Source organism: Elephas maximus, chromosome X (genome assembly GCF_024166365.1).
Source record: "Elephas maximus indicus isolate mEleMax1 chromosome X, mEleMax1 primary haplotype, whole genome shotgun sequence".
Lineage (NCBI taxonomy): Eukaryota > Metazoa > Chordata > Mammalia > Proboscidea > Elephantidae > Elephas > Elephas maximus.
In genome coordinates, this window is record NC_064846.1 from 57,550,409 (window position 1) to 57,838,766 (window position 288,358).

Below are 288,358 nucleotides of genomic sequence, written 5' to 3' on the forward strand. Positions count from 1 at the left end.
TATAAGACAACTATTATAAGATCTTGAGAAATAGTATAAACTGAGAAGAACACATTCTTTTGTGGTTACAAGGAGGGGAGGGAGGGAGGGTGGGAGAGGGTTATTTACTGATTAGTTAGTAGAGAAGAACTACCTTAGGTGAAGGAAAGGACAATACTCAATACAGGGAAGGTCAGCTCAACTGGACTGGACCAAAAGCAAAGAAGTTTCTGGAATAAACTGAATGCTTCAAAGGTCAGTGGAGCAAGGGCAGGGGTTTGGGGACTATGGCTTAAGGGGACTTCTAAGTCAATTGGCAAAATAAATTCTATTATGAAAACATTCTGCATCCCACTTTAAAGTGTGGCGTCTGGGGTCTTAAATGCTAACAAGCGGCCATCTAAGATGCATCAATTGGTCTCAACCCACCTGGATCAAAGGAGAATGAAGAACACCAAGGTCACATGATAAATATGAGCCCAAGAGACAGAAAGGGCCGCATGAACTAGAGACTTACATCATCCTGAGACCAGAAGAACTAGATGGTGCCCAGCCACAACCGATGACTGCCCTGACAGGGAGCACAACAGAGAACCCCTGAGGGAGCAGGAGAACAGTGGGATGCAGACCCCAAATTCTCATAAAAAGACCAGACTTAATGGTCTGAGTGAGACTAGAAGAATCCTGGCAGTCATGGTCCCCAAACCTCTGTTGGCCCAGGACAGGAACCATTCCCGAAGACTACTCATCAGACATGGAAGGGACTGGACAATGGGTTGGAGAGAGATGCTGATGAAGAGTGAGCTACTTGTATCAGGTGGACACTTGAGACTGTGTTGGTATCTCCTGTCTAGAGGGGAGATGGGAGGGTAGAGAGGATTAGAAACTGGCATAACGGTCACGAAAGGAGAGACTGGAAGGAGGGAGCGGTCTGACTCATTAGGGGGAGAGTAAATGGGAGTATGTAGTAAGGTGTATATAAGCTTATATGTGACAGACTGACTTGATTTGTAAACTTTCACTTAAAGCACAATAAAAATTATTAAAAAAAAGGAAAAAACATGAAGGACAAAACATTTAGAATTATCAAGGATGAATACCTTATTACTAGCCCTTATACTTGTCCATGTATTTCCCTTTATTAGGGGTCTTTTTTTTATGTATAGCTTTGAATTACTTTCTAGTAATCTACAACTTACATCTACAGACCTCCCATTAGTATTTCTTTGTAGGGCCAGTCTGGTAGATATGAACTCTCTCAGCTTCTATTTGTCTGAGAATGTTTTAATTTCACCCTCGTTCTTGAAGGATACTTTCGCTGGGTACAGTATTCTTGGCTGACAGTTTTTTTTCTTTCTTTCAGCACTTTAAATATATGATTCCATTGCCTTCTGGCCTCCAGTGTTTCTGAGGAAAAATCGGCATTTAATCTCATTGGAGATCCTATATGTGACTATTTGCTTCTCTCCCACTGCTTTCAGGATTCTCTCTTGATCTTTAATTTTTGAGAGCCTAACTATAGTATGTCCTGGTGTAGATCTCTTTGGGTTATCCTGCTTGGGATTCTTTGGGCTTCTTGGCTTTGTAGATTCATGCCTTTCATTAGATTGGGGAAATTTTCTGTCATTATTTCTTCAAATATTCTTTCTGTCCCTTTCTGTCATCTCTTCTGGAATTCCCATGATGCATATATTAGGTTTCTTGTTCCATAATTCCTGCAACTGTGCTCAGCCTTCTTGAGCCTCTGTTCTTGTTGCTCTTCAGCATCTGTAATTTTAACTGTTTTATCCTCTGATTCACTGATTTTTTTCTTCTGCCTTATTAAATCTGTTGGTAAGTCCTTCTATTGTATTTGTCATTTCAGTTATTGTCCTTTTCAGTTGCAATACCTTTTTTTAGATCCTCATTTTGTTCTTGCTTTGTCTTCCTTATTTCTTTTAGGTCTTCGTGTTTTCCATTCTTTCTTTAATTATGTTTAATGTTGTTGTATTATAATCTTCCTTTTTTTTCATTGTTTGGTCATTCCTAGATGCACCTTCTCTCCCTTTGTCATGTTCATTTGAATGGGCCACTGTTTCTCTGTTCTTTGTGTGTCTTGTGACTTTTTGTTGGAGCACTGGAATTTTTGAGGGTGTTAACTTTCTCAGTTTTATCCAGTATTTGGTGGTTTGCCTGCACTACTTTCTGCAAGGAACTCATAGGTGAGCAGAGTCTTTGGACTTTGCTTACCATTTCCTCTCCCTCTCTGTGACAGTTCCTTCTCCCTCCCTGGTTTAATTGTGATTCAAAGTTCCAGATCTCATTTTTCAACTCTCAGTCTTCCAAACACACCAGAGAACACACTGTGATCAGCCTGTCCACCAGTGGGCACTGCCACTCAGGCGAGATATCATGTACTAAACAATCTGTACACCAGGGGAACAGTCCTCTCTCTCTCTCTCTCTGGTTATTATTCCCTTCCCTTTTCTGTTTCTACAATTGTGTTTTTAGTCAGAAAACCCGCACTCAGTGAGGCCCCTTTGGAGCTGGGTGTTACCCTTTGGTTTTGCTCAAGGGTTCCTTCCCTGCTCTGTAGGGCCTGCTTATATCTGAGCTGGCATTCAGGGGAAGCACAGGTAGACTTTCCTCCATTTCAGGAGAAAGAGGGGCTGGCACTCCCTAAAAGGACCTCCGAGAGATATGTTTTGTTGGTTTCAGAGCCCCAGTGGCCCTGCGGTTGTTGGGGAAGCAGTCTCCTGACTCCATTGTAGTGAACCTTCTGTAGGAGTTCGTATCAGCTCAGCAGAGACTGTGGGAGAAGTGATTTTCCTACCATATGTGACTCATTAACTTGTTGATTCATGCCTGTCTACAGTTCACTGCTGCTTTCCTCTGTTCTGTGATTCAGAGTCCCTTAAACATGAGCACCATTTTCTTGTTATATTTGTGAGGGAGGGTTGGAACAATGGTTGGTTTACGCCACCATCTTCCCAGAATTCCATCAGTTTGCTAGTATTTTATTGAGGATTTTTACATTTATATTCATAAGGGATATTGGTCTGCAGCTCCCCCTCCCCCCGCCCTGCCCCACTTGCTGGCTTCTTAGTCTGGCTTTGGTATCAAGATAATACCATCCTCATAGAATGAGTTAGAAAGTGTTTCCTCCTCTTGTAGTTTGTGGAAGAGTTTAAGAAGGATTGGTGTTGATTCTTCTTTAACTGTTTGGTCCAGGACTTCTAATTGTTGGGAGGTATTTTTTTTTATTTGATTACTGATTCAATGTTCTCATTTTTTGGGGGGGTCTGTTGTGATTTTCTCTTTCTTCTTGAGTCAATTTAGGTAGTTTATGTGCTTCTAGGAATTTGCCCATTTAATCGACTCAACAGCAATGAGTTTGTTTTTTTAAAATCTAATTAGTTGGTGTACAGTTGTTCATGGTATTCTCTTATGGCCGTTTTTATTCCTATAGGATCAATAACATTGTCCCTGCTTTCATTTCTGATCTTGATTATTTTTCATCTTCTCTCTCTTTTTTCTTTGTCAGTCTATAGGTTTGTCGATTTTATTGATCATGTCAGAAAAGGTCTCTTCATTGATTTTCTCTATTGTTTTTCTATTCTTTATTTCTGCTACGATCTTTTTGTTTTTTTGTTTTAGGTTATTTGGGCTTAGTTTTCTCTTCTTTTTCTATAATCCTTGAGTTGTAAAATTAGGTTATCGATTTGATATCTTTCTTCTTTTTAATGTACACATTTACTGCTATAAAATACCCTTTGAGCTTGGCTTTCACTTTATCCCATAAGTTTTTATACGTTGAACTTCTTTTTTCATTCATCTCTAAGTATTTTTAATTTCCCTTGTGATGTCTTCTTTGACTTATTGGTTGTTTAATACTGTGTTGTTTAACTTACACATATTTGTGAAAGTTCCAACAGTTTTCCTTCTGTTATTGATTTTAAGTTTTGTTCATTGTGGCTGGAAAAGATACTTTGTATGATTTCAACTTTTATAAATTATTGGGACTTGTTTTGTGTCGTAACATAAGGTCTATCCTCAAGATTTATCCATGTGCATTGGAGAAATATGTGTATTTTGCTGTTGTTGAGTGGTGTGTCTCTATAATAAGTTTTTAGGTTTAGGTGGTTTATAGTGTTGTTCAACCAAGACCCAAACCTGTTTCCACTGAGTCAATTCTGACTTACAGTGATACTGTAGGACAGAGTAGAATTACCACATAGGGTTTCCAAGGAGTGGCTGGTGCATTCGAACTGCAGACCTTTTGGTTAGCAGCCAAGGTTTAGTTGGTTTGTAGCATTGTTCAAAATATATATAAATCCTCTATTTCCTTAGTGAACTTCTTTCTAGATGTTCTGTCCATTACTGAAAATGGTATTTTGAAGTTTCCAAATATTATTATAGATAGGATATTATCCATATAGATAGGATATTATTATAGATAGGATATTATCCATACATCTATAAGGAAAACTGGTTAATACAACTATTAACCAACCACTAAGTCCAAAGACGAAGAAATTAAAGATTTTTACCAGCTTTTGCAGCCTGAAATTGATCAAACATGCAATCAGGATGCATTGATAATTACTGGTTATTGGAATATGAAAGTTGGAAACAAAGAAGAAGGACTGGTGGTTGAAAAATATGGTCTTGGTGACAGCAACAATGCCAGAGATCGAACGATAGAATTTTGCAAGACCAACAACTTCTTCATTGCAAATACCTTTTTCACCAACATAAACAGTGACTATTTTTTTTTTATACACATAGGCCTCGCCAGATGGAATACACAGAAATCAAATCAACTACATCTGTGGAAAGAGACGATGGAATAGCTCAATATCATTAGTCAGAACAAGGCCAGGGGCTGACTTCAGAACAGACCATCAATTGCTTATATGCAAGTTCGAAGTGAAACTGAAGAAAATTAGGACAAGTCCATGACAGCCGAAGTACGACCTTGAGAATATCCCACCTGAATTTAGAGGCCATCTCAAGAATAGATTGGAATTGTTGAACACTAGTGACTGAAGACCAGACAAGTTGTGGAATGACTTCAAGGACATCATACATGAAGAAAACAAGAGGTCATTAAAAAGACAGAAAAGAAAGAAAAGACTAAAATGGGTGTCAGAAGAGACTCTGAAACCTGCTCTTCAATGTCAAGTAGCGGCTCAAGGAGACAAAGTAAAGTGTTATAATGACATGTGCAAAGACATAGTGATAGAAAACTAAAAGGGAAGAACACACTTGGCATTTCTCAAGCTGAAAGAACTGAAGAAAAAATTCAAGCCTCGAGTTGCAATAGTGAAGGATTCTATGGGAAAAATATTAAACGACGCAGGAAGCATTGAAAGAGGATGGAAGGAATACACAGAGTCATTATATCAAAAAGAATTGGTCAACATGCAACCATTTTAGGAAGTAGCATATTATCAGGAAGTGGTGGTACTGAAAGAAGAAGTCCAGGCTGTACTGAAGGCGTTGGTATAAAACAAGGCTGTAGGAATTGACGGAATACCAACGGAGATGTTTCAACAAATGGATGCAGTGCTGGAAGTGCTCACTCACCTATGCCAAGAAATTCGGAAGACAGCTACCTGGCCAACTGACTGGAAGAGATCCAGATTTATGCCTATTCCAAAGAAAGGTGACCCAACCGAATGCAGAAATTACCGAACAATATCATTAGTACTACACACAAGTGAAATTTTGCTGAAGATCATTCAAAAGCAGCTGCAGCAGTGTATTGACAGGGAACTGCCAGAAATTCAAGCTGGATTCAGAAGAGGATGTGGAACCAGGGATATCATTGCTGATGTCAGATGGATCCTGGCTGAAAGCAGAGAATACCAGAAAGATATTTACTTGTGTTTTATTGACTATGCGAAGGCATTTGACTGTGTGGATATAACAAATTATGGATAACATTGTGAAGAATGGGAATTCCAGAACACTTAATTGTGCTCGTGAGGAACCTGTACATAGATCAAGAGGCAGTCATTCGAACAGATAAAGGGGATACTGCATGGTTTAAAGTAAGGAAAGGTGTGTGTCAGTGTTGTATCCTTTAAGCATACCTGTTCAATCTGTATCCTGAGCAAATAATTTGAGAAGCTGGACTATATGAAGACAAAAGGGGCATCAGGATTGGAAGAAGACTCATTAACAACCTGCGTTATGTAGATGAAAGAATTTTCTTGCTGAAAGTGAAGAGGACTTGAAGCACTTACTGATGAATATCAAAGACTATAGCCTTCAGTATGGATTACGCCTCAACATAAAGAAAACAAAAATCCTCATAACTGGGCCAATAAGCAACATCATGATAAACAGAGAAAAGATTGAAGTTGTCAATGATTTCATTTTACTTGGATCCACAATCAACGCCTACGGAAGCGGCAGCCCGGAAAGCAAAAGACGCATTGCATTGGGCAAATCTGCTGCAAAAGATCTCTTTAAGTGTTGAAAAGCAAAGATGTCACCTAGAAGACTAAGGTGTGCCTGACCCAAGCCATAGTGTTTTCAATCGCCTCACATGCATGGGAACACTGGATGATTAATAAGAAGACCTAAGAAGAAATGAGGCCTCCGAATTGTGGTGTTGGTGAAGAATATTGAATATACCATGGACTGCCAAAATAACAAACAAATCTGTCTTTGAAGAAGTACAGCAAGAATGCTCCTCAGAAGAAAGGATTGTGAGACTATGTTTCACATACTTTGGACATGTTATCAGGAAGGATCAGTCCCTGGAGAAGGACATGATGTTTGGTAAAGTAGAGGGTCAATGAAAAAGAGGAAGACCCTCAACGAGATGGATTGACACAGTGGCTGCAACAATTGGTTCAAGCATAACAATGATCACGAGGATGGTGCAGGACTGGGCAATATTTCATTCTCTTGTACGTAGGGTCTCTATTTGTTGGAGCCGACTCAATGACACCTGGCAACAACAACATGCTTATTGTTCAGTGACATTAGAATGGTCGTAATGGTAGCCAGGAACCATCTAGTTCTTCTGGTCTCAGGATAGATGAGGCTGTGATTCATGAGGGCTATTACTCATGTGGAGTAGTTTCTTCTTTAAGTCTTTGGTTTTTTTCTTTCTCTTTTGCTCGAAATGAGTGGATACGAAAAATTGTATCTTAGGTTGTCACTCGGAAGCTTTTAAGACCCCAGATGCTACTTACCAAACTAGGATGCAGAACATAAACTTTATGGCCTATGTTGTGCCAATTGACCAAGTTGTCCCAAGGAGACTTTAGTCCTAAGCCTTCAAACCCAGTAAACTAATCCTGTGAGGTGTTTGGTTATGTCTGGGAAGTATACACGACTGTGCCCCGTATGTGCTTTACTATATATATATGAATATATGTACAGCACACACAAACATGTATGTGCATATGCCTACAGATACACTTATACATGCACACTTATACACACACATACCTTTGTGTATACATATGTGCATACATATTTGCCTATGTAAGCACTCATGTATTTTTTTTATTAACTTTTATTGAGCTTCAAGTGAACGTTTACAAATCAAGTCAGTCTGTCACATATAAGTTTACATACATCTTACTCCGTACTCCCACTTGCTCTCCCCCTAATGAGTCAGCCCTTCCAGTCTCTCCTTTCGTGACAATTTTGCCAGCTTCCCACTCTCTCTATCCTCCCATCCCCCCTCCAGACAGGAGATGCCAACACAATCTCAAGTGTCCACCTGATATAATTAGCTCACTCTTCATCAGCATCTCTCTCCCACCCACTGTCCACTCCCTTTCATGTCTGATGAGTTGTCTTCGGGGATGGTTCCTGTCCTGTGCCAACAGAAGGTCTGGGGACCATGGCCGCCGGGATTCCTCTAGTCTCAGTCAGACCATTAAGTATGGTCTTTTTATGAGAATTTGGGGTCTGCATCCCACACTCATGTATTTTTTGGTTGTTACTGATGTTGTTGCAAATTGTGTATGTTATAACAATAATTACCGATAATATCCCTTGTTCTTGTGTACTTCTTAGTGTCATCATTAATCTTTTTCAAGTTGTGCGGAATTCACTCACATTTGTTACTGCCTTTTCCATCACCAAAAACAACAAGTGTATACAAGTGTCTGAAGAGCGATGCCCCCTCCCTTCCCCTTCCATCCCTGGTAAGTACAAAAGAACTTTGATTTCTGTTTGTATAACTATTTTTGTCTTTTCATTAAAGTGAGATCATAAAATATTTGTCCTTTTTTGATTGAGTTATTTCACTCAGCGTAATGTCTTCCAGATTCATCCGGTTTATATTTCGGAAACTCATTATTCTTTATAGCTGCATAGTATTTCATTTTATGTATATACCACATTTTGTTATCCATTGATCTGTTGATAGGCACTTAGGTTTTTTCCATCTTTTTGTTATTGTGAATAATGCTGAAATGAACACAGGTGTTTCATATGTCTATTTGTGTCAATGCTATTAGATCTCTAGTGTATATACCTAGTAGTGGGATTGATGGATCATAAGATATTCCTGTTTCTAGCTTTTTAAGGAAGTGTCATACCATTTTCCATAGTGGTTGTACCATTTTACAGTCCCACCAGCAGTGGATAAGGGTTCCTCACCAGCATTTATTGTTTTCTGTTTTTGTTTTTTTTAATCAGTGCCATTTTTGCAGGGGTGGGATGGTATCTCATTGTAGTTTTGATTTGCATCTCTCTAATGGCGAATGATCACAAGAATATTTTCATGTGTTTGTTGGCCGCTTGAATGTTTTCTTTGGTGAAGTCTCTGTTCATGTCCTTTGCCCATTTTTTAAAAAATTGGTTTGTCTTTTTGTTGTTGAGTTTTTGAAGTTTTACACATATTTTAGAGAGTCGACCGTTATCAGCTATGTCATCCCCAAAGACTTTTTCCCAGTCTATAGGTTCTCTTTTTACTCTTTTGATAGTTTTTTGACAGGCATAAATATTTAATTTTAAGGAGGTTCCAGTTATCTAATTTGTCTTCTGTTGCTTGTTCATTTGTAGTTGTGTTTGGTAATCTATTTCTGAAAAAAATTAGGTCCCATGGTTTTGTCCCTGTATTATCTTCCAGGAACTTTATAGTTTTATCTTTAACATTTAGGTCTTTGATCCATTTTGAGTTTGTTTTTGTGTATGGTGTGAGGTATGGATCTTGTTCCATTTTTCTGCAAATGAATATCCAGTTCTGCCAGCACCACTTGTTAAAGAGGCTGTTTCTTCCCCATTGAACGAACCTTGATCCCTTGTAGAAAATCAGCTGCCAATTAATGGATGGATTTTCCTCTGGGTTCTCAGTTCCATTCCATTGGCTATGTGTCTCTCATTGAACCAGTACCAGGCTGTTTTGATTACTGTGGCTGTGTAGTATGTTTTGGGATCAGGAAGTGTGAGGCCTCCTACTTTGTTCTTCTTCAATATTCCTTTGGCTAGTGTATTTGATTTCTAACATTTTCTTTTGAGAGCCTCCATCTCTCTGCTTACATCACCATCTGTTCTTGCATGTTGTCCATTTTTTCCATTGGAGTCTTTAGAATATTACCCGTAGTTATTTTAAATTCCTGATCTGATAATTCTAAAATCTCTACCATATCTGAGTCTGGTTTTGATGATTTCCCCATCTCTTCAGACTGTGTTTTTGGCCTTTTAGCTTGCTTTGCAATTCTTTGGTTGAAAGCTTGACATGATAAACCAAACCAAACCCACTGCCGTCGAGTCAATTCTGACTCATAGCGACCCTACAGGACAGAGTAGAACTGTCCCACAGGGTTTCCAAGGAGTGCCTGGTGAATTCGAACTGCTGACCTTTTGGTTAGCAGCTGTAGCACTTAACCACTACGCCACCAGGGTTTCCGCTTGACATGATATACCAGGTAAAAGGAACTGAGGTAAATAGACCTTTGGCATGAGGATTTATGGTTTTCTGGCTAGGAGTTAGGCTGTGTTTACTGTTTGCTTTAGCTGTGTCAGAGGCTAAAATTTCCTCTGGTGTGTTTGTTTTTGTCTTTGGGTTCCCCTATATAGGATTTGATCCTTGCACTTATTTTCAGCTATAGCCCCCTGTCATTATATGGGAGTCCTGTTGATGTGATCCACCACCCATCTGTCAGTTTGTCGTACTGTATTAGCTTGTGTTTTGCTATGGGACTAGAAGGTATGCCACTGATATTTCAAATACCAGCAGGATCACCCATGGTGAACAGGTTTCAGTGGCACTTCCAGACTAAGACAGACTAGGAAGAAAGCCCTGGCAATCTACTTCCTAAAAATAGTCAACAGAAACCCTATGGGTCAAAACAAAATAGTGTCTAATATAGTGCTGGAAGATGAGCCCCCTAGGTTGGAATACAGCAGTAGACTCAAACATGCTTGTGAAGATGAGGGAGGCAAAGGACTGAGGAGCATTTTTTTCTGTTGTACATTGGGTTGCCATGAGTCAGAGCCAACTTGATGGCAACTAACAACAGCAACATTGATGTGATGGTAAGATGTGAGTGGAGGGGAGATGTTCTGTGATTAGGTTTCTGTCATTTTCTGAGCCTGTATATCTGGGCTGTGACTTTCACAAGTGCATCTCAGCTTTTTTTTTTTTCTACCCCTTAGGTGAGACAGGAAGGCTGGACAGGGCTGAAGTTGAGTATTTCCCTTCTCCAACATGAAAAGCTAGAGGGCCCTGGAGTTGGAATTTCCCTTCTCCCATGTCAGTTTTTTTTTTTTCTACATGTCAGTTAGGCTCTGGTAAAACCCACGTTGTTAGTGTCTGGTAAAATAGTTTCCCTTGAGGGTAAAACCCAGTGCCATTGAGTCGATTCCAACTCATGGTGACCCTATACAGTAGGCCATTGTTAAAGAGAACAGAGGAGTGCTCTGGGTGTATTTCAACATGGTTCTTTTATCCTATCTTTACAGTGAGAACTTGGTGGGGCTCCTGGAAGTAAACTCACATAAATATGGGGCTCTCCTAAGGTTTGTCTTCAGGTTCCAGCAATTGGTCAGTTATCTTTTAAGTATTCCTACTCAATGCTGGGTCCAGCAGTAGTTTCTGCTTCTGGTAAGCTGTGATTTCTGTATCTGCCTGTAATTTCCAGTTTTGGGGGTGGCGTTTCGCCCCGTGACCTCAATTCTATGATGTATCTATGAAGAGTTATTGATTTCTAGTTTTTCAGCATTTTTCTTTTTGTGAGTTCGGGAGTGACAACTTCCAAGCTCTTTACCTATTGGACCAGAAACCAGAAGAGACCTAGTCCACCTACATTTATTTTTGTATTGAAAATCACAAGTTTTCACTGATACTTCCAATTTCAGTCCAAGATCATAAGGTTCATTCTAGTTTTTTCCCTTCCCATCTTGGTAACTTCTTTCTCTGACATTGAGTAACCTGGCTTCAATTATCCTTAATAATTTGATTAGGCCTCATATATGTAACTAATCTGCTACCTCCTCCACCATCCCGTCCCCTTTGGGTATACCTTCCTAACCTACTTTGGCTTCAACACCTGGTGCCAGACCAATCTTCTGCATGGATGCCCTCCTTATCCTGCTTAGTCTCTGACGTTCCACACAAGGCTGCATTTTGTGGGGATACTCTTTCTACCCCACTCAGTTTCTGATGTTACACACTACTCTTCCCCACCCTACCCCCACTGTGTGGATGTCCTCTTCACTCCATGTAGGTTCTGACATCCCCTGCCAGGCCACCTCTCCGCAAGGATGCCCTCCTCACCCTGCCTTGCTCAGGCTGTGATCTCCACCCCACCCCACCCCACCCCCAAGGCCAGGCTGCCCCTCTTTCCACATCAATGCTTTTCTTACACTACTTGGGCTCTGACACCCCACATCAGGCACCCTCTTCCTAGAGACATCCTCCTCACCCAAACTCCCCACTCTAGGCTGCTTCCTCATCTGCATATAAGTGTTCCTCATCCTGCTTGGGTTCTCACACCCTACACTAGGAAGTTCCTCCCCTTCATGGATACCCTTCTTACTCTTCCTGGGCTGTAACACCCCATGCCAGGCTTTACCCCTGCATGGATGTCTTCCTTACCCTGCTGGGGTTCTGACTCTGCGTGTTCGTTTGTCACTTAGATTCTGATACCACATGCCAAGCTACTCCCTGAATGTATGCCTTACTTGACCTGTTCAGCCTCTGGCACCCTGCTTTAGGCTGTCACCTTACTTCATGAATACACTCTTCCTCTTGTTCAGTATCTGACACCTTGTATAAGGCAGCCCATCTTTGTGGACACCCTTTTTTCTTCACTTGGACTCTGACAATACATGCCTGGCCTCACCTCTGCGTGAATGCCTTCCTCACTCTGCTTAGCTCTGACTTTTCATGCTGGGTCGTGCCCCAATATAGACATCTTCCTAACCCCATTTATGTGCTGACATCCATCATCAGGCCACCTCTCTGCATGGATGACCTCCTCACTCTGCTTGGTCTCTGCCCACAGCAGACAGCCCTCCTCACTCCATGTCGATGCTTTCCTCAGCCTCCTCGGACTCTGATAACTCATCCTGGCCACTTCTCCTTGGGGATGCCCTTCTCACCCTTCTCTGGCTGTAACTCCCCATGCTGGACAGTCCTCTAATGTGGACACTCTCGTAACCCCCTATGTGGGTGCCAATACCCTATGCCAGACCACCCCTCTGCATGGATCCCTTCCTTTCCCTGTTTGAGCTTTGGTACTCCATGCCAGTAAGTCCCCCTGTATGATGCTCCCCATACTTATATGTGTGCCCTCTACACTTTACTTGGATTCCATACTCCAGATGCTTCCCTTGCTCTGCCCCCACCTAGTAGTGACTTTCAGACTGAATTGTTCTAGAGTGGGAGGGAAGGGTAAGGGCACCAATGCATTTTTTTCAATGCTTTGGTAAATGGAGTATCCTTTGTATCCTCCCAGGAGGCACGGTTAGGGGGTAGCTGAGCAGTTTGCACATAGATCCATTCCATTAAATCTATTATGGCTAATTTTATGTGTCGACTTAGCTAAGCTATGGTGCTAAGTTGTTTGAGCAAACACTAGTCTAGATGTGGCTATGAAGTATTTATATGTGATTAGCATTTAAATCAGTTGGCCTTAAAAACAGATTACCTTCCTGAATAAACTGAATGCTTCGAAGGCCAGCGTAGCAGGGGCAGGGGCCTGGGGACCATGGTTTCAGGGGACATCTAAGTCAATTGGCATAATAAAATCTATCAAGAAAACATTCTGCATCCCACTTTGAAGAGTGGCATCTGGGATCTTAAACGCTAGCAAGCAGCCATCTAAGATGCATCAATTGGTCTCAACCCACCTGGATCAAAGGAGAATGAAGAACACCAAGGACACAAGGCAATTACAAGCCCAAGAGACAGAAAGGGCCACAGGAACCAGAGACTACATCATCCTGAGACCAGAAGAACTAGATAGTGCCCGACTACAACCGATGACTGCCCTGAGAGGGAACACAACAGAGAACCCCTGAGGGAGCAGGAGAGCAGTGGGATGTAGACCCCGCATTCTCATAAGACCAGACTTAATGGTCTGGCTGAGACTAGAAGGACCCCGGTGGCCATGGCCCCCAGACCTTCTGTTGCCCCAGGACAGGAACCATTCCTGAAGCCAGCTCTTCAGACATGGATTAGACTGGACAATGGGTTGGAGAGGGATGCTGGTGAGGAGTAAGCTTCTTGGATCAGGTGGACACTTGAGACTATGTTGGCATCTCCTGCCTGGAGGGGAGATGAGAGGGTGGAGGGGATTAGAAGCTGGTGAAATGGACACGAAAAGAGAGACTGGAGGGAGAGAGCAGGCTGCCTCATTAGGGGGAGAGTAATTGGGAGTGTGTAGCAAGGTGTATATGGGTTTTTTTTTTTGTGAGAGACTGACTTGATTTGTAAACTTTCACTTAAAGCACAATAAAAATTATATATATATATAAAAAAAAAGCAGATTACCCCTCATAATGGGGATGGGCCTCACAAATCAGTTGAAAGCCTTAGGAGCAAAACCAGAGATTCCCCAAAGAAGGATTCTGTCTCCAGACTCTAAATAGATATCCTGCCAGAATTCCTCTCCCCCTCCCCCTGCCCCCCCCCCACTGCCTGACTTATGGATTTTGGACACAAGACTGCCAGAATTTCCAGTCTGTCACCTGACATATAGATTTTGGATTTGCCAGTTCCCATAATCATGTGAGCCAATTATTCAGAATAAATACTCCTTCTCTTTCTCTCTAGATAGATACCTCTATCTACCTATCTGTCTGTCTATCTGTCTGTCTCTATCTATCGATCATCTAATCTATCATCTACCTATCTATCTATCTTTCTAATCTCTCTATCTATCTATTAGACTGGTTCTGTTTCTCTAGAGAATGCTAAGACAATATTCATTTCCCTGAATCTATGTGTTCCTTTTTCTACAGGATATCAGAGAAGTTCAGGCATTTTGATTTCAATAATGGGGGCTGTCATTGAGTCCAGGCTTTGATTAGCCAATTTAACAGACCATTACATCACACCCAAATGCCTGAGACAACACTTTTAATTTCTAATTCTGGATGAGTACAGCGTGTCAATGAATTAAAACCTACTAAGTCTTATATTTTTTCCCTTTTAGTCTACACCCGTAGACTTATTTAATTTTTTTTCACTTCGGTTCTGCTAGTCAAATATATTCCTTTAGGAAATCTTGTTGCAACTTTTCAGCTCATGCAGAGGTCAGACAGTTATACATTTACTCAGTTTCAAGTAGAAGGGTATCTGGACAGGGTGGACTCTCAATAAATGTTTGCCCAGAATGGGTGCCAGGACTCAGTGAATTTGCTGAAGCTTTCTAGTAATTAGGAATTCACTTCCACACATGCTTCCTGTGCTATCGTCAGTACATACTGGTGAGATCCTGTGATTCTTTTGGTAGCTAAGCTCTCTCTCCTGGGCCAGGCCTCAGACCTCTCTAATTCATGCTGTGCTGGGGTATAACTCTCCTTGGAGCAGATGAGACTTAGAGTAGATAAGAATTCTCATCCTGAGGAGAATCAACACCAATTTGTCTAGCAAAACTTGCCCCATGCACTCATTGAAAGGATTGCATGCAGAGGAGGACTGGTTTCTTGCGGGGGCGGGGGCTATCTAGTTTCTCTGCAATTGAGGACTATGCACACTTTATATTAATCAATTACATAGTAACAGCTATGCACATTTTATATTAATCAATTACTTTTCTTACTCCTCTTTTCTTGCTTAAAGTACTGGAGAGGGGGGCTAATGTTACAATTTAGATTTCAGATAGGAATGTAATTGAATCAATATCACCTTGTGACGACATGGTGGCTCACAGAATTTTGTCTCCTCTGTGTTGGAGATGAAAGTTCTTCCTTTGGACAAAGGACAAAAATGGCATCTGAGTGACAAAAGGGGAAAATGGGGCTGGTTATTATTTTTTGCCTCCTATCCCCATCCATTTTCCACTCTTTCTAACCCTGCTCTGTGTTCTAGGAGGTTTACTTCTGTGGACTGCATATTCTCGGCCTCCTTGCCTGCTGACTTCTAGTCAGGTTTGGTCAAGATGTAGAAATGTTAGGAGATCAGAAGGTGGGTAGAAGAAGGGGCTAGGGTATTTCTTCCCTTCTTCCTCCCCGCTCTGGTATTATACCCCTGGCAGTAGCTACATCCCTATACAATTTTAGTACCCACTAGGAAACTCCTCCTCCATGGTTCCAGCTCTCATAACTCTATTTATTCCCTTGACCCCTTGGCTCTAGGAGTAATAACAGTTTCCCACTCTTGCCTCACTATCCCTTGTTTCTTTGTAACCCTGGCCACTCCCTGTAAACAGTCCTTTTATAAACTTTCTTCATCTTGACCAGCTGGGGTGAATTATATTCCTGCTGAGGTCCTGATGACAAAGCCTGTTCATATCTTCATCCTTTGTCTTATCTCCATGCCTTATCTTCATTTTAAGAACAATAATGTTGGAAGTGGAAAACTCCCCACTTAGGTATTTTTCTGTGTATATTCTGGGGTGTTCTCCAGCATTTGGAGATAGAGCAGTAGGGAAATAGAAATGACTCATCTAGGAAGGTTACGTTTTAAAAAGAAGAAGTTTTAAAAATCTACACAAGATATATAGGTAGTCCTCGAGTTGATGTATTCAAGTTACGGCAAACCGTACCTATGACCATCTGTTTTTTTTTAATATCTTATTGTTGGTAAAATGTACGATATACAATGTTGCAGCATATAATTTGCTGATGTTATCATTCTCAGATGTTCGCTTGCAGATGTTCAAAGATTGGATTTATAAAAAAAAGAAAAAATCTTTTTTTTTATACTAATAATCAAGGGCAATAGTATTGAAAACTAAAAAAAAAAAAGGTATTTGACTTACATCAGAACCGACTTACAATGGAGTTGCTGGAACAGAACCCCGTCATTAAGTCAGGGACTACCTATACGTGGTCATCATAGAAAATGTAGGAAACCACAAAGAGGAAAATAAAAATCACCAGTAATCCCATTCCACAGAATAACCACTGTTAACATTTCAGTGAAAACTCTTTTTTACTATGCATGCCTAATTTCTACACTTCTTTAAAACATCAGCATATCCTGAGGGAGTGCCACTTGAGTTGTTGGGCTTTGGAATTTTCACAACTCCCCTACATCTGTGGTCCTGTGGACAAAGAAGAAGCCATTGAGAAAAAAGGGAAGCACATGGAGGAGGAAGCAAAGCTGGGGTGATTTCATAGTTCAGCCCCTTTCTGGACTGTCGTATTTGATGTACTGAATGGACCCCACCCACACTAAGTCCTGCTGCACTGGGTTGGGCTTGTGTGCTCTCTGGGAGGGGCTGCCTTCTCTAGTTCTCACACTCAGAGGAATCTAAGAAAAAAAAAAAAGCGAGAAGCACAGGTAAATAAGCCAGAGTTGCACAGCTGGCTGCCCTGCACAAAGCTCCTTTGGAATACATGGAAACCTCTAGAGCCTAAGGCAGCCCAGAGAGACAAGTTAAGAACTAATTAATTCAGTAGCCCTGAAAAGGTTAATCCCAAATTGACTGCAGAACATAAATGTATTCCCACCGGGCAGAATCTAATCTTATTGTAGGTAATAACTTCGGTCTTCGGAACTGGAGCTTATTTTCTAGATGCCAAGGTCATTTTGTTTTCCCTCAGAATCCGAAGAGCCCAAAATCCCTGCTATTTGATTCCTGTGTCTCCTCAAAAGAAATGCCACTATTACGTATGGATAGAACATCCTGTCCCTCTCTCCTGTCTTTTCTTTTCCACTGCCCAGTGTTATGCTGACCCCAAATAATCAACCCTTTTGTCATCAAGTTTATAAATCTGGTTTGAACAACGGCCACCAGAGAGAGGGAATCTGCACAGGCAGAGATGTACACAGTGTAGCGGCTACTCCAAGTTCATTGATTTGGTGGCAATGCACAGTCTTTCTTCTTGGGAGGCCTTCTTCCTACCTGACTCTTTGTCCCCCTACTTCAGAGGAACACAAGTATTCACTTTCTACCAGTTGCCTCCTCTAGACAGCTAGCAGTAACAACAGAAGGATGAAATTTGTATACCATCCTTCTTGCTTACCCTTTCTCTCTTGTTCTATTATTCTTCATACCCCTGGTTTCAATCTAAAAAGATCCTGTTTGTGAGTCTGATTTTTTTTTTGAAAAGCCAAAGAAAGAGATATCATGTGAAAAATTTGTCATAGGCCAAAGATGAGACTTAGAGCACAGAGGGACCCAATTTTCTTATTAAAAAAAAATAAGAATTTCTTTCACTTTAATTCTGGTAGTCAAATATATTCCTTTAGGAAATCTTGTTGTAACTTTTCGGCTGATGCAGAGGTCAAACAGTTATACATTTACTGAGCTTCAAGTAGAAAGGTATCTGGACAGGGTGGACTCTCAATAAATTTGTCCAAAATGGGTGCCAGGACTCAGTGAATTTGCTGAAGCTTCCTAGTAATTGCCTGCATATCTAATTGCAGTTTACTGTTGTCAAACTTCATTCTCCCATACCTTTAGCTACAAATGAGGGAAAACATAAATACTATCAAGTAGGAGAGCCAGAAGAACCACAGAGAAAATTGTAGGAGGAGGAAGCAGTGATTAAGCCCAGGTGAAGGGATTTGCCAGTAGCTCCTCCTCCCAAGTCTGAAAGGAGAGATTTTGAGCTGTGTTATCAAAACGGAATGGTGATAGCAAAGTAGGCGGAGATGTAACCTCAAGATCCTCGAAGATGAAGCTTGTGATATTAAAGGATAAGCAGAGTGAGGGAAAGGCTACTTGTGCCAGCTGTGGTGTGAAATAGACCATATGATCCAGCATCAGCACAAACTGGATCACTGGGCCAACTGTTGATGACCAGTAGTTGAGGCATTATAATGCAGGTACAATCCTATTAAAATGACCACCATTCCAATGAAACATTATGTATGGTGTTAGGGCAGTCTTCGATAGTCACTTCCTATAAGGGAAGGATTAGTTTAGTAGGGATTTAACAGGTTACATAAAAAGAACTGTGATTGTCTCCGGAGTATTGAGATTATGTCCCTGTCTTAGTTACCTAGTGCTGCTATAACAGAAATATCACAAGTGGATGGCTTTAACAAAGAGAAGTTTATATTTCTCACAGTAAAGTTGGCTAAAAGTCTAAATTCAGGGTGTCAGCTCCAGGGGAAGGCTTTCTGTCTCTGTCGGCTCTGGAGGAAGATTCCTCGTCCTAAATCTTCCCCTGGTCAAGGAGGTTTTCAGGAGCAGGGGCCCCGGGCCCAAAGGACGAGCTCTGCTCCTGGCGCTGCTTTCTTGGTGGTATGAGGTCCCCAACTCTCTGCTTGCTTCCCTTTCCTTTTATCTCTTGAGAGATAAAAGGTGGTGCAGGCCACACCCCAGGGAAACATCCTTTACCTTGGATCAGGGAGGTGACCTGAGTGAGGGTGGTGTTACAATCCTACCCTAATCCTCTTAACATAAAATTACAATCACAAAATGGAGGACAATCACACAATACTGGGAATCGTGGCCTAACCAAGTTGATACACACATTTTTGGGGGGATGTAATTCAATCCATCACATTCCACCCTTTGACCCCCCCAAAAAATGACATCCTTGCAACATGCAAAACATATTCATCCCATCATATCATAGCAAGTCTCAACTCCAAGTCCAAAATCGAAAAATTCCTCTTCATCTGTGAAATCTAGAATACAAGTTATCTGCTTCCAAAGGTACAATGGCAGAACAGGCACAAGCTAGACATTTCCATTACAAATGGGAGAAACCAGGGAGGAAAGAAGGGATAATAGGCACCAAGCAAGCCATCAGAACACATTACATTAGCCCTCAAGGCTTTGAAAATAATCCTCGTTCTCTGAGACAATTTACACAATAACCCTGCACTCCAGCCTCTAGGTATTGGCCACACTCTCCCAGATGCTGAATGGAGGTCCCCCAGCCCTGGGCTTCAGATTTGCCTTCCAGACCCACTGGGACAGCAACTCTGCTCCCTCAGCTTTAGGTGCACCATTCTCCTCATTCATCTGAGTGGCAGCTCCACCCTTAGAAACACGAGGCCATGGCTCCACCCTTTGAAACCCCTGAGGTCATGGCCATACCTTTTGAGACTGAGGCAGCTCAGCTTGTGTTCCTTGTCTTTTCAGCTTCTGTTTCCTGGTTTCTTGGCCTCTCGGCTCCTTGGACCTCACACCTGCATCTGCTCTGCTGGGGCATGTGTTCCAAAGCTCTGTAGCTCCACTGATAAGTGCCCAGAGGCACCCTACTCTGCCAAGAAGCCTCCTGCACATAGGCACTCAGCTGTCTCACTCCGTGGGTTGGCTGCAGCACTGTCACTCATTGGCCTCCTGGTTCTGCTGCTGCTGCTTCTCTGTCGCTGCAGGTTCCCTGCTGAGCTGGTCCTCTGCCGCTGTCGCAACTCTAACCATTCACAGTTTCAAAGCTGCTTCCACATTTTAGGTATCTGTTAGAGCAGCACTCCGCTCTCTTGGTACCAAATTCTGTCTTAGTTATCTAGTGCTGCTATGGCGGAGGCGGGGTGGTGGGTGGGGAGGGCTATAACAGAAATACCACAGGTGGATGGCTTTAACAAAGAAATGTATTCTCTCACAGTCTAGTAGGTTACAAGTCCAAATTCAGGTATTGGCTCCAGGGGAAGGCTTTCTCTCTCTGTCGGCTCTGGAGGAAGGTCCTAGTCCTCAATCTTCCCCTGGTTGAGGAGCTTCTCAGGAGCAGGGGCCTCGTGTCCAAAGGATGCGCTCTGCTTCTGGTGCTGCTTTCTTGGTGGTATGAGGTCCCCAATTCTCTGCTTGCTTCTCTTTCCTTTTATCTCTTAAGATAAAAGGTGGTGCAGGCCACACCCCAGGGAAACTCCCTTTACGTTGGATCAGGGAGGTGACCTGAGTAAGGGTGGTGTTACAACCTCACCCTAATCCTCTTAACATAAAATTACAATCACAAAATGGAGGATAACCACACAATACTGGGCATCATGGCCTAACCAAGTTGACACTTATTTTTTGGGGGACACAATTCAATCCATGACAGTCCCACTCCAAAGAGAGAGCCCCAAGAGGATAGACAGGGTGGTAGCACCTTTGAAAAGATGGAAAGGTAGGCTTAATACTAGACATCTTTGGCTAAAGAGTAGCTGGGCTCGAGAAGGGACCCTGAAGTTGCACACTAGAAAGGCCTATATGTGGAATATGTCACATCTATTATAGCCTATTGTTATAATCAAACCTTATCATTTTACAGGTAAGAAACCAAGGAATAGTGAGGTAAATGCCACAGTCATTTGTTTAAGTACACATGAAGAATTCAATGAATGCACATCTCTTGATTCTAATCCCAGGCATGATTGCATTGGACAATAGCATCCCCAAATGGAAATATACCAAAGGAAGATGTGACCTACTCAAGAATCAAACAAAGGGCTAATTGGACTGAGAATGGATGCCAAACTACTTTTTTTTAGTTTCACAGAAGCAAACAAAATGGTGAAAGTATTAGAAGATATTTCTGCCTTGAGAAGTTGACTTTGATATACTTTGAGAACTGAATTATCCTAGCGTTGTTTAATAGAAAGACACTGGATTCAAGTCCTTATTTATTAGCATTAATATGTTACCTAACTTCTCTGAGCCACAGTTTCCTCATCTGTAAAATGGTGACAGGAACAATGTCTAATTTATAGTGTTATTGTGGGGATTAAAACAAATAATACATGTAAAGCACTTTATACAGTGTCTGGCATATAGAAATAGGTCAACAAATGACTGTTTCCATTTTCTTTTCCACTTATATAGGAGTTTGTCTAGTGTGCTTAGCTTGAGTCAAAAATAATGGCTGTAAAGAATTCTCTGAATTTAGTTAAAGTGCTTTGGGCCACTTGTAGAATGACCCATTTCTCTGTAAGTGAGCGTTTTCCCAAATATGGGTTTTAGCATACGTTCAAATATGTTTTTGCTCATCCAGTAAGACCAAATGAAACCCTAGCCCACAAAACCTTATCTTTATGATTCTTTTTTTCCTCCTCACCGTTATCTTAGACCCCAGAAGACAAGGCTGAATTGCACAGACAGCTCTGTAATTCAGCTTGAGAGAAATAAGGCTTGAAATTACATCATTGCTAAGAGGCTTTGGATGCCCTAGGGCAAGGTTTCTCAACCTCAGCACTACTGACATATTGGGCTGCATAATTCTTTGTTATGGTGGGCTGTCTTATGCATTGTAGGATGTTTAGCAGCATCCATGATCTCTGCCCAGTAGATGCCAATAGTGCTCTTCCCCCAGTTGTGACAACCAGAAATGTTTCCGAGCATTGCCACGTGTCCGCTGGGGAAGGGGCAAAATCATCTCCAGTTGAGAACCACACCCTAAGAGGAACAAATCAGCTAACTGCTCTGTAGGGGTAGACTAAATTGAATCTTTAGGAATGACTGGAAATTAAACGGGCAAAGGAGAATAAGGGAAAAAAAGAGTTAAGGCATAGGTTCTGAAAGAGAAGCTATTTCATATGCCAGGCCTTACAGATATAGAGATTAATAGGGTGTGTCACCACCTGCTCTTGAGGAGTTCACATTTTATTGGGAGAGGCAACCATTTAGGCAGACAATGAGAATATTATGTAGTGAGTGCAATGTCAGAAATATATAAAGGGTGTCATGGGATAATGGGAGCACAGAGGAGGGGCACTCACTCTAATGGGGTGCAGGGAAGGCTTTCCAGAAGGGGTCACACCTGAGCTGAAGGATGAGTAAGGATAAGCCTGGAGAAGACAAAGGGAGGATGGAAGAAGCATGAGAGAACTTGGGGAGAACAGTGGAGAGCCGTTGAGTCTCTCCATGATCTGATTTGTATTTAGCAAAGATCACTTTGGCGGCAGTATGGAAAACAGATTGGAAGTAGGGTCAGCAGTCAGGAGGCTGTTGCTGTAGTCCAGGTGAGAGATAATTATGACCTGAGTTAGGGTAGTGACAGTGGGAAGGAATTCAAGATCTATTTAGGTGATGAGAACAACAGAATCTGGGGACTAATTGGGTAGGGGAAAGATTTCTGGTGTGTGCTACTGGGTAGATAGCCATGCTATTCACCGGGATTGAAAGCATTGGAGACAGAAAAGGTTTGGAAGAAAGATTAAGTTTGGAAAAGTTGAATTTGAGGTGGTTATGATCATTCACCATTACTCGTCTGTCAGTTTGTTGTACTGTGGTGGTTTGCATGTTGCTGTGATGCTGGAACCTTCCAAATGCCAGCAGGGTCACCCATGGTGGACAGGTATCAGTGGAACTTACAGATTAAGACTAGGAAGAAAGGCCTAGTGATCTACTTCTGAAAATTAGCCAATAAAAACGTTATAGATCACAACAGAACATTGTCCAACTCACTTGCTTTGGACATGTCATCAGGAGGGATCAATCGCTAGAGGAAAACATCATGTTTGGTGAAGTGGAGGACCACAAGGGAGATCCACGGTGAGATGGATTGGCACAGTAGACATAATGATGGACTTGAACATGCTGGCGATTGTGAGGATGATGCAGGACCAGGCAATGTTTTGTTCTGTTGTACATAAAGTCATCATGAGTCACAGTCAACTCGATGACAGCTGTCTACCTATGATTATTGAGGTGGGAATATCTGGCAGGGATTAAATATATGAGTCTGAAGATCAGGGGATAATCTACAGTAGAGATACAGGATTGAGAGTCATCAAAGGAAGTTGAAGTCATAGGAATGGATAAGATCATCCAAAAGTAGAATGTGTATATTGGAAAGAGATAAGGGCCATGACTTGCTTCCTTTCTTTATTTATGTCACCTCCTCCAAAAGGCTTTCCTTAACTAACATATGTAAAATATCACCTCCTTTCTCTATTTCTTTACCCTGCTTTTTTGGGTAACACATCACTCCGATATTATGTTATATATGTAACCCACTAACTTTTTGGTGATTTTCATATTTATAATTGTTTAATTTACAGGCATTAAAAAGTTCAACACCTGAAAATCAAAACTTCCATTGCACATCCAATTTAAAGCTTCTCTTCCCTCTCAACCACCAGTGTAGCTTGACCGGAGATCCCACAAATCCACAGTGAAGAAAAGTGACTTGGTTTGTAATTTCGCTCTCCTTGTCTCACCTTTCTCCCTACTTGCTCTGCTGCTTCTGCTGCTTCATGGTTGAGGAGAGAAGTTGATAGGGAGTGGAAGTCTTAATTGACTGTTGCTGGTATAATCTGGTTATCAATATCCTTTGTGAGGTAGATGCCCAAATACTGCCTTTATTTGCGGTGTGCTTTCGTGGTTTCTTCAGGGATCCCCTCAGTCCCCACTCTCCTAGTGGGGGCCTCTGCCTTACATCATTTCCTGATGTGAACAAAGCACACTTTGACTATCTTCCCCCTTGGCTCTTGCCCACACAACTTTCTTCTCATGGGATCCTCGTTCTTACACTGGAATTGCCAGCTACACTGAGGAAACCATTTGTCCCGTGGAAAACACGGTCCTTTGGAAGTCTAAAGCTCTTTCTTTGCCCTGTTGTTGTGGGCAACTTTGACCACACTTCTGCCTTCAGATTTCTTCAGGTTGAAAAGTCAAGCACAAGTTTCTATCTTCTCCAAATGCCATGAGACACTTGCTAGGTTCTCCCATGAACTCTTCCTGCTTCAGTAACAACCCAGGGCAGGCCTAAAAATTTCTGTAGCTCAGCAAGCCTCCAGCCTGGGAGTAAGATGCCAGTCTCCACTCTTGTAAGTATCCCCTCCCTAGTCTCTATGAATTGTTTAATTGGGACCTTTTTGCTTGGCTTGAGCAGGGGAACCATTAGTGTTCTCTACCTCCATGAATTCCCTTCAAAAAAAAAATCCTCTCCCTTCCTCTAATTAATTGCTTGAACTCTCTTGTATTGATTGGAGTCGAATGGTGGATACTGATAATTGAAAGATGAGTTTGACTACCTCTTAAAAAGTCCTGTGAGAATGTGTCCAGTACTCTTTAGAATGTATAGGCAACTTTAATCTAGCGCCTTCAGTCCTGAGGCCTCGGTCAAAACTTTGGGTAACAACACAGCAGGCCATTTAACATTCTTTTATACACACACACACACACAGAGGTTTACATGTATATCTGTGTTTGTGTGTGTATATATATAAATATAAAAGTATATATGATGGCAGTGGGTGGGTATATACACGTACATATATATGTATTATAAATATATATGTACATACAAATGTATATATGTGTGTGTGTGTGTGTATTTATGTATTGCTGAGCATCTATATTAGAGTAGTAAAGAACATGGACTAAAAGCATACTAAAAAAAAAAAAAAGCATACTACCCAGCTTCAAATCCTGACTTAACCATTTGACCAGTCTGTGTCTCCGTTTATTTATCTACAAAATAGAGATGATAATAGTATCTACATCATAGGATTTTTGAGTACTAAATGTGTGTGTGTGTATCTTAGAATAGTATGTAGAATAGTAGTAAGTGCTACTTGTGTTTGCTTTTAGTGCTATTGTTTGTTTCCTCTGAGGATGTAAACTCTATTAGTGCAAGGCCACTTTTTATTTACTGCTCCATTTCCAGTCCTTAAAAACAATGCATATAACAGGCACTAGTAAATATTAGTGCCTGCAGAGTTCTTCGGAATAAATTGTTGTGACATTTAGGCTTTAAATGTTAAAGCGTGGATAGTGAAAGTGAGGTCTGAGAACATTAAAAAAGACAGTTAAAGAGATAGGGGAATCAGGAGGCTGTAATGTTCCAGAAGCCACAGGAGAGGAGACTATTTAAAAGGAATGAGTGGGAAACAGTGTCAAATAAGGCTAGAGGGTCAAACTAAAATAAAGCTAAAAAGCAGGCATTGCTTTTTGTAATAAGGAGCCTCTATCTTTTGCTTTTGTATCCCGCTAAGTAATGGTTTTCTTTCTCCCAAAGATGATTTTATTCAAATTAATGACCACTCAATAAATGTTTGAGTAGGTCTTGAAAATTTTTAGCCCTGAATTACCAACCTCTTACTGGGTTTTAAAGAACAAACCAGTCCTACACTCACTTAGTCTTGACCATAATCACAAAGGACACATCCTCAGTACAATTTTCCCCTGACCTGGACTTCCCTCTTGAATCAAGCAACAAAACCTGCTTGTTGACATCTGCATACAACTCCATGCCACTTCTCCTCCTATGAAGGTCCTTCTCCCTACCCACCTTCCCCTTTTTCAAAAATATAAGCACACTATATAAAGAACTCTTACAACTCAATAATAAAAACAAATAACCCAATTAAAAATGTACAGAGAAAGAATGTAATTAATGGCACTGAATTATACATGTAGAAACTGTTGAATTGGTGTCTGTTTTGCTGTGTATATTCTCAACAACAAATAAGTAAATAAAATTTTTAAAAATGTACAGAGGATTTGAATATAATTTTTTCCAAAGAAGATACGCTAATGGCTAAAGAGCATATGAAAAGATGTTTAACATCATCAGTTATTAGGGAAATGAAAAGTAAAACCACAATGAGATACCACTTCACATACCCTGGAATGTCTATAATCAAAACGACGATGATAACAAGTGTTGGTCAGGATGTAGACAAATGGGAACTCTCATACATTGCTGATGGAAATGTAAAATGGTGTAGCCACTTCAGAAAGCAATCTGTTTGGTCCTCGAAAGGTTAAACATAGAATTACCATATGATTCAGCAATTCTATTCCTAGGTATATACCCAAGAGATCTGAAAACACATGTTCAAAAAGAAAGAAAGAAAGAAAAAAAACCCTCATAGCAGCATTATTCATTGCTTTTGTTGTTTTTAGGTGCCATTGAGTTGGTTCTGACTCATAGTGACCCCATGCACAACAGAACGAAACACTGCCCAGTCCTGCGACATAATCACAATTGTTGCTATATTTGAGCCCATTGTTGCAGCCACTTTATCAATCCATCTTGTTGAGGGTCTTCTTCTTTTTCTCTGACTAATTTACCAAACATGATGTCCTTATCCAGGGACTGGTCCTTCCTGATAACATGTCCAAAGTATGCGAGACAAAGTCTCGCCATCCTCGCTTCTAAGGAACATTCTGGCTGTATTTCTTTGTTCTTCTGGCAATCGCTGGTATTTAATATTCTTCGCCAATACCATAATTCAAATGCATCAATTCTTCTTCAGTCCTCCTTATTCATTGTCCAGCTTTCGCATGCATATTAGGTGATTGAAAATACCATGGCTTGGATCAGGTGCACCTCGAGTGACATCCTTGCTTTTTAATATTTTAAAGAGGTCTTTTGCAGCAGATTTGCCCGATGCAATACATCGTTTGATTTCTTGACTGCTGCTTCCATGGGTGCTGATTGTGGATCCAAGTAAAATGAAATCATTGACAACATCAGTCTTTTCTCCGTTTATCATGATGTTGCTTATTGGTCCAGTTGTGAGGACTTTTGTTTATGTTGAGGTGTAATCCCTACTGAAGGCTGTGGTCTTTGATCTTCATCAGTAAGTGCTTCAAGTCCTCTTCACTTTCAGCAGGCAAGGTTGTGTCATCTGTGTATCACAGGTTGTTAATGAGTCTTCCTCCAATCCTGATGCTGTGTTCTTTTTCACATAGTCCAGCTTCTTGGATATTTGTTCAGCATACAGATTGAATAAGTATGGTGAAAGAATACAACCCTGATGCACACCTTTCCTGATTTTAAACCACACAGTATCACCTTGTTCTGTTTGAACAACTGCCTCTTGGTCTATGTACAGGTTCCTCATGAGTACAATTAAGTGTTCTGGAATTCCCATTCTTTGCAATGTTATCCATAATTTGTTATGATCCACACAGACAAATGCCTTCATACAGTCATTAAAACATCTTTATGGTATTCTCTGCTTTCAGTCAAGATCCATCTGACATCAGCAATGATATCCCTCATTCCACATCCTCTTCTGAATGTGGCTTGAATTTCTGGCAGTTCCTTGACAATGTGCCGCTGCAAGCATGTTTTTAATTATCTTCAGCAAAATTTTACTTGTGTGTGATATTAATGATATTGTTTGATAATTTCTACATTTGGTCGTATCACCTTTCTTTGGAATGGGCACAAATATGGATCTCTTCCAGTCAGTTGGCCAAGTAGCTGTCTTTCAAATTTCTTGGCATAGATGAGTGAGCGCTTCCAGCACTGGATCCATGTCTCAAAACATCTTAATTGGTATTCCATCAATTCCTGGAGCCTTGTTTTTCACTGATGTCTTCAGTGCAGCTTGGACTTCTTCCTTTAGTGCCATCTTTTCTTGATCACAAGCTACCTCCTGAAATGGTTGTACATCAACCCATTCTTTTTGGTATGGTGATTCTATGTATTCCTTCCATCTTCTTTTGATGCTTCCTGCATTGATCAACATTTTGCCCAGAGAATCCTTCAATATTGCAACTCAAGGCTTGAATTTTTTCTTTAGTTCTTTCAGCTTGAGAAATGCTGAGCGTGTTCTTCCCTTTTGGTTTTCTAACTCCAGTACTCTGCACATCTCATTATAACACTTTTCTTTGCGTTCTGGGGCCAAGCTTTGAAATCTTCTGTTCAGCTGTTTTACTTCATCATTTCTTCCTTTCGCTTCAGCTATTCGACATTTAAGAGCAGCTTTCAGAGTCTCTTCTGACATCCATTTTGGTCTTTTCTTTCTTTCCTGTTTTTTTAATGGCCTCTTGCTTTCTTCATGTACGATGTCTTCAATGTCATTCCATAACTTGCCTGGTCTTTGGTCATTAGTGTTCAACATACCAAATCTATTCTTGAGATGGTCTTAAAATTCAGGCAGGATATTCTCAAGGTAGTACTTTGGCTCTCTTGGTCTTGTTTTAATTTTCTTCAGCTTCAACTTGAACTTGCATATGAGCAATTGATGGTCCGTTTTGCAGTCAGCCCCTGGCCTTGTTCTGACTAATGGTATTGAGCTTCTCCATTGACTCTTTCCACAGATGTAGTTGATTTGATTCTTGTATATCACATCCAACCAGGTCCACATGTATAGTCACTGTTTATGTTGTTGGAAAAAAGTATTTCCAATGAATAGGTCATCGGTCTTGCAAAATTCTATCATGCAGTCTCCAGCATTGTTTCTATCACAAAAGCCATATTTTCCACTACTGGTTCTTGTTCTTTGTTTCCAGCTTTTGCATTCCAATCATCAGTAATTATCAATGCATCTTGATTGCATGTTTGGTCAATTTCAGACTGCAGAAGCTGGTAAAAATCTTTAATTTCTTCATCTTTGACATTAGTCATTGGTGGGTAAATTTGAATAAGAGTAGTATTAACTGGTTTTCCTTGTAAGCGTATGGACATTATCCTATCACTGACAACATTGTACTTCAGCATAGATCTTGAAATGTTCTTTTTGACAATGAATGCAACACCATTCCTCTTCGAATTGTCATTCCTTGCATAGTACAACATATGATGATTGTCTAATTCAAAATGACCAGTATCAGTCCATTTCAGGTCACTAATGCCTAGGATATCTATCTTTAAGCATTCCATTTCATTTTTGACAGCTTCCAACTTTCCTAGATTCATTCTTCGTGTGTTGCACGTTCCTATTGTTAATGAGTGTTTGCAGCTGTTTCTTCTCATTTGGAGTCATGCCACATCAGCAAATGAAGGTCCTGAAAGTGTGACTCCATCATTAAGGTAGACTCTAATATGATGAGGCAGCTCTTCCCTGGTCCTATTTTGAGTGCCTTCCAACCTGAGGGGCTATCTTCCAGCACTATATGAGACAATGTTCTGCTGCTATTCATAAAGTTTTCACTGGCCTATTTTTTTAGAAGTAAATCGCCAGGCCCTTCTTCCTAGTCTGTCTTAGTCTGGAAGCTCCACTGAAACCTGTCCTGTTAGAAATACCGGTGGCATAGCTTCCAGCATCACAGCAACATGCAAGCTAACACAGTACAACAAAATGATAGGTAAGTGATGGGCATTATTCATGATAGCCAAAATGTTGACACAACCAAAATATCCATGAACTGATGAATGTATACACAAAATATGGCATATCCATAAACGAGTATTATTTAGTCACAAAAATGAAAAAAAAAGTAACATCACGAAAAATGGCAGAGTAGGGAACTTCAAAGAAACCCTGGTGGTGTAGTGGTTAAGCCCTTGGCTGGTAACCAAAAGGTCGGGGGTTTGAATCCACCAGTAGCTCTGTGGGAGAAAGGTTTTGCAGTCTGCTTCCATAAAGATTACAGTCTTGGAAACCCTATGGGGAAGTTCTCCTCTGTCCTATAGCGTAGCTATGAGTCGGAATCGACTTGATGGCAACAGGTTTTTTTTTTTTTTCTCCTCGAATGGCTGTCATTAGCTACTGGATAAAATACAAATTGTTTCAGATGACTCACAGGCCTCTGAAGATGTAGCCCCTGACGATCTTTCTAGCCTCAGCAATCATCACTTTTTTTGTTAAATTTTATTCTCTGGCTACACCTTATACATCCTTTGCATATACCAGTGTTTCTAGCCTTTTTCCTCTTGCTTATGCTATTATTCTGCTTAGAATGCCTTTCCTCCTTTTTGTCCTAGCTAATTTCTAATCATCCTTCCAGATTTAGAGAAGCATCCTCTTGCAGAGACCCTTCACTGACCCACCAGACTGCCATAAGTGGTCATCCTAGGTGCGCCCACACAGTCTGTGCATCTCTCTAGCTTTGCACTTCCCACAAGGTTCTGTAATTTTATGTTTGTGGTTTTCCTCCACCCCCATAAACTGTGAGCTCCTTGAGGACAAGGATCACCAAAAGCCCAGTGCCTAGTACCATATACTTTGTACTAGTAGATGCTCAATACCTATCTTTGAATGAGTGACCTTTTTTCAGTGTTTGTTCATCTTCTATCACATCTTCTTCTTATTAAAAAAAAAAAGAAAAACAAGCCCATTGCCATCAAGTTTGTTCTGACTCATAGCAACCCTATAGGACAGAGTAGAACTACCCCATAGGGTTTCTAAGGAGTGGCTGGTGTATTCGAACTTCTGACCTTTTGGTTAGCAGCCAAGCTCTTAACCACTGTGCCACCAGGGGTCCTCTTCCTCCTACAGCGACTCTACCCAATAGATGCCAGGAGCAACACCCCCAGCACTCCCAGTTGTGACAACCAAAAACATTTCCAGACATTTGGTATTGCCAAATGTCCTGGATTAAGAACCACTGGTCAAGATATACTAAGCATTCATTATATGCAAAGCATTTTAGTAGGTGCTCTTCCTATAGCACCTACTAAAATGCTTTGCATATAACAGGACTGGGCAGTGTTTTGTTCTGTTGTGCATAGGGTCACTGTGGGTCAAAACCAACTTGACAGCACCTAACAAGTATATCTTGACCAATGATTCTTAATCCAGGATACTTGGAAATATCTGGAGACATTTTTGTTTGTCACAACTGGGAGTGCTGGGAGTGTTGCTACTGTCATCCAGTGGGTAAAGGCCAAGGATTGTGCTAAACATCCCATGATGCACAGGACACAGCCCCCACAATAATGATTTGGTTTAAAATGTCAATAGTGCAGAGGTTGAGAAATTGTGATTTTGACTGACTGAGAGACTGAATCTACTTTTTACATCCTGTACTCACTGTAGATCACTAGTGCACTAAATTTGCTTTGTGAGGAAACCTGCTTTTATTTTTGTTTTGTTTTTACAAAAGCAAACTTACCTAACATGAGGTAAAGAGGGAGGGCCCCTGTATCTGGGATTTAAGACTTTGTCAATTAAAAAAGTATCTGATCAACAGAAAAACAGTTACATAAATTGCAATATGTTTATGCCCTGGAATGGTCTACAGCAGTGAAAATGAATAAATTAGAACTACATATATCAACATGGATAAATCTCATAAGCATAACGCTGAGTGAAAAAAGCAAATATCAGAAGCTACATACTATTTATATAAAGTGTTTAAAAACTACATTTTTTTTTTTACTTAGTGATAGACAAATATGTAGTAAATGTATAAAGACATGCATGGAAATGATGAAGGCCAGATCTGGGATGGTGAAAGCCTCAGATGGAGGATGCAAGAGGCTTAAATTGTATTGATATTGCCTTGTTTCTTAAGCTGGGTAGTGAGCGTGTCCTTGTTATAGTATTCTTTATAGATCCATGTATTTTTTGAAATAGTTAACACTTTTTTTTTTTTAAAAAAGTAATTGTTCAATAATGAGGCATCTTGTCAGCTAGGGCTGTGGAAAATCTCCGTCTTATTAGTTTGCACTAGCTAGAACTCCTTCAACGTGGCAAAATCGAACAACTCATTGAAACCAATCATTCACTATGGAACAGGAGTTTACATACTATACATAAGATGATAATCCATAAATTCCTGCTTACATTTTTGTACAAGGTAGTACCTGAGTTTGGTCACATTGGATCCCTCACAATATTTAGTATAAGAATTTGAGCATAGAATCCTTGTGACAGAGGAGGAGGATCAAACTGGGCAACAGTATGCAGAGCACAGAATGCATGTAAACCAGCCATTTCCTAACTTTGTTTTGGTTCATTGTTTCTGTTTGTCTCTCTCTGTGTATTTGTAACTGAGTCAGTGAGATTGTCTTAGAGAAGAGGCCAACCTTGGAGAGTGGGACACTGCATATGTAGAAAGAAGTAAAAGCTTAAAATAATATCTGGAAATTTTGCAATTTGCTGAGGAATAAGGAGGTTGGACTACGTGTTTTCTGAAGTCCCTTCTGGTTGAGGGTGTTACCAGCTTCCCTCAAGCACCCCAGGTGAAGTAGGAACAGAGAAATGCTTGGTCTGAGTTCCCACAGCCCAGGGCAAGACAAGAGCCTGGAACTTCCTCCCCTCCTTCCCGGTTTGGGACATGGAACACATTAAAAGCCCAGGGCTGAGCAAATGGGCCCCAAGGGCTGAATTGGCAAAACTAGACAGACAAAAAAAAAAAAAAAGGATTTGCTTTTTGAAATGGCTCTTCTACACTTCAGGCTGGGGGCAGGGAATTGAAGGGCTAAAGTAGGGAAGAGAACTCCAGGTAGAGCCTGGGAGTGGAATTCTACTCTTTAGTCTTTTAAAAATTAAAAATTTTCTTTTCTTTCTCTTTATAATATTAAAAAAATTATTTTTTCATATTATCAAAGCCATACAAGCTCATTATAAAAAACTTGAAAAATATATAGAAGCAGGAGGAAAACTAAAAATTCATTCAATTCCACCACCTAGAGACAGCCACTGTTAATATTTTGGCATATTTCCTACTAGTCTTTTTTTCTATGCATATCATCTTCCTCATTTTTGTTAATTGTTGTGATCATCTTATATATTAAATTTTGTATCTTACTTTCAATTAATATTATAGTATATGCATTTCCCTGTCATTGTGCACTATGTATAAAATGAGTTGTTTTTTTTTTTTGCTATATAGTATTGCGCTGTATGAAAATACTGTAATTAACTTAACTATTAAACCATTGGAGCCCTGGTGGCGTAGTGGTTAAGAGCTTTGGATGCTACCCAAAAGGTCGGCAGTTCAAATCCACCAGCTGCTCCTTGGAAACCCTATGGGGCAGTTCTACTCTGTCCTATAGGGTCGCTATGAGTTGGAATCAACTCCACAGCAATGGGTAGGTAGGTATTAAACCCTTAGGTTTTTTCCTAGTATTTTATTATTCTAAGGAATGCTGGGATTAACATCATTGTACAAAAATCTTGTGTACGTCTCTGTTTCCTTGGGACACATTCATTCATTCATTAAACAAATATTTATTGAGGGCCTACTATGAGCCAGGTAGTATACTAGCTGTCAGGTTTCGGCCTTGAGTGGCATGTTTTCATTAAGTGAGATAGCAAACGTCGGAGAAAGAGCAAATATAATAGAGAAGATGGTGGATTCAGTTTTGGATGTATTGACTTTGAGGTGCCTGCAAGACATCCAAGTGGAGGTGTCAAGAAAGCAGAGGTCAGTGAAGAGGTCTATGTAGAACAATATGATTACAGCTGTGGCCGTGTATATATTAATTAAAGCTAAGTGAGTGAAAAGATCATTTAGGGAGAGAGTATATGTAGCCTGAGAACCTCCAACTTTTAGAGGTCAGATAGCAGAAGTGGAACCTACAAAGGAGACTGAGGAGGGGACAAAGGGGTAGGACGTAAGGCAAAGGCGTATGGGGTCATAGATGCTACAGGAAGAGTTTCAAGGAGGAGGGAATGGTTAACAGTGTTAAATGCCATGGAGAGGTCAGCAAGACAAGGCCTGAAAGTACCCTATTGGTTGGATATCTTTTGCTGCACAGTTTCAGCAGAGTGTTGGGGAAGGAAGCCAGATTGCTGAGGGTTGAGAAATGAATGAGAAGGGAATGGAAATAGCAAATGTACCTGTAAAGTACATTTTCAATAAATTTGCGTATGAAAAGGAGCTGGAGAGTAGGAAGGATATTTTATTTTTTAAGATGGCAGAGACTTGAACACTGTGTAATTGCTGATGACAGATGAGAGAGACTTGAGCATTTAAGTGACTTAAGAGAGGGAAGGATGGAGGAGAGGAGATAGGGAGGGAGAGGAGGAGAATGAGAGAGAGAGAGTGAAATCTACAATTACTGGGTAGATAGGAACATTTTAAAGTCTACTGATATATATTGCTCCCGTGCTTTATTTTCTAAGTTTTTTTTTACTAACCTACACTCCAACCAGCAAGTATGAGAGACCTTGTTTGGTGGCCACTTTGTCATCATTAAGTGTTAAAATAGCAATAATATAAACCTTTGCCAAAGAATCTCATTTTTGTTCTTATTTGATTACTAGTGAGTTTAATATTTTAACCAGTTGTGTCCGTGTGTGTGAGTGTGAATTTCGTCTATGTTCTTTGCCCAACACGTTTGTATTTTAACCACTGTTACTTACCATAAAAGGCCGAAAGTCAAAGGATCAGAATGGTGTCACATTTTATCCTCCCGAATTATATAGTCCAGAGTCTTCGTATTCTTGGAAGTACGCGACAATTTGACAACTTTGGCTCAGCTGAGCGGAAGAGGTAGATGATTTTACCATCTAAGAAAGTGATCACAGATGTCTAATCTTAGACCCCTGTCCTCAGTCTCAAGGTCTTTTTTCCTAGCCTGGGAGGACACACTCTACAAGTGTCTTAAGACTCTGGCTCCCCAAGCTCCCCTTTAGGGGAGCGGTCCCCTACTTAGGAGCCCGGAGCGCTGTGCGGCCCCTTTAAGAGTGCAGCTCCTCCCCGCTCCAGGGAAAGTTGCAGCTTTTTCCGCCTCCCTGGAGGGTGAGAAGGGCCGGCCGCAAGAGCGGGGTGGCAATCTTCCAGGAGCTGGAGACCCTCCCCTGAATCCAGCACTGGGACGTCTCGCCTTCTCGCGGCACCTGTTGCAGGTGACAGGTAGGTCCGCAGCCAGCGGCCCTGAGCCCTCGGTCCGGTGCTCCTTCTGGGCCCCCAGCCCCTATTCGCTGCCAAAGCGTCCCCCCACCCCCATCTCAGGGACCTGCGTCCTTCCCTATCCCCCTTTGCTTCTCCCTGTCTATACTTGCCCCTAGCAGACCGCCTGTCTCCTCTCCCCTGTCCGCCCCTCCGGACCGCTCCCCCCACACGTTGAGTCCGATCTGCTTGGGGCGATCCCCTCCCACGAGTTTTTTTTTTTTCTCCCAGGCCTGTTCTGGTCCCCTTCCCCTGGCCCACCCGTCGCTAACGCGTGCTGTTGCCCTCTGGGCTCTGCCTCCTGGGGGTCTCCGCTCCCACCGAGTGTCCCAGCTTTTCCCGCCCGCCGGAGCCGGTGCCCCTCCCGCAAGCAAGCCTTAGGGGCGGGGGTAGGGCTGAGCTCCTAGCGGGAGCGGCGCCCTCGGAGGCGTCGAGTCACCCTTCCGTCGGTTCCTCCCGCAGCGCTCGGCCGTCTCTGCCCTACCCTGACTCCGGACCGCGGACCTCGCGGCGTCGGCTGCCCTCGCCTCGGCTTGTCCTCCGCAGGTAAAGGCTGGAGGCCAGTTGGCCCCGAGTCCTGCCTTAGTGGGCTCCCTCTGCGCTTGGGGCTGGGGACCCGGGCTGTGTGCTCTGGAGCCCAAGTGCTTTATCTTGCCAATCTTCAAGCAGGTTTCAGGAGTTTGCTCCTGGAGAAACGTTCCAGAGCCCTCAGAGTGGGACACAGAACGTTTCTGTCTCCTGTGATGGTTTGTAATGGGGCAGAAAAGGTGTTCCTCCAGTCCTTCACTTTGAATGAGATGGTTGGGAGTTTTTTGGTGGTGAAATCATTTGGTTTGAACGCTGGTGGCTTAAAAAGGCACCTGCTTTTCATTAACCAACCTTTTCTTTTTCTCCCTGCTTCTTCTGGACCAGAGGACCTAGCATTCCAGAATACTGCTTTTGGCAGGGTTGACCCTAGACCTTGTACATTTGTGGCAGAACTTAGTCTTCAGTATATCCTGGATCTCCTATATTTAACTGGCTTCTTTTCTGCTCTTGCACCCCTCACAAATCCATTAACATTAAGGCATTAATGATCTAATTTGTTTACCCCGATGATCTGTGGCTAGAGCAATGTTTAATGCAGAGGTGAGGCCCAGATGCAGTGTATGTAGATCTATAAGTACATGTATTTAGCACCAGCTGGAAATCTTAGTATATAAAAAAAAAAAAACACCAACTTGGCTTGTGAGGCTTTTCTTGGGCAGAGGATGAACATTTCTGGTAATACCATTTCAGGTGCCTCACTCCAGAACAGATGAGTGAAATGGAGGTTAGATGCCTCTTCTGGAGTAATTGGTCTGTGAGTGTATGTAGCATTCTGGTGAATGTTCTCTGAGTTTTTTCTCCTTAAAGGCTGTTACTAATAATGGTTGTTAGAATTCATTGAGCCAGGCACTGTGATAAGTTCTTTACATAACTATCTCATATAATCCTCAAGATAACTCTATGTGGTAGGCACTATAATTATAACCATATTATGATGAAAAGAAGACTCTGAGAGCTTGAGTACCTTGCCCCAAATCACCCAGCTGATGAGGGGCTGAGCTGGGCCATCTGACCACAGAGTTTGTGTTCCTATCCTCTGTCATACCACCTCTACCATCTTAGATGTTAGGAATGCTAATAGCTCGTGGGTGAAGACTGTGACTAAAAATTTTCCTTCCACACTGAAGCATAAATTTTGGTCCTTAACTTACCTTAGATACACTGTGGTGATTCTGGACCACTTATTTCACTGATTTATTTACCCACCTTGCTCCAAATGTGGGACCACTTGTCATGTTGCCACCATAAGCACACACCCCTGAGTGTACCCAGATGAATGAAACCTCCCAGGCTCTCAGCTCAGTAGTGATTGTCCTGAAGATAGGAGAAGGTAACCCTGGATTCTAGGGATGTGCTCCTGGATCAACATTTTCCTTTCCTGCTGGCGAGGGGAGAAACAAGGGTGCGGTAGGTGATAAGAACTTCCCAACAGCCAGGCCAGAGAGCCTGAGGGAGACTGTGTGCTTGTTTTATCCTGGGATGAATAGGTTACCTTAGGCAGGGAGCCCTGGTCCTGGTGCAGTGGTTAAGAGCTGTGGCTGATAACCAAAAGGTTGGTAGTTTGAATCCATCAGCTGCTCCTTGGAAACCCTATGGGCCAGTTCTACTCTGTCCTATAGGATCCGTCTATGAGTCAGAATCGACTTGATGGGTATGGTTAAAAAAAAAAAGCAGGGATAATATGATCCCATCTCTGGGTCTTTGCTCACATTGTTCCTTTTTTTTTTCTTCTTCCTGAAAAGCTAGCACGCCACCCCTTACTTACACCCAGTCATTAATTTGTATTCATCTCTCAAGATTTAGCTTCTCTGGAGGTTAGGGTTAGGCTTATCTAAAGTCACCTCCTTTGATACAATTTCACTGAACACCCAGGCAGAATTACTAGTTATGTCCTTCATGGTTCATGGTATATATGGTGTATCACCCACTTTTTCCGGCTTTCAGGTTCTTTGGTTGTATACTTTTACTGCTAAAAGTATTTGCTGCCCTCCAGTGGGGACTTGCATAATGGAGAAAGATGAAAGAAATGTTAGTTGAAGCAAAATAGCTGGGGTATGAGGCTTCTGAGTTAGGTAGTGCAATCAGGAAGTATGATTGGGTAAAAATTTTATCCCTTTTGGCTTTTGTACCCCTAGATAAGCCTTGTAAAAATTTTTATGGTTTCCTGTGTGATAGGGAGCCCTGATGGGTTTTGGTTTTTTTTTTTTTTGCTTGTGTGTGTGTCATATTTGGAAAACCGGAAACCCTGGTGTCATAGTGGTTAGGTGCTACAACTGCTAACCAAAGGGTTGGTAGTTCAAATCCACCAAAAATGTAAACACACTCCACGACTCAACATGGAGCCCTGGTGGCACAGTGGTTAAGAGCTCAGGCTGCTAACCAAAAGGTCAGCAGTTCGAATCCACCAGCCACTCCATGGAAACCATATGGGGCAGTTCTCCTCTGTCCTGTATGGTCACTATGAGTCAGAACCAAGTAGCCAGCAACAGGTTTGGTTTTTTGTTTTATGACTCAGCATGCTTCCATTAATGAAAACACATGGTATCAAAAAAACAGAAAGTAATTGGACCTTGAAAGGGTTTTTCTGTGTCCTAAAGCACTTTGTTTACACCTCAGTGGAGTCCTTAACACCTCTCCTAGTTGTTTTTTCACCTGAAAGGTTGTTACTTCTTTAAGGGCAAGGTCTGGATCTCAGAGCTCAATTTGTCCTAAGCACAAGGGATTAACAAATGTTTGTGCTAGGAACTGGGGACACAGTGCCCTAAAGGACCTGAGATCTGGTAAACTACAAAAGACACCTTCCTGAGGCACTTAAAATCCTGCAGCTAAGCGTTTGTACTTAAATGTCACCTTCTCAGTGAGACCTTTGCTGTTTTTAAAATTGCAACCCCTTCCGTGAACATTCGAGATCTCCCTTCCCTACCTTATTACTCTAATGTAGCATACTGTGTGTATTTTATTCATTTTTCTTATTGTCTGTCTCCTCCCACTATCACATAAACTTCATGTGGGCAGGGATTTCTGTCTGTTTTATTCACTGGTAGATCCCAGCACCCAGAAGACAGCCTGACACATCATAAAAAAAAAATTTTCTTTAGGTACTTACTAATATTTGTTAAATGAATTAATGAATGACATTACTGTTATATGAATTGGCACTCTTTTGTACTCTCCTGGACCTGAAACTAAGCTTACCCAGTTTATCGCCCTACAGCTGTGAGGGTACCCCACACCCAGTTCTCACATAGCTTTCCTTCTGTTGAGTTTTACTTTGAGATTGCATTCCTGATGACCACTTTGACCTAGTTGGCAGCGCTTCCTCTCTCCTATTTTAAAGCATAGGTCTCTGGTGGAAACTTCGAAAAGTGAAAATGCTGTGCTTCTCGACTCAACGGCACTGGGTCTTGTTGGTAGGAAGGGGTCTGTGCTGAAGCGGGCAGTGTGGATTATCAGATGTCTTGAGGCCTTTCACAGGCATTTGGTTTCTCAGTAGGATGCTGGAGAAAAGTTACTGTGTGGTCTGGGAAGTGAATAGCTGAAAAGACTCTAAAAACCAAAAAACCAAGACCGTTGCCTTTGAGTCGATTTTAACTCACAGTGACCCCAAGTGTTATAGAATAACATTGCTCCGTAGGGTTTTCTTGTCTGTCATCTTTACAGAAGCAGATTGCCAGGCCTTTCTTCCATGGCACTGCTGGGTGGGTTTGAGCTACCAATCTTTTGGTTAGCAGACATCACAAACTACTTGTGCCACCCAGGGACCTTATAAGATGCCACAGATTAGGTTTCTTGCCTCCCAATAAAGTCACTCTTACACCTTTAGGCATGAAGTGGTTATTGGGTTATGAACTTTACAGAAAAGCCATAGCTGAATGAATGCTACTTGTTTAGTTTGACAGTTTTTGTACTAGGATAATTACGCCGTGTGAGGAAACTACTAAGTAACATAAAAGAAAAAAAAATTACTCTTTTCTGTTTAAATGTTTTTAAATATTCAGAAAGAAAAAAGGCCCCAAACCAAACCAAACCAAACCAGCTGCTGTGGAGTTGATTCTGACTCATGGTGACCTCATGTGTGTCAGAGTAGAACTGCACTCTATAGGCTGTGTGTGTGTGTGTGTGTGCGCGCGTGTGCGTGCACGCGCGCACCTGCACTTTAGGTGAAAGTTTACAGAGCAAATTAGTTTCTCACTCAAAAAATTTATACACAAATTCTTTCGTGACATTGGTTGACATCTCCACAGTGTGTCAGCACTCTCCCCCTTTCTACCCCGGGTTCCCTGTTTCCATTTGTCCAGTTTTCGTGTCCCTTCCTGCCATCTCATCTTTGCTTTTGGGCAGGTGTTGTCCGTTTGGTTTCATAGACTTGATTGATCTAAGGAGCACGTTCCTCACCTGTGTTATTGTTTGTTTTCTAGGCCTCTCTAATCTTTGACAGAAAGGTGAACTCTGGGAGTGGCTTCAGTTCTGAGTTAGAAGGGTGTCTGGGGTCCCTAGTCTCAGGGGTTCCTAGTCTCAGGGGTTCCTCCAGTCTCTCTCAGACCAGTAAATCGGGTCTTTTTTGTGAATTCTGTTGTACATTTTTCTCCCGCTTTGTCCGGACCCTTTATTGTGATCACAGTCAGAGCAGTTGATGGTGGTAGGCAGGTTCCATAGGGTTTTCAAGGCTGTGACCTTTTGGAAGCAGACCACCAGGCCTTTCTTCTGAGGCACCTCTGGGTGGGTTCAAACCACCAATCTTGAATGGTTAGTAGCTGAGCACTTAACCATTCATGCCACCCAGGGACTACCCCCCACCAAAAAAAAAAAAAAGAAAAAAACCAGGCCAGAATCCCTCAAAAGACAGGCTTGGAAGGAGTTGGACCCTTCCTAAGGTGGTAAATATATGATTCTCCACCATTTGATAAACATTAATGTTTTTGAAATTTGAATTTGTTAAAAAACAAACAACAACAACAAAATTGTGCTTGGTTTCCTCTTCTGATAAATTTATCTCCCAAATTTGTTTAAAAAACAAACAACAACAACAAAATTCTGCTTAGTTTCGTCTTCTGATAAATTTTTCTCCTCTAAACATTGGAGTGACCCAGGGGTCTCAGTCTGTAGATTCTTCTCCATCCAAAATCTTCCCAGAGGATCTCATCCAGCTCCATGGCTTTAAATGATGTCTATCTATACACTGATCACTCCAAAATTTATGTCTCTAACCTAGGCCTTTTCTCTAAGTCCTAGACATATATCCAATAGCCTAGTCAGCATCTCTACTTGGATGCCAAATAGAGATCTCAAACATAATATAACTGAAACAGAACTCCTGATTCCCCCCCTGTCACTAGTCCCTCCCTTCATCCTCTCCCATCTCAGTGAAACGGCACTATCATCCATTCAGTTGCTCAGTCCAAGGACTGAGGGTCACCCTTGGTTTCTCTTATTCTCCCAACCCCACATCCAGTTCATCAGGAAGTGCTGTCAACATTATCTTCAAAATATATCATTTATTCTGCCACATGTCTCCATTTCCTCTGCATATCACCCACTCCAAGCAACCACAAGGCTGCAATGAACATTCTTGCACAGTGCTCAAGGATACACACACACACAAAAACACACACACACACACGTTTCTGTGGTATAGCTCCCTAGAAGGAGAAGTTCTCAGTGAAGGGATATGTACTTTTAAAAATTTGAGTAGGCACCGCCAGAGTGACACCCAAAAGAGTTTACACTCTCACCACTGAGAGTGCTTTCCCTCATATCCTTGCTGATGATGGACAGTCTTTTCAATTTTTGCCAACCTGATCGGTGAAAAATTGTATTTAACTGATTTACCCTTCATTTCTCTGACCATTAGTGAGGCTGAGCATCTTTTCATGTGTATTAGCTGTTTGTATTGTTCCTGAGACTTGCTCCTTCATATCCTTTGCACATTTTTCTTTTGGGTTATGTATTTAATTTGTTTGTAAGAACACTATATTTATTAGAGATGTTTACCTATTGCCTTTTCTATAGTACAAGTTTTTTTCTCTCTCTCTCCAGTCTGTCATGTGTCATAACTTTGTTCATGATGTGTACCCCTCTCATAATCAGATAAAACACACTATAAAACATTTAAAAAACATGATCATTAGATTTGGCAATTAGGAGGTCAGTGACAACATCAGTGCAGCAGGAGGAGACAAGGCAGATTGTAGAGGGGTGGAGAGTGATGAGGACCATTAGGGAATATGGTATACACTTTGAAAGAGGCTTGGCTATGGTGAGGAGAGAGTGTTTCTTATAGACAGTAGGGCGCAGGGGGCCAGAAAAGGTTGCTGTTGTTGTAAAATATAGGAGAGAGAAGAGCCCATTTATGTCTAGATGGTGGAGAGCTTGATGACGCAAAGTCCCCAGGGAAGCAGGAGGGGTGAAAAGTCTGGCCTTAGAGAAAGGGAGGTAGCTCTTCCACTGAGCTGGGAGAGAAAGAGGGCAGGATCTGTGAAGTTGCTGAGAACAAAGGAGCTGTGGAGGGGCAGGATTTTGGGGAAGTCCCACCTGACAATAGTAGTGAAGGATTGGAATGGTATTTGAGATGGATGAAAAAGGAGCTCTTTAAACGTATAGCATTTAGATAACCCCCTTATAATGAGCCACAAAAGGCCTGGATAACTTGATTTGTCTTGACTCCAGCTTACAGAACCCTGTATCCATTCTCTCCAGCAGCACTCATCAGCTCAGTTGTAGAAACAGAATGTGGACCATCTAGTTTAGGGGATTTTTCTAGGTGGCTGTGACAGGAATATATGGGGGGGGCAGGAGATTGGAGGGTGCTGGCAGAAGAATAATTGAAATGATGGACCACTGTTGCTCTCGTATCTGTGACTAAACCTATCTTGAACTTGAGTAATTCTTGAGATGGAAAATTTCCATGGCATTTACACTGCTTCTTGTTTTTAGCTCTACTACTTCAGGGATCATAATAGCTTTAGTATCAGTGTCTTTAAACTCTTGCTTGCAACTTATCAGAAAGTACCGGTTGATTTACTGAGGGCCTAAACTGTCCCAGCCTCTGGACTAGATGCTTGAGATACAACAGAGAATAAGACAAAGGTCTTTTTTTTCCTGGAGTTTACTTCAGCAGGAGAGGCATATGTTAAACAATGAACCACATAATGATTTCATTGCATTTGTGATAAGTTTTATGAAGTTCAGCTTTTTAGTAATCAAATGTCACATTGCTTTCTAACAGATTTTACCAATTTACATTGGTCAATAATGCATGAAAGTACCTCTCCTATGTTCCCTTTTTTTTAAAAATTGAATACTGTCTCTTTTAAATTTTGCTGAGTTGATAAGCAAACATTAAAAAAAAATTATTACCAGTAAGGGTGAACCTTTTTTTTTTTCTTCCCATCTCTGTACTTGGTCTTTGTCTATTGGATACTTATCTCTCCTTGTTTTTAGTAGATCTTTCTTCCCACGTTTAAAACCTTTAACCATCCTTCTCTCCCTTCTCCCTCCGCTCTGGGAACACGCTGGTCATTTCTTTTTGATCTTCTTTGAGCTCCTTTCTTTACCTACTGTGATGCTTATGGTTGTGTGTCGACTTGGCTGAGCCACGATTCTCTGTGGTTTGGCAGTAATGTAATGATGTAGCCTGACAGTTATGCAATGATGTAATTTGTCAGTTATGTAATGATGTAGTCATCCTTCATGATAGGATCTGATGCAGTCAGCCAATCAGTTGTAAGGGGAGTTTCCTCAGGAGTGTGGCCTGCATCCGATATATATATATATATATATATATATATATATATATATATATATATATGGGTGTTCTGGCCAAGCTTGCTTGCTTACTCTGGATCCTGCATCTGGCTCATCATCATCTGACCTCTGGTTTCATGAGACTTGAGCTAGCTGCCTGCCATATTGCCTGCCAGTCTTGGGATTCATCAGCCTCCACAGCCCATGAGCCAGCAGCTTACCGTCTGACCCGCTGATCTTGGATTCGTCAACCCCTGAGGCTGCATGAGTCAGGAGAAGCCTCCAGCCTGACGGCTGACCTACGGACTTAGGACTTGCCAGCCTCTACAACTGCATGAGCAATTTCCTTGAGATAAATCTCTCTCTCCCCCTCTTCATATATATATATGTTGATCTGCCCAGGGCTCTGACTACGTTTTTATTGCTTGACCCAATAATAGTTAAAATTTAAGTCTTCTGTTCTCCTCTCCTCATCCCATTCCCCAGAGGTAACAATGTTACATTTGTATCTCTTTTCAGACATTTTCCATGCTTTTGTAGAAATATTTCCTTCCTTCCTTCCTTCCTTCCTCCCTCCCTCCCTTCCTTCCATCCATCCATCTAATCTCCGTATACTTACACATACAAAAATACAGATTGAATGATAATATATATGTTTTTCATTGTGATTTTTTTAACTTAATATGCTGTGGCAAGCTTTCACTGTCTATATATAGATCTACTCCTTTGAACAGTTGTATAGTGTTAAATTATGTGTACGTATCATAATTTATTTAATCAGTTTCCTTTTGATGGTTTTTTAAATTATTTTCTAATATTTTGCTGTTTCAAACGTTGACCTTATATCTATTTGTGCATCTACTTGAATATCATTAGAATAAGTTTTTAGAAATGGAACAGCTCCATTGCAAAATGAAGGTTAGAGATGCTAAAGATTCAGAGACGTCTAGGGAGATAAAGACTGAGAACTGTCCACTGGATTTAGGAGGTTCTTGGTGACCTTAGTGGTGCCCTGGTACCGCAGAGGTTAAGCATTTGGCTGCTAACTGAAAGGTTAGCAGTTTGAATCCACCACCTGCTCCTTGGAAACCCTATGGGGCAATTTTACTCTGTTCTGTAGGGTCGCTATGAGTCAGAATTGACTTGGCAGCAATGGGCTTGGTTTGGTTTTGGTGACCTTATAAGAGCAATTTCAGGGGAGTGGGGGATGAGAAGCTAGTGGATTGAGAAGTGATTGGAGAGATGAGGAAATGGAGGTAGTTTATATGGACAATTCCTTAGAGAAGTTTGGCTCTGAAGAGCAGAGAGAGGGCAGTAGCAGAGGGAGGGCATGAGATCCAGGGATGTCTTGTTTTTTTTTTTTTAATTCAGGAGGCACTTAAACCTCTTTAAAGGCTGTTGGGAAGGAGGGGATAATTGATAGAGCAAAGTCCTTACAAGACAAAGTCCTTATGCCAGATGGTAGAGGACCCAGAACCAGGTAGAGGGATTATCCTTAAACAAGAGGAAGGGCATTACAGTAGAGAAGAACAAAAAGTGAATAGGTACAGATGAAAATAGCTTTACAGATTTCGTGGCAAGTTGTCTGATGATATTTATATTTCTCCGTGATGTGGGAGGTAAGGCCTCATCCTCCTAGAGCAAGGGTTCAGGTGGAGGAGAGTTTGGGTTGGAGATTTGAAGTGCTTGAGAAAGGTTTGAAATGGTTATTGTAGAGAATAGGAGAGCAAGCTAGGACCAGGGAAACACAGTTGGAGTATCATGTAGTGTCGAGGTGAGCTTGGCGACCAAGAATTCATACTGATAGTGATGTAACAGATGGTGATTCTTTTCCTTCTGGTAGATCTCAGGAATCTCAATGCAAGCATAAAGAGTTGGACTCTCTCGTATTATTTTTTTTCAGGCATTTCCAGTGTAAGTATGGGTTATTGAGGATATTGATAACAGTGTAGTTGAAACAATACATTCCAATCTGTCTAGGAAAGGAAGTGAAAACAGGAAGGAGCTGACAGGGAGAAAGGAGAAGGGTCTATGGGAGACTTCCCCTCCCCCATGAGGTCTGAAAACAGATGTGGGGCAAGGGAGGTCATTGAGTGAACAGATTAGAAGGATAGGGGATTATAGTCAGAGTGGAGTATTTGTAATAATGACATCAAAGATAGAGAAGTTCTGGGTGATAAGCTCTTGGGTGTGGCTGAATATGATATATGTTATTCTTGATGCCAGCACGTTCATTTGGCAAATATTTATTGTATGTCTATTATGTGCTAGGCAGTGTTCTAGGCACTGAAAACTGAAAAACCCACTGCCATCAAGTTGATTCTGACTCATAGTGGCCCTATAGGACAGAGTAGAACTGCCCCATAGAGTTTCCAAGGACTGCCTGGTGGATTCGAACTGCCAACCTTTTGGTTAGCAGCCATAGCTCTTAACCACTACACCACCAGAGTTTCTACTGAAGTTACAGAAACAAGCAAACAAACAAAAATCCCTTCTCTCACAGAGCTTACAGTCTCGTGGGGGAGATTATTCAATTTTTAAATAAAAGAACATCCTCACTAATGTGCTGATTCTTGCATATGTAGTTCTACTTAGAACTGATAATAATACCAAAACCAAATATTTGCTTGTACTGGGCTAGGAAAGTCCATCTGGACATTTTGAGTGACTTGCTTTATTTTAAGTTAGATTAACTGAATTATAAAAATTCTTACCTCCTCCACCCTCAGCATGTTTTATACTAACATTTTTTTTTATATGTTAGTATTGGAGCCCTGATGGCATAGTGGTTAAGAGGTTGGCTGCTAATGACTTGATGGCAGTGGGATGGGGTTTTGGTTTTATTTTTAATACTGACATATCCACTAACCAAACACACTGCCGTCAAGTCAATTCAGACTCCTAGCGACCCTATAGGACAGAGTAGAACTGCCCCGTAGGGTTTCCAAGGCTATAAATCTTTATGGAAGCAGACTGTCACATCTTTCTCCCATGGAGTGGCTGGTGGGTTCAAACTGCAGACCTTTCGGTTAGCAGCTGAGCGCTTTAACTGCTGCACCACAGGGGTCATTAAAGATAAAACAAATGTCCTAAAACCTAACCTAAGCAAATATAAAAAAACAAGTCTAATTTGAAAATTTTAGCAGTTTTATTTATTTATTTTTTAATACAAGGACAAATGCTTCTGTCTGTAGACCACATGTTGATGATAACGTACTAATCTTGCTCTAGGGATTTGATGTAATGTGTAAAGTAATTATGGTTAAGCAGGTTAGGAGAGAGAGAGAGCTTGAAGTAAGTTAGTATTTTACTTTTATAATATATATTACTCCTCAATTTATACCTGCTCTTCTGTGTACTTATGCTCCTGCATACATTTATTAATACTTTATTTGAAAGGAATTAGCATTTACTGTATGTCTTATACGCCTTAATTAAATAATGCCTTGAAATTATCTGCCCCATATACAGTTTGATTTAAGTTCAACTACAGGCTATTTGATTGTGTTTAAGGTTTCTGTGGCCACAGCTAGATCACAGCATTGCTAAAATTAAAAAAGAGACCAAATGCATAAAATTTGCAGTTCTGTGTGAACGTGGACAGGATTAGTCACGAACCATCATGATTTCTCATTTAAAGGGACTGTGTGGGTGATTTTTAAGTGACGTGGCCTGCAAGAAAGAATCAGATGCCAGCTAGAGTTCAGTTTAGAAATCCCCACCATCTGTGACCCCGGCAGGAGAAGAGGGTCTTCCCTACAGGGCTGCTGGTTTATGAAAGCTTGTTGACTAAGGACAGATAATAGTGTTATTATACAGGGTAACGAGGCTTATTGAAAAATTACAATGTGTTGGCTCTCGCCACATTAAAAACATGTTTTATGCATATAAATAACCTGGATTTTAAAACGTTCTGTTCTTTTAGTTAGAGGTTTTAGATCTTTTTAAACTTTTGGGCTGTTAAGGAAAGGAGCTTTGCCAGAGAAGAGGATGATAGTTTTCTCCCCATACACCTTATGGGGCTCATATGAACCTGCCTAGCTCATGTGAGCTCATGTGAGAGGAACTTTCAAGTGTAGGTCTTGGAAGCTGAAAAACTAAATATGATTTGGTTTAATATATGCATTTTCTCCGTTGCCAAGTGGGGTGTTTGGACACATGGTCTTGTTTTTATGATCCTTTATACTTACTTCTTTGTACTATATATATGGATTAGTGATAGGTTTAAGGCACCTGGAGTTACTGAGGAAAAGGCAAAAAAGTGTGAGAGATCATGAAAGTAAGGTCACATTTCCACATACCCAAAACAACCACTTTGCAGGAAAAAAATCTATATATTGAAGTATTTAGAAACTAGTAGAAGGATTCAGTGAAGTGGCAGGGTACAAGACTGATGCACAAAAATCCGTTGGATTCCTCTGCACCAACAAAGAGAACGTTGAAGAAGAACTCGCCAAATCAATACCATTTACAGTAGCCCCCAAGAAGATAAAACACTTAGGAATAAATCTAATCAGAGATGTAAAAGACCTATACAAAATAAACTACAAGAAATCAAAACTGCAAGAAACCAAAAGAGACCTATATATGTGGAAAAACATAACCTGATCATGGATGGGAAGACTCAACATTGTGAAATGTCAATTCTACCCAAAGCAATTTACAGATACAATGCAATCTTGAACCAAATTCCAAAGGCATTTTTTAATGAAATCGAGAAACAAATCACTAACTTTATGTGGAAACGGAAGAGGCCCTGGATAAGTAAAGCCTTATTGAAGAAGAAGAACAAAGTGAGAGGCCTCACACTACCTGATTTTAGAACCTGTTTTATAACCACGGTTGTCAAAACATCCTGGTACTGGTACAGCAACAGACAAATAGACCACTGGAGTAGAATTAAGAACCCAGAAGTAAATCCACCCATCTGTAGGCAGCTGATCTTCAACAAAAGGTCAAAGTCCATTCAGTGGGGAAGAAAGAACCTTTTTAACAAATGGTGTTGGCAAAACTGGATATCCATATGCAGAAAAATGAAACAGGATCCATACCTCTTCCCATGTACAAAAACTAACTCAAAATTGATCAAAGACCTAAATGGTAAAGCTAAAACTATACAGTTCTTGGAAGATAACATAGGGTCAAAATTAGGGGACCTAACTTTCAGCATAAATAGTCTATCAAAATTAAACATGCGTGAATGGCAGAAGATAAATTAAATAACTGAGACCTCCTAAAAATTAAATACTTATGCTCATCAAAAGACTTTACCAAGAGAGTAAAAAAACCTACAGACTAGGAAAAATCTTTGGCAATGACATATCTAGTAAGGGTCTAATCTCTAAAATATATGGAAAACTCCACAACAAAAAGACAAGCAATCCAATCAAAAAATGAAGAAGGACGTGAACATATACTTCACCAATGAGAACATTCAGGTGGCCAACAAATACATGAAAAGATGGTCGCGATCATTAGCCATTTTGTTGTTAGGTACCTTCAAGTCAGTTCCGACTCATAGCAACGCTATATATATATATATACACACATATATATATATATATATAAGAATGAAACACTGCCCGGTCCTGCACCATCCTCACAAATGTTGCTATGCTTGAGCCCATTGTTGCAGCCACTGTGTCATGTATCTTTGTTGAGGGTCCTCCTCTTTTTCACTGACCCTATACTTTACCAAGCATGATGTCCTTCTCCAGGGACCGATCCCTCCTGACATGTCCAAAGTATGTAAGGCGTACTCTTGCCGTCCTTGCTTCTAAGGAGCATTCTGGTTGTACTTCTTCCAAGACAGATTTGTTCCTTCTTTTGGCAGTCCATGGTATATTCAATGTTCTTTGCCAACACCACAATTCAAAGGTGTCAAATCTTCTGTCTTCCTTATTCATTGCCCAGCTTTCACATGCATATGAGGTGATTGAAAGCACCATGGCTTGGGTCAGGTGGACCTTAGTCTTCAAGGTGACATCTTTGCTCTTCAGCACTTTAAAGAGGTCCTTTGCAGCAGATTTACCCAATACAGTGCGTCTTTTGATTTCCTGACTGCTGCTTCCTGGGTGTTGATTGTGGATCCAAGTAAAATGAAATCCTTGACAACATCAATCTTTTCACTGTTTATAATGATGTTGCTTTTATTGGTTCAGTTGTGAGGATTTTTGTTTTCTTTATGTTGAGGTGTAATCCATACTGAAGGCTAGGTAGATGTATGCATATATGTGTATAGAAAGGCACATGTGAGTAAATGGGTGTGCGTGTGTAGATGTATCTGCAGGCATATGTGTATACATGTTTATGTGTGCTGCATACATATTCACATACATAATAAACCAAATGGGGGCACAGTTATGGATGCTTCCTAGACATAACAAACACCTCGTGGGGTTGGTTTACTGCGTTTGAAAGCTTGTGACCATAGTCTCATGGGGCAGTTTGATTAATTGGCATAACATAGTTCATAATGATAATATTCTACATCCTAGTTTGAGTAGTGTCTAGTGTCTCAAAATCTTACAAGTAACCATGTAAGATACAACTATTGGTCTGTACTCATCTGAAACAAAAGAGAATGAAGGAAACCAAAGACTCAAAGAAAAAACTACTCCACAGGAGTAATAGCCCACGTGAACCACGCCTCCTTTAGCCTGAGACCTGAAGAACTAGATGGTGCCCAGGTACCACTACTGACCAGGGACACAATAGAAGGCCCCAGATAGAAAGAGAGAAAAATGTAGAACAAAGCTCAAATTACTTAAAAAAGGCTAGACTTAGTAGACCGATGGAGTCCTGGTGGCACAGTGATTAAGAGCTACAGCTGCTAAGCAAAAGGTCAGCAGTTTGAATCCACCAGCCTCTCCTTGGAACCCCTATGTGGCAGTTCTCCTCTGTCCTATAGGGTTACTATGAGTCAGAATCGACTCAACAGCAATGAGGTTTTTGGTTTACTAGACTTGTAGAGACTAGAGGGATCCCTGAGACTATCACCTTAAGATACTATTTCAACTTGGAACTGAAGCCACTCCTGGTGGTCACCTTTCTGCCAAATAATTGGCTTATAAAATAAACAATATCACCCATGAATACTGTGCTCTCTTAAACAATCAACTGTATGAGACCAGACAGTCAACATCTACCCTAAAACAAAGATGAGAAGTTAGGGAGGGGCAGGGAAGCTAGATTAACAGAAACAGAACAGAATGGAAATAATGAGAATGTTGACACATTGTGAGAAATGTAACCAATGTAATGAACAAGGTGTATAAAAAAAATGTTAAATGGGAACCTAATTTGCTATGTAAACTTTCACCTAAAACACAAAGACATATTAAAAAAGGAAAAAAAAAAGATATTTAGCTTTCTTTTGGGACATACTTTAGAGAAGTATATATTATTTTAGGAGAGAATCTCTTCAAATCATTTATGAGCTGAATTTGTTGGTATTGAAATGTAACCATATAGATTCAATCCAGAAGAAATTTTATCCTCATAAAACTCTAAGAGCTATCAAAAGAGATTATATTTTACGTAGTTATCCCCAGCTCCTATATGCTACTATCCTCCTTTAGAAGGACTGTCCTGGATGAGGAGAATGGGTCCTTACCCATGTATATAGTTACTCTAAGCCTGTTACCCATTATTACCTGAGGAGGTCAGAGGCCTCTCAAACATTGACCTGTTATTAGTTGAGACTTTTTTTTGCGGTGAAAATATACACACAAAAACACTTGCAAACGCAGCAATTTCTACATTTACAATGCAGTGACATTGATTACAGTCTTCACGTTATATAGTCATTTTGCTATCCTATTCCAAAGTATTCCACCACTATTAACATAAACTCAGTGCCCCTCATGCTAAAACTCCCCGTTTTTTTTTTTCTAGTGCAACCACCAATAATCTTTGATTTCTATACATTTGCTTATTTCATGTAAGATCATACAGTATTTGCCCTTTTGCAACTGACGTATTTTGCTGAGCATAATTTTTTTTAATGTTTTCAAGGTTCATCCATGTTGTGACATGCATCAGAACATCATTTCTCTTTACAGTTGCATAATATTCCATCATGTGTATATTCCACATTTTGTTTATCCATTCATCTGTTGATGGACATTTCAGTTGTTTCTACCTTTTGGCTATTATGAAAAGTGCTGCAGTGAACACTGGTATACAGGTTTCTGTTTGCATTCCAGCCTTCACTTTTTCTGGGTATATACCTAGGATTGAGATTTCTGGGTCATGTGGTAGTTCTATGTTTAAAATTTTGAAGAACCGCCGAACTGTTTTGCACAGAGGCTGGACCATTTTACATTCCCATCAGCCATGAATGAGGGTTCCAGTTTCTCCACGACCTCACTAACATCTGTTGCTTTCCGGTTTTGTTGTTGTTGTTGATCATTACCATTCTGATGGGGGTAAGGTGGTATCTCACTGTGGGTTTTTATTTGCATCTTCCAAATGACTTTGAGTATCTTTTCATGTACTTGTTGGCTATTGGAATATTCTCTTTGGTGAAATGTCTGCTCAAGTCCTTTGCCCATGTTTTGATTGGGTTGTCTTTTTGTTGTTAAGTTGTAAAAGTATGTTATATATTTTCAATATTAGACCCTTATCAGATATATGGTTCCTTTGAAAATTTTCTCCTAATCTGTAGGTTGTCCTTTCACTTTTTTGATAAAATCCTTTCACGAACAAAGGTATTTAATTGTTGCGAGGTCCCATTTGTCTATTTTGTCTTTTACTGCTCGTGTTTTTGTTGTCATATGCGATAGTATATAGCTAAACCTTACATCCCACAGCTTCATCCCTATATTTTCTTCTAATAATTTTATGGTTTTAGTTTTCATAGTTAGGTATTTATCCATTTTGAATTGGTTTTTGTGTACGGTGTGAGGCATGGATCCTGATTCATTCTTCTTCATATGGAAACCCAATTTTCCCAGCACCATTTATTGAAAAGACTCTTCCTTCCCCATAGACTGGACTTAGCACACTTGTCGAAAATCAGTTGGCCATAGATGCTTGGATTTATTTTTTGGACTCTCAATTCTATTCCATTGGTCTATGTATCTATTTAGCTGAGAACTCTTAAACATCCCACCTCAAGTTCCTTGAGGGCAAGTGTTATGGCTTGAATTGTGTCCCCCCAAAACATCTGTAAACTTGGCTAAGTCATGATTCCCAGTACTGTGTGATTGTCCACCATTTTGCCATCTGATGTGATTTTTCTATGTGTTGTAAATCCTATCACTGTGATGTTAATGAGATGGCTTAGTGGCAGTTATGTTGATGAGATCTACCAGGTTAGATTGTGTCTTAAGCCAATCTCTTTTGAGATATAAAACAGAGAAGTGAGTAGAGAGATGGGGGGACCTCATACCACCAAGAAAGCAGTGCCAGTAGCAGAGCACATCCATTTATGTAAAATGCTTAGAAAAGTGCCTGGTATATGGTAAGCATTGTAGAAGCGTTAGCTTCTTCATCTTCATTTGTTGGTAGATATTTTAAAAAGGGAAACCCTGGTGGCGTAGTGGTTAAGTGCTACGGCTGCTAACCAGAGGGTCAGCAGTTTGAATCTGCCAGGCGCTCCTTGGAAACTCTATAGGGTTGCTATGAGTCGGAATCGACTCAATGGCACTGGGTTTGGTTTTGGTTTATCTTAAAAAGGAGCTAAAACTGAAAAATTCTCAGTATATACCAAAAAACAAAAACAAACAGAAAATACCAAACCCATCGCCATCGAGTCAGTTGCGACTCGTAGGGACCCTATAGGTAAAAGTAGAACTGCCCTGTAGCGTTTCCAAGGAGCAGCTGGTGGATTTGAACTGCCGACCTTTTGGTTAGCAGCCAAGCTCTTACAAGCCCCACTTTTGTAGAACCTATTTTGATGGGGATTTTAGGGGGCCAAAGACCTTTAGTGCAAAGTAAAAATCAGAATCTGTAAAATTGAGAGCTAGTTGTAAACTTTTCATTGGGGAAAATAAAAAACAACTTTACTACCAGAAAGCTTTTGAGAATGGACTCCAGTTTTAACTTCCAGTGAGGACAGGCCCTATCTGCAGCCTAGATGTGCTCCATGGGTGGGCTTGCAGAGGTATAGGCCCCAGCCGACCACTGGGAAGCCTCAGTTGCCCTTTGGTTTTGGAGCCTTGACTCTGACTCTTCGACTTTGTGCCCACTCTTGTTTTTCTTCTTTTTTTAATCCTATTTTTAATTTATGCTATTATGTTATCTTTTTATGTATCTTTGTAAGCCACTTTAAATCCTGTCTGGAACAATGTATAAATAAATATCTTTTAAACTGATCCTATCTAATTACTGGCATTTACTTAATATTTATGCTTTTCTGCCTACCTCCATGCAGAGAGGTACAGTGACTTTCCATCAGGGCCAGAATACTGATCAGGTTTCTCAAATTTCATAGTAAGATGTCAAAACAGCCATATGGTCATATGTTTTCCAAAGCATATGGTTAATAATAATTAAAAATAAGCAGCTACCAATATTGGATGCTTCTTCTAGGCCAGGCACTATGCTATGCCCTTTACTCGTGTTGTATACTTGAATCCTTACAGCCCTAAGCGGTGGTGGTTGTTAGTTGCCATTGAATCGGCTTTGACTCATTACCACCTTTTGTATAAAAGAACAAAACATTGTCCAGTCCTGTGCCATCTTTATGATCTTTGGTATTACAGCCCTAGGTAGGAGCTCTTATTTTTACAAATGGGGAAACTGAGATTGAGGAGATTAAATAACTTGCCCAAGGTCACACAGCTAAAAAGAGATGATGATGCATTTTGAACGCAGGCAGCCTGACCTCTGATCCAGTGCATTTTTCGGTGTTATGTTGTGCTGTCCTTAATTAGAAATCTCGCACATTGGAACTCTAAGTCCCAGTAGAAGAGGCTGTTCTATGTTACAAAACATTCACAGGTCCTGCAGATTTTACCTCAGTGTTAAGTCTTCAGTGTGTCCTTTTCTCTCCATCTCTGCTCCCACTGTCTTCTACTTTTGACTGTCATTATCCTCCCCCTGGATTTATGGCACAGCCTCCTAACTGTTGGTCTTACTTCAAATCCATGTTCTGCATAGCTGTCAGAATGATCTAGCAAGCCATTGCCTTACATAAAAGCCTTCAATGATTTCCGTCGTCAAAGGCTAATTATCCATATTTCTGAGTGTAGCATATCAAGCCCCCTCACCCCAGGTGCTGCAGTCCCACCTGCCTCTTCCACATCCTCCCTTAACAATTTACCGTCCGGCATCACTGTACCACTTGCACGTTGCATGCTGCTTTATGCCCACACTTTTTTAAGTGCTATCTACTCTGCCTGGAAAGCTCTGGGCCCTGGTTAACCAACTGGTACACATTATTTACAGTTAAGTTCATGTGCTATTGCTGATATCCTCTTTTTAGTCCCCTTTTCCCAAACTGGACTGGGTGCCCCATCTTGGTATTCTCATAATACTCTGCACAGATATTTCTTTGTTTACCATGTTCTTTCATGATGACCTCCTTCACTAGACTATAAGCTCCTTATAGGGAGGAATGATACTTTATTCTTTTATCCTTAGCCAGCTAGCAAAGTGCATAGCACATAGTTGGCCCTCTTAACTAGTGACTATTTTGTAAACAGAGCAAAATACAGAGTTTTAGCCAGGGACAGAAGTAGGATTTTGAAGCTGGAGACCATCCAGACATTCAGAGATAACTACCAAGACAGACAGAGGGAGATCTCACAGAAGAATCATTGGGCCAGAAAAATACATTATTTAATGCAGGAGCTAGAAGGGGTTTGAGGGGGTGGGGGTCTGTATCCAAAAAGAATTTTGAGGATCTCAGAAACCAAACTTTCCTGCTTTGTCTGCTTGAATCTACCTTGAGTTTGACAGAGCAGCCTGGATTCATTGATATCTAAGATAGACACATTTTTTAATTGTTGTAAAAATAAGATAGATATATTTTAATAAACATATTTATAGTTTTCTGGGAGGGACATCACCCTAAAATTGAAAGGCAGAGTTGCTACAATAACCAGCGCAGTATCCCAATTTAAGCATTTTATTGACTGTAAGCAACGCTGCATGCTCACTCGGATGTTACCAGTAAGATGTTATCAATTGGTGCCTGTGTGCAGAGGTGGCTGGATCCAAACAAGGGGATATCGGGGAAGACCTGCAGCCCTGGAAGCTTTCTTTTTCTACATGGAGCCTCTTATTTTTTTCTGTAAGTTCTACAGACTTACCACATACCCTCAATTTGGTTTCATCTTCCTGTCCTCTAAAATCCATTCTCTTTTACCTTTAGACTATCAAATAACTGTTTTGTTTTTTCCAGTGGGTGCTGAATTTTGCTAGCCTTTATTTTTTTTTAGGGCTGCATGTCACCCGTGTTTTGGAAACTCACATGCGATAGGGATAAAGTCTGACAGTGCTTTAGATTGGTCTGTTTCAAATATTGTAATTGCCTTGCTCACAATTAGCAATTAGTTAATAGAGTCCACTTTGGAATGTGCCCAATAACAGCACAAATCCTTATTCATTATGCTGTGCTCCTTGCATCAGGGCAACTGGATTACAGTAATCAGAATGATTTATTCTTTTCTAATCAATATACAGGAGCCCTGGTTGGGTAGTGGTTAAGGACTTGGGTGCTAACCAAAAGGTCAGAGGTTCGAACCCACCAGTTGCTCCATGGGAGAAAAACGTGGCAGTCTGCTTCTGTAAAGATTTACAGTCTTAGAAACCCTATGAGGCAGTTCTACTCTGTCCTGTAGGGTCACTAAGGAGTCAGAATTGACTCGACAGCAATAGGTTTGGTTTTGGTTGGTTAATTGATATACATCATTTCTACTTGTAAACAGAATCACAATAACATTTGTATAAACAGCTTCACTTGCCATTCTTTAAGCAAAGTGTTTCCCAACTTTTTGGTCATTCATTCTTACCACTAAAACAGTTTGATCACCCCTAAAATGCATATATTTATTTATGAGTTATATATCTTTACTATTGTAATATAAAATATAAAACATTCACAAAATGTAAACAAAATATGATGAGAGATTAAATGAGCATCCTTTAAAAGTACTTTTAATATTTACTAATGGCACAATAGCCTTTGCTCTCATTTTGATGAGAGCAGTGACATTAAATATGCTTTATTAAAAAAATCTTGGTTTATGATACAGTTACTTGAAGATCTGATAATAAGTCCTGTTTATTTCTATACGTGATTTCAATGACCATCATAGCTGAAAAAGATACTTCAGAAACTATGTAAATCTAAAAATAAAAGAAATGCATCATTTGATGTACTTTCTAAAGAATGATTTTCATATTATAGTTTCAGGCACCAATTACACAAACTTTTTTGTTGCTGTTTCATGGTCCTTGCTCTGAGGATACCATTTTTAAATATTTTTAACAAATAATTCAAAACTCACTGAAATTCTTCATTTGGAAGAGTTAGAAAGTGCAACATATCTTTTAGGCAACAAAATTGCATAATGGAAACATTTTCAAATCTCCTCTGCAAAGTATTGTTTATTCTCGATTACAAAAATTGATATAAAACAACATTTTACTAAGTTTCAATTCATTTAGCATTGCAGTGGTTAAGAGCTTGACTGTTAACCAAAAGGTCGGGAGTTCAAATCCACCAGCCGCTCCTTGGAAACCCTATGGGGTAGTTCTACTCTGTGCTATAGGGTCACTATGAGTCAGGACCAACTTGATGGCAATGGGTTTGGATTCTGAGCCTTGACAGTGGCGCAATGGTTAAGTGCTTGACTGCCAGCCCAGAGGTCAGCAGTTTGAACCCACTAGTCACTCCCTGGGAGAATGATGTGGCAGCCTGCTTCCATGAAGATTACAGCCTTGGAAACCATACGGGATAGTTCTACTCTGTCCTATAGGGTTGCTATGAATTAGAATCAACTCGATGGCAATGGGTTTGGTTTTTTGAAACCGTGGTGGCGTAGTGGTGAAGACCTATGGCTGTTAACCAAAAGGTCAGCAATTCAAATCCACCAGGTGCTCCTTGGAAACTCTATGGGGCAGTTGTACTCTGTCCTATAGGGTCGCTATGAGTCAGAATTGACTCGATGGCAGTGGGTTTGGGTTTTTTTTTTTTTTTTAGTGCCTTGGGTCCACTACACATCTGTCATGTCCATGTTGCTGGCCCTATGCATAACCACCATCTCTGCCACCATGGCCACTTTGTTCATGAGCCCATTGAGCAATGTCGGGAGTAGCTAGGGAAAGAGGATGACTGGTTTCCACAGAACGCATCATCCTATCCACTTGACTGTTAAAATTCTCCCCTGCTGAGGTCACTCTTTGGTGAGCATTCACATGAGACACAAATATCTTCACTTCTTTGGCCCTTTCAGAGAAATCTATCCACTTACCTTCCCCATACCTCCTTGTCTCCAGTTTTCCAATCATGTTCCTTCCATGTCCCTGACCATCCAGCCAAACCATTGGCAACAGCCCCTGAATCAGCATATAGTCGCACATCTGGCCATTTCTCCTTCCAAGCAAAGGGAACAAACAGGTACACTGCTCAGCGTTCTGCCCATTGAGAGGATTTCTCTTCACCACTCTCCTTCAGGGAGCTCCCAGAAAGGGGCTGTAGTGCTGCTGCTGTCCACTTTCAAGGGATACCTGCATGTAATGCAGACACTTCTATAAACCCAGGCACGGGTTTTCTCTTCTTCAGGCAACTGATCATAAGGAACTCCCCGTGAGGCCATAGATGCAGACTGGGAGAGGGCAGGTAATGTGGCAGGAGTGGAGACTATGGGCATTTGGGCCACTTCCTCATGCAACTATGAGTCGGAATCAACTCAGTGGCAGTGGGTTTGGTTTTTTTTGGTTCATGCAACTTACTTGTGCCTTCAGGTCCTGCTTGGGCCTGATCTCATATATACCACTTCCATTTAATGATGGAGTGCTGCTGTGCATGTGCAACTTTATGAGTCTGTGGGTCACACAACACCCAGTACATGATGGGCATTTTAGGCTGCATGGTGACTTGGTGTCCCATAGTTAAGCATTCAGTTTCTACTAAGGCCCAGTAACAAGCCAAGAGCTGTTTCTCAAAAGGAGAGTAGTTATCTGCAGAGGATGGCAGGGCTTTGCTCCAATATCCTAAGGGTCTGCGCTGTGATTCACCAATAGAAGCCTGCCAAAGGCTCTAAAGAGTATATCTGCCACTGACACTTCTAGCACCATTGGATCAGCTGGATCATATGGCCCAAGTGGCAGAGTGGCTTGCACAGTAAACTGAACCTATTGCAGTGCCTTCTTTTGTTCTGGGCCCCACTCAAAACTAACAGCTTTTTGAGTCACTTGATAAATAGGCCAGAGGAGCACATCCAAATGAGGAATATGTTGCCTCCAGAATCCAAAGAGGCCCACTAGGCATTGTGCCTCCTTTTTAGTTAGGGAAGCAGCCAGATGCAGTAACTTCTCTTTCACTTTAGAAGAAATATTTTGACATGCTGCACACCACTGAACCTCTAGAAGTTTCACTGAGGAAGGTGCCTAAATTTTTGTGGGATTAATTTCCCACCCTCTGGCTCACAAATATTTTACCAATAAGTCCAGAATCATTGACACTTCTTCCTTACTAGATCCAGTCAGCATAATGTCATCAATGTAATGAACCAATGTGATGTCTTGTGGGTGGGAAGGATGATCAGGTTCTCTGCAGACTAAATTATGACATAGGGCTGGAGAGTTGATGTAGCTCTGAGGTAGGCAACTGAAGGTGTATTGCTGGCCTTGCCAGCTGAAGGCAAACTGCTTCTGGTCATCCTTCGAAACAGGTATGGAGAAAAAATCATTAGCCAGATCAATAGCTGCATACCAGGTACCAGGAGATATATTAATTTGCTCAAGCAATGAAACTACACCTGGAACAGCAGCTACAATTGAAGTTATCACCTGGTTAAGTTTTCAATAATCCACTGTAATTCTCCAAGATCCATCTGTTTTTTACAGAGACCAGACAGGCGAGTTGAATAGGGATGTGGTAAGAATCATGACCCCTGCATCCTTCAGGTCCTTGATGGTGGCAGTAATCTCTGCAATCCCTCCAGGAATGTGGTATTGCTTTTCGTTTGCTATTTTCCTAGGTGGGGGCAGCTCTAATGTCTTCCACTTGGTTTTTCCTACCATGATAGCCCTTATTTCATTTGTTGGGGATCCAGTGTGGGGGTTCTGTCAGTTGCTGAGTACACCTATTCCAATTATACATTCTGGAACTGGGGACATCACTACAGGATGGGTTTGGGGACCCTGGACCTACTCTGATATGGACATGAGCCAAGACTCCATTAATAACCTGACCTCCATATGCCCCCACTCTTGTGGGCCACAGTGATGTTTTGGGTCTCCTGGAATTAGTGTCAGTTCAGAGCCAATATCCAGTAATCCCCAAAAAAGTCTGATTATTTCCTTTTCCCCAATGAACAGTCACTCCCATAAAAGGCTGCAGATCCTTTTGGGGAAGGCTGGGAGAAAGATTAACAGTAAAAGTTGTTGGCAGTGTATTGGAGTGCTTCCTCAAGGGAACATGGCCTCCCTTTCATTCAAGTGGTTGTGGGTCTTTAAACTTGCTCAAGTCTGGGAATTGATTGAGGGAACATGACTCTCTTCTGGCGATTCAAGTTAGACTGCTGTTCACCTGACCTAGAATTCATCTGTTTGTAAAGATCAAGTAAATATTTAGTAGATTTCCTATCTGTTTCAATCCTAGAGATATCATGACTAAGTAGTCAGCTCCTTAAGTCCATACAAGTCAGACTCTTCTGATTACTGCTTTGACTCCGCTGGCCATTGCTGTAACCACACCCACCTTGTCTTTGTCAGTTGAGTGCAGCCACTTGGCTCCTCCTACTGTGGGGTCCAATCAACCCCATTGTAGTTAGGTGTCTTAATTCAGTTAGAGCAGTTCCCACTGTCAAATATAATTTACATAAAATAACAATCACAGCAGCCTTCAAGGGTATTGGAACTCCCTTCACAAATTTGTTCCTCACAGTTGTGGTAAAGGTGTATCCTCTGGGTGCTCCATATGTGAGTCTGTAGGTCTAACCTGATAAATCCACTCTAGCGTGCCAATTTCCCTAAGCCTTTGGGTACCTTCATTCTACAGTAAACCAAGGCAGGTCTGGTACTTCAACTTGATTTAGTGTAGGCCACCTCATAATCCATGCCTCAGCAACTCAACCAAATAAACTGTTAGGTTCTTTCCTAATTTCTCAAGCTGAAACATTGAATGAAGAATCTGTGCTTAGTGGACCCATACCAATAAACTCAGATTGATCCATCTTTATGTTCCTTGCAACATTATCCCACACCCTTAATAGTCATTCCCACACATATTCCCCTGGTTTCTGTTTGTACGTATTAGAAAAGTCAAGCAGTTATTTTGAAGTGTAGCATACCTCCTCCTGAGTCACACTTTGTACTTCACCTTTTGGGGCTTGCTGGGACTGAAGTCTAGGTATAGGTCTAGAAGCCAGAATGACTAGTCTGGAGCTGTTTTGAGAACATTCAGCATTGTCTTGTAAAGCATCTACCTTAGGTGATGCCCTAGGCAATGACTCAGGCAAGGGCTCTTTAGAGGCAGCTGGGCTAGGGCTAATCTCATTAGATGGGAGTGGAGGGGCTAATGGCTTTTCTGGGCAGGGTGGTTTAGCAGACAAACATGAAGGAGTCTCTTCAGATGGAAGTGGTTCTGCTGGCAGGACTGATTCAATGGAATTTAGCTGCTCATTGTTTTTTTTTTTTGTCTCCAGCTTCCTGATTATCTGCCCATATGTCTTTATCCCAAGTTTCAGGATCCCATTTCTTCCCAATCAATGCCCTTACTTTAACTTTAGACACCTCTCGAGGTTGGCTGTTGAGCTGGTAGTGTAATTCAGCCACTCTTACAGTAAGACTATGTGTTTGGTTTTCGGCAATATCATCTCTGTTACTACAAGAGATAAGGCTTTCTTTCAAAGCACAAGTAGAAACTTTGAAGTAATTTATGTGGCACTTGAACTTTGACTCTGAAACCCTGAGCCCATCTCTTTCTTTCACCAGTTTGTCTAGTGAAAGTAGGACCAACCAACCAGCTTCCTTATACTTCTCATTGTGACAAAACCGTAGAAAGATATCACACGTGTGTTCACCCAGCGCCTCACCTTTCACCAATACCTGATCTATCAGCGGTGATATTTTGTGTATTTGTATCGCCACCTCACATCATGGTTTAGCAGTGTCCTCTTTACCGCTGGAAGCAGAGCCATCAACATCTTTAAGACTAATGAGACTTGAGAACCAATTTAGAAAACTCATCCTTACAGTTTTGTTTCTCTAGAACCACTCTCGGTACCAAATGTCTTTGTCTGGGTTCTCTAGGGAAGCAAAACTAGTAAGGCACATAAATATGTATATATAGAGAGATTTATATCAAGGAAATGTCTCATGTGGTTTTAGAGTCTGAAACGTCCCAAGTCCTTGGGTCACGATAGAGGTTTCTCCTGATTCACGTAGCCGCATGGACTGGCAAACCCAAGATTGGCAGGTCGGAGGGCAGGACTCTTGCTCACAGGCTATGAAGATCGACGAATACCAGTTCAGCAGGTAAGCAGCTGGCTCAAGCCCCAAGAACTGGAGGTCAGACAAACAGAAGCCAGCTGCAGGACCGAGAGCAGCAAAAATCCTGAACATCTGTTTATATTCACATGCAGGTCACAAGCCCAAGGAAACTCCCTTTCAACTGCTTGATGACTCACAGCAGATCCCATCATGGAAGTGATCACATATAAACACAGAATCATGGCCCAGCCAAGTTGACAATCTTAACCATCACAGTACCTAACAACAATGACAAGTGCGTTGGGTAGCACAAACAGTTTATGCCCGTCTACTAACCTAAAGTTTGGCAGTTCGAACCCACCCAGTGGCACCATGGAAGAAAGGCCTGGCAATGTGCTTCTATAAAGATTCCCCCCCCCCAAAAAAAACCCACACACGAGTCTGTTGCTGTCAAGTTGATTCAAAATCATGGCAAACCCATGTGTTACAGAGTAGAACTGTTCCATAGGGGCTTTCTTGGTTGTAATATTTACTGCACTGTGGAATGAAATATCTGAAAAAGTATTTTTATGAATGATATTTTTTCTGGGTATAGAATTTCAGGTATAATTTTTTCTTTCAGTACTTTCTAGATGTTGTTCCTCTGCCTTCCCACTTCCATTGTTTCCAATGATAAATATGCTTTTATCATTATTTCTGTTCCTCTTTTTTTTTCCTTACATAACATGCCTTGGTGGCACAGTGGTTAAAGCGATTGTCTGCTAACCAAAAGATTAGTGGTTCAAAACCACCAGTGGCTCCATGGGAAAAAGATGTGGTAGTTTGTTTCTGTAGTGATTTACAGCCTTAGAAACCTATGAGGTCGCTATGAGTTTTAACCAACTCAACAGCATTGTGTTTTTTACTGTATATACATAGCATGGAGCCCTGGTGGTGCAGTGGTTAAGAGCTCAGCCGCTAATCAAGAGGTCAGCAGTTTGAATCTACCAATCACTCCTTGGAAACCCTATGGGGCAGTTCTACTCTGTCTTACAGGGTCGCTATGAGTTGGAATCAACTTGACAATGGGTTTGGTTTTTTTGTTTTATACATTTCATGTTTTTTCCTCCTCTGGCTGTTTTTAAGATTTTTTTTTTTAATCTCTGGTTTTAAGGAATCTGATTATGGTATGCCATTTGGTATAAACCAAAAAAAAAAAAAAAAAAAACCAAACCCGTTGCTGTCGAGTCAATTCCAACTCATAGCGACCCTATAGGACAGAGTAGAACTGCCCCATAGGGTTTCCAAGGAGTGCCTGGTTGATTCAAACCACTGACCTTTTGGTTAGCAGCCATAGTTCTTAACCACTATGCTACCAGGGTTTCCCTATTTGGTGTAGTTTTTTAAGATATTTTTTGTGCTTGAGGTTCATCGATCTCTTGGATCTGTAAGTTTATAGTGTTCATTAAATTTAGAGACAATTTGGCTATTATTTCTTCAACTATTTTTAAGTGTTCTCACCCTTCCTTTTGTGACTTCAATTACATGTATACTAGGCAGCTCGTAGTTATCCCACAGCTCATTAATGCTGTGTTCTTTTTTTTTCCAATAATTTTTCTTTCTGTTTTGTTTTAGATAGTTTCTATTGCTATGTATTCAAGTTCACTAATCTTTTATACTGCAGTGTCTAATCTGTTGTTACTCCTACTGAGTGTATTTTTTATCTCAGACGTTGTAGTTTTATCTCTTAAAGTTTTATTTGTGTCTTTTTCATATCTTCTGTATCTCTACTTAACTTTGACATATGGAATGCAGTTAACTGTTTTAATTACCTTGTTTGCTAATTCTGGAGCCCTGTTAGTGCAATGATTAAGCACACATCTGCTAACTGAGAGGTTTACGGTTTGAACCCACCAGCTGCTCTGTGGGAGAAAGATGTAGCAGTCTGCTTCCGTGAAGATTACACCTTAGAAACCCTATGGGGCAGTTCTACTCTGTCCTGTAGAGTCACTTGCTATGAGTAGAAATCAACTGAAAGGCAACGGGGGTTTATCTAATATTTATGTCACTTCTTGGTCAGTTTCATTTTATTTTTTCTCATCATTATGGACTGTATTTCCTTGCTTCTTTGCATGCCTGTTAATTTGTGTGAGTGTGTGTGTGTGTGTATTGCCTTTCCCTTCAACCAAGTTAATATGTCTCTACTATCGAGTTAATGACTTTCCCTCTCTTCCTCTCCCATCCCTGGTAACCATCAAATAATGTTTCTTTCTGTGTGTAAACTTTTTCTTGACTTTTTAATAATAGTGATCTCATACAATATTTGTCCATTTGTGTTTGACTTATCTTACTCACCATAATACCCTCCAGGTTCATCCATGTTGTGAGATGTTTCGTGGGTCCATTGTTATTCTTTAATGTTATATAGTATTCCATTGTGTGTATGTACCATGCTTTGTTTATCCATTCATCTGTTGATGGACACTTAGGTTGTTTCCATTTTTTGTTATTGTGAATAATGCTGCAGTGAACATGGGTGTGCATATACCTATTTGTGTCACAGCTTTTATTTCTCTAGGATACATACCTAGTGGTGGGATTGCTGGATCATATGATATCTCTATTTCTAACTTTTTAAGGAAGCACCATACTGTTTTCCACAGTGGTTGTACCATTTTAGAATCCCACCAGCAGTGTATGAGAGTTCCAATTTCCCCACACCCCTGCCAGCAATTGTTATTTTGTTTTTTTTGATCATTGCCATTATTGCTGAGGTGAGATGATATCTCATTGCTGTTTTGATTTGTATCTCTCTAATGGCTAATTTTTAATGGCTAATGATCATGAGCATCTCTTCATGTATTTGTTGGCCACCTGACTGTCTTCCTTGGTGAAGTGTCTGTTTATGTCCTTTGCCCATTTTTTAATTGAATTATTTGTCTTTTTGTTGTTAAAATGTTGAAGTTTTCTATAAATTTTAGCAGTTAGTCCCTTGTCAGATATGTTGTTCCCAAATTTTTTTTCCCAGCCTGTAGGTTCTCTTTTTACTCTTTTGGAGAAATTTTTTTGATACACATGTGTTTCATTTTTAGGATGCCCCAATCATCTTGTTTATCTTCTGCTGTTTGTTCATTTTTAGTTATGTTTGATAGTCTATTTATGCCATAAATTAGGACCCCTAGGTTTGCCCCTATGTTTTTCCATGGTCTTTATAATTTTAGGTTTCATATTTAGGTCTTTGATCCATCTTGAATTAATTTTTGTATATGGTGTGAGGTATGGATCTTGTTTCATTTTTCTGCAAATGGGTATTCAGTTTCGTCAGCACCATTTGTTAAAGAGACAGTCTCTCTCTTCCCCATTTAATGGATTTTGGCCCTTTGACTAAGACCAGCTTTCCATAGCTGTATGGATTTACTTCTGGGTTCTGAATTCTGTTCATTGGTCTATGTGTCTGTCATTGTACCAGTACCAGGTTGTTTGACTATTGTGGCTGTATAGTAGCTTCTGAGACTGGGAGTGTGAGGCCTCCTACTTTGTTCTTCTTCAGTAGTGCTTTGCTTACCCAGGTCTCTTTCCTTTCCTCATAGAGTTAGTGATTAGTTTTTCCATCTCTTTAAAGAATGTTGATGGAATGTGGATCAGTATTACATTATTTCTTTAGATTGCTTTGGGTAGTGTTGATATTTTCACAATGTTAAGTCTTTCTTTCCATGAGCACGGTATTTTCTTCCATTTATGTAGATCTCTCTTGGTTTCTTGAAGTAGTGTTTTGTAGTTTTCTTTGTATAAGTCTTTTGTATCCCTGGTTAGGTTTATTCCTAAGTATTTTAACTTTTGGGGGACTATTGTAAATGGTATTGTTTTCTTGATTTCCATTTTGGAGTTTTGTTAGTGTAGAGGAATCTGACTGACTTTTGTATGTTAATCTTGAACCCTGCCGCTTTACTGAATCCTTTTATTAGTTCCAGTAGCTTTCTTGTAGAATCTCTGGCATTTTCTCTGTATAGGATCATTTCATCTGTGAATAGGGATACTTTTGTTTCTTCTTTAGCAATTTGGATTTCTTTTATTTTCCTTTATTGCCTGCTCTGGCTAGGACTTCTAGTACAATGTTGAATAAGAGTAATGATAAAGGGCATCCTTGTCTGTTTCCTGTTCTCAAGGGAAATGCTTTCGTTCTCTTTCCATTGATAATGTTTGTTGGTTTTGTATATATGCGCCTAATTATGTTGAGGAATTTCCTTTCTATTCCTATTTTGCTGAGACTTTTTATCAGGAATGGGCGTTGGACTTTATTAGATGTCTTTTCTGAGTCAATTGATATGATCATGTGGTTCTTTTCCTTTGTTTTTTTAATTTACACTGGATGGTTTTCTAATGCTGAGCCATCCTTGCATACTTGATATGAATCCCAGTTTATTGTGGTGTATTATTTTTTTATGGTGTTGGATTTTATTGTCTAGAATTTTGTTGAGAATTTTTGCATGTATATTCATGAGGGATATTGGTCTATAATTTTCTTTTTTAGCAGAGTCTTTGCCTGGCTTCTGGTATCAGTGTTATACTTGCTTCATAGGATGAATTCAGGAGTACTCCATCCTTTTCTATGTTCTGGAATAGTTTGAATAGAATCAATATCAGTTCTTCTCTGAATGTTTGGTAGAATTCTCCAGCGAAACCTTCTAGGCCAGGACTTTTTTTTGGGGGGGGGAATTTTTTTTATGACCTCTTCAATTTCTTCTGTTATGGGTCCATTCAAATTTTCTAACTTAGTTTATATTAATTTAGGTAGGTAGTGTGTTTCTAGAAATTTGTCCATTTTTTCTAGGTTTTCAAATTTTCTTCATAGTATTCTGTTATTATCTTTTTAATTTAAATTGGTTCTGTTGTTATAGCACCCATCTCATTGCTTATTTGTTTTATTTGCATATTCTCCTCTTTTTGTCAATTTGGCCAATGGTTGGCCGATTTTATTAATCCTGTCAAAGAACCAACTTCTAGTCTGGTTGATCCTTTTGATTGTTTTTCTGTTTCATTTATTTCTGCTCTAGTTTTTATTATTTCCTTTCTTCTGGTGACTGTGGGCTTATTTTGCTACTCTTTTTCTATTTGTTGAAGTCACAGGGTTAAGATGTTGGTTTTGGTTCTTTCTTCCTTTTCGATATGTAAATTTATTTCTATAAATTGACCTCTGAGCACTGCTTTTGCTGTGTTCCAAAGGCTTTGATATGTTTTCTTTCCATTCTCATTTAATTCTAGGAATTTATTTTTTTTATTTCTTTTATTACCCAGTGGTTTTAAGCATGGTGTTACTCAGTTTCCATGTATTTGATTTTTTTTCCTTGTTCTTCCTGTTATTGATTTCTAATTTCATAGCATTGTGATCTGAAAAGATGCTTTGTATCTTTTTTTTATGTTTTTGCATTTATTGAGGGTTGCTCTGTGGCCTAACATATGGTTTATTCTGCAGAATGATCCACGTGTGCTTGAAAAGAATGTGTACTGTGCTGTTGTTGAGTAGTGTGTTCTGTATATGTTTATGAGATCAAGTTGGTTGATTGTGTTGTTTAAATCTTCAGTATCTTTGTTTTAGTTTCTTTCTAGTTGTTATGTCCTTCATCAAAAGTGGTGTGTTAAAGTCTCTTATTATTGTGGAGTCATCTATTTCTGTTTTCAATTCTGTTAAAGTTTGTTTTAGGTATTTTGGAGCTCTTTCATTGGGTGCGTGGATATGTATTATGGTTATGTCTTCTTGTTGAACTGACCCCTTTATCATTATGTACTGCCCTTCCTTGTCTCTATGCTGGTTTTTGTCTTAAAGTCTATTTTACCAGAGAATAATATTGCCACTTCTGTGCTTTTTTGGTTGCCCTTTGCTTGATATATATTTTTTCCATCCTTTGATTTTTAGCTTATTTTTGTCTTTGTGTCTAAAGTGTGTCTCTTGTAGGCAGCGTTTTGATGGATCATGTTTTCTTATCTATTCTGTCACTCTCTGTCTCCTGACTGGTGCATTTAGCCCATTTATATTCAGTGTAATTATTGGTAGGTATGAATTTACTGCTGTCATTTCGTTGTGCCTTTTTTGTGTGTGTGGTGCTATTGATTTGTGGAACAAACAAATCAATCCCAACACGTTTTTTGTTGGGATTGATTTGTTTGTTCCATATACTTTTCTGTGCTGGGTTCTCTTTATTTATGAATTTCCTTTTTATTTCCTTTGTTGCTGTTGATTTTGTGTTTACTGAGTCTTTACGTTTTTCTTCTTTTTTACTTTGATGAGTTGGTTTGTTAACTTTCCTTGTGGTTACTTTGAAATTTACCTTTATCTTCCTAAGTTTAAACCAGTCTTTTATTTTTTGATGTTGCCTTGACTTCCTCGCCATGTGAAAGTTCTATAGCTACACCATTATTCCCCTTTTTTGTTTTGATGTTGTCGTCATTTACAGATTGACATCTCTGGTTCCCTGTTTTCAGTCTTTTAGCTTTGATTTATTTTTGAGAATTCTTTATCTGGGTTGGTATCTGGCTGATGCTGTTGTGTGTCCTAATCTAAGGTTGTTGTCTGACATTGTTAGTTCTTTGTAAAAAGGACACCCTTTAATATTTCTTGTAAGATTGTCCTGATTTTACAAATTTCCTTAATTTCTATTTATCTGGAAATGTCTTAATTTCAGCATTATACTTGGGGGACGATTTTGGTAGATATATATTCTTTGTTGGCGATTTCTTTTTCTTTCAGTTTTATATATGTCATCCCATTGCTTTCTTGCCTGTGTGGTTTCTGCCAAGAAATCAGAGCTTAGCCTTATTGGTTTCCCTTTGTAGGTAACATTTCTTTTTTCCCAGACTGCTCTCAGGATCTTCCTTTGTCTTTGGTTTTGGAAAGTTTGATTATAATACATCTTGGTGATTTTCTTTTGGGGTCTATCTTATTTGGGATTCATTGAAGTTCTTGGATGGCAATCTTCTCATCTTTCATATTAGGGAAGTTTTCTGCCAGCAAATTTTCAAAAATTTTATCTGTGCTTTTCTTTTATTACTCTTCCTGTTCTGGAATTCTGATCACACATAAATTATTCCCTTTGATAGTATCCCACATAACTCTTAGGCTTTCTTCATTCTTTTTTCTGATTGCTCCTATAACATATTGGTTTCAAGGGATTTGTCTTCTGTTTTACTGATTCTGTCTTCTATTGCTTCAGTTCTATGCCTTTGTCCTTCCAATGTGTTATCTATTTCTGAAATTTTAGTGTTAATCTTTTGGATTTCTAGGTGCTGTTTTTATATGGCTTCTAATAGTCTATTTTATCATTTTGTTCTTGTATTGTTTTCCTGAATTCTGGAGTTTTGTCTGTGCTTTCCTTGGTATTTTTCTGTGCTTTCCTTGATCTTTTTCTTGATGTCTTGTTGTTGTTGTGTGCCATCAAGTTGATTCTGACTCATAGAGACCCTACAGGACAGAGTAGACCTGCCCCATAGGGTTTCCAAGGAGCGACTGGTGGATTTGAATTGCTGACCTTTTAGTTAGCAGCCTGAGCTCTTAAGAACTTCGCTACTGGGGCTCCCTTGATGTCTTAGAGGTCCATATGCATAAGTCCACAGGAGCCCTGGTGGGACAGTGGTTAAGAGCTTGGCTGTTAACCAAAAGGCCAGCAGTTCGAATCCACCAGCTGTTCCTTGGAAACCCTATAGGGCAGTTCTACTCTTTCCTGTAGGGTTGCTATGAGTTGGAATTGACTTGATGGTGATGGGTTTTGTTATATATAAGTCTTTTAAATTCTTTATCAGGTAGTTTCAGTACCATTTCTTCCTCAGGGGGAGTTTCCTGGTTCTTTATTTTGGTCACTTGGTGGAACCATTTTGTTCTGCTTCTTTAGGTGATTTGATATTGTCATTTTTTCTGAGGCATTAAGGTGTTGTTATATTTATTTATTAACTGTATATTTGTTTGCCATTCCCTGATTTTTTGTTATGTTTTGTTTTAATGTATCTGGGCAGGTAGGATGGGCATGCTACTCTGGTTGTTAGTCTGGCCACACTGGAGCACTCACCACCTGTCTCCAGGTGGGTGGCATAGTGGCTGGGTGTATAAGTCGGGTCTCTGTTCACTCATCTTGTGGGATGGCTGAGGGCGGGTTGGGCAGGTGTTGGCCACTATCTGTCATCAGTCCAGTGGCACTGGAGTGGGCAGTGGCACTTGCTGAGTGGATACAGCAGTAGATGTGGTGGGTGTGGCTGACAAGTGGGGCATGATTGCCACCTCCCACCTGATGGGGGGAATGAGTGGTGGGCAGGTGCATTCATGTTGCACTGCTGTCACTTCTCACATTGTGGTGGGAAGGTATAAGTGGTGGGCCAGTGTGCCTGCAATTGTGCACTCATCACCCCTTGCTGGGGAGGGGCAAATGGTGGGCAGGGGAGGGGGGTATGGTGGGCATGTGCACATGAGGTCGTGCAGCTCCTGCCTCTCACTGGGAGAGGGAGGGGTGAGGGAGCAATGGGCGGGTGCATGTGCGGTCGCAGTGCCGCCTCCTCTCACCAGGCCAGGTGGGGCACAGGTGGTGTGGGGTGGATGCATGTGTGTGCATGCTTGCTGCCCTTCACCATGTGAGGGGGAGAGGGGGGAGTGATAGGTAGGTGTGTGCATGGTTATGCTGCCTCTGTCTCTCGCTCGGCAGGGGAAGGATACAGGGAGCGGTAAGTGGGGTACATATGCTATTGTGCTGCCACTGCCTATCACCAGACCAGGGAAGGGCATAAGGAGATCATCTGGGTTGGCAGGTGAGAAGGATAGGGCAAGTGGCTGGTGCTGCATGGCTGGGTTGGCAAGCGGAGGGGGGCATGTGGCCGGTGCATGTGACCTGCTGCTGCTCAGTGGGGTCATCAGTCTGGGGATAGTGGTGGTCAGGGCGTGGGGGGAGGATGGCAGTCGGGACTGGGGGGTTAGGGGAGTTCGTACCTTGGTCGCTTGTGGTTGGGGCTGCCAGGATAGGGGTTTTGTGCCACTAGTCACCAGGAGGTGGGGGAAGGGGAGGCATGCTCTTCTGCTCATGGGTAAGGGCATCTGGGCTCTTCCCATTGGCTGTAACCAGCAATTGTGACCTTATTTCACTCCGGGTATGTCTACACAGTTACTGTGTGTCCTACTGGGAATTCCATCAAGCTGCCTTCTGTGCTCCTCACCAGTGATTGCTGCTGTCTTTGTCTCAAGATGGACATGCTATGCTGGGCTGGCTGGAAGGCCCCCTCCACTCTGTCTTTTCTCATTCACTGTTTGCAGTCAGTTTCTTCTTCCATTCAGTGTTTGATCTAGTTTTTTATCCTTCCATTTGATGCTCAAGGTTACAGGATTGTCCTCTGTATCTGTTTCACTTGGCTTCCTGGCTCTTCTATTGTAGAGGGACAGTGTGGTATGTCTGACTAAACTGCCATTTTGGCCAGAAGTCTGCCTGTTAATTTTTGATTGGATACCAGATATTTTTAATTTTCCCTTTTTGGGTGTTGGATATTTTTGTATTCCTGTAAATATTCTTGAGCTCTGTTCTGAAATACACTTGAGTTACTTGAAAACAGATTGATCCCTTTCAGGCCTTGCTGTTTATATTTGTTAGGCAAGACCAGAGCAATGTGCAGTCTTGGGCTAATTATTTCGCACTACTGAGGCAAGATCCTGCTGAGAACTCTACCCAGTGTCCTGTGAATCATAAGGTTTTCCAGTGTGGCTGGTGGGAATAGGCACTATTCCTGGCCCTGTATGAGTGACGGGCACTGTTCTTTCTAATCTTTCATATGTTTCTTTCCCCGGCCTTAGGTACTTTCCTCTTACCCATGTGCTGATCACTCCTTTCTTGAATACTCAAGGGGGACTGTCTGAAGTTCCTTGTCTCTGTAGCTCTCTCAGGTTTGCTGTCCTATGATCTTTAGCCACCTGGGTCTTCCTAGACTCTCAGCTCTGTCACTTCAACTCAGGGAGTTTGCTGGGTTCCACCTGAGTTCCTCCTCCCTGCACCACATACTGGAAACTCTCTTAAGACAATAAACCGGGAAAATTATAAGGCTTGCCTTATTTGTTTCCCACCTCTCAGGGATCACTGTCCTTCATTGCCTGATGTTAAGGCAAGCATGAAACCTTGTAAACCATTGTTTCATACATTTTGTATGTTTTTGGTTGGTTCAGGTGGAATGGAAATCCAGTCTTTGACTTGGCCAGAAGCGGACATCCTACTGACATTTTATAATCCAAAATTATCGTGACGAGGGGTGGATTATCCAATTACCAAGGCAAACATGGGTTTAATTGTGCTTACTTACTAATCTGTAGTGAACAATTTCATACAAGTTTCACCACATCCCATGTAAAATTGTTCACTACAGATTAGTAAGTAAACACAAGTAATCCTCATGCTTACCTTGCTTACTGGGTCATCTACCCCGTCAGGGATTGTGAATTTGAAGAGAGGCTTTGATTCTGTAGGAAGGTGCTTTAGGATTGGCAGACAGACAGATGCCAACCATACCTAGAAGTAGAGTCTTTGATGTGGTGAAAAAATGTGAAATTGTTCACTACGGATTAGTAAGTAAGCACAAGTAAGCCTGTGCTTGCCTTGCTTATTGGGTAATCTGCCCCGATCATGGCCAGTTATAATTCGTAGTCCAGTTTCAATTCTAATCTTTGAAAAATGTAGACACCATCACATTTCTTGTTTAACACAACTAAGATAATTCTAAATACCTATGTTCAAAAGTGTCTAGAATCTGACACTTGTCAGTGTAAATTTTCTCACATCACTAATCAATTTCTGGGTAAAACATAGTATCGTTTCCTTAACAGTAGCAGTTTTATTCAGGGTTTCTTCATTAAACTAATATCTTTTGAAAGACTCTGGTCCACCATTTCATGTTCAATGAGGTATAATTTTTGACAAAATTGTCTCTTGTCCTGGGTCCAACAGCAGAATACTTTTATTATATCACTTTGGTGGGACACTACTGATAATCCAATAGAATTTATGTGCGGACTCGTCACATAATTACTACTTGTAAGTTTAGGAGAATAATTTAATTCCAGTTCAAGCTTTTCGCCCTTAAGCATGGGTAAATTTTTCTGAAATTCTTCCTTTATGTCTAAGGTTGTCAGCATAATTGCCCACTTCAAAAAAAAAAAAAGACCTGAGACTTTAAATGGTGTCTAGACACAGTTTAACTCACATCTCATAAGTATTTTTTAAAAGAAAATCATTGTTATTTTCCAAAACCCAGTTAAGTCTTAAAGCACAAGTGTACATATACAAAAGGATAAAATAATAACTAACGCTTATAGAACATTCTCTGTGTTCACATTTCTTTAAGCATTTAACAACTAATTTTGTCCTTATAACAAGCCTAAGAGGGTAGGTGCAGTTATTATCTCCATTTTACAAATGAGGAAATTGACACAGTAAGATGTTTAGTAATTTGCCCACGGTCACATAGCTAGTAAATGGTGAAGTTGGGATTCTTATTTAGGCAGCCTGGCTCCAGAGTCCATGCTGTTAACCATGGTTCCATATTGTCTCTGGAAAACAAAACGCTCTCACTCCATAACCGTTCTTCAGTTTTTATGGGTTTAAATTTAAACATATGCACACAAATGTATTTCTGGATGAAGACATTCAATAACATTTATTGAACTCCTTCAGTGTGTCAGACGCTGTGCTAAGCTCCCAGGTTATGAGGTCTAATACGGTGCCCTCTCAAAGAGATCATGTCTGGTAGAAGTTCGAGCACAAATATTGCCATCTCCACATTTATATGTGGGCTGCATATTTGGGAAAGGGAGGGGTGCCAGTGCGCCCAAGAAATGTAACACAGCAAAATCTGTTTTATTCATTACCCAGTGCAGGGGCTTTATTCGGTGTTTTTCTGATTCACATCAGTTTCCATTTTGGGAACACCAACAATGGTTTTTAATCCAGAAAATATTCTTAAAGGAATTCTGTGTTTTTGATTGTCTTTTTTTTTATATTCTAGACTTTAAAATAGGGCACAGTGAAAGTCTGTAGTTTCCAATTTACACTTGACTTGTTCAGTCTAAGGTAAAATCTTCCGTTACTGAGTTTGTTCATGAACCACAGGTGTATTCCTTAACTTCGAGGTCCTTTTGATTCAGCAGTTCCTTTGTATTGGAAATTTGAGATATGAAAGAGAAAGGAATATAATAGTGAGAAACTATTGTGTGTCTTGCACTGTGCTAGGTGACTTACATGTATTACTGTGTTTAGTCCTCCTGATAACCTTTTAACCTAGGTAGTGGTATCTCTATGTTACAGATGAGGAAACTGAGGCTCAGAGAGGTTTGGTAACTTGCCTGTGGTCATATAACTAATAAATAGCAGAGCTAGAATTTGAATCCAAGTCTCTCGTACACCACTATTTTCCCAATAGTCGATTTGGCCCAGTTTTTCATTTTAAAAACCGGTCTTCAGAATTTAAAATAATTTGAGATAGCTACCCCTCCCCTTCTTGAAAACTAGCTGGTGTTAATGTTCATTTATTGATTATCGCATTATTTCTTAATCTATAATCGCTCAAATAATTTTCCTTTTGCTTTTATAAGAATTTGCATTCAAATTTTGTCCTGAATTTTAATCAATAAATGTAATTTTCTGACTAAACAAGCCATCTTTTAGAAAATCTCTTCTTGTGGACATGCAGTCCCACAAGGATGCTAAATTAAGATGTTTCATCTGAGTCTTGACACCCTAGGACTAACACGGAGCAAATTGTCCATCAGAGCTCAGGTTCTGACACTCATGTTATCTGAGCCGTGGTCTTCTCAGGAGATAATCCTTGCCCTTTTGACTACACATCTGTGACTGAATTTCAATGAAGGGACTTAACAAGTTTTTTTGGGCTTTGGTTTCTCCATTAAACCCTAGTATCCATCAATTGAGAGAATATGAAAGGTCAAGGCTTTTCTAATTTTAAATCTGTCTGGTTTTCTTTATTATAACTGTATTTGTGCCTCCATTATTTTTATGAGTTTTATTTTTCAAAATGTGATGTGCAGTTTACCATAAAAGACATCACTTATTGATTGCATATGAAAGCATTATTTTTATTCCATATTTTCCTTTTGGAATTTCTAGAAAACTGTCTATTCCATGGTATGGTAGTGGCAATGGTGAGATAGGCCTTTCTTCTTTAAGATGTCAATTATAAATTTAATTCCATTATGATCTTTCTTTGACTGTGACTTATTCAGAAGTGCCTTTGAAAATTTCCAAAAGTACTGGTCTTAAAGATTATCTTTTGTTGTTGACTTCTTATTAAATTTCCTTGAAGTCAGTTAACATGGCTTCTATGAGAACATTGTTTTCCAAATTTTGCTGAGACTTGAATTATAGCCTCGAACGTGGTCACTTTTTGGGTAAATATTCCGTATGTGCTTGAAAAGAATGTGATTCTCTCACTGGATATAGAATTCTACATATGACCATTAAATCAAGCTTAGTGTGTTGTTCAGCTTCTCTTTATATGTACTAATTTTTTATCTGCTTGTATCATCAATGATTAAGAGAGGTATGTTAACTTTCCCATTTTGGTGGTAGATTTTTCAACTTTTCTCTCTTGTTGTATTTAATTTCCTTTATATATATTTGGAGGTATTTTATTAGTGCATACAGGTCTAATATCTCTATGTAGTGGTCTTCTCTATCCCTTTTAATGCTTTTATTGTCTTGGAGTTTTAATTTTTAGGTATTAATATAGCTACCTCAACTTTTTTTTTGGTTAACAGTTACTTAGTATATCTTTTTTCAACTTTTCTACTTCTGTATTTCCTTGCTGACTCAATGGTACCTAACAACAACAAAGTTTTAGATGTGTCCCTTGTAAATGGCATATAGCTGGATTTTTAATTTTATCCAGGCTGTCAATTTCTGTATTTTAACTGGTGAGTTTTGCTCACATACGTGATTTGTGTTTATTGATATATTTGAGCTTTTTTATTTTTTTTTTTACTATCTTTTGCTTTCTATTTGTCCCACTTTTTCTATGTTCCCATTTTCTCCTTGCCTTTTAAATTTTTTCTTATTCTGTTTTCTCCTCTGCACTACTGATTCCACAAGATCCCATCTCAGGTGAGCTGGCTGGTAATAGAATTAGTGTTGGAAACAGCGGCAACCGTGGTCAAAGGTGGGGCTGTAGGATATAGATTTTCTGAAAGGAGTCAAATTGGCAAGTGGTGGGGGAGGGGAGGCAGGGAGTTGCTGGAGGTCATAGCTGGTGGACTCTAAAAGAATTTTCTTTTTACAAGTATGAGATAAAGACGTCTGATGGGTCTAGAGGAAAGGAAAGTGGGAGTGTAAGATGAATGAAGGCTTAAAATAGAACCAGAAGGGACTGGATAAGGGAATTGAACAAGGGCAAGTAAAAGGATTTATGGGGAACAAGAAAGGTCCTGCTTAGGTTAGAGACCAGGAGTTATGTAGTACCTGGGTTTAGGAACAGACAAGACAAACTGTAGCATTGATACAGGATTGGTTGGGCTTTTGATAGACGGTTGTGGCAGAGGGATGAAGGTACAAAGATACACAAGGTGCTGGTGAGAGTGGTTCAAATGTTGAGCCATCTGGAGTCAAATCTTGGTAGGGAAGGAAGATAGATCAGCAGGAGGCAAGTGGACCAAGAGAAAGTGAAGGTATCAAGAAACTGTGATCTTGATGAGGTTGAAGAACAGGGTTAGTGGGAGTGAACTGTGGTTAGAAAGTGGAGGTTCTTTGAATTTAAGATTTCAGCGGGGAGCTCTTCTGGTTGGTCAGGTTCCATGAATGAAAAATAAAGGGAAGATGTCCAGTATTAGCAGTTACATTTTCTTATGGTGCTATGGATATTTCCTCAAGGATAATCTTACCCTGGCTTTTGATATTACTTGGTCTTATCATTGTGCCAGTGTCTTTCTCATCACAGAACTCTGCTGCTTCTCCACAAGCACCAGTTTTTTAATCTATCAGGTTTTGTACTAATTTCCAGTGGGCCTAAACTCTCTGATCTTTAGCTTCCAGACAACTGGTGGTAACTGTTTTATCCAGGAGACATGAAATGTTCGGTCAGTGCTTTAGCCACAATCACACATATGGGAATTCATTTCCATGGTGCTCTTGATTGTTCTATTCAACATTTATGGAAACTCTGATGGCATAGTGGTTAAGTGCTATGTCTGCTAACCAAAAGGTCAGCAGTTCGAATCCACCAGGCGCTCCTTGGAAACTCTCTGGGGCAGTTCTACTCTGTCCTATAGGGTTGCTATGAGTCAGAATTGACTCAACGGCAATGGGGTTTTTTTTGTTTGGTTTATTCAACATTTTATAATTGCTTTGGCCATGATACGGCCTGAATGGAGCCAGTAGAGTGCCACCTCTAGAATTGGATTGCCTAGGTTTGAATCCCAACAACTTTACTTACTTGCTTTTAATTTTTGGCCAAGTTAACCACCCTCTCCTGAGTCTCTCCTCATCTATAAACTGGACATAATAATAGTACCTGACTCACTGGGCTGTTGTAAGGATTAAAGTAGTTAGTATATGTATATATCCCTGGCATGTAGTAAATTCTCAACAAATGGAACTACTCGGGTGATGATGACAGTGATGATGGTCAACAGTAGCGGCAGCATTTGCAACACTAAAAAACCGCAGTGCCATCTATGTGTCAAATATTGTGTTAGGTGTTAGGCGAGATACATAGAAAACTATTTTAAAAAGTCCTTGTTCTCAAGGAGCATATATAAAAAACAAAAAAATCTATATAATCTATATGGAAATAAGAACTAAGAAGACTTCCTCAGGACTGTCTAAGAAATGGTCTATAAAAGAGTCTTAGCTTCTCATAGTTCAATATAGATCAAGTTGAGATGTTTAGGTTTTAGGAACCTGTGTGGCTTAGCTATGTTGTTTATGCTCTCTATCATGCTGTATATAATTAGGAAGAAATAATTTAAAGTGAAAAAGGCTTGCATGGTTTCAAGGGACAGCAAAGAAGGTAGGTACCATTATCATTTCTTTTCTCACTTCCTATGTCTTCCCTGGGCTCTTTTACTCCCATGACTGCCGAATCTGTATTTTCAGATACAGTCTTTTTTCTGAGCCGTGTCTCCAACTACTTCCTGGGCCTAATTACTTGGATATCCTGTATGCAGCACAAACTCAATATGGCTGAAATGAAACTTTTTGCCTTACTTCCAAACTTGTTTTTTTCTTTTAGAGCTCCTATCACTGTCAGGGCTATCACTACCCAGTCAGTTGTTTAACCTAGACATGTGAGCCAGGCATCTTTGACTTCACCTTCATCCTCTCCACTCAGTCAGTCGCTCTGTTCTGTCAGTTCTACTTTCCAAACCTATTCTCTTTTCATCCTTCTTGGCTGCCCTGGTTCAGGCCTTTACCATTTTAGCAGATGCAGCAAGTATTTGTATTCCTCCTACTATGTCCAAACACAGTGGCTGGCCCTTGAACATACATTATTTAATTTTCTTGACAACCTTGTGAGGTGGGTCATCTTATACCCATTTTGTAGATGAGAAACCAGAGAGTGACAAATAAAATGACTTGCCCAATTGGTTAGAGGCAGTTAGTAAACCTAGGTTGCCTTCTTTTGCCTGGACTATTGCAATGACTTCCTTGCCTACTGTGAAGTTTTACATTTATTTTTAAATTTCAAAGTAAGACATATGTATTGTGTGTTTTGTTCCATGTATATCAGTATAATAAAAAATTTTTTAAAGGAAGACATTATATATAAAAAATTCAGAACTATGTAAATTAAAAAGTGAGAGTCCCTCCATCCCTTGTTTACTCCCCAGGAAAAACCAAAGTTAATAGTTTGTGTCATTCTAGACCTTTTCCTTTGCATATACAAATGTATTGGTAGATATTATTTTACCAAAGGGATCATTCAAGAATGTCTTAGAATTACGTTTTTTTTAATTTTTCGTGTTAATACATATAATATATATGTATATATAGCATTCCATTATATAGAAGTTTTATTTTGTTTAATGATTCCTCTGTTGAATGTTTTTTGCCTTACAAAGAATGTTGCAGCAAACATTCTTGCGCATATACCCTTGTGTATACATTTGTGTAACTATTTCTATTAGGTGGATTTTTAGAAGTAGCATTGTTTGGTTAAGGAATATGCGTATTTTAAAAATTTGTTAGATACTACCGACAAAACCAAACCCACTGCTGTTGAATCAATTCAAACTACCAAACTGCCTTTCAATTTGTCCTTTGAATCAGTCTTCCATAGTATAGCTAGAGTGATCTTTGTAAAATGAATTTGATCATGTGATTTCCCAATATTAGAAGCAAAGTGACACCAAAGATGTTTGTTGGATTTTTATTGTCTACAGAATAAATTTAAAAATTCTTGATTTTTAAGAGTATTTGAGATTTCTATAATCTTGTCCCAACCTATCTTTCCTACTGTTCTCCCTTATCAACAAATATTCCTCTGTTTTATGAAGCAAAATTTATATATCACCTCTTTGTTAAACTGTCCATGTGTATAGCTCTTTCTCTCTCCTGTGTGCAAGATAGAATTGGTTACTTCCTTCTTTAAGTTCCCCTAGCACTTAATTTATAATCCTTCTGATAGCACTTAGTCCATTATACTGCATTCATGTGTATCTGTCTCTTCTACAACTCTGCGAACTTCTTAAGGACAGGAACTGTATCTTACTCATCTCTGTATCGCCGGCACTTTGCACAATGCCTCTCACAGTGGGTGATCAATAAATGTTCATGAAATGGGTAAATATATTCCTGAAATAGTGTTAGCAATAAGAATGCTGAGATATACAGTAGGTGCTGGAAGTTTTGAAGTGTAGTAGAAAGCTGACTGAATCCTGGGAACATGGAAGCTGGTCAGGAAGGGAGAAATGGGCTTAAACTGGCTTGAGTCCCCATGGAGTTTTCTCCTCCATGACAGAAGCCAGCTGCCTGATTCTTTGGGTTAATAGACTTGGGACTTGATAACATTTTTTCAAGTATCAAAAATTGGATGATTGAGGATCCCCTGGTGAAAGAGGAGTTTGGCTCAGCTATTCTATGCTCTCTCCAGTCTGGGATGGTTATGCCGAAAGACTAACCCTTTCCCAGAGTCGTGAATAAATTTTTCTTCTTGAAAAAATTAAAGCCTTTTCATTTTCAGGGCAGGATTCAGATGGGAGTGAGAGTGGGAGTGGTAAATAGGTATAATATTTCTACTTTGTCTCTTTAGCCTTCCTTAGTGGGGAAGTAGCCTACTGAAAGGCTCTAGGGCTATAGGCCTATTCTGGAGTAAATTATCTGTGCAAAATTAGTTCTTATCTTATTTTAGACAACTCTGGTAGCACTCCTGTCTGGTTGCTTTGAAGAAAGAATACGAAATAAGTCATGTCGGAGATACTCGACTTGTCTTTTCTATCAGACATGGAAAGAGATTCGATCCTCAGTGTTCTACAGCGAGATGAGGAGCTCCAGAAAGCTGATGAGAAAAGGATTAGGTAAGTATCCCAGAAAAAGTATGGGTTCCTAGGCCCTTGACCAATGATAATCTGAGATTTTCCTTATATACTTTTCATCAGATTTTCAGAAAAACATAAGTATGAGGTTTACAACTCCTCATTGGTTCATGCTGGGCTCTGAGTTTGTTGCTTTCACAGAACCAATTAGTCTTACTGTGTCTACCCTACAACTCTCTCCATCTAACCTATGCAGATTGTGAATCCAGTTGCTTTTCTCTTGGGTCTTGGCAGGCGACTGAAGAATGAGTTGCTGGAGATTAAAAGGAAAGGGGCCAAGAGGGGCAGCCAACACTACAGTGATCGGACCTGTGCCCGGTGCCAGGAGAGCCTGGGCCGTTTGACTCCCAAGACCAACACTTGTCGGGGTTGTAATCACCTGGTGTGTCAGGACTGTTGTGTCCAGGAAAGCAATGGTACCTGGAGGTGCAAAGTGTGTGCCAAGGAAATGTGAGTGTCACCTGTGGGTGTGCAAAGAGAGGAAATGAGGCCCCAGCTGTGATGAGAATTTCTTCCCTTGGTCTTTGTTGGTTGAGTAACAAGAGCCATTCTTAATATCTGTCATTTTCTTTTGTTCTTTCCCAGAGAGCTAAAGAAGGCGACTGGAGACTGGTTTTATGACCAGAAAGTGAATCGCTTTGATTACCGCACTGGCAGTGAGATAATCAGGATGTCCCTGCGCAACAAACCTGCAGGTATTGGGCATGTCTGGAGGTGCTTAACCTCAGCGATAGATCCTCTGGTGTGGAATCTTAGTGTGTTCTTACTCTGTGGGCTCAGTCAGTTTTTTTGGGGGGAGCATAAAAAATTGTTTTGCCATCCGTTCTACATGAATGGTATGTTTAAAGGGAAATTATATGGGAATTCTTTCCGTTTTCACCCCTCATCACTACCCGCTGCATGTTTTTGTTTGTCTTAAAGTGAATAAAAGAGAGACAGTGGGACAGTCCCTACTGCATCAGTCGCAGATTGGCGATATCTGGCCAGGAAGAAAGTTTGCTCAGGAGCGACAGAAGGAGTACAGGTAGGAACCAAGTAATTATTTAAAGAAATGCTGCATATCCCTTTAATTTATTATTATTATTATTTTACTTTCTTCTCTTTATAAAATAATAGATGCTCATTATAGGAAAATTTGGAAAAGAGTAAAGTAGGAGGGAAAAAAATCAGTCTTAATCCTACTACCCACGGGCAATCGTTAACATTTCAGCATATTTACTTTGTCCTTCATAAGAACGAGGAGACTTTGTGGTGCAGTGGTTAAAGTAGTCGGATGCTAACCTTAAGGTCAGCAGTTCGAACCCACCAGCGGCTCCGCAGGAGAAAGATGTCTGCTTCTATAGAGGTTTACAACCTTGGAAACCCTATGGGGTCGCTATGAGTCAGAATCAACTAGACAGCAGTGGGTTTGGTTCATAAGAACAATTTGAGGAAAAATAAAAATGATACATACTCATTAAAATATAACCAGTACAGGAAACTACAAAAAGGGAAGTAACAAATCACCCAAATTCCTGGTTTTTGTATTCACATTGTATGAAAATCATCTCAGATATCTTCTACGCATATATACAGTAAAGTGGATGAATGGCTAGATAGACTGAAAAAATGTTTACAGTATTGGATCATACTGTATTTAATTAAAAGCATTCTTTTTAATTTTACTTGAATTTAAAAGAATAAAACATTGAAATAAAATTGAATTACTAATCTTCAGGCAAATGTTTCTTTGCCATTAAAGTTATTCATCATTAATATCCCTCTAGCCTTAAGAAGAAATATTATAAAACACTAAGAAGAAATATTATAAAACACACAAAATGATAAATGTGGGAGAGGTCGTGGAGAGACTGGAACAGTTATGCAGTGCTGGTGGAAATGTAAAATGGTACAACCACTTTGGAAATTGATTCGACGCTTCCTTAACAAGCTATAAATAGAAGTACCATACAATCCAGCAATCTCACTTCTTGGAATATATCCTAGAAGAATAAGAGCCATCACACAGATAGATATATGCACACCCATACTCATTGCATCACTTTTCACAATAGCAAAAAGATGGAAACAACCTAGATGCCCATCAACAGGTGAATGGATAAACAAACTACGGTACATACACACAATGGAATACTATGCATTGATAAAGAACAATGATGTATCTGCAAAACATCTCACAACATGGATGAATCTGGAAGGCATTATGCTGAGTGACATTAGTCAGTCACAAAAGGACAAACATTGTATGAGACCACTGTTATAAGAACTCAAGAAAAGGTTTAAACACAGAAGAAAACATTCTTTGATGGCTACGAGGGTAGGGAGAGAGGGAGAGGGGAATTCACCAACTAGATAGTAGACAAGAATTATCTTAGGTGAAAGGAAGGACATCACACAATACAGGGGAAGTCAGCACAACTGGACTAAAGCAAAAGCTAAGAAGTTTCCTGAACACAACCACACACTTTGAGGGACAGATTAGCTGGGGCAGGGGGTCTGGGACCATGGTTTCGGGGAACATCTAGGTCAATTACCACAACAAAGTTTATTAAGAAAATGTTCTGCATCCCACTTTGGTGAGTGGCATCTGGAGTCTTAAAGCTTGCAAGCGGCCATCTAAGATGCATGAGTTGGTCCCAACCCACTTGGAGCAAAACAGAATGAAGAACACCAAAGATACAAGGAAAATATTAGCCCAAGAGACAAAAGGGCCACATAAACCAGAGACTCCATCAGCCTGAGACCAGAAGAACTAGATGGTGCCTGGCTACCACCAATGACTGCCCTGACAGGGAACACAACAGAGAGTCCCTGACGAAGCGGGAGAAAAATGTGGAGCAGGACACAAATTCACGCAAAAAGACCAGACTTAATGGTCTGACTGAGACTGGAGGAACACTCGTAGCCATGGCCCCCAGACACTCTGTTAACCCAGATTTTAAAGCCCACTCTTCAGACAAAGATGAGACTGGACTATAAAACATAAAATGAAACTTGTGAAGAGTGTGCTTCTTAGTTCAAGCAGATGAGCTAGTCCAAATGGGCAGCTCTTGTCCGGAGGCAGGATGAGAAGGGAAGGAGGAACAGAAGCTGGTTGGATGGACAGAAACCCAGGGTGGAAAGGGGGAGTGTTCTGTCATATTGTAGGGATTGCAGCTAGTGTTACATAACAATATGTGTATAAATTTTTGTATGAAAAATTTACTTGAGCTGTAAACTTTCACCTAAAGCACAGTAAAAAAGAAAAATATCCTGAAAACCATGGCACAATCATTTTTTTTCTAATGGTTTTTTTTTTTTTTGGTAATACCTTTATTGAGATATAATTCACATACATGCAATTCACCGATTTATAGTATATAATTCAGTGTTCTTAGTATATTCAGAGTTGTGCAGTTATCACCACTATCAATTTTAGAACATTTTCATCACCTCTAAAGGAAACCCTATGTCCTTTAGATATCATCCTCCAAACTTCTCGGCCTCCCTGGCCTTAAGAAATCACTAATCTACTCTCTGTTTCTATAGATTTGCCTATTCTGTACATTTCATATACATTGAATCATATAGTATGTAGTCTTTTGTGTCTGGCTTCTTACACTTGGCATAATGTTTTCAAGGTTCATCCACATTGTAGCACAAATCAGTACTCCATTTCTTTTTAGGAAACCCCAGTGGTGTAGTGGTTAAGAGCTACAGCTGCTAACCAAAAGTTTGGCAGTTCGGATCTACCAGGCATTCCTTGGAAACCCAATGGGGCAGTTCTACTCTGTCCTATAGAGTCACTATGATTCAGAATCGACTCGATGACAATGGGTTTTTTTTTATTCTTTTTTATGACTGAATAATATTCCATTGCACAGATACCACATTTTACTTGTCCATTCATCAGTATGGGCATTTAGCTTGTTTCTACTTTTTGGGTATTATAAATAATGCTGCTATGAACATTTGTGGAAACCCTGGTGGCGTAGTAGTTAGGTGCTATGGCTGCTAACCAAGAGGTTGGTGGTTTTAATCCCCAGGTGCTCCTTGGAAACTCTATCGGGCAGCTCTACTCTGTCCTGTAGGGTCGCTATGAGTTGGAATCTACTCAATGGCAGTGGGTTTGGTTTTTTGGTTTTATGAACATTTGTGTACAAGTTTTTGTATGGACATTTGTTTTCAGTTCTCTTGGGCATAAAGCCAGGAGTTGAATTGCTGAGTCAAATGGTTAGTCATTTTTTTTACTCTACCTGTTTCAATATTAAACATTATTGATGGACTCTACTATGAATGATGACAATAGCTTTCTTGTACTTCTGCCTCTTTTCCCCTTTTCTTAAATTTTGTTACTTAAATTATTTTTACTTTGTCAGTGTTCATAGCACTTACATTCTGTTCTGCAGCCCGTAAATCATTTTACCTGCTCATTTTGTCTTAGTTTCATATTTAAGAGAATTGTATGCCTACAGCCAGGCCTTGTACCATGGATTCTCTGGTCCTGAACTCTTCACTTTGATTTATTTTCTGATTGTCTGAGTTTCATCATTGAGAAGTTCTTTCAAGAGGGCTTCTGGGTGCTATATTTATTGTATTCTTTCATGTTAAGAACATCTGCCTAGTGCCTTTATGCTTATTGATATCTTGGTTATATATTATATTCTTGAATCATACTTCATTCCCTCAGAATGTTATAGACAATGATCCATTGTCCTCGTCATCATCTCTCTTTTTTTTTTAATTGTGCCTTAGGTGAAAGTTTACAGAGCAAATTAGTTTCCCATTCAATAGTTTATACACAAAGTGTTCCATGACATTGGTTACAATCCCTGCAACGTGTTAGTACTCTCCCCATTTCCACCGAGTTCCCCATTTTCATTCGTCTGCTTTTCTTGCCCCTTCCTCCCTTCTCATCTTCGCTTTTGGGCACATGTTGTCCTTCTGGTCTCGTATAATTGATTGTTCTAAAGAGCACTTTCCTCACGGGTGTTATTGTTTATTTCATAGGCCTGTGTGTTATTTGACTGAAAGGTGACCTCTGGGAGTGGCTTCAGATCCAAGATAGAAAGGTGACTAAGGGCCATAGTCTCGGGGGTTCCTCCAGTCTCCGTCAGGCCAGTAAGTCTGGTCTTTTTTAGGAGTTTGAGTTTTGTTACACATTTTACTCCTGCTCTGTCTAGGAGCCTCTATTGTGATCCTGGTCAGAGCAGTTGGTAGTGGTAGCTGGGCACCATCTAGCTCTTCTGATCTCAGGCTAGTGGAGGCTGCAGTTCATGTGGGCCATTAGTCCTTTGGACTATTTGCTGCCTTGAGTCTTTGGTTTTCTTTACTCTCCTTTGTGCAGATGGGAAGAGATCAATAGTTGTATGCTCTCAAGCTTTTAAGACCCCAGACGCTACTCACTGAAGTAGGATGTAAAAAAAAAAAAAAAAGATGTAGAACATTGATTTTATAAGCTATTATGCCAACTGACTTAAATGTCCCGAGACTATGATCCCCAGCCCTCGAGCCCAGTAACTCAGTCCCGTAAAGTGTTTGGTTATGTCTAAGAAGTTTCCCTGTGATCCCTGTATGTTCCGTTGTATATATGACTATACATGTAGCACATATGAATATGTATGTAGAAATATCCACAACTTAGTCTATATATGCACATGAATGTACTCCGACCCACCCTTCCATACCTATTCAGCAGGCATATCTGCCTATGTATCCACTTTCCTACCATTTATCATCTGATGTGATTTCCCTATGTGTTGTAAATCCTGTCACGATCATGTTAGTGAGATGGATTAATGGCAGTTATATTGATGAGATCTTCGAGATTAGTGTCTTAAGCCAATCTCTTTTGCGACATAAAAGAAAGAAGTGAGCAGAGAGACATGGGGACCTGATACCACCAAGAAAGCAAAGCGTGTCCTTTGGGCCTGGAGTTCCTGCATGGAGAAGTTCCTAGTCCAGGGGAAGATTGATGACAAGGACCTTCCTTCAGAGCCAACAGAGAGAGGAAGCCTTCCCCAGGAGCTGACGCCCTGAATTTGGACTTCTAGCCTACTAGACTGTGAGAAAATAAATTTCTCTTTGTTAAAGCCATCCACTTATGGCATTTCAGTTATAGCAGCACTAGATAACCAAGACAGTCCTCTTGATGGATTGAGACTTTAATCCTTATATAATGCCCCTTGTCTCATGCTGGATTTTGCCTTAAAGTCTGTTTTATCAGAGTATAATATTGCCACTTATGCTCTTTTTTGGTTACTGTTTGCTTGATATATTTTTTCCATCCTTTGATTTTTAGCTTACTTTTATCTTTGTGTCTAACGTGTGTCCCTCATAGGCAAGATATTGATGAGCTGTTTTTTTTTAATCCATTCTGCCACTCTCTTGCTCTTCACTGGTACATTTAAACCATTTACATTAGTGTGATTATCGATAGGTATGAATTTCATGCTGTCATTTTGTTTTTGTGCCGTTGACAGTTTCTTTGTTCCACTTTTCTGTACTGAGTTTTCTTTGGTTATGGATTTTCTTTTCATTTTCTTCATTGTTGTTATTTTGTGTTTGCTGAGTATTTATGATTTTTTCTTTTTTGAGTGGGTTTATTAGTTTTCTTTGTGGTTACCCCAAAATTTGCCTTTATCTTCCTACATTTAAAACAGTCTTTAATACCTTGATATTTCCTTGACTTCCTCTCTGTATGGAAGTTCTGTACCTACAACAGTTATTCCCCCTTTTTATTTTGATATTGTCATCATTTACAGATTGACATCTCTGGTTCCCTGCTTTGAGTCTTGCAGCTCTATTTTGTTTTTGAAAATTATTTGGGTTGGTATCTGGATGATACTGTCATGTGTCTTAATCTCAGGTCGTTGTCTGATGTTATTAGTTCTCTGTCCAAAGGATTCCTTTTAATATTTCTTGTAAGGTTGGTCTGGTTTTTACAAATTCCCTCAATTTCTGTTTATCTGGGAATGTCCTAGTTTCACCATTGTATTGGAGAGGCAGTTCTGCTGGATATATAATTCCTGATTGGCAATTTTTTTTTTTCCTTTCAGGGCTTTATATGTATCATCCCATTGCTTTCTTGCCAGCATGATTTCTGCCAAGAAATCAGAGTTTGATCTTATTGGTTCACCTTTGTAGGTGAGAGTTCATTTTTCCCAAGCTGCTCCCAGAATTCTTTCTTTGTCTTTGGTTTTGGAAAGTTTGATTATGATATGTGTTGGTGACTTTCTTTTGGGATCTATCTGGTATGGAGTTCATTGAGTTTCTTGGTTAGATGTCTTCTTGTCTTTCATGATATTAGGGAAGTTCTCTGCCAACAAATTTTCAAAAATTCTCTCTGTGCTTTTTTCTTTTTTTGCCTCCTACTGTTCTGGAATTCTGATCACTCATACATTATTCCTCTTGATAGTGTCTCACATAACTCTTAGACTTTCTTCATTTTTCTTCAGTCTTTTATCTGATTGTTCCTCAAACAAATTAATGTCAAGGGATTTGTCTTCTATTTCACTGATTCTGTCTTCCATTGATTCAATTTTATTCTTATGTCCTTCCACCCAGTTATCTGTTTCTGAAATTTTAGTCTTAATCTTTTTGATTTCTAGTTGCTGTTTTTGTATGGTTTCTAATTGTCTGTTTATTTTGACATTTTGTTTTTTTATTGTTTTCCTGAGTTGTTCTAGAGTTTTTTCTGTGTTTTCCTTGATCTCTTGAAGGATCCTATATATATATCATTCGAATTCCTCATCAGATATTTGCATTACTGTTTCTTCCTCAGGAAGGTGTTCTGGCCTTTTATTTTGGTTACTTGGTTGAGGCACCTTGTCCTGCTTCTTTATGTGATTTTATATTGTCTATTGTCTCTGAGGCATTTAAAGTGTTATTATATTTATTGATTGATTGTTTGCGGCATCCTGGTTTTTTGTTTTGTTTTGATATATCCAGGTGGGTGGGTTGGGCATGCAATGCTGCTCGCTACTCTGGCAGCACTGGGGTGCTCACCAATTGGCTCCAGGTTGGTGGGGCAGCAGCAGGGATTTTGGGGCACGGGTTTCTGTTTGCTGGTCATGTGGGGTAGCTGAGGATGGGCTGAGCAGGTGTTGGCCATCGTCTGTCCTCAGTCCAGAGTTGCGGGAGTGGGCAATGGTACTTGCTGAGTACGTGAGGTGAAAGGTGTGGTGGGGGAGCTGGGGAGGGGGAGTGGGAGCACACTCTCCTCCACTTACCTCCGGCAGGTGGAGTTGCCAGAACAGTCCTGTGCCTCTCAGAGGGGTGGGTTGCTGGGAAGAGGGCGGGAATGGAGTCAGGCTGATGGGATCTCTGGGGTGGTCCCATGCTACTTGTGGAGGTGGGGTGGAGGATGGGCAGGGTTGCCAGAATAGTCCTGAGCCACTTACAGAGGTAAGGTGGGGGTGGGGTTGGGTGAGCAGGATTTCTGGACTGGATCCGCACTACTCAGAGGGCCAGGACATCAAGCTGGGTTCAGGGTAGGGTGGATGGGGTTGCTGGAGCATTCCCAGGCTGTTTGAGGGGCCGGGTGGCCGTTGGGGGGCAGGATCAGGCAGGTGGGTTCACTGGAGCAGTCCTATGCTGCTCTGAGGTGTGGGGGAGTGGGCGGGAGGGGCGGTGTCAAGTGGGTGGGGTTGCTGAAGCATTCCTGCACAGCTCAGGTACAGAGAGGGGGGTGTGGCTGGGCAACCAAGAGCATAGCTGCTCATTGGGTGGGCAAGAGGGGCATAGTGGGTGGGGCTGGGTGGAGGAGGGAAAAGTAGGGGGTCAAACTGTGTCTCCAGCAGTTGGGGGCTGCAGGGATGGGGGATTTGTACCTCTAATCACCAGGAGGGTGTGGGGAAGTAGAGTGTGCTCCTGAGATCACCAGGTGAGGGTGCCTGGGCACATCCCATTGTCTTCAGTCAGCCAATGGGTCTTGGCCCCTATTAGATGTGGCCGGGGACGGGGGATGCTGCCCGCGGTCTGGTCAGGTGGGGAAACTCCTGCTAACACTTTGCAGATCAGTCACTTTGTGTGCGCCACCCACCCCAGTGGTTGGGGACTGCCACTGGTGAGCTGCTCTGTCTATGGTTCCTGGTCCCCTCCCCGCTCCATGGATGCTGGGATCCCTGGAACTCTCACCCTCCCTCCTCCGCCCTTCCTCTCTAGGGTCAGTTTATGTCCTGCTCACCCCGCTTCACTACTAGTATGTCAAGACAGTTTCTGGCTCATATTGGGAATTCTGTAAAGTTGCCTTTCTGTGCTCCTCACCCAGGATCGCTGTTGGCTTTGTCTCAAGATGGCTACGCTGTGCCAGGTCAGCTCGCAGGTTCCCTCTGATCCATATCTCTCCTTGTTCACTGCTTTCGATCAGTTTTTTCTTCCAATCAGTGCTCGATCTGAGTCTTTATCCTTTCATTTGATGTTTAGGGTTTCAGGATTGTCATCTGTATCTGTTTCACTTGGTTTTTCGGGTCTTTGCTATAGAGGAACAGCAAGTTGTTTCTGACTAAACTGCCATCTTGGCTCCTCCTCCCCACTCCATTGACTTCTGTCACTGAACGTAACCGCGAAGAAATGTAAGGCTAGCTTGACTCTTGGTTTTCTCCCTTCTTGTAGGTAGCTTACTCTGTGTGCATGTGTATTTGTGTGTGTATGAGGGAGAGACAGAGATTGATTGATTGGATATGCCTGAAAAATACCTGCTCTTTTCCCTTGAAGTTTAGTACCTTAAGAAGGATGTATCTCAATGGTGATCATTCTGTATCATTTTTTCCATGTATGCAGTGTGCCCTTGATGAGTTCTTTCTTCATTGCTGAAATTTTTTCCTATTGTGTCTGTGGATAATAGGTGTTCCATTTGTTGCATTCTCTACCTCAGGGACATTAAAAAGAAAGAAAAAAGTTGCCATAGAGTCAATTCTGAATCATGGTGACCTCATATGTTTCAGAGTAGAACTGTACCCCATAGGATTTTCAGAAGCAGATAGCCAGGCCTTTCTTCCGAGTCACCTCTGGGTGGGTTCTAACCATCAACCTTTCAGTTAGTAGTTGAGTTTTTAACCATTTATGCCACCCAGGGACCCCTTCAGGGATATTGTTGTTGTTGTTAGGTGCTGTCGAGTCAGTTCTGACTCATAGTGACCCCATGTACAGCAGAACAAAACACTGCCCGGTCCTGCACCATCGTCATGATTGTTGCTGTTTGAGCCCATTGTTGCAGCCACTGTCAATCCATCTCATTAAGGGACTTCTTCTTTTTCACTGACTCTCTACTTTACCAAGCACGATGTCCTTTTCCAGGGACTACTCCCTCCTGATATGGTTCCTGTCTATGATTCCTGTCCAAAGTATGTGAGATGTAGTCTCGCCATCCTTGCTTCTAAGGAGCATCCTGGTCGCACTTCTTCCAAGACAGATTTGTTTGTTCTTTTGGCAGTCCACAGGATATTCAATATTCTTCACCAACATCACAATTCAGAGGCGTCAATTCTTCTTTGGTCTTCCTTATTCATTGTCCAGCTTTCAGATGCATATGATGTGATTGAAAATACCATGGCTTGGGTCAGGCGCACCTTAGTCTTCAAGGTGACATCTTTGCTCTTCAACACTTTAAAGACGGACTTTGCAGCAGATTTACCCAATGCGCTGCGTCTTTTCATTTCTTGACTGCTGCTTCCATGGGTGTTGATTGTGGATCCAAGTAAAATTAAACCCTTGACAACTTCAGTCTTTTCTCCATTTATCATGATGTTGCTTATTGGTCCAGTTGTGAGGATATTTGTTTTCTTTATGTTGATGTGTAATCCATACTGAAGGCTGTGGTCTTTGATCTTCATTAGTAAGTGCTTTAAGTCCTCTTCACTTTCAGCCGGAAGGGTTGTGTCATCTGCGTATATTGTTGGTTGTTAATGAGACTTCCTCAAATCCTGATGCCATTTTCTTCATATAATCCAGCTTCTTGGGTTATTTGCTCAACATACAGATTAAATAAGTATGGCGAAAGGTTACAACTGTGCTGCACACCTTTCCTGATTTCAAACCACACAGTATCCCATTGTTCTCTTAGAACAACTGCCTCTTGGTCTGTGTACAGGTTCTGCATGAGTACATGTTATGATCTACACAGTTGAACGCATTTGCATAGTCAATAAAACACAGGTAAACCTCTTTCTGGTATTCTCTGCTTTCCGCCAAGATCCATCTGGCATCAGCAATGATATCCTTCATTCCATGTCCTCTTCTGAATCTGACTTGAATTTCTAGCAGTTCCCTATGTACTGCTGCAACCGTTTTTTAATTATCTTCAGCAAAATTTTACTTGTGTGTGATATTAATGATATTGTTTGGTAAATTTCCACATTAGACTGTCTTTATCCTAGATTTCTGTTCTTTTACTATCAAATCTAATAGGAAAAGAGGAAAACACTTTTGTCCATGCTATTACTTTGATTTTCACCTGTGCTTTTCCTTCCTTCCTTCTTTCTATCCTTTCTTCCTTCCTGTTTATAATTTATTTATGCAAATGAATTGTTTTAGGTGTTAATTTGTTTTCTTTACTCTCAATCTTTTTTCTCTTATTTTGATGTTTTTTCATCTTGTATTTCAGCTCCTGTGCTTTGTTTAATCTATATTCTTATTCGCTTCCTGCGTAGTGTACAGGACTCACAAGAAATCTACTTATCTTTCTAGGGTTATATTCTTCTCCAGATTGGGTTCTTCATCCAGTTTGCAAATTGTTCCTATCTCTCCTTACCATATGGCATATTTATGTATTTGTCATACCATTTCTTTTCATTTTACTCATGTTTAACGTGGGCAACTCTGCCTGTATCTTCTGTTTACTCTGATAAAATCAAAACCAAAGAAACCACTGCCACTGAGTTGATTCCTACTCGTAGCAACCCTATAGGACAGAGTAGAACTGCCCCGTAGGGTTTCCAAGACTGTAAATCTTTATGGAAGCAGATTGCCACATCTTTCTCCTGCAGATGGTGGGTTCGAACCGCCAACCTTTTGGTTAGCAGCTGAGTGCTTTAACCTCTGCATCACCAGGGCTCCCTCTTACTCTAGTGTGTGTGAATTCTTCTTGACAGGCTTCTCATCAAAACTTGAAACCATTTATTTCTTTTCCCCACCCAGCAAGTCTTTAGTTTAAGGACTGAGTATTGCTTTCTATTTACTTCTTTTTTTGTAAACTGAAGGGTAGGGTGGAAGACAACTTGGGTTCCTCAGTTTTGGTCTCCTGAAATTCTCTTAAATATCCTGTTTCATGGCTCACTTGTCCCAGTTCCTGGTGAATCTTCTAGCTCATACAAGTGCCCTGGGAGATGACATGTCCTGGCGGTCTTGTTTGCCTCTGTTGGCGTCCCATAGTGGTACCTGGGACTACAAATTCTCAGGACTTTTGTTTTACTTGACTTACCCCAGGACTCATTTAGTCTGCATATCTCTACACTGAAGAAATTTTGTTGAACTAAATCTTTTGTTTTCATAGCCATGACTTTTTGAACTTTATGTCTTGAGACTTTACTCTTTACCTCATTTGGTTGCTACTGGTGCATTTTTGGCAGTGTGTGTATATGTGTGTCTAACTCCCCCCCAACCCCAGCCAAAGGGAAATGTCTTTATCATGTTTTATATGACTGTTGAAAAACAATATAGACCCACTGAGGCTAGAGAAACCCTGGAGACTATTGCCCTGGGATACTCTTCAAACCTTGAAATGAAACTATCCCCTGAAGTCATTTTTAAGCAAACAAAACAAGAAAACAGTTTAGCTCAAAAAGTAAAAAATGCCAATTAAAGTATTGTTTTTTTTTCGAAATCATCTATGTGAGATCAAAGGGACAACAGTAACTTTACAATATAGATGAGACGTTCAGGGGGCAGTGAGTCTAAATTAAGGAGCCCTGGGGATGCAGTGGTTAAGCACTCAGCTACTAACCAAAAGGTTGGTGGTTCAAACCCACCAGCCACTCTGCAGAAGAAAGATGTGGCAGTCAGCTTCTGTAAAGAAGCTGCCTTGGAAACCCTATGGGGCAGTTCTACTCTGTCCTATAAGGTCACTATGAATCAGAATTGACTTGATGGCAATGGGTTTAATGGGAGTCTAAATTAATGGAATCACGTGAAATAACGAGCAGAAGTAATGAGAATGTTGACACAATATGAAGAATGTAACCAATGTAACTGAACAACATGTGTAGAAATTGTTGAATGGGAGCATCTTTCGATGTGTATACTTTCATCGAAAACGAAAAAAAAGAAAAATCGATATAGAAATACATAAAATAACTTTCCAGTAACCTCACCACCTCTGCCCCAGACAGTTATTGTTAGCAGTCACTAATAGTTTCAGCATGTGGACTACTGGACTATCTAAATGTACAGATATGGATTGAGTTCTTAAATTTTTAATTTATTTAAAAAAAATAGGACCTTAATATATGCATGTTAAGTGAGAAAATTAACTTAAAACTCAATAATACAGACAATCTAATTGAAAATGGACAAAAGATTTGACCAAACATTTCACCAAAGACAGTATAATTCAAACAAAACTAAAAACGCGTGAACGATGGAAGATAAATTAGATAACTGGGACCTCCTAAAACTTAAATATTTATGTTCATCAAAAGACTTTACCAAGAGAATAAAAAGAGAACCTACAGACTGGGAAAAAATCTTTGGCAAAGACATACCTGACAAGGGTCTAATTGCTAAAATATATAGAAAACTTCAACAACTCAACAACAAAAAGGCAGACAATCCAATCAAAAAAAAAAAATGGGCAAGGGACATGAAAAGACACTTCACCAAAGAGAACGTTCAGGTGGCCAATAAATACATGAAAAGATGCTCGTGATTGTTATCCATTAACCAAACAAAAACCAAACCTATTGCCGTTGAGTCGAGTCCAACTCATAGTGACCCTATAGAACAGGGTAGAACTGCCCCATAGGTTTTTCAAGGCTATAACCGTTATGGAAACTGACTGCCACATTTCTCCCATGGAGCAGCCGGTGGGTTTGAACTGCCGACCCTGTGGTAAGCAGCCAAGTGCTTAGCCACTGCACTACCATTAGCCATTAAAACAAAAAACCAAACCCATTGTCGTCAAGCCAATTCTGACTCATAGCGACACTATATCAAAATTACAATGTATAAAATTCTCACCGTTGCTGGTAAGAGTGTAAAATGGTACAGCCATTTTGGAAAACAGTGTGGTAGTTACTCAGAAAACTAAAAATAGAGCTACCATATGACCCAGCAATTCCATTCCTAGGTATATACCCAAAAGACTTTAAAGCAGAGACTCGAAAAGAGACTTGTACACCAATGTTCATTGCGGCACTATTCACAATAGCCAAAAGGTGGAAATAACCTAAATGCCCATCAGAAGATGAGTGGATAAGCAAAATGTGGTACATACATATAATAAAATACTACTTAACCAGTAGGAGAAAAGAAAATTTGATACATGCTACAGTTTGGATAGAACTTGAAGACATTATGCTGAACAAAATAAGCCAGTCACAAAAGGACAAATATTGCATAACCTCACTTATATAAAAAGACAAGAAAAGGCAAATGTATAGAGACCAAAGTGTGTTAGTGTTTACGAGAGGTGGAAGGGAGCGAGAAAAGGGAGGTTAATGGTGACGGGAAAATCACATTGATTAAGGGTAGGGTTGTACATGTAATTGTTATAATCGCTGTCAGTAAGTTGGACACCTGTATAAAGTTGAATTCGCAAAAATTGTGTGATAGATATTTTTACAACGATGACAAAAAAGAGAGAGAGAACAACTGCTGAGGCTGTTTATGTACAAACCAAACACCTCAAAGGATTAGGTTTCTTGATTTGGAGGTTTAAGGTCATGGATTCATGGAAAATCCCAGTTAATTAATTGGCCTGGTAATGTGTTTAGTGCTTCTGTTTTACCTCCTAGTTCACCGTATAGTTTCTGGGGTCTTAAAGGCCCGCAAGAGCCTTCCAAGACAGAGCAATTGGTCTCTCTTCACCTGGAGCAACAGAGGAAGAAAGAGAGTAAGGAATAGAAGGAGCATATTGAATGTGTGGCTGACTGCCTCCATGAACAACTGCATCCTTTGCCATGAGACCAGAAGAACTGGATCATGCCTGGCTGCCATTACTGAACATTTTTATCAAAGATCCTATAGAAGAATCCTGATCAAAAGTGGGAAAATACAGAACAGAATTTCCAATTCTCATGGACTCTAGACTTCCTGGAGCCATGGAGGGTGAACCCCTGGCACTATTGCCCTGAGATCATCTTTAAACCTTAAACCAAAAATATCCCCTGAGCTGGGGACCATGGTCTCAGGGGACATCTAGCTCAACTGGCATAACGCAGTTTATAAGGACAATGTTCTACATCCTACTTTGGTGTGTAGCATCTGGGACCTTAAAAGCTTGTGAGCAACCATCTAAGATATGTCTACTGGTCCCACTCAGTCTGGAGCAAGGGAGAATGAAGAAAACCAAAGACATAAGGGAAAGATTAGTCCACAGGACTAATGGACCACAAGTACCACAGCCTCCACTTGACTAAGACCAGTACAACTAGATGGTGCCTAGCTACCACCACTGACTGCTCTGACAGGGATCACAATAGAGGGTCCTGGACAGAGTTGGAGAAAAATGTAGAACAAAATTCTAACTCACGAAGACAAGACTTACTGGTTGGACGGAGACTGGAGAAACCCTGAGAGTATGGCCCCTGGACACCCTTTTAACGAAAATGAAGTCACTCCTGAGGCTCACCCTTTAGCCAAAGATTAGACAGGCTCGTAAAACAAAATGGGACTAAATGGGCACACCAACCCAGGAGCAAGGACAAGAAGGCAGGAGGGGACAGGAAAGCTGGTAATGAGGACGACAGGGTCGAGAAGGGGAGAATGTTGACATGTCATGGGGATGGCAGCCAATGTCAGAAAATAATATGCATATTAATTGTTTAATGAAAAACAAATTTGCTCAGTAAACCTTCACCTAAAGTGCAATAAAAAAAATTACCCCAAACACCCTTTTAATTCAGTACTGAAGCCACTCCTGTGGTTCACCGTTCAGCCAAAGATTAGACAGGCCCATAAAACAAAACAAGACTAAATGGGCACACCAGCCCAGGAGCAAGGACAAGAAGGCAGGAGTTGACAGGAAAGCTGGTAATGGGGAACCCAAGGTCGAGAAGGGAAGAGTGTTGACATGTTGCAGACTTGGCAACCAATGTCACAAAACAATTTGTGTATTAATTGTTTAACGAGAAACTAATTTGCTTTGTAAACCTTCACCTAAAGTGCAATTAAAAAAATTATCTTGGATACCCTTTTAACTCAGTGCTGAAGTCACTCCTGAGGTTAACCCCTCAGCAAGGGAGTAGACAGGCCTGTAAAACAAACAATAATACACATAGCTCAACCACATATATGACACTAAATGGGCACACCAGCCCAGGGGTAAGGACAAGAAGTCAGGAGGGGACAGGAAAGCTGGACGAATGGAAATGGGGAACCCAATTTCGAGAAGGGGAGAGTGTTGATGTGTCGCGGGATTGGCAACCAGTGTCACAAAACAATATGTGTATTGTTTAATAAGAAACTAATTTGCTCTATAAGCCTTCATCTAAAGCACAATTTAAGAAAAAAAAAATCCCCTGGAGTCACCTTAAAACTGAACAATAGTTTAGCCAGTAAAAAAAGGTCTGTCTTGAGCATCATGCTCTTTTAAGAACTATGTATGTGGAGTCAAATTGACAATAGAAACTCAAAAGATTAGATAGGAACCTTAGGGGGCAATGAGTTTGTTAATGAGGGAGGAACAACTCAGAAAAGTAGGGTAAGAATGGTTGCACAACCCAAAGAATGTAATCAGTGTCTCTAAATTGTACATGTAGAAAATGTTGGAATGGTGTATGTTTTGCTGTGTATATTCTCAGCAACAACAACAAGAAAAACTACAATGAGATACCATCTCACCCCTGCTAAAATGGCACTGATCAAAAAACAGAAAACAACAAATGCTGGCAAGGTTGTGGGGGGATTGGAACTCTTATACACTGCAGGTGGGATTGTAAAATGGTACAACCACTATGGAAAACAGTATGGCACTTCCTCAAAAAGCTAGGAACAGAAATACCTTATGATTCAGCAATCCCACTCCTAGGTATATATCCTAGAGATGCAAGAGCAGTGACATGAATAGATATATGCACACTATGTTCACGGCAGCGTTATTCACAATAGCAAAAAGATGGGAACAAGCTAAGTGCCCATCAATGAATAAGTGGATAAACAAATAGCGGTACATACATACAATGGAATACTATGCAACTATAAAGAATAATGAGGAGTCTGCAAAGCATCTTGTAACATGGATGGATGGATCTGTAGGACAATTTCAATAAATGTTATATACAATTTTGCAACAACAGTAAAAAGAACCAAAAAATATGTGTGTCCTTATGTACGTAGATATAGATGTATGTATGTGTATAGGAAGGCATATGTGAGTACATGCATGTGCACACATAGGTGTATCTATAGGCATATTTATATATGCTTGTGTGTGCTGCATATATATCCATATATATAACAAACCACATAGAGGGCACAGTTACGGAGGTTTCCTAGACATATCCAGATAACTCACAGGATTGATTTACTGGGTTAAAAGGCTTGTGACCATATTTTGACCATAGTCTCAAGGCACAACTTAGTCAATTGGCATCACAGTTTACAAAGATAATGTTCTACATCCTAGTTTCGTGGTTCCCCACACAAAACCACAGCCCCTTCTAACCTGAGACCAGAAGAACTAGATGGTGCCCAGTTACCCTAATGACCATTCTGACCAGGGACACAATAGAAGGCCCCGGAGAGGATGAGAGAAAAATGTAGAACAAAACTCAAATTCCTAAAAAAGGGCAGACCTATTCGACCGATAGATACTAGAGGAACTCCCAAAACTATCACCCTAAAATAACCTTTGAACTTGGAATTAAAGCTACTTCTGCAGGTCATCTTTTAGCCAAATAATAGATTGGCTTATAAAATAAACAATATTACCCATGAGTATTGTGCTCCCTTAAACGGTTAGCTATATGAGACCAAACAGTCAAAATTTACCCAAAAGCAAACATGAGAAGGCAGGGAGGGGGAAGGGAAGCTAGATCAACGGAAGCAGAATGGACAGAATGGAAGTAATGAGAATGCTGACACATTGTAACAACTGTAGCCAATGGCACAGAACAATTTGTATAAAAATTGTTAAAGGGGAACCTGATTCACTCTGTAAACTTTCACCTAAAAGTATTATTTTAAAAAAAGATGATATAGAGATGGCCAATAAGCACATGAAAAGATGCTCAACATCATTAGTCATTAGAAAAATGAAAATTAAAATCACAGTAAGATTGCACTGTATACCCAGTAAAACCAAAAAAAACCAAACCCATTGCTGTTCAGTTGGTTCTGACTCATGTTGACCCCATGTGTTACAGAGTAGAACTGTGCTCCATAGGGTTTCTTTGACCGTAATCTTTACACAAACAGATCACCCGGACCTTCTTCTGTAGTACTGCCGGATGGGCTTGAACAACCAACCATTAGGTTAGTAGTCAAGTGTAAACCGTTTGCTCTATATGAGGACCTTGTAGAGGAGCCCTGGTGGCACAGAGGTTAAGAGCTTGGCTACTAACCAAAAGGTTGGCGGTTCAGCTCTACCCAACTGCTCTGCAGGAGAAAGAACTGGTGATCTGCTCCCATAAAATTAAAAATATAAAAAACCTAGAAAACCCTAAAGGGAAGTTCTCCTCTGTCACATGGAGTCACTATGAGTTGAAATCCACTCTTGACAGCACCCAAGAACAACAGGGACCCACTGTTGTTGTTAGATGTCATTGAGTCAATTTCGACTCAACAGCGACCCCATGTGACACAGTAGAACTTCCCCATAGGGTTTCCTAGGCTGTGATCTTTATGGAAGCAAATCACCAGGTCTTTCTCGTGCAGAGCTGCTGGATGGGTTCAAACTGCCAACCTTTTGGTTAGCAGCCAAGTGTTTAAGCATTGTACCACCAAAGCTCCTTTATACCCACTAGAGTAGCTAAAACTAAAGACTGACCATTCCAATTGTCGGAGAGAATGTGGAGCAACTGGCACTCTCTTACACTGCTAGTGGGAATATAATGTGAGGCAGCCATTTTGAAAAACAGTTTGGCGGTGTCTTAAAATGTTAAATGTGTACCAACCATTCAACTACTAGCCATTCACCCAAGAAAAGCAAAAGCATATGTCCACCCAAAGACTTGTACGTGAATGTCCGTAGCAGCTGTATTTGTAATAGCTAAAAGTGAGAGACAAGCCAAGTGTCCATCAACAGGTGAATGGGTAAACTGTAGTAGATTTATACAATTGCTACTCAGCAATAGAAAAGAATGACCTGATACATGCAACATCATGGATGGATCTCCAAATAATCATGCTGAGTGAAAGAAGCCAGACATACAAGTATATGATTTCATTTATATAAAATTAGAGAAAATGCAAACTAATTTATAGTGACAGAAAGCAGATCAGCACTTGCCTGGGGACAAGGGCAGGGAGGGAGGGAGGGATTGCAAAGGGGCACAAGGAGACTTTGGGAGTAATAGATATGTTCATTATTTTAATTGTGGTGATGGTTTCACATGTGTATGCTTATGTCAAAACTCATCAAATTGCACACTTAAGCTTGTGCAGTTTATTTATGTCAGTTATAACTCAATTAAGCTGTAAAACAAAAAAAAATTGTAGAAAAATATTACATGGACATCTTTCCATGTCAGCACCAAGGATCTACCTCATTCTTTTTGCTATCTGTATGGTGTTTCGTTGTATGGATGTACTGTGATTTTATCCACACAGCCTTGGGTGGGTGACTCATCAGGTGCAGGTGATGAGGCCCCCTTTTCCCTTTTTGTATAAGGACAAGAATGGCTTTTATTTGCTGAACCTGATTAACATGTCTGACATCATCGTTCAGAATGTAATTTCTGAAACCTACTGCTTCTGGCTGTCTATGACCTCTTGTCTCATTGGACCCAGAAGACTCTTATTTATCCTAAACATGGAACCAGATTAAGTGACCATAAATGATCTTTTCCATAAAATTATGGAGCCTTGGAGATAATCTAATTCAACCGTCCTTATTTTTTCAGAAAAGAAAGCAGGATAAGTGATTTACCTGAGATCATGCAGATAGAGCCCATCTCTTAGTCTATTTTTTCCTGCACAGATGTCAAATAATTGCTTTTTTGCCCTACGGTTGTTTGTATCAGCTCTGGATTAGTACGTATTAATCTCTAGGAAAAAAAGGAAAAGCACTATCCGTGGACCATTGTTAAACTACCTCTCTAGAGGAATGGTTCCACTTTTGTTGTTTTTTTCTTTGGAGAAGATGGGGGAAAGAGTGATTCTAAAGTAAAACCGAAATTAAGTTCCTTGCTGATTGTAACTTGTGCTATAAAGCTAATACAACTCCCAAGGAATGACTGCTGTTTCACTTCTTGTATGCCCTAGGATTTCAATCCCTGCTGTCTGTTTTCCTAGAAATATCACAAACACCATGCTGTAACTTGGAGAGTTCATTCTATAATGCTTTAAGACAGATTTTGGTTACTTCATTATTTGTTCATTTATTTGCTCATTTGTTTAACAAGTATCTATGAATGAGTACTATGTGCCAGGCACTGTTTTAGGCACTGGGAATATGCCAGTGAATACAACAAAGCCCCTTGCTCATCGAGCTTAGATTTGGGGGGGGGGGGTGAGAGATACAGACAATAATTAATAAAGTAAATATATAGTATATTAGACGTTGACATGTGCTGTGGAGAAAATTAAGTAGAGTGCCAGGAAAGCATGTGTGTACATACGCTGGAGTTTTTATTTTCATAATTTATTTTATTTTTTGTTGTTGAGAATATACACAACAGAACATCCACCAATTCAACAATTTCTACATGTACACTTCAGTGACATTGATTATATTCTTTGAGTTATGCAACCATTTTTACCCTCCTTTTCTGAGTTGTTCCTCCCCCATTAACGTAAACTCACTGCTCCCTAAATTTCCTATCTAATCTTTTGAATTGCTGTTGTCAATTTGATTCCATATAGATAGATCTTAAAAGAGTACAATGCTCAAGGCATATTGTGTTTACTACCTAAGCTAGACTATCATTTGGTTTTAAGGAGATTTCAGGGGATATTTTTGGTTTAAGTTTTAAAGATTATCTCAGGGCAATCATTTATTTAGGATAGCCAGTCTTATTTTTAAGGTGATACTTGAGCAAACACATGAAGCAAATTAGGGAGCAAATTTTAAGGCCATCTGGGCAAGAGCGTTCTAGGCAGAGGGAACAGCAGGCATAAAGACCTATGGTGAGATTGTGTTTGGTGTGTTTGAGAAAGCTGGAACTGAGTGAGCAAGGAGGAGAGCGGTAGGAGATGAGGACAGAGGTGGGGCGACAACCAGATCATGTAAGACTTTGTTGACACTTGTAAGGACTCTGCCTTTTACTCTGAGTGAGAAGGAAGGCTCTGAGCAGAGGAGTGACGTGATTTGATTTATATATTTTTCTTTTTTTATTGAGTTAAAATTCACATAACATAAATTTGCCATTTTAATTATTTTGAAGGGTACAATTCATTGGCATTTAGTACATTCCACATGTTGTGCAACTATCAACAATATCTAGTTCCAGAACATTTCCATCACCCCAAAAGGAAACCCTGTACCCACTAAGTACTCTCTTTGCCTCCCCTTAGCCCCTGACAACCACAAATCTGCTTTCTGCTTCTATGGATTTGCCTATTCTGGAACTTTCATATGAATGAAATCCTATAATGTGTTTTTTTGTGTGACCAGCTTCTTTCACTGAGCATAATGTTTTCAAGGTTCACCCATGTTTTAGCAAGTACCAGTACTTCCTTCTTCTTTTTGGCTGAATAATATTCTCATGTATGAATATATTATATATATTTTTAGTCATCATCTGCTGAAGGACATTTAGGTATTTCCATCTTTCAAATATTATGAATAATGCTGCTATGATATTTGTGTACAAGTTTTTGTGTAGATGTATGCTTTCAGTTCTCTTGAATATATACCTAGCAGTGGAATTGCTGGGTCATATGGTAATTCTATGTTTGACTTATAAAAGCTCATTTTGGCTGTTGTGGTAGATTATATGAGGGCAAGGGCAAAATCAGAGAGAACAGTTAGGAGGCCATTGCAACAGTCCCGGAGCTAGAAGATGGTGGTTTGGACCAGAGTGATGGTAGTGGAGAGAGTGGAAACTGATCAAATTCCAAGTATGTATTGACAATAAGGCCAAGAGGATTTGCTGACAGACTGTATTTGGATTGTGAGAGAAAGAGAGGAGTAAAGGATGCCTCTTAAGATTTTTCTGACCTGAGAATTAAAAGGATGGATTTTTCCATTTAATGAGATGGAGAAAATTGAAGGAAGAGAAGGTTTGGAGCAAGATTCGGGATTTGGTTTGGGACATGCTGTGTTTGAGATGTCTATCAGACATCCAAGTGGAGATGTCGAGTAGGTCATTGGAAATACAAGTCTGGAGTTGGCGTGAGAAATAAATTTAGGGGTCATTAGTTTACAGAAGATGTTTAAAGCCATGAGACTAGATGAGGTCATTTAGAGATAAGTCTAGATAGAGAAGAGAAGCAGCCCAAGGAATGAGCCTGTATGTAAACCAAAGATTAGTCTGGGGGATGAGGAAGGACAAGCAAAGGAGGTTGCAAAAGAGCAGCGAGTGAGGTTGGAAGAGAAAACCATGAGAGTGTGATATACTGGAAGTCAAGTGAAGTTACTTGAGGTACTTGAGGAAGAATGAATTTTTCTTTCCTGTTCCTGCTGCTCTCACAAATTCATCGAGGCAAGAGGCCTAGGAACAGTGTCCTTCCATTTGAACATGAGTACTGCTGTTTTAGATGCCCAGGGTCATCTTTCCAAAAGGCGATTAAACTGAAAAAGATTTCTGGTCTTCTGAATACTGTCCTCAAAACATACTGCTTATTGGGGTCTTAAAAGCTTGTGAGTGACTAAGATATAACTATTGGTCTCTGCTCATCTGGAGCAAAAGAGATAGAAGGAAACCCAAGACACAGAGATGAAACTAGTCTACAGGAGTAACTGCTACACAAACCACGGCCTCATCTACCCTGAGACCAGAAGAGCTAGATGGTATCCGGCTACCACTACCAACCGTTCTGATCATCAGGGCCACAATAGATGGATCCTGATAGACTGGGAGGAAAATGTGGAGCAGAACCTCAAATTCTTAAAAAATCCAGAATTACTGGACCAATTGAGACTAGAGGACTCCCTGAGACTACTGCCCTGAGATATTCTTTAAACCTTGAACCAAAAACATATCCTAAGGTCACCTTTTAGCTATATAACAGATCGGCTCATAAAACAAAGAATAATCACCCATGAGCACTGTGTTCCTTTGAAAAATCATCTATATGAAACCAAAAGGTCAACAATTATTTTTTTTAACATTCATTCATTATACAAATATTTATTGAACACCTACATTGAGCTAGTTGCCATGCAGATATAGTTTTAATCAATATTTTATCGTACTGTCAGTGTAAGTTTACACAGCAAATTAGGTTCCCATTTGACAAATTCTACACAAGTTGTTCAGTGGCATTAGTTATATTTTCACAATATGTCAAGGTCAACAATTGATTTAAAAAAAAAAAAAGGAAGGTAAGCGGGCACGGAAACTAGATTACTGGTAACAGAACATCCAGAACGGAAATACTGAGCGTGTTCGTGCACTGTGAAGAATGTAACCAATGTCACTGAACAATTTGTGTAGAAATTGTTGAATAGGCACCTAATCTACTGTGTAAACTTCCACCAAAAAAATAAAATATTATCTTAAAAAACATATTGCTTATTTTATGTATATACCTTAAGCTTCATTGAGGGCATTTGTTCAAGAATTCGGTTAACAAATATTTAGGTGTCTTCTTTGTGCTTGTTTCTCTGCTAGGCACTGGGAACATAGCAATGAACAAGATACATAGTCCTTGATTTCACGGAACTTTAGTCTAATGGAGGAAAAAGACATTAAACAAATAATTACATATATGAAGACTACAAAAAAGAAATAGAGGTGCTTTGGGAGCACATAAAAAAAAACCCATTGTTGTCAAATTGATTCCGACTCATAGCAACTCTATAGAACAGAGTAGAACTCTCTCATACGGTTTCTGAAGAAGACCTGGTGGATGTGAACTGCCGATCTTTTGATTAGCAGCTGTATCTCTTAACCACTATGCCACCAGGGCTCCCGGAGCACACAGGAAGGTTAGTAATCCAGACTTGGGATAGGGGTGTAGTCAGAGAAATCTGGAGGAATTAACATACGAGGGGAAACCTGAAGAAGGAGTAGATTTAATTAAAACAGGTGAACAAGAGGTTGTGAGAACATCCAGGCAGAGAAAAAAGGGAAGAGGGCGATCTCGGACATTCAGGGAACCTAAAGAACTTCATCTTTCCAGAGAAGAGGTGACAGGTGAAAGATGAGGCTGGAGAGGTAAAAAAAAAAAAAGCAGGGGTCAAATCATAAGTACTTTCTTGCCATGCTAGGGAGTTTGAATTCAATCCCAACAGCAATGGGGAGTCTGAAAAGTTTTAAAAGCACACTCGGATATTCATTTTAGAAAGATCACTCAGGGTACAATTGTGTATAGGTTGGAAGGAGTCCTGCCTAGAGGCAGGAGAGCCCACTTCCTTTAAATATTCGGCTCTTGATTTTTATTCTAGTGTGCCATTTGAAGTGCCAAAGCTGAAAAGTGGAAAGGGCATGCTGGAGGCTGAGAGTGAGAGCTTGGATAGCTATACAGCTGACTCTGATAGCACCTCCAGGTGAGATTTCCCCATTCCCCATGCCTCCACTCAGCCCAGAGTTCCTATTTTGTTCTTTCGCATCAGGATGCAGGACTCCTATGCCTTCAGTGTTCCTGATTTCTGTCCTCAGGAAGTTGGATGAAATATTTGCTCTGACCTTACCAGAAGTCTTTCAGTAGCGCTTCTCTGATTTGACTCTGAGTACAGCTGCCTGGAGCCTGTTAACTTCCACAGGCTGCTACATCTTAAAGGGTTCTTCCTAGCCCAGCAGCCAACTGAGTGCTGCTGGCCCTTAGTAATGGAGCTGTGAGTGTGTGTGTTTGTGGAAAGTCACTTATCTGATCTTCTGCATCCCTCACGGTAGGGTAAATCAGATGTGCAGTTTACCTTCTGATTTGGTTACTACAACGACCCAAAGCCAGTGGCTCTCCTTCTGTAAAGGTTTGATCCCTTGATGGAAGGGGCGCGGAGAGGTGATGTAGCTATAACTCCTGTATCTACCTTCAGGAGAGACTCTCTGGATAAATCTGGCCTCTTTCCAGAATGGAAGAAAATGTCTACTCCCAAATCTCAAGTAGAAAAGGTAAGCTTTAGGTTACTGGCACGTCTTTCTCCTCCTCCTCCCCTTCCTCCTCTTATTGTCAGGTAGAATTTAAATTGGGAATTCATCTAAACACATTTGAGTTCAAGTCACTTGGGAGCATTTCCTAAGGTTTTGGTTGAAAACATGTGAGAAAATAGGTTTTGTATTACCTCCAAAGCATTTAATCTTTCCTTTAAGTTTGATTCATAGTTACGTGAAAAGCTCAGCCTTATTCTTCTTAAGGGTGCTCTTCCTTTCTCACTCCGCTCACCTATCCAACTACCCTTCTCCCTTTTCTTGCCCTTATGCCTTTCTAAGGAGTTCCTGGGTGGTGTAAATGGTAAAGCGCTAGACTACTAGCCAAGAAGTTGGCAGTTCGAACACACCCAGAGGTACCTCAGAAGACAGGCCTGGCAATCTGCTTCCAAAAGGTCACAAAAACCCTATGGAGCAGTTCTACTCTGCACACATGGGGTCACCATGAGTTGGAATTGACTAGATGGCAACTAACAACAATTCCTTCCTAGGAAACCCAGCCTGGGGGTCAAAATGTCGTATCTGTGGATGAGGGTGAAATGATATTCAAGAAGAACACCAGAAAAATTCTGAGGCCTCCAGGTAGCTGGTTTCCTTTCATGGCATTTTGCGATTGAAGTTCTGAACACCCTTGATGGACTCTTGGTATGGAGAAGAATAGGTCTTTTTTGATTTGGGTTTTTGGTCTTCCACTCAGAGTACACTAAATCTGTGATAGATCTTCGCCCAGAAGATGTGGGGCATGCAAGTGGCTCCTTGGGGGACAGAAGCAAATCTGTCCCAGGCCTCAGTGTGGATATGGTGAGTGCCCTCGTATTCTACTTGGTCACTATATGACATTTTATTTATCTAGAGTTGGCTTTAGTACCTGATACTCTCCATCAAACTGTTTAATTCTTTAAGAAAACATGATTCTTGATTCATCCCAAATTTCTAAAGTAAATCTGGCTCCTGATTTGCTTAAAGAAAAGGGCTGCCTTCTCTGTCTCTTTCATCTTCTAACATATTGTAGGGCATATGGTTGGAGGCTCAAATAAATACTTATTCTGATTAAATTTCATGGAATGGCTGGGTTGGGGTAGTCAAATGTGAAAAAGTTATAGCTCCTACAAAAAACACTGCATATTCTTACCTTATTCTTTTGAGATTTGAGAAAGGTGGTTGGAATATAGTGTGGAATTCTGAAATGGGGAGGCATTTAAAGATAAGGGTATGTATGTTCACGTACACACGACGTCTCAGAACTTTGCAACAATTATGGTTCCCACTAAAGAAAATCTGTTCTCATTTTTCTTAACTCTGAATCTATACTTATTGTTCCAGGAAGAGGAGGAGGAAGAAGAGGAAGAAGACATTGACCACCTGGTGAAGTTGCATCGTCAGAAGCTAGCCAGAAGCAGCATGCGGAGTGGCTCTTCCATGGTAAACTCTGTTAGTTCTTTGGTTATAGATGTGCTGGGGTGCCAGGAAGGAAGGAAGTACCTCCCTAGAGCAGAGTGAGGATCTAGAGAAGCCATCTAGTCACTCGTTCCAGGTCAGTGAGATGCATTTGTTGTTTCTGTCCTTAATTTGGAAACCCTAGTGACATAGTGGGTAAGTGCTATGGTGGGTAACCAAAAGGTCGGCAGTTTCAGTCTACCAGGTGCTCCTTGGAAACCCTATGGGGCAGTTCTACTCTGTCCTGTAGGGTCCCTATGAGTCAGAATTGACTCGACGGGAATGGGTTACTTGGTTAGTTGGTTATACTCAATTTAGACCATAATTGCTGAGTACACACCTAGGTAACTCCCTGAGCTTCAGCCCTGAAAATTCTTAGGTAATTCAGGCTAACGGCATTCTTTATCATAGTTTTGTGAATAGTATCCATACCCTCTCCCCTTAAGAGGTCCTCAGGCCATGACTTGAGCAACATCATATTTCTTCATTATAGTCCACTCCAGATTCTCACATTAAAGGGCAGTGCGTATCATGAGAAGGGCTCTGGCAGGGTTTGCTGGCCTCAGGGCATGACTAAGGACCAATAACACCAATCAGAATCCTGATGTAAAAGGATCATTTAAGAATCAAGGTCTGGTTCTGTCATTAGTTAAAAGATTGATATTTGAGGAGAAACAGTTGGGAGCAAGGGTGGTTAAAGTTTGTTCACACTCACACAGGAAGGGAATGCAGAGGGGAAGATGCCTTTTAACTTCTGGTGTTGGTTTTTTTTTTTTTTTTTTTTTTTAAATTTCCCCAGTTTGGGCCCAATCTCTTCTCTCTGTAGGTCTTGATAGGGAGAAGGCGAATAAAACAAATCCACAGATAATTAAAATACTTGGTTTTAATTAATAACCAACCCCTTCTAGCTAACTTTTTAGCACATATAAAACGTACTGAAAATGGACTTAATTTTACCTTACCCCTACTCCTTGTCCACCTTCTGGATTAGGTGTAATTTGACAATTAAAATGTGTAAAAAGAGGGGAAGAAGAGAAACTAAGAGTCTGGGTGAGCCTTGAACTGATTTATGAACCTGAATGTTGTGAATGTGCTACTTAGCACTAGTAGCTGCCTCTTATACTCTGGTTAAATGGCTGTTGGCAGTACTGCCTTGTTATAGGGGCTTCTGAAAATTTTGTTTAGTGACCATGACTTTATCATGAGATGTGAGGGGGAATATGGCTTCCCCAGATGTTTGTGGGTACTTTATTTTCAGAGTACTATTGGCAGCATGATGAGCATCTATAGTGAAGCTGGAGATTTCGGGAACATCTCTGTGACGGGCAAGATTGCCTTTTCCCTGAGATATGAGAAGCAAACGCAGACTCTGGTCATCCACGTGAAGGAGTGCTACCAGCTGGCCTATGCTGATGAAGCCAAGAAGCACTCTAACCCGTGAGTGTATTTGGAAGCTGACTGATGCTCTGAGATGAGAGTTCAGACCTTGGCATCTGTCTGGGCACTCTTGAACTGAGGTTGTTATTTCCTAGGGGGACAGGGAGGTATGATTGAGAGTAGTTAGTGGAGATGTAGGAATGGGACTAGGATTGGGGAAAAGCAAGAAGCGTATGTCTGAGCGAACATGAAGTGACACTTTAATTTCTGTGTGTTATGTGTATATTGAGAGCAGGGAAGTGAAGAATGGATTTGAGAAAAGACAGTGAATTCATTTTCTCTTGGTTCCAGATATGTGAAGACTTATCTTCTGCCTGACAAGTCCCGCCAAGGAAAAAGAAAGACCAGCATCAAGCGGGATACCATCAACCCATTGTATGATGAGACCCTGAGGGTAAGAATCTAGACCCTGAGAGTAGCAGAACTTGTTCTGCTTTGTTTCTGAAGCTTTAGCTATTCCTCTGCAACATGGCTGGTTGACATCAGTTTCAGTGGGCCATGTCTGTGTCTGAGGATACACTATGGACATCTGTTCGCATCCTGACTTCCCAGAGGAGAAGAGAACATAGGTGACCTGGCTTTCTTGGATTGCTGTTATGCTGGAGACTCACTTGGCTACAGATCTCATTTAAAAAAGTCATTTGGGATAGGGAGACTCCTTGGCAGTTATTTTTGGACGTTCCAGTGTACCCTCACCCACTTAAGGAAAAATTAATTTTCTAGGTCCTTTCCCATGGAATATGGTAGGTTTTTGTGAAATGGGGTAAGTCGAGGCTTTGAGTAAGGAAACTCAAAGTGCTTAGGGACAAATTAATTTGATATTAGTTGGTTAGGATTTGGAATAATCATCTTTTTCTGAAGAATTAAAAAAATTACCACAAACTAATTATCTTGGAAACCCTGGTGGCATAGTGGTTAAGAGGTACAGCTGCTAACCAAAAGGTCAGCAGTTTGAATCCACCAGGTGGTCCTTGGAAACACTATGGGGCAGTTCTACTCTGTCTTATAGGGTCGCTATGAGTCAGAATTGACTTGACAGCAACGGGTTTTTGGTTTTTTAATTATTTTGGACTTCTAATTTTCCTTCACAGTATGAGATCCCAGAATCTCTCCTGGCCCAGAGGACCTTGCAGTTCTCAGTTTGGCATCATGGTCGTTTTGGCAGAAACACTTTCCTTGGAGAGGCAGAGGTCCAGATGGATTCCTGGAAGCTTGATAAGAAACTGGATCATTGCCTCCCTTTACATGGAAAGGTAGTCTGCATTAACAGCACCTTGCACTTTGCATCCGAGGTAGAATTGTCTGCAGTGACCTCTGCTGGTGGATGTTGGTAGCTGCTTTGAATGTAGCTTTCTGCAGAGTTCTAGCGCACCCTGTTGGCCTTTCTGAGCTTGACGATTCAGGTCCACTTGTATGTCAAGTTTGAGTAATCACTTCTGTATGTCAAGCATGAAGCCATGGTTTTGCTTTGAAAAGTCTTTGCTGTGTGTGCTAAGCTTTGCCTCATAACATTCCAGAATGTGGGTGTATTCTAACAACTTGTACCTCTTCTCAAAGATAACCTCTGGGTACATCCTAATCTACACTTCTTTTCTAAGCTAATCTTCTCACTAAAGAAGTGGGAAGTAAAGCAATTCATGGAGCTCCAATTGCTGTTTTCTGTACTCTTGGTCACACAGGCCAGGGGCAATTTTACTTTGGAGATGGCATCTCAGGTGAGAGTGTGGCAGTGTGGCATATTACCTGGGATCTAAGGCACCTAACCTATAAAAATAACTTAGACAGGTCACCTAACTTCTGTGAACCTCAGTTTCTTCATTAAGAGTAACATACCTCTTTTGCAGGATTGCATACAAAGTACTCATCAGTGCCTGGCACGTAACGGACTTATGATAGATTACCATCATTCTGGTTACGATGAAATTGCTAAAATAGAGTTAGGACTATGGCAGCAACTTTTTGATTATCAGAACTGTACAACAGCAAAGTTCTTCTTTTAAAAAAATATTTTTCCACTAGCAGCATTTTCAGTGGTAAAAGTAGTACATGGTGAAGTCCAAAGATATTTTAGATATGTAAGACACTAGTTATGGTGGCTGCCTCTAGGAAGGGGGACTGAGGTAGAAGAGAGATTTGGTTTTCTCTGTATGTCCCTTTGTACTGCTTATTAAAAAATTAAGAATAAAAAGATTACATGCACATGGTTCAAAATAAAACAATCTGGAAGCATAAAAAAAGAAAAATAGGTTCCAGTTCCTAGAAATAACCACTGTTAACAACTACTTGGGCATCCTTCTAGAAATTTTGTACTAAGCAGCACAGATATACATCTGTGTATTTGTTGTTTTTTTTTTTACACAAATGGGCTCATGTGAACCCTCTTGTCTAGATAATCCTGGTTTTTTTTTTTTTTCATTTTCAATGTATTATTTATCATGGACATCCTTCTATCCCATTACTTACAAATCTATTATTTTAATTGCTGCATAGTTTTTCTCTATGTGCCTGTATTATAACATATGTACCATTCCCCCACTGATGGACTCTTAGATTGCTTATGTTTTTATTTTTGCTGTTAAAACTGTGCTGTGATATCGATTTGCCTTCTTTTGTGAATGTAGCTATAGGAGAAATTCCTGGTAGTGGAATTGCTGAGCCAAAGGAAATGTACATTCAGTGTATTCTAGCTACTGTCCTCATAGATATGGATATATACATATAGTGATAACATTAAATCTCTCCCTTTACATTCTGATAAAAACAGGAAAGCAATTATCACCAAACTATAATATGCCATTAGAAACTTAGAATTTCTTAATTATTCGGCAGACAAGTCATTCTCTCAAGAGCCTACAGTAGATAGAAAGATATTAGAAATGTCACTGTAAACCATCATGAACCACTGCCAATAAAAATGTCTTACATAAAAAAGAAAAAAATTGCATTAAAATGGAAGTATTTGCTCTTTGCAAATATTTTGAGCCAGAATGAAAATAATTATGCTACTGAAACAAATATGCCAGTTTCTAGCTAACGCTAACCTCCAGTTTTTAAGAGCACACCACAGAAGTTCACAAGCTCAAACTTAATAAATTGTGTAGACATTTTATAAATAAACAAAAGGCCCGTTCCAGTATCACATACCTATTTTAACTGAAAACATTCTATGGTTATTGTTTCTGATTTTTCTTTTCTTTCTTTCTTTCTTTCTTCTTTTATTTGTAATTCACATGCTCCTGTTCAGTTTTCTCTTCCTAGCATTCACCTCTCTATTCTTTTGTATCTCTCCCATACACTAAGCTACATGCATTCTGGGTAAGTGGTGCATTTCTCCAAACCTATGAGGGTTATGCCAACGTAGCAGTGGACGAGGCTGGGGTTGGTTCCCTTTTAGGTCAGCAGTTCAGATCCACCAGCGCTACTTGGAAACCCTATGGGGCAGTTCTACTCTGTCCTATAGGGTCACTATGAGTCAGAAACAACTTGAAGGCACCCAACGACAACAACAACAGCATTGGGATAAAACCTGTTGCCATCGAGTCGATTCTGACTCATAGCGACCCGTAGCTCAGTGGTGAGGAGCACCAGTGAACACAGGCAGGTGAAAGGGTACTTCTAGTGTGTACCAGCTTTAGATACCAGACGTTAAAGAGCAGAGTCATGCAGAGAGAACCAATCGAGTGAAGTATTTCTGCTACGCAAGGCCAAAGATAGGCCACTTGCTGCTTACCCCAGGCATTTATTCATTCGTTTGTACATTCATTCAATACATATTTATGGAGCGCCTACTATGTGCCAAATACTTTGCTAAGTGTCAGGCATACTAAGATGAACAAAAGTAGGCTCAATCTCTGTCCATGTGGCACTTAAAAAAAAAAGTACTAGAGACAGATATTAGTAAAAAAAAAGTAACGTTTTCAATTGTGGCATATTCAGATTTTTGTAACAGAGTTCCACCTAGCCCCTAAATCTTTGCAAGCCCTCTTTTAAAAATACTTTTTTATCTTTAAAATTCATACAAGTAACACCTGCCATTCTCATTTTTTTAAAAAAAAGACTATAGATCTATATAGAGTTAAAAAGTGAAAGCCGTCTTTCCTTTCCCTATTTCACTCCCCTCCCTAGAGGGAGCAAGTATTGAGTTTGTATGTATCCTTCTGTTTTTTTTTTTTTTTCTTTTTTTTTTGAGGTAGGAAGCTCTATGCAGTATAGCATAACGGTTATAAATATAGACTTTGGAACCAGTTTGCCTGAATTTGAATCCTGGCTTTGCCAGTTACTACCTGTGTGACCTTGGGCAAATTACTTAACCTCTCTGTCCATAACCTGTGAAATGAGGATAATAGTTTCTATCTCATAGGGATTAGCTGGAGGATTAAATAAAATGATATGTTTAAAGCACTTATAACAGTGCCTAGCACATAAGAAGTGCTATGTAAGTGATAATGATCATCATTTACATACATATATATTCACATGTACAAATATGAATATATTTTAATATAATTGGGATCCTTCTTCTGCATCTTGCTTTGATGACTTAACAGAACATCTTGGATATCTTTCCATGTCAGCACGCATAGATTCACTGCATTCTTTTGGATGATTTCATGTCATATGCCCTGCGAGGGTATTGCAATCACTCATTTAATCCTTTCTGTATTGATTGACATTTACTATCTTCCTATATTGATTGGCTTTTACTAACAATGCTGGAAGCAAGATTCTTCATCATGATGTCAGTCCTTTGTGGGTTTGTGTGGCAACCTTGCTGCTGGAAGACCTTAGAGGGTATTTGGAATCTAGTGACTGTGTCCCCAAGGTAGCATAAATAGTGGGTATTGCAGAAGACTCTCTCGGTTCTTCTGCATCTCCTTCCGAAGAAATTACCTTAGAAACCTGTGGCTGCCATGGTCTAGGGACCCTGGATTGTGTTCGGTGTGTTGAAGGATCCTCTTATGCTGTGAGGCTGTTCTTGAGGGTGACTTTAGAATCTCTTCAGGGAGAGGTTCCAAAATATTCCTGAGAAGCCCAGCTTGACCCAGTGGGTTTCCCTGTGTTTCAGATCAGTGCTGAGTCCCTGACTGGCTTGCCATCACACAAAGGCGAGTTGGTGGTTTCATTGAAATACATCCCAGCCTCCAAACTCCCTGTTGGAGGTGACCGGAAAAACAGTGAGTTTTCCTTGGGGCCCTGGATTTAGCTCTTAGTCTTCACAGAATCGGTGTGAAGTTAGTGCTGGCTAGTATCGGAGAGTCCAGACTGAGATGTGCACTGGATCTCCTAGGGAAGATGCCTTTACTAATTAAGCCTTTTTGGCATTTTTCAGCCAGAATGCCATAGGATTGGCATTCCTGTTTTTTTATTGGTATTAAATGGACGTAGTTTTTGTCCAGCTGTAGAAAGCTATTAATAGGGCAGAAGAGAACAGAAACTTTGGGGCTGAGAAAGGATAGTTGGAAGGGATGGTAAAGTATGAGGGATGGGAAGCTGAAGGCTAGAAAGTCAGTCAGCATGCTAGGCACTGTGCCAGTGGCTCTGGATGTATATAGATGAATAAGATGTGATACTTGTTCTCCCTTGAGGAGCTTAGTTTAGCAAGAAATACACACATGTGCTAAAGGAACACAGATATGAGGTGATGAATTCTGTCTAGTAGCATCTGGGAGAGCTTTAAGGAGGAAGTCATGTTGAAACTGGACCTTGATTAAGATTTGACCAGGCAGAAGAGAAGGAGGATGGAAGGGCATCTCTAGGAGAGGGGATAGCATACACTGAGGTTTTAGAAAGGCCTGGTAAATGTGGAGTTGTTTGTGAATGCGAGGAGTGAACCCCTTCAGTGGTGCTGGAGTTATGGTATGTATATTTGAGAATGGGGCTAGAATTGGAGCTGAGACTGGAGTCCAGCTGAAAAGGATCTTGAATATTAATGGTAAGGAGTTTAACTTAATCTGTTGGCAATGGGAAACCCAAGGGGTTCTTAAAAATATACCTTCAGCAAGGTCTAATGTAGGGGATGTGGGGAGTCAATGAGATCTCCAGGGAGGGTATGTAGAATGATTAGAAAAGAGAGGCAAGGATAGAGCCACAAGCAACAGCAACAAGGATGAAGAGAGGAAGGAAAGCCAGTGAGGTAGAGGGTTCTCAGTGAGAAATGCCAGGAGAGAACTTCAGGAAGAGGTCTGGGGTTGCCAAGTGTATTGAAATACTACAGGGAGGTCAGGCCAGATGAAGACTGAGAAGAAATGGCTCACTGGCATTAGATTGCATTTTCAGTGGGTTAGTGGAAGCAGAAACCAGGCTGCACCAGGGACCAGGTTGCACCACTGAGTGAATGAGGCAAAGAAGTAGAGGTGGTGAGTGTGGACTTTTTTTTTTCAGGATGCTTGGTGGTGAAGGAAAGGAGAGACATGGAGAATAGCTTGAAGAGGAGATAAGGTTGAAGGGGGACTTTCTTTTAAACGGAATTTTTTTTTTAAAGAAGAGGTGGTGAGATTAGCATATATTTAGACTGAAGGGACGGGATTGGTGGAGGAAGAGATATTACAATTGAGGGGTGGGAGTTGAAATTGATGAAGCCCAGTCCTGTGAAGTGGGAATGGGATCCAGAACACAAGTGGAGGTTTTCCCTCCTTTTCTTTTTTTTTTAAATAATTCAGCAAATATTGGGCAACTTTATTTCTCTAAACCTCAATTTGCTCATTTATAAAGTGAGGACAATAATTGTATCATCTCATAGGGTTGTTTTAAATGAGGAAAGTATTGTTTTGAGGATTAAATGCTTAGCATAGTATCTGGCACACAGCCAGTGTTCAATAAGCATTTATTGTTATTGTTGTTATTAATTAGGTGCGTATTACTGCCAGGCACTGTACTAGGTGTTGAGAATACAGGTGAGATATGGTTTCAGTTGTCATGGAGCTTGCCGTCTTCAAGAGGAAGCAAAGGAAGTGCTATGTAGATAAAGCTCAAAATGAAACTGGAGGTACAGGGCTCACTTGCTATGGCTGACATCCCTTACAGGTAAAGGTGGGGAAGGGGGAGAGCTCCAAGTGTGGATCAAAGAAGCCAAGAACCTGACGGCTGCCAAATCAGGAGGGACTTCAGACAGCTTTGTCAAGGGGTGAGTCCCTGGACCAGCACCAAACTAACCAGTTTCAGGACAAAAGAGCTAAGAGAGGAACCCAATTTAACTTTTCTCTGTGGGTATTATCCCTGTGTGTCCTACTGTCCCCAAGAGCCACCTTTGTTCCTGAAATTAGGTAATGGCAAAGCCTCCTCCACTACCTTTGCACTGGACTGGGCACAGTTTGGACTGGGCTGTCACACTGATTTCAACAGAGGAGGGTGGTAGAGAGAGAGGTTCTGATTTTTCTGAAAAACTTATGATCTTAGTTAATCCTAGGTAAAAATCTGTGTCCCCTGTCTAGATTTGGGAACTCAAGGCTTTATTCCCTACCAGTTTTTTACACAATGCTGGCTTTCCACAAATGACAGATCACCCTACTGATTTAAGTTCTCTAGCAAATCATGTTTGGCTAAGCCTACAGTTATTAGTTTTGGTTTTATTACAGAGGACCTTGGCCATTAGGAATGGAACCAAATATTTAAAACCCATTTTGGGTGGAGCATAGGCAACAGCTTACTAATAACATGATTTTAATTTTCTCTCCAGGTTAAAGGAATTGAATCAGGTGAATGACCTGGTAGAGGTGGCAGGGACTCTGCTTCAGCAGATGCAAAGGAGGGGTGTGTGTACTAGGATCTGAGTGTTGACTCACCTCCCTGAGCTAGGCCTGTGGTAAGGGAAAGGGGAACTGAGACAGATATTGCCAGCTTTGAGTGGGTTGTTGATTACTCCGCACCCTCTACCAGATACCTCCTTCCCATGAGGAACAAGGCCAGTAAGCGTAAAACTCCTGTGATGAAGAAGACTCTGAATCCCCACTACAACCATACATTTGTCTACAATGGTGTGAGGCTGGAAGATCTGCAACACGTGTGCCTGGAACTGACTGTGTGGGACCGGGAGCCCCTGTCCAGCAATGACTTCCTGGGAGGGGTCAGGCTGGGTGTTGGCACTGGTGAGAGCCTCTCCCGCATCCTGACTTGTCTTAAAGGCCTCTTATATATTTCACTCTCACTACATCCCTTCCTCCACAAAGCCCCTCTATGACTAGAGTTGCCTTCTTTCTTTTCAGTTATCATTCAGCAAATATTTACTGAGTGCCTACTATGTGCCAGGCATAGCGAAGGCTGAACTCATGCACTGTTATGTGTACAGATTTCTGACCTTGATTGCCAGAACTCCATCATCTTCCCCTCCCAAAAAACTACCAACGTATTCATAATTTCCATCTTCCATCCCATTATTATTAAAGAAGGGTCCTTGCTACAAAGGCCAAGCTCTCTCCAAGTGCTCTGGATCTACCCTCACCTTCTCAATGACCTCAATTCTGGAATTATCTCCTATCTCTCCTTTATAATTGTTTTCTTCCTATCTACCAGAGGTGAATACAAATAGGCTCTGGTATTTCCAGTCTTAACAAACAAAAATAAACCTTTTCTTGACCTCATATTCCCCCTCTAATATCTTTAAAAAAAAAAAAGTCACCTTGACTTCCCTGACTTCTCCTTTAATCCTCAATCCACTGTCATTTGGCTTCTGTCCCACCACTCCACTGAGCAACTGCTCATGCCAAAGTCACCAATAAACTCCATATTGCCATGTCCCAAGGACAGTTTTGTTCTGTTATGATTTGTCCTGTATCACTCTCCCACTGGCTTACTATGCTCCAAGCGCAATGACTTTCTGCTCCGCAAAGATATCAAACTCATTCCTGCTTCACTACCTTTGCAATCATTGTTCTCTCTGCTTGGAAGGGCTGGCTCCTTCCCATCGTTCAGGTGTTGACTTTTGACACAGGTTAGGACTTGCCAACTTGACAAGAGAAATGTCTCCATCTCAGGGTGGTCTTTGGATCACTCCATCTAATGTAGGCCCTGATCCAGGGACTTCAAGTCACCCTGTTTATTTACTTCATAGCACTTACCTCACTAACTGAAATATAGTGACTGTTGTTGGTTTATTTGTATATTTTCTGCCTTCTGTATTCAAATGTAAGCTGCATGAGGACAGGGACCTTTTCTGCTTTGTTCACCACTATATCTCCAGAGCCTAGTACAGTACCTGGCACATAGTAAACCCAAACCAAACCCGTTGCCATCGAGTTGGTTCCGACTCATAGAGACCCTATAGGGCAGAGTAGAACTGTCCCGGTAGGGTTTCCAAGGAGCAGCTGGTGGATTCGAACTGTGGACCTTTTGGTTAGCAGCCGAGCTCTTAACCGCTGTGCCACCAGAGCTCCTACATAGTAAGCACTCAGTAAATGTTTGCTGAATGAAGGAATGCATACATGTGTGAGTAGGAATGAGGCCATATACAGCCCTAACTTCTGGTTTGGGGTCTACAGCTAGAGAAAAAGGTGCTCATATTTTTAAAAAATTTTAAGACAAATTGGCAGTAACAGAAGGTCAGTAGCTCTGGTGTGAGGTGCCAGACACTAGAGCTTGGTAACAGCCTCAGAATAAGAGGTCTCTAGCTACTTGTGCATTTTGGGGTCCCATTTCATCAACCTGAAGTCTGTCAGTCCTTCTTCATAGCACACTGCATTTTGTGAGGCTGCTACCCTTGCTTTTAACCTGTCTTTCCTGGTGGGCAGAAGAGTGGGGCTCTTGTTCAGCGTCCTCTGGTGTTTCTCCTCAGGGATCAGTAATGGGGAAGTGGTGGACTGGATGGACTCGACTGGGGAAGAAGTGAGCCTGTGGCAGAAGATGCGACAGTACCCAGGGTCTTGGGCGGAAGGGACTCTACAGCTCCGTTCCTCGATGGCCAAGCAGAAACTGGGCTTATGAGTCCCTGTCCTTCTCTGCAGGTCCAGCCCTGGCAAGGGCAAGGCAGAGAAAGTGAAGAAACCAAGAGCAAAGATTTATAATTTAATGTGTGTGTGTGTTATGTATGTGTGTGTACAAACGTGTATTTCTACAAATCCCATTATGCTGGAGTGATGCAGACTTGTCCCCCTTTTTAAAGCAGGCTCAAGAATAAGGGCCTCTTCAAGATTGTGTGTGCGTGTGTTCGTGCATAATCTAGTATATTTTAGAGGCCATTCTGTCTTACATATTTATGAGGCGTAATTAACTTCTTTAAAAATCTCTTAAAACAACTTTTTATCTTCTCTTGCTATCCTTGTTCCTGCTTCCCCAGGAAGCCCTGGCTGCCTTAGACATTAGCACCAGTCTATGTTTCCAGGTGTGCCTGACCTGAGGCCAAGGCTCTGGGAAGCAGGGTTGGGTTGCTAAAGACAAGAGAATATGGGAGAGAGATGGGTAGGTTCTCTTCTGCCTCTCCAATATATGCTTTTAGCCCACTTTTTTTACAACTCATTTTCTACCTTGATAAATATCTGAAACTTAGCTTTTAAATTCTTTTTTTTTTTTTAAAGCAATTTCCACCTTGTTTGGGTCTGATTTTCTTTCAAATGGTAAGAAAAGCTCAGTTTTAGATACCTTTTCTATATCTTTGGGGGTCCTTATAAGAGAGCCACTTTAGAAAAGCACTTTAAATAGATAATGGCCTTTTGACTGAGTCACGAACATGACCAGCCAGAGCACTGTGACCAAGGGTGAAGTGTCTTACAGCGCATGCTGAATTCTCTGCACTTTTAACTGATACAACAGTCGCTAAACAGCTGCTCATTTCTCTAATGAAAAATGAGACATCTTCACTCTTACGTACCATGTCTTAGTGTTTGTATCTGGGGTGTGTTACCACACAGGATATGGTCCACATACCACTGTGCCAGCCAAAATAGCCAACTATTGTATAAAGTGATTCAGTGTTCCAAGAGAATATGTACAGAGTCTCCCAGCTATTCTGACTTCCTTCTTGAAGTGGTTTCCGTTCCCTTTTTTTTTTCAATTGTTTCCTAAACTTGACCTTGATATAGCATAAGTGTGGTATGTTGAGATTTTTCTAAGAAGGACCTGGTGGTCTGCGGCTCATTTTCTGATATTCACTGTTTAAACTGACCTTTTTCAATTCTTACAGTTGTATCTATTCAAAGTTGTGTATGAATGGAGTCTGTAAGGCCAGTGACTGGACTGAGAGTGAACTATGGTGATGTCTATTGTATGTGTGAACTGAACAGAGGAATTTTTTAAAAGGTGTGTTTGGTGTGGATTGATATTATAATGGAAGGCATAACTTGGGATCCTGGGCTGTAACTTGCTTTTTGTTTTCTACCCCCTAAATTGTATGTGTGCTTCAATAAAGCTTTCTCACTTGTCAAGTGTTTGCATTTGTTAGTTCTATAGACGCTTTTGTCTCTGATGTCCTGACTTATTGTTGTTGCTCTTCACGTGGCTTGCAGGATGAGACCCGGAGGAACAAATGCCCTTCCCTAACTATCCTGTGCTGATTTGAAGAAAGTTTTACCTTTCCCCCACACTTTTGACTGGTACCTTTGCTGAGATCTGATCCCCTGAGAACCCACCTTAAAAGTGGTACCACTTTTCTCTCTCTGAAATATCAAGAACCTCCTGTGCTGAAGAAATGTCCACATGAGAGGCAAGGGAAGATATCCTCTGTTATAAGCCCTTCCTTCTGGATCCCTCCATTTCTCTAGGAGGTGGGGACTTTTTCCTTCACTCCTACTACCATTAATTCGCTTTGAGCGACAAATAACACAGATGCTAAGTAACCCATCTCAGACATCAGGCTCTGGGTTTCTTGGTAGAGCCCAACTGACTATTTGCCTCTGTTACAAAAGGGCATTTATGAATTTTAAATGCCTGTTTTGTAGAAGGCTGTATTCTAGGCAGTTTATATGTTAGCTCTTTAAATTCTCCAAACACCTTATGAAATAGAAAATATATCCTTTTTACAAACAAGGAAACCCAAACCCACTATCAGGCGCCAGAGTTGGAATTCGAATCAAAGTCTGTCTACTGTATCATGCTGCCACCTGTGGGAATGGTATGTGTGTCATGGGCAAAGGTTCAAAGGAAGGGATGACGCATTTCTTCTAGAATACCTTAAAGTTTAGTTTACAAAGTAGGACAGAATGCTTTGGATATTACCTAGCCAGCTTACTGACTATATAGCTTGTGTGTGTGTGTGTGAGTGTGTGTGAGGGTGGGGGGCTGGGGTTGGGCAGAGAGGTACAGAGGGAGAAAGACAGATATGTATGGAGTTGGGGTCAGTCTAACCCCTTTGGGTCGGGCCGTGAGCCTGATTCTACTGCTGTCCACTTCCCCCTACGTTATGAGTCGGTTTTAATCATAATCTAAAATGGACTACAAAGGAGATTACAGTAAAACTTTACCTAAAGAAAGCAAGATGGACATTGTCTTGACTACTCAAAAAAGAAAAGAAAAACAAAATAAAAGCTCCTTGATTTTTTTAACCTAGAGGAGGATTTACACGGCCAGAGTCAGCCAAGCCTGGGTGGGAACTCTGTTCGGGAGGTAGTGGGCCTTCTCTGTGATATCGTTTGGGCGTTTGACCTGCTAGCATGCCCTGGCTTACCACTTGAAGTGTTATTAATAAAGACAAGGAAGGGCATTCATCTCATCCAGTGTGCAATCTTTGCCTTTGGAACCACAGACCCTGTCTGACAGGAGACTTCCCACATTTACTCATTGTATTTTGCCTTCTGCCCATAACTTGCCTCCTGCCTTTCATAGCTCCTGTATTTCCCTGGAGGGAAACGGGAGAAGGGACCTTTTGGCTCCAAGCCTGATCATTTCCTCCATGTTTCATTCTAGCCAGAACCTGCCTAAACTTTTGGTTTGCATTTAAAAATGATATTTCCACTAAAACCCCAGTGGAAACAGCTTCCCTCTGACTCACTGCTTCCCCCCTGTGTTCTGGGCTCATGATTTATGTCCCATCACTCTGCTCTGGAGGTGGAATTATCTTGGGTTGAGAGCCTTTCATTTCCCTCTTTCCTCCTGGACCCATCCCGAGTCTTGCGTCTGAGTGGGATTATACATGGTGAAACCTTTCTTCTTCTTTGGAGTTTTCATCTGTCTTTAAATGAAAAGTAGAAAAAGAAATAGAGGCAGGATAGCATAATGTTTAAGAACATTTGACTCTGCAGCCAGGCTGCTGGTGTTTGAATCCAGACTCTGCCGCTGACTAGCTGTCTGATCTTGGGCAAGTTGCCTAACCTCTCTGTGCTTCCATTTCCTCATCTGTAAAATGGGGCTAATAATAGTATCTACCTTGTAGGGTTCTTGTGATGATTTCAGAGTCAATTAATATAAAGTGTTTAAAACGGAGCCTGGCACATAGTGAGTGCTCAAGCAGTATCTCTGCCTCCCCACTCAGCCTGCTTCCCTCTCCCCTCTCATCAATTTTCCGCTGATGACCCCCTTCGCTAAAGCTGAAGGAAAAGGGCTGCTGAGTATTAACGATGACACTGGGTTCCATGAGTATATAAAAGCAACAAGAGCAAGAACATTTTTCTTTCAAACACTGACACACCATCGAGTGGGGCTGAGGTTGGAGTAGGAATCTGTGTGTGGCTTCACTGCACAGCAGCCCGGCCTCAAATTTGCTTCCGGGACTGGCTCTTAAGGTTTGACTTGGTATTGCTGTAGCTCCTACCTACTCCACGTTCATCTTCTAAAACTGGGTGTCCGAGTACGTTAGTACATGAGGCTGAGTCTGTTTTCCTCTTCCTCCCTCACTATTTAGTTTCTCAAAGGCATACAGTGTGGTTTTGAGGTTTCCTAGATCACGGCCTAGGGTGCTTCTCTGAGGAAGGGACAGCATTGTCTACCTTTTGCTATGGGAACGGGAAGCCTCAGTATGAAGAGGTCGTTGCCCGTGAGCCAGGTGGAGGGGCTAGGAGAGAACATGCTCCCAAGCTCCCTGCCACTGCAGCATTTTCCTACCTTTTTTTTTAGATGAAGCTGTGGTTAATATAACATTTGTAGTCTAACGCCCTAGAAGGGGAAATGCCAAACAGGTTCAAGCTTTGTAGCTATCCCCCACCCCCAATGACACAGTTGCAAGGAAAATCCAGTTACACTTGCTTAGCGTCCTGGTTCTCTGTTGTGATGGTGCTGCCCTCTGCTGTTACCTCAGAGTAAGCTCATTAAATCCATTGCTGTCAAGTCGACTCTGACTCATAGCGACCCTATAAGACAGAGTAGAACTGCTCCATAGGGTTTCCAAGACTGTAATCTTTACTGGAGCAGATTGCCAGGTCTTTTCTCCCTCCAAGAGACTGGTGGGTTCGAACCACCCACCTTTTGGTTAGCAGCCAAGTGGTTAACTACTATGCCACCAGAAGATCCATTTAAAATACAGTCAGTTAGTGAATGAATTTAGAATTTACTTATCTGAAAGGATTTTGAGAGCTGGGCAGAGGCCCAGATTAGGAAAGGAAGACCTTCTACCCCTAACCCGCAGCCTGAGGCCTTCCCTCCTACCTAGCTTCTTATGCCCCTCCAGTGCTATCTGAAGCAGAGACTTACTTCAGGGGAACTATCACACAGTCCTAAAAAGGTGCCTGGAAATGTCGCAGGGTTGGCAAACTTCACCCTCCTCAGAGTCCTGTTCCTAGAACTGTAGGAAACCATTTCCTCCTTTTTATTAGGCAACTAAGGTATCTTTTCCCTCGACCTTGACCTCTCCATCCCCTGGCTCAGGTTCACTCGCATATGTCCCTTTGTTCCCGACGCTGGGTCAGCTCCTGGTCACTCAGTAAGTAGTCATCAATGAAGGTGAATATTTCTTCAGGGGTGACAGGTTCCATGTAGCGTTCCCGGTCTATACCCTGCTTGTCAATCAATACCATGTTGAAGTAGGAGCGGGCGAGGCGCTGAAATTGCCTAGAGAGAGGAGCACGTGGAAGGTGTGAGACCTTGTTTGGACATCCAGCCCACCAGGCTCTGCTGCCCTCAGACCTTTCACAGCTCCATTACTAGACTAATTCCTTCCCAAGCTGATTCCTTGCCCCCATCCCCTCCATTACCTACCCCAAGCCTCCCCCGCTTTTTTTTGTCTGCTCAGACCCCTAGTCTTGCTGCCCCTAGGGTCTAGCTCTGTTAAGGGGCCCTTCCTCACCCCAGCTGGAGCAGCTTTGTTATTATCATGCTGCATTTCCTTTGTAAATCCCCTCAGGCAGGACTATCACGTACAGCTATGCCGGCTGCACTGGATAACTCCCAGGGGGCGGGCGCCAATCACACAGACTGTGAAGTGACTAGTGTTTTTTAGAATTGGTCTGGTCATAACCTGCAAAGCTGCGTGGCAGCTCTGAGGTTGATCAGCCTCACCTGGCTAACTCTTCTATCTATAGCTGCATGTCTGCCGTCTCTTTTCTCCGAGTGTTTGCCAGTGTCTCCTTTAACTGGGACTGAATCTTTCTGTCTCCACTGAGACTGAGCCCTAGAGGCAGGTATTGTTTATAGAACAGACAGCAGTAATGGCTTTATTGGCCCTGAGTGTACGTGGAGGCATTGGAAGGGTGATAATGGGTAGATGATGAGAAAAGTAAACTTCTACCACCTGTCACCTATGATCTTCTCTCTCCCCAGGGGCTAATGGGCTTGATTCAGGTATCAGGGCCCAAAGGTACCGTTTGCTCCTTTGGAGACTGAAGGCAAAGGAAGGAAGCCAAGAAGCAGAACGGTCAGAGGCTTTTCTGAGTCATGTTTGGGTCTAAGCATGTCTCAACCCTGGCAGTGTTGAAGAGTCACCTGAGGTACCTTTATAAAAGCACATTCCTGAGGTAGTTCGGGTAGGGCCTGGTAATCTGTATTTTAACTCCTCATTTGATTCTGATGTCCTGCCAAAGTTAAGAACCATTCTCTGGTCCTACCTAAGGTATCTGTAAGAGTTCGAAAATAAGAAATATCCCAAGAGAATAGTATCTGTTGGTTCTCCCACAACCCCCCTTTGTCAGTGTCTTGCCTAGGGTTTCTGCCCACCACTTCCCTGAAGCCTCCCAGCCTGGACCTGAGCTCCTCGATGATGTTGGCTGACAGCTGCTGCTCCCGGATGCGCCCCACCTCCTGAGGTGACTGTCCCACCAGCTCGATGATGGTCACATGACGCAGATCCAGCCCACAGGTGGATTGCTGGGAGAGGGAGGGAACATTTTATGAAACAGGCCTTGGTACTCAAACCTAAGACTATTTGACTGATTCCTCCTGGGACCACATAAGGAAGTGTGGGAAAGGGGGCTTCTCCCCCAAAGACCACACCATGAGGTCTATAACCTTTTCCCTCCATCATTCCTTAAGTACTTGCCCCAACAGTGTTTTTTTCATGCTCCTGAAGTATACAAAAGTATACCATGTGGGGTAGAAAAGAGAAATGTAGTTGATAAATTGCAGAAACAACCTCTCACTGCTTAATTTCAAAAAGGTTTAAAATTACATAGATTCTAAATGAATGGCTATTCCAATATAATAATAATAGCTATTATATATTGGGTATTATAATGACATCTGTAAAGACCTGGAGTTAGAAAACCAAAAGGGAAGAACACACTCAGCATTTCTCAAGAAGAAAGAACACATGAAAAAATTCAAGTCTCCAGTTTAAATATTGAAAGATTCTATGGGGAAAATATTAAATGACACAGAAAGCATCTAGAAGATGGAAGGAATACACAGAGTCACTATACCAAAAAGAATTGTTCGACATTCAACCACTTCAGGAGGTAGCATATGATCAAGAATCGATGGTATTGAAGGAAGAAGTCCAATCTGCACTGAAGGCATTGGCCAAAAACAAAGCTCCAGAAATTGACAGAATACCAATTGAGATGCTTCAACAAACAGAGGCAGTGCTGGAGGTGCTTACTTGTCTATGGCAAGAAACTGGGAAGACAGCTTCCTGGCCAATTGACTAGAAGAGATCCATATTTGTGCCCATTCCAAAGAAAGGAGAGCCAACAGAATGCGGGAATTATCAAACAATATCATTAATATCACACACAAGTAAAATTTTGCTGAAGATCATTCAAAAGTGGTTGCAGCAGTACATTGACAGAGACCTGCCAGAAATTCAAGCCAGATTCAGAAGAAGATGTAGAATGAGGGATATCACTGCTGATGTCAGATGGGTCCTGGCTGAAAGAAGAGAATACCAGAAGGATGTTTACCTGTGTTTTATTGACTATGAGAAGGCATTCAACTGTGTGGGTCATAACAAATTACGGATAACACTGCGAAGATGGGAATTCCAGAACACTTAATTGTGCTCATGAGGAAACTTTACATAGATCAAGAGGCAGCTGTTCAGACAGAACAAGGGGATACTGAGTGGTTTAAAGTCAGGAAAGGTATGTGTCAGGGTTGTATTCTTTCACCATACCTATTCAATCTGTATGCTGAGCAAATAATCCGAGAAGCTGGACTCGGTGAAGAAGAACGGGGCATCAGGACTGGAGGAAGACTCATTAACAACCTGTGTTATGCAGATGACACAACCTTGCTTGCTGAAAGCAAAGAGGACTTGAGGCATTGACTAATGAAGATCAGAGACCACAGCCTTCAGTATGGATCACACCTCAACATAAAGAAAACAAAAATTCTCACAACTGGACCAATAAGCAACATCATGATAAACAGAGAAAAGATTGAAGTCGTCAAGGATTTCTTTTTACTTGAATTCACAACCAGTGCCCATGGAAGCAGCAGTCCAGAAATCAGATGACATGTTGCATTGGGCAAATCTGCTGCAAAAGACCCCTTTAAAGTGCTCAAAACAAAGATGTCACTTTGAGGACTAAGGTAGGCCTGACCCAGGCAATAGTATTTTCAATTGCCTCATATGCATGCAAAAGCTGAACAGTGAATAAGAAAGACTGAAGAAGAATTGATTCCTTTGAATTATGGTGTTGGCGAAGAATATTGAATATACCATGGACTGCCAGAAGAACGAAAAAGTCTGTCTTGGAAGAAGTACGGCCAGAATGCTCCTTAGAAGCAACGATGGCAAGACTTCGTCTCACATACTTCGGACATGTTATCAGGAGGGACCAGTCCCTGGAGAAGGACATCATGGTTGGTAAAGTAGAGGATCAGCGGAAAAGAGGAAGACCATCAACAAAATGGATCGACACAGTGGCTGCAACAATGGGCTCAAACATAGCAACGATTGTGAGGATGGTGCAGGACTGGGCCGTGTTTCGTTCTGTTGTACATAGGGTTGCTATGAGTCGGAACTGACTTGACTGGCACCCAAAAACAACAACATTAAATATTGGAGTGATCCCCAGTGGCGCAGTGGTGAAGCACTTGGCTGCTAACTGAAAGGTCAGCGGTTCTAACCCACCAGTGGCTCTACGGGAGAAAAATGTGGCAGTCTGCTTCCATGAAGATTTACAGCCTTGAAAAAACGTATGAGGTGGTTCTACTCTGTCCTGTAGGGTTGCTATGAGTCAGAGTCAACTTGATGGCAATGATTTTATTATATATTGGATACACATACCTAATGCTTTGTAGACATAATCTAATTTAATCCTCACAACACCCCTAACAAGGTGGGTGGTATTATCCTTATCCTGTAGAGGAGGAAATAACTTGCCCAAGTTTGCATGACAGTCTGATGCTGGGCCAAGATTCAAACTGAGGTGTAAGGCTGCCTGCCCAAGTGTGTGCTTCTTACCACTAGGCTACATCGCCAGGGCCTTCTCTTGGTCTCCAAAATAGTACCAAGTGCTCTTTTCATTACACTTTGCTGCCTTCCTGGCACTGGACAGCACACTTGTAACCCTGCCCTTAAGTCTTTGTCTTGCCTTGTCTCATAGAGTCGCCTAGTAGCCAATTACCTCTTGAGCAAGGTTTAAAGAAGCGTTGAACAATCCCTGGGACCCCACCCCTGTTTAATCTTTTAACTCCTCCTCTAGTCCTGACCCCTGGAGTCACTTGTCCTCACTGGCTGGATCATTTTCTTGTCCTTGCTTCCTGTTCAAGCTGAGCTATTGCCTTTGTCTGCCCTTTTTGGATCCCTGGAGGATCTAAGTCCTTTTTGGCCTAGATCCCCATGAAACTGCTTCCTTCATGGGTCCCTGAATCTTAACTTGGTAACTTCCTTCTTAGTTTCCTAGTGCTGCGTGACACAAATACCACAAATGGGTGGCTTTAAAGAACAGAAATTTAGTTTCTCACAGTTCTGGGGGCTAAAGGTCTAGATGAGGGTGATGACCAAGTTGGTTCCTTGGTGATTCTTACATGGCATCTGTCTTCCCTAGTATATGTGTGTGTGTGTGTGTGTGTGTCTGTGTCTAATCCGCTCTTTTTAAAACTCAGAAGTGATTAGGTTTAGTACACACCCTATGCAGATATGGCTTCTTGAACAGAATTAAAAAAACCTCTATTTCCAAACAGGATTATATCCAAGGGTATAGGGGTTAGGATTCCAAAACATTTTTTGGGGAAACATAATTCAATCCACAGCAACTTCCAAGATTCAACCTTTAGAAATTCCCTAACTAGCTTCTTTTCTTACCTTCATTCTACTTTAGAACATCACAACACTTTTCCTTCTCTTCTGATCCTGGAGCCAGTCTGCCTGGGTTAAATCCTGGCTCTGGCCATTACTAGCTGGTGACCTTGGACAAATCACTTAACCTCTCTTTGCCTCAGTTTCCTCACCTATAAAATGTGGATAATAATAGTACCTTCCTCATAAGGGTTGTGAGGATTACATAAATTAATACATATTAAGCACATAGATCAGTACCTGGTACACATATAGCACTTAGCATGTGTTTGTTGGTACTATTATTCCTTGAAAACATGGACATAGTTCATTCTCAACATTTACCTTTGATTGTACCTGTCTTACAAATCTATCCAGACTCCTTGGCCACATTCCCTTCCCATCATTCACCCAACCCCCTGCAGGTTACATTCTCCATTCCAGTGGCCTCATTGCCTTTTCAGTAAAAACATAGCTGTCTTTAAAATGTGCTAAATTTGTCTTTAGTAAAATTGATCAAATGCTATCCACAGAAAGTTTGAGGAAACAGAATTTGTACTGCAGGAGAAACTGTTCTGGAAAAGGTAAGGGGGTAATGGGGTGGGGTTAGGGGGTAGGTAAAGGAGCTAAGCCCTCATTAGGGGAGTATGTCTCACCTGTAGCATAGAGATCTGCATTTTATAATATCGGTTGGAGGAATCAGGAGCCGAGATGATGAGAAGTCGCCGTTTTTCAAAGAACTGATCTAGGAGACCAGCAGCTGAGTTGACATTAACATTAATCTTCATAGCTGGGACAGAAGCAGACGGCCAGTCAGGGTATGACCTTCTTCTTCATCCTAGCGTGGGTAACTTAACATCTTGATAGAATCCAGTCTTTTGGGTTAACTGTTTCTGATAGTTTCTCCCTTCCCTTGGGGGAAATCCTGAAAGAACACTTGGAAATTTTAAACCCTCTTCTTGGGGTAGGAGTATTCTATGGGGTAGCACTGGCCGTTAAAATAAACACATTTTCAGAACTCCCCATTCCCACATCACACACATTGCTGTTGGACCCTTGTGCCATGGGGATATCCTCCGAAGTACCCCACACACATTGCTGTCGGACCCTTGTGCCATGGGGATATCCTCCGAAGTACCCCGATCAGTATGTCCATTCTCCCCATTCCCTGGTTTTACTCACGAGCACATATGGGTGGTGATCCTGACCACTGGCGGCTGGACTGGCAGACCCGGGAGGGGGTCCCTTGGCGCTCATAACCACCATCACAGTGGTATTCACAGATGGCACCATAGTTGTCCCCTGCTGAAGTACAGGTAAGGTAGCCGTGCTGTGGTGGTTTCAGAGTTGGGCAGCGTCTCACTGTTAGGGAAGAGCTTAAGTTAGGGCCTATGGTGTATCTCTTAGAAAGGAAAGGCTAAGAGGGTGCCCATGTTGAGATTTCTAGACCAGGAGACCTAGGGTGATCAGAATGAGTGGCTTCTCTTTGTTTCCAAGGGCCAGGGATGGAGCTAGACTTTTCCTTTCTTTAGGAATTAAATCTTTCAGACAAAGATGTTTATAAAATCTGGAAATACAGATGAGTATATATAATGTTGTCAAAAGACTATTAATCTTTTTAAAAAGGCCATCTATTTCCAGACTTTATGGACTCCCTGTATAAAGATGACCACCTTACAGAACTATAATAGCAAAATTAAATCAGAAGCAACCTAAATGTTCAACAGTGGGAGAAGAGTTAAACAAATTATGACATATCCTTTAGAGTAGAATATTTTGCTGCCCTTAAAAGTATTTCTGAAGAATTTTTAAATAACATGGAAAAATTACTTGTGTCATAAGGAAAATTGAAAAAAGATGATCTAAGATAGAAGATACAGTATAATGTCAACTATATATATAAAGTATGTATAGAAAGAAGACTAGAAGGAAAATACCAAAGGGTTAACAAAAATTGCCTCTGGATGGTGGGGTAATAGACTTTTTCCTTTACATATTTCTTTATTTTCCAAATGTTCAGCAATGAGCATGAATCGTTTTTATAAAGAGAGAGGCAAAACAGAATAATACAACACCAAACAAAGAAGAAGAATCAGGCAGTGAACAATACTGATGTCAGCAGAGGTCAAAGACTGAGAATGAAGGCTGATCAGATTTGGTAATTAGGAGGTCAAGAAATTAAATGGAAACAGGATCTTTGTGATTTTTATCTGGATTTAGGAGAATGGGAAAGTCTTGTTGAGGAGTCAGGGTTTATGAAACGTGTGTATGCACATGTAATGTAGGCTTCCTGAATGAGCCTGTTGGGTGGACTTGCTTTTTCTTCACCCAGTATAAATGAAGTGTGGCTGTTTCAGGCATGGAGAGGAGAGGGTTGTGATGGGCATCTAGAAGGCCATGGTAGATAGAGCAGGAATAATGACTAATGTGGAAATGGAAGAATTCTTTCTGACCTTGTACTTTCACAATGAACTTGCAGCTGGCTCGGTTGTAGGCTCTGTCGTAGGCAGTGTAACGAATCACATGCTCTCCCTCAGGAAAGTGAGAGCCAGGCTCAGGGCCCCGAAGTGTCACTCTGCATGGGACAGGGTGAAAGAGCCACTGAGGAAAGAGACCCTTTGAATTAAGTCTAGGACACACCATCACTGTAGCCTCATCCTGTGCAGTTCAGTGTGGGCAGCCTGAGGAACTGGGAGAGGCTGATGGGAGGGACAGGGAGGGGCATTTGTTATTCAAACTTACCTGGTGATGGTACCATCAGCAGAATCTTTCACCAATGGTGGGTCCCAGTATACTCGGGCAGTCAACTTCTCTGGCTCTGCCATCTTCTCACGTGAGTGGGGACAACGGATCTTGGGGGGATCTATGTCTGCCAAGGTCAGAAATCAAGTGCTGACTCATGGGTTTCCCTGCCTTTCCCATAGGGGACCCGTGGAAGCAATACCACACCAACGGGTAGGCAAAAGGTGCATTCTCAGTTGAAGGTGCCCCCCACCCCCCAAAAAACTGAGGAAGCCTAGTTCCAGGGGAAGCGAGTCCTTTGATAAGCATATCCCCAGTGTGCCACCGTCATATAGAACAGGATGGCCTTCTGTAGTGAGAATTGCACATCCTTTGTGACTATCACACCAGGAGAGTTCCTTGCAGCAGGACAGCTGGGAGGGACCAGCACTTACCCACACATACAGGCTCGCCACCACTCCATCGCCCATCTTCCATGCAGATGCGGCTGCGGTCACCTTCCAGGTAGTAGCCACTGGAACAGCTGTAGTCACAGCGGGAGTCAAGAAGCACCCCATTTGTGCAGGTGTAGGTGCCACTAGTGATGAGTGGCAATGCGTGGCATCTCATCTCTAAGAGAGAACCAAGTGGCAAGCTCAGTGGACTGTGGGACTATCTAGAGGTGATGCCTGGACATCTAGCACAGGGAGAACCATATCAGAGACAACCAAAGACACAGAAACCCCACCCAAACTGCCCTTAAATTTTTGTGCCTAATTGCCTTTTTATTTTCATATTATAAAGTATAATAGCATTCTTGGGGGTCTCAAAGATGTAAATCCCTTATCTAAGTCCATGGACTTTGGAAGCCAACCTGAGCTTCCATCCCAGCTCCACCTCTTATTAGTTCTGTGACTTTGAGGAAGTGACCTCATCTCCCTGAGTCTCAGTTTTCACCTGTACAATGTCGCTACCTCACAGGATGGTTGTGCAGATTAAAAGGAACAATGCATATATAAACCTCTGGGTCCATTTAGGGTCTCAGCAACTGTTAGTTTTCTTCTTTTCTTCCTCAAATGTTAGTTCCCCTTGAGCAAATTCAAAGCTCCTTTTTGAGTATAATTTTGACACTATCACTGGCACTCCTCAGCTGAGGCTCAGTTACATGCAGAAGTAAGCTGACCCTCTGTTCAAGTGAGAATACACGTCAGACCAGTGCCTGGAGGGCCAGGTTTGATGGTATTTCATTGAAGAACCATCCCTGTGCTTTAAACACTACATGTGCCAAAAGCAGAGACTGCCACCATGAATTTGATTATAAGCCTGTGCTTGCCAAAGCCTTGTTTGAAATACCTGATACATGAGAAAAGTAGGCAAGCCAGATATTCCCCCTAGCTTGTCTAAGTTCTAGCTCTGCATAAGCTCAATTGTTGGCACTTTGAATAAAGACTCTATATTAACTATGTTCATTTTGCTTGTTGGACAAACCAGACTTGAAGATTATTGTCTATTATTAAGTCTTTCTGCAGCCCTTAGGTAAAGACCCATGGGGAAAAAAATGACCTTTTTAAAAAGCAGGGCCAAGAGAAAAGGTTTGTCTCTTCAGATGAATTTGTTTGCTTAGTATTATATGACAGTGGGAATGATAGCTCCAATGTGTTCCCCCATTTGTCTCCTGTGAAGAAGGTCAAAACTAGGTTCAGTGCTCAAATGTAGCAGTCTTCTCCATTCTTTTAATTGGTTTGATGTTCATTTTAAATTTATAGCCTTATATTACTTTAATTTTATAAGGCTAATTCAAATTCGGAAACCCTGGTGGCGTAGTGGTTAAGTGCTATGGCTGCTAACCAAAGGGTCGGCAGTTCGAATCCGCCAGGAGCTCCTTGGAAACTACGGGGCAGTTCTACTCTGGCCTATAGGGTCGCTATGAGTCGGAATCAACTTGATGGCACTGGGTTTTTTTTTTTTTTTTTTTAATTCAAATTCATCTTGGAAATGATGGGTTTAAGTTGTAAAGCAAAGTAATTGCAGTCACCTACAGGGGTGTGGTGGCTTCCTTCTTTCTGGCCATCAAGCTTCTCCTCTCCTTCACAGCATCTTTTCTGACCAATTCCATTTCTCTCTGAAGGTCAGCACTTCTTAGTCCAGTTATATTGCATTCACTTTCACATAATCGTGTTTAGGAATTGTGTAAGCTCCTGAAGTGACCAATACAGGGACCTGCATATATGGCTGTCCTAAAAATGGTTTTCAGCGATCGATAAATGGACAAAGATCAGCTGCTAAAAAGGGGTAGGCTGTAGAGTTTGAATAAGAGGTAGAGATTTGGGATCTGAAAAAGGGCATGATTTTGAGTGTGTGTGTATTAGCATCCCCACATTCTAGCCTTAGGGGTTCTTCTTCTTGACTTTCAAAAGAAAACAAAGAAGGAGGCCTTCTAAGGCTATAGGCCAGGAAATATAGTAATTTACTCCAACTGGGAAAGAGCCGGAGACCACAGATCTTCAGGACCACCAGAAGGCCCATGTCTACATCAGGTCTTAGACCCAAGCCTTAGCTCCCTACATAAACTCCTGGGCTCCCTGGGTCAGAAGGGCCAGCTGCTATCTAAATGCCCATATTGTTTGGGCAGTGACCATGGAGAGAGAAAATGAGCTAGAATGCTAGGATGAGGAAAGGTCTTATTGGGGGCCCATGAAAAATTCCCAGATGGCTGACTGGCTGGCTGGCTTCTCTCACGTATATATGTCAGCATATGCACACACACAACTTACGCCTGCAGTAGGCAGTTCCAGACCAACGGCGGCTTGGAAGGCAATGCACCGACCTCCGTCCGATCAGTCGAAAACCCCGGTCACAGGAGAGTTCACAACGTGTACCCAGGCTGCTGTGATAATTTCCTCCCCTTGGTGAGTAGCATGTAGCTTCTCCATCCTGGATATTTAATGTATAACACCATCGGGGGACTGTAGCAATAGAAGAAACATAAGCTAGAGGTACAGTAATCAAGACAGTGTGGTACTGGTGAAAGGATAAATACATAGAACAATGGAACAGAATAGAGAGACCAGAAATAGACTCACACAAGTATGCTTAACTGATTTTTGGCAAAGGTGCCAAAGCAATTAAATGCAGGAAAGATAACCTTTTCATCTCACGGTGCTGGAGCAAGTGGACATCCAGAGGCAAAAAAAAAAAAAAATGAACCTTGACCTAAGTCTCACACCTTATACAATAATTAACTCAAAAGGTATCATGGACTTAAATGAGAAACGTAAAACTATAAAACTTTTAGAAAAAAAAAACATAAAAGAGACCCTTTTGGATCTAGGCCTAGGCAAAGAGGCCTTAGATATGACATCAAAAATGCAATCCATAAAAAAATCAATAAATTGAATTTCATCAAAATTAAAAAATTTTGCTCTGTGAAAGACACTGTTAAGAGATGAAAAGACAAGCCATGAGCTGGGAGAAAATATTTGCAAACCATATATCTAGAATACATAAAGAACTCTCAAAACTCAATGGTAAAACAAACAAATAATCCAATTAGAACATGGCCAAAAGATATGAACAGACATTTTACTGAAGAGGATATAGTGATGGCCAGTAAGCACATGAAAAGATGTCATTAGAAAAATGTAAATAAAAAACCCGATGAGATATCATTACACACCTATTAGTATGTCTAAACTGAAAAAATTAAACAACTGGCAATACCAAGTGCTAGAGAGGATGCAGAGAAACTGGAACTCTCATACATTGCTGGTGGGAATGCAAAATGATAGAGCCATTTTGGAAAATATTTTGGTAGTTCCTTATAAAAGTAAACATACACTTACCGTACGACTCTGCAATCCCACTTCTAGATATTTACTCAAGTGAACTGAAAACCTGATTTCACACAAAAGCCTATACGCAAATGTTTAAAGTAGCTCTATTCATAATCACCAAAAGCTGGAAACAACTCAAATGTTCTTCTATGAGTGAATGGTTAAACAAACTGTGCGTTAGCCATACAATACACACTACATACCGATACACACTGCATCATGGATGCATCTCAGATACACTTTAGGAAGTGAAAGAAGCCAGACTCAAAAGAGTGCCTATTGTAGCATTCCATTTATATGACTTTCTGGAAAAGGCAAGAATATAGGGGTACATCAGTGGTTTTCAGAGGCCAGGAGTAGAGGTAGGGGTAACCTCAAAGGGGCAGCACTAGGCAAGGTTTTGAAGTGATGGAACTGTTCTCTTGGGTGCTGTGGTGGGGTTACCTGGCTCCGCATTTGTCAAAAATGCATAGAACTATACACACACCAAAAAGAGTGAATTTTATTGTATGTAAATTAAAAATACATTTAAAAAATAATATGAAGATGTAAGATAGAGGAAGGGAATGTGACATCAAAGAAGGCTCCTTAGGAATGAAAGTTTGATGCCAGCTCAAAACTGAGCACTGTGAAATCATAAAGGCATCCTAAGGAAGAAGCCTCATTGGCTCTACAAAATAAACAACTCTTCAGTGGCTTCAGGTTTTCCAGGGACACATATAAACAAGAGGAGGGCCGCCTGCTCACAGATGGGTACACAAGGATGGCACAGATATGTTAGCCTAAGGTCGGAAAGACTAAAGCCCCAAATGAGCTGATGCACTTCCCAAATCCTAAGGGACAAACAAAGGGGACTTTGAGAAAAGGCACATCAGGAGCTAATGGAACAAAGAAAATCTAGAGCCTCTGCTTGAGGCAACTGGTGAATGACAGATGACAGTGAGAAAACTATTCTTTGAGCAATAACACGCTGTGGCTTTCCAGCGTGTTTTGAGCCTGTGGCAGCGACACACGGCTGCCATCTAGAGACACCACTGCCAAATTACAGAAAGTCTCTTAAGCACTACCTTTTTGTAGAGCTGTTGATTATAATAAGGTCATAACACTTATCACAAAGACCTTACGAGGGAGGTTGGGATTCAACAATTACTTCTGTCCTACTTCTCTCCCATATTCTGTCAAAGAAAATAAATTTCAGATTGGAATGGGTAGAACAAGCAAGCATGGCAAAGGGAAATATTAAAAAAAAAAAAAAAAAAACAGCAAATCCAGTGCTGTCCAGTCGATTCCGACTCATAGCAACCCTATGCTCAGGATAAATGCTGAGACAGTAAGGGAGTGCCCAGTTATTGTAAATCAATTCAAATTTCCCAGCCTAGAGAAATCCTGGCATAAAGAAAACATGTTGGAAGACTGGAGATGGGCAAACCCGATCCCAATTTTAAATAGGGAAGAAGATAGCCTCTGGAAACTATAGCCTGGTGAGACTGACAGCACCGATCAGTGGCGTCACTAGGGTTGGTGTTACCCAGTGCAGTAACTTCATGGTGTCACCCCTTCCATGCTAATTACGACAATATTGTAGCTAAAACACCAGAAAATCTGACAAAGTCAGCAACTATAAAAACGCCAGCAGCAACGAAAGCAACAGCGTGAGCTTGTAGCTTGTGCAGATGAAATCACGTGATTCGAAGCATCATTGTAATTGGGTAATAATGACGGCTCTGACCCAAGCACATTAGAATGTTCAAAAAGTAAATTAGCATAGAGTTTTAGCCTTGGAGGTATATTGATACATGTAAGCTGGGCTTACAAATTTTTTTTGTTGTTATAACTAACTACAGGGGTATTTTTATTAAAAAAATATATAAATTTCCGCTGAAACACTGCACAAAAATTTCATAGACAGTCATTTTGGTGTCATCCCCTCTCACAGTGTCACCCAGTGTGATCCACACCCCCTGCACCCCCCTAGTGATGCCAATGGCACTGACGGCATAGTGTTCTAGAATGTTTAAACATCAGGTTTATGAGCAATTAGAACAAGAGATGGTGATCTCTAGGAACACTCAGGAACAAGTAATTCCAGACTGACCTCATGTGCTTTTTGGGTACAGTCACCAGACTGGTAGAGTGGGAGAAATGGTGGGTACAGTATGTGGAAGTAAGTGAGGTATGTGACAATAACTTTCACACTATTGATGTGGATGAAATGAAGAAATATACAACACGTTGTCAGGAGGGACCAGTACCTAGAGAAAGATATCATGCTTGGTAAAGTAGAGGGTCAGCAAAAAAAGAGGAAGACCCTCAACAAGACGGATTGACACAGTGGCTGCAACAATGGGGTCAAGCATATCAATGATTGTGAGAATGGCACAAGACCAGGCAGTGTTTCATTCTGTTGTACACAGAGTTGCTATGAGTTGGAATCAACTCGGTGGCACCTAACAACAACAACAATCTTCACGGGAGCACATCGCCAGGTCTTTCTCCCACAGAGCTGCTGGGTGGGTTTGAACCATGGACTTTTGGTTAGCAGCCAAGCACTTAACCATTGTACCACCAGGGCTCCTTATAAAAGGTGTAACCAAACTAATTGCCACTGAGTCAATTCCGACTCACAGCGACCCTATAGGACAGAATAGAACTGCCCCATAGGGTTTCCAGGGTTGTAAATCTTTACGTAAGGAGACAGCCACATCTTTCTCTTGCCACTTCTATAGGAGCAACTGGTGGGTTAGCAGCCAAGCATTTAACCACTGTGCCACCAGGGCTCCTATAAAAGGTATACCAAAGGTATAAAAAGGTACACCGTAAAAAGTCTCCCTCCTGTTCTCCTCACATTTTCCCCCACCAAAGAACCACTGTTGCTAGTTTCTTTTTACATATAAAGCAAATATTGGTATAGATTCTTGTTTTCCACTTTTTTTTAAACACAGAGTAGTAGCATTTTATGCCCACTGTTGTCTCCATTGCTTTCTTTTTTAACTTAACAATGTACCTTAGAGATCCTTTCCATATCACTACACAGCAAGTGTACAATTTCTTTAAATGAAATAACGTTTATAAAATACATAGCACAGTGCCTGGCACACGGTAGGTGTTTGTCCAGGTTAAAAGAGCTGGAAAGTGGAGAAACTGGGATTTGAACTCAGGCCCATGGTCTCTGCTTTCTTTTGCTCTTCACCTATTTCTTTTCAGGGCTTATAAAGAAAAGGAAATGCTGACAACAGAGTTAAAGGGCCTTCTTTGTGATAATATTCAGATAACCCAGGCAAAGTGACTAGTTCGCCTGTGAGGAAAGCAGCAGCTCAGAGGACTGGAAGCATACCTCAGAAGAAGGGTTTCTGACTCCAAGCTAGAAATCAGGATAAGGCATGAAAGAAAGTTCAAGATTCATGAAAATGGTACCGAACTCTACAATGGACAGTTTGCTCCAAAATTTTTTTTTTTTACTAGTTCTTCTTTTTTTAAACAATGAGTTTCATTTTTGATGAAAGAGATGGGATGAGCTTAGCTTTGGAGTCAGACAGACCTGGGTTTACATTCCTGCTCTGCCACCTTCAAGCTCCATGACTTCAAATTTAACTTCCCTGGGCTTCGGTTTCCTGATCTGTAACATAGGGAATAATAAACCAGTTTCATAGGGCTGTTGTGAGAATCAAATGCAATTATGTGTGTAAAATATATAGCCCTGGAATTAAAATATATAGCCCTGGAATTGCTATTCCCTAAATCAGTGTTTGGGTCTGAGCCACCATTCCATCCCTCTTTTTCAATGTTGAGTTTCGAGCCTATGGCAAAAACACACCACTGCCACCTGGAGACACCATCTCCAAATCACAGAAAGTCTCTTAAGTGCTGTTTGCAGAGCTGTTGATTATGAGGTCACAAGGATCTTACAAGGGAGGCTGGGACCACAGGCTGTACTGTTCCCTGCTACCCCCTCCCCACTCATCATTGATAACTTCAATTTGTTTTATGCCCTGAGACTAATCCCGAAGAGAACTATAAGACACTAGATCCAAGGCCAAAGGCCACCATGTAGCTTATATTCTTCCAAAGGGTTTTATGCTCATTTAAAAATAATCAATGAGGTGGGCTAATATAGGGCTGCCGGACCTCTTGAAAGTAACTTCTTCATCTCTTGCTTTTTTCTATTTACTTCTCCCATTTATGAAAACCAGTTGCCGTGGGTCAACTGTGACTTGTGGTGACCCCATGTGTGTCAGAGTAGAATTGTGCTCCATAGGGTTTTCAATGACTGCTTTTTCAGAAGTAGATGGCCCAGCTTTTCTTCAGAGGCACCACTGAGTGGACTCAACCACCAACCTTTTGGATAGCAGCCGAGAGCATTATCCAATTGCACCACCCAGGGACTCCCTCCCCTTTATAGTCTCCTACAATCTGGCTTCTGCTCCCAGGATGCCAACCAGTCACTCAATATTTCTTGAACACCTACTTTTTACATGGCTTTGTGGGAATGTCAGACACGACCCCTTCTGTTAAAGAGATAACAATTTTGTCAAGGGTAATAAGAAGCAACCCAAAGAGACGGTACATAATAAATGCCAAACAAGTGGTCTAGACAGCAAACATTTATTTCAGAACAGGTACATAGTAGGCACTCAATAAATATGCACTGAATAAATTGATGAAGTAATGAATGGATAAGGCAAAGCTCAATGTGGGCTAAAGTAGTCAGGGAACAGAGTAGAGCTGCCAGGCTGAAGCATAGATTTCATTTGAGGAGATGGGTTAATAAACTGTCAGGTTAGGAAGCTAGACTGAAGCCAGATTCTAACAGAAATGGTCATAGTGGCCCACCAGGTTTGGGGAGGGAGAAACATGAATCAGAGAATCCAGTTAGGAGGCAACTGCCATTATCCATGTATGAGGTAATAAAAATATTGATCCCATGGATTAATAAAGAAACGACAGGTCTTGGTGAATAACTGGTGAGAGGTGATGAGGAAAAAGGAACTCTTAAAGGTAATAACCAAACCCACTGCCATCAAGTCGATTCCGACTTGTAGCAACCCTGTAGGACAGGGTAGAACTGCCCCATAAGGCTTCCAAGGCTCCAAATCTTTATGGAAGCAGACTGCCACACCTTTCTGCCATGGAGTGACTGGTGGCTTTGAATGGCTGACCTTTCAGTTAGCAGCCACTTTAACCAATAAAGGCAATGGGGGCTATAAAAAGTAATATTGAGTTATTTTTAAGTCCAAGTAATCAAAAGAATGATGGTCTCATTAGCAGACATTGGAAGATCAGCCAATAAAGCTTTTTGAGGAAGGATGAAAGAATTTTGTTTTAGACATCTCCAAATGGAAATGTTCAGTAGCAGTTAAAGATGTTGTCCAGGAGCTCAGGAGAAAGGACAGGGTTGCCCAAAGTTCAGATCCCAACTTCATTCTCTTTGTCACCATTGGGGAGCTCATCTCCTTTCTTGGCTTCAGCTATGACCAGAATAGTGAAATGTCATGAGCCCAGGGAAGAGGAACTAAGAAGAAAGGGATGTAGTCACTGCTTCTGAGAGACTGAAGCTCAAGAAAGGGTCATGCCATTTGGTCACTGCAAGAGATTGTGATCTTCAAGAGATATTGTTTCAGCATTGAGGTTTGTGGGTGGGTAACAGAGTGTAGGGAGTTTAGGAGTTAGTGGGTGCTAAGACCGGGAGGCAGTGGGTGTGGACCATTTGGCATCGAGAAAAAGGTAGGTAGAAGGTAGCTAGAAAGAAGCATAGAGGAGCCTAAAGCTCTGCTCATTTCTCTATTAAAACTTTGTCTCAAAGTTCACCATTTACCTTCTTGCCAAATATGTTTGCTTTACCTTCAATTTGATCTCTCCAATATGTGACACAGTTAATCTCCTACCCTTTCCCCTTCTTTAAAAAATTCTCTTTTGTGGCTAAATGTCATCTTTCATGACCCCTTCCCTGACTTCCTTTCTTAACTCCTATTGCATTTATGAGAAACCCTGGTGGCATAGTCGTTAAGAGATACATCTGCTGACCAAAAGGTTGGCAGTTTGAATCCACCAGGTACTCCTTGGAAACTCAATGGGGCAGTTCTACCCTGTCCTATAGGGTCGCTATGAGTCGGAATCAACTCGATAGCAATGGGTTTTTGTTTTTGTTTTTATTGCATTTACTGCTACACAGGACTTCAAACTGCTCAAATTGATTTAGTCATAGCCAGTGAAGTGAAACTGGAACAGACCTGAATTTTTACAATTTGGGTGATCCAGAAGGATAACCAGAACAGGAAAAATTACGGCTCAAAGCCCTGGAATGGGAGACTCGGAAGAGGAACAGTGAGCCCTTTCAGGAGCTGGATGTGTGAGATTGGATTATTGTGGGACCGTGGAGAGCAACACACATTCAAAGTGGCACGGTCAACCACCATTTTTGAGCGAGGCACCACTGTTTCTGACTCTGCTCAAAATCTAATGGGTAAGAGATTTGGTTGCTATGCAATGCATACACTGCCCTTGTTTTTTAAGAGGGTAATTAGGTTTCTAGCAGGGCTTTGACTTGTAACTTTTCCCATTCTGGTTATCATTCCAGTTCACCTGAATTTTTTAAAAATTCGGGTCTGTTCCGGTTTCATTTCCTTGGACATGACTGAACCGGGAAAAACTAGTTTGAAGCCTTGCTGCTACCACACAATATGATAGATACTACTCTGATCTCCTCATACCTGGATGACCACTAACATCTCTTTGACCCTTGTTGGTTCCTCTACTACTCATATCTGTAGATGTCTTCTAAGGCTCTTACCTTGGCCCTCTGCTCCCTCAAACAGTTTATCCATTAAGCTGATGGCTCACAAAGCTTAACCTTTCTATTTCCAACTGTGTATAGGACATCTTTACCAAACCAATTTTCCTTTCTCACCTAGTCTTTCTGAGAGGGGTGTTACAATTATCCCAGGTATCCAAACTAGATTCTTTCAGATATCAGTTTATTTCTTAGCCTCCTGGTGCATCAAATCTGTACCAAGTCTTGTCATGTCTTTCTTTGAAACATCTCTGGAGTTCATCCTTACTCTCCGTTTCTTTGCCACCACCCTCAATCATCTCTAGTCAACATTACTGTAACAGAATTCTGCACAGTTTCTCCAACTCAGGCTCCACCCCTCCCTAACCATAACGAGGTCAGTGTTCTGAAATTACCATTTACCGTGTCACTCCCCTGTGCAGGAACATAGGATGGATCTTTATGGCTCCTAGCACAACAGCTAAACTCTTCTGCATGGTTTGCAAAGCACAGACAGAGAATTTTAGATTTGGAAGGGATATTAGATATCACGGAGCCTAACCTCCCTTCTAATGCAGGAACCTCTAGCCAGCATTCTTTACAGCTAATCCTCCTGCCTCTCCTTAGAGGGTCCCTAGATCAAGAGGCCTTTCCAAATTTGGCCTCACTCTTTATTTTCTACTACTTCCTCCACTGCCCAATTCCTCCAGTCAAGCTGGTTTCTTCCTAGCTCCCTCATCTATCATGTCTTTGTTTATTCTCACCTCCATGTCTTTGTTCTTACCTCCATGTCTTTAGCCATGCTGATTTGCACGAATGCCCTCCCCTCCTCTTTCCGGCTCTCTTAATCCTACAAACCATTCTCTTAATCCTACTCATCATTTTAAAAAAAAAAAAAAAAACTAACCTAAATGTCATCTTTCATGACTCCTTCCCTGACTTCCTTTTCTTAACTCCTATTGCATTTACTGCTACCACATAGTTTCACACTTAATTGCCCTACATGTGCTAGTTTTATCGCTCCGTCCCCCCCAAAAATGTAAGCTCCTTGATTAGACTTCGTATCACCCACAGGCTTACCTAGAACAGGATTAAGCATAGCTTTTTTTTTTTAGGTACTCGGTCATAATAACAAATGGGCAACCTTAGGGCTAGAGGGGTGAAGCCACACAGCAAGTCAGTAACAAAGTTCATGATAAAAAATCACATTCTCTGATTCCCTGGGCTGCAGTTTTGGCACATATGAGCCAAGTCTGGATGAGGGATGCTTCAGAAAAGAGCTTAGACCTTAGGCCAGAAAAGACCCTTTCTGAGCCTAAGGAGCAGTGAGGATTACCTCTGTAGTCTAGGGCAGGGACCCGTGGGACCTCTTCAGCATATACTTCATTGTAGCTTTCATCTGGATAGTAGCCTGAACCTAGAATGAAGAAGGCAATATCAGGATGATGTATCAGTTTCTCACTCAAGTCCTTCCCCACCTTCCCCCTCACCCAACTTTGTCCCTTCCTGAGGCACTCCATGAGTGAGAAGCCAGGTGAATGTTTAGTGGGAAAAATTCAGCCTTGTAAAACAGCAGAACTATTGTGGGCAAACCTCAGCACCTCAGGTGCATAGGAAGCAAGCTCATGGTCAGGGGTCTCACTGGTAACAATAGAACCCTCCATCAAAAAGAGAAAAAAAAAAAACTGAACGTCTTGACCATCCATCAGTCTGGACTATAAATGGCCCATTTCCGTGATATAACACACGTGTCTTGGTGAGACACTGATGACCAGGCTCTGAGGATGGACTTGTTGTCCCAAGTAGAAGTTAAAAATAGAGCCTTAGTTAGTGTCTTCCCACTAGTGACAGGCCTGCTCATAGTCCTCAGAGGAGAACAATTCCTCAAGCTCCCACTAGCCTAAAGGTCTTGTCACCTGATTACCATTGCTGGGAATGGCATCCAAGGCAGAGAGGGATGGCTCAAAAGGCAAAGGGGGCACCTGTACACCGATGTTCATTGCAGCACTTTTCACAATAGCCAAACGGAAACAACTGAAATGTCTATCAACAGATGAATGGATAAACAAAACATGATACATACGTACAATGGAATACTACTCAACAGTAAAGAGAAATGAAGTCCTAATGCATGCCACAACATGGATGGACCTTCGAATCGTCATGCTGAGCAAAATAAGCCAGTCACAAAGGGACAAATATTGCATGATCTCACTTATGTGAAATAAGCAAATATATAGAAACCAAAGATTATGAGTGGTTACCAGGGGTGGCTGAGAGGGGGAAAGGGGAAGTTTTTGCTTAGGTGCCACTGAGTTTATGATAATGGTGGTAGAATAATTTGGAAGGGATAGTGATAATGGTTGCACCACATGTAGAATGTAATTAATGCCACTGAATTACACATGTAGAAATTATATTTTTAAAAAAGGCAAGGGGGAATAAGAATAGTTTCATGAACAGTTTTTCTGGGCTTGGAGAAGAGAAAAGGCAGAGTCCTTTGAAGAAGCTCCCAGTTCCTCTAATCAGCAGAAGCCTTAGCAGGGAGCCACTGAGCTAGAGAACATTCCTAATCCACCCCCCCCATCATCCTGTTAAGTGGCCCAGCCCCTGGTAGAGGCAGGTCTGTGGCTGTCTGGGAGACTAAACAGTGTGTTCTACCAGACTGCAGGAAATCAGACATGAATAAGAACTAATTGGAAAACAACTTGGTTCTTTCCGGAGTGAAGTTTCCGGAAGCCCTCCTTTCAGCCTCTCTGAGCTCTAATGCATGCACAGGAATAGGGCAGCCAGCCATGCTTGAGTCAGAAGACAATTCCCCATTTCCAGGAGAGGGTGTGCTTCCTGGACGGGGCTGGGTTTTAGTGCTGGAGCCTTTTGGTCTGTGTAAACACTCAGACCACAAGCTTGCCTGCCTCCTCTCTGGGAAGAGGCACAGGGCCCCCTGCACTAAAGGGTGGAGCTGAGGACTAGATGATGAAGTTCCTCCATTCCCCACAAGCCCAGACTGGTCGGGGGGGGGGGTTGGGAAACCAGTCCAACTTGGTGAACAAGGGAATGAATTAAATTGAAAGTTTGTGTTATGAAATCATGTCCTTGTTGGTTTGCCCTCATTCCAGAGGAAAGAGTTCACTGTTTCTCTTTCCCTTTCTCTGTTTTTCTGTTTTGCCATTTCAGTTCTTCTGACTTTATTTCTCCCTGGAGCTCACATCCCTTGCTTTCTCATTTCCCCTATGGGAGATTTCTTTGGGGCGCATGGAATTCTTGTCAGCTGTTTCAGTTTAGTTCTAGCCTCAAAGCCTTATGGCTCCTATAAACAGGAGGGCAGATGTGTGTGATCCCTCAAGCATTAGGTCTCCCCATTCCTGTTACAGAAAAAAAGTTACAGAGCTAGCTTGTAAAGAAGTGCTCAGCAGGGAGCAAGCCTCTGTTGACCAGAAGAGAAAATAGGAGTGTCAGAGAGGTCTATGGCTGGATAACAACCACCATGACAACTGCTAATATTACTCACCATGTACCGTATTTTAAACACATTACATATATTACCTCATTCTGTCACCACAACATCTCAATGAGGTAAATACCATTATTATTCTCCCTTGTACTGATGAGGAAATGGCTCAGAGAGGTTAAGAGAGTTGCCCAAAGTCTCCCAGCTACTTTATAGCAGAGCGGGCACTCCAGTCCTGGTTTTTTAACCCCTGGATACCAAACTCAGACATTCCACTGAAGATAGTAGTAGGGGAGAGCTTTTATTCCAACAGTGATAAAAATCCCAAATCTTTCTTGTAATCCAACCTTTTTACTCTGTACGTGTGGGACCAAAGGCCACCAATCATTTTACATCATTTCAGAATGACAGGGGATGTGGGAAAGTAGAGGGGAAGACTCAATCAGATAATTACAGTCTTCACCAAGGTGCTGAAGTAGCAAGGCCAGTGCCAAGTTTACTTTGTGACTGGAATGGGCTCGGTCTACCTTACTCCTTTAAGTCTTCCCATTTCCTTTCTTTGTCTGTCTTTGTTTTGCTTTGTTTTTGCAAATATTGGGATACTGAGATAGGGTATAAAACTATAACTAGGGGGGCACCCTCCTAACATGAGTCTGCCTTCTTGTCCTGCTTCAGTCTTGGCGGGAGGGGTTTGGGCAGCATTCCTCAGCTCTCTTTAGATTAATTAGTGGCTACTCTGTTTAGTACTCTGTGGTCATCAACTCTTTTTTTTTTTTTACTCTGTGGTCTGTTACTGGGTTCCTCCAACTTCCCTTCAAAAAAGTATAGTTGAAAATTTAATTGATAGTGAAGACTATTTTAAGATTCACACTAATGCTTGGCTAATGATGACAAATCCAGTTTGACTTCCTGAACTGCACAGATATGCAAATATACACTTTTAACCCACTCTTTGTATGTTCTTAACCCTTCCTGACCCCTGCTGATTATTCTCGGATCCTTTTCCTGATTAGCACTGAATCCACACTTGGCTGCCTTCCTTACGCTATTTCCATTTGAGAACAAAGCTATAGAAGTGAACAGAATAGTGCAAGATGCACAGAGTGCTCAATAAATAGTTGTTGAATGAATGAATGAATGAAACAAGAGAGCTGAGCGAGCAATGGGGGAAAGTAAAAATAGGGGAGGATTGTTGGAACAGCAAATTTCTCTCGCCAAGCAACATCCTAAGAAGAGAAGGGGGTGGAATGAGTGGGTTTGTAGGTCTGTCAGAGACCTCACCAGCCTCACCAGCTTGGGCACCTCAGAAGGAGTGGTGACCCTGGTGACTCCTATGGAAATGGGGAGTGTCATCTTTGTATTTGCAAGCCCTTTGAGAATCTCAAAAGAACCTAGGTTTTAAAAAACTGCCCTTTCCTCAAGACTCCAACAGCTCAGGCTTCCATCCTGGAAAGGTAAAGGTCTTTGCACGCCATGAGGTATCATACAGGTGTTTAAAATTGGGCATTGAGCCATTTAGTCTGCATTTCCTAGCCCTGTGGTCTCTGGTCGGATTTTGTTCTTAGGTACTTGGACTGAAGCAAGTAAGAAGCTGGGGAGGACAGCTGCACATATTCTCTCGTGCAGATTTGGGGCTCCTTTAGCCCAAATCAGTGTGTACTCTGCTAATGGCTTGACTTGAATTTCTTCATCTCAATGTCTGCCGTTGTGTTGCTCCCCCTACCAAGTCAGGTTAAGCCAAAGAGGGGAAGAAGTTTGTGTATTTGTTTGAAAGCTTCATGCAGCTGTTCCAGACAAACAGAGCTACTGCCAAAGTCCTCCACCAGGAGCTAAGGGCATGTGGAAAATTTTAGTTGCAATGACTGTAGCTGTGATGGGAGCAGTTTGTTATTTACTCATCTCTGGATATTTTCCTAACCCCATTGGTTGGGCCTGTCTCCTTCCTCTACTCCCCCTATCCCCTATGAAGGCAGACACTACAGGCCACAGAATATTCTTAGCACTTGGAATGCCAGCTGGGCCCCATCAAAAACCTCTGTCTGCTAACTCATTATCTTTCCATGACCCTTCCTCCTCTCCTTTTCCCTCTCCTCACTGAGTCTATTCTTTTCAGCCCCCTATGTCTCCAGGGGAGAAGGATGATACATTCAGGAATCCAGAAATCTCCATCTCCTCTGAAGTAAGGAACAAGCTAGAAGAAACCGGGGAATTCCTGTTTAAGAGAATGTGATCTATATTGCCATTAACATCTTTGGCAGATTGACAGAAAGGGGCTATTAAAATCTCATCCTATAAATAAGGTCTGGGAAAGGAGAGAAACCCAAAAAGTGAGAAGAGAGAGAATTGATTCTTATTTCCCTTAAAAAAGACTGCCTTTTGCCTTTCTCCTGTATTTTTTCCCAAATGAGATATGTAGCCCAAGTCCTATTTTTGTGCTCTTGACAAGAATATTAAGATTTGACCTGTAAAGGAATTAATATTAGAAACTGGTTTTCAGGAAGCTTAGTGCAGAAGCAGGTGAAACAATGACCCCAAGGGCCATCTTGTCCAACCTTCTCATTTTTGTGCTGGTCTAGCCTGTTTTCAAATATCTCTTGTTAGGAGGCCTCAAAAGCTTTCCTGGGTAGCCTGTTGCAATGCTTAACTGTTTTTTATTGTTGAGGATAGTTCTTCTCTGTATCTAATCTAAGTGTCTCTTATTGCAATCTTACTCTTCCCTCCTCCAAGTCTTGGTTCCTGCCCTGTCCTCCCTTGAAATAATGAACAATAACTCCTAGTACTTACCTGCATACCATGTTGGTGTCACTGCTGGAGTTAGGAAGAGCAGCAGAGAGAGCGCTCTTATTTGAGTCAGTTGATGGGCCATCCTTGAAAGCAGGGTTTAGGGAAGCAGGAATGGAGGTATGTGGACAGAAGTACCAGGACAAAGGAAAATGACTTTCAGGAATCAGCAATCAGCGAACTTCCAAAAGTGAGGGGATGGAATCTGCAATGAAGAAGAAAGATTTTAAAATTCATGAATGTCTGTAATATCATCCCCCCCAAAAGACCTTTGAGAATAACAAGACTCTATTTGTTATTTACAGTCGCTGCTCCTCCCAGGAGGAAGACATAGACAGTCAATCTTCACCTGACCCTGGTGAGATCAGATGCAAATGTTCAAAGGCCCAAGTTTTACAGAGGGCTCTTGAAGTACCAAGACCAGGAAAGGACAACATAAAGTCACATAGAACCAGAAGGGAATCCAGCTATCTCAAGGCTCTCAGCCGATACCTTTATCCATCCAGCTAATATGTCATAACCACTTATCTGAGAAGGAATTAGCATATACGGACTAAGAGTTTGGATTCTGGAGTTGCACACTTCTCTGGATCTGAATCCAATTCCTTTGCCTATTAACTACAGGACCTTGTATAAATTCCTTAACTTATCTGAGCCTCAGTTTCCTCATCTATAAAATGGGAGTCATAATATCAGTATCTACCTTACAGAGTAGATTATTACCTGGCATATACAGAAGCAATCAATATATATCTGTGTATTAGATAGTATTATTATTGTGAACTTCAAATTGGACAGGATTGATGTTTCCTTTCTCTAGTCTCCCAGGCAACAACTATACCCTGGCTCTGTTCTTAATTTGGGTTTTGAGGCTTAGTGGTTTGGTAGTGGCTTCTGGCTTTCAAGTCCAGTTTCACGCTGCTGAGCCATCAGGAAGTCAAAGAGGTTAGAAAGGACCTACTGAGGTACCTGAGGAGAGACTGAGTAGGCTTCAATTGCCCTCTCACTTCCTTTTCTGTCCTCACTCTAATGGGATGAGAGCGTTGTGGTTCCCATGGGCACATGCTTAGTAAATGACTGTACTAAACTTGCTGCCTTTGGGATAAACCAGCCACTGGTCCTGTTTGCAAGCAAGCACCCATTTACCCACATGCTTTCAATGAAATTCCATGTTTAGGTGAGGAGTCTATCCCAGAAATAAAGACACAAAAAGATGTCAGATTCTCGCCAGAGTTCCAAAGTGACTTATGAGGTCCAAGAATGGCAACCGTTCATATTTCCCAATTCATTGCTACTTGGCTTCAGTTTTGTCTAGAAAGTGGTAAGGAAGCAGAAGAGAGAGTGAGAAGAAGAGAGGAAGGCAAAACAAGTAGAAAGAGGTGAGAAGGAAGCTAGGAAGGAAGGAAAATCTCTGACAGAACTGAAAGAAAAAGAGGGAACGAAAGGAGAAGAAAGATGGAATTAAAGAGAGATCCAGAACAGGAGCAGCTGGACAACTAATCACTGACCCCTCTTCCACATCCAGCCTCAATCCAGTTCCTTTGTTCAGGAGCAGGGACTTCCCTTTTGCAGATCCAGGACTCTGAGTCTACAACCCTGCCCACCTCCTCCCTAATCTCAGACTGAAGGCTTGACTCGTCTCACGTCTCACTGGAGTCAGCGAGCACACGTGTCTGCAGCCAGGTTCCGGCACAAATGAAAAGCCCCTTATGATCCAGTTTCAGAAAAAAAGCTGCTTCCTCCCCCCACCCACCCAGTCCTGTCACCCAAATCCTTGGTTACCCCCACCCACCCAGCCCCTGCTAGCCAAGGTTGTGAAATGAGGGAGTGGAGGGTGGAGGGGTTAAGTAGCAGATCTTACCTGTTTTATGTGGGGGTTTCGTGCTCTTTTTCTATCTCCTCTTTCTTTTTCTCCTCCTCTGCTCCCCTCATCGGTTGGAAGAAACTCCTACTTTAACATTCCTAGAACAAGTGGCTCCTGGTCTGTCCGGGCCTCTGGGATTCTGTTAACACTGCCCAGATGTTAGGATGTCTGCATCTGCCAAAAGTTTCCTTAAAGCTATACTATCCCCAAAGATATAGTTGTTCCTCCCTCAGAGAAGGGTCTTAGAGAGGTGGAGGAAAAGGAACACGGGGATTAGAGGAAGTCAGTTCGTTTGCGCAGAGCAGGGGGGAGTGTGAATGGCACTGGCCCCAAGCCCATGTGTATAGTAATGACTAACAGAGGCTGGCTGACCGGCCTCCAGAGATGTGGTGATGTGGTGTCCTGAAGAGCACTTCTTTTTTATGACTCAGCATGACATTGGGATTGAATGAGAAGGAATTTCACAAACTCCAAGAAGTGGGGAAGAGTATAGCTGACTTTGACACTACTAGACATTTCTCCCACCTGTAATTCCTCAGTGCTCCCCAATTCCTAGTTGCCTTGCCATCCACGTGGTGCATGAAACCATTTCATTGGACTTCGGTTTCCGATAAGATTCTGTGGATTACGAAAAATTATCATGACTTCTTGCCTGAAGAGTCAAGACCAATTTCCTGTAATAAAAGTGGAGGGAAAGCATACCTAGAGAGGCTTTAGTGAGGCTGTTAAAGTGAATCTAGATGATACGTGCATGGCAAGGTTATAGCCATCACTAAGCTGTTTCCCAGGGGCATCTGACAGAGGGATATGTTTTTCTTCAATAAGCAAGCTTTCTTCACATTAGTATGAAGCAATGAGCCTATTCTACCACAGCGCAGGCCAGCTCCTTACATTCTCCCTCCTCTCAGAGATGACATTTCCATCCCTTGAAAAATCAGAGGTTGTGGAAGAAATTTTTTCTTAGCTGCTATAGAGTTTCTTCCCTGTGTGTGCAAGCAAATTGGTAACCCTTTCTCATTCATGAAGGGAAGAACTGTACTGATGATAATAAAAAGTTCAGTAGCAAGCCTGACTGCTCCATTTCTAATCCATCAATCACAAGTATGTATTGATTTTCTACTATGAGTTCAACAGTGTGATCAACAAGTAAAGAAGTAGTAGACATGATCTGGACTTCATTCTTTCAGCACATTTATCAAGCGCTTACTGAGTCGAGGGCAGTGGAGGATATAGTGAACAAGGCAGGTACAACCTCTGACATCCAAATCCCTAATTAATTCAACAAATATTTGTTGAACTTTTGTTTCGTGCCACACACCATCCCGGGTACTTGAACGACATCAGTGAACAAAATAGGCAAAAACCCTGTCCTCATGGAGTGGAAGAGACAGCCATTGAACAAAAATGTGCTTAATTGCAATTGTGTGTGCTTAGGTAACTAACCTTTATCGGGCATCTACTGTAAGCTAAGCACTAGGGATACAGTGGTGAGCAAGACATGTGTGATCTTTGATCTCATGGAGCTTACGCTCCAGCTCCCACAAAGCTTATATTTAGTAGGGGAGAAAAGGGGCATAAATGACTAGGAAACAGTACAAGACCATAAAATAATAAAGTGCTAAGAGCTGTGGTATAGACTGTGAAGACTTTAGAGGAAGGGCAGAGAAGGGGGAACCTGGGAAAAGATGGGCCTTGGTCTGCTCTCAGGCAAGGGAAATGACATAAACAAGAGCTCACTGTTAGGTCAGAGGGGGATGGGCTACCTGGTCAAGAGGGCTCAGGAAAATGGTAGGAAACAAGGTTGAATAAATAGAATAGGGCCAAATTATGGGGTCTTTGACAATGTGATATAGGAGTTTACAGTTCATGTGTTAGGAAATAGTGAGTTCATGATATGGGTAAGAGAGAGAGAAAGAGAGAGAGACTGAGGGAGAAACAGAGAGAGAGAGAGTAAGAGAGAGAATAGCGAGCAATGGAATAAATTCTACCAGGGTTATCTTTCTCAAAACGCCTTCACTGGCTCCCTCATGGCAAAGAATTCAGTCTGAGCACCTTAATATAGCACACCATACTCTTCACAAGCAAACGCCACCTATGTCCTCAGCCTAGTCTTAAGCATTCACCCTCTGGCTCCTCATTCTGGACACACTGAGCTTCTAGCTCCTTCTTTCATACGTTGGTGCCTTTGCACAGGCACATTTACTCTCCACTATATTCCTTTCCCTCCTCTCTTGGCCTGTTGAGACTGTATCTGTCTTTGCTGCTATGAAGCTTCCTCCCAGCCCGCCCCAGCTGGCAGAGGTTTGCTTTGCCTTCTTTTTCTCTCACAGTACGTGCCTCAGTTATGGGACTTTTGGAACTTATGGAATTGTTCTTATTTCTGTCTCTTACTAGGCTGTGAGTGCCTAGAGGGCAAGCACTTTGCCTGAATCTACTTCATAGCCACAGTAACTAACACAGGACCCTGCACATGCTAGTAGGAGGAGGCTGCATAAGGCCTCAAGTCACATTTAGACCTGGAAAAGCAGCACAGAAGGGTAGCAGAGAGGGGTTAAAGAGGAAAGTGGGGGAGGATGTTATGGAAATCACAGGAAGATAAAAGTAAGGGGAGAAGTGAGAGGAGAGGAATAGCATTCCTGTGAAACTCTGGGATGAGTAATATGAAAAGCTTCACCAACCAGAGCTAAGACAAATTCAACAAAAACTGTTTCTATAACACCTACTGTGTATGGAAAACATTATGTTAGACACTGTGAAGATATAAGGTTAACTAAGACAGACACCGCTTTGTATGGTGTGCTTGGGAAGACAAAGACACACAAAGATACTGACAACATCTATACATACTAAATTTCCCGAAGTTGATAAAGTTCAACTTTAACTTTTTGGTATTCATCCTGAAGACTTTAATATGAAGCCTCTAGGCAGTCAATAAGGTATTGTCTTAAGAAATATTAGTTATGGAAACTGACTTGCCTAACTGAGATCTTAGCACAACTTAACAAGGTTAGACTAGAAATAACTTTCCGGGAATATGGATTAAGGCAAATTGACACAGAACTGTGAATTTTAATACCATTCAAAAGTATTTCTCATTTCTATGTGTCCCAGACCATATGTTATGAGCTTTTTGAAGGAGAGATCAGGGCTGGAAGGGGATAAAAGGATTCATGGAAGATCTGAAAGGAGTAGATGGGGGAAAAAAGTGAATGGAAAACACATACAGAAGAGAATTTCAGAGAAAGAATACTAGGAATACACGGTAGACAGTAGGAATAAAAAAGCTATTCCTAGTCAGGAAGCTAATTTTTAAAACTGCGGATGTGAATTATCTGTTTAAATGAGGAGGGGCAATCCGATGGCTATAATATAAAACAAGTTGGAGGAGCTTTCAAATTTCATGATAGACAATTTGCCAAAGGTAATTGAAGGGATGCTAGAAAAGGGATTAGAAAATGAAAACAGTAGGGTTATAATGTGAATAAGAGATAAGTTGTATTCTGAGTGTAACGGTTGGTGTCTTTGTACTAGTTCTTAAGACAGAGAGTAGTAATGTCCCAAGACATTATCCAGCAGCTCTCTTTAATTTTTCTGTTTTATGACAGTGTGATACTGGGATGGCCTAGACATTTAATTTTTTATTTAATTTCAGTTATCCAACCTTGAGTGATTGCTATGTGGTTGCCCTCAGAGATCAATTATGGCCAATATGCTCAACAGGGATTGGCTGAGCCCCGACTATGAGCTCATCAATAGAGCATTATGTCCTAGGGCACTCTGGAGAGTATAAAAGAGAGCGCAGGAGCCCTGCCACACTGGCTCTTCTTAGTTTCTGAACATCTAGATGACAGGATGTAAAGCAGGCAAGTAGAAATGCAACGCAGGTACTCTAGTAACTGACTAAGGGTTTTAGCAATTCATGGTCTAGAAAGAGGTGTCCGGGGGAGGAGAATTGGGGTTGGGCTGGACCTTGAGTAGGGGGCAGGAATTTTGAGTAAGCGTGGAGGGTGGGCAGGTAGTAGGGATCAGGCCTTGCTTATTGGGGAGTTAATCATACTGGCCTGTTGTGGAGCAGAAAATTCATGTTGGAAAAGCAACAGGAATTAAATCGAGATTGTATTTGTTGAGTTTTACTCTTGCCTTCTCTCCAATAGCTCAGTTACCTAGGAAGCAATCCTGCCTAACCCAGACTGGTGGGTCAGAGAGTTCAATAGTTTTTGTCTTTTTGGTTCCACTTCTTAATTTCTCCCTCTTTCTGATCACAAAATCACATTTAATGCTGAAAACTTGGGGAAAAAAGGAAAACACTTAACTATTGTTGCTGTTTGTTTTACATTCAAGATTTAGTAGGGAGTCTCGCCCTTTCCTTATTAACTTCCTGTCACCTTCAAGGTTAGGTTTAAATGTCTTTCTTTGGCATTTGTTGAATGTAGAACAAGCAGCAACAATACTTAAGGAAAGCATTTTCCTCCCTGTCCCCACCCCCTCCAACATTTTCTGCATCAGACATGTATTTTTGTGATCAGAAAGAGGAGGATATTAAGAGGTTGAACCAGAAAGTATTGAACTTGGCCTCACCTGTCTAGCATAGGCAGGATTGCGTTCTAGGCGATTGGGCTATAGGAGAGAAGGTAAAAGGAAAACTCAACAAAAACTCCAAGTGCAAGGCAGGATAGAGGAACACCATTGAGGTTTTTGTGCTTTGGGGGCTCCAAAGAGCCCTTGTTCATGGCTGAATGTCTGAGTACAGCAGTTTTTGCTTGGGTTATTCCCAGGAAAGGCAGCTGTTGGTACAATAGCAGCCACATCTTATCACGGAGTAGGCCCAGTTTCCAATGAGGGAAACTGAAGTTGGCAGGGCTTAGTCCTAGGTAAGTTACTAGCTGCTGAACCGGTTTCTCCATCTGTAAGACATGGACCACGGTAGTTGTGACCTCATAATAGGGCTTTTGTGATGTATGCATGAGGTAACACATATCAGTTGCTAAGTAACAGTGCTTGTACATGGTCAATACTCAATATTACAGTTATTATTAATACCGTAAAGAATAAATTTATCTTAGGGAAACACTTTTTAAATTGATTAGATAGAATTAGATGCCTGTTTGGTCTGGGTTTGGATCCATACTGAGGCCCAGGTTTGGTGGCACGACAGGGAGGGGGTGTAGCAGGGTGCGAGGCAGTGGTGTAAGGTGTTGTGGCCACAGGAATATTCATTTCCATGTCAGCCTTTGGTTTAATTTGGCACCAGCTGTTGTTCAAACAAAGCAGCGTTGTGAGTGGCAGAGGAAGGGAGCGGAGGAAAATCAACACATTCTTGGAAATAAGATGTAGCTTTTGCTTTAACTATTTAATTTTTTTCCTTAGCTGCAGAAATGTTTCTTTGCTCTCAGGCTTACAAAAAAATCCCTTCCAGGACATGGTACAAACCCAAGCTTCAGGGGAAATTTCCATTAAGATGATGAGAAGTTAGCAAGACTATCCTTAATACTCGTTTGTTATTTTGCACTAGGACCCCTCAGATAAGGTCATTTTAGCCTAGGGAGAAAGCTTTCATGTACCTAGAGCCCCCCTCAACCTCATCTTCTATAACTATGGCCTATGCAGTACTTTAAATGTTGAAAGTCTGCTGCATTTCTTGATGACTTTGCCTCAAAGTGTTTATAGGTGTTTTATAGGTATATAGTTGTATCATTTATCCTTTCTATGTGTTTGTGTTTTTTATTATGTGTTTGTGTTAAGCCTTTCTAATTTTAGGGAACAATTTTAGTATAAAGCCGGGCAGTTCAAATAATTCATTCTCTAATAGTTGTTCCCTTGGACCTCAGAGGTCTGGTATGATGTTATAGGAACTCGTCCTAGGTCAATATTTGAAGCACAGGGAAGCTCTGTGACCAAGTCGATGGAACTTTCCTATTTTCTGGTTCTGTGGTATATGTTTAAAGCAAGGTTTCAAGCAAAGTAGTTTGAGTGTCCACCTCTTCTCCACCAATGCAGGACTTTTTGCAATAGCAATACAGTAAAATGCCATTGTGACATTTAGCTTGTGTCGATGATGGAACAGACTGAATAGGGGGCTGATGCTGCCCTCTAACCCCATCCCCTCCAGAAAGAACACACATCGAACTTTGGAATTCTTTCAATAAGTGATGATAGTTTACCCACAATTCATTCATTCTTATGCCCATTCTTTATTTAGGGGGAAAAAAAATCAGGTCAATCCCACCAGTCAGATAAATTTCACTTTTCAGTGTTCGTTTAAACACATGTGACTGTACTTACAGCTTTGTCATCTGCTTTTTCTTTTTCGCCTCTCTTTGGAAGTAGATTTCTTGTGGGTATTTTCCTATGTCATAAAATATTCTTAGGTCACTTTTAACCTTTTTGTTCCTTTCCTTCCCTCTAGGGTGCCAGGGGCCGGAGAGGCCGAATCTCTCAGCGCTGCTGGCGCTGCTGGTGATAGAAACAATATGATGAAGTTATGAGGGCGGGGGAGGGGTGGGGGGCGGGAAAGATTCTTTGAAAGCGAAAAAGTGAATGCTCCACTTGAAGACCTATGAAATTTCCGACACTAGAACCTTTGTATATAGTTTTCAGTAACCTTCTGCAGGGGGCGCTCGGCAATAGTCCCTCTTTTCCGCACAGCCTCTTGGACTTTACCCTCTAGAAAATTGCACAGTGTTTCCGGCTCTTCTCAGTTGTAGACGCTCGTAAGGTTTCGGCAGTTTCCGGAGAGACTCGGGGCCTCCGCGTCTCTCTGGCTCTGTTCGGATCGCTTGGCGTGGTGGTGCAGGGTCTTAGGCGAGTCATGGCGTCCCGTTCGCGGAGACTGCAGACTAAACCAGTCATCACTTGTTTCAAGAGCATCCTCTTGATCTACACTTTTATCTTTTGGGTGAGAAACGGCGGCGCCCTGGGACGGGAGGGGGATCCCGGGCTTGGGTGGGAGGTGTTACCTCGAGCGGAGTGGAGGGAGACGAGGCTCAGGTCGGGGGTGGGGAGGAGGCGCGGTACCCCGGCGCTGGCGACAAGTTGCTGGGGCCCGAGCTCGGCCAGAGGGCCTGGGGTGCAGGACGACGGCAGCCGGCAGGCTGGGCTGGGACCCAGACGTTCCTGGTGGGCGAGTTCCATGCGGGGGGCCAAGAAAGGGGTGCATGGAAAGGGTGTCCCCGGACCGTTGGAGAGGCAAGGCTTGCCCGGCCCCTCTGAGGGGCTCGCTCCCTTAATAGTCTCTTTTCTTTTCACTGCTTCCTAAGAGGGGAGTATTGCGCAGGTAAGTATGGTATGGCTCCACTCCCGCCATCTATCCTCGAGCAGGCTTTTGTGTACCATCACTTTGTACCCGAGGCTGGGGCTGGGGGAGGGGAGAGTTTCTGGAACTCAGAAACAGTTTTTTTCCCTTCCAAGAAGGTTTTCCTAAGGAAATTTTGATCCCTGGGGCAGATATACTATGGGCTTGAAAAAGTTTAAGGATTTTGATAAGTTGTACCCCAATTTTGCCCAGCCTATGAAAAATTTTCTTTTCATGGCTGTCTGGGGGATCCAGTGTAGAGTTATCAAGGCCTGCCCCTGTGTGCACATCCCCCTCCTATTCCTTTTCACTCCGTCTCCCGCCTTTATCTGTGGTCACCAGACTGCTCAGTCCATTCTCACTCATTGTGTTTTAAACATCTGGGGGTTTGTGGTTTGAAGATCTACGGTATGGAACTGTTTCTGTTCTCTGATTTCCCACATAGATCACTGGTGTTATCCTTCTTGCCGTTGGCATTTGGGGCAAGGTGAGCCTAGAGAATTATTTTTCGCTTTTAAATGAGAAGGCCACCAATGTCCCCTTCATTCTCGTTGGCACTGGCACTGGCATTATTCTTTTGGGCACCTTTGGCTGTTTTGCTACCTGCCGAGTTTCTGCATGGATGCTAAAACTGGTGAGTCCTTCGAATTGATTCTTGGTTTTAGAAAAGTTTTGTGTTGAAAACTTTGTGTTTTGGGAACTGGCCATAGCCCTTTACAGTGTTCCCTGTTATGAAAACTTACCAACAGATGAGCTGCCAATTCCCACTTTCAAAATGGACAATTTTGTTAACTGTGTTTTCCCTGCCCTCAATAAAAAATATGCTGACTCCCTTTGCAGCTGAGATATATCTTATTTATGCTGACTTGGACTTTCTTTTTATCCCTCAGTATGCAATGGTTCTGACTCTCATTTTTTTGGTCGAACTGGTCGCTGCCATCGTAGGATTTGTTTTCCGACATGAGGTGGGTGTGAATTTGGGAACCTTAATATGTTGTATTCACTTATGGCTGTATTTAAAACTTATTTTTCAACTTAGAATTCAGAGTTCCTGATTCCACCCTAGGGGAGGGAGGGGGATACAGCAATACACACTGCCGCTTGAATAAGATACATGTTACAGCACTTTGAACTTGTAGTAGGTGGACCATTGGTCAGATGCAGAAAGAACTTTCTAGAATCTTTGTTTACTGGCTTTGTATTTCTTTGCTGTAGATAAAGAACAGCTTTAAGAATAATTATGAGAAGGCTCTGAAGCAATATAACATGACAGGAGATGATAGAAGCGATGCTGTAGACAAGATCCAAAATACAGTAAGTAGTTACACTTGGTGGCTTCTTAAGAGGGGAACACATTCCCTATTCCCTATCACACAAGTATTCTTGTGTGAATACTTGTGCTGATGGGCCCTAGCCAATTGAGGATATCTTGTGTGAATACTAGTGCTGATGGGCCCTAGCCAATTGAGGATAGCCATTTTAACATACTAGAATAGAGATCATTGAAATAGAACACAAATTTTGATCTTAAGATGATGCAGGTTAAATGTGATAGTTAAAAAGTAGTAATATGTACTATAAGTGCTTTTGTTGGATTTTTCAGTTGCATTGTTGTGGTGTCACCAAATATACAGATTGGGAAAATACTAATTATTACTCGGAACGAGGATATCCCAAGAGCTGCTGTAAAACTGAATGTTCTCCAAGCAAAGATGCAAGTAAAGTAAACAGTGAAGTAAGGAGCCTTTTTTTATTCAAGAACACTTCAGTACTTAAACAGTTAAATCCAGAGTTTACTTGAACAGTTAAATCTAGAGTTGACTCAACTTGAGTTCACACAACTAGCAGCATTTTTTAATGCATGATGCAAAAGGTAGAAATGATTGGGAATAAGAATCTGCGCCTTTTTAAAGCACCTTTTTAAAAATTCTGTTGCAAGCATTATGCTTGAAAGATGCATTTTTTATATGAAAGGGAATAGATTTCAATAAAACAATGAAAGGCTTCATAGTAGCTAAAGCCCGTCTTTCTGTGAAGGTGTATGATCAAAGTTTTTACAAAAGCATAAATTGCTTGTGTTGTGCTTAGTGTCTGTTTTCCCTCCTTTTAGGGTTGCTTTATTAAGGTAATGACCATTATAGAGTCAGAAATGGGAGTCGTTGCAGGAATTTCCTTTGGAGTTGCTTGCTTCCAGGTAAGCCCTTGCAGTTGCTTAGAAATGCTTTGACCCGTTTAGAAAGCTGAGGCTTCCACTTTTAAGCTTAATGGCCTTGCTTCAGGGATGTGGATAGTGAGGACGTTTTCAGAGAAGCCACATATTTTGTGAAACTAAAGGAAAAAAAAAAGTAAAAGCATTGACATAATTCGTCTTAACCTATGTAATTGATTTATTTAGTCTTAGTATATTTCTAAAATACTATGGCAAGTCTCAATCTCTACGGGCTAATATAATAGCCACTAGCTACCTTTGAAAGATTGTAATTGAAATAAATTTAAAAATTCATTTCCTCAGCTGTTCTAGCCACATTTCAAGTGCTCAATAACCACATGTGGCTAGTGGCTACCATATTGGACAGCGCAGGTATTACGTTCCAAGAAAATCTCTGTCCTTATAAGAGTATAAACTCCTGAATTTTGCTTGAGTGATTTTTGTCAATGACAGCAGTGATAAAACATCACTTACATTCTCTATTCACTGTGTAGGAAATTATAAGTGGATTACAAGTGAAAGAAAAAAAAAATACCTATCTTGACTACGCTCTCTTATTGTGTGTATTTAATTTTGCTCATATTTTATTTCCAGCTGATTGGAATCTTTCTCGCCTACTGCCTTTCTCGCGCCATAACAAATAACCAGTATGAGATAGTGTAACCAGCATAGCTGCGGGCTTACTCCTCTCCAGCTTTAAAGTAAGTGCCTTTTGGTCCTCAGCTCGGTTAGTGTTGTTTAGTCCATGCCCGTGATGGACTGAGTTTGCCAAGAATGTCCTCTCCGGCGGTGTATTCAAATCTTGTTGGGGCTCTGTCAGTCCTGTGTGCCTAAATACCAGATCTGACGTGGTATTTACAGCTTGTCTGTATGAGCTTCATTTATGCAACAGGGTTTACACACACATGTCAGCCTAAAGCTCATAAAGGAAACCCACATTGGCATTTTCCCTTGTCCTTTACCTAGCTATAATTTAGGAATACTAACAAATTAATTTTTTTTTCTTCAGCTTTAGGACACTTACGTCAACCCTTTGTCAAAGAAATACAAGATCGCCTGGATGAAAGACCACTGATGCTACTTAACCAGTAGACTGAAAAACTGCTGAGACTGCTTAACGATAGACTAATTCAATCAAGATATTTGTCCAGTATGTTCTAAGTCCACCTTATGTCCCATTCACATTAGATCTTTGAAGCACCCCCATATCACCCTGAAACACTGGAAGAGCTAGTAAATTTTAAATGAAATACTGTGTTCCTCTTGACTTATTTTTCTCACTATAGGGTCTTTTTCTTTTTTTTTTTTTTTTCTTTTTTTACTGTGGGATCTTTGAAAGGCTTTGGTGCTATTTTGATGTAGTGTTGTAAGAAGGAATTGCCCCCGCTGAATTTCCTACTGATGTAGTATGATAGAAAATTGACCCCTCTGAGCTGCCCCCTTCCCAGCCAAGGTTATCTATTACCACACTGTGTAATAAATACGGTTGTGGTCAGTACTTGGATAGCACTCATCAGAGTTGCCCGGCGGTGGTAACGGTCTGTGACCTAATGCGCTCAAGACTAAAAGACACTACCTGTTCTGTGACACATCAGGTTTCAGCATACTTACAGTTGCCTCCCAATTAAGGTGTCTGTACTCATGTTTATATTTTCCCTATTATTTGAAAGGTTCTAGTTACTACTTTAATGATGTCGGAATTATTGTATTTTCTTTAGGAATTTAATGTCATTACCTTTGCTGATATTTCCTTACTTATAATGATGTCGGAATTATTGTATTTTCTTTAGGAATTTAATTTCATTACCTTTGCTGATACTTCCTTACTGGGTTGATTTTAATTGGCTAACTTTAGTAGTCTTAGTTTTGGTTTATGCTTTTGATTACTAAAACTCTTTTACATAATAAATACTGTTTTCCTCTTAAATGATTGTGTTTAACTTTTAGAAAACCTGGTATGATTGTTTCCACTGAGAAAGCTAAGCCACACATTTGTACTTAGGGTACAGCTTTTTTTTTTTCAACTTTTATCACCTCCAAGATTTTTTTTATTATAAATACGTAGGTACCAAAACGTTTGCCAAAAATTTTGCTATTTCAACAGTCTTCACTTGTGTAGTTCAGTGACTTTTACATTCATCATGTTATTTAACCATCACCTTTAACAGAAGCTCAGTGTCCCCTAAGCATTGTCTTCCTTTCTCCCTCCCTCCCACCACCTTGCAGTACAGTTTTTAGGTACGAAAGGTAAATTTGAGGCCTTGACTCTGTCATTGAAAAAAACTAATATGCCTGTTTATAAAAACTATTCCCTGTGAAAGGGTTATGTTCCATGCTATGAAGCAGTGTAGACTTAGTTGGAGAGGGATGTGACCTGTATCTTTAGGGTAATAATGAAATTAATAGTTAAAATCTCAGTTGAAGTAAATTGATAATTGTTAAAATTTCAGTTGAAGTAGGGAATTATTTGGTTTCAGGTTTCTTTATATATCCATTAGTAGAACTGTCTCATCTCTTGTTGCCACACAGTACATAAAAGTCTCTCAGTATTGAAAAACTATTAAAAAATACGGAAAGAAGAAAAAAATATCACACATATCCCCTTAAGATTTGTTTTCTGGATGGCCAGTTATAAAAGTCCCTTTTAGTACACATGACTAGCTAATGTGTGTATGTGCACTGCCCCATAGGATTTCTAAGGAGCAGCTCGTGGATTTCAATTGCCAACCTTTTGGTTATTAGCCATAGTTCACTGTAGCTCTTAACCACTGCACCAACAGGGCACCGTGTATGTGCATGCTGGATTACAATCCTTAATTCCGAGAGTAATGAGTACCCTGGTTTCACCGAACTGTAAGTGGTGGCAAGTAAAGTTCACATGTCCTTAATAGGTTGCTAATTAGAATAGCCGGTTATAGAGAGGGGATCTAGTGATGTAAATCAAGCATAACCAGTTTTCGCTGCAGGCAGTAGGTCTGTGCCCTTCCATGGAGACATTCTGATTGCACACTCAGTGGCCTGTGGCTTATGGCCTGTGGCCTGAACTCTGGGCTTTATTACAAAATTCCTTTGAAGGCAAAAAAAAAAAAAAAAAAGTACAAATTACTCCACAATATCTGTGCGTTTAAAAATAATGCTCCTTCATCTTCTATGTGCCAAATGTATCCTGTGGGTTATCTTACCTCTAGGCACCGGGTTGCTTGCTCCTCCGCTTTGAGAAGCTGAGCTATGTAGGCATATTTTGTGAAAATGTGGAAAGCTTCGTAGCTTTGGCCTATTTCGCATGGGTTTTTGGTTTATGTTTTAACTGTCAAACTTTTGTGGAAATAAATACCTCACACAAGGTTTAAATACCATTTCTATTTTTCCTCAGAGTTTACGCAAGATTCTTTGAGACCTGGTATTTTTAACCCTCTGTCAGAATCTAAGCTGATACATTGCCAGTGATATGTCCAACCAAACCTGTTAAATTACGAGATACAAAAAAATGCATGCATTTTTTTTGTGAAACTGAGGAAAGTTTGTTACCTCTGGACGATACTATGTGGGGCTTTTGTTTGTAGGGAAAAAAATTCTAACACAAGGTATAAATACCAGCTTTGCTTTTCCTTGCAGCTTACTTAAGATAGAGATTTGATTTTTTTTTAAGCTTTCTGCCCTTCTAAGTTGACACTTTGCCTGTGATGTGGTCAACCAGACCTTTTTCAATTAAAAAAGGGAAACAAAAAGGCTAGTTTGTCAGAAAAGTATAAACTCAAACTGCTACAGGAGAAATGAGACTTTCATTTTTTAGCCATCGGTTTAAAACTTAGCCCAGATTGCTTGTGAGGCAGAGGCCATTATGATTTAATTATGGCTTTTCTATTAGTTACTTTTTTTTACCCCGTGCAGGTTAGTAGAGTTAGGCACTTGTAAGAGCATAGTAAATGGTAATGGAACGAATGAGCAAGTGAGTCTGATTATAATGCCTCTTTAATGTTCTGTGTGAAATAAGTTGTTGATCTAAATATCTCATTCTATATAAGCCACCGTTTATATAATAGAAACCACCTGCCCGGTCAGAAACCACTTAACCTCCCACAGTTGGGCTCCTGGCATTATCACTCCACAGGAACTGCTCTGGGAAACCACTGCTAACTTCCTCCTGACAAATCACTTTTTGCTGCTTCTCTTTCTTGAGCTCTTTGCTGCATCTGATTTTTGTTTTGCCCTTGTGATATCCTGATTTTTCTTCCCTTTTATTGCCTCTTCTAGTTTACTTTGCTGTTTTAATTTCCGCCTACTTTTCAAGTGAGGCTGCCCTGAAGCGCTTGTTTTTGGCTTCCTGTCCTTAGATGAATTAAATGAATGTGATCATAAGACCTCGTCTCTTACTCTCTGGTTTTGAATCTTAGTTGGGTGTTAGTCATGGCATACCCACCTCCCCACCTAAAAGCTTAGCATTCTGAACATTTCATAATAATTCCATCTAGTACATGGATAGTAGGTACTCATCTGATGTTGACTGAGCTGGCTTCTTCACCAGGGATGATGCAGTTTATAGGGGAGGGGGAAGATGGATCAGTTGCTCAGAGTTGATTATTGCTGACCCTGCCACATGCATTTATCAGTGAATGTGAGTTCTTTGGGTGAGATTGTCGTACTTGATGTATTGGTGCTCTCATTACCATGTCCTCAAAGTTTTTATAAAACAAAATACAATTAAAGTAGTGAGTTGTAAAGGATCTCTCTTCTGACAGAAGTTTCTCACCACCTTTTCTGGAAAAGATAAGCCTAGCAGCAGAACCCTCAAAGCAAATCAAACTGACATGATGTTTGCCTGGATATAGACAATTCACAAATGAGTGTATACAGTGCATCGTAGGTGACACAACTACTCAGAATCATGACTAGAAAGGTAGAATATATTTTGTAAACAGGGCAACACCCCTGGGGTACAGTATAAGAGATTCTGAGAGGTAAGTCATGCCATCCACACCTTTTTACTCTATCCAGAAAAGCTGTGTACTTCCTTAGCAGGAAAATGACATGAGAGAGACAGTAGAACCTTTGTACAAGAACTTACTTTTTTTCCCTACTCAGTTTCTTCTCCGGGGGGGGGGGGTAAGAGGACTACTGTTTATTGAGCACTTACTAATTGCCAGACATTGTACAAAGTGTTTCAATCCATTTTTCAGAGCAACAACAATAAAAAAGCTCAGGGTCAGATTGAATAATCTGCCCAAAGTCACACAGCTCATAAGTGGCATATCAGGGATTTGAACTTAAATCTGCTTGACTCAAAAGCCCATGCCTTTTTTTTAAATTGTTGTAAAATGTATATGTAACACAACACATGCCTATTCAAAGCCCATGCTTTTATCTTTGCATTCTTTCTTACAGAAGGAAGAAAAGATTCTCTTCCAAGTATTTAAATATATTAAATAATTTTAAAGGAAACTTAAAAAAAAATAGCATCTTATTTTCTCACAGTGTCCCTTGTAGGGCTTTAGTATAGAAGTACTAACTTATAGTGAGTATGTAAGTACATTTTAGAATCAAACCCGTTATTCTGAGTAAAATAAATCAGACACAAAAGGATAAATATTGTGTCTGATTTATTATCCAGATACGGTATTCAGATTAGGCAAATGTATAGAGACTAAAGTTTATTGGTGGTTACCAGGTGGGAGGAGGGACTGGGGAGTCATTGCTTAGAGGGCACTGTGTCTGTTAACGGTGATGAAAAACTTTGGACATGCTTAGTGGTGATGGCTGCACAACGTGGAGAACATAATGTCACTGAATTGTACACATAAAAATGGTTGAAATGGCAAATCTTTTGTTATATATATTTTACCACAAAAAAATTTAACGAAATAGACAAAAATTAAAACAAACCCTGTCCTTGCTCCCCCAGCCCCACATTATCAAACCAAGGAAATGATTACAATGAGTTAATCACGGTTTAAACATTAATCCCCTTATCTTCTTTTAATCTTTTTTTGCATAGTTTGATGCTCCCTGAAGTCTGTAAGCTGTGTTAGTTAAGATACTCTACAACACTTAGTTGCTTTCATAATTTATTCCCTTGTGAATATCTTTAAATATTAAGTGAAAAAATATGCCAAACAACAAACCTCTGCTACACAAGACCAGAAGAACTAGATGGTGCCCGGCTACCACTATGGCCCACTCTGACTGGGATCACAATAGAAGGTCCTGGGTAGAATGGGTAAAAAAATGTAGAACAAAATTCAAATAATAAAAAAAAAAGATCAGGCTTTTACTTGTCTGAAAGAGACTGGAGGAGACCCCTGTGTTAGTTAAGATACTCTACAACACTTAGTTGCTTTCATAATTTATTCCCTTGTGAATATCTTTAAATATTAAGTGAAAAAATATGCCAAACAACAAACCTCTGCTACACAAGACCAGAAGAACTAGATGGTGCCCAGCTACCACTATGGCCCACTCTGACTGGGATCACAATAGAAGGTCCTGGGTAGAATGGGTAAAAAAATGTAGAACAAAATTCAAATAATAATAAAAAAAGATCAGGCTTTTACTTGTCTGAAAGAGACTGGAGGAGACCCCTTCCCCCCTCCCAGACTACTGCCCTAAGACAACCTTCTAACTTGAAAATAAAGACAGTCCCGGAGGCCACCTTTCAGCCAAATAATAGACGGGGCTATAAAATAAACAATAACATCCGTGAAGAATCTGTTCCTCAGAACAATCGACTATACGAGACCAAAAGGGCAACATTTGTGCAAAACCAAAGATGAGAAGACAGGGAGGGTCAGGGAAACTGAAAAATTAATTTGCTATGTGAACTTTCACCTAAAGCACAATAAAATGTTAGAAACAATAAAAACAACTCAAACCAAAAACAAAAAACCTCTGCTACACAGATACACACGTATGCTGGAGGTAGACTCACTCTCACCCTGTAGGCACAAGTCCAGACCAGTGCTTTCATTAAACGTGTTGGTTCTCACATGCTTACAGGATGCAAATAAGCTATCCCCCAACAGGACAACAATTCTGAAGCCGCCAGCCCCCTGGCGTGCCCCAGCAGACTCAGGGAGTTCAGAGTTCCACACCACAGCTCCATGCAGCCTTAAATCCAGCCCTGTCAGTGTCTTTCCCAAGCAGCAGAGCGAGCAACACAGGCCCTTCTTTCATGAAGTTTTCCTCAGCTCCACTCCCACCTCTCTTGGCCTCAACCCCATCCTGGGGCCCTGACATTGGAAGAAGTAAATGTAACAGAAAACTTCTCATAGTAATTGAGAACTTGGCCTGAGGACATACTCCAAAGAATCTGCAACATATCAAGAAGTCCAGGGGAAATTAAAACGATATAGTCAAACAAACCAAAGATAACCAGTGTTTTGATTTAAAAATAAATGTTTCTTATCTACAAAATGAATACATAAATTAATATAAAATGTATAGAAAGACTCAACGTTCAAAGAGGTATAAGTGGTAAGTGAAGGTCTCCTTCTCCTGCCTACCTTCATTCCCATTCACCAGAGGAAATCACTGATAAGCATTCCTTGTGATTCCTTCTACATATTGTCAAAAACAAATATATCTGTATATTCGTTTTTTTCCCTCCCCCAAATGACAAGAGTGGTTAAGACTGTGGACCTTACTGGCTGAACTTAGATCTCATATTTACCAATTACTGGCTTTATGCTCTTTGGCAAGTTATCTAATCTCTCTGTGCCTCAGTTTCCTACTTCATGGGGATGTTATGAGGATCAAATGAGTTGCTGTATATGGAGCACTTAAAACAGGGTCTGGTATGTACTAAGTGCTATGTAAGTGTTAGCTATTATTTTTTTAAACAACTTTATTTAGGTATATTTTACATCATATAATTCTACCTTAGCTTTCACTTCGTGCTTACTAGGGCCTCAAGGTCAGTCAGAGGTGAGAGATCATAACCCTGTAAGGTCTTTTCTGCACACAGCCCTGCACATGCACACAACCTTCCAGCTAGCCAGGAATATGTCAGAGCTATTTAAAGCCTCCTATGTCAGAGCTATTTAAAGCCCCTTTATTAACATATGTGCTATGGCTGCTAACCAAAGGGTCGGCAGTTCGAATCCGCCAGGCGCTCCTTGGAAACTCTGTGGGGCAGTTCTACTCTGTTCTACAGGGTCGCTATGAGTCGGAATCGACCCGACGGCACTGGGTTTGGTTTTTTGTTTTTTTATTAACATATGAACTGGGGGAGAGTTGCCTCCTCAAAGTAGAGTTGACCTTAATGACTTGGATGGAGCCAAGCTTTCAGGGACCTTCATTTGCTGATGTGGCACGACTCAAAGTGAGTAGAAACAGCTGCAAACGTCCATTAATAATTGGAACCTGGAATGCACGAAGTATGAATCCAGGAAAATTGGAAATCGCCAATATCCTAGGCACTAGTGAGCTGAAATGCACTGGTATTGGCATTTTGAATCAGATAATCACATGGTCTGCTATGCCGGGAATGACAAATTGAAGAGGAATGGCATTGCATTCATCATCAAAAAGAACATTTCAAGATCTGTCCTGAAGTACAGCACTGTCAGTGATAGGATAATATTCATACACCTACAAGGAAGACCAGTTAATACGACTATTACTCAAATTTATACACCAACTACTAAGGCCAAAGATGAAGAAATTGACGATTTTTACTGACTTCTGCAGTATGAAATTGATTGAACGTGCAATCAGGATGCATTGATAATTATTGGTGATTAGAATGTGAAAGTCAGAGACAAAGAAGGATCAGTAGTAAAAAATATGGCTTTCATGATAGAAATGATGCTGATGATGGAATGATAGAATTTTGCAAGGCAAACAACTTCTTCATTGCAAATACCTTTTTTCAACAACATAAATGGCACATATACACATGGACCTTGATAAATGGAACACACAGGAATCAAATCAACTACATCTGTGGAAAGAGATGATGGAAAAGCTCAATATCATCAGTCAGAACAAGGCCAGGAGCTGACTGCGGAACAGACTATCAGTTGCTCATATGCAAGTTCAAGTTGAAGCTGAAGAAAATTAGAGTAAGTCCATGAGAGCCAAAGTACAAACTTGAGTATATCCCACCTGAATTTAGAGACCATCTCAAAAATAGATTTGATGCTTTGAACACTAATGCTCCAAGTCCAGACGTGTTGTGGAATGACATAAAGGACATTATAAATGAAAGCAAGAAAGAACATCATAAATTAAAAAGACAGGAAAGAAATAAAAGACCAAAATAATGTCAGAAAAGACTCTGAAACTTGCTCTAGAGCGTTGAGTAGCTAAAGTGAACGGAAGAAATGATGAAGTAAAAGAGCTGATCAGAAGATTTCAAAGAGAGGCTCAAGAAGACAAAGAAAAATATTGTAACGACATGTGCAAAGACCCGGAGTTAGAAACCAAAATGGAAGAACATGTTCAACATTTTTCAAGCTGACAGAACTGAAGAAAAAACTCAAGCCTCGAGTTGCAATAGTAAAGGATTCTATGGGCAAAATACTGAATGACACAGGAAGTATCAAAAGAAGATGGAAGGAATACACAGAGTCACTGTACCAACAAGAATTGGTTGGTGTTCAATCATTTCCGCAAGTAGCATATGATCAAGAACCAATGGTACTGAAGGAAGAAGTCCAAGCTGCACTCAAGGCATTAGTGAAGAACAAAGCTCCAGGAATTGATGGAATACCAGTTGAGATGTTTCAACAAATGGATGCAGCACTGGAAGTGCTCACTTGTCTATGCCAAGAAATTTGGAAGATAGCTACCTGGCCAACTGACTGGAAGAGATCCATATTTATGCCTATTCCCAAGAAAGGTGATCCAACCGAATGTGGAAATTATAGAACAATATCATTAATATCACACACCAGTAAAATTTTGCTGAAGATCATTCAAAAGCAGCTGCAGCAGTATGTCAAGAGTGAACTGCCAGCAGTTCAAGCCAGATTCAGAAGAGGACGTGGAACAATGGGTATCATTGTTGATGTCAGATGGATCCTGGCTGAAAGCAGAGAATAACAGAAAGATGTCTACCTGTGTCTTTTCAACTATCAGAAAGCATTCAACTGTGTGAATCATAACAAATTACAGTTAACACTGCAAAGAATGGGAATTCCAAAACACTTAATTGTGCTCATGCAGAATCTGTACGTAGAACAAAACGTAATTGTTGGAACAGAACAAGGGGATACTGCATGTTTTAAAGTCAGGAAGGGTGTGCATCAGGGTTGTATCCTTTAATCATACTTACTCAATCTGTATGCTGAGCAAATAATCTGAGAAGCTGGACTATATGAAGAAGAATGCAGCATCAGGATTGGAGGAAGACTCATTAACAACCTGCGACATGCAGATAACACAACCTTGCTTGCTTAAAGAGGACTTAAAGCTCTTACTGAGGAAGGCCAAAGACTACAGCCTTCAGTATGGATTACACCTCAACATAAAACAAAAAATTCTCACAACTGGACCAACAAACAACATCATGATAAACGGAGGAAAGATTGAAGTTTTACTTGGATCCACAATCAACAGCCGTGGAAGCAGCAGTCAAGAAATCAAACAACACATTGCATTGGGCAAATCTGCTGCAAAAGACCTCTTTAAAGTGTTAAAAAGCAATGATGTCACCTTGAGCACTAAGATGCACCTGACCCAAGCCATGGTGTTTTCAGTCTCCTCAAATGTATGCAAAAGCTGGGCAATGAATAAGGAAGACTGAAGAAGAATTGATTCCTTTGAAGTGTGATGTCGGCAACGAATATTGAATAAACCATGGACTGCCAAAAGAACGAACAAATCTGTCTTGGAGGAAGAACAGCCAGAATGCTCCTTAGAAGCAAGGATGGCGAGACTACTTCTCTCATACTTTGGACATGTTATCTGGAGAAGGACATCATGTTTGGTAGAGAGTCAGGAAAAAAGAGGAAAACCCTGAATGAGATGGATTGACACAGTGGCTGCAACAATGGGCTCAAACGTAGCAATGATTGTGAGGATGATTTAGGACAGAGCAGTGTTTTGTTCTGTTGTACATAGGGTCACTATGAGTCGGAACCGGCTCGGTGGCTCCTAACAACAACACAACATCTTAAAGGAGCCCTGGCGGTGCAGTCCTTAACGGCTCCCCTGCTAACTAAAAGCTGGGAGGTTGAACCTGACGGCTGCTCTGAGGGAGGAAGAAGTGGCAGTCTACTCCCATAAAGATTAGTCTTGGAAACCCTTTGGGGCAGTTTTCTACTCTTTCCTATAGGTTCGCTATGAGTCAGAATCTACTCAATGGCAACAGGTTTGGTTTAATTTGGCTTACCAACATCTTAAGGAGGCTTCGTGGTGCAGTGGTTAAGCACTCAGCTACATCTTGTTCCCTCATCTTTTTTTTTTTAAGGTTTTGGCGAGGCTCTTGTTTGCCTAAACTGGTATAGCTGGCTCAGGCAGCTGCCATGTTAAACGAAGGCTGCAGATTGCTTACAATAAATACCCTGCAGACAGTTTTAATAATACAGCAGCCTTTGAGTTAGGTCAAATTATAAAAATGACCTGTAAATGAGGCTTTTCCAGGGAGCTGTGAGGCAAGTCAAATAGTGAGTGACAATGCTCTGGGGATGGGACCCTGGCGGCGCAGTGGTTAAAGTGACCGACTGGTAACTGAAAGGTCAGTGGTTTGAAACCACCAGTGGCTCTGCAGTAGAAAGATGTGGCAGTGTGTTTCCATAGAGATTTACAGCCTTGGAAACCCAATGGGGTTGCTATGAGTCGGAATCAAATCAGATGCAGTGGGTTTTTGGGAAACACAGTTTGCCTCCTCTAGTGGCTGCAAGACTGTTGGTTTTCACAGCTACTGTGGTTGAAGAAAGCCCTGGTGGCACAGCGGTTGAGAACTTGGTTGCTAATCAAAAGTTCGGCAGTTCGAGTCTACCACCCACTCTTTGGAAACTCTATGGGGCAGTTCTATTCTGTCATACAGAGTTGATATGAGCCAGAATTGACTTGACGGCAATGGGTTTGGTGGTTGAAAGGCTATCACAGGGCTGTGAAGGAGATGGGAACAGAGTAAGTTAAAATGCCATGAAGTGTTTTTACAGAGGTTCAGCAGTTTAACTTGAATAAATGATCCTCAGATTGCCTTAGACCTTTGATTAATTTCCAGGTCTCCGAAACAGCTGGTGGCTTAGTGGTTAAATGCTATAGCTGCTAACCAAAGGGTCAGCAGTTCGAATCCGCCAGGTGCTCCTCGGAAACTCTATGGGGCAGTTCTACTCTATCCTATAGGGTCGCTATGGGTCGGAATCGACTCGACGGCACTGGGTTTGGCTTGGGCTGAAACAGCTGATTTTTATAATTTTGCCACTATTTTTGTTGCTTTCCTGCAGTGGTGGATTTACATGGGTTCTTACTCAACCATTCCAAAAGCACCACCTGGTTAGCTATTATTTTATTATATAAACTTTCCCCAGTGGCAGAGTGCTTAAGTACTAAGGCTGTTAATCAAAAGGTCAGCAGTTCAAAACCACCTTCTGTTCCTTGAAAACCTTATGGGGCAGTTCTATCCTGTCCTCTAGGGTCGCTGAGTCAGAATCGACTCGGTAGCAATGAGTTCAGGGTTTTTTTGTCCTCAGCTTGCTTTTTTTCCACTTAACACTGCTTCTTGGAAAAGTTTCTATATCAGATCGTGTGATATTCTGTAATGTTTGAGTAGGAATGCAATATAATTATTTGACCAGACCCTCTTTCTGGACTATTTAGTATTTTTTTTTCCAGGTTTGTTTTGTTTTTGTATCAGAAACAGTGCGATGAATATCTCATCAAACTTATCTTTTATGTATATTGCAAGTACACATCTTCAGATTAAATTCTCAACTGAGCAATAGCTATTCAAAGAGTATGTGTGTTTTCAATTTTGATTGACATGGCCATAAAAAGCCAAAAAAACCAAACTCTTTGCCATCGAGTTGATAGCTGCACTCATTACCTTCCCTCCACTGCAATATCAAAAGTGCCTTTCTTCACATACACTTACTTGCCAATACTGAGAATCTTACTTTTTGCTAATTTGATAGTTGAGAAAATGGTGTCTCATTACCTTAATTTACTTCTATATATTTCTCCCTTTGTTTTAATTCTATAAATATGATAAAACAGCTTGGTATTAGGCTATCTTTGCTCACCTCACACACGCAGGTGAAAGGTCCTTTAGATTGAGAATTTGTTATAGTAAGAGGAGAGGAAAAGGCAATTGCTGATGGGAGGAGCATCACAGAGCTTGCTGTGTATCCAAAATGGTAGCATTCCATTGGTTTGCAAAGCAGTCTGGGTATACATCTATCAGTCGATCCCTGTTGTTGCCGTTACTTCATGGATTTGGAGTACTTCACACCACCAAGACTCATGGAAATTGTTGGAAAAATGCATTTCTGCACCCTGCAATTTGGTATGAGGAGTCAGGGTGGTGAATGCAGCCTCCTTTTGTAAATTGCTCTGGGCCTCTGATCACCTCTGATTGGAACTTACAGTTGCTCACAGACATTTTAGCTAGCCAGTGGTGACAACCTAGAAAGTGGCAACCTAGAAAGAATTGCACATGTTTTGAGTTCATGAATTGTTTGTAGAGGACATGAAAAGAATACTGTTGTGTCCAAGCTGCTTTAAAAATATTTTATGAGGGGATATGTTGTTGTTGTTAGGTGCTGTCGAGTTGGTTCTGAGTCATAGCAACTCTATGCACAACAGAATGAAACACTGTCCGGTCCTGTGCCATCCTCACAATCGGTGTTACGCTTGAGCTCGTTGTTGCAGCCACTGTGTCGATCCACCTCGTTGAGGGTCTTCCTCTTTTCTGCTGACCCTGCACTCTGCCAAGCATGATGTCCTTCTGCAGGGACTGATCCTTCCTGACAACATGTCTGAAGTATGTAAGACGCAGTCTCGCCATCCTTGCTTCTAAGGAACATTCTGGTTGTACTTCTTCCAAGACAGATTCGTTCATTCTTTTGGCATTCAATAGTCTTTGCCAACACCACAATGCAAAGGCGTCAATTTTTCTTCAGTCTTCCTTATTCATTGTCCAGCTTTCATATGCATATGATGCAATTGAAAATACTACGGCTTGGGTCAGGCCGCACCTTAGTCTTCAAGGTGATATCTTTGCTTTTCAACTTTAAAGAGGTCCTGTGCAGCAGATTTACCGAATGCAAAACGTCGTTTGATTTTTTGACTGCTGCTTCCATGGCTGTTGATTGTGGATCCAAGTAAATCCTTGACAACGTCAGTCTTTTCTCCATTATCATGGTGTGGTTTATTGGCCCAGTTGCGAGGATTTTTGTTTTATGTTGAGGTGCAATCCATACTGAAGGCTGTGGTCTTTGATCTTCATTACTAAGTGCTTCAAGTCCTCTTCCCTTTCAGCAGGCAAGGTTGTGTCATCTGCATAATGCAGGTTGTTAATGAGTCTTCCTCCAATCCTGATGCCCCGTTCTTCTTCATATAGTCCAGCTTCTCGGATTATTTGCTCAGCATACAGATTGAATAGGTATGGTGAAAGAATACAACCCTGACGCACACCTTTCCTGACTTTAAACCAATCAGTATCCCCTTGTTCTGACTGAACAACTGCCTCTTGATCTATGTAAAGGTTCCTCATGAGCACAATTAAGTGTTCCGGAATTCCCATTTTTTGCAATGTTATCCATAGTTTGTTATGATCCACACAATCGAATGCCTTTGCATAGTCAATAAAACACAGGTAAACATCCTTCTGGTATTCTCTGCTTTCAGCCAGGATCCATCTGACATCAGCAATGATATCCCTGGTTCCACATTCTCTTCTGGAACCAGCCTGAATTTCTGGCAGTTCACTGTCGATATACTGCTGCAGCCGTTTTTGAATGATCTTCAGCAGAATTTTACTTGTGTGTGATATTAATGATCTTCAGTAGAATTTTGCTTGCATGTGCTATTAATGATTTTGTTCTATAATTTCCACTTTCAGTTGGATCACCTTTCTTGGGAATAGGCATAAATATGGATCTCTTCCAGTCAGTTGGCCAGGAAGCTGTCTTCCATATTTCTTGGCATAGACGAGTGAGCACCTCCAACGCTGCATCAGTTTGCTGAAACATCTCAATTGATATTCCATCAATTCCTGGAGCCTTGTTTTTCGCCAATGCCTTCAGAGCAGCTTGGACTTCTTCCTTCAGTACCATCGGTTCCCAATCATATGCTACCTCTTGAAATGGTTGAACATTGACTAACTCTTTTTGGTATAAAGACTCTGTGTATTCCTTCCATCTTCTTTTGATGCTTCCTGCGTCGTTTAATATCTTCCCCATAGAATCCTTCACTATTGCAACTCGAGGCCTAAATTTTTTCTTTAATTGTTTCAGCTTGAGAAATGCCGAGCCTGTTCTTCCCTTTTGGTTGTCTATCTCCAGCTTTTTGCACATGTCATTATAATACTTTACTTTGTCTTCTTGAGCCACCCTTTGAAATCTTCTGTTCAGTTCTTTTACTTCATCATTTCTTCCTTTTGCTTTAGCTGCTTGACATTCGTGAGCAAGTTTCAGAGTCTACTCTGACATTCATCCTGGTCTTTTCTTTCTTTCCTGTCATTTCAATGATCTCTTGCTCTCTTCGTGTATGATGTCCTGGATGTCATTCCACAACTCATGTGGTCTATGGTCACTAGTTTTCAATGCATCAGATCTATTCTTTTGGCTCTCATGGACTTGCTCTGATTTTCTTCAGTTTCAACTTGAACTTGCATGTGAGCAATTGACGGCCTGTTCCACTGTCGGCCCCTGGCCTCATTCTGACTGATAATATTGAGCTTTTCCATTGTCTCTTTCCACAGATGTAGTCAATTTGATTCCTGTGTGTTCCTTCTGGGGTGGTCTATGTGTATAGTTGTCATTTATGTTGGTGAAAGAAGGTATTTGAAATGAAGAAGTTGTTGGTCTTGCAAAAGTCTATCATTCGCTTTCTGGCATTGTTTCTATCACCAAGGCCATATTTTCCAACTACTGATCCTTCTTATTTCCAACTTTTGCATTCCAATCACCAGTAATTATCAATGCATCCTGATCTCATGTTTGATCAATTTCATACTGCAGCAGCTAATAAAAATCGTCTATTTCTTCATCTTTAGCCTTAGTGGTTGATGTGTAACTTTGAATAGTAGTCATATTAACTGGTCTTCCTTGTAGGCATATGGATATTATCCTATCACTGACAGCGTTGTACTGCAGGATAGATCTTGAAATGTTCCTTTTGATGATGAATGCAACACCATTCCTCTTCAAGTTGTCATTCCCAGCATAGTAGACTATATGATTGTCTGATTCAAAATGGCCAATACCAGTCCATTTCAGTTCATTAATGCCTAGGATATTGATGTTTATGCGTTCCATTTCATTTTTGATGATTTCCAATTTTCCTAGATTCATACTTTGTACATTCCAGGTTCCGATTATTAATGGATGTTTGCAGCTGTTCCTTCTCATTTTGAGTCATGCCACATCAGCAAGTGAAGGTCCCAAAAGCTTGACTCCATCCACATCATTAAGGTCAACTCTACTTTGAGGAGGCAGCTCTTCTCCAGTCATCTTTTGAGTGCCTTCCAACCTGAGGGGCTCCTCTTCCAGCACTATAGCAGACAATGTTCCGCTCCTACTCATAAGGTTTTCACTGGCTAATGCTTTTCAGAAGTAGACTACCAGGTTCCTCTTCCTAGTCTGTCTTAGTCTGGAAGCTCAGCTGAAACCTGTCCTCCATGGGTGATCCTGCTGGTATCTGAATACCGGCGGCATAGGTTCCAGCATAACAGCAACACGCAAGCCCCCGCAGTACGACAAACTGACAGACACATGGGGGATGAGGGGATATAGGAAATAAAATATTGAAGTTAAAAAGACAGCTGGAAATCAAAAGGTCTGCAATTGAAGTCCTGATACACGTAAATGCCAGGTAAAGTTCAGAAAGAACTTTATTATGACAACTGTAAAGAAAGGACCTCCCTTGTCTAGACTGATGTCTTCAATTATGTTTGTTGTCTTTTGGGCACTAACATGGTTTCCAAAAGCCATGACCAGCTTACTTAATACACAGCTTGTTCTTTTATATCCTCCCTACATGGCCATTCCCAGGTTCATGGATAGAATTGTGCTACTTAAACCAAGCCAGTGTATGAAGAAATTGAGTGGAGAGCATGCAGGAATGGGGGGGGGAGGGGTTTGAACAGACATCTCACCATGCTACTGCCACCAAATCCTTGGTGACCTTGGAAAAGTTGCTTAATGTTTCAGTTTCCAAATCTCTTAAGTGAGGCAAGGAATTAGCAGGGAACTCAGAAAGCATTACAATGGGTGTTAACATGATCACATACTATTCAGGGAAACTGAACTTGATCAAGTAAGCCACTGGTAAAGGGCTACATCTTTAAATGCTTTTTTCTCCTCACAACAATCATAAACCCTTGTCCCTTGGTGAGTGAAGTAAAAATCATATAATTAGAAAGAAAAAAAATAGTTATTACTTTCCATTTTAAACATAAGCAGTTAGTAGAGCATATAGACTGCCTGGCTTCATATTCTGACTCTGCCACTTACAGGGTATGTGACCTTGGGCAATGCTTCAGTTTCCTCATTTGTAAAGGAGGGATAATAACAGTTCCTACTTCATACATAGGATTGATACAAAGATTAAATTAATTAATACAAGAAAAGCCCAAGGTTACACACCCTGTAAGTGGCATAGTCAGGATGGGAAGTCAGGCACTTTATGCTATACTAACCAGGCAAATAGGAGCCCTGGTGGCATAGTGGTTAAAGTGCTCAGCTGCAACCCAGAAAGTCAGCAGTTCAAACCCACCAGCCACTCTATGGGAGAAAGATGTGGCAGTCTGCTTCAGGAAAGATTACAGCCTTGGAAACCCTATGGGACAAGTTCTACCCTGTCTGATAGGGTTGCTATGAGTCGGAACTGACTCAAGGGCAGTGGGTTTGGTCTTGGTTTACTGGGCAAATAGTAAGCACTCAATAAATGTTAGCTATTATTATTTAAAAAGGCTCTCCTTTGCTCAGGTGCTTAGCAAGAGCCAGAGGTAGAGAGCAGGCATGTATGAGAGCAAGGAAAGCAGTGGCTTTCCTCCAATCCCACCAGGAAGATCATGGTTCTGATGGTGTTACTGACAACGTAATCAGTAATTGTTCTGACCATATTATCAGAATGTTTGGTTTTGAATACTTCAATGTTATTCAAAATGTATTTCTTGGCCACTTGGATCAGAATCACCATGGGAAGGAAGAGTTGCAGGGTTTCATCCCAAACCTGCAGAATCAGAATCTCTGGGCCTGGGATCTAAGACTGTACATTTTTAGTGGGCATCCCAGGAGCTTCTGATTCAGACTATAGTTTGAGAATGACTGGACCAAGGAATCCTTATCTTGTTGCCACTGAGTCTATTCTGACTCTTAGCAACCCTATAGGACAGAGTAGAGCTGCCCCATAGGGTTTCCAAGGCTGTAAATCTTTATAGAAGTAGACTGTCACAACTGTCTCCCTCGGACTGGCTGGTGGGTTCAAACTGCTGACCTTCTGGTTAGCAGCCAAGCACTTAACCACTGCTCTGCCAGGGTGCCTCAAGGGATCTTTAGGTATAGTTTTGTCAGAACACAGCAAGTAACTGGTTACACCGACAATGAATTTGAATGGTACTAGTATGATGAATGGGGCCCTGGTGGCATAATGGTTAAGCATTGGGCTGCTAACCAAAAGGTCAGCAGTTCAAATCCACCAGCTGCTCCCTGGAAACCCTATGGGGCACTTCTGCTCTGTTCTATAGGGTCACTGTGAATCGGAATCTACTTGATGGCAAAGGTTTTTTTTTTTTTGTAGTATAATGAATATATACTAGTATTTGAATAAGAAGCCCTGGTGGTGCAACGGTTAAGTGCTCTGCTGCGAGCCTAAATGTTGGTGGTTCAAACCCACCCAGAGACTGCACAGGAGAAAAGCTCTGGCGATCTGCTCCTGTAAAGATTACAGCCTAGGAAACCCTGTGGGGTAATTCTACTCTGTCACACTGCATCACCATGATTCAAAAATCAATCGACTCTATGGCACCTAACAACACAACAGTATGTGTGTGAATCTACATTAAATTTGGCTCTGGAGCTGCTCTGACTTCCTTTGCTTCTTCTCTCAGGCTAATGGATACTCTTTTCTTGTAAAGTTTGAACTTAGTTGGCAAGATATCCCGTTTCTGGGCATACTAAACAGATTTTAAATTGCTGGTTCCATAACGCTTTTGTCAACTAAAGTTTTGAGGTTGGCTGTAGCTCTAGCTTTTACCAGTAGGGAGCACAGTCAGTCTATTGATCTTAGACTTGGTATAACAAAGAATTTGGAGATGGCTTTTTCTCTTTTTTGGCATGGAAACCTTATTCTGGGGGATGGATAATAAGGGGCATGGGCCACCTCCGTGTGGGGTAGGAATGTGACCCTCTAGGTAGCATTTGCTCATTTTTCAAAGATGACACAGAATGAAAACTTAAAAACTTTTATATCTGAAAAATAAGTTCTTTAGACATGCCATTCTATAAAACGAAATAGAAGCCTCCTTTCATGAGTAACGAGCATTCCAGTTGACCACTTTGGAATGGGGTGTGAAATGTGGAGAAATGAGTAAGTAAAATTATGAGATGTTGAATTATTCCATTTTTGAAAACAACGTGCTTTGGCATGTGGAATTAGACACCTGGAGGGAAATACTTGAATGCCTGATAAATTTCAATTTTCTGCGGTGTGAGATGTTTTCCTCAGCTCCCACAGACCGTTTAATTAGCATCTGAAAGGAAATGAGAGGGGCTTGAATTTGGGAGCTTTGGGGGAAAGCTAAAAACTTGGATCAGCTTCCTCTCCCCTCCCCCAGCACCCCAAAGTCAAAACACCTGAGATCACGCTATTAATCTACTCAAATACAAGCACTTTTCTGTGGTTTCTGTACAACTTTTTGTAAACTCAAAGAGAAGGGTTAGTTCATTAATAAAATGTAGACACTAGGAATACAAGTTTTAGAATTAAAAAAAAATGAACCGAATATATGAGACGTCGAATTTCTGTGAAGCAACCTTTCAGTACTTGAAGTGGGCTTCATTCTTAAGATGCCTAAATGTAATACTGGGTCAAAACACTGGGGAATGTTACTTCATATTCACCGAGTGCCCACAACGAATGTGCTGTAGGTAATCAGTTTGTGTTGGCTTGAAGACTGTGAACAAGTTTCAAACTAATAAATTTTTTCCCTTATTTTTTCTCTGGTGGCTTAAATAGTCATCATAGTTCCTCTGAATATAAAGGTTTATGCTCTTGGGATTGGTCTATAAATTGGTTACAGCCTTTTACATCTCCAAAGCCGTATTCATTGGGATGATTGATAGGATCCATTGGTGGTGCAAATAATGAAGATTTAGAAAAATAAGTGTGGATTATTGGCTGCTTGAAAGAAAAGAGAAATTTCCCTGGGTGACAGTAAAATAGAGCTTGCTTTTTCTGGCCTTAGATTCTCACATCTGCTCTCTGTCTGATGTGTCATGAAATTTACTCTGTTCTACTAGACATATTTTGATTCCCTATAATGTAGAAAATGAACTTCCTTTGGTCAATTTAAGTCTGTCAAAACAAAATCTCTTTGAGGAATAATATTCATTTTATAAAAATCTTACTCCAAAAATTGATAAGGATATTTGAAGATAAACCTGTCCCCATGCCTTTCTTTCAAATGGTGCTCTATTTTGATTCAGAAGCAAGAGCTGTAGTCAGGGGAGGATTAACCATTAAGCAAGGTACGTCCGGCTTTACTTCCATTTAATTACTAATTTGCAGTGAACAATTTCACATGGGTTTCACCCATGACATGGTGAAAATGAGCACTACAGATTACTAAGTAAGCACAGGTAAGCCCTTGCATAGCTTGCCTTTTGGGTTATTCCATCCCTGGCTGTAGTTATTTGGAAGTTTTTCTCTTTCAACCAGTTCTAAACCTGCTAATACCGCTTTTCCCCTTTTGATGGTATAGATGAAAAACAAATAAAAACCCTGCAAAGGAAAATAATTAATAAATGGAATTATTCACCTTGTGATATACTGTCTTTGGGTAGAATCTATGTTGTTGTTGTTGGTTGTCATTGAGTTGATTCCGACTCATGGCGACCCCATGTGTTACAGAACAGAACTGCTGTATAGGATTTTCTTGGCTATAATCTTAATGGTAGCAGATCACCAGGTCTTTTCTTTCACGACACTGCTGAGTGGGTTCGAACTGCCAATTTTTAGATTAGCAGACAGGTGCAAACCATATGCGCCACCCTAGGGATAGACAACAAAAATTCCATACCATTGACTCAACATGGGAAACCCTGGTGGCATAGTCGTTAAGAGCTATGGCTGCTAACCAGAAGGTCAGCGGTTCAAATCCACTAGATGCTCCTTGGAAACCGTATGGGGCCGTTCTACTCTGTCATATAGGATCACTATGAGTTGGAATCGACTTGACGGCAACGGGTTTGGTTTTTTTGGTGTCAACATGGATGTATGTGGGTCTGTCCTCAGCAAAATAGTGAAGTAAGCAAAATTGTTTTTGACCCCTCCCCTATCCTCAGCCTTTTGACCTGTAGTGCCTTGACTTCCCAGAGTCCTCTGGATACTTTCCCTTAACATAATCTTTGGTTTTCCCATTATTGTTTTTGGTTACCTTTTCTTATGATCCCATTTTTCAGAGACAAAATTAATCTCGTAGATGGGTTTGTGCTCATACAAGAACAGGTCTCAATCTGTTAATATTTTGCCTCTTTCCAATTAATATATTTACATTTAACAGAGATTTTTAAAGACAGCACTTAATACAAAAGGGATAACTTTAATAGTAGGAATTCTAGACACTGTGAGAGGTTACTAGATGTGGCCAAGATTGCCAGTTGCCTCCACCAACATGTCTTCTTGCCCTCTTCCGTAGTAACAGAATCTTGATTTAATTTGGGATGATAATGCACACAGAACAAATACTGCTTCCAGTCTCCTTTGCAGCTATGTGTGGTCATGTGATTAAATTTTAGCTTATGATATGTAAGCAGAAGTCTCCTTAAAAGATAGGGGGTGGCCTTTTGCCCTCTCCAGCTTCCTCCTGACATGAACCTGGAATGTGCACATGATGACTAGAGCTAGAGTTATCTTAGATCATGAGGTGGCCTTGAGGATGGGGGCCAGACGATGAGGACAGTGGAGCAGAAAGAGGTGCATGGATCAGCCGACTGAACTGTCTGGACTACCAATTTCTACCTTGTTTAAGTTCTTGACATTTTGGAGACTCTGGTTACATGCAGTTGAACTCTATCCAAAGGATAGAGTAAGGCAAATATCTTTCAGAAATCAAGGCTCTGCAGCATCTCTCAGCCTAACTGGTAGGGCTGATCCTGAGAAAATCATCACTGTTGGCTTCTGAAAGAGTTCTCTCTCTCTGAGAGCACATGGGGAACTCTTGCCCTCTTTAAGAATACTTCTGAAAAAATTCTGTCTCATAATTTATTAATTGTTTAGAAAGTTTAGATCTTATCATGGCAAATATGTTATAAAATGACTAGATGACAAAGAGGATAACTTACTTTCCATCTGCCATGCCACAGTGTCTAGGAGAGTGCTGGGTTCTTCATATGGTGTTGATTGTATTAGTTTAACAGTTACCCCAGACTGACACGCCCTGGTAGAAAGAGACTCTCAAAGAGAGAAGTAGTTTGTGGGAGCAGGAAATATAAAAGGCCAACCACAAACCATTCTGATATGAACATGATATAATTTAGTGTAAACAAAGCATCAAAAGGTATTATTTTCAACATGGGGTGTTTATGTCACAGTGGTTCACCAGACATGGCTACAGCAATATTCCTGTGTAATAGGCAAACTCCCCTTGCCCTCAAGGATCTGGATTTCAGAGGGCACAGGTGAATTGTGAGTGGGCATGCCACATAGGCCCCTTGACAAAATAAATAAATTTGGATCCCTGTGTTCTATTTCCAGACAGTTGCATTGCTGCTTTTTGTTCTCTACTTCAGCAACTTGACTGTGGCTAGGGCCTGTACCCTAAATCCTCCACCCTTGGCAGGTGTCTTGCTCTTGGCTCACTGATGACTAATGTGAGTGTGAGCCTGAATTGTGTCTTAGTAGCCACCATCTCTGTAAGTAAGACCAGGGGAAATACTGCTGTCAGTGGAAAATTCAGAATGGCAAATGATAGCATCAGCAGGAAGGGATAAATATAAACAATATATTAATATCACTGTCAGACAAAGATCTCAGCACTATGGAGTTACTGCTTTTTGTTTTGGTTGAGGGATTTATTGTGGCTTGGTGTGTTTCCCTTGGTTCAATCTGCCTCTCTTTTTCTGAGCCCTTTTAGCAAGGACAACAGGCCCGAGTGTCAAGAAAGTGAATGCAAGAAAAGATAGGCAAATGGGACCCAAATTTCAAAGCAGCAAATAGACAGGTGACTATTCACTCATCAGGCTACAAATGCCAGAATTGAATATTGATCTAAATAAATTATCAATGAAGTTATTGGGTAAGTAGCTTTCATGTGAATTGGTTAAAGATATCCAAGCAGACTTTAGAAGCAAGAGTTTGGAATGAGTCAGGGATATGTGTGTGTGCATTCATACCTGTTTTTTAACATGGAGCCACTTTTCTTTCTTGTTGGGGAACAGCATGTTGTCAGCAAAATTAAGCACCAGAATGAAACTTCTTCAAAAAAGGAAAGTCAAAATTAAATAATTTTTAAGGGTATAAATAAAATAGATCCATGCATTTCCTGACAGCCTGATGAGAAGGTCCATATTTATCTCAGTAAGCTTTCAGTGTTAGACTTTAGGAGCCAAAGTGACAGTTTTGGACTCAGCCAGACAGTAAGCCTTATATATAAAGACTCAAAATAGATTTCCTTTGCCCCTAGTCCTGCCAAAGAGCCATTTTAGGTGTGCAGGAAGGCACTGAGCACTCTAATGCACGTGCCCTTATGTTGAGTGGGAGCAATGGATGGCCTTGCCTCACCTGACATTTCTCGATTGGAATTTAGATCTCCAAGGAACCTGAAAGGTAATATGATATTTCTTCCGATTTCACAGCAAATGTGCTTTTTGCCTTTTTTACGCATAGAACCATTGAAAATTGAGATGAAAATGCAAAAAGCCTGCACTTGTATAATGGAAATAGATAATCGAGCTGTGAGCAATCATTGATGCTTCTAATCATTCTGGAATTAGAGGGATTCCTCATACTCGCAGAAATTGACTGTATCAAAAGATGAGGAATGTAAAAATGCATTTAAGTGAGATAAGAACTTTCATCTCAAATTTGGACAGAACTCAAGGCCGGCCCTTTTGTGATAATATTCTGAAGGGCTTTGTAGCTGTGCTCTTTTACTATCTCCTCTTTTTCTTCTACCTTCTTCCCCTGCTTCCTTCTCCTGGCCTTCAAGGGTGCAATCAAAAAAAAAAAATGTAAAGGCTAACTCTGTGCTTTAGATACTGTGCTAAATCTGGACAGAGCAAAATGGAAAAGATTATGGACCCTCTTCTTTTAGAATTTGCAAGATAAAATCATATATAAAGAGTATGTGTATTGAGCAATGTATTAACTTATACAAGGATAACATAGAGAAGATTTAGGTTTCATGTTTAGGCAAGAGAAAAATGAGATTATTTAATCTCCTTAAATTAGTGAGAGACAGCTCTGTAGAGGAGATGGATTGGCTGAACAAACAGAGCAGGAAGTGAATGTGCCTGACAAATGAAAAGGGTGGGCAGGGCAGTGGGAGGAGAAAAGGGATGTGAGGCGGTTCAGAGTGGTTTGAGGAAAGACTTTCTGAATATCACCTAGGCCTGACCCTTAATGTAGTTAGTAGCTATTACAGGCTCTCAGGGAAGGACATGGCATTAACACAATTTACAAGTGAAAAATAAACTTCGTTTAAGAGCATTTATGCTAACTTCAGTCTACAACCTGGGAACTTCAGCAGGGAGGGGATTGTAACAGCTACGCTAAGAAATAACGTGAGGCCTGGACCATGAGCATAACTGAGGGATAGTTTAGGAGGGAAAGCCAGTAGTATTTGGCAAGAGACTGGGGTGAAGGACAGGGATAAATTGGAACTACTGCAAGGTCTCTTGCTTGCGAGATCAGAATTACTCTGGTGTTGCTCCTTGTTGTGAGGAGGCTGGGTTTAGGCAAGGGAAGGTGGAAGGAAGACAGGCAGCTCCATCTTCAGTGGGATTGGTCTGGGAGGAATGTATAAGGAGCCTATTCAAGACTCAAATTAGGGACAAAAGTCTACTACCAAAGAGATATCATCTTTTCTCCTTTTCCAACCTGGCTTGGGCCTAAGTTGAAGTGACAGACTAGTGTGTTTGGGTTTTGTTTTATCTTTTCCTAAGTGTGGGATGATCTGAATGCATCTTTCAGCACATATTTGTTTTTCTTTTGACCTCAGGAGCTCTGGTGGCATGGTGGTTTAGAGCTCAGCTGCTAACCAAAAGGTTGGCAGCTCAAATCCACCAGCTGCTCCTTGGAAACCCTATAGGGAAGCTCTATTCTGTCCTGTAGGGTCGCTATGAGTCACAGTCTACTCGACGGCACATAACAACAACAAATATATATATATATGAGAGAGAGATACATATATATTAGTTAATTGTGTATAAGTTTCTGTACTTGGGCTTACGTATTTGTGGGTGTCTTAGCTTTCCTTGTAAATAGGAAGTACAACTTTTACTTCATTTGTATTCCCCACAGAGCCAGGTATGTACAGAATAGTGTATACTGCATAAATTGGAGTGCCTAAGGAATTTAAAATTATTGGCTGATCTTAAAAACCAATGTCAAAATGAATAATTCATATAAAAACAATGATACAGAATGTTATAGAGTTCATGCAACCTCAAATTAATCTCATATCTTTTACATTTCCCTATGTCAACTCTGGAAACGCTGGTGGCATAGTAGTTAAGAGCTACAGCTGCTAACACAAAGGTCAGCAGTTTGAATCCACCAGGGACTCCTTGGAAACTCTATGGGGCAGTTCTGCTCTGTCCTATACGGTCACTATGAGTCGGAATCGACTCTACGGCAATGCATTTGGTTTTTTTGTTTATTTCAACTCTACAGTAATGCCTGTTATGATAACCTAAGCATTGCAAAATTCTCAAATGTCTTCTAAATCACCAATAAAAAGAAAATCTTTTCAGTGGTGTTGTATTGCTAGTTATATTTTCTTCTGCTCACGTTCTCTGAGAATTGATAATCTAAGCATGGCATGTATGCTAATTATCAGTTAATGACTGGTTGGTTAATCTTAACTCAGCCTTGGGCAAATCTGTTTCTATTTGCTTTCTCAACTGTTAAATGAGGAAAATGACTCCTGGCCCACAGGCATCTTGGTGAACTTTTTACTATTTGAAAATGCTTTTTTGATGGAAAGTACCAGACATATATTTTTGTGACACAATAATTTTGAAATTGAGCAGTAAAGGGGGTTACCTTAAAAACAAAACAGAACTAGAAGAGGTGATTTAGATTGGTAGAGCATCATTTCTGAAGCTGGAATTAGCTAGGACATCAAGGTTAACATTACCCTCTAACCACTCCTTTTTTTTCCTCCCCTTTGTCCCTTCCCCTTTCTCAAGCAAAGTATCAGGTGATTGGGAACTTGGCCTTACCTTTCCTTTGAAAAAGCAGCATACTGATGGTTCCCTGTGGTTTTGATGGAAAAATCCCATTTGACTTCTCACCTAGTAATTTCCTATGATGACTGTTTCTGTGAATATTTATGGGTTCCCATTTTCTAGACAATTGCCTTGGAAAGTTATGTAACTGGACACTTATTTAAAGAGAAGTCAGACCTAAAGGTTATGAAACGTTGAATTTGTCCAAAGGTGAGTTCCTATTCACAGGAGGAGAGCCTGGGGCCCTTTTTGCTAGGTTAGCTTTTTCCTTTGCTGAATCTGAGCACCTGGAATATTTTAGTGTTGGCCTGCTGTGACTCGCTGTCTGTCCAGCAGCTTAATAGATGCTTAAGCAAGCCCACAATATGTCTTTCAGATAATTAAACATTGGGGCTATACATAGAAGGGCATGTTTTAATGCATTAGTTATATGGACACTTAATTATCAGCCCCTCATTTGCACTTCCTCAATCCAGCATAATAAAATATAGTCCTTTGAGAATCCTTATGGTTTCCCATTCCCTAGTCCCCAGTCCCAATGAAGGCCAAATTTCCTTTGATGTCATCCATGTTAGATCTGCTCCATTTCAGTTGCAGGGAATATTCACAGGCAGACACTTACCCATCGTGTTCAGCAGCAATCAGGCCATTTATGATGATGTAGAAGTTTATTAGAACATGAAGAGAGGAATTATCTACGAGTAGTTCCGAAGAACTGGCTGCAAGGAGGCAAAAGCCTCATAGGCAGAAATTCATTGAATAGCATGCATTTATATGTTGGCTGTCAGAAGTTTAAGCATTTGAGCTCAAACTTTCTATTAGACCCTCCCCAGCATGCGAGCCACCCACCAGTTGCAAGGCATAATCACACGACAGATGACCCGTCCTCCTTGGTAGCAGTATGGATATGGGTAATAACCTAGTAAAGGTTCACAGACGCGGCGGCAGTAACGGTTGCCTCGACGGCAGTAAATACAACAATAACCTCTCTCATCCAGCATGGGATCAAATTCTATTCCATTTTCAGTCTGAAAGAAGAAGAAGCAAGCCAGTGTTGGAGAGGAAAGTTCACTAGAAAGATGTCCTACCTAGCAGGGGAAGGCTACAAGATTATTTGAGTTAAGGGCTGATGAGAAATTAAGCTCCTCAGCTTAACTGAAGATAAATCAATGGAGATCAAGATTGGATTTTGAATGAGTCTCCTGGAGGTTCTAAGTTTCTTAAACATTTTTTAAAAACCATGATCATTTGCCTTCCAAAGATTAAGATCTGAGGGTAATAAGTTTTGGGAGGGTTCTTTGCTTTTTCTTGAACAAGAGTAAGACAAAACAAAACAAAAAAAAAAACCAAACCCGTTTGTGTCGAGTAGACTCTGACTCATGGTAGCCCCATGTGTTACAGGGTAGAAGTGCTGAATAGGGTTTTCTTGGCTGTAATCTTTACAGGAGCAGACTGCCAGGCCTTTCTTTTGCAGTACCACTGGCAGATTCGAACTGCCTGTCAAGCACAAATTGTTTGCCACCCAGGGACCTTCAAACAAGAATAACATACACATAGCTCACATAGTCATTTATTGGAAGGTCTTCCTCAGTTGCTTGTCTGGCGTGACGGGTCTTCTCCATTTTCACTTGAGGAACTACCCACTGCTCGTTTTGCTCAATCCCTTTTTTTTCATTGGTAGGAAAATGAAGATCTTCACCATCCTCCTCAAAGTCTTGTAACTCCGAAACTAAGATAATAAATACAAGATTGGGAGGCTTTGCAGACGTTTCTGAAAGACGTGCTTAGGGGAATAGCAGTTGGGATTGAGATTTTCTTTGTGTCTTCTCACTAGCATCATTTAGGCATGCACATACCACGTTTCTCAGCTCCTTCAGCTCATATTTTAAGGAGTATTTTCCAAAACGAACCTGATCGTTCCCCCACACACAGACTTTTGCTTGTTTGGCACCAAGCATTTACTGCTTTGTCTTATTAGTGTACTAGATTAAAAACTGAGGACAGGAGACTTTTTGTGCCTCCCAAATTGATTTTGTTGGTGTTGCTGTTAGGTGCCATTTAATCAATTTAGACTAATAGCAACCCCATGTGACAGAGTAGAACTGCCCTGTAGTTCTAAGCTGTAATCTTTACAGGAGCAGATCACCAGGTCTTTCTTCCAAGGAGCTGCTGGGTGGGTTCAAACTACCAACTTTTTGGTTAGCAGCTGAGAACTGCAATTGATTTTAGGTGCTTATCTTAGTTATCTAGTGCTGTTATAACAGAAATACCACAAATGGATGGCTTTAACAAACACAAGTTTATTCTCTCACAGCCTAGGAGGCTAGAAGTCCAAATTCAGGGCATCAGCTCCAGGAGAAGGCTTTCTCTCTCTGTCGGCTCTGGAGGAAGGCCCTTGTCCTCAATCTTCCCCTGGAATAGGAGATTCTCAGTGCAGGGACCCTGGGTCCAAAGGACGTACTTTGCTCCTGGCACTACTTTCTTGGTGGTATGAGGTTCCCCTGTCTCTCTGCTTGCTTCTCCCTTTTATATCTCAGAAGAGATTGACTCAAAATACAATCTAATCTTGTAGATTGAGTCCTGCCTCAGTAACATAACTGCCACTAATCAGGCCTTATTAACATCATAGAGGTAGGATTTACAACACATAAAAAAATCACATCAGGTGACAAAATGGTGGACAATCTCACAATACTGGGAATTGTGGCCTAGCCAAGTTGACACACATTTTTGGGGGGCACAATTCAATCCATGACAGAAATAGTTATATATCTTAGTTGCTTGATTTGATTTGGTGTTCCTGTTCTGCTTCCTCTTCCCTTCTCTTTCCTGTCTTAAATTTTTTTTTTAACTTTCTATTTTGAAATAATCTTAGATTTACAGAAGATTTGCAAAGATAGTACAGAGTTCCCCTATACTCTTCACCCATTTTCCCTTAATGTTGTCATCTTACATGTCTAACCTGCTACCATCGAGTCAATACTGACTCACAGCAACCCTATAGGACATAGCAGAACTGCCCCATAGGGTTTCCAAGGCTGTAATCTTTATGGAAGCAGACTGCCACATCTTTCTCCCTCGGATGGGTTGGTGGGTTCAAACTGCCTACTTAGCAGCCAAATCCTTAACCAGTGTACCACCAGGGCTCCTTTCATCTTACATATTACATAACCATGGTACAATTATTCTAAACTATAGACTTTATTCGAATTTCTCCAGTTTTCCACTAAAGCTCCTTTTCTGTTCCAGTGTCCAATCCTTTTTTTTTTTTTTTTGATCTCTAAAGAGTACCAGTAGATGCTGCATTGGTGGAAACATGGTCTCCTGAGTAATACAGGAATCTACACTGTCCAGAGTGAGGGAGGCCAAATTCTGTGTTAGCTAGGCAGAATAAGACATCTAGGGATCTTTGGCTTCTTCTCTATGGGCTGAATGGAAGTTGAGGGACTAGACTCTTCTGCTTTGGACCTCTAGATCTTAACTATGTTTTTTTTTTAAAGGGGTGATTTTTTTTTTATTGTACTTTAGCTAGTTTACAGGGCAAATTGGTTTCTTATTAAACAACTAATACACATATTGTTTTGTGACATTGGTTGCCAACCCCATGACATGTCAACACTCTCCCCTTCTAGATCTTGGATTCCTTATTACCAGCTTTCCTGTCCCCTCCTGCCTTCTTGTCCTTGCCCCTGAGCTGGTGTACCCATTTAGTCTCATTTTGTTTTATTGGCCTGTCTAATCTTTTGGCTGAAGGGAGAACCTCAGGGGTGACTTCAGTACTGAGTTAAAAGGGTGTCTGGGGGCCATCCTCTTGGGTTTTTTCCTCCAGTCTCTGTCAGACCATTAAGTCTGGTCCATTTTTGTGAGTTAGAATTTTGTTCTACATTTTTCTCCGGCTCTATTGTGATCCCTGTCAGAGCAGTCAGTGGTGGTAGCCAGGCACCATCTAGCTGTGCTGGACTCAGTCTGGTGGAGGCTGTGGTAGTCATAGTCAATTAGTCCTTTGGACTAATCTTTCCCTTGTGTCTTTGGTTTTCTTCATTCTCCCTACCTCCAGATGGGACTAGTGGAGTACCTTAGATGGCCGCTCACAAGCTTTAAGACCCCTAGATCTCAATTACTTTTATAGTGATTTCTAAAACAGCCACAAACAATTTTGTATAGCAATGACTACCCTATCTTCTGGGGAGAATGGCACCATTTGTCGTAGAGAATCTTTCCTGAGAAAACAGAGCATTGTTTTGGCACTTCTCTCTTCTGTTCTTGGGTTGGATCCACAGTGGTTCGAGCAATAGGCTAGTATCCTGACTGCAATGAATATAGATGTGCAAAGAAAGACAGATGAGCTTTTTGCTATCACTAGTCACATTAGGGTGGTGTTACTTTTGCTGGGATATTTAAAAGCCTGTCAGCATTAATTTATCTGATTTATAACTTGGCTGTGAAAAATTTCCTCCTCACTGGCAGTCAGCATATACAGTTTCAACCAAGAAGATAAGAGCTGATCATTTTTTTTTCCCTAGAAATATAGTCTCTGAAAGCTGGGAGCATTAAGCTGCTACTGTTTTTAGAAGAAAGAGGAAGATGCCATACCTGCTATTAGAGTGGGATTGATCCAATACATGGTCACATTATCACAAATTTCCAGAATTTTGGAATTTTTAAGAAAGTCTCGGTTTTCAATAGGCTTTTCTGCTGGGACCCAAATCACAGATTGTTCAAAGAAAGTTGTGGTAATTTCTTCATTCTGAAAGAAGAAAGTAGTTCAGGGTGGGGATAGGAAGAGACGTTAAGAAAATGAGCAAGGCATTATGGGACACTGGAAAACACTACATTTTGAGTCTAAATAACTGAATTCCAGTTCCGAAACTGAAACATTAGTGGATCAGTGGTAGAAATCTTGCCTTCCGTGTGGAAGACCTGGGTTCCATTCCTGGCCAATGCCCCTCATGTGCAGCCACCACCATCTATCAGTGAGGACTTGTGTGTTGCTATGTGCTGAACAGGTTTCAGCAGAGCTTCTAGACTAAGACAGACTAGGAAGAAAGGCCTGGCGATTTACTTCTGACCCATCATGGGGATGGCACCGGACTGGGCAGCATTTTGATCCATTGTGCATGGGGGTGCCATGAGTCAGAGGCTAACTGGATGGCAGCTGACAATAACAATAGTCCTAGGGCTGCCTGTGAACTAGCACTGGGCTCTCTGTGCTTTGCATACAGTAAGTGCAATGGGGAGGGGGTTAATAATTGATCCTGCTCTCCCAGGTCATCAACAAGACTGCTCACTGAAATAGAAACCTGCTTTGGTACCATTTCACTCAAAGTCAGGAAGGCTTTCCATCATTTTTTGGGGCCTTTTGCTGGGTCATTCATGTTTTAAGTTGGGCCTCTGGACCCTGGATGATGTGTATTTGTTTTCTTTCTTTTAAATGGATGTTCTGAGCGCCTGCCTTGTTTTAGGCTTGCAACTGTGGCTGCAAGTGGCATTTTATCTCAAATGGAAAAAACTTACATAATCCAAACTGGTGAAATAAATAGCAACTGGACCTAATATTTTGGTTTTCCAAGATTTGTCTGTTAATGGTAGTTAGTTGCAGTACAAAAATGTCTTTTTTTTTTTTAAGCTCAGTTTCCAGCCTCTGACTTCCCTGGCCTTATCACTATTTTATTCCTTTTATTCTAGATGCTTAGGGCTGGTCTCAGGTATTGTTTTTTCTTTACATAGCCTTTCTTATATTGACAACGACACCATTTTCTCTTCAGTTTCTAGTTTTGGAATTAGTTGTCTTGCATATCTAGTTCTTCTTCACTTGTCTTTTGGGCTTTAGACATTTTTTCCCCTATTCTTAATAAGGTTTTTTTCTTTTGTTTCTTTCTAGCTTTATGATTTCAGTGTTTTTATTTAGTCCCTGAAATATGCCTTTGTATAATTTTTCCTCTAGCCATTTACAACTCCCAAGTCTAACCTCCTTTGCCCTTGAGTCTGTAAGGACCTTGGGATGCATTGTGAAGGGATTGTGTAAAATGAGGTTGGTATGCTGACTAGCTTTGTTAGCAAAATCAAGGCTATTTTTATACCTGCTCTGCATGTTTAACATGCAGACACCATGGATACAGCAGTGAGGGAAAGAAGAATAAGAGGGTTTTTGTTATTCAGGGCCACAAATTTGTCTCATAAAAATTTTGTACATATATAAAGGATTTTCTTGAAGGTATAGTAATCTTACTATCATGAGAAGAATACTTGAGTCACTTAGAAGGTTTGACAAAATTAACTGAAGAATAAATTAGGGCCAAAATGAGAGAAAAATACATCTTGTTATATCAGTTCAGGCTCTCATTGCTCACCAGCCCTACTCGAATGCTTACATCATTTTCTGTAAAAAAAAAAAAAAAAAAAAAAGCACATGATATTGAATATAGTTGCTTTTTATCCTATTCATTCTCCTTTCATCTTACTCTTGCCTCTTATAGTCATTTCTAATATCCTGGAAGTTGGTCTGTTCCTCAGGCGAATCTAATTTATACTTATTTCAAAAAAAAATCTCCAAAAATTTTCACTGCCATGGAACTTGGGAGCAGAGCATCACCTTTGGCGAAATCTTCTTCTTTTTCTTGGACAGTCTAGTAATACAGGTCAGTAACTTCTCTGGCCATGAGGAGACCAGTAGCATGAAAGAGCAATGCCTGTGGGACCCAGTGAAAACTCTGAGACTTGGCCAAGGGAAAGGCAAAAGTGCTCCCCCCTCCCCATTCTGGGACCCCAAAGAAAGAAGAGAAAAAGACAATAAAAAGGTAGATGAGAATTCACATGGATAGGGGTGGGTGAGAGGACAGTGAAAAAGAACCAGGGGAAAGAGAGAAGAAACATTTACAGTGTAGTTAGGCCAGTGTGCCACTACCATAATCCCATTTTAGATTTGCCAGTTGAGCACTAATAAAACAAAACAACAACAACAAACACAAACAAGCAAACAAAAGTGTTTCTTCCTGGTTACAGAGCGGGTATGCTGTCAAAATACGGCTTTAGCTGAAATTTCCCACACCCCCTCAACTGATAGCAACACACTGTAATTACAGACAAAACTCAAGGGAAAAATAAACAGCTTTAGGGCATTCATTAATGGCTGTATTTTAGGCACTAATGACCCAGTGGAAACCCTGGTGATGTAGTGGTTAGTGCTACAGCTGTTAAGCAAAACATCAGCAGTTCAAATCCACCAGGTGCTCTTTGGAAACCCTACTGGGCAGTTCTACTCTGTCCTATAGAGTTGCTATGAGTTTGAATCGACTTGATGGCAATGTTTTTTTGTTTTTAATGACCCAATCTCCCACTCACCTTTCAGGGGTCATTAAGTGATTGCACCAGTACCCTAGGTTGCCTCACCCTGGCCTAGCAGTATATTTCCAGAGAATTTGCATTACACTATAGTTCTTTTTTTTTTTTTTATAGGTCTTAGTATTCACTGTCTTTGCTTTTCCTCCAAAAACCAAACCAAAACCAATGCCTTTGAATTGATTCTGCCTCACAGCGACCCTATAGGGCTGAGTAGAACTGCCCCATAGGGTCTCCTAGACTGTAAATCTTTTACAGAAGCAGGGTCTCTCAGAGTGGCTGCTCGGTTTGAACAGCTGACCTTTTGGTTAGCAGCAAAGCACCTTTCCTGGTGAGGTTAAAAAGGGGCCCTGGTGGTGCAATGGTTAAATGCTCAGCTGTTAACTGAAAGGTCGGTAGTTCAAACCCACCTAGCCGCTCCATGAGAGAAAGACCTGGCAGTCTGCTCCCATAAAGATTATAGCCTAGAAAGCCCTATGGGGCAGTTCTACGCTGTCTCATGAGGTCATTATGAGTTGAAATAGACTCAATGACACCTAACAACAACAACAACAACATCAGTAAGGTTAAATGTGGATTATTTCCTATTTACATGGACTCAAATTGACAACAGCAACTCCAAAGGCTGGAGAAAAAACTTATAGGGCAGTGAGTTCATGTTAAGGATGGAGGGATAATTCAGAAAAGGAGGGTGAGAATGGTTGTGCAACTTGAAGAATGTAATCAGTGTCACTGAATTGTACACACAGAAATTGTCAAACTGGTATATATTTTGCTGTGTACATTTTCATTAACTACAAAATAAATTATTAAAGACAATGTGGCTTATTTCATTAGCAGTCCAGCATAAAATGGTAAGGTGAATGAACTGAAATCTTTAAAATAGGCAAATGGGGCAGTGTGACAGAAGTGGCAAAGACCCACAGTGGCGTTGGGACTTTTTTTAAGACTTTGTTAGACAGGATTGATTTTTTCCCTCTAGCTCACCCCTTCTACTAGAAATCTTTAGTTTGAAAGCAAACGTACATAATATGAATTGGTACTCAGGTGTAAAAGTCCAGTGTTGCTCCTAAAAGCATGAACTTCAGTGTTTTGAAAGCCCTGAGTTCAAGACCCCATTTACTAGCTGTGTGACCTTGGGCAAGTTACTTATGGGTTCTGAGTCCCAGTTTCCTCATCTGAAAAATGGGGATAATAATAGTAACTATGTATAGGGTTGTTGTGAGAATCAAAGGGAGGTTAACGTATGTAAAGCATTTAGCGTAGCACTTGGCACATAGTTGACACCCAAATAAATGATGGCTTTTGCTACTACTATTATTGTTCTTACATACCTCATCTATTTCTTCCTCTGGTTCAGAAAATTCAGGAATCACTTTAATCTGAGTTTTGATGAAACATTTTTGAAGGCCTACAAAGTAGATGCCAGTGTATCCCTAAAAAACAGACAAAGCAATAACAAAACATCCTGAAATAACCACAATTAATAAATTCCATGATCTGTCAAGGCTCCCAGCTGGCAAAATTTGAGCTCAATGGGAAAGCTTTGTCTTATAAATTAAACGGAGACTAAAGGCTATTTTTAACTTGACTTAAATGCTTTAATATTTTAAAGCAAGCCTTCGGAGGAAAAATCCAACTTACATTTTTAAAGTCATGTACTTCCAATGTTTCATCAGTGCCATTTCCGCTTCTGAATATTTCAGTTCTGGTCACAGGATCAATTTCCATGTAAATCTTCTTCTTCTCTCCGTTGCTGTAGAAAGTGTGCTCCATGTCGTAGGTCTGGGAGAACAGAAGAAATAAAATTCTAAGACCCTCACTGTGTCCTTTCATAAGATCCTTTTATTGGGTAATATCTGGGGTGCCTTCTCTTTCCAGATCTTTTGTAGTGAGGTACCATCTCAGCAGCTTGCCATTGGGAATTCTCTGAGGCTTGAGATTTGAGATTAAAGTGAGGTGTTTTTTGGCACTAGAGCTGATATGGGGATCCCTTCAGAGCCAGGCTTTTATATTCAAGCCAAGTTGCTGAGCTAATTACTAAGAATTCCAACAGTTTTCTTGGCAGCCTTGACTAAATAGCAAATAATATCCTCCAAACCAGCCTGTAGTGTATTTTCCCCTTGCGTTAAGCAGAGGGATGACCCTAAAACCTATGCAGGTTCTTTAGGCTATCACTTCCTTCTTTAAGTGCTCAGTGCTCACTTCACCCCCACCCCAATGAAATTCACCAGAGCTGGGGGATTAGAACACATTTTGAGTGGTTAGGTTCTGTTCCCTCCTCATCTATCCAGGGCTTTAACACTGCCTCATTGGTCTGTATCTGTCCTTTTTAAGGTCTGAAGACCATTCTCCTTGGCCAGTATTAGGTAGCAGTCTTACCCTGCCCCTGCTTCCTTCCTTTTGGCCATTAAACTTCCTGGAGCCATTTATTGCTTTCCTTGAGTCTTCTCTTTTATAGATGAAGCAACTCTACCCAGCTTATTCCTGAATTCTGTTTGCCAAAATTCATTCAGTTCTTTCCAAGTTCTCGAGATTTCTCCTTTATATAGAATTCAGCAACTGTGTCAAATGCCTTGAGCTAAGCAATATGAAGTCTCCCAAGAAAATTGCCTTGGAAAAGCTGCTTATCAGGTTTTTCTTGAGTGGTTAGAATAAAACCCCCAGACTTTTTGCCTGCCCTCTGAAGGAGACACTTCTTTCTAAGAACCAAGAGGATCAGTCCCACAAAGTAGCCCATTTTAGGAATAAGCTCATCACCTAAATCTGAAGACATATGTATAGCTAGAAGCAAATAACATGCATAAAGGAATTTGCCACCTGTCACAAACCAGGCCAGTCCTGATGGTCCTATTTGGAAGTCTATCTTATCCCTATTGTTAGGAGGCCTTCAGCGATCAAGTTTCTTCAAACTCATTTTTTTCTCTTAGCAAAAAATTGAGAAAACTGAAAGCCTGAAAAAGCAAGTGATGTGGAGAGCCAACATTGCTTTCTAATGTTCCCAGTGGCAGCCTCTTAGATCTCGTACTGGGTTGGGTTGTTTTTTAATGTCTGCTGATGTCTGTGACTGAATGTTAGTTTAACCTGGTCAAATTTTCCCCAACTCAGGTAGAAAAACAAGTTGGAACAGTTTGTAGAAACAAGTGTCACTTCAGGCGTGAGAAGTCTAATGTTAGCTGCTGAATAGAAAAACAAGAGACAATGCACTTACGTCATTGTCACCTGATGGTGGTTTGGACTTGGTTAAAAAAAAAATTTTTTTTTTAAGTATTTGTTGGATGCATTTTCCCTATCAACAGCAAATTCTCATTTTCCTAAAGAGATATTTTGAGCATTGGCAAAGGTCTTTTAAGAAACCATATTTTAAAAGGGGAAGAAAAACCTCATTCAGCATCCTTCGGCAATTGCAGAGTTACCTCAGGAAGTGCAGCCTGGTTTGTGACAGGTAGCAAATTCCTTTAGGCTTGTTATTTGCTTCCAGCTATAAATATGTCCTCAGTTCCAGCTCTGCAGCCAGCCTGAGAAGAGAGACTTCTACCTATGGCAGCAAATTGAGCTCTCAGTCGGCCTGACCTAAGTAGAGGAAAGAGGCATCTACTTCAGATCCAGTCTTGTCAGGTCTCCCGACAGGGGGGGAATTTCGTTAGAAATACTATCCATTGCTAAGACAAATGTCAACACCAATAGCCACTGGGGGGCGGGGTAGGGTGTTTGTTTCATCAGTAGCACCACTGATTGATTATTGCATGGAAAAATGAGGTTAGGGACTAGGGGATGTTGGAATGCTGCCTACCTGGGCAAAGGAGAAAATACAGGCTGTACTTTCAATCATTAGTAGAAGACTATGGAACTATATTGGTGACATTTAGAACTTCAGTGTACTTCTGTGGAATGAGTTTTCCTGCACTATTGGCAATGTACTTCACTTGGACACCTTGCTAGATGAAAACTACTGGAAACTGCCAAGCTCAGCAGATCTTGATTATTTTCAACATTCCTTCAAATAATTTTTTGAGGGGGGGGTCCGTTCTGATTGCATTTATCAACCCGCTTATTTAGGAATGGTGGATTGTTAATTAAGTGGGATCAGAATGACTTCATTTATGTGTGAATCCTTGGTGGGGGATGGAGGTGGGGTGAGGGCTATATATATCTACCCAGATGGAATTCCATTATCAAAGGTGTCCTTTTGGAACAGACTGACTTTTGTCTAGGAAGATGATGCCGGTGACCCACTTTGGACTGCTTGGGGATGGGTTTGAGCAAATCCAGACATACTGTCTCGCTTGGGTCCCTGTGGAACATATTGCTTGGGTAATGGCTATGCAAGCTTCACTGGCCCATATGAAGACTGAGCTCATGCTTTTGGCCTCAGAAGTGTCTTGCTCTCTACTAAGCTCCCTGGCTCAGGGGGTGAGGGTCTTTCTGGGGATGAATAAATTGTTTTGTCCTTTCCAGGAGCAAACCAGAGCAGAGACAGGACGACTGGCCTGAGGAAGGTGGGAGTGGTCTACCAGTAGCTCCTCTCAGACTCTGACCTCAACGCAGTTTTATTCCAGGAAGGACAGAGCAAGGACAGAGTGTGACGAAGAGTACACTCCTGCCAAATTGGCAAATAAGGAAAGTTAGTCTTTGATGCTTCTTAGTTCCCTTTTCTGTTCTCTTTTCATATCCTGCTCACTCTGTACCTTTCTAGCCCTTCCCCCTCCTCTTCCCATCTCCCTCAGCCCCTTTGCCTCCTGTCTAGACACCTAGGAATCTCATGGTGCTTCAGGTCTCTTCTGTCAAAGAAGAAATCAATTTGACAAATAATTTTACACTAAGATGTTAGTGGCGGATATTTGTCTGTGAAAAAAATTGGAGGCAATATTGAACTCAAAGGAATGAATTGCTAATGGTGGATTTTAGGCACTGCGACACCAGAAGTAGGAAATATTTTGGTGGTGAGGCATCTTTCCAGCACCTCTCAAATGGGCATGTATTCCACCCACACATAAGGCTGGCCTTAACTATAAGAATCAGAATACTGGAGTGGGGCAGGAAAGCCAATGGAGTGGCATATGATTCCGAGGTGAAATGAGATAGATACATGATTAAGCCCAGGCAGTGAGAGGTGTAAAAAGGCTACACTGACAAAACATGGAAACAACATAAACTCATTCTTCTTCCCTGCCCAGGAACTCTGTCCTCAGTCTAGTTAAATCCTCCGCTCAGGCAGCAAATGATCCCTAACATCCTCTTTCACAGTTTGTCTTGTTTTCTTACCTTTGTTTGTGACAGTCTCTGAGACCAGAAAAGAAAGCTTTTTATAAAGAGTAAAGCTGCCTCAGACCTCAGTGTGATGGATCTGTTTTGGGGGCAAGTAGCTTTAGCCTGCCCTGGAAGGGATTTGAGGACATTTGGCTTAGGTTTGTTTTTTGAAGTCTGTGATTAATCTTGCTGCTCCTCTCTCCACCTTCATCCTTTACTGTCTGTTTATGAGGTACACCCTCCAAAGGTGAAATACATGCTCAGAATAACTGGCTAGCAGGTGTTAGGCTGTAAGGAAGGGAAGGGAATGCACTGTATCATATCATTACCAACCTAGCCTGTGTGAATTAAAGGGCCTCGGGGTATTTCTTTACCAACATAGAGCAGACAGACTGTTTCTTACGCAAACTTGGACTTCTGCATCTTCAATCACTGGTTCTTAGCCCTGAAAAAAATTGGCATAAGCAGCACAGACATTCCTCTTTTTCAACAAGAAAAAGCCATTTCTTTCATCTACAGACTCAAGCCGGTTGGGAAGTTTTTTCTTACTCGCTACCCTACCCCTTCTTAAATGCAACTGAAGAATAGTGGAAAGAATCCCCAGATCAGATTCTAGTCCCAGCCTCAACTCTACCACTTACAAGTTGTGTGATTTTAGGCAGGTCACTGAATATCTCTGGGACTCGGTTCCCGTCTATACTCCCCATTCCTTTCTAGATGCAATGTCGAATACTTGGCAAAATCAATTTTGCACAGATTGGGGTTGATATCTGTCGAGTTGATTTTACGACTAGCTACTACCTGTTGGTCACCTGAGCTTCTTTCCCTCTACAGCCTCAATTCCACTCTCAGCTGCCTCTCAAGGGCTCTTTTTGAAGGCCCAGGCGTTCCTTGCTGGTACCACTGAAGTTGCTCAGCAAATGCTGCCTTAGGAGAATGAAGGAACTTAACAAGAATGTGCCCATAGTGGCCAGAGTCTGGGTCTACATAACTGGTGCGAGTTGCCCCTTAGTAGCCCAGAGCAGGAGCTGGCTCAGTGGGACTTGCTGTACAAGGGTGAAGCTGGCTGTCACAGGGCTTGGGAGGAAAAGAAAAAGAAGTATTCTTTTCTAAAATGCCGACGTGGCACCATCTGGTGAAGTTCATTCCCTCTGCTAAAGAGATTCCTGCTACAACTCCAGCTTTTTCCTTGAGGGTATAAATGCTTCTCCAGATCCACATTTCACCCACTAAACTGCTGAGTAGGAAAGCCAGGGGAAGCTGGAGAAGAAAGTCGTAGCCCCCGTGCACCTACAAGAGGAATGAAGACAGATGGTCTCTGGCTTGTGCTGGCATTAGAGAAGTAGGTACAAAGAAAGCTGGACCCAGAATTGGCACACAAGTGTTTTTTTCTGGGTAAAGGATTTTCCACACAGAATGATATTGGGCTTGCAACCCTATGTGATAATGTTTTAATGACCATCTGCCTCTGAGCTAGGAGGTGCAGAAAGATGCCTGCTCTATCCCACCACTCCTCATAACTGGTGGTATGTAGAAGTTGAGGGAACATGCCCATGTTGATTGCTGTGTGGGCCGTAGGGCCTATGGCTTCCAAACAGCTCTAAAGTCACCAGACAGTTCCTATGTATGGCATTTCATTTATTTTATTTATTTCTCTTCTGCCTCATTCCACAAAGGATTGGAGGGGATGGGCAACAAGGTCTGCACTATGTCTATAAACTGTTAGTTTGAGGGCTGGGATTTTTCTAATATGTTTTGTCCATGTTGGATTAATTAGCTGGGGAGTTGGCCTCTAATTGTTTCAAGTTAAATGTACAATACAGGGAACTTTAAGCAAGAATGTTGCCCCAAGGAGCCTGCTTTAAGGATCCCAGGGCAGTCACTGCTTGGAAGTAGAGCCTCGTTGTGATGCTCTGTCAAAATCTCTGGGACTGAATAAGTCCCCCCTGCTTGGTTAAGGGAGCTGAACACAGAGCTCTACGGACTAGGCTTTCATTCAGCTCAAGTGGCTCCTATATGTGGCTGTGGGTCAGGGTGACACAGAACCTGGGAGGGGCACAACAGCTCACCCAGAGTTAGTCTTCTTTGTCTTACTTTATGTTGTTCTTTCTCTTTCTCTCTCTCTTGCTCTTTTGTCTCTGTGTATGTGTCTGTGTGAGCATGCGCACATGTGAGTTTGTTTGTACTAAAGGTGTATGAGGAGAGGTAGTCAAGCACGGCTTATTCTCCCTTTGGGATGAGGAATCTAAATCCTTTGTACATACCAAGGTGGGAGGTAATGGAAGGAGCAGGAGGGCTTACTGCAATGGAAATGTCAACACCAGATGTGGGATGTTAAATAAAAACTGGTTATTATAAACAGATGTTGAAAAGCAAAATAAAAAGGAGGTATGGTGGGGGTGACAGGAGCAAACACTAGAGCTTGTAAGAAGCCCCAGGACAACAAACAAATCACTGCCATCAATAAGTACAGTAGCCTCAACAATTTTTTTCTACTAAGGGCTGCACTGCCCCCATTGGCCTCACAGGCTTGTAAAGGAAAGCCCAGAAATGCCTGTGTTTTAATCTGCTCCCTGCTGTTTCTTGCTAGGCCATACTCTTAAGGGGAGAGCCTTCAATCTATGCAAGCTGCCTGAACGTTTTCTTCTGCAAATCCTCTTCCAACACTAATCTGACTACTGTTCTCTTCCCAGGATTCATAAATCTGCTTCAGGGTAGGCGTATTTGTAGTTTCAGCCACTGGAAACATAAATGGTCTTTTGGGCTCTTTGCCTGGGACCTGAAGGGAGTAGTGGACTGAATGAGGCACCCATATCTCCAGCTGGTCCCTTAGTTTGAAATGCACCCAACCTGGACTTGCAGCGAAGACACAGGAAATATCAAAGACAGTAAACTGCAATCTCCCATTAGAATGGAGAACAAGCAACCTTTGTTCATGGTTGAAAAATTTGCCCCAGGAGACACCTATTGTCTTATACCTGGATTAGCTGGTAAAAACTTTAACCATTACTGAGAATCCTTTTGCTGAAAACGGCTTCCCAAGATGAATTACTTCACAGAGTTGATTGTTGATAAACTTATTCTGTAGCATACCCCACTTCTACTCATGCATTGATTAAGTTTTACTTTTGGTTTGAGGAGCCACACAATTATAATCCATTAAAAAGAAAAGTGGAGTGAGAAGTAAAGATGATATCATAGGGAAGCAGAAGGGACCATGGACCCTGCCATTGTCTTTGCTGCCTTACAAGGTAAAGGCAAAGTCCCACCTAGTCATTTATAGCTGCATTGAGGCAAATAGCATTGGAAGTTTAGAAAAACATGTAAACCCTTTGAGAAGAGCAGTCACAGTACCAACAGCTACAATCAAACAAACAAACAAAAGCCATCTGGCCCCATACTTAGGCAAGCATATATGGGTGGTCAAAAGGACTAGCTCCCTTCCACACCCAGTTAAGTGCATTAGGACCACAGAGGACAAAAGGGTTTATTGTCTTCTAACTCATCTAGAATTGTCAGGAGGATCCAAGATTCAGTTCATGGGGCAACTTGTCACCTTGGGAATTAAATAAGTGGTAAAGGAATTTTATCAGAATTCATTTTGGCACTGTTAATCATTTTCTGTTTCCTTCCGGATTTCTATTGCTTTGCTCACCCTTGAACATAGGTGGCTTCTCTAGGAAGATGCCTGAACAGAAAGTAGTTCAGAAGCCAGGAGCAGTGAGAGAGAGAGAGAGAGAGAGAGAGAGAAGGCTAACTATAGGCATTGAGTGATGCCTGAAATCCCTTCTGGAACAAGGCAAACAAAGTAGATTGGTTTGCTCTCCTTTCTCCCTCCTACTTAAACTTGATAAGGTATCCTTTGAGACTAAATAAAAGTAGGGACGACAGCAGGGGTAGAGAATCCAAGGGTGGTTACACGTCTCTGTTTCCTTTTGGACACTGGCCAGTTTATTTTCTATTTCTCCCCCTCTATCTCCTCTTCTCTGTTGACCTATGTTCTTTCTTCTCTGCTCCTATTGCTCCTTTGACTCCCTATGGTCCATGGCCACCCAGTTTCTTCTTTTCTCTCATCCTTCCTCCTAGGTTTGTGTCTTTCCCTCCCTACATCTGTTACTGAATAGAAATGAGCATCTCAAGACAACAAATTAACCAGAGTAGCAATAGCAACACAAACCCACACACGGAGAGAAAAACATGGCAAAGTCCGAAAACCATCTTCACGCCTTGTAGTTTATATATCTATTAATTCGCTTTCAAATGGAATTTGTTAGTATAAAGGGACTAGAATTTTCTTTGTGTCACATCCAAACTCGCCTATTGTGGGTGAGCCAGGGAGTAACAGTAACACTAAGGCACACCAGTACAAACTATAGCGGCCAGCCACGCTTCAACAGATGACCCTCAACATCAGAAACTTTCTGACATATCTGTGACTAATGACTTGGTGTCACTTGCTTTACCTCGTAGCATTGCTATCTCAGTGGGACAGCGGCAATTGTGGCTGATGAGGAGCTGAAAAGCTCTAGGTTTTTCTTTTTTAAGTCATAAATAACTGTGAACTTAGGTATGGGAATTGCTCCTGAAAAGGAGCTTGCTGTCTGTCCTCACAGCAGATGCATTAAGTAAGAAACATAATCCCTGAAAATCCTTTGCTGCCATTTCTGCTGGTTTCTTCTTATGTAGTGGTATAATTATTTTTCCACCAGTTTCTGCCCAGATAATTGAAAGAAAGATGGAAAATATTTTTTCTTACGGTAAAAAAATTTGCTTCCAGGAGGAATTCCTTAAACCCAAGCATTATAGGAGCATAGGTAATTCTATAAAAAAAAAATCATAGCCCAAATACAGAAAACGTTTTTCCCTTCAAAATAATTAGACAAATGAAAGAGAGCAAAATCTTGACTCAGTTTTTCATACCACCAGAAAACAAACACAGATGAGACTTAATGATTTTCATTTTCAGGGTAACCTCTACGTCAACCATGAACTGATTTTGATCAAACTCAGAAGAATTGGATAATAACGTGTATTTACTTACTTTTTTTGGTGCCTCCGGCCAGAAGTGCTTGCTCCCCCAAAACAGGACAATCAGAGTTAGGGCCAGGATGCCGAAGACCAGTCCACAAATCTTAAGTGATTTACATATCTTCTTGGATTTAAATGCTTCTGCCTAAACAAAGGACAGAGAGAATAAAAAGTACACAATAACTCTTAAAATAGTAAGCCACAATTCAGTCATCTTTGATTTCACTTTCTAATGGTCACACTGCAATACGATTAATCTGTGAAACCACGCTTCTGCTCAAAAGGGAAAAAAATATGAATCAACTTACATTTAGAATGTGACAGTCCTCACAGTTCTCTGGAGGATTCTTTGCCATAGTCTCTCAGCGCGCAGTACTCTTTCCCTTCTTTGAGAGGACTGAGAGACCACTGCTGAGGTGGAGTTGCAAGTGAGTCGGCTAACAGATGCCAGAGGAGAAGCTGAATTTATATGGCTCAAATATGTCATACCAGAGCCTGAAGGAGCCCAGGGGGCTCCTGTTCTGCAATTTGTTACATAGATATACCCATATATGTATATAACTTCTGTGCATAGAATTCCATCCAGAATGGCAAAGACAGAAGGTTATAATGAAAACTATTGTCCTGGGGGTTGGGTTGGAAGGAGACCAAGCCTAGGACACACTGAAATGATTTTTCACCATGAACTTAAAATATCAGTGGTAATACAGGCTGCACACTCCAGAAATAAGCAAACAAAACAAAAAAGAGAGACTAAAGTTCTAATTTCAATTCCATTCTCTTCGACGAATATTTATTGCGGGGATATTAAATGTCAGGCACTGTGCTTGATGTTGGAGACTCAGAAATGAATAAGACATTCTCTCTTCCACTCTGTAAAGCTATGAGGGCTGAGATCAATATATACTCAAACAATTATAATTAAAAACAGGATAAAATAAAGACTAGAAGTTCTCTCTTTCTCTCCTCGTCCTACCTCTCTGATTGTTCCTTCTTAGTCTCCTTTCTTGGGTCCTCTTCCTGTCTGTTCTTTACTGTAGATATTCTTTGTAGTTCTGTCCTTGATGATCTTCTCACTATGCTTCTACTTCTCTTCATCTACTTCTTAGGTGATTTCATCCACTATTCTAATTTAAAAGGTCACCAATATATTAATGACGTTCCTGTACCTATAATACAGTTCCATCTCTTGAATTTCAAAGCCATTTGAACGCCTCTACCTAAATATACCTCAGGCATCTCAAACTCAGCAGGACCCTTAACAACCTCATTTACTTTCAATGCCTACTTCCCCCAACCTATTTCTTTCCAGTATTCCCCATCTTGGTTGGTGGCACAATCATCCACCTGGTTTACCAAATCAGAAACCTGAGATTTGCCCTAGGCTTGCCCCTCCTTTTCAAATTCTCTTAACCAGTCAGTCCTTAAGGTCCATCTATTCTAAATCCTTACATCTTTCAAAGCCATTCTTTCCTACGTTCACTGCTACAACCTTAGTTTAAGTTGTCATCCTCTCTGACAAGTCTCGAACCACATAGCTTGCCCAGGCTGCTTTCTTGGGGCTCCAGACCAGTGTGTCCATCTAACCTGCTGGACATCTCCACTTGGATATCCCACAGACACTTCAAATACCACATGTCTAAAATGGAATTAATTATCTCTCTTCCAAGCCTACCTTTTTCAATAAATTACACGACTATCAGTCTCTAACAGAAACCTCCAAATGACCCTTGACTTCTTTCTCTCATTCATCCCCATATCTAAAAAAAAAAAAAATATATCAGTTACTAAGTCCAGTCAATTCCAACTCTGAATTATCTTTCTAATCAGTCCTATTCTCTCCATCCTCAATGGCCACTACCTTGGTTGAAGTCTTCATAGTTACTTTTGCTGTTGCAGTAGCATCCTAATGGGTTTCTTTGCCTCCAATACACTGCCTTCAAGGTGTTTTTTTTTCCCACAGTGTCTATTCATTGTTTATAAAATCCAAGCTACTTATGGTGACATATTAGGCACTTCATGGTTTGGACGCTGTCTATCTCCCTAGCTTCCATTTTGGATAGTCTCCTTTACAGAGATGGAGCCAAATGGGGGGGGTCTCAATTGTCAGAGCAATGGAGCATATACATGTGACTCCATCTACATCCTAATGTTGTGTCAACATGTCTCAAAGGTAACAAATTTCTAATTGTTGGAAACACGATTGTGCATGAAGTTGATTATGTAAATTACGAAATATAAGTCAAGATTCTACTTGTTCAGCAATTTTTTAGCTAAGATTAAAAAAGAGAGAATAGTCATGAGTGCAGTCTCATGGAGAAACATATGTTTACAGGGTCAGATATTTCCCCTCAACAATGTTACTCACACTATGCCCCTGGTGCTTTCCTCACACTTTATGCTCTATTGATACTGAACTTACTCTGCTTTTTCACTCTACAGGGCATTTGCACATGCCATTCCTTTGGCCTGAATTTCTTTTCCTCCCTTGACTACCTGGAAAATTCCCATTTAGCTTTCAGAATGCTACCTAAATGTTGCCTCCTCCTGGAAGTTTTCCTTGGTTTCATCTCTACCACTTCATTGATTTAATCACTCTAATTTCATATCTTGTCTATACTTCAACTGTTGTGAATATTACACAATTATAATTTGTTTTTATGTATTTTTCTCCTGAATAGACCTTGAGGTTCTTGAAAACATGCCTTATTGTCAAATAGGATTAAATTAAAGTAGAGGTCAAAGCAATATGCTGTGGAAGCATAAAGGATAAAAAATAAGAAGGAGTGATTAATTCTAATTCAGGAGAGCAGAGAAAATGTTACAAAGCACACGGCATTTCAGTAGGTTTGTTCATTCATTAACACATATTTACTCGGTCTCCCGTATGTGGCAGGCACTGTTATAGGGGCTGGATATATATTTAGTAGTGGATGAGACGAACATATTTTCTAACTTCATAGAGCTCAGAGTTCAGTTAGAGAGACAGACATTAAACTGAAAGAAGAAAAATTCCCATAAATAAAAAAATATATAAAGTATGAAACACGCAAAGAAGGAAAAGTGCAGGGTGCTATGAAAGCACCTAATTTGGATTGGGGGATCAGCGAAGGTCATGCTGAGGCGATATCTCTTAAACTCAGATGTGAATAATGAGTAGGAGTTAGCCAGTGAAGAGTAGGAGAAAGATTATTCCAGGCAAAGGGAATAGCTCATGTAAATACTCTGAAGCAGAAAAGTGGTTGAAGTGTTCAAAGAACAGTAGGAAGGTCAGTGTGGCTGTAATATAGTGAATGAGGTAAGACTGAAGAGGTAGTCAGGGGCCATATCATACAAGATTGTATCTTTTAGGACTGTTTTTGGCTGTGTGTTACAAACACCAAGTTATGATGGTTTAACCAAATAAGGGTTTTATTTTTCTTACACAAAAGGAATCTCAAGGTGAGCAGCAGAGGGCTGGTGTAAGCACATATAATTACACTTCTATCTTTCTGTTTTGTGATCCTTTGAGCATGGCTTTCATCTTCATGCTTACAAGATGGCTGTTCCACCTTCAGGCAAGGGAAAGGGGGAAAAGCAAAAAGCAAGACATGCGCCAGCTGAGTTTGTTCCTTTCCGTGAAGAAAGTGATAGATTTCCTTGAAGCTCTATCCCGTAGATTTCCACTTATCTTATTAGCCAGAACTGGGTTCGATGGCCAGCCCTAGCTGTAATGGAATCTGGGAAGGTTTTCTTTTCAACTCAGTCTATTACTACTACTAATAAAACCCCTAGTTTTGTTATAGAAGGGGAAAACATACTGGCCAGGCAACTTAAAGTTTCTGCCACAAGGGTCACAGTAAGGGGTTTGAAGTTCATTCTAAGAACAACGGGAATTCCTTGAGGGGCTCTGGCTGATGCGAAAAGAATGAACTGCAAGGGGCAGTAATTTTAAAAGGGTGACCAATTAGGAGGTAAATACAAGAGTTACAGTGGCTTGGACTAGGGAAGTGGCAACAGAGAAGCATACAGATGTAACATGTTTTGGGGGTAATATATACAGACTGGATATAGAGAGTGAGAGAAGGGGGGATAAAAATGACTCATAGATTTCTCATAGATTATTCTTTGAAAAAAATGACTCATATATTTCAGTTTGTGCATCTGGGTGGATAGTGGCTTCATTCACTGGGATTAGGAAGCAGTGAGGAGGACCAGGTTTGGGGGAGGTGATGAGTATGGTTTTGAACATGTCGAATTTGAGGTGTCTTTTTTTTTTTTTTTATGAAGTGCTACAGCTGCTAACCAAAAGGTTGGCAGTTCAAATCCGCCAGGCACTCCTTGGAAACTCTATGGGCCAGTTCTACTCTGTCCTATAGGGTCTCTATGAGTCGGAATCGACTCGATGGCAGTGGGTTTTTGGTTGGATGCAGCATTCAGAGGCACAGTGGCACAGTGGTAAAGAGCTCAGCTGCCAGCCAAAAGGCTGGCAGTTTGAACCCACCAGCTTCTCCTTGGAAACCCTATGGAATCGACTCGACAGCAACAGGTTTTTTGTTCTGTTTTGACTTATGAAACATCCAACAGGTGATGTCTAGTTGACAGCTGGGCATATATATCTGGAACTCTGAAGACAGGTCTTAGGGTGGAAATATAGATTTGGGAGCCATTTCCCTTAGGATGGTATTCAAAACAATGGGAACTAATAACATGGGCTAGAGAGAGAATGGAGAATAGGAAGAAAAGAGTGCTTTTGACTGAGTCCCGAGGGCTCTCCATAATTAGATGAAAATATGCTTTTAGAATGGTTTTCATATAAAAAGGTATGTACTATGTATTCATAAAATAAGCAATACAGAAAAGTGCAAAAAAGAGAAAAAAATTCCCAGGAATAGCAATTATCGTACCTCAGTTTCCACATCTGAAAAAGGAGGATAAAAATAGTATGTATTGATAAAGTTGTTGAAATAATTTAATGAGGTAATTCATTTAAAGTGCTTACTCCATTACCTGGCAGATAGTGAGCACTCAATAAATATGAGCTGTTTTCACGACTAGATGGTGCCCAGCTACCACTATCTACTGCTCTGACAGGGATGACAATAGAGGGTCCCAGACAGAGCTGGAGATATATGTAGAACAAAATTCTAACTCAAAAAAAAAAAAAAAAAAAAGACCAGACTTACTGGTCTGACGGAGACTGGAGAAACCCCAAGATTATGGCTCCCAGACACCTTTTTAACTCTGTACTGAAGTCACTCCTGAGGGTCTCCCTTCAGCCAAAGATTAGACAGGTCCATAAAACAAAACAAGACTAAAGGGGCACACCAGCCCAGGGGCAAGGACAAGAAGGCAGGAGGGGACAGGAAAGCTGGTAATTGGGAAACCGAGGTCAAGAAGGCAAGAGTGTTGACAAGTCGTGGGGTTGACAACCAGTGTCACAAAACAATGTGTGTATAAATCGTTTAATGAGAAACGAATTTGCTCTGTAAACCTTCATCTAAAGTACAAGAAAAAAAAAAGAGTTAATGAGTGTTACTCTGGGCATCACTTTTATTATATAGAATTAATAAACAGAAAAACATTTTATAAAAATACTACACATGTTGTTTTAGAAATACATAAATTTTAAAAACCTCTTGAATTGGACAAAAGAAAAATAAATCAAAGGGAAAGTGAAGGAATTGAAAAACTTCAGATAAATATATTTCTTCTCCCGCAAGAGACAGTAGTCTCTGAAAGACTGTTTTAAAGTTAAGATCAAAGAATTGAAAAACATAAAGAGATGCAGTCATTATATTTTTATCTTCATGCTTCAATTTTTGATAGTGTTGACTGAGTCCCTTAACTTGGAAGCGGTTAAGAACATGGGTTCTGGAGATGACTGCCTGGGTTCAAATCAGCTCTGCCACATATTAGCTGTGTGAAGGTAGGGAAAATTAATTTCTATGTGTCTCAGTTTGCTCATCTGTAGAACTGAGGGTTAAAAAGTACCTCACTGGGTAGTTGTGAGGAGTAAATGAGTTAATACATATAAAACACTTGGCACAGTGCCTGCCACAAGCCAGTTGCTGTCAAGTTGGTTCCTACTCCTAGCACACTCCACAGGGTTTTTAATGGCTATGATCCTTTGGAAGTAGTTCAGGCCTGTCTTCGGAGGCGCCGCTGGGTGGATTCGAACTGCGAACATTTTGGTTAGTGGCTGACCGTTTAACTGTGTGTGCCACCCAGGGACTCCACAGTAAGCTATTATTATAAATATGAGGAAAGGAGCTATTATGAAATATGAGGAAATATAAGAAAATGAGCTCCCTTCCACTTACCTCCCCACTTTCTGATTTTTGTTAGGTACATTATTGCTTTCATTTTCTCATAGTGCATAACATTTACATTCTGTTCTCTACCTAGAATTCTTTAAGTTATTTAATCTTGGTTCTGTATTTAAATGAATCCCAAACTTACCAACTAGTCTTTTTATCACAGCTTCTTTATTCCTGGGTTCTTTATTTTGATAGATCTCTAGGTTGTCTAGGTTTTGTCATCTATTAGTTATTGTTTTTTGAAGAAACACTCATGGGTGTTGTATTTCTTGATTTTTGCATGCTTGAGAATATCTGTCAGTTTAACGGCAGGATGAAAGCATATATAAAATTCTTGGATCACACTTTCATTCCCTCTGAAGTTTGTAGAGATTACTTCATTGTCTTTTGGTATTATGGGTTACGCTGGTCCTTTAGCCACAGCTTCTCCTTTCATTCTTTGGCTGGTCAGTTTCATTGTAGAAATTCCAGCTTTAGCAGTCAGGTGATGGAGGAGGAGGAACTGGCAAGCGAGATTACAAGAGAGTGGCCAGGGAAATGGGAGAAAAACACTGAGGTGTTGCAAAAGCCCAAAGTGTGTTTGACAAAGAAGGCGATGGTGAAGTGTGCCAAATGCTTTTGCAAGGTCAAAAGGCTGTGAAAAATAGGGTTTGGGTGGAGAGCATTGGAAGAACATTCCGGGCTGTGAGAACAGCATGCACAAAGTCGTATAGGTATATGAGTGTGTTTTTGGGGTTGGGGAGTGAATAGTCCAGTGTGGGTGGAGCACTGAATGCGTGGGAGAGACGAAGTTAGAACAGATCAAGTTACCCACATCCCTTTTTCTCCCAGGCAGCCTCATTTTTTCTTTCTGCCTTCCCACCTAGTTCTTTATCTGGATTAAAAAAAAAAAATCTCTGAGTTGTCTGTCTTTTGCTCCCTCCTTTACTGTCTTTGATATTTCTTTATTTTTTTCCTTTGGAATAAAAGGAATTGGATTTTCAGTAATGTCTATTAATCAATTAATCAATTCAATAAATTCTGAATCCCAACTAGGAATACTGCAGTGCATATGACAGTGTAGTGGCAAGTGCTATCGTAAGGCAGAAGAAGGAGCACAGGAGAAGGCACCTAACCCTGATTTTGCAAGGTTATTATTTTTTTTTTTTTATAGGGAGAGGAAGGGCACTCAGAGCCGACTTCCAGGAGAAAGTGATGAAGAAACCAAGACTTGCAAGATGAGTAGCCAGGCTAAGGTGTCAGGGGAGACAGTGTTCCAGGCAGAAAGGAAATCATGGACAAATGCCTGACAATGTGAAAGAGATTGGAATGTTTGAACAACTGAAAGAATTTTAGTATGCTAGGAGTGTTAACATTTTTTTTCCATTACAAAAGAATTACATTCTCACTGGTATATAATCTATGAAAAGTAGGAAGTAAAAAAACTGAAGTTGTTTTCCACTCCCCCAAATCCCCAGTATTAACCACTGTTAACAGCTGAATAAATGTATTTTCAGATCCTTTACTATTCATGGGAAAATGTACACTCAGATATACATGTATGTGTATATAGTTAAAAAAATATTTTATTGAGTTTTAAGTGAAAGTCTACATAGCAAATTAGATTCCCATTTAACAATTTTTATGCAACTCGTTCCATGACATTGGTTACATTTTTCACAATGTGTCAAAATTCTTATTTCCATTCTTTTGTTCTGTTTCCATTAATTTAGTTTCCCTGCCTCTCCTTAGCTTCTCATCTCTGTTTTAGGGTAAATGTTGACTGTTTGGTCTCATATTGTTGATTAATTTAAGGGAGCACGGTATTCAAGGGTGATATTGTTTATATTTCATAAGCCAATCTATTATTCTGATAAAAGGTGTCCACCAGGAGTGGCTTCAGTTCCAAGTTCAAAGAGTATTTTCATAGGCTCGGGGGTTCCTCTAGTCTCTATCAGTTCAGTAAGTCTAGCCTTTTTTAGTAATTTGAGTTTTGTTCTACATTTTTCTCTCATTTTAGCTGGGTCTTCTATTGTGTCCTTGGTCAGAACGGTCAGTAGTGGTAGTGGGCACCACCTACTTCTTCTGGTCTCAGGCTAGAAGAGGCTGCATTTTTTGTGAGCCATTAGTCCTGTGGACTAATTTCTTCCTTGAGCCTTTGGTTTTTATCACTCTCCTTTACTCCTGATGGGAAGAGGCCCATAGTTGCATCTTAGATGGTTGCTCTCAACCTTTTAAGACCCCAGACACTATTCTCCAATCTAGGATGCAGGGCATGATCTTTATGAATTATATTATGCCAACTGACCTAGATGTCCCCCGAGACTATGGTCCTGAGCCTTCAAACCCAATTACTCAGTCCCATGAGATGATTCGATATGTCTACGAGGTTACCTTAACTGTGCCCCCTATAACCTAACTCACTAACCCACTGCCATGAAATTGATTCTGAGTCATATCGATCCCATAGAGTTTCTGAGGCTGTAAATCTCTGCGGTAATAGACTGCCACAGCTTTCTCCCACGGAGCTGCCGGTGGCTTCAAACCGCTGACCTTTTGGCTAGCAGTCGATAGCTTATATGCTCTATTATGTATATGAATATATATGCAGCACACATAACCATGTGTATACATATACCTGTAGGTACACCTGTGCATGCATGCTCCTGTACTTACATGCACTCCTATACCCGTATATGCATTCACGTCTACCTACGTAACCACACATATATTTTACTGAGTGTTACTATTGTCATTGCAAAATTATCTCATAGTATTTACCAAAATTGTACCTTATTCTTACATATTCCTTAGTGTCTTCATTTACCTTGGGCAAGTTGGGCAGACTTCACCCATGTTGAGTATTGCCTTTCCCATCACTAAAAATAACAAGTGTCTACTATCTAGATAGTGATTCCCCTTCCCTCCCCCTCCCATCCCTGGTAAACATCAAGGAACATTGCTTTCTGTGTGTATATTTGTTCTTGATTTTTTATAAAAGTGGTACCATACAATATTTGTCCTTTTGTGATTGACTTACTTCACTCAGCATAATGTCCTCCAGATTCATCCATGTTGTGAGATGGTTTGTGGACACCTTATTATTCTTTATAGTTGCATAGTATTCCATTGTGTGTAGGTACCACAGTTTGTTCATCCATTTAACTGTTGATGGGCATTTAGGTTGTTTCCATCTTTTTGCTATTGTGAATAATGCTGCAATGAGCATAGGTGTCCATCTGTCTATTTGTGTCACTCATCTTATTTCTGTAGGATATGTATCTAGGAGTGGAACTGCTGAATCATAAGGTATTTCTATTTCCAGCTTTTTGAGGAGGCGCCATATTGTTTTCCATAGTGGTTGTGCTATTTTGCATTTCCACCAGACATGTAAAAGAGTTCCAGTCCCCCCACAACCTCACCAGCATTTGTTGTTTTCTGTTTTTTTTTTAATTCTTACCATTTTAACAGGGGTGCGATGGTATCTCATTGTAGCTTTGATTTCCATCTCTCTAATGGCTAATGGTTGTGAGCATTTTTTTGCACATTTATTGGCTGCTTGGATGTTCTCTTTGGTGAATTGTCTGTTCATGTCCTTTGCCCATTTTTTGATTGGATTGTTTGTCTTTTTGTTGAGTTGTTGAAGCTTTCTATATATCTTAGAAATTAGGCCTTATCCGATGTGTCTTTGACAAAGATTTGTTCCCAGTCTGTGGGTTCTCTTTAATCCTTTGATGAGTGTATATAGTTTTTAAAAGATATGCTCTTACACAACATTCATACGTTTGTCTGCTACATGCTTTTTTCACTTAAAAATAGCATAGACATCCTTCCTTGTCAGTACAAGGACTCATTCTTTTTTTTAATATTATTGTTGAAAATATACACAGCAGAACATACACCAATTCAACAATTTCTACATGTGAAATTCAAGGACACTGATTGCATTCTTAAAATTGTGCAGCCATTCTCACTCTCCTTTCCCGATTTGTTCCTTCGCTATTGGCATAGACTCACTTCCCTGAGCTTCCTATCTAAACTTTCGAGTTATCATTATAATTTTTTTCCCACATAGGTAGTTCTTTAAAAGAGCACAATGCTCCTGGCTCAAAGTCTTTACTAATTAAGCTAGGCTGTTGTTTGGTTGAAAGAAGGCTTCAGGAGATATTTTTGGTTCACGATTTCAGCTTTAAAGATTATCTCAGGGCAACAGTTTCAGGAGTTCCTCCAGCCTGCATGGCTCCAGAAAGTCTGGATTCCATGAAAATGGAAATTCTGTTTTGAATTTTTTACCCTTTTAATCAGAATTCTTCAATAGAATCTTTAATCAAAATGTAGGACTCATTCTTTTTAATAGCTAAATAATATTCCATGTACAATGGAATGTACTATAATTAATTTAACCAGTTTCCTATGAATGAACATTTAGATTACCCCTAGTTTTTTGAGATTATAAAGAATGTTGCAATAAGCCCACTAGTATATTTTAAATATCTTTGTCCACTTCTACAATTATTTCTGTAGGATAGATTCTTTTTTATACATATAATATTTTATTCATTTTTTGTTGTTGAGAATATACACAGCAAAATCCAACACCTCCACAACAAAAAGGCAAATAATCCAATTAAAAAAGGGGCACAGAATATGAACAGACACTTCATCGAAGAAGACATTCAGGTGGCTAACAGACACATGAGAAAATGCTCTCAATCATTAGAGAAATGCAAATCAAAACTACGATGATATATCATCTCTCCCCAACATTACTGGTACTAATTAAAAAAAAAAACAGAAAATAACAAATTCTTTAGAGGCTGCAGGGATATTGGAACTATTATGCACTGCTGGTGGGAATGCAAAATGGTACAACCACTATGGAAAAAGATACGGTGCTTCCTTATAAAGTTAGAAATAGAAATACCATAAAAAAAACCAAATGATCCAGCAATTCCACTCCTAGGAATATATCTTGTTTTTGTTATGTGCTGTTGAGTCAGTTCCGACTCATAGAGACCCTATACACAACAGAATGAAACACTGCCCAGTCCTGAGCCATCCTTACAATCATTGTTATGCTTGAGCTCATTGCTGCAGCCACTGTGTCAATCCACCTCGTTGAGGGTCTTCCTCTTTTCCGCTGATCCTATACTCTGCCAAGCATGACGTCGTTCTCCAGGGACTGATCCCTCCTGATAACATGTCCAAAGTATGTAAGATGCAGTCTCGCCATCCTTGCCTCTAAGGAGCATTCTGGCCGCACTTCTTCCAAGACAGATTTGTTCGTTCTTTTGGCAGTCCGTGGTATATTCAATATTCTTCACCACCACCACAATTCAAAGGCGTCAACTCTTCATCGGTCTTCCTTATTCATTGTCCAGCTTTCACATGCATATGATGCTATTGAAAATACCATGGCTTGGGTCAGGCGCACCTTAGTCTCCAGGGTGACATCTTTGCTCTTCAACACTTTGAAGAGGTCTTTGCAGCAGATTTGCCCAATGCAATGCGTCTTTTGATTTCTTGACCGCTGCTTGCATGGCTGTTGATTGTGGATCCAAGTAAAATGAAATTCTTGGCAACTTCAATCTTTTCTCCGTTTATCATGATGTTGTTGGAATATATCTTAGAGAAATAAAAGAGGTGACATGAATAGACATACACAGGCCATGTTCATTGCAGCATTGTTCACAATAGCAAAAAGATAGAAACAACCTAGATGTCCATCAACAGATGAATAGATAAACTATGGTACATACACACAATGGAATACTACGCAATAGTAAAGAACAATGATAAATCTGTGAAACATCTCACAACATGGATGAATCTGGAGGGCATTATGTTGAGTGAAATAAGTCAATCACAAAAGGACAAACACTGTATGAGTCCACAATTATAAAAACTTGCAAAAAAGTTTACACACAAAAAGAAAAAAACCTTGATGGTTACGAGGCAGGGGATGGATGGGGAGGGAAAAACACTAAATAAACAATAGATGCATGGTAACTTTGTTGAAGGGTAAGACAGTATGCAACACTGGGGAAGCCAGCACAACTTGAGCAAGGCAAGGTCGTGGAAGCTTCATAGACACGTCCAAACTCCCTGAGTGACCGATTTACTGGGCTGAGGGCTGAGGACCATGGTCTTGGGGGACATCTAGCTCAATTGGCATAACATAGTTCATAAAGAAAATGTTCTATATCCTACTTTGGTGGGCAGTGTTTGGGGTCTTAAGAACTTGTATGCGGCCATCTAAAGATACTCCACTGGTCCCACCCCATCTGGAGCAAGGGAGAATGAAGAAAACCAAAGGCACAAGGGAAAGATTAGTCCAAAGGACTAATGGATCACAACTACCACAGCCTCCACCAGACTGAGTCCAGTACAACTAGATGGTACCCAGCTACCACCACCAGCTGCTCTGACAGGGATCATAACAGAGGTTTTTGGACAGAGCTGGAGAAAAATGTGGAACAAAATTCTAATGTACTTACTGACAGGGACTAGAGAAACCTCGAGATTATGGCCCCCAGACACCCTTTTAACTCAGTACTAAAATCACTCCTGAGGTTCACACTTCAGTCAAAGATGAGATAGTCTCATAAGACAAAACGAGACTAAAGGGGCTCACCAAGCCAGGGGCAAGGATGAGAAGGCAGGAGAGTACAGGAAAGCTGGTAATGGGGAAACCGAGGTCAAGAAGGGGAGAGTGTTGACCTGTCCTGGGTTTGGCCACCAATGTCGCAAAGCAGTATGTGTATTAATTTTTAAGTGAGAAACTAATTTGCTCTGTAAACCTTCATCTAAAGCACAATAATAAATAAATACAGACTATTTTTATACACAGCAAAACATACATCAATTCAACAGTTTCTACGTGTACCATTTAGTGACTTGATTACATTCTTCGAATTGTGCAACCATTCTCACCCTCCTTTTCTGAGTTGTTCCTCCCTCATTAACATAAACTCACTGCCTCCTAAAGTTCCTGTCTAATTTTTCAAGTTGCTGTTGTCAATTTGATCCTGTACAGATAGTTCTTAAAAGAGCATTAATGCTCAAGACAGACATATTTTACTAGTTAAGCTAAACTATTGTTTGGTTTTCAGAAGAATTCAGGAGCCACTTTTGGTTTAAGACTTAAAAATTATCTCAGGGCAGTAGTTTCAGAAGTTCATTCAACCTTCGTGTCTCTATGAAGCCTGGAATCCAAGAGAATTTGAAATTATGTTCTTCATTTCCCCCCTTTTGATCAGGATTCTTCTATAGAATCTTTAATAAAAATGTTCAGTAATGGTAGCCGGGCACCATCCAAGCTTTCTGGTCTCGTGGCAAAGGAGGCAGTTGTTCACGGAGGCAATTACCAACACATTCCATATTCTCCTTCTATTCTTGACTCTCCTTCCTCTGTTGTTCCAGGCAAATGGAGGCCAATTGTTTTGCTGTGGATGGCTGCCTGTGAGCTTTTAAGAACCCCCAGGCACTACGCAACAAACTAGGAGGTAGAACAGAAGCAGTAAACATGTTATTAGGCCAATTAAGTGAGATGTCCCATGAAAGCATGACCCTAAACCTCCAAATCAAGAAACCAAGTCCCATGAGTTTTTGGGTGTACATAAGCAGCCTCAGCAGTTACTCTTTGTTTTTAAATCATTGTTGTAAATATGTCTATCACACAGCTTTTGCCAATTGTACAGTTTTTGCAGGTGTAGAAATTATTGACTGCAATTAAAATAATCAGCTGTGCAATCCTACCCTTAATCAATATATTTCCATCACTGTTAATCCTCCCTTTTCCCCTCCCTACTGCCCCTGGTAACCACTGATAAACTTTGTTCTCTATACATTTGCCTTTTCTTGTCTTCTTATATAAATGAGGTCATAGAATATTTGTCCTTTTGTGATTGACTTATTTCACTCAGCATGTCTTCCAGCTCCATCCAGATTGTAACATGTGTCGAGACTTCATTTCTCCTGCTGGCTGAGTAAGTATTTCGTTGTATGTATGTACCATATCTTGTTTATCCGTTCATCTGTTGATGGGCATTTAGGCTATTTCTACCTTTTGGTAGAAATAGTGCTGCAATGATCATTGTTGTCACAGGTCTTTATTTGAGCCTCTGCTTTTAAGTCTTTTGGGTATGTATCTAGGATTGGAATTGCTGGGTCATATGGTGGTTCTGGAAACCCTGGTGGCATAGTGGTTAAGTGCTACAGCTGCTAACCAAAGGGTCGGCAGTTCGAATCCACCAGGCACTCCTTGGGAAACTCTACGGGGCAGTTCTACTCTGTCCTATAGGGTTGCTATGAGTTGGAATCAACTTGAGGGCACTGGGTTTTGTTTTGGGGTATGGTGGTTCTATTTTTAGTTTTTTGGGGAACCACCACACTGTTTTCACAATGGCTGTCCCATTTTGCATTCCCATCAGCCATGAGTAATGGTTTCAACTACCCCATACCCTCGCCAATATTTGCTATTTTCAGTTTTTTTTTTTTTATTTAGCCTTCCTAGTTTTTAGTGGGAGTGAGGTTGTATCTCATTGTGGTTTTGATTTGCATCTCTCTGGTGGCTAATGATGTTGAGCATATTTTCATGTGTTTGGTAGCTATTCGAATGTCCTTTTTGTTGAAATATATATTCAAGTCCTTTGCCCGTTTTATGATTGGGTTATTCTTCTTTTTGTTGTTGTCAACGTTTTATATATATTTGGCTTATTTGATTCTTGTCGGATATATGGTTTCTGATTATTTTATCCCAGTCAGTAGCTTGTCTTTTCACTTTCGTTGTAAAGTCTTTTGATGAGAAAAGGTTTTTAATTTTTATGAGGTCCCATTTATTTATTTTGACTTTTCCTATTATATTAGATAATCCATTGTTAAAAGCTAGGCCTGACAGCATCGCCCTTCTTTTTCTTCTAAGAATTTTATGGTTGTAGTTTTCACGTTTAGATCCTTAATCCGTTTTGAATTTGTTTTTTTGTATGGTGTGAGGCATGAATCCTGTTTCATTTTTCGGTATGTGGAAATCTAATTTTCCCAGCAACATTTATTGAAGAGATTCTTCTTTCCCCATTGAATGGACTTAGCACCGTTGTCAAAAACCAGTTGACCATCAATCTGTGGATTTATTTCTGGACTCTTTATTTTTTATTATTGTACTTTAGCTGAAGGTTTACAGAACAAACACAATTAGTACACATATTGTTTTATGACATTGGTTACCAACCCCACGACATGTCAACCAATACTCTACCTTCTCCACCTTGGGTTCCCTATTACCAGCTATCCTGTCCCCTCCTGCCTTCTAGTCCTTGCGCCCGGGCTGGTGTGCCCCTTTAGTCTCGTTTTGTTTTATGGGCCTGTCTGATCTTTGGCTGAAGGGTGAACCTCAGGAGTTAGTCCATTATTGAGCTTAAAGGGTGCCTTACTCTCGGGGTTTCTCCAGTCTCTGTCAGGCCAGTAAGTCTGGTCTTTTTTTTGTGAGTTAGAACTTTGTTCTACATTTTTCTCCAGCTCTTTCTGGGACCCTCTATTGTGATCCCAGTCGAAGAAGTCAGTGGGAGTAGCCGGGTACCATCTAGTTGTCCTGGACTCAGTCTGGTGGATGTTGTGGTAGCTGTGGTCCATTACTCCTTTGGACTAATCTTCCCCTTGTGTTTTTTATTTTCTTCATCCTCCTTTGCTCCTGATGGGGTAAGACCAGTGCAGAATATTAAATGGCTGCTCACAGGCTTTTAAGACCCCAGATGCTACTCACCAAAGTAGAATGTAGAACATTTTCTTCATAAACTAAAAAAAAAAAAATTGAGCTAGATGTTCTATGAACCATGGTCCCCACTGCCCTCTCAGCCTAGTAATTTGGTCTCTCAGGGAATTTGGATATGTTTTTTTTATGGAACTTACATGACCTTGCTTTGCACAAGTGGTGCTGGCTTCCCCAGTATTGTGCACTGTCTTACCCTTCAACAGAATCACAACCAATCTATTGTTTAGTTAGTGTTTTTCCCTCCCCACCTCCAACCCCCTCCCCACCAGTAACCATCAAAGATTGTTTCTTTTTGTGTGTAAAACTTTTCATGAGTTTTTATAGTAGTGGCCTCATACAATATTTGTTCTTTTGTGATTAGCTTATTTTGCTCAGCATAATGCCCTCCAGATTCATCCAAGTTGTGAGATGCTTCACAGATTCATCATTGTTCTTTATCGTTGCATAGTATTCCATTATGTGTATGTACCATAGTTTATCCATTCATCTGTTGATGGACATCTAGGTTGTTTCCATTTTTTGGTGTTGTGAACAATGCTGCGACGAACATGGGTGTGCATATGTCTATTTGTGTGATGGTTGTTATATCTCTAGGATATAATCCTAGTAGTGGAATTGCTGGATCATATGGTATTTCTACTTCTAGCTTTCTAAGGAAGTGCCATATTATTTTCCAAAGTGGTTGTGCCATTTTGCATTCCCACCAGCAGTGCATAAGAGTTCCAATCTCCCCACGGCCTCTCCAATATTTGTTTTTTTCTGTTTTTTTAATTTGTGCCAGTAATGCCGGGGTGAAATGGTATCTCACTGTAGTTTTGATTTGCATTTCTCTAATAGCTACTGATTGAGAGCATTTCCTCATGTGTCTGTTAGCTGCTTGAATATCTTCTTTGGTGAAGTGTCTGTTCATTTCCTTTGCCCATTTTTTAATTGAATTATTTGTCTTTTTGTTGTAGAGTTGTTGGATTTTCTGTAGATTTTAGAGGTTAGACCTTTGTTGGATTTGTAATAGACAATTTTTCCCCCCAGTTTATAGGTTCTCTTTTTACTCTTTTGGTGAAGCCTTTTAATGAGCATAAGTGTTTTATTTTTAGAAGATCCCAGTTACCTAGCTTATCTTCTGGAGTTTGTGTGTTGTTACTTATGGTTCGTATCCTGTTAATGCCATGTATTAGGGACTCTAGTGTTGATCCTATTTTTTTCTTCTATGGTCTTTATAGTTTTGTTTTTATATTTAGGTCTTTGATTCATTTTGAATTAGTTTTTGTGTATGATGTGAGGTATGGGTCCTGTTTCATTTTTTTGCAGATGGACATCCAGTTTTGCCAGCACCATTTGTTAAAAAGACTGTATTTTCCCAGTTTGATGGACTTTGAGCCCTTTTCAAAGATCAGGTGACTGTAGGTGGATGAATTTACAATTGGGTTCTCAATTCTGTTCCATTGTTCAATGTGTCTGTCGTTGTACCGGTACAAGGCTGTTTTGACTACTTTAGTTATACAGTAGGTTCTGAGGTCAGGTGGTGTGAGTCCTCTTACCTTATTCTTCTTCAATAGTGCTTTACTTATCTGGGATCTCTTCCCTTTCCATATAAAGTTAATGATTAGTTTTTCCATCTCTTTAAAGAATGTAGTTGATGTTTGGACTGGGATTGCGTTGTATTTGTAGATTGCTCTGGGTGTAGAATTGTCATTTTCACAGTGTGGAGTCTACCTATCCATTAGCATGGTATTTTTTCCATTTATGTAGATCTGTTTTGGTTTCTTGCAGTAGTGTTTTGTAGTTTTCTTTGTATATGTCTTTTACATCCCTGGTTCGATTTATCCCTAGGTATTTTATTATAAAAAAAAAAAAAAACTATGGCACTAGTTTTTTTTTATTTTATTATTTTTTAGGGGCTATTGTAAATGGTGTCATTTTCCTGATTTCCTTTTTGTTGTTCCTTTTTTTGGTGTATAGGAATCCAACTGATTTTTGCATGCTTATCTTATATCCTGCTACTCTGCTGAATCTTTCTATAAGTTCCGGTAGTTTTCTTGTGGAGTCTTTTGGGTTTTCTTTGTATAGTATCATATCATTTGCAAATAGGGAGAGTTTAACTTCTTCGTTACCAGTTTGGATGTCCTTTACTTCTTTTTTCTTGCCTTATTGCTCCAGCAAGGACTTCCAGTACAGTGTTAAGTAGGGTCTTGTTCCTGTTCTCAGGCGGAAAGTTTTCAACCTCTCTCCATTAAGAATGATGTTGGCTGTTGGTTTTGTATCCTTTATTGTGTTGAGGAATTTCCCTTCTATACCTATTTTATTGAGAGTTTTTATCAGGAATGGGTGTTGGACTTTGTGGAATGCCTTTTCTGCATCAATTGAGATGATCATGTGATTCTTTTATTTATGTGGTGGATTACATTGACTGATTTTCTAATGCTAACCATCCTTGCATACCTGGTATGAATCCTACTTGGTCATGGTGTATTATTTTTTTGATATGATGCTGAATTCCATTGGCTAGAATTTTGTTGATCTATATTCATGTGAGATACTGGTCTTTAATTTTCTTTTTTATGGTGTCTTTGCCTGGTTTTGGTATCGGGGTTATGCTGGCTTCATAGAATGAATTCGGAAGCATCGCTTCCTTTTCTATGTTCTGAAATAGTTTGAGTAGTACTGGTGTAAGCTCTTCTCTGAATGTTTGGTGAAATTCTCCAGTGAAGCCATTTGGGCCAGGACTTTTTTTTTTTTGGAGGGAGTTTTTTGATTACCTTTTCAATCTCTTCTCTTGTTATGGGTCTGGTCAGATTTTCAAGATTGTCTTGTGTTAGTTTGTGCAGGTAGGGTGTTTCTAGAAATTTGTCCATTTTTTCTAGGTTTTCAAATTTGTCAGAGTATGGCTTTTCATAATACTGTGTTATGATCCTTTTTATTTCAGTTGGGTCTGTTGTAATGTTCCCCATTTCATTTCTTAGTGGTGTTATTTGTGTCCTCTCCTGTTTCTTTTTTGTCAGTTTGGCCAGTGGTTTGTTGATTTTGTTGATACTTTCAAAGGACCAACTTTTGGCTTTGTGGATTCTTTCTATTGGTTTTCTATTCTCTATTTTATTTATTTCTGCTCTGATCTTTATTATTCCCTTGCTTCTGGTAGCTGTGGCCTTCTTTTGTTGTTCTCTATTTGTTTTAGTTGTGTGCTTATGTTTTGATTTTGTCCCTTTCTTCTTTTTTTTTTTTTTGATGTTTACATCTATTGCTATAAATTGACCTTGAGCACTGTCTTTGCTCTATCCCAAAGGTTTTGGTATGATGCATTTTCATTCATGTTTCATTCTAAGAACTTTTTGATTCCATCTTTGATTTCTTCTATTACCCAGAGGTTTTTAAGCAGGGTGTTATTCAGTCTCCATGTAATTGATTTTTTTCCCTTGCTCTTCCTGTTGTTAATTTCTACATTGATGGCATTGAGATCAGAAAAGATACTTTGTATTATTTCAGTATTTTGAATTTTGTTGAGGGTAGCTTTTTGGCCTAAGATGTGGTCTATCCTGGAGTACGTTCCATTTGCATTGAAAAGAATGTGTACTTTGCAGCTGTTGGGTGGAGTGTTCTATATATGTCTATGATTTCAAGTTGGCTGATTGTGGCCTTTAGATCTTCTGTATCTTTGTTGAGTTTCTTTCTAGATGTTCTGTCCTTTACCAACAGTGGTGTGTTGAATTCTCCTACTATTATTGTGGAACTTTCAATTTTTTATTTCAGTGCTGTTAGAGTTTGTTTTATGTATTTTGGAGCCCTGTCATTGGGTGTGTAGATATTTATTATGGTTCTGTCTTCAGGATGGATCATCCCCTTAATCATTATATAATGCCCTTCTTTGTCTTTTATGGTGGATTTTTTTTTAAAGTCTACTTTATCTGAGAATAGCGTTGCCACTCCTGCTCTTTTTTGGTAGCTGTTTGCTTGATATATGTTTTCATTCTTTGATTTTTAATAAACTTATGTCTTTGCTTTCTGTGGTGTGTCTCTTGTAGACAGTATATTGATGGATCCTGTTTTTTTTTTTAATTCATTCTGTCACTCTCTGTCTCTTTATGGGTGCATTTAGGTCATTTCCATTCAGTGTAATTATTGGTAGTTGTGAGTTTATTGCTGTAATTTTGTAGCGCTTTTTTTTTTTGTGGTGCTGACCTTTTCTTTGTTCCTCTTACTCTCCTATACTGAATTTCTTTTGTTTGTGGATTTTTTTTTTCTTTTCTTTTGTTTTTGTATATTTTGTGTTTACTGAGACTTTATGTTTTTCTTATTTATTTGATGAGTAGGTTTGTTAACTTCCTTTGTGGTTACCTTGAAACTTACCCTGATCTTCCTAAGTTTGAATCAGTGTTTTATTACTTGGTATCGCTTTGCTTTTTTTTTTTTATCGCTTTGCCTAACTCCCCATTAGAAAGTTCTATAACTACATCGTTTATTCCCTCTTTTATTGTTCTTACATTGTTGTCTTTTACAGATTAACTTCACTTGTTCTCTGTTATAAATCTTTTAGTTTTGAATAATTCTTGAGAGTTCATTTCCTAGGTTGGTATCTGACTGATGCAATCTCACATCCTAGATTCAGGCTGTTGTCTGATGTTGTTTGTTCTGGAGCTGAAGGACTCCCTTTAATAATTCTTCTAAGTTTGGCTTGGTTTTTACATATTCCTTAATTTCTCTTTATTTGGAAATGTCCTAATTTCATCATCATATTTGAACAAGAGTTTTGTAGGATATAATATTTTTGGTTGGCAATTTTTTTTCTTTCAATGTTTTATATATGTCATCCCATTGCCTTCTTGCCTGCATGGTTTCTGCCAAGTAATCAGAACTTAGTCTTATTGTTTCCCCTCTGTATGTGACTTTTTATTTTTCTAGAGCTGCTCTCAGGATTCTTTCTTTGTCTTTGGTTTTAGCTAGTGTGATTGTGATATTACTTGGTGATTTTCTTTTGAGGTCTATCCTATATGGGGTTTGTTGAGCTTCTTGAACAGTTACCTTTTGTCTTTCATGATATTAGGGAAGTTTTCTGTCAGCAATTCTTCAGTGATCCTCTCTGTGTTTTTCATTTTCTCCCTCATTCTGTAACTCCAATGGCTTGCAAATTTTTTCTTTTGATTGTATCCCACATCATTCTCAGGGTTTCTTCATTTTTCTTTGTTCTTTTCTCTGATTTTTCCTCAAACAGAGTGGTATCCAAAGATTTGTCTTCAATTTCACTTATCTTGTCTTCCATCGTTTCAAACCTGCTCCTCAGCCATTCTATGACACTGTCCATTTCTGAAATCTTGTTGTTTATGTTTTGGATCTCTAATTGGTGTTTCGTATGATTTCAAGTTGTGAGTTTATTTTCACTTTTTGTTCCTGTATTATTTTCCTGAATTCTTCCATTGTTTTGTCTGCCTTTTTCATGATTTTGTCTGACTTTTCCATGATTTTGTCTATTTTTTCCTCATTGTCTGCCTTTTCTTCAACTCTTGGATAACTCTGAATATTAGAGATTTGAATCCCTATCAGGTAGTTCCAGTACCTTTTCTTCTACTGGAAAGTCATCTGGTGTTTTATTTTGGACCCCTACTGAATCCATTCTGTCCTTTTTTTTTTTAAATATGTTTTGAAATTATCTGCTGTCTTTGGACATTGAATAGTTATTTTCTTTGTCTATTGATTGTAGATTTGTTTGTTTTGTCCTGCTTTTTTGTTTTATTTGGTTATGTCTGAGAAGGCAGGCTGTGCATTCTTTGTTGTTTGCTTCTCTGTGGGCATGATATTTCTCACTACCTTGTCTAATAGGCAGGGCCAGTTGCTCAGGTATGATGCAGCAGGGCAGGTGCACCTGAACGGGATGGCTCTGGGATGGCTTGTTTGTGGCATGTACTGGGGCCGACAGGGCAGGGCCAGGGGTCAGTGCATGGCAGGTTCTGGTAGACCACGCCTGTGCTGCTTCGAGGGTGCAACGTCCAGAGCATGGTGCAGATAGGCAGGGGGGATGGGAGAAAGTTGTCATGTGTGGAGCTATGTGGGTATGAGAGAGGAGGGAAAGAGTAGAGAGAAACAGGACAAATGGAGGGGAAGTGCTGAGGGTGTCTGCCATTGGAGTGGAGAGACAAGAAATGTTGAAATGAAGAAAAACAAAAAAGAAACAAGAAAAAGAAAAGAAAACCTGTCCCCAGGGATCCTATCAGCAACCTGATAAGTGGCTCCCAGGTCTCAGGGCGCTGCCTGTTTAGAAGGTGTGGAGATGGCACACAGCACTACGTACTCAGGAGATAGGAAAAGGAGAAATGTATAGAGAGATGAGAAACTGAGAAATGAAGAAAAACAAAAAAGAAAAAATAATGCCCTGGGGATCCCACCAGCGTGGTTCTGCAGACCAGGAATTGGCTCCCAAGCCACGTGGTACAGCCAGTCTAGAAGAAGTGGAGATGGCACACAGCACCAGTTATTCAAGAGACAGGAAAAGAAAGAAAGTAGCTAGAGACAAGAAACTAAGAAAAACCAAAGGAAAAAAAATTGGCCCCAGGGATCTCACTGGTGTGGTGGCAAGGTCCCGGGAAGAGGTTCCCCAGCCAAGGGGCACTTCACAGCCTATCAAGAACAAGCAGAGATGGCACACGGAGCCAGGGGTTTGAGAGAAAGGAAGGGGAGGAGATGAGAGAGAGGGAAGAAACCAAAAGAAGCCAAAAAAGCAACAAAGAAATGGCACTGAAGGAGTTGGCTGCTGTGGGTGGGGTGAATCCAGGTGGTACAGAGTTGGTGTCTCCCAGGCCGAGTGACCACAGGCTGCTGGAAAGCAGTGGAGGCCGAGAAAGAGAAAAAGCGGGGGTGAGAAAGCCTGTATCTCTGGTTACTGGGTGCTCTGTTTCCTGCTGGGAGCTCCGTGAAGCTGCTTTCCTGTACTCCCTGTCCACCAATCTTCAACAGGAGTCCAAGATGGCAAATTTGTGCTGCGTTAGCTGATGGGAGACCTCTGCTCTGTCTCTCCTCACTCTTTGTTCTCTATCAGTTTCTTATTCCATTTGGTGCCTGGTTAAGTTCTTTTCTTTCTTTTTTTTTTTTAATTTTTTTGTGCTTTAAGTGAAAGTTTACAAACCAAGTCAGCCTTTCATACAAAAACTTATATACCCCTTGCTGTATACTCCTAGTTCCTCTTCCTCTAATGAGACAGCACACTCCCTCCCTCCACTCTCTATATTCATGTCCATTCGTCCAGCTTCTGTCCCCCTCTGCCCTCTTATCTCTTCTCCAGACAGGAGCTGCCCACATAGTCTCATGTGTCTACTTGATTGAAAGAGCTCACTCTTCACTGGTATGATTTTCTATCCCATAGTCCAGTGCAATCCATGTCTGAAGAGTTGGCTTTGGTAATGATTCCAGTCTTGGTCTAACAGAAGGTCTGGAGACCATGATCTCTGGGGTCCTTCTAGTCTCAGTCGGACCATTAAGTCTGGTCTTTTTACAAGAATTTGAGGTCTGCATCCCATTGCTCTCCTGCTCCCTCAGGGGTTCTCTGTTGTGATCCCTGTCAGGGCAGTCATCGATTGTAGCCAGACACCATGTAGTTCTTCTGGTCTCAGGTTGATGTAGTCTCTGGTTTATGTGGCCCTTTCTGTCTCTTGAGCTCATAATTACCTTGTGTCTTTGGTGTTCTTCATTCTCCTTTCCTCTAGGTGAGTTGAGACCATTTGATTCATCTTAGATGGCCGCTTACTAGCATTTAAGACCCCAGATGCCACTCTCCAAAGTGGGATGCAGAATGTTTTCTTAATAGATTTTATTATGCCAACTGACTTACATGTCCCCTGAGACCATGGTCCCCAAATCCCCACCCCGGTATGCTGGCCTTTGAAGCATTCAGTTTATTCAGGAAACTTCTTTGCTTTTGGTTTAGTCCAGTCATGCCTGACCTTTCCTGTGTTGTCTGCATCTTTCCCTTCACCTAAAATATTTCTTCTCTACTATCTAATTAATGAAAACTCCTATCCCTCCCTTCCTCCCTCTCTGCTCTCGTAACCATCAAAGAATATTTTCTTCTCTGCTTAAACTATTTTTCAAGTTCTTATAATAGTGGTCTCATATAATATTTGTCATTTTGCAACTGACTAATTTCACTCAGCATAATGCCTTCCAGATTCCTCCATGTTACGAAATGTTTCACAGATTCCTCGCTGTTCTTTATTGATGCGTAGTATTCCATTGTGTGAATATATCATAATTTATTTATCCATTCATCCATTGATGGGCACCTTGGTTGCTTCCATCTTTCTGCTATTGTAAACAATGCTGCAGTGAACATGGGTGTATATGTATCTATTCATGTAAAGGCTCTTATTACTCTAGGATATATTCCAAGGAGTAGGGCTGCTGGATCGTATGGTAGTTCTATTTCTAGGTTTTTAAGGAAGTGCCAAATTGATTTCCAAAGTGGTTGTACCATTTTACATTCCACCCAGCAGTGTATAAGTGTTCCAATCTCTCCACAGCCTCTCCAACATTTGTTATTTTTTGTTTTTTTGGATTAATGCCAGCCTTGTTGGAGTGACATGGAATCTCATTGTAGTTTTGATTTGCATTTCTCTAATGGCTTTTTTTTTTTAATGGCTAATCATCATGAGCATTTCCTTATGTATCTGCTAGCTACCTGTTCTGAAGTGCCTTCCATATCCTTTGCCCATTTTTTAATTGGGTTATTTGTTTTTTTGTAGTTGAATTTTTGCTGTATCATGTAGATTTTAGAAATCAGGCGCTGATCAGAAATGTCATAGCTAAAAACTTTTTTCCCTGTCTGTACATAGTCTTTGGATGAGCATAGGTGTTTGATTTTTAGGAGCTTCCAGTTATCTAGTTTCTCTTCTGCATTGTTAGTAATGTTTTGTATAGTGTTTATGCCATGAATTAGCACTCCTAACGATGTCCCTATTTTTTTCTTTCATGATCTTTATCATTTTAGATTTTATATTTAAGTCTTTGATCCATTTTGAGTTAGTTTTTGTGCATGGTGTGAAGTATGGGTCTTGTTTCATTTTTTTGCAGATGGATATCCACTTATTCCAGCACCATTTGTTAAAGAGACTGTCTTTTCCCCATTTAACTGGCTTTGGGCCTTTATCAACTATCAGCTGCTCACGTGTGGATAGATTTATATCTGGGTTCTCAATTCTGTTCCATTGGTCTGTGTATCTGTTGTTGTACCAGTACCAGGCTGTTTTGACTATTGTGGCAGTAAAATAGGTTCTAAAATCAGGTAGAGTGAGGCTTCCCACTTTGTTCTTCTTTTTCAGTAATGCTTTACTTATCTGGAGCCTCTTTCCCTTCTATATGAAGTTGGTGATTTGTTTTTCCATCTCATTAAAAAATGTTGGAATTTGGATTGGGAATTGCATTGTATCTATAGATGGCTTTTGGTAGAATAGACTTTTTTACAATGTTAAGTCTTCCTATCCATGAGCAAGGTGTGTTTTTCCGCTTACGTAGGTCTCTTTTGGTTTCTTACAGTAGTGTCTTGTAGTTTTCTTTGTATAGGTCTTTTACATCTCCGGTAAGATTTATTCCTAAGTGTTTTATCTTCTTGGGGGCTACTGTAAATGGTATCGATTTGATGATTTCATCTTCAAAGTTCTTTTTGTTGGTGTAGAGGAATCCAACTGATTTTTGTATGTTTATCTTATATCCTGATACTCTGCTGAACTCTTCTATTAGTTTCAGTAGCTTTCTTGAGGATTCTCTAGGGTGTTCTGTGTATGAGATCATGTCATCTGCAAACAGAGATACTTTTATTTCTTCCTTACCAATCTGGATGCCCTTTATTTCTTTATCTAGCCCTATTGTTCTGGCTAGGACCTCCAGCGCAATGTTAAATAAGAGTGGTGGTGATTAAGGGCATCCTTGTGTGGTTCCCGATCTCAAGGGGAATGCTTTCAGGCTCTCTCCATTTAGGATGATATTGGCTTTTGGCTTCGTATAAATGCCTTTTACTATGTTGAGGAATTTACCTTCTATTCCTATTTTGCGGAGAGTTTTTTTTATCATGAATGGGTGTTGAACTTTGTCAAATGCCTTTTCTGCATCAATTGATAAGATCATGTGGTTCTTGTCTTTTGTTTTGTTTATATGATGGATTACATTAATTGTTTTTCTAATGTTGAACCATCCCTGTATACCTGGGATGAATCCACTTGTTCATGGTGAATTATTTTTTTGGTATGTTGTTGAGTTCTATTGGCTAGAATTTTGTTGAGGATTTTTGCATCTAAGTTCGTGAGGGATATAGATCTGTAATTTTCTTTTCTTTTTTTTTTTTTTGGTGTCTTTACCTGGTGTTAAGGATATGCTGGCTTCATAGAATGAGTTTGGGAGGATTCCATTCTTCTCTACGCTCTGAAATACCTTTAGTAGCAGTGGTGTTAACCGTTGTCTGAAAGTTTGGTAAAACTCTGCAGTGAAACCATCTGGGCCAGGGCTTTTTTTTTTGTTGGGAGTTTTTTCATCACATTTTAAATCTGTTCTTTTGTTATGGGTTTATTTAATTGTTCTACCTCTGTGTTAGTTTAGGTAGGCAGTGTGTTTCTAGAAACTCGTCCATTTCTTCTGGGTTTTCAAATTTGTTCAAGTGTAATTTTTTTGTAATAATTTGGTATGATTCTTTTAATTTCAGTTGGGTCTGTTGTAATATCGCCCATCTCATTTCTTATTCGGGTTATTTGCTTCCTTTTCTGTTTTTATTTTGTCAGTTTGCCCAATGGTTTATCAATTTTGTTAATTTTTTCAGAGAACCAGCTTTTGGTCTTGGTAACACTTACAATTTTTTTCTGTTCTCTATTTCATTTAATTCTGCTCTAATTTTTATTATTTGCTTTCTTATGCTTCCTGAGGGCTCCTTTTGTTGCTTTCTTTCTATTTGTTCAAGTCATAGGGGTAATTCTTTAGTTTTGGCCCTTCCTTCTTTTTGTACATGTGCATTTATTGATATAAATTGGCCTCTGAGCACTGCTTTCGCTGTGTCCCAAAGGTTCTTATAAGAAGTGTTTTCATTCTCATTGGGTTCTATGAACGTCTTTATTTCAGCCTTGATGTCTTCTATAACCCAGTCATTTCTGAGCAGGGTATTGTTCAGTTTCTAAATGTTTGATTTCTTTTCCCTGCTTTTTCTGTTCTTGATTTCTACTTTTCTGGCCTTATGGTCAGAGAAGATGCATTGTAATATTTCAATGTTTTGGGTTCTGCTAAGGCTTGCTTTATGACTTAATATGTGGTCTATTCTGGAGAATGTTCCAAGCGCATTGGAAAAAAAAAGTATACTTGGCTGCTCTTGGGTGAAGTGTTCTGTATATCTGTGAGATCAAGTTGGTTGATTGTGGCATTTAGATCTTCCGTGTCTTTATTGAGCTTCTTTCTGGATGTTCTGTTCTTCACTGAAAGTGGTGTGTTGAAGACTCCTGCTATAATTTTGGTTCTATCTCACTCTTTAATGCTGTTAGAGTTTGTTTTATGTATTTTGCAGCCCCGTTATTGGGTGCATAAATATTTAATATGGTTTTATCCTCTTGGTATATTGTCCCTTTAATCATTATATAGTGTTCTTCTTTATCCTTTGTGGTGGATTTAACTTTAATGTCTATTTTGTCGGAAATTAATACTGCCACTACTGTTCTTTTTTGATTGTTGTTTGCTTGATTTATTTTTTTCCATCCTTTGAGTTTTAGTTTATTTGTGTCTCTAAGTCTAAGGTGTGTCTCTTGTGGGCTGCATATAGATGGATCATGTTTTTTAATCCATTCTGCAACACTCCATCTCTTTATTGGTGCCTTTAGTCCATTTACACTCAGCATAATTATGGATAGGTATGAATTTAGTGCTACCATTTTGATGTCTTTTTTTGTGTGTGTTGTTGGCAGTTTCTTTTTCCCATGTAATTTTATGTGCTGAGTAGATTATCTTTATAGATTGTCTTTTCCTCATATTCATTGTTGTTGATTTTTTTTCTGCTGAGTATTTTATTCTTGTATTTTATTTTGTTGTATAGGTTAGTCTCCTTTGTGGTTACCTTAATATTTTCCCCGATTTTTCTAAGTTTAAAGCTAACTTTTATTTGTTTGTATTGCCTTATTTTCCTCTTTATTGAAAGATCTATGACTACATTTCGTATTCTCGCTCTATTGTTTTAATGTTGTCTTCTTTTACATAATGACATTGCTGTTTCCCTGTTTTGAGTGTTTTTTTTTTTTCATCTTGGTTTATTTTTGTGATTTCCCTGTCTGGGTTGACATCTGATTGCTCTTTCCAGTGTTCCAGTCTTGGGTTCATATCTGATATTATTGATTTTCTAACCAAAGAACTCCCTTTAGTATTTCTTGTGTTTTGGTTTGTTTTTACAAATTCCCTAAACTTCTGTTTATCTGGAAATGTCCTAATTTCGCCTTCATATTCGAGAGACGGTTTTGCTTGATATGTGATTCTTGGTGGCAATTTTTTTTCCTTCAGGGCTTTATATAAGCCATCCTTCTGCTTTCTTTCCTGCATGGTTTCTGCTGAGTAGTGTGAGCTTATTCTTATTGACTCTCCTCTGTAGATGGTTTTTCGTTTATCCCTAGGTGCTCTTAAAACTCTTTTTATCTTTTATTTTGCCAAGTTTGATTATAATATGTCTTGGTGACATTCTTTTTTTTTGTACTTTCTATTGTGCTTTAAGTGAAATTATATAAATCTAGTTAGTCTCTCACATAAAAACTTATATACACCTTGCTACATACTCCCAATTACTCTCTCCCTAATGAGAAAATGCGCTCCCTCCCTCCACTCTCTATTTTCGTATCCATTTTGCCAGCTTCAACCTCCTCTACCTTCTCCTCTTACCTCCAGTTAGGAGATGCAAACATAGTCTCAAGTGTCCACCTGATCCAAGAAGCTCACTCCTCACCAGCATCCCTGTCCAACCCATTGTTTACTCCAATCCATGTCTGATGAGTTGGCTTTGGGAATGGTTCCTGTCTGGGGCTAATAGAAGGCCTGGGGGCCATGACCACTGGTGTCCTTCTAATCTCAGTCAGACCATTAATCTGGCCTTTTTATGAGAATCTGGGGTCTGTATCTCACTGTTCTCCTGCTCCCTCGGGGGTTCTCTGTTTTGTTCCTTTTACAGAGCAGTCATCGGTTGTGGCCAGGCACCATCTAGTTCTTCTGGTCTCAGGATGATGTAGTCTCTGATTCATGAGGCTCTTTCTGTCTGTTGGGCTCAAAATTGCCTTGTGTCCTTGGTGTTCTTCACTCTCCTTTGATCCAGGTGTGTTGAGACTGATCGATGCATCTTAGATGGCCGCTTGCTAGTGTTTAAGACCACAGAGGCCACTCTTCAAAGTGGGATGCAGAATGTTTTCTTAATATTTTTTATTATGCCAATTGACTTAGGTGTCCCCTGAAACCATGGTCCCCAAGCCCCTGCCCCTGCTATGCTGGCCTTTGAGGCATTCAGTTTATTCAGGAAACGTCTTTGCTTTTGGTTTAGTCCAGTTGTGCTGACTTCCCTGTATTGAGTGTTGTCCTTCCCTTCACCTAAAGTAGTTTTTATCTACTATCTAATTAGTAAATACCCCTCTCCCACCCTCCCTACATCCCTCCTCTCGTAACCACAAAAGGATGTGTTCTTCTCAGTTTAAACTATTTCTCAAGTTCTTGTAATAGTGGTCTTATACACTATTGTCCTTTTGCAAGTGACTAATTTCACTCAGCGTATTGCCTTCCAGGTTCCTCCATGTTACGAAATGTTTCACGGGTTCATCATTGTTCTTTATTGATGAGTAGTATTCCATTGTGTGAATATACCATAATTTATTTATCCATTCCTCCATGGATGGGCACCTTTGTTTCTTCCATCTTTTTGCCGTGGTAAACAGGGCTGTAATAAACATGGGTGTGCATGTAACTGTTCGTGTAAAGGCTCTTATTTCTCTAGAATATATTCCAAGGAGTGGGATTCCTGGATTGTATGGTAGTTCTATTTCTAGCTTTTTAAGGAAGTGCCAAATTGATTTCCAAAGTTGTTGTACCATTTGACATTCCCACCAGCAGTGTATAAGTGTTCCAATCTCTCCACAACCTCTCCAACATTTATTATTTTGTGTTTTTTGGATTAATGCCAGCCTTGTTGGGGCAAGATGGAATCTCATTGTAGTTTTGATTTGCATATCTCTAATGGCAAATGATTGGGATCATTTCCTCATGTATCTGTTAGCCTCCTGAGTGTCTTCTTTAGTGAAGTGCCTTTTCATATCCTTTGTCCATTTTTTAATTGGGTTGCTTGTCTTCTTGTGGTTGAGTTTTAGCAGAATCATGTAGATTTTAGAGATCAGGTGCTAGTGGGAGAAGTCATAGCTGAAAACTTTTTCCCAATTTGTAGGTGGTCTTTTTACTCTTTTGGTGAAGTCTTTAGATGAGCATAGGTGTTTGATTTTTAGGAGCTCCCAGTTATCCAGTTTCTCTTCTGCATTGTTGGAATGTTTTGTATTCTGTTTATGCCATGTATTAGGGCTCACAACATTGTCCCTATTTTTTATGCCATGATTTTTATCGTTTTAGACTTTACGTTTAGGTCTTTTATCCATTTGGAGTTAGTTTTTGTGCATGGTGTGAGGTATGGGTCTTGTTTCATCTTTTTGCAAATGGATATCCAGTTATGCCAGCACCATTTGTTAAAAAGACTATCTTTTCCCCAATTAACTGACACTGGGTCTTTGTCAAATATCAGCTGCTCATATGTGGATGGATTTATATTTGCGTTCTCAATTCTGTTTCACTGGTCTATGTGTCTGTTGTTGTACCAGCACTAGGCTGTTTTGTCTACTGTGGTGGTATAATAGGTTCTAAAATTGGGTAGAGTGAGGCCTCCCACTTTCTTCTTCTTTTTCAGTAATGTTTTACTTATCTGGGGCTTCTTTCCCTTCCATATGAAACTGGTGATTTGTTTCCCCATCTCATTCAAAAATGTTGTTGGAATTTGGATCGGAATTACATTGTATATACAGACGGCTTTTGGTAGAATAGACATTTTTACTATGTTAAGTCTTCCTATCCATGAACAAGGTGTGTTTTTCCACTTATGTAAGTCCCTTTTGATTTCTTGCAGTAGTACCTTGTAGTTTTCTTTGTATAGGTCTTTTACGTGTCTGGTTAGATTTATTTCTAAGTATTTTATCTTCTTGGGTGCTACTGTGAATGGTATTGACTTGGTGATTTCCTCTTCAATGTTCTTTTTGTTGGTGTATAGGAATCCAACTGAGTTTCGTATGTTTATTTTGTAACCTGATACTCTGCTGAACTCTTCTATTAGTTTCAGTATTTTTTTGAGGATTCTTTAGGGTTTTCTGGGTTTTAGATCATGTCGTCTGCAAACAGAGAGAGTTTTACTTCTTCCTTACCAATCTGGATGCCCTTTATTTCTTTATCTAGCCTAATTGCTCTGGCTAGGACCTCCAGCACAATGTTGAATAAGAGTGGTGATTAAGGGCATCCTTGTCTCATTCCCAGTCTCAAGGGGAATCCTTTCAGACTCTCTCCATTTAGGATGATGTTGGCTGTTGGCTTTGTGTAAATGCCTTTTACTATGTTGAGGAATTTCTCTTCTATTCCTATTTTGCTGAGAGTTTTTATCATAAATGGGTGTTGAACTTTGTCAAATACCTTTCTGCGTCAATTGAAAAGATCATGTGGTTCTTGTCTTTTGTTTTATTTATATGATGGATTACGTTAATTGTTTTTTCTAATGTTGAACCATCCCTGTATACCTGATATGAATCCCACTTGTTCATGGTGAATTATTTTTTTTGTACATTGTTGAACTCTGCTGGCTAGGATTTTTGCATCTATGTTCATGAAGGATATAGATCTGTAATTGTCTTTTTTGGGGCTGTCTTTAGCTGGTTTTGGTATCAGGGATATTCTGGCTTCACAGAATGTGTTAGGTAGTACTCCATCCTTTTTTATGCTTTGAAATACCTTAAGTAGTATTGGGGTTACCTCTTCTCTGAAAGTTTGGTAGAACTCTGCAGTGAAGCTGTCAGGGCCAGCACTTTTTTTTTTTGTTGGGAGTTTTTTGATTACCTTTTCAATCTCTTGTTTTGTTATGGGTCTATTTAGTTGTTCTACTTCTGTTTGTGTTAGTTTAGGTAGGTAGTGTGTTTCTAGGAATTTATCCATTTTTTCTAGGTTTTCAAATTTGTTAGAGTACAATTTTTCGTAGTAATCTGATATGATTCTTATAATTTCAGTTGCGTGTGTTGTGATATGCCCCATCTCATTTCTTATTCGGGTTATTTGTTTCCTCTCCTGTGTTTCTTTAGTCAGACTGGCCAATGGTTTATCAATTTTGTTAATTTTTTCAAAGAACCAGCTTTTGGTCTTGTTAACTCTTTCAATTGTTTTTCTGTTCTCAAATTCATTTAATTCTGCTCTAATTTTTATTATTTGTTTTCTTCTGGTGCCTGATGGTTTCTTTTATTGCTCTTTTTCTATTCAACTTATAGGGACAGTTCTTTGATTTTGGCTGTTTCTTCTTTTTATACATGTGCTTTTATTAATAGAAATTGACCTCTGAGCACTGCTTTCACTGTGTCCTAAATGTTCTGATAGGAAGTGTTTTCAGTCTCATTGCATTCTATGAATTTCTTTATTCCCTCCATAATGTCCTCTATAACCCAGTCTTTTTTGAGCAGGGTATTGTTCAGTTTCCAAGTATTTGATTTCTTTTTCCTGGTTTTTCTGTTATTGATTTCTACTTTTATGGTCTTATGGTCTGAGAAGATGCTTTGGAATATTTCGATGTTTTGGGTTCTGCAAAGGCTTGTTTTACTACCTAATATGTGGTCTATTCTAGAGAATGTTCGATGTGCACTAGAAAAGAAAGTATAATTTGTAGCTGTTGGGTGGAGTGTTCTGTATAAGTCTATGAGGTGAAGTTGGTTGATTGTAGCAATTAGATCTTCCATGTCTTTATTAAGCTTCTTACTGGATGTCCTGTCCTTCACCAAAAGTGTTGTATTGAAGTCTCCTACTATAATTGTGGAGGTGTCTATCTCACTTTTCAGTTCTGTTAGAGTTTGCTTTATGTATCTTGCAGCCCTGTCATTGGGTGCATAAATATTTAATATGGTTATATCTTCTTGGTAAATTGTCCATTTAATCATTATGTAGTGTCCTTCTTTATTCTTTGTGGTGGATTTATCTTTAAAGTTTATTTTGCCAGCAATTAATATTGCCACTCCTGCTCCTTTTTGATTGTTGTTTGCTTGGTATATATTTTTCCATCCTTTGAGTTTTATTTCTTTTGTGTCTCTAAGTCTAAGGTTTGTCTCTTGTAGGTAGCATATAGATGGATCATGTTTTTGTTATCCAATCTGCAACTCTCTGTCTCTTTATTGGTGCATTTAGTCCATTTATGTTCAGTGTAATTATAGATAAGTATGAGTTTAGTGCTGTCATTTTGATGCCTTTTTTTGTGTGTTGTTGACCTTTTCGTTTTTCCACTTACTTTTTTGTGCTGAGAAGTTTTTCTTTGTAAATTGTGTTCCTCATTTTCATAGTAGTTGAATTTATTTTTGCTGAGCCATTATGTTTATCTTGGTTTTTATTTTGATGTACGGACTTGTTAGACCTCTTTTTGGTTACCTTAATATGTACCCCTGTTTTTCTAAGTAAAAACCTAACTTCTATCGCCCTATATCGCCTTGGTTTCCTCTCCATATGGAAGATCTTTGCCTCTTGTATTTAGTCCCTCTTTTTTGATTCTTGTAATCTTTTATATAATGACTTCAATGATTCCCTGTTTTGAACATTTTTTTAAATGAATCTATTTTTTTTTGTGATTTCCTATCTTGGTTGATATCAGCATGTTCTGTTCTTTGACCTTGTGTTGTGTTGGTATCTGATATTATTGATTTTCTGACCAAAGCATTTCCTTTAGTAATTCCTGTAGCTTTGTTTTGGTTTTTGCAAATTCTGTAAGGTTGTGTTTATCTGTAAATGTCTTAACTTCACCTTCATATTTGAGAGAGAGTTTTGCTGGATATATGATTCTTGGCTGGCAGTTTTTCTCCTTCAGTGCTCTATATATGTCCTCCCATTGCCTTCTTGCCTGCATGGTTTCTGCCGAGTAGTCTGAACTTATTCTTATTGATTCTCCTTTGTAGGTGACTTTTCGTTATCCTTGGCTACTTTTAAATTTTTTTTCTTTATCTTTGGTTTTGGCAGGTTTGATGATAATATGTCTTGGTAATTTTCTTTTGGGATCTATCTTGTTTGGGGTTCGATGAGCATCTTGGAGAGATATCCTCTCGTCTTTCACGATGCCAGGGAAGTTTCTGCCAACAGATCTTCAACTATTTTCTCTGTATTTTCTGTTATCACTCCCTGTTCTGGAACTCCAATCACCGGCAAGTTATTCTTCTTGATAGAGTCCCACATGATTCTTAGGGTTTCTTCATTTTTTAGAAATTTTTTTACCTGATTTTTCTTCAAATATATTGGTGCCAGTTGCCTTATCCTCCATCTTCCCAGCTCTGCATTCCAATTCATTGATTCTTCTCCTCTTCCTGTTGAGTTGCCTAATTCTGTAATTTTATTGTTAATCTATTGAACATCTGAATGCTGTCTCTGTATGGATTCTTACACCTTATTAAATTTTTCACTATGTTCTTGAATAATCTTTTTGATTTCTTCAACTCTTTTATCTGTGTGTTCCTTGGCTTTTTCTGTAGCTTGCCTTATTTCATTTCTGAGGTCATCCCTGATGTCTTGAAGCATTCTGTATATTAGTTTTTTGAATTCTGCATCTGGCAATTCCAGGAATGTATCTTCATCTTGGAAAGATTTTCATTCTTTGATTTGGGGGTTTGTAGAAGCAATCATGGTCTGCTGCTTTATGTGATTTGATATCGACTGCTGTCTCCAAGCCATCTATAAGATATTGTAAAGATGTATTTTATATTTGCTTACTGAGTCTTATCTTCTTGTTTTGTTTCAGTACCCCCAGATGGGCTACTAGAGTGCACTAAGCTGATTGTCATAGCCTTTGAATCACTTATGTCCTGTTACCAGCTGGTTTGGCCTGTTACTAGGTATATGAGCCAGAGTGCATTCACTACTCTTGAATATAATCAGCTCAGGTGTCCTGATTGTGGGTCACCTAGTGTGTGGTGTAGGGTCTCACCTATTTTCTTAGAGGAGTAGTGGTGATGGTTGTATGCGCCAGTTTCTAGTAGCAGCAGGGGGTCACATTCTGAGGAGGGCAGGATGTTGACAACCTTTCCCCAAGTGCCAGTTAGGTAGGAGCGTCTCTATCCTCTAGAGCGCTTTGGTGGGTGGGTTCTGCTGCTGTACCTTAGGCACCCAATGCTTGTACCTCTAAAGATTGGTAGTCGTCTCTATCCTCATACCCCTATGGCAGGTTGCTAGGTAGTGTGGATGGAGCCTCAGCCCTCAGTTCCCTGCTGTGGATCAGTGAGGGCTCTGTTTAATAGGTAGAGAGGTACTAGACCTACAAAACTTGCCTTCCCTCTGCTCAGCTAAAACAATTACAGTCTGATCTTTATCAGAATTGCCTTTGCATTATAATAGCCACCTGGTTCCCCGTAGTGGTGAAAGCCAAAAGCTTGATCACTTATGCCTGGATGGAGCTAGTTCTGTATTGTTATTCCAGTTTAGGGAAGTCAGGAAAGGATTTTTCCCCAGATTGTTAATTGCTGCTTTTCCTAGGCCAGGAGAATGGGTTAGGAAAAAAAATACCCTGCAGAGCACTTCACTCTCTAGCCCAGGGAACTCCAATGTTAATGAAGCAGGCTAGGGCAGGAGGGGAGGGATCAGATAGATAGGAGAGAGTAAGATAGGAGAGAGTAGCATGGTAAAATAGACAAAATTATTTATCTTGTTTGGCGAGGACTGTTTTATCTGAGATTCCAGAGGGGTGTAGCCTGTGTGTGTTGGCTGGGTCCCCACTGAGGTTGCCGCAGGGGTTTAGAGCTGCATCCTGTGCTTGCTCTGTCATGGGAAGCCACTATCATCCACACCGCACTTAGTCCAAAGCCCAGCTCCGAGGTTTCCTGGCTGGGATGCTGTACTTCAGGCTCCGAAACCAGTCACTGCTTCCCCGTGGTTTCTCGTTCTCCTGTTAGCTGTGTCAGTATGCAGCCTGCCTGCACTGGCTGTGTCCCTGCCAAGGTTGCCCCAGGGTGTCAGGGCTATGTCCAATGCTTGCTCTGTCTCAGGAAGCCACTATCAGCTGCACCGCCTTTAGTCCAAAGCCTGGCTCCGAGGTCTCCTGGCTGGGACACTGTGCTCAAGGCTCCGAAACCAGTTGCTGCTTCCCCGCAGTTTTTCGTTACCCTCTCAGCCGCATTGGTGTGCAGCCTGTGTGCACTATCTGGGTCCCCCGAGGTAGCCCCAGGGGGTTAGGGCTGTGTCCCATGCTTGCCCCATCTCGGGAAGCCACTATCAGCCGTGCCGTGCTTAGTGTGACTTTCTTTTAAGATCTACCTTATGTGCAGTTCGATAAACATCTTGGATAGATATTTTCTCATCTTTCACGATATCAGGGAGGTTTTCTGCCAAAAAATCTTCAACAATTCTCTCTGTATTTTCTATTATCCCTCCCTGTTCTGGTACTCCAATCACACATAGGTTATTTCTCTTGATGGCGTCCCACATGTTTCTTAAGGTTTCTTCATTTTTTTAAATTATCTGCTTTTTATTCAAGTATATTGGTGGCAAGTTCTTTGTCTCCAATCTCACCAATTCTGCCTTCCACTTCCTCAATTCTGCTCCTCTGACTCTCTTTTGACTTGTCTAATTCTGTAATTTTATTGTTAATCTGAATTTCTGATTGCTGTCTCTCTATGGATTCTTGCAGCTTATAAAATTTTTTGTTATGTACTTGAATTTTTTTTTACTTGAATAACCTTTTTAATTTCCTCAACTGTTTTATCTGTGTGTTCCTTGGCTCGTTCTGCATATTGTCTGATCTCCTTCCTGATGTCTTGAAGTGTTCAGTATATTAAGCTTTGTATTCTGCATCTGGTAATTCCTGGAATGCATCTTAATCCAGAAGATCCCTTGATTCTTTGTTTTGAGAGCTTGTTGAAGCGATCATGGTCTGCTTCTTTATGTGATCTGATATTGATTTTTGTCTATGAGCCATGTATAAGTTATTGTATTAGTTTATTTTATGTTTGCTTACTGTATCTTAGCTTCTTGTTTTGTTTTGTTTTGATAAACCCAAATATGTTACTTGAGTGAGCTAGCTTGATTATTTTCTCCTTTCAAGCTCTAACGTCCTGTCACCAGATGGCTAGAGGTGTTACCAGGTATATGAGCCTAGGAGCCCATTCAGTTTTCTTATATGGATTCAGCTCAGATGTCCAGGTAGTTGGACATCAAGTGTGTGGTACAGGCTTTGTCCTACAGTTTTAGGGGGGCAGGGGTGATTGGCGTAAGTACCGGTATCTGGTTGCAGCATGGGGTCATGCTCCGAACAAGGCAGGGAGCTGAGAACCTTCCCCCGAGTGTCTGTGAGGATAGCGTGTCCCTGTTCCCTAGAGCGCACAGGTGGGTGGGTTCTGCAGATGGACCTTGGGCACCCAATGCTTTTGGGTGTAAGGACTGGGAGGTACCAGTTATCCCTGGACCCCAGTTTCAGGTTCCTGGGTGATGTGAGTGGAACTACCAGTCCTTAGGCCCCTGATTTGGGTAGGTGAGGACTCCGTTTAATAGGGAAAGTGATGTCAAACATCAAACTTCCACCTGCCCACCACACAGCTGAAACAGTTGTAGCCGGCCAACAAGGGCCTATTCTCCTGAAATAGGCCCGGACAGGTCCATGCAGGGGGGAAAGTATTCAAAGTCTATGGAGCATTTATACCTGGACAGGAGCCACTTCTGTCTTGAGCTCCCCAGGTTAGTGGAGCTGGCAAATTATCTTTTCCCGAGTTGTGAATTTATTCCTACTCCAAGGTCAGGAGAATGGCTCAGAGTGCACAACAGGTCCTATCTCAGGCCCAGGGATATCAACAGCCACTGAAGCCAGTTTCAGGATGGGGGGTCAAGGTAAAATATACAGAAGTACTTAGTTTTGCCGATAGTGCAGTTCTTCTCTGGTTCCGGAGTTGTGAGTAGGCTGTGCGGTTGGATGTTTCTCCCTGAGGATACTGGGGCCAAACGCTACCACCAGCCCTCCACAGCCACTCCCAGGAATGGTGCCTGAGGGTTCCTGTCGATTCAGGTCTAGCAACTCCTCTCCGCTTCTGAACTGTCTTTCCCTCCCCCTGCCACTCAGTGTGTTTTCTCACTTTGCTGTTAATATTCAGGGCTTCTAGCTTTCATAAATGTAATCTTTTCGCTTGTTTTTTCAGGTCTTTTTTTGTAAAAGAGTTCATCGGAAATGTCTTACTACCCCTCCATCTTGGCCCCGCCCCTTGGTTGAGTTTTTTTGTCTTCATTTGAAGCTTAGGGTTCCAGAATTGACATTTCTCTCTGTTTTACTCAGCTTTTTGGGTCTTTGCTGTGGAGCCATGGGGTGGTGCTTCTATCTTTAGCACCATGTTTGCTCTGCCTCAATTTTTTTTGCTCTGCCTTTATTTCTATTGGGTCAGTTGTAGTGTTCCCTCTTTCATTTATTATTTTGGTTATTTGCAAGTTTTCTCTTCTTTTCTCTGGCAGTCTAGCTAAAGGTTTGTCAATTTTATTGATCTTTTCGAAGAACCAACTTCTGGTTTTATCGATTCTCTCTATTGTTTTTTGTTGTTAAGTTTATTTATTTCTGCTGATTTTAGTTATTTCCTTTCTTCTGGTAGGTGTAGGCTGAGTTTGCTCTTCTATTTCTAGTTCCTGGAGTTGTTGAGTTTGGCTGTTGATTTAATATCTTATTTTTTCATGTAGCCTTTTATTGCTATAATTTCCCTCAGAGTACTGCCTTTGCTACATCACATAAATTTTGGTTATGTTGTGCTTTCATTTGACTCTAAGAAGTTTTTTATTTCATTTTTTATTTCTTCCTTGGCCCATTGGTAGTTTAATAGTGTGTTGTTTAATTTCCATATGCTTGTTTATTTTCCAAAGCTTTTTCTGTTATTGATTTCTAGCTTCACTCAGTTGTGGTAAGAGAAAATACTTTGTATGCTTTCAATCATTTTAAATTTATCAAGACTTGATTTGTGACCTAACATGTCTGTCCTAGAGAATGATCCATGTGCATTGTAGTAGAACGTATATTGTGCTGTTTTTGGGTGGAGTGTTCTATACACGTCTGTTAAGTCTAGTTAGTTTATAGTGTCAGTCAGGTCCTCTGTTTCCTTGTTGATCATCTTTCTGGATGTTCTGTCCAATATTGAAAGTGAAGTGTTGAAGTCTCTAACTATTATTGTAGTGCTATCTATTTCTTCCTTCAATTCTATCATTATTTGCTGTATATATTTAGGTGCTCTGATTTTGGGTGCATATATATTTATGCTTGTTGAATATTCTTGATCAATTGACCCTTTTATCATTACATAATGTCCATCTTTATTTCTCCTAACAGATTTTGTCTTGAAGTCTACTTTGTCTGGTATTAAGATTGCCACCCCAACTCTCTTTGGGTTATTATCTGCATGGAATATTTTTTTTCTATCCTTTCACTTTCAACCTATTTGTGTCCTTGGGTCTAAGGTATGTCTCTTGGAAAGAGCATATAATTGAATCATGATTTTTTTATCCATTCTGCCACTCTCTGCCTTTTGATTGGAGCATTTACATTCACTTTAATTACTGTTAAGCAGTGACTTTATCCTGCTGCCATTTTGTTATTTGTTTTTTGAGTGTCTGAAGCCTTCTTTGTCTTTATTTTTTATTATTGCTTGCTTTTGTGTTTTATTGGTTTATTGTAGTGAGCCATTTTGATCCTTTCTCCTTTCCTTTTGTGTATGTTTTTTTAATATAATTTCTAAGTGGTTACCATGAATATTACATTTAACAGCTTGTATTTATAACATTCTAGTGTAAGTTGGTATCAACTTAACTTCAGTCACATACAAGAAATTCTACATATATACCGTTTGTCTCTCCCCTTTTGTTGTTATCACTGGTTACATCTTTGTATTTCATGTGTGCCATATAACATAATTTTATCCTTGCTTTTTATATATTGGTTATTAAAAATATGAAGGACAAAACATTTAGAGTTATCAAGCACAAGTATCTTATTACTAGCTCTTGTTCTTATCCATGCATTTCCCTTTATTAGGGATCATTCTTTTTATGTATAGCTTTGAATTTTTTTCTAGTGTCTTTTCCCTTTCACCTACAGAACTCCCATTAGTACTTTTTGTAGTGCTGGTCTGGTGGATATGAACTCTTTCACCTTCTGTTTGTCTGGTAATGTTTTAATTTCAACCTCATTCTTGAAGGATTGTTTCACTGGGTATAGTATTCTTGATTAACAGTTTTTTTCTTTGAGCACTTTAAGTATATCATTCCATTGTCTTCTGGCCTCCAATGTTTCTGAGTAAAAATCAGCATGTAAGCTTATTGGAGATCCTCTGTATGTGACTGTTTGCTTCTCTCTCACTGCTTTCAGAATTCTCTATCTTTACTTTTTGAGAGCCTAACTATGATGTGTCTTTGTGTACATCTCTTTGGATTTATCATGCTTGGTGTTCTTTAAGCTTCTTGGATTTGTAGATTCATGTCCTTCATTAGATTGGTGAAATTTTCTGTCATTATTTCTTCAACTATTCTTTCTGTCTCTTTTCCTCACTCAACTGCTGGAATTCCCATGGTGTATATATTAGGTCTCTCATTGTCCTATAATTCAATTAAACTGTACTCAGCCTTCTTGAACCTCTGCTCTTCAGTGTCTGTAATTTTAACTCTCTTATCATATAATTTGCTGATTCTTTCCTCTGCCTGATTAAATCTGTTGGTAAGTCCTTCTATTGTGTTTGTCATTTCAGTTATTGTCCCTTTCAGTTGCAATCTTGTTTTTTAGATCTTCATTTTGCTCTTGCATTGTTTTCCTTATTTCATTTAGCTTTTTGTCTATGTTTTAACTTAGTTCTTTAATTATGTTTAATGTTGTTGCATTATGTTCTTCTATTTTTTTCATTATTTGGCCATCCCTAGATGCTCTTTTACTACCTTTGTCATTTTAATTTGGATGGGTCATTGTTCCTCTGTTCTTTGTGTACCTTGTGATTTTGTTGTTGTTGTTGTTGGGGCATTGGTATTTTCAAGGGGGTTAACTTTCTCAGTTTTATCCAGTATTTGGTGTTTTTACCCACACTACTTTCTGCAAAAAACTCTTTGGCTGACAGAGCCTTTGGTCTTTGCTTACTATTTCCTCTTCCTCTCTGTGATAGCTCCTTCTTCCTCTCTGGTTAAATTAGAATTTGGAATTTCCAAGTCTCTGTTTTCAAATTTCAATGTTCCCCATACACACCAGAGAAGGAGATGTGGTCAGTCTGTCCACCAGTGGGCACCACCACTCAGGAGAGGTATCTTATACTAATCAATCTGTCCACTAGGGTGCGCAGTCCTCTCTCTCTGGTTTTACTCCCTTTCCTTCTCTGCTTCTGCAACCACATTTTTTGTTGGAAAACTCACACCTAGTAAGTCCTTTTTGGGGCTGGGTGTAGCCCTTTCGTTACACCTGAGATTTTCTTCCCTGCTCTGTGGGGGCTGCTTATTATATCTGAGCTGGCATTCAAGGAAAGCACAGGCAGACTTCCCCTGTTTCAGGAGGAGAAGGGACTAGCCATCCGCAGAAGGACCTCTGAGAGATATGTCTTGCTTTCAGAGCCCTATGGTGGTTGGGGAAGCAGTCTTCGCTTAGGTGACCTACCTCCTGATTCCACTGTAGGGAACCTTCTGTAGTAGTTTTATCAGGCCGACAGGTGACAGTTACCAGTTGGGAGAGGGATTGTCACATTCCAAATGGAAACCCTGGGAGGTCTGCTTTGTTGCTATCAGAGTCTGCCTTGTACTATGTTGGCTGTGGGTGTAGCCTTCACTCAAATGCCTGCTTCCTAGCACACAGAGCCCCAGTAAACAGTCCTCACTGCTGATTGTGAAAGGGTGCAGACAAACCTAAACTGATTCCCAGGAAGCCTTGTCCTGCTGGTTCAGAGGTCTGAGCTATGATTTGCACAAGGAGGTGGATAAAGTCCTGACTATGGGAGCAGAATCCACTGTAGGGGACTTCTGTAGCAGTTTGCAAAAGGCTGACCACCAAGAAGTACCAGATGGGGGGAGGGTTGTCATGCCATGGTCAAATCTCCATGGAGGTCTGCCTTGTTGCTGTCAGAGTTCCCCAGTAGATTGTTGGCTGTCAGTGCAGCCTCCACTAAAGGCTCTTGCACACAATACACTCAGTCAGCAATCCTCAGTGCCAACCAGAAGTAGGGCAGGCTAACTTTATTAATCCCTGGGGTGGTTTGTTTGGTTGGTTTCAGAGAGGCCAGAGGTATTGGGTGTGCAAGGAGGCAGGTAGAGCGCTGACTACAGGAGCAGACTCCACTGCATGGTCCTCCTGTAGCAATTCACAGCTTGCTTGCAGGTGACAGTGTCTGGGTGAGGGAGGTGCTGGCACACTCCAAATAGGCCTCTGGGGAGTCTGCCTTGTTGGTTTTAGAGCAGAAGCCTGGGGTCTTGTCTTTTTGTCCAGGCAATGGCTGCCATGTTTAGGGAAGCAGGCTCCTTTTCTGGGGCCACTTCTGCAGTTCACAGCAGCCGGTAGGTAGTCCGCATGGCTGGAGTGGGGCAGGGGCAGTGGGAAAAGTGATTTTCCTGCCATATTTAACTTGGTGTTGATTCGTTGATTCTTGCCTGTCTGCAGTAACTGCTGCTTTCTCATGCTCCCTAATTTAGAGTCCCTCAAAGCTGAGCACCGTTTCTTGTTGTATTTCTTCATGTATTTGTGGGGAAGGGTTGGAACAATGGTCTGTTTTTGCCACCATCTTCTCAAGATTCTCCTATTTTTTTTTTTTTGATAATAACCATCCTAGTAGGTATGAGGAAACCCTGGTGGTGTAGCGGTTAAGTGCTACAGCAGCTAATCAAAAGATTGGCAATTTGAATCCACTAGGTGCTCCTTGGAAACTCTATGGGGCAGTTCTACTCTGTCCTATAGGATCACTATGAGTCAGAATTGACTCAATGGCAACAGGTTTGGTTTGATTTTTAGTAGGTATGAAGTGTTATTTCATTGTGGTTTTGATTTACATTTCTATATGTAGTGGTTTGGAATCCCTGGTAGCATAGTGGTTAAGAGCTACATATGCTAACCAAAAGGTTGGCAGTTTGAACCCACCAGGTGCTTCCTGGAAACTCTATGAGGTAGGTCTACTCTGTCCTATAGGGTCTCTATGAGTTGGAGTCGACTCAACAGCAACGGGTTTCATTTGGGTTTATGTAGTGGTTTAAGCGTTTGGTTGCTCACCAAAAGGTGGGCAGTTTGAATTCACCAGCCACTCCTTGGAAACTTTTTGGGGCAGTTTTACTCTGTCCTAAGGAGTTGCTATGAGTTGGAATCAACTCCATGGTGATGGGTTTTAGAATGACTAAGGAGCCTTGGTGGTGCACTCGGCTGCTAATTGAAAGGTTGGCAGTTAGATCCCACTAGTGGCTCCATGGGAGAAAAAACCAGGTCATTTGCTGTCTTAAAGATTACAGCCTAGGAAACCCTATGGAGTACTTCTACTCTGCTTTATAGAGTCACTATGAGTCAGAATCGACTCAATGGCACACAAAACAACAAATGATTAATGATTTTGGGCATCTTTTCATGTGATTACTGGCCATTTGTATATCTTCTTTAGAGAAATGTCTATTCAAATACATTGCCCATCTTTTTTTTTAAGTTGGGATTTTTAAAAAAATTATTATTGAGTTGTAAGAGTTCTTTATATATTCTGAACAAAAGTCCCTAATCAGATAAATGATTGGCAAATATTTTCTTCCATTCTATGAATTCTCTTTTCATTTTCTAGATGGTATCATTTGAAGCATAAAAGTTTTTTTATTTTGATAAAGTACAATTTCTTCATTTTTTTCTTTTGTTTCTGATATTTCTAAGAATCCATTGCCAAATCCAAGGTCTTGAAGATTTACTCCTATGTTTTCTTCTAAGAGTTTTATTGTTCTAACTCTTACATTTAAGTCTCTGATCCATTTTCAAATTTTTGTATATGGTGTGAGGTAGGGGTCCAAATTCATTCTTTTGTATGTAGATGTGCAGTTGTCTCAGCACTATTTGTTGAAGAGACTATTCTTTCCTTATTGAATAGTCTCAGCACTTTGTGGAAAATCATGGATTTATGAGTTTATTTCTGGACTCTCAATTCTGTTCCTTTGAGCTATATGTCCATCCTTGTGCCAGTATCACATGGTTTTGATTACACTAGTTTTGTAGTAAGCTTTAAAATCAGGAAGTCTGAACCTTCTAACTTTGTTCTTTTTCAAATTGTTCTGGCTATTCTGGTCCCTTGAATGTCCATATGAATTTTAGGATCAGCCTGTCAATTTCTGTAAAAGAGATATTTGAAAGTTTAATGGAAATTTTGCTGAATCTATAGATCAGTTTGGGGAGTATTGCCATTTAAACAATATTAAGTCTTCCTATCTATGAACATGGAATATTCTTCCATTTATTTAGGTCTTTTAAAATTTCTTTCAACATTTTTTTTTTTTAATTTCCAATATATAAGTCTTACACTTCTCTGGGTAAATTAATTCCTAACTGCTTTATTGTTTTGGGGGCTACTGTACTTTGAATTGTTTTCTTAATTTAATTTTTGGACCATTCATTTCTAATGTATAGAAATACAACTAGATTTTGTGTGTTGATCTTGTATCCTGAACTTTGCTGAATTTTTTTTTTTTTTAGCTGTAATAGGTTTTTTTTTTTTTGGTGGATTTTTAAAGGTTTTTCTTTTTAAATAAATAAGATCATATCATCTGGGAATAGAGATAATTTTATTTCTGTCTTTCCAATATGGATGCCTTTTATTTCTTTTTCTTGCCTAATTACCCTGGTAGAACCTCCAGAAGATCTATTGGATTTTGCAAATTAAGTTTTGGATACATCAAGTTAAAGTTTCTTGGGCAGCATTCAAGTGAAGAAGTTAAGCAGATCATTGCTTGCTCAGGTCAGAATAGAGATCTGGGCTGGAATTAATATTTAATAGTTGTTACCAGGAAACCCTGGTGGCGTAGAGGTTAAGTGCTATGGCTGGTAACCAAAGAGTCGGCAGTTCGAATCTGCCAGGTGCTCCTTGGAAACTCTATGGGGCAGTTCTACTCTGTCCTATATGGTCGCTATGGGTCATAATCAACTCTACAGCACTGGGTTTGGTTTTTGGTTTTTAGTTGTTACCACAGAGGCGGTAAGTGAAGCTCTGTAATAAGATGATCTCAACCAAGAAAAATATTTAGAATGAAAAGATGACCTAGAACAGAGTCCTAGAGATCAATATCCTATAAGGAATGAGCATAGGAAGAAGACATCACAAAGGAAACCGAGGAGTCACTGCCAGAAAGGAGTTAAATCCTAAGAGCATGGTATCATGGGAGTCAAGGAAAGAAAGAGTATCAAGAAGGAGGGGTAGCCAGTAATTTGTAGGGGATGATGTTTCAAATGCTAGTGATAAGTTTAGCAATAATGTCTGGGTTAGATTTGTTGTTGTTAATAGCTGTCAAATTGGCCCTCAACTTATGGTTACGTCATGCAGAAATGGAACTAAATGATGTCTGGTCCTGCACTATCCCCATGATGGGCTGCTGATCAACCACTGGGATAAATGAAAGCATGTCAAAATGCTAATGGAACAAAACCAGTAAAGATGGTGGTGAAGATGCTAGAGACTGAGGGGATAATCAATAGCCTACAATTTTCTCAATTACCAAGTACATACATACACCAAATTTTTGGATTTGGATTTTACCTGAATTTTCTGTGTATGACTTATTCCTGTTGATGTGGTGGAAAAGAACTTGGAAGAACTCAGATCTCAGGTATAAAAGGCCTGGCCTATTCTCTCTATCCCAGTGTTTCTCAAAGTATCCCTTGAATGGCATTAAACTCACTAACAGTCTTTTTAAAGACAGAGATTGGTGGGCATCATTACAGGTACACCAAATTATAATCTCAGGGATTGTGCCCTGGAATCTTTATTTTAAGAACTTTCCTCAGATAATTCCAATGCATACATAAATTTGAGAAGTATGATTCTGGAGAATCACCTTCTGAAAGTTAGATAAACCGAATTATTTACCCCAACATGACAGAGAACCAACCTACCCAAAAAAGACACTGATTAAGACAACATGAGTTTATTTGGTTACTTTTCCGTACACGGGTGCACAGCCACGTAGGAATGTTTGCCAAGTTTCAGCTACATGCTATTACATTACCAGTGATGTCATCAGTGTCTGACTAAAACAACGATGTCCACCTTCAGTAGATTATTAAATGGTGCTAAGGTCTTTGGTCAGATTTCATCTTTTTTATGTTCTTCCTTTCTTAAGGGCGAGATTTCTTGCTTTCAGCCCATTGTATATTCCCTTTGATGGATAAGAGCATCAACCTAAAAAAGAAGGAACCATTTAGGGATGGAAATTACCCATCTAATCCAACTTTCTGGTTCTCTGTAAAATGATTGACCTATATCAAACTGTGTCTAAATGCATTCCTGAATTGCTTATACCATCTTATACTTTTAAGTCTCATGCCTCTTTTGGTTTTTCTTTGAGCATTTCCTTCTGTCTTGAACTACCAGGTAGTCTATTTTCTTACCTCCCTATTTACTTCATGTGCTCATCCACAGAGAGTGATTTCCTTTTATAGATCATAGTATCAAGGAAAATTTGGACTAAAAAGACCTCAGATATTTTCTACTCCAACTCTCTTATTTTTACTGATAGGGAAACTGAAGGCCAGAATCATGAAACAACTGGCCCAAAGTAACACAGCTAGTTAATGACCCAGCTAGGACAAGCACCTGGGTCTCTTGATTTCTCTTCCAGGGTTCTTCCCACTAGACCAGGGATAATTGCCCTAAGAGAAGACAAACTAATACTTTTTCACATATTCTTCAAGTAGGAACAAGACTGAGATGCAAAAGGAAGAAATTGGAGGAAAATAGTGAGTTTTTTTAAAGCTTTGTCTGTTAAAGCGATTTTACTTTCAACCACTATATTGGTTTTCATTTTTCCCCCCCTTTCCCGCCAGAAACAATAAAATAACTTACTATTGCACTGACACCAAGGCAAGGTATTATACTTAAATCTGAGTTTAAATGATTTACAACTGAGTGGGAAGACCGTCTGGTCTACTGGGTTTACTAGGCTATTTCTGAATGTCACAGACCAGCCATGTGACCCTTGTCAAATCACAGTGAGGCCCTGTCCCTCAGTTTCTTCATTTTATGGGGAGGACTCTACTCTGAGTGCTTAGGAAGAGACCAATGAGAAAGCAGTGGCTTAAAAAAAAAGTGACATATTCAAGGGATATTGGCTGTGAGCAACTCAATGATTGCATTTTACAAAAGATGAAGTTGAGACATAGAAAGGTGTGTGGACACCCTCATTGCTTGAGTAATATTCATGTTTGAGAGCAAAACAAAACAAAACAAAAACAACTCCAAGATGAATAGAATATCATATTTTAAAATGGGAAAAAAATCTGGAGTAAGAGAAGATGATTTTCTTCCTGATATTTTCTCTTTCAAAATAAGTCCTTTGAATATTACCAAAAGAGTCGTTAAAATGTGAGAATAAAAGAGAGGAACAGGGTAAGAAAAGGATTGTTTAAAGAGAGTTTGACAAAAAAGTAGCAAATGCAGGGAGAAAAAAAAACCTCCGTGAAACGTGGTAAGGTCAAGCAATTTGGGTGAAAAGAACATGTGGCACTATGTAGCAGTAGGTGCCAAAGAGGATAGGTGGAAAATAGCATGTGCCTGCCCAAAGAGCTTTTATATTTTTTTTTTTTTTTTTTTACTGAGAACAGTAGGAGATAAACGGAGAGTCTCCAAGGTGCTCTGGAAAATCAATCACAAACACGTCCAGAAGCAGCTGACTTCATTCACTCTATTCCTATTACAATAAATCTGACTGGCATTTAAAATTCATGTGCCTGAAAATACTGGCCAGAAAAATTACTTTTGAGCTCTTGTTTGAATATTTACGTGAATAAAAAAAGACTAAGAACCTACCTAAAAACACAGAGAATCCAATAATTTCCTCCTCCAGGGAAGATTTTAAGACCCAGATCCAGCCAAGGGTAATTTGTAAACATTTTGGTTATTCAGAGAGGTTGCCTTGCCTCCACCAAACTGAGTCCAGCACAACAAGATGGTGCCCAGCCACCACCACTGACTGCTCTGACAAGGATCACAATAGAGGGTCCTAGACAGAGCAGGAAAAAAATGTAGAACAAAACTCTAACTCTCAAAAAAAAAAAAAAAAAAAAACAGACTTACTGGTCTGACAGAAACTGAAGAAACCTCGAGAGTATGGCCCCCGGACACCCTTTCATCTCAATACTGAAGTCACTCCTGAAGTTCATCCTTCAGTCAAAGATTAGCCAGGCCTATAAAACAAACAATAACACGTGTGGTTCAGTCACATATATGAGAATAAATGGGCACACCAGCCCAAAAGCAAAGAGAAAGCAGGAAGGGATAGGAAATTTGGACAAACGAAAATAGGGAACCCTAGGTAAAGAAGGGGAGAATGTTGACACATCGTGGAGTTGGCAACAAATGTCATAAAACAATATGTGTATTAATTGTGTAATGAGAAACTAATTTGCTCTGTTAACTTTCACCTAAAGCACAATAAATTTTTTTTTAAAAGAGGCTGCCCTTTATATATGAAGATATGGAACTTCCACTAGGACAGGTATTTGGAGATTTTATATATATATATATATACACACACACACACATATATATATATACTGGAGATGGCTTTGTATTGACCTATCTGTTCTTTCTCACCTCACAACCCTCATGTTCAATGACACATTGGCTAATAGGCTGGCCAGGGAACAGAATAAGTTGAAATGATTCACACATTGATCAGGCCCGTGACTGGGACCTCATTAGCACCTTGGCTCAGTCAACTGATTCTAATGAAAGCTCCACTCAAGTGGCTCTGATAGATTTCCAAGACTTAAATTAGAGCTACTGAGAAAGAATAATGTATTTCACAACATAAGTTTGCTGCAGACCAGCTCCTATTAATCATAAGCAAATCATTTCAGTGTGATCAGTCTCTTTGTGCATTTTTCTGGGCACTTGGTGGACTCCTTTATTCTGGAGACTTGTATCCTTCAGTTTTAGGAAAATTCTTGCACTATTTATTGAATATTTCATCTCCTACAATTTTCTGAACTCCTATTAGGTGGATATTAGACTTCCAAATTAATCCTTAAATTTTATTATCTCTTCCCATTTTCCATATCTTTAACTCTATTTTGCTTTTTAAAAGGGAGACTTCCTCTACTTTATCTTCCAATATTTTGATTAAATTTCTTATTTGGTCTATCCTTGTTTTTTTTTAATTCAAATTTACATTCTTGTTTTTTGTTTCATAGAATCCTGCTCTTGTTTTATGAATACAATAATTTATTAACCATTTGAGGGTATTTACAGCTTTTAAAAAGCTGTTTTTTAACAGAAGAGAGTCACTCAGAAATATATATCTGTATATATGCATGTATATATACATTATATATATATACACACACACACTACTTACAAAAAGAAACCAAACCGGTTGCTGTCGAGTCGATTCCAACTCACAGTGTCCCTACAGAACAGAGTAGAACTGCCCTATAGGGTTTCTAAAGTGTGCCTGGTGGATTCGAACTGCTGATGTTTAAGTTAGCAGCCATAGCTCTTAACCACTACAACACCAGGGTTTCCATGTTACATACACATGTAATAAATAGAAAGAGAATTCAGTAGCATGGTGGGATATAAAGTTAACTTACAAGAATCAATATCTTTAGTACATATAAACCATTAGAAGATATGGTGGAAAAGAAGAACCTATTTTCAATAGAAACCAAAAAGATAAAACACTCAGAAAGAAATGTACAAAACATACATTAGCAAAACACTGCTGATAGACAAAAGTAAACTTGAACAAATGGGAAGTCATGCTGTGTTCTTAGATAGGAAAGACTCACCTTATAAAGGCATTCTCTCTCAGTTAATTTATAAACTTGATGCAATCTCAATAATTATATATATTTTTTTCCTGAAAGAGATTTCTAAAGTTCATATGGAAAGTAAATAAGCAAAAAGAGCCAGGGACCTTTGAACAAGAAAAGCAACGAGAGGGGACTAGCCCTATCATATAGTAAAATATTATAAAGCCTCAAAAGTTAAAAGAGTGTGGTATTGGTGCACAGATAAACAAACAGATGGAACAGAAAAAAAATTCCAGAAATAGATCCAAAGAGATATAGAAATTTAGTATAGGGCATCTCAGATCAATTTGGTAAAGACGGATCTTTAAATAAATGGTGCTGTAAAAAGATAAAGTTGGATCTGTATCTCACCAGGCTAAACTTCAAATGGATTAATGACTTAAATGTTTAAAAGAAAGAAACCACAAAAGTACCAGAAGAAAACATGGAGGAATTGCTTTATAACCTTTCAGTGGAAGAAGGTCTTTCTAACTATGACTTAAAACCCAGAAGCCACTAAAAAACAAGATTGGTAAATTTAACTGCATTAAAAAAAAAGCTTCTTCATGGTAAAAAACACTATAAAAAATTTTTTTAAATGACAAACTGAGAAAATATTTGCAATTCCTACCCCAGACAAGGTGCTACTCTTTTATAGAATTTGAGAAAAAAAAAAAAAAAGACCAACAACCCAATAGAAAAGACATAAACAGACAAAAGAAATGCAAAGATTCATTAAAATATAAAAAGATGACCAACCTCATTCACAATAAGAGAAATGAAAATTAAAACTTCTTTGAAGATTGCTCTGGTTAAGATGGCTGCTTTGATAGATGCACCTTAACATCCCCTGCAACAAAGACCCAAGAAACTAGTGAAAGGGGTACGGACAACGACCCCGAATCCCTGAACATCAAAGTGAAGGTTGAAGAATTGGGCTGAGCACCGACAGGGAAGAGAACAAAATCAGCAACAGCACAGAGATTCTCAGAGTGTCTACATCCAGCCAATTGGCCTGGCACAGCGTGAACATTTTGAGAGAGCAGCAAATAACATCTCTGAGTGAGGAGCCCAGGAAGGAAACTTCATGGAAAACACAGCTGGAGGTAAATATACTGAGTAAACAAACCTGGAAAGGAAGGAGGTAGGCAGGTCATGGGTCAGGTCCAAACTAGCCCAAGAAAGAGACACATGGGAGTGCCATAGTTTTGAAACTAGGGAAACACAATGAAGTGGCACTGGAGCAAAGTAAGGTGGACTGAATCACTGGAGCCTCAGGATGCGGGACTAAGACAGGGAGTACACTTCTGTGGAGGGACAAGGGTGAGTGCAGGAAGATGGATAAGAGCTTTAAGTCCCTGACAAGCATAGAGAAGGGAGGGACCTAGAACTAGTGATAGGGCTTCCTATCAGCAGTGGGGCCCATCCATTTCAATGGGAGACATCCATTGAATAGTAAAATAGCAGAATAATAAGCAGAAGTTTCCCCCTTGGCCAGCTTCGTGCCTAACCCCTTCCCTTCCCATTTGAGTGGCTCCCCTTCCCCCCAGCAACCTGCCCATCACCTGTCCTGTCCACCACTCCTCCTGTCTGGTCTGTACAGCAGAAGCTCCCAGAGATCTGCCTACTTCTCCCACCTGGACCGTGCAGTGAGGTGTCCCCAGAGATCTATCCACTGCTCCTCCTGACTGGTATGCACTGTGAGGCATGTATGGGGACCCTCCCACTGTTCCTCACACCTGGCCCATGTGATGAGGTGCACTTGAGACAAGGCCATCACACATCCCACTCATATAGCAGCAAGGGACTCCTGAAGAACCTCTCACCACTCCTCCCACCCAGGCATCAATGAGGTGTCTCTGGAGACCTGACCACCACTCCTCCTGCCTGGGCAGCAGTGAGGTGTCCCAAGAGATCCATCCACTGTTCCTCCCACCCAGCCTGTGCAGTGAGGCACACCCAATGACCCACCCTTCTCTTGTCCTGCCCAGCCTGAGCTCACTATGTACCCTACTTGACCTGCATGGTGAGACACCCAGGTTGCTCTCCCCACTCACCACTTGCCCTACCCTGCACTTTGCCTGGTCCATGAGGCAAGGTGACCCCGGTGACATGCCCTACATGCACACCTGCCACACTCTACCTATTCCCTCAGGCTGTCTGTGCATAGGTGGAGACTACTATTCCTGCCCCCCGTCACTAGGAAACCAATCCATGATTAAGCAAAGGGCCTGCCTCATGCATGAGAGTAGTACTGCCTCCCTGGGTCTACAAAGGCAATGCATCTTTCACTAACAGCACACACAAATGTGGAAGGACCACACAGCCCCACAAGACCTGTGGAGGGATCCTGATCACTCCACACCTGGAGTGTCACAATGGGGAATGGACCTGCTTGAACACCTCCACACAATCCTATATGGGGGCCATAAATGCACAATGATGGAGGATCCCCTTGTGTATGTGACCCATCATACATGGCAGTGAAAGAAAATTACTCCCAACCAACTGGCAGTATTATAGTCATATACAGACCAATACTACAAAGCAGCATCAATTAAAACACTACAAAGGAAGGTAGGCAATATAAAGTGAAAGGTAAGAAGCTAAGCTCCAGATATATCAAAACAAAAGCAAAACAGTACAAAGAAGAAAAATAAACATACAATCAATAAAGAAATGTATAAACAAATAAAATAGAACCTTATTGTCTCAAAGACAGCAGTCAATTACAAAGCGTATGAAGAAACAGGATAAGAAGGCTGAAGCAAATGAGCAAAATAAAGAGATGGAAAACCTTTCTGAGGATGAACTGATAATAAAACTACCTGACAAGGAATTCCAAAGACTAGTATTTAGGCTCCTCAAAGGGATTAAAAAAAAAAAAAAATGGGGGGTGGGGGTGGGGGTGGGGGAAGGGGAAACCTAGAAGAATTCGGGAAAACAATACAAGAACAAAATGACACTCAATAGAGAAATAAAAAAACATACAAAAACAACTAGAAATTCAGAAGCTTAACAATAAAATATCAGAAATAAACAGCTCAATGGAAGGACAAAGAAGTAAAATTGAAACAATGGAAAAATAATCAGCAAAATAGAGGACAAAACCCATGATACCAATTTTTTTGAGGAACAATCAGAAAGAAAGAATGAAGAAAAACGATGAAAGCCTGAGGGTTATGTGGGACACCATCACAAGGAATGCATATTAAGGATCCCAGAAGTGAAAGATGGGAAAAAGAGTGCAGAGAGAATTTTTGAAGATATAATGGCAGAAAACTTCCCAAATATTGTGAAAGACTAGAAGATTTCCATCTATGAAGGTCAACAAACCCCATACAAGATAGACCCAAAAGAAATTAACCAAGACATGTCATAATCAAAGTTTTCAGAACTAAAGACAGAGTTTCGAGAGCAGCTTTGTGAAAAGCAAAATATCACTTCCCAAGGGTCCTCAATAAGACTAAGCGCTGATGTCTTGCCAGAAATCATGCAGGTAAGAAGGCAACGGGATGACATATACAAAGCCTTGAAAGAAAAGACCTGCCAACACAGAATAATATATACGGCAAAACTGTCCTTCAAAAATGAGGGTGAATTTAGGACATTCCCAGATATGTGGAAATTTGTAACCACCAGGCCATCCCTACAATAAATATTGAAGAGAGTCCTTCAGATAGAAAACAAAAGAGATCAGACAACAACCTGAGATAAAGACACATGACAGCATCACCCAGATACCAAGCCAGGTAAAGACTTCACCAAAGTAAAATAAAGCTACAAAACAAGGAACATAAAGTTGTAATCAATGACAACTTCAAAACAAAAGGGGGAATTAATAGTGTAGTTATATAACTTCCATATGGAGAGGAAATCAAGGCAATTTCAAGATATAACACTGTTTTAAATATAGGATGAAAAATGTAAATTTCTGGGTAACCAAAAAGAAAATTAATAAATCTGCTTACCAAAATAAAGAAGAAAATAAAAAAGACCCAGTAAACACAAAAACAACAAGAAATGAGAGGGAGATTCCGGCGGAGCCAAGATGGCGGACTAGGCAGAGGCTACCTCGGATCCCTCTTACAACAAAGACATGGAAAAACAAGTGAATCGATCACATACATAACAATCTACGAACGCTGAACAACAAACACAGATTTAGAGACAGAGAACGAACTAATACGGGGAAGCAGCAATTGTTTTCAGAGCCTGAAGCCAGCGTACCAGTCAGGTACAGCACAAGCACAGAGAGCTGCTCCACCCCCCTGAACTAACCCCGGGAGGGGGCCAAGCTGGTTTGGGCGGGCGGCGAGGGACGCAGCCGGTAGGAGAAGTCCCCGGGAGGCAGCGACTGGTATTGGAGCGGAGAGAACAGCATCCCAGCCGGGACACTCGGTCACGGCACAAGCACGGGGAGCTGCTCCACCCACCTGAACTAACCCCGGGAGGGGGCCCAACCGGTTCTCGGAGGCGGCACGGCAACGCGGCTGGAGGGATGAGAAGTCCCCAGGAGGCAGCGACTGATTTTGGAGTCGAGAGTGCACCGTCCCAGCAGGGGAGCCTTGACACTGGGCGTGGGGCTGGAAGCGGAGGATCTGACCGTGACTCCAGCGGGCCAGACCCCCCGGGGGCAATCTCCACAGAGCCAGCACACATAGGTGACGTGCCCCGCGGGAATCTCAGATATAATAGTCATTCCAAGCAAGACAAGCAACTCTGGCTATATTCTGAGGTGCTACTCTCCTATCTCTCTGTTCCCTCCCCCACCCTCCCCAGGCAGCTTCATTAACATCCGAATAGCCTGAGCCAGAGGGAGAACTCTGATAGGGATCTGACTGCATTTTTTTTAGCGGATTTTCTGGAAAAACTAGTTTCCCAGGGATGGCTCGGAGACAACAATCCATATCAAACCACTTAGAGAAGCAGACCATGACAGCTTCTCCAACCCCCCAAACAAAAGAATCAAAATCTTTCCCAAATGAAGATACAATCCTGGAATTATCAGATACAGAATATAAAAAACTAATTTACAGAATGCTTCAAGACATCACAAACGAAATAAGGCAAACTGCAGAAAAAGCCAAGGAACACACCGATAAAACAGTTGAAGAACTCAAAAAGATTATTCAAGAACATAGTGGAAAAATTAATAAGTTGCAAGAATCCATAGAGAGACAGCATGTAGAAACCCAAAAGATTAACAATAAAATTACAGAATTAGACAACGCAATAGGAAGTCAGAGGAGCAGACTCAAGCAATTAGAATGCAGACTGGGACATCTGGAGGACCAGGAAATCAACACCAACATAGCTGAAAAAAAATCAGATAAAAGAATTAAAAAAAATGAAGAAACCCTAAGAATTATGTGGGACTCTATCAAGAAGGATAACCTGCGGGTGATTGGAGTCCCAGAACAGGGAGGGGGGACAGAAAACACAGAGAAAATAGTTGAAGAACTCCTGACAGAAAACTTCCCTGACATCATGAAAGACGAAAGGATAGCTATCCAAGATGCTCATTGAACCCCATTTAAGATTGATCCAAAAAGAAAAACTCCAAGACATGTTATCCTCAAACTCACCAAAACCAAAGATAAAGAGAAAATTTTAAAAGCAGCCAGGGAGAAAAGAAAGGTTTCCTTCAAGGGAGAATCAATAAGAATAAGTTCAGACTACTCAGCAGAAACCATGCAGGCAAGAAGGGAATGGGACGACATATACAGAACACTGAAGGAGAAAAACTGCCAGCCAAGGATCATATATCCAGAAAAACTCTCTCTGAAATATGAAGGTGAAATTAAGATATTTTCAGATAAACACAAGTTTAGAGAATTTGCAAAAACCAAACCAAAGCTACAAGAAATACTAAAGGATATTGTTTGGTCAGAGAACCAATAATGTCAGATACCAGCACAACACAAGGTCACAAAACAGAACGTCCTGATATCAACTCAAATAGGGAAATCACAAAAACAAACAAATTAAGATTAATTAAAAAAAATACACATAACAGGGAATCATGGAAGTCAATAGGTAAAAGATTACAATAATCAAAAAGAGGGACTAAATATAGGAGGCATTGAACTGCCATATGGAGAGTGATACAAGGCGATATAGAACAATACAAGTTAGGTTTTTACCTAGAAAAATAGGGGTAAATAATAAGGTAACCACAAAAAGGTATAACAACTCTATAACTCAAGATAAAAGCCAAGAAAAACGTAACGACTCAACTAACATAAAGTCAAACACTATGAAAATGAGGATCTCACAATTTACTAAGAAAAACGCCTCAGCACAAAAAAGTATGTGGAAAAATGAAATTGTCAACAACACACATAAAAAGGCATCAAAATGACAGCACTAAAAACTTATTTATCTATAATTACGCTGAATGTAAATGGACTAAATGCACCAATAAAGAAACAGAGAGTCACAGACTGGATAAAGAAACACGATCCATCTATATGCTGCCTACAAGAGACACACCTTAGACTTAGAGACACAAACAAACTAAAACTCAAAGGATGGAAAAAAATATATCAAGCAAACAATAAGCAAAAAAGAAGAGGAGTAGCAATATTAATCTCTGACAAAATAGACTTTAGACTTAAATCCACCACAAAGGATAAAGAAGGACACTATATAATGATAAAAGGGACAATTGATCAGGAAGACATAACCATATTAAATATTTATGCACCCAATGACAGGGATGCAAGTTACATAAATCAAATTTTAACAGAATTGAAAAGTGAGATAGATACCTCCACAATTATAGTAGGAGACTTCAACACACCACTTTCGGAGAAGGACAGGACATCCAGTAAGAAGCTCAATAGAGACACGGAAGACCTACTTACAACAATCAACCAACTTGACCTCATTGACTTATACAGAACTCTCCACCCAACTGTTGCAAAATATACTTTTTTTTCTCGTGCACATGGAACATTCTCTAGAATAGACCACATACTAGGTCATAAAACAAACCTTTGCAGAGTCCAAAACATCAAAATATTACAAAGCATCTTCTCAGACCACAAGGCAATAAAACTAGAAATCAATAACAGAAAAACTAGGGAAAAGAAATCAAATACTTGGAAACTGAACAATACCCTCCTGAAAAAAGACTGGGTTATAGAAGACATCAAGGAGGGAATAAGGAAATTCATAGAAAGCAACGAGAATGAAAATACTTCCTATCAAAACCTCTGGGACACAGCAAAAGCAGTGCTCAGAGGCCAATTTATATCGATAATGCACACATACAAAAAGAAGAAAGAGCCAAATCAGAGAACTCTCCCTACAACTTGAACAAATAGAAACTGAGCAACAAAAGAATCCATCAGGCACCAGAAGAAAACAAATAATAAAAATTAGAGCTGAACTAAATGAATTAGAGAACAGAAAAACAATTGAAAGAATTAACAAAGCCAAAAGCTGGTTCTTTGAAAAAATTAACAAAATTGATAAACCATTGGCTAGACTGACTAAAGAAATACAGGAAAAGAAACAAATAACCCAAATAAGAAACGAGAAGGACCACATCACAACAGAACCAAATGAAATTAAAAGAATCATATCAGATTATTATGAAAAATTGTACTCTAACAAATTTGCAAACCTAGAAGAAATGGATGAATTCCTGGAAAAACACTACCTACCTAAACTAACACATTCAGAAGTAGAACAACTAAATAGACCCATAACAAAAGAAGAGATTGAAAAGGTAATCAAAAAACTCCCAACAAAAAAAAGCCCTGGCCCGGATGGCTTCACTGCAGAGTTCTACCAAACTTTCAGAGAAGAGTTAACACCACTACTTCTGAAGGTATTCCAAAGCATAGAAAATGACGGAATACTACCCAACTCATTCTATGAAGCCACCACTTCCCTGATACCAAAACCAGGTAAAGACATTACAAAAAAAGAAAATTATAGACCTATATCCCTCATGAACATAGATGCAAAAATCCTCAACAAAATTCTAGCCAATAGAATCCAACAACACATCAAAAAAATAATTCACCCTGATCAAGTGGGATTTATACCAGGTAATTTATGCAAGGCTGGTTTAATATCAGAAAAACCATTAATGTAATCGATCACATAAATAAAACAAAAGACAAAAACCACATGATCTTATCAATTGATGCAGAAAAGGCATTTGACAAAGTCCAACACCCATTTATGATAAAAACTCTTACCAAAATAGGAATTGAAGGAAAATTCCTCAACATAATAAAGGGCATCCATGCAAAGCCAACAGCCAATATCATTCTAAATGGAGAGAACCTGAAAGCATTTCCCTTGAGAACGGGAACCAGACAAGGATGCCCTTTATCACCGCTCTTATTCAACATCGTACTTGAAGTCCTAGCCAGGGCAATTAGGCTAGACAAAGAAATAAAAGGTATCCGGATTGGCAAGGAAGAAGTAAAGTTATCACTATTTGCAGATGACATGATTATATACACAGAAAATCCTAAGGAATCCTCCAGAAAACTACTGAAACTAATAGAAGAGTCTGGCAGAGTCTCAGGTTATAAAATAAACATACAAAAATCACTTTGATTCCTCTACATCAACAAAAAGAACACCGAAGAGGAAATCACCAAATCAATACCATTCACAGTAGCCCCCAAGAAGATAAGATACTTAGGAATAAATCTTACCAAGGATGTAAAAGACCTATACAAAGAAAACTACAAAGCTCTACTACAAGAAATTCAAAAGGACATACTTAAGTGGAAAAACATACCTTGCTCATGGATAGGAAGACTTAACATAGTAAAAATGTCTATTCTACCAAAAGCCATCTATACATTTAACGCACTTCCGATCCAAATTCCAATGTCATATTTTAAGGGGATAGAGAAACAAATCACCAATTTCATACGGAAGGGAAAGAAGCCCCGGATAAGCAAAGCACTACTGAAAAAGAAGAAGAAAGTGGGAGGCCTCACTCTACCTGATTTCAGAACCTATTATACAGCCACAGTAGTCAAAACAGCCTGGTACTGGTACAACAACAGGCACATAGACCAATGGAACAGAATTGAGAACCCAGACATAGATCCATCCACGTATGAGCAGCTGATATTTGACAAAGGACCAGTGTCAATTAATTGGGGAAAAGATAGCCTTTTAAACAAATGGTGCTGGCATAATTGGATATCCATTTGCAAAAAAATGAAACAGGACCCATACCTTACACCATGCACAAAAACTAACTCCAAGTGGATCAAAGACCTAAACATAAAGACTAAAACGATAAAGATCATGGAAGAAAAAATTGGGACAACCCTAGGAGCCCTAATGCAAGGCATAAACAGAATACAAAACATTACCAAAAATGATGAAGAGAAACCCGATAACTGGGAGCTCCTAAAAATCAAACACCTATGCTCATCTAAAGACTTCACCAAAAGAGTAAAAAGACCACCTACAGACTGGGAAAGAATTTTCAGCTATGACATCTCCGACCAGTGCCTGATCTCTAAAATCTACATGATTCTGTCAAAACTCAACCACAAAAAGACAAACAACCCAATCAAAAAGTGGGCAAAGGATATGAACACACATTTCACTAAAGAAGATATTCAGGCAGCCAACAGATACATGAGAAAATGCTCTCGATCATTAGCCATTAGAGAAATGCAAATTAAAACTACGATGAGATTCCATCTCACACCAGCAAGGCTGGCATTAATCCAAAAAACACAAAATAATAAATGTTGGAGAGGCTGCGGAGAGATTGGAACTCTTATACACTGCTGGTGGGAATGTAAAATGGTACAAGCACTTTGGAAATCTATCTGGCGTTATCTTAAACAGTTAGAAATAGAACTACCATACAACCCAGAAATCCCACTCCTTGGAATATACCCTAGAGAAACAAGAGCCTTCACACAAACAGATATATGCACACCCATGTTTATTGCAGCTCTGTTTACAATAGCAAAAAGTTGGAAGCAACCAAGGTGTCCATCAACGGATGAATGGGTAAATAAATTGTGGTATATTCACACAATGGAATATTACGCATCGATAAAGAACAGTGACGAATCTGTGAAACATTTCATAACATGGAGGAACCTGGAAAGCATTATGCTGAGCGAAATTAGTCAGAGGCAAAAGGACAAATATTGTATAAGACCACTATTATAAGATCTTGAGAAATAGTAAACCTGAGAAGAACACATACTTTTGTGGTTACGAGGGGGGAGGGAGGGAGGGTGGGAGAGGGTTTCTTTATTGATTAATCAGTAGATAAGAACTGCTTTAGGTGAACGGAAAGACAACACTCAATACTTGGAAGGTCAGCTCAATTGGACTGGACCAAAAGCAAAGAAGTTTCCGGGATAAAATGAATGCTTCAAAGGTCAGCGGAGCAAGGGCAGGGGTCTGGGGAACATGGTTTGCGGGGACTTCTAAGTCAATTGGCAAAATAATTCTATTATGAAATCATTCTGCATCCCACTTTGAAATGTGGCATCTGGGGTCTTAAATGCTAACAAGCGGCCATCTAAGATGCATCAATTGGTCTCAACCCACCTGGAGCAAAGGAGGATGAAGAACACCAAGGTCACACGACAATTAACAGCCCAAGAGACAGAAAGGGCCACATGAACCAGAGACCTACATCATCCTGAGACCAGAAGAACTAGTTGGTGCCCGGCCACAATAGATGACTGCCCTGACAGGGAGCACAGCAGAGGACCCCTGAGGGAACAGGAGATCAGTGGGATCCAGACCCCAAATTCTCATAAAAAGACCAAACTTAATGGTCTGACTGAGACTAGAGGAATCCTGGTGGCCATGGTCCCCAGACCTTCTGTTGGCCCAGGACAGGAACCATCCCCGAAGAAACTCATCAGACATGAAAGGGACTGGTCAGCGGGTGGGAGAGAGACGCTGATGAAGAGTGAGCTAATTATATCAGGTGGACACTTGAGATTGTGTTGGCAACTCTTTTCTGGAGGGGGGATGGGAGGATAGAGAGAGAGGGAAGCCGGCAAAATTGTCAAGAAAGGAGAGACTGAAAGGGCTGACTCAAGAGGGGGAGAGTAAGTGGGAGTAGGGAGTGAGATGTATGTAAACCTATATGTGACAGACTGATTGGATTTGTAAACGTTCACTTGAAGCTTAATAAAAGTTAATTTAAAAAAAAAAGAAATGAGAGGGAAAGAAATTTCATGTACAAAAAGAACTCAGCACAGAAAGTAAAGAAGAACAAAGAAACCGTTAACACCACAAAAAAAAGTATAACAAAATGGCAGCAGTAAATTCTTACCTATTGATGATCACACTGAATGTAAATAGATTAAATGCACCAGTCAAGAGGCAGAGAGTGACAGAATGAATTTAAAAAAATGATTCATCAATATTTTGTCTATAAGAAACACACATTAGACATTGGCAACATTAATATCTGACAAAATAGACTTTAATCCAAAACCCATTATAAGAGACAAAGAAAGACACTATATAACAATTAAAGGGTCAGTTCTCCAAGAAGACATAATTATAATTATGCATCCAATATCAACAAATGCTAACAGAATTGAAGAAATAGGCAGATCTACAATAACAGTAGAAGATTTTATCACATCACTTTTGACAGTGGACGCAACAACTGGAAAGAAAAATCAGCAAAAATTCAGAAGATCTGACTAGCACTATTAATCAACTGGACCTCACAGACAAATGTAGAACACACCGACCAAAAGCAGTACAGTACACATTCTTCTCCAATACACAGGGAACATTTTCCAGAATAGACCATATTTTAGGCCACAAAGCTAGCCTCAATAAACTTAAAAAGATTACAATTATACAAAGTATCTTCTCTAACTGTAGCAGTATGAGACTAGAAATCAATAACAGGAAGAATCAGGAAAATAAATTAAATACATGGAAACTAAATAACTATTGGGTCATAGAAGAAATCAAAAGTGAAATTAAAAAAAATACAGAATCAAATGAGAATGAGAACACAGTACACCAAAATCTTTGGGAAGCAGCAAAAGCAGTGCTCAGATGGAAATTTATAGCAATAAATGCATACATTAAAAAGGTCCAAAATTAATAACTTAACAAGTTGAAAAGATAGAAAAGGAAGAGCAAAAGAAGACCAAAGCTACCAGAAGTAAGGAAATAATAGAGCAGAAATAAGTAAAATAGTAAACAGAAAAACAGTAGAAAGACTCAACAAGACTGGAGGTCCATTCTTTGAAAGGATCAATAAAACTGATGAACCAAAATAAAAAATGAAATTGGAGACATTAGACAAATCCAACTGAAATAAAGACAAAATACTATGAAAAGTTTTACTCCAACAAATTTGAAAACCTAGAAGAAATGGACAAATTCCTAGAAACACACTACTTAGCTAAACTAACACAAACAAAAAAAAAAACACAAATAGAGGTAGAAAAAAAAAACCTAAACAGAATCATAACAAAAGAAGAGATTGAAGATGTCATAAAAAACTCCCAACAACAACGAAAAGCCCTGGCCCAGATGGTTTCAATGGGGAAATTGACCACGCGTTCAGAGAAGAGTTGACACCAATTCTACTCAAACTCTTCCAAAACATAGAAAAGTAAAAAATACTTCCTAACTCATTCTATGAAGTCAGCATCACACTGATACCAAAGCCAGGTAAAGACATCATCACACACACACATACACACATGCACACGCACAATTACAGATCAATATCCCTCATAAATATGGACACAAATATTCTCAACAAAATTCTAGAGAACAGAGTTCAACAACACATTAAGAAAATCATTCATCATGACCAAGTTGCATTCATATCAAGAATGCAAGGATGGTTCAACATTAGGCAATCAATCAATGTAAACCACATAAACAACACAAAGGAAAAGAATCACATAATCATCTCAATTGATGCAGAAAAGGCATTTGACAAAACCCAACATGCCTTACTGATTAAAAACTCTCAGAAAATTGGAAAAGAAGGGACATTCCTCAACATAATTAAGGACATATATACAAAACAGCCAACATTATTCCCAGTGGAGAAAGACTGAGAGCCTTCCCCTTGAGAATGGGAATAAGCCAAGGATGCCCATTATCACCACTTTTATTCAATATGGTACTGGAAGTCCTAACCAGAGCAATAAGGCAAGAAAGGAAAATAAAAGGTACCCAAATTGGAAAGGAAGAAGTAAAACTATCTCTATTCACAGATGACGTAATCCTGTGCATAGAAAATCTCAGAGATTCCACAAGAAAACTACTGGATCTAATAGAAGAATTCAGCAACATGGCAGGGTACAAGAGCAACACACAAAAATCAGTTGGGTTCCTTTACGCTAACAAAGAGAAAAAAAAAAGGAAAATGAGAAAACAATACCATTTACAATAGCCCCCAAAATGATAAAATACTTAGGAATAAACCTAACTTAGGTTTTTTTTTTTTAGGTTTGGTTTAGGAATACTTAGGAATAGACCCCCACGCATCTGTCAATTTGTCATTCTATGGGGGATGCATGTTTCTGTGATGCTGGAATCTATGCCACCGGTATTCAAATACCAGCAGGGTCACCCATGGCAGACAGGTTTCAGCTGAGCTTCCAGACTAAGACACACTAGGAAGAAGGACCTGGGAATCTACTTCTGAAAAGAATTAGCCCGTGAACACCTTATGAATAGCAGCAGAAAATTGTCTGATATAGCTCCAGAAGATGAGCCCCTCAGATTGGAAGGTACTCAAAAGAAGACTGGGGAAGTTTTGCCTCATCAAAGTAGAGTCGACCTTTTGGGACCTTCATTTGCTGATGTGGCATGACTCAGAATGAGAAGAAACAGCTGCAAACATCCATTAATAATTGGATCATGGAATGTACAAAGTATGAATCTAGGAAAATTGGAAATTGTAAAAAATGAAATGGAACACATAAACATCCATGTCCTAGGCATTAGTGAGCTAAAATGGACTGGTATTGGCCATTTTGAATCACACAATCATATGGTCTACTATACCAGGAATGACAACTTGAAGTGGAATGGCGATGTGTTCATCATCAAAAAGAACATTTCAAGATCTAGCCTGAAGCACAACGCTGTCAGTGATAGGATAATATCCATACCCCTACAAGGAAGACCAGTTAATATGACTATTATCCAAATTTATGCACCAACCACTAAGGCCAAAGATGAAGAAATTGAAGATTTTTACCAACTTCTGCAGCCTGAAATTGAATGAACATGAAACTAGAATGCACTGATAATTACAGGAGATTGGAATGTGAAAGTTGGAAACAAAGAAGGATTGGTAGTTAGAAAATATGGCCTTGGTGATAGAAACGATACCAGAGATTGCATGATAGAATTTTGCAAGACAAGCTACTTCTTTATTGCAAACACCTGTTTTCAATAACATAAACAGCAAGTATACATGTGGACCTCACCAGACAGAATATACAGGAATCAAATTGACTACATCATTAGAACAAGGCCAGGGGCCGACTGCTGAACAGACCCATGAATTACTCACATGCAAGTTCGAGTTGAAGCTCAAGATTATTAGAACAAGTCCATGAGAGTCAAAGTATGACCTGAATTTAGAAACCATCTCAAGAATAGATTCAACACATTGAACACTCATGACTGGAGATCAGACCAGTTGTGAAATGACATCAAGGACATCATACATGAAGAAAGCAAGAGGTCATTAAAAAGATGGGAAAGAAATAAAAGACCAAAATGGATGTCAGAAGAGACTGAAACTTGCTCTTGAATGTCAAGTAGCTAAAGTGAACAGAAGAAACAATGAAGTAAAAAAGCTGAAGAAGAGATTTCAGAGGGTGGCTCAAGAAGACACAGTAAAGATTATAATGACATGTGCAAAGACCTGGAGTTAGAAAACCAAAAGGGAAGAACATGCTTGGCATTTCTTAAGCTGAAGGAACTGAAGAAAAAATTCAAGCCTTGAGTTGCGACACTGAAGGATTCTACGGGGAAAATATTAAATGACACAGGAAGCATCAAAAGAAGTTGGAAGGAACTGTGAACTGTCATGGATTGAACTGTGCACCCCAAAAATATCTGTGAATTTAGCTAGGTCATGATTCCCTTGTATGATTGCCTACCATTTTATCTTCTGATGTGATCTCTCTATGTGTGGTAAAAATTATCACTACAATGTAATAAGATGAGTTAGTGGCAGTTATACTGATGAGGTCTACAAGATTAGATAGTGCCTTAAGCCAATCTCGAGCAGAGAGATACGGGAACCTCATACAACCAAGATAGCAGCACCAGGAGCAGAGGGAATCCTTTGGACCTGAGGTTCCTGTGCTGAGACGCCCCCAGACCAAGGCAAGACTGATGACAAGGATCTTCCTCCAGAGCCAACAGAGAGAAAGACTTCCCCTGGAGCTGGTGTCCTGAATTCGGACTTTTAGCCTACTAGACTGTGGGAGAATAAACTTCTCTTTGTTAAAGCCATCCACTTGTGGTATTTCTCTTATAGCAGCACTAGATGACTAAGACAGGAATATACAGAGTCACTATACCAAAAAGAACTGTTCGACATTAAACCATGTCAGGAGGTAGCATATGATCAGGAACCAGTGTTACTGAAGGAAGAAGTTCAAGCTGCACTGAAGGCATTGGCAAAAAATAAGACTTCAGGAATCTATAAATACCAATTGAGATATTTCAACAAGTGGATGCAGCACAGGAAGTGCTCAGTTGTCTATGCCAAGAAATTCGGAAGACAGCTACCTGGCCAACTGACTGGAAGAGATCCAGATTTATGCCTATTCCAAAGAAAGGTAATCCAACCAAATGCAGAAATTATCAAACAATATCATTAATATCAGATACAAGTAAAATTTTCTGAAGATTATTCAAAAGGGATTGCAGCAGTAAGTCGACAGGGAACTGCCAGAAATTCAAGCCAGATTCAGAAAAGGAGGTGAAAAGAAGGATATCATTGCTGATGTCAGATGGACCCTGGCTAAAAGCAGAGAATACCAGAAAGATGTTTACCTGTGTTTTATTGACTATGCAAAAGCATTCAACTGTGTGGATCATAACAAATTATGGATAACATTGAGAAGAACGGGAGTTTCAGAACACTGAATTGTGCTCGTGAGGAATCACGGATCCTGAGGCAATCATTCAAACAGAACAAGGGAATACTGCATGGTTTAAAGTCAGGAAAGGTGTGCGTCAGGGCTGTATCCTTTCACCATACTTATTCAATCTGTATGCTGAGCAAATAATCCAGGAAGCCGGGCTATATGAAGATGAATGGGGCATTAGGATTGGAAGAAGGCTCATTAACAACCTGCATTATGCAGATGACACATCTTTGCTAGCTGAACATGAAGAGGGCTTGAAACACTGATGAAGATCAAAGACTACAGCCTCCGTTATGGGCCTCAACATAAAGAAAACAAAAATTCTCACAACTGGACCAATAAGCAACATCATTATAAATAGAGAAAAGATTGAAGTTGTCAAGGATTTCATTTTACTTGAATTCAGAATCAACACCCATGGAAGCAGCAGTCAAGAAATCAAACAATGCATTGCATTGGGTAAATCTGCTCCAAAGGACCTCTTTAAAGTGTTCAAAAGCAAAGATGGCACTTTGAGGACTAAGGCATGCCTGATTCAAACCATGGTATTTTCAATCACCTCATATGCATGCAAAAGCTGGACAATGAATAAGGAAGACTAAAGAAGAATTGATGCATTTGAATTACGGTGTTGGCGAAAAACATTGAATACCACCGATTGCCAGAAGCACAAACAAAACTGTCTGGGAAGAAGTACAGCCAGAATGCTCTTTAGAAGCAAGGATGGAGAGACTTGCTGTCACGTAGTTTGGACATGCTGTCAGGAGGGACCAGTCCCTGGGGAAGGGCATCAGTAGAGGGTCATTGAAAAAGAGGAAGAGTCTCAGTGAGATAGGATGACACAGTGGCTGCAACAATGGGCTCAAGCATAACAACCATTGTGAGGATGGTGCAGGACGGGGCAGTGTTTTGTTCTGTTGTACATGGGGTTGCTATGAGTTGGAACTGACTCAACGGTACCAAACAACAACAGAGATATAAAAGACATGTACAACAAAAACTATAAAACACTACTGAAAAAAACTGAAGAAGACCTACATAAATGGAAGAACATTCCATGCTCATGGCTTGGAAGACTTAACATCGTGATAACGTCAATACTACCCAAAGTGATTTATAGATACAATATAATCCCCATCCAAATTCCAACATCTTTCTTTACTGAAAAAGAAAAGCTAATCACCCACTTAATGTGGAAAGGAAAGAGATACCAAACAGCCAAAGCAATATTGGAGACAAAACTATGAGACCTAATTTTTCTCAGAAATACTTTATCAAACATGACTACAAATGCACAAACAACAGAAGACTAATTAGATAACTGGGACCTCCTAAAAATTAAACACTTATGCTCATCAAAAGACTATCAACATTTTTCTATGGAATCTTTGATCGAAATGTTCAGTAATGGTATGTACCTAGGAGTGGAATTGCTGGGTCATACGGCAGTTTTATTTTTAGTTTTTTGAGTAACTCCCACACTGTTTTCCACAATGGCTGTACCATTTTGCATTCCCAATTTCCCTACATCCTTCCCAACATCTGTTATTTTCTGTTTTTTTAATCTTAGACATCGTAGTGGGAGTGAAATAGTATCTCATTGTGGTTTTGATTTGTATCTCTCTGATAGCTAATGATGCTGCGCATCTTTTCATGTGTTGGTGGCCATTTAAATGCCTCTTTGGTGAAATGTCTATTCAAGTCCTTTGCCCATTTTACGATTGGGTTAGGGAGAAAATGCAAAATAGAATTTCAAATTCTCATGGACTCCAGACTTTCTGGAGCAACAAAGGTTGAGTGAGCCCCTGAAACTATTGCCCCGAGATAGTCTTAAAAACTTAAACAAAAATACCCCCTGAAGTCTTCTTAAAACCAAACAATAGTTTAGCTCAACTAGTAAAAAATGTCTGCCTTGAGCTTTACGCTCTTTTAAGAACTATCTATATAGGATCAAATTGACAACAGCGACTCTAAAGATTAGATAGGAACCTTAGGGGGCAGTGAATTTATGATAATGGGAAAAGAACAACCCTGAAAAGGAGGGTGAGAATGGTTACACAGCGCAAAGAATGTAAGAAATGTCACTAAATGGTACATGTAGAAACTGTTGAGTTGGTGTATGTTTTGTTGTGTATATTCTCAACAAAAACAAGAAAATAAAATTATACACATATGAAAAAAAGTTTATCAAAAGAGTCAAAAGACAAACTACAGACTGGGGAAAAAATCTTTGGGAATGACATATCTGGTAGGGGTCTTAATCCCTAAAATATATAGAAAACTTCAACAACTCAACAACTAAAAGACAAACAATTCAATTAAAGAATGGGCAAAGGACATGAACACACATTTCACCAAAAAGGACATTCAAGTGGCCAACAAACACATGAAAAAAAGGCTTGTGATCATTAGCCATTAGAGAGATGCAAATAAAAACTACAATGAGACACCATCTCACTCCTGCAAAAGTGGCACTGATAAAAAACAAACAGAAAATAACAAATGCCAGCAAGGTTGTGGAGAGATTGGAATCCTCATCCACTGTTGGTGGGATTTTAAAATGGTACAACTACTACGGAAAATGGCACTCCCTCAAAAAGCTAGAAATATTAATATACATGATCCAGCAATCCCACTCCCATTCTTCTTATAAAAGTGCGATCATACAATATTTGTCCTTTTGTGACTAACTTATTTCATTCAGTATAATGTCCTCCAGATTCATCCACATTATAAGATGTTTTGAGGATAAGTTATTATTCTTTATGGTTGGGTGCTAATCCATTGTGCGTCTGTACCACTTTTTGTTCATCCATTCCGCCATTGATGGGCACTTAGGTTGTTTCCATCTTTTTGGTATTGTGAATAATGCTGGAATGAACATAGGTAGGCATATGTCTATTCATTTCACTGTTATTCATGAGATTGCTTTTCTGGGCATCTTAGGCTGGGTCCTCTTGAGAAGCAAAACCAGTAAAGCATATATATATATACACATAGAGATTTATATCAAGGGAACAGCTCACGCAATTGCAGAAGCTGGAACGCCCCACATCTGTGGATCAGAATAGAGGCTTCTCCCAATTCAGGTAGCTGTAGAGGCTGGTGGGCCCAGGATTGGCAGATCAGAGAGCAGGGCTCTTGCTCACAGGATGTGAAGATCGACAAATCCTAAGATTGGCAAGCAAGCTGATAGCCCAAGTTCCATGAACTGAAGGTGGCCGCAGGATCCAGAGTGAGCAAAAAGTCAGAATGTCTGCTTATATTTGAATACAGGCCACACCCCCAAGGAAACTCCCTTTCAGCTGATTGGCTACTCACAGCAGATCCCATCATGGGAGTGATCACATATAAACACTGAGAGTCATGGCCCAGCCAAGGTGACACACAATCTTAACCATCACAGTCCACCCCTTGTCAACTTGGCACATGTACATATCTCCTTAAACCATACATAATCTCTGAATAAGGACAATTATAAAGTCATACTTGTGCCTAACATGATACAATTAACACCTGTACAACCGAAAACACACTAGCCCCATTTGCATCTTATATTTTATAAGTGAAGAAAATGAAAATGATGCACACGTGCAAAGCAGAAATACTCATAATAATTACTGTCCTCATTTCTGCAACTGGTCATGAGGCTGTAACTGGCATTTAAAACTACCTTCTTCCACCACCCATTCCATATTCCCTTTGCCCTCAGCAAGCACCTCAGCTGGCCATGGTTCTTTGCCTGGTGGGGTGACCCAAGTCTTCAGTCCTGAAGGATCTGGGCCATTAGTAGTCCTGTTGGAATTGGGTTGCTGTAGATTTCCATTGACTTTAATCACAGGGCATGGTAGTACTAAGAGACGCCCTAAGGAATCACCTACATTCCAAACATACTCTTCTTTACCTCCACTACGTAATATCAACCTGATTTCCTCTTGGTAATCACAGCAGCCAGTATGGTAACTCCCATCTTTGTCTGTTGATCCAGAGGCATAAGGAACCCAAAGTGGCCAGGTGGCATTCTTAGCTTCCAGTTCAATGAAATCAGTGATGTGTTTCCAGGTGGCAGTATTCCTCTCTTTGGAACTAATACCTCTAGACCTGCAGAGCATAAGGTCGTGGGAACAGGAAGCAAAAATCTTGTGAGTGGGCCACTAGGGGTAATAGTGAGTGATGGCACTCCCATTTCCACCTCTTGATTCCTGGACCCATGAATCCTGGCTATGGGAGAAATAGCACCATATATTGGATGAAGTTTAGAGCATATACAGCCTCCTGGAGAACTTTGCCCCAAACCTGCAAGGTATTGCCACCTAGCTGGCACCATAATTGTGTCTTTAGAAGGCCATTCCATCGTTTTATCAAGCCAGATGCTTCAGGATGGTGGGAAATATGGTAAGACCAGTGAATTCCATGAGCATGGGCCCACTGCTGCATTTCCTTTGCTGTGAAGTGAGTCCCTTGATCCAAGACAATGCTGTGTGGGATATCATGATGATGGGTAAGGCATTCTGTAAGTCCACGGATAGCAGTTTTGGCAGAAGAGTTGTGTGCAGGGAAGGCAAATCCATAAGCAGATTAAGTCTCTATTTGAGTAAGGACAAAACGCTACCCTTTCCATGATGGAAGTGGTCCAATGTAATCAACTTGCCACCAGGTTGCTGGCTGATCACCTCGAGGGATGATGCCATATTGGGGACTCAGTGTTGGTCTCTGCTGCTGGCAGATTTGGCACTCAGCAGTGGCTGTAGTGAAGTCGGCCTTGGTGAGTGGAAGTCCATGTTGCTCGGCCCATGCATAACTTCCATCCCTGCCACCATGACTGCTTTGTTCATGAGCCCATTGAGCAATGATGAGAGTAGCTGTGGAAAGAGGGTGACTGGTTTCCACAGAATGCATCATCCTCTCCACTTGATTGTTAAAATTGTCCTCTGCTGAGGTCACCCCTTGGTGACCATTCACATGAGACACAAATATCTTCACTTCTTTGGCCCATTCAGAGAGGTCTATCCACATACCTCTTCCTCATAAATCCTTTTCTCCAATTTTCCAATCATGTTCCTTCCATGTCCTTGGCCATCCAACCGAACTACTGGCAACAGCCCTAGAATCAGTATATAATTCCACATCTGACCATTTCTCCTTCCAAGCAAAGTGAATAACCAGGTGCACTGCTCGAAGTTCTGCCCATTGGGAGGATTTTTCTTCACCACCGTCCTTCAGGGAGTTCCGAGAAAGGGGCTGCAGTGCTGCCGCTGTCCACTTTTTAGTGGTGCCTACATGCTGCCTGCAGAACCATTTGTAAACCAGGCACGAGTTTTCTCTTCTTCAGTCAACTGATCATAAGACACTCCTCATGAAGCCATAGGGGTGCAGACTGGGAGATGGAAGGTAATGTGACAAGAGTGGAGCCCATGGGCATTTGGGCTACTTCCTCATGCAACTTAAGTGTGCCTTCAGGTCCTGCTCGGGCCTGATCTCATATATACCACTTCCACTTAATGTTGGAGTGCTGCTGTGCACATCCAATTTACGGCTCTGTGAGCTAGACAAAACCCAGTTCATGATGGGCAGCTCAGGCCACATAGTGACTTGGTGTCCCATGGTTAAGCGTTCAGTCTCTACTAAGGCCCAATAACAAGCCAAAAGTTGTTTCTCAAAAGGAGAGTAGTTATCTTCAGAGGATGGCAGGGCTTTGCTCCAAAATCCCAAGAGTCTGTGCTGTGATTCACCAAAAGAAGCCTACCAAAAACTCTAAACAGCATCTCTATCTGCCACTTCCAGTTCAAGCACCATTGGATCAGTGGGATCATATGGCCCAAGTGAAAGAATGGCTTGCACAGCAGCCTGAACCTGCTGCAGAGTATTTTCTTGTTCTGGGGCTCACTCAAAATTAGCAGCTTTTCGAGTCACTTAATAAATAGGCTGGAGTAGCACACCCAAATGAGAAATATGTTGCCTCCAAAATCCAAAGAGGCCCACCAGGTGTCATGCCTCCTTTTTAGTTGTGGGAGGGGCTAGATGTAACAGCTTATCCTTCGCTTTAGAAGGAATATCTCTACATGCCCCACACCATTGGACCCCTAGAAATTTCAATGAAGTTGAAGGTGCCTCAATTTTTGTAGGATTAATTTCCCACCTTCTAGCATGCAAATGTTTTACCAATAGTCGTTTACCAGAGTCATTGACACTTCTTCCTTACTAGGTCCAATCAGCATAACGTCATCATTTTAATGGTCCAGTGTGACGTCTTGTGGAAGGGAAAGGCAATCAAGGTCCCTGTGGACTAAATTATGACATAGGGCTGGAGAGTTGATGCAGCCCTGAGGTAGGCAAGTGAAGATATATTGCTGGCCTTGCCAGCTGAAGGGAAACTGCTTCTGATGGTCCTTTGAAATAGGTATGGAAAAAAATTATTAGCCAGATCAATAGCTGCATACCAGGTACCAGGAGATGTATCTAATTTGCTCAAGCAATGAAACCACATCTGGAACAGCAGGTACAATTGCAGTTACCACCTGGTCAAGTTTTCGATAGTCTACTGTCATTCTCCAAGATCCATCTGTGTTTTGTACAGGCCAAATAGGTGAGTTGAATGGGGATGTGGTGGGAATCACCACCCCTGCATCCTTAAAGTCCTTGATGGTGGGAGTAATCTCTGCAAGCTCTTCAGGAATGCAGTATTGTTTCTGGTTTACCATTTTCCTAGGTAGGGGTAGTTCTAATGGCTTCCACTTGGCTTTTCCTAACATAATAGCCTTTACTTTGTCAGGGATCCAATGTAGGGGTTCTGTCAGTTGCTAAGTATATCTCTTCCAATTATGCATTCTGGAACTGGAGAAATCACTACAGGATGGGTTTGGAGACCCACTGGACCTACTGAGAGATGGACATGAGCCAAGACTCCATTAATAACCTGACCTCCATATGCTGCCACTCTGACTGGTGGGCCACAGTGACATTTTGGGTCTCTTGTAATTAATATCAGTTCAGAGCCAGTACCCAGTAATTCCCGAAAAGTCTGGGTGTTTTCTTTTCCTGAATGAGTGATCAGCCTTGTAAAAGGCTGTAGATCCTTTTGGTGAAGGCTGGGAGAAAGATTAACAGTAAAAAATTTTGGCAGTGTAGTGGAGTCCTTCCTCAAGAGGACCCAGCCTCCCCTTCATTCAAGGGGTTGTGGGCCTTTAAACTCGCTCACATCTGGGAATTGATTGAGGGGTTGTCACTCTCTATTCTGGTGATTCAAGTTAGACTGCTGTTCGCCTGACCTAGAAATCATCCATTTGTACAGATCAAGTAAATATTTAGATTTCCTATCTATTTCACTCCTAAGGACACCATGACTAAGTAGCCAACACCATAAATCCATACGAGTCAAACTATTCTGATTACTGCTTTGGCTCCGCTGTCCATCACTGTAACCAAGCCCACCTTGTCTTTGTTGATTGAGTGCACCACTTGGCCCCTACCAATACAGGGTCCAATCAGCCCCATTGTAGTTAGGTGTCTTAATTTCACTGAGGCACTCCCCATTGTCAAATCTGATTTACATAAAATAGCAATCACAGCAGTCTTCAATCACAAATTTGTTCCTCACAGTTGTGGTAAAAGGTGTGTCCTCTGGCCACTCCATATATGGGTCTGTGGGTCTAACCTGATAAATCCACTCTAGTATGCCAATTTCCCTAAGCCTTTGGATACTTCTATAGTACACCAAGCAAGTCTGGTACTTCAACTTGATTTAGTGTAGGCCACTGCTTAATCCATGCTTCAGCGACCCAACGAAATAAACTATTAGCTCCTTTCCTAACTTCTCGAGTTGAAACATTGAATGAAGAATCTGTGCTTAGTGGACCTATATCAGTAAACTCAGATTGATCCATCTTTATGTTCCTTGTTCCATTATTCCACACCCTTAACAGCCATTCTCACACATAATCCCCAGGTTTCTGTTTGTACGTACTAGTCGAGCGGTTCTTTTGGGGTGTAGAGTACCTCCTGCTGGGTCACACTTTGTACTTCACCTTTTGGGGCTTGCTGGGACTTTAGTTATAGGTATAGAAACCAAAAATTGTAGTGTTGATTTTTTTTTTTTTAGAATATTCAGCATCGTCTTGTAAAGCATCTGCCTCAGGTAATACCCCAGGCAATGACTCTGACTCAGGTAAGAGCTCTTAGAGGCAGCTGGGCTAGGGCTAATCTCATTAGATGGGAGTGGAAGGGCTAAAGGTTTTTCTGGGCAGAGTGGTGTAGCATACAAACATGAAGGAGTCTGTTCAGATGGGAGTGGTTCTGCAGGCAGGAGTGATTCAAAGTAATTTAGAGGCTCAGTGTCTCCTGCTTCCTGATTATCTGCCCGTATGTCCCCATCCCAAGTTTCAGGATCCCATTTCTTCCCAATCAATGCTCTTACTTTAACTTCAGACACCTCTTGAGGTTGGCAATTGAGCAGGGGTTGTAATTCAGCCACTCTTACAATAAGACTCTGGGTTTGGTTTTTGGCAATTTCAGCTCTGTTACTACAGAAATAAGGCTTTCTTTCAAAGCACAAGTAGAAGCCTTGAGGTCATTTATGTGGCCCTTGAGCTTTGACACTGAAGCGCTGAGCACTTCTCTTTCACCAGTTTGTCTAGTGAAAGCAGAACCAACCAACCAGCTTCCTTATACTTCTCATTCTGAGAAAACTGTAGAAAGATATCACACATGTATTCACCCAGAGGCTCACCTTTCATCAGTATGTGATTTACTGGTGGTGATATTTTGCACATTTGTATCATCAGCTCACCCCATGGATTAGCAGTGCTCTCTTTATCACTGGAAGCAGAGTCATCAGCATCTTTAAGGCTAACCAGACTTGAAAACTGATTTAGAAAACTCATCCTTATGATTTTGTTTCCCTAGAACCACTCTCAGTACCAAATGTCTTAGGCTGGGTTCTCTAGGGAAGCAAACCCAGTAAAGCATATAGATATATGTATGAAGAGATTTATATCAAGGAAACAGCTCACGTGATTGTAGAGGCTGGAAAGTCCCACGTCCGTGGATCAGAATAGAAGCTTCTCCTGACTCACGTAGCTGCACAGGCTGGTGAGCCCAAGGTCCTCAGGTCAGACAAAAGAACTCTTGCTCACAGGCTGTGAAGATCTACAAATCCCAAGATTGGCAGGCAAGCTGATAGCTCAAGTCCCATGAACTGGAGGTCAGATGAACAGGAGGTGACCACAGGATCCAGAGTGAACAAAAAGCTGGAAGGTTTGCTTATATTCGGATGCAGGCCACACCCTGAAGGAAACTCCCTTTCAACTGATTGGCTACTCACAGCAGAGTCCATCATGGGAATGATCACATACAAACACTGAGAATCATGGCTCAGCCAAGTTGATACACAATCAACCATCACACTGGGTTTGAAGAATTAGGACCATAGTCTTGTGGGACAACTCTGTTTATTGGCATAATAGAGTTCATAAAGTGTAGGTTCTACATCCCAATGTGTTGAGTAGTGTCTGGGGCCTTAAAAGCTTGTGAGTAGCCATCTGAGATACAACTATTGGTTTCTACTCATCTGGAACAAAAGATAAAGAAGTAAGCCAAAGATTCAGAGAAGAAGTAGTCTGTAAGACTACTAGTCAACACGAACCACTGCCATTTACCCTGAGACCAGAAGAACTAGATAGTGTCTGGCTACCACTATTGACCATTCTGATCAGGGCCACAGTAGATGGATCATGACAGAACAGGAGAGAAAAGTGGAACAAAATTCAAATTCTTAAAAAGTCCAGACTTCCTGGACTGGTTCAGACTAGAGGACTCCCGAGACTATCACCCTGAGATACACTTTAAACCTTAAACCAAAATTATCCCTTGGAGTCCCCTTTTAGCTAACTAGATAGGCTCATAAAATAAAAAATATCACCCATGAGTAATGAGCTTCTTTAAGAAAAATCATATATAGGCCACCAAATGGTAAAAAATTACTTTAAAGCAAAGATGAGACAGTAAGGGGGCAGGGAAACTAGAGTACTGGAAATGGTACAACCAGAACAAAAATGAAAGAGAATAATGGCACATTGTGAGAAATGTAACCAGCATCACTGAATAACTAAGAGATTTTTTTTCTCCTTCCTTATCTCTGTTGCAAAAACAAAACAAAATAAAAACCCTGCTTGAAAAAAACTTCTCTGAAATCCGAATTCTTACCTGCCAGCCTGGTAACAATCCAAAGTATGACAATATACTGTGTTGATGAGGCTTTTGGGGAAAAGGAAACAACTTCTATGAAGGGGGATCTGACAATATCTACCAAAATTAGAGATCTATTTTCCCTTTGACCTAAAAATCACACTTTTGAGAATCTATCCTATAGACACATATCTAATGGTATAAAATTGCATATTTACATTGAAATTCATACAAGGGGTGCCCTTTCAGGCAGAAAAAACCTACAAAATCACACAAAGCTACAACAAAAATGAAGATCATCATATACTGTTGTAGAGAGATCTCCAGATTATTATTTTTTTTAGTGATTCTGACTCATGGTGACCCCTTGTGTGTGTTGTATGGGAAAAAACATCTCAAAGTTTAGTAAAGCAAAAAGAAAGTTTTATTCAGCATATATTCAAAAAGACAAAAGTTGAGAAGCAGACAAGCATGTTGACAGAGCTATGTCTACCCGAGCCCAAGGAAATATTACAGAGTAAGCAAGAATGCAAAAACAGACAAGCATGCTGCCACAGCCATGTCTACCCAAGTCCAAGGAGGGTTACAGAGTCATCAGCATATATTAACATTACAAATGGGCAAAACCATTGAAAGCTTCATTTTTCCACAGATTGGCTAGAAACTGTGATTCTACATTTTGAATTGTCTTTCTTTTTTTAAAATAATTTTTATTGTGCTTTAAGTGAAAGTTTACAAATCAAGTCAGTCTCTCACACAAAAACTTATATATACACTTTGCTGCATACTCCCAATTACTCTCCCCCTAATGAGACAGCCTGCTCTCTCCCTCCACTCACTCTTTTCGTGTCCATTTCGCCAGCTTCTAACCCCCTCCACCCTCTCATCTCCCCTCCATGCAGGAGATGCCAACATAGTCTCAAGTGTCCACCTGATCCAAGAAGCTCACTCCTTACCAGCATCCCTCTCTGTGAATTGTCTTTCTTAATGATCATTGGTACAGGTTTCAGTAACAACAGTCAGGAGGGTCTTCATTGGTTCAACAAATTTCTATTTACTAAATGTTAATAGAAAAAGATAAGAGTGGCAAGTCTTTTTTGTGTTCTGTTTGATGGGATTTATGTGAAAAGTTCCGATGTACAACAGAATGAAACACTGCCCAGTCCTGCACCATCCTCACAATCATTGTTATGCTTGAGTCCATTGTTATAACCACTGTGACAATCCATCTCATTGAGGGTCTTCCTCTTCTCCACTGACCCTTTACCAAGCATGATGTCCTTCTCCAGGGACTGATCCCTCCTGATAACAGGTCCAAAGTATGTGAGACTAAGTCTTTACACCTCAGGGCCCAGTTGATGTGTCATTGTGTGTCCTTGTGAGCCCTTGTGAGCCCATCTCCAGCTGGGTCACATTCTCTGTGCTCAAGAACAGGGAATAAAGATTCCAATGTTATTTCCTAAAGCATGTGTCACAGTAGAACTGTGCTCCATTGGGTTTTCAATGGCTAATTTTCTGAAAGTAGATCATCAGGCTTTTCATCAGTGGTGCCTCTAGGTGGACTCAAACCTCCAACCTTTCATTTAGCTGAGCATGTTAACCATTTGCACCACTCAGGGACATAAAATGTATAATCATATTGTTTGTATTTTCATGAATAAACATTGCAAAGACAAATAAGAAATGAATAAAATGATAACCTGTAGGAGACTGGAGGGGGTCGGACAGAGGTGCATAGGGGCAGGAGTGTAAATGAGACCTCTTAGAGTATCTCTATTTATATTGTTTTGACCTTTCAACCAGGAAAATTCATTGAAAAAAGTAATAAAAATAGTATTTTACCTGCATTGCCTGTTTTTCTTCCTGTTTCCTTTTATTGCTTGCTTGTTTGGTCATTTGGCATGCTGGTCTCATAGAATGGCCTCCAAATTCCAGAATCTGAAGGTATTTTCTATAGGACTTTCCATTTCTCAAGAGAAAAAATGATTTTTTTTAGAGCCAGATGCTTGACCGTTGGCATTCTGGGAGCAACGGAGAGAGAAGAGGAGCCAAGGAGTTCCACACTTAACATGCAGACTTTCATTTTATATACCAGTTTCAGCTCTGCGTCCACTTCTGCCCTCCGCTAGGTCTGTCCAGTTTCTTCATAGAATGAATCTTTGCTTTCTATGGTGAGATATGCATGATGGGGTAATTGTCTGGTTTTCAGGGTGGTGATTCAAACACTTTATACATAGACTTTCAGATAATTACATTGAAGTTGTCAAGGATTTCATTTTACTTGGATCCACAATCAACACCCGCGGAAACATCAGTCAAGAAATCAAGTGACGCATTGCATTGAGCAAATCTGCTGCAAAGGACCTCTTTAAAGTGTTAAAAAGCAAAGATGTCACTTTAAGGACTAGAGTGTGCCTGACCCAAGCCACGGTGTTTTCAATTGCCTCATATGCATAGGAAAGCTGGGTAATGAATAAGGAAGACTGAAAAGAATTGATGCCTTTGAATTATGGCATTTGCAAAGAACACTGAATATACCATGAACTCCAGAAGAGCAAATAAACTCGTCTTGGAGGAAGTGCAGCCAGAATGCTCCTTTAGAAGAGAGGATGGCGAGACTTAGTCTCACATACTTTGGACATGTTATCATGAGGGATCAGTCCCTGGAGAAGGACATCACGCTTGGTAAAGTAGAGGGTCAGTGAAGAAGAGGAAGACCCTCAACGAGATAGATTGTCACAGTGGCTATAATAATGGACTCTAGCATAACAACAATTGTGAGGAGGATGGTGCAGGACCGGGTAGTGTTTTGTTCTGTTGTACATCGGGTTGCTATGAGTTGAAACCAGCTTGGTGGCACCTAACAACACAATGACAAACCCTTATATTAACCCCATGCCCATCCTAGTTTTCTGAGGTGTCTGATACCTGCAAGCCCTGTTCATCTAAGGGTTTTTCAGGGTGAGTTAACTCACTCACTTCTCATAGATATGCTCCTCTGCAGGCACTTCGGTTGTTGCACTTCCTCCTCTTCTGCTAAGTCCAGTTACCTCCTCCTCTGTCTACTTTCTACCCACTAAAATTTCTTGAATTCTCTTGCCTGTTATTGTCTTCTCTACCATTTTATTTGACCTCATGTGTTTATACCCATTTTCTTTCTCTGCTCTTACTTTAATGGGGTTTCGGGGGGGGGAATAAATGCAAATGATCAAACTTCCATGTTTAAGTAGAAATCACATTAACTTAAAAAAATAAACCGTATCCTTTTTAAAATAATGTTCACAGTAAGGTATTGTACAAAATTCAAACAACATGGAAGTGTGTTGTAGTGAAGAATTAGACTTACCTAAAAAAAAAAAAAAGTTTTTTTTTAAAGAGAAGTCTGTCCCTGGGTGATGCAAATGGTTAAGTGCTCGATTGCTAACTGAAAGGTTGGCAGTCAAACCCACTCAGAGGTGCCTTGGAAGACAGGTCTGGCACTCTGCTTCCAAAAGGTCACAGCCTTGAAAACCCTATGGTCTTTGCCTTCTCCTACTAGCCGTTGTTCTCTAGGTTCCTGGGATGTACTGCCTGATAGGAGTGCCTTTGTTTGCCTGGTAGCTTTGGCTACCAAATAGTGTAACAATGTTATATATGAGGGGGCTTTGGGTCACATAGTATCAGTTATGACCTCTGGAGGAACTGGAGACTGAAAGTATTAGCCCATCCTCTAGGAGGGGCTAGAGACTAAAGGCTGGTCACATGGGTAGTATGTGATAAAGCCCCAATAAAAACTCAGGGCACCAAAGATTCTGGTGACCTTCCCTGGTTGTCAGTACTCTGTGTGTATTGCCATACATTGTGACCAGGCAGAGGTAATGCCATCCAGGATTCCATGGGGAAAGAACGACTGGAAGCTCCCCATTTAGGCCTCTCCTAGAATCTGCCCTATGAATTTCTTCCCTGATTAATTCTAATTTGTATTCTTTCACTGTAATGAAACTATAACCATAAATATATTGCTTTCCTGAGTTATTTGAGTTATTCTAGCAACTTACCAAACTTGAGGGTGGTCATGGGGACCCCTGAATTTGTAGGCAGCCCGTCTGGTGTGAGGGTGGTCCTGTGGACCCCTGAACTTGCGGCTGGTGTCTGAAGTGAAGGCAGTCTTTTGGGGACTATTTCCTCAGACTGCAGTTTGGCTTCATTGCAAAGTGAATACACAAAAAAGCCAAAGTCTTCCATACCACACATCAGAGGTAAGCACTGTAAATAGTTCAGAGTGTATTCTCCAGGTTTTTTTCTCATGCTTTGGTTTGTTTGCCTAACTCCAGTGCCAAAATTACAATGGGTCTAAGTTCCACTTTCCACTCTACTGTATCAGAAACTTTTCCTTATTTACCATGTCCCCAAGTTAACTTTTTAAGTTCTTGCTTAAAAATAATTTTTTAAAATAATTTTTATTGTGCTTCAAGTGAAAGTTTACAAATCAAGTCAGTCTGTCACGTATAAGCTTATATACACCTTACTACATACTCCCATTTACTCTCCCCCTAATGAGTCAGCCCGCTCCCTTCTTCCAGTCTCTCCTTTTGTGACCGTTTTGCCAGTTTCTAACCCTCTGTACCCTCCCATCTCCCCACCAGACAAGAGATGCCAATACAGTCTCAAATGTCCACCTGATACAAGTAGCTCACTCTTCATCAGCATCTCTCTCCAACCCATTGTCCAGTCCCCTCCATGTCTGATGAGTTGTCTTCCTGGGCCAACAGAAGGTTTGGGGACCATGACCTCCAGAATTCCTCTAGTCTCAGTCAGACCATTAAGTCCGGTCTTTTTATGAGAATTTGGGGTCTGCATCCCACTGTTCTCCTGCTCCCTCGGGGGTTCTCTGTTGTGATCCCTGTCAGGGCAGTCATCGGTTGTGGCCAGGCACCATCTAGTTCTTCTGGTCTCAGGATGATGTAAGTCTCTAGTTCATGCGGCCCTTTCTGTCTCGGGCTCATAGTTATCATGTGACCTTGGAGTTCTTCATTCTCCTTTGATCCAGGTGGGTTGAGACCAATTGATGCATCTTAGATGGCCGCTTATTAACATTTAAGACCCCAGACGCCACACTTCAAAGTGGGATGCAGAATGTTTTCATAATAGAGTTTATTATGCCTATTGACTTAGAAGTCCCCTTAAGCCATAGTCCCCAAACCCCCGCCCTTGCTCTGCTGACCTTCGAAGCATTCATTTTATCCCGGAAAGTTCTTTGCTTTTGGTCCAGTCCAGTTGAGCTGACCTTCCCTGTACTGAGTATTGTCCTTCCCTTCACCTTAAGTAGTTCTTATCTACTAACTAATCAGTAAATAACCCTCTCCCACCCTCCCTCCCTCCCCCTCGTAACCACAAAAGAATGTGTTCTTTTCAGTTTATACTATTTCTCAAGAACTTATAATAGTGGTCTTATACAGTATTTGTCCTTTTGCATCTGACTAATTTCACTCAGCATAATGCCTTCCAGGTTCCTCCATGTTATGAAATGTTTCACAGATTTGTCACTGTTCTTTATCGATGCGTAGTATTCCATTGTGTGAATGTACCATAATTTATTTAACCATTCATCTATTGATGGACACCTTGGTTGCTTCCATCTTTTTGCTATTGTAAACAGAGCTGCAATAAACATGGGTGTGCATATATCTGTTCGTGTAAAGGCTCTTATTTCTCTAGGGCATGTTCCGAGGAGTGGTATTTCTGGGTTGTATGATAGTTCTATTTCTAACTTTTTAATAAAACGCCAGATAGGTTTCCAAAGTGGTTGTACCACTTTACATTCCCACCAGCAGTGTGTAAGAGTTCCAATCTCTCCGCAGCCCCTCCAACATTTATTATTTTGTGTTTTTTGGATTAATGTCAGCCTTGTTGGAGTGAGATGGAATCTCATCGTAGTTTTAATTTGCATTTCTCTAATGGCTAATGATCGAGAGCATTTTCTCCTGTGTCTGTTAGCTGCCTGAATATCTTCTTTAGTGAAGAGCGTGTTCATATCCTTTGCCCACTTTTTGACTGGGTTGTTTGTCTTTTGGTGGTTGAGTTTTAACAGAATCATATAGATTTTAGAGATCAGGCGCTGGTCAGAGATGTCATAGCTGAAAATTTTTTCCCAATCTGTAGGTGGTCTTTTTTTTACTCTTTTGGTGAAGTCTTTAGATGAGCATAGGTGTTTGATTTTTAGGAGCTCCCAGTTATCTGGTTTCTCTTCATCATTTTTGGTAATGTTTTGTATTCTGTTTATGCCTTGTATTAGGGCTCCTAAAGTTGTCCCTATTTTTTCTTCCATGATCTTTATCATTTTAGTCTTTATGTTTAGGTCTTTGATCCACTTGGAGTTAGTTTTTGTGCATGGTGTGAGGTATGGGTCCTGTTTCATTTTTTTGCAAACGGATATCCAGTTATGCCAGCACCATTTGTTAAAAAGGCTATCTTTTCCCCAATTAGCTGACACTGGGCCTTTGTCAAATATCAGCTGCTCATATGTGGATGGATTCACATCTGGGTTCTCAATTCTGTTCCATTGGTCTATGTGCCTGTTGTTGTACCAGTACCAGGCTGTTTTGACTACTGTGGCTGTATAATATGTTCTAAAATCAGGTAGAGTGAGGCCTCCCACTTTGTTCTTCTTTTTCAGTAATGCTTCACTTATTCGGGGCTTCTTTCCCTTCCATATGAAGTTGGTGATTTGTTTCTACATCACTTCAAAAAATTTCATTGGAATTTCGATCGGAAGTGCATTGTATGTATAGATGGCTTTTGATAGAATAGACATTTTTACTATGTTAAGTCTTCCTATCCATAAGCAAGGTATGTTTTTCCACTTATGTAGGTCCCTTTTAGTTTCTTGCAGTAGTACTTTGTAGTTTTTTTGTATAGGTCTTTTACATCTTTGATAAGATTTATTCATAAGTATTTTATCTTCTTGGGGGCTGCTGTGAATAGTATTGGTTTGGTTATTTCCTCTTCGATGTTCATTTTGTTGATGTAGAGGAATCCAAGTGATTTTTGTATGTTTATCTTGTAACCTGAGACTCTGCCAAACTCTTCTATTAGTTTCAGTAGTTTTCTGGAGGATTCCATACGTTTTTCTGTGTATAAGATCATGTCATCTGCAAATAGAGATAATTTTACTTCCTCCTTGCCAATCCGGATGCCCTTTATTTCTTTGTCTAGCCTAATTTCTCTGGCTAGGACCTCTAGCACAATGTTGAATAAGAGCGGTGATAAAGGGCATCCTTGTCTGGTTCCCGTTCTCAAGGGAAATGCTTTCAGGTTCTCTCCATTTAGAATGATGTTGGCTGTTGGCTTTGTATAGATGCCCCTTATTATGTTGAGGAATTTTCCTTCAATTCCTCTTTTGCTGAGAGTTTTTATCAGAATGAGTGTTGGACTTTGTCAAATGCCTTTTCTGCATCAATTGATAAGATCATGTGGTTTTTGTCTTTTGTTTATTTATATGGTGGATTACATTAATTGTTTTTCTAATATTAAACCAACTTTGCATAAAAAAAAAACCTGGTATAAATCCCACTTGGTCGTGGTGGATTATTTTTTTGATATGTTGTTGAATTCTATTGGCTAGAATTTTGTTGAGGATTTTTACATCTATGTTCATGAGGGATATAGCTCTGTAATTTTCTTTTTTTTGGTGTCTTTATATATATATATATTTTACCTGTTTTTGGTATCAGGGATATGGTGGCTTCATAGAATGAGTTAGGTAGTATTCCATCATTTTCTATGCTTTGAAATACCTGTAGTAGTAGTGGTGTTAACTCTTCTCTGAAAGTTTGGTAGAACTCTGCAGTGAAGTCGTCCGGGCCAGGGCTTTTTTTGTTGGGAGTTTTTTGAATACCTTTTCAATCTCTTTTTTTGTTGTGGGTCCATTTAGTTGTTCTACTTCTGATTGTGTTAGTTTAGGTAGTGTGTTTCTAGGAATTCATCCATTTCTTCTAGGTTTTCAAATTTGTTAGAGTACAATTTTTTCTTAATAATCTGATATGATTCTTTTAATTTCGGTTGGGTCTGTTGTGATATGGCCCATCTCATCTCTTATTTGGGTTATTTGTTTCCTTTC

General features: G+C 40.5%; 4 protein-coding genes across 6 annotated transcripts; 2 read left to right on the forward strand and 2 right to left on the reverse strand.

The window, feature by feature from the left end:
- The first annotated feature begins 34,793 nt into the window (after window positions 1–34,793).
- SYTL4 (synaptotagmin like 4) lies at window positions 34,794–121,031 on the forward strand. The gene is made up of 18 exons (XM_049871722.1): window positions 34,794–34,922; window positions 35,421–35,504; window positions 80,247–80,412; window positions 80,665–80,880; window positions 81,016–81,125; window positions 81,352–81,454; window positions 105,278–105,379; window positions 105,869–105,944; window positions 106,472–106,562; window positions 106,678–106,781; window positions 107,304–107,402; window positions 108,676–108,854; window positions 109,146–109,248; window positions 109,946–110,107; window positions 113,920–114,028; window positions 115,878–115,977; window positions 116,730–116,938; window positions 118,621–121,031. The coding sequence occupies exons 3-18, from the start codon at window positions 80,303–80,305 to the stop codon at window positions 118,767–118,769; spliced, it is 2,022 nt and encodes a 673-aa protein (XP_049727679.1). The 5' UTR covers window positions 34,794–34,922; window positions 35,421–35,504; window positions 80,247–80,302; the 3' UTR covers window positions 118,770–121,031.
- A 1,301-nt stretch (window positions 121,032–122,332) lies between these two features.
- Window positions 122,333–150,107, reverse strand: SRPX2 (sushi repeat containing protein X-linked 2). The gene is made up of 11 exons (XM_049871724.1): window positions 149,778–150,107; window positions 147,920–148,121; window positions 143,021–143,101; window positions 133,860–134,051; window positions 131,541–131,717; window positions 131,107–131,233; window positions 130,818–130,939; window positions 129,547–129,726; window positions 129,021–129,154; window positions 124,888–125,009; window positions 122,333–123,758 (listed from the first exon to the last, which is right to left on the reverse strand). Exons 2-11 carry the CDS (start codon window positions 147,999–148,001, stop codon window positions 123,578–123,580), a joined length of 1,398 nt encoding a protein of 465 aa, XP_049727681.1. The 5' UTR covers window positions 148,002–148,121; window positions 149,778–150,107; the 3' UTR covers window positions 122,333–123,577.
- Window positions 150,108–156,454: 6,347 nt separating this feature from the next.
- Window positions 156,455–161,143, forward strand: TSPAN6 (tetraspanin 6). The gene is made up of 8 exons (XM_049871728.1): window positions 156,455–156,675; window positions 157,517–157,705; window positions 157,962–158,036; window positions 158,287–158,385; window positions 158,675–158,806; window positions 159,182–159,265; window positions 159,875–159,981; window positions 160,290–161,143. The coding sequence occupies exons 1-7, from the start codon at window positions 156,589–156,591 to the stop codon at window positions 159,941–159,943; spliced, it is 735 nt and encodes a 244-aa protein (XP_049727685.1). The 5' UTR covers window positions 156,455–156,588; the 3' UTR covers window positions 159,944–159,981; window positions 160,290–161,143.
- A 25,653-nt stretch (window positions 161,144–186,796) lies between these two features.
- On the reverse strand, window positions 186,797–196,345 carry TNMD (tenomodulin). Of its 3 annotated transcripts, none has more exons than XM_049871727.1 (6): window positions 196,230–196,345; window positions 195,043–195,183; window positions 194,733–194,834; window positions 190,654–190,807; window positions 187,623–187,789; window positions 186,797–187,088 (listed from the first exon to the last, which is right to left on the reverse strand). In XM_049871727.1, exons 2-6 carry the CDS (start codon window positions 195,172–195,174, stop codon window positions 186,879–186,881), a joined length of 765 nt encoding a protein of 254 aa, XP_049727684.1. In that variant the 5' UTR covers window positions 195,175–195,183; window positions 196,230–196,345; the 3' UTR covers window positions 186,797–186,878. The 3 variants fall into 3 exon arrangements, with proteins under 3 accessions (XP_049727684.1, XP_049727683.1, XP_049727682.1); XM_049871726.1 differs by having other exon boundaries at window positions 196,219–196,345; XM_049871725.1 differs by lacking the exon at window positions 196,230–196,345 and having other exon boundaries at window positions 195,043–195,360.
- Between the last annotated feature and the right edge of the window lie 92,013 nt (window positions 196,346–288,358).

What these genes read in the sequence shown, in the direction of transcription:
- SYTL4 (XM_049871722.1), top strand. Translation starts at nt 80,303, where the DNA reads ATGTCGGAGATACTCGACTTGTCTTTTCTATCAGACATGGAAAGAGAT. An exon ending in TGTATGATGAGACCCTGAGG is followed by an intron (nt 109,249 to 109,945) that starts GTAAGAATCTAG and finishes TTTCCTTCACAG; the next exon opens with TATGAGATCCCAGAATCTCT. An exon ending in GCCTCCCTTTACATGGAAAG is followed by an intron (nt 110,108 to 113,919) that starts GTAGTCTGCATT and finishes CCTGTGTTTCAG; the next exon opens with ATCAGTGCTGAGTCCCTGAC.
- SRPX2 (XM_049871724.1), bottom strand. Translation starts at nt 148,001, where the DNA reads ATGGCCCATCAACTGACTCAAATAAGAGCGCTCTCTCTGCTGCTCTTC. An exon ending in GCTGATGGTACCATCACCAG is followed by an intron (nt 130,940 to 131,106) that starts GTAAGTTTGAAT and finishes TGTCCCATGCAG; the next exon opens with AGTGACACTTCGGGGCCCTG. An exon ending in AACATCATCGAGGAGCTCAG is followed by an intron (nt 123,759 to 124,887) that starts GTCCAGGCTGGG and finishes TCCTCTCTCTAG; the next exon opens with GCAATTTCAGCGCCTCGCCC.
- TSPAN6 (XM_049871728.1), top strand. Translation starts at nt 156,589, where the DNA reads ATGGCGTCCCGTTCGCGGAGACTGCAGACTAAACCAGTCATCACTTGT. An exon ending in TCTACACTTTTATCTTTTGG is followed by an intron (nt 156,676 to 157,516) that starts GTGAGAAACGGC and finishes TTTCCCACATAG; the next exon opens with ATCACTGGTGTTATCCTTCT. An exon ending in GATTTGTTTTCCGACATGAG is followed by an intron (nt 158,037 to 158,286) that starts GTGGGTGTGAAT and finishes TCTTTGCTGTAG; the next exon opens with ATAAAGAACAGCTTTAAGAA.
- TNMD (XM_049871725.1), bottom strand. Translation starts at nt 195,234, where the DNA reads ATGAAAGGACACAGTGAGGGTCTTAGAATTTTATTTCTTCTGTTCTCC. An exon ending in CAGAGGAAGAAATAGATGAG is followed by an intron (nt 190,808 to 194,732) that starts GTATGTAAGAAC and finishes TTCTTCTTTCAG; the next exon opens with AATGAAGAAATTACCACAAC. An exon ending in CAATCCCACTCTAATAGCAG is followed by an intron (nt 187,790 to 190,653) that starts GTATGGCATCTT and finishes TTATTATCTTAG; the next exon opens with TTTCGGAGTTACAAGACTTT.